Source organism: Heptranchias perlo, chromosome 2 (assembly GCF_035084215.1).
Source record: "Heptranchias perlo isolate sHepPer1 chromosome 2, sHepPer1.hap1, whole genome shotgun sequence".
Lineage (NCBI taxonomy): Eukaryota > Metazoa > Chordata > Chondrichthyes > Hexanchiformes > Hexanchidae > Heptranchias > Heptranchias perlo.
The window spans coordinates 122,247,134-122,451,251 of NC_090326.1; the positions used below are offsets into that span (position 1 = coordinate 122,247,134).

General features: G+C 42.1%; 1 protein-coding gene across 2 annotated transcripts; it reads left to right on the plus strand.

The window, feature by feature from the left end:
- The first annotated feature begins 14,944 nt into the window (after positions 1-14,944).
- Positions 14,945-202,429, plus strand: fam171a1 (family with sequence similarity 171 member A1). Of its 2 annotated transcripts, XM_068006790.1 has the most exons (8): positions 14,945-15,207; positions 137,378-137,605; positions 148,862-148,954; positions 156,915-157,073; positions 163,384-163,560; positions 198,009-198,125; positions 198,450-198,573; positions 199,521-202,429. In XM_068006790.1, the coding sequence occupies exons 1-8, from the start codon at positions 15,105-15,107 to the stop codon at positions 201,103-201,105; spliced, it is 2,586 nt and encodes an 861-aa protein (XP_067862891.1). In that variant the 5' UTR covers positions 14,945-15,104; the 3' UTR covers positions 201,106-202,429. The 2 variants fall into 2 exon arrangements, with proteins under 2 accessions (XP_067862891.1, XP_067862900.1); XM_068006799.1 differs by lacking the exon at positions 137,378-137,605 and having other exon boundaries at positions 199,521-202,428.
- Positions 202,430-204,118: the final 1,689 nt, after the last annotated feature.

Sequence of the window (204,118 nt, forward strand, 5' to 3'; positions counted from 1 at the left end):
CAGAGGTTGGCAGGTCCTCTGAGGAATCGCCTTCCGCCGTCATGGTGGTCGCTGAAGGCCCTGTAAGAGAACAGAAGGCAATATTTAGCATGATGACAGATGTTGAGGTGCTGAAGATGGCAAGGCATGTTAACATCATTTGCTATTGTGAGTGCTGAATGTTAAAGTTCTGTCACCAGCGGTTCATTGGGTGCCAGTCTCGGCGTCCCCGACGGACAGGCACTCGAGGGTGCGGCTCAAATCGAGAGCTTCCTGCTCCGCGTCTGTGAGGACGACCTGATGTTGCGGCCCCCCTCCGGTCTTCGCCCTCTCCCGTCCATTCTAGGCTCTCTTCTCCTATAAGGGGAGAAAGTAGAGAGGTGTGAGTGAGGGATGGTGACGTGGCCAACCGCTGAATGCATTGGTTTGGGTGAGGCTGACCATGAAAGAATTGCAGCAGAGGGTGAGTATGAGACAGAGCCATGACATTGTATGAGGATTGGGTTGAGTGGTAGTGGTGGGATGAGTACTGGGGAGGTGAGTAAGTGCAGGTAATTTGAGGATGAGGTTTGAGTGGGTGTGAGGAGTGATGTGATAGAGTAGTGTTGGCAGTGCAGAATGAGTTGGGGGGGTGGGGGCAGTGATGTCGAAGACAGAGTGTAGGAGAATGAGTAAGTGTACTCACTTTGGCTGACCTAGTTAGGTCATTGAAGCGCTTCCTGCACTGGATCCAGGTGCGGGATACATTGCTACTGCTGCTGACCTCCTCTGTCACCACGAGCCAGACCTTCTTGGTGGCAGAGGCAGGCCACTTCCTCCCGTCCGCTGGGTTGAAAATCTCCCTCCTCCTCCTCACCCCATCCAGTAGCACCTGGAGTGAGGCATTGTTAAATCTGGGGGAGCCTTTCCCCTGGTTTGCTCCATGCTGCACTTTTGGTTGGTTGTTGCAGGAGCATCATTGGAGGACTGCCCCTTTAAATAGAGCTCCTCCAGCTGACAGCCTGTGATGCGGGTGTGCAGTCCGCCCGCTGCGCAGATTGACGATGGGAAACCCGGAAGCCACGGTAAGTGCCTTCAATTTACCCGTGATCGCGTTGGGAACGGACCGATTTCACTGGGCGGGTTGCCCACGCGCCCAGTCGCCCCCCGTCGCCCCCCCCTCCCCCCCGCTGCCATCCCGCCTCCCTGGTAATATCAGGGCCCGTGTCTCTGTAATGGCTATTAGATCAAATCCATGTATCTCTGTTTGTGCGACTGATTCGTCTATCTTGTTATGAATGCTCCACGCATTCAGATAAAGAACCTTTAGTTTTGACGTTTTACCATTTTTTCGTACTTTGACCTTATTTGCTGATGCTCTATTATTGATAAACTCTCTGTCCCTTCCTGCCACACTCTGCTTATCTTTACCCAAGTCACTACACTGCTCTGTTGCCTTGACTTTTCTTATTAGATTTCTAAATCTCCCCTCACCTAAGCCCCCACCTCTTTTTTTTAGTTTAAAGCCCTATCTGCAGCCCCAGTTATTCGATTCGTCAGGACGCTGGTCCCAGCCCAGTTTAAGTGGAGCCCGTCCCGTCGGATCAGCTCCCTCTTTCCCCAGTACTGGTGCCAGTGCCCCATGAATCGAAACCCTTATCTCCCACACCACTCTTTGAGCCACGCATTTAACACTCTAATCTGTTTGTCCCGATGCTAATTTGCTCGTGGCTCAGGTACTAATCCAGAGATTATTACCTTTGAGGTTCTGCTTATTAATTTAGACCCTTGCTCCTCAAACTCCCTCAGCAGAACCTCATTCTTATTTCTACCTATGTTGTTGGTTCCTACGTGGACCAGGACAACTGGATCCTCCCCCTCATGCACCAAGTTTTTTCCAGCCGCGAAGAGATGTCCTTAACCCTGGCACTGGGCAGGCAACACAGCCTTCAGGACTCTCGGTCACGGCTGCAGCGAACAGTATCCATCCCACTGACTATACTATCCCCTACAACGACCACATTCCTTTTCACTCCCCCCACTTGAATGGCCTCCTGTACCACGGTGCCGTGGTCAGTTTGCCCATCCTCCCTGCAGTCTTTGCTCTTATTCATACAGGTGGCAAATACCTCATACCTGTTGGACAAGGTCAAAGGTTGAGGCTCCTCCATCACTACATCCTGGATCCCCATACCTGCCTGACTCACAGTCACATCCTCCTCTCCCTGAACAATGAACGAATCTAAACTACTCCCTAATCTCAGGGGTGTGACTGCCTCCTGGATCAAAGTGTCCAGATAACTCTCCCCCTCCCTGATGCATTGCAATATCTACACCTCGGACTCCAGCTCAACAACTCTGAGCCGAAGTTCCTCAAGTTGCAGACACTTACTGCAGATGTGGCCGCGTGCGGCTATTCTCTCGCTCCTCTCCACTCTCGGGCCTTGTGCTGACTCTGCTTTTTATCCTCTCGCTCCTCTCCACTCTCGGGTCTTGTGCTGACTCTGCTTTTTATCCTCTCACTCCTCTCCCCTCTCGGGCCTTGTGCTGACTCTGCTTTTTATCCTCTCACTCCTCACCGCTCTCGGGCCTTGTGCTGACTCTGCTTTTTATCCTCTCGCTCCTCTCCCCTCTCGGGCCTTGTGCTGACTCTGCTTTTTATCCTCTCACTCCTCACCGCTCTCGGGCCTTGTGCTGACTCTGCTTTTTATCCTCTCGCTCCTCTCCACTCTCGGGCCTTGTGCTGACTCTGCTTTTTATCCTCTCGCTCCTCTCCACTCTCGGGCCTTGTGCTGACTCTGCTTTTTATCCTCTCGCTCCTCTCCACTCTCGGGCCTTGTGCTGACTCTGCTTTTTATCCTCTCGCTCCTTGCCACTTGCCACTTGTCAGCCCAAGTCTGGATGTTGTCAAAGTCTTGCTGCATGCAGGCATGGACTGCTTCATTATCTGAGGAATTGTGGATGAAGCTGAACAGTATGCAATCATCAGCGAATAACCCCACGTCTGACCTTATGTTGGAGGGAAGATCATTGAACAGCTGGAGATAGTTGGGCCTGGGACACTGCCCTGAGGAACTCCTGCAGCAATATCCTGGGGCTGAGATGATTGGCCTCCAACAATCACAACCATCTTCCTTGTTATGACTACAGACACTGGAGAGTTTTCCTCCTGATCCCCATTGTCTTCAGTTTTACTAAGGCTCCTTGGTGCCACACTTGGTTGAATGCTGCCTTGATGTCAAGGGCGGTCACTCTCACCTCACCCCTGGATTCAGCTCTGTGTCCATGTTTGGACCGAGGTTCTAATAAGGTCTGTAATGAGATCTGAGTGGTTCTGGCTGAACCCAAACTGAGCAGACAGACATTTAATATGCCATCCGAAAAAGAACACCTACACAGTACTGCACTGAACCGTCAGCCTAGATTACGTGCTCAAGTTCACAGTTGAGGTTAGAAGCCACAACCATTTGATTTAAAGGCAGGAGTACGACCAACTGAGTCACGATGCCACTTCTGTGCAGCATGTTTGTGATTATTACTTGCAACCTGCAATGGGCCACAGAGCAAATGCATTGCCATGGCAACAATACAGAGTACCCTGGTAAAACTCAGGCATTTCTGTGTATTTTCCTTCTGATTCTGCTCCAAACTGAAGTGTTGTTAGGGTACCTTGTAAACATTGTTCTAAATTTAGGCTAAATGTGATAAACCATTGGCAACATTACTGTGACCAGCTATTTTTTTTTCCTTATTTGCTCCCAGGTTCAATACACAGGTGAGGCAAGATTCTCTCCTTCAACCATCTCCATCCAGGCTGCTCTAGCCCTGCCCTTCATTGGAAAATGGCCACTCTTGTTCAAAGGACCCCCTCCAGCAGTACCTCCAAAACTGCTTCATTAAATGGCGTGGTTCTGCTGTGTGCACTTGCTGCAGCCATTTCTCTTCAGGAGCAGGGCAAGTCTAATGGTGACCGGCAGCCCTTTTAAGAGCTTTAACACTTTTAAAAGTGTAAAATGACAGACAAGGGCAAATGCTACTGAGTCCCAGGGGAGTTCATGTTTCTAATGTTGAATCGGTGTTTGAATTCTCTTCATGATTAATTAGCTATAAACTGTATTGATTTATCCCTTTTTGTCTGCAAACAACAAACTGTTCATTGAGTTTTGTAGCAGCAGGTGGCACTACACATTCATACACTTCAAGGTTAATCTCTCTTGTATAGATTCGTTTTGCCTCTGTCTCACTTCCTGAGAGAAGTCAGATTCAATAGAGATTTTGGAAATCACCTTCATTCTTAACACACTCTTGCCAGATCATGTAATGAATGCATCTGCTTAGGTTGACCAATTAAAACAGAAAGCCTTTTTAATTGCCACTTCATAGTTGATGTTAACTAGGCAATCATTTTAGATGTTGTGGACAAGTTGTCGGCGTATAGTTATAATCAGAAATCGCTATGGTGTTACACAATGTATAGTTTAATTACCGAGTGTGGATCATAGATCAAGAATCTTAAGAGCCTGAACATATCTTTTAAACAATGCTGGGTACTCTTGATTTCCTTGCCCCCACCTCCCATTCTGTGTTCATGATTTAAACTAGCCCACTTCCTCAGTGGGGAGGAAAAAAGGGACCTTGTAAAGCTGTCCCTGGTATCTTTATTTATAGAATTATAGAATGGTTACAGCACAGAAAGAGGCCATTCAGCCCATCAAGCCCATTCCAGTTCTTTGTAAGAGCAATCCAGTTAGTCCCATTCCCCCGCTCTTTCCCCTAGCCCTGCAAGTTTATTCCCTTCAAGTATTTATCCAATTCCTTTTTGAAAGCCACGATTGAATCTGCTTCCACCACCCTTTCTGGCAGCACATTCCAGATCATAACCATTCGCTGTGTAAAAATGTTTTTCCTCACGTCGCCTTTGGTTCTTTAGTAGACCTTAAATCTGTGTCCTCTGGTTCTCGACCCTTCCGCCAATGGGAACAGTTTCTCTTTATTTACTTTATCTAAACCCTTCATGATTTTGAACACTTCTATCAAATCTCCTCTCAACCTTCTCTGCTCTAAGGAGAACAACCCCAGCTTCTTCTGTCTATGCACGTAACTGAACTCCCACATCCCTGGAACCATTCTAGGAAATCTTTTCTGCACCGTCTCTAAGGCCTTCACATCCTTCCTAAAATGCGGTGCCCAGAATTGGACACAATACTCCAGCTGTGGCCGAACCAGTGTTTTATAAAGGTTCAACATAACTTTCTTGCTTTTGTACTCTATGCCTCTATTTATAAAGCATAGGAGCCTGAATGCTTTTTTAACCGCTTTCTCAAACTGTCCTGCCACCTTCAAAGACTAGTGCACATGTACCTCCAGGTCTCTCTGTTCCTGCACCCCCTTTAGAATTGTACCATTTAATTTATATTGCCTCTCCTCATTCTTCCTGCCAAGATGTATCACTTTGCACTTCTCTGCGTTAAATTTTATCTGCCACATGTCCGCCCATTCCACCAGCTTGTCTATGTCCTCTTGAAGCCTATTACTATTCTCCTCACTGTTTACTACACTTCCAAGTTTTGTGTCATCTGCAAATTTTGAAATTATGCCCTGTACATCCAAGTCCAAGTCATTAATATATATATAAAAAAAGCAGTGGTCCTGGTACCGACCCCTGGCGAACACCAATGTATACCAATGTATACCTTCCTCCAGTCCGAAAAACAACCATTCACTACTACTCTCTGTTTTCTGTCACTTAGCCAATTTCATGTCCATGCTGCCTCAGCCATGCCCTCTGTCTCAATGTGTAGATCTCCTTTTTGGTCCCTATTCAGCCCCACCTCCCCTCTTACTTCCCGTTTATTGTTTATATGTTTATAGAAGACTTTTGGATTCCCCTTTATGTTAGCTGCCAGTCTATTCTCATACTCTCTCTTTGCCCCTCTTATTTCCTTTTTCACTTCTCTGAACTTTCTATATTCAGCATGGTTCTCACTTGTATTATCAACCTGACATCTGTCCTACGCCCCCTTTTTCTGCTTCATATTACTCTCTATCTCTTTCGTCATCCATGGAGCTCTGGCTTTGGTTGCCCTACCTATCCCCCTCGTGGGAATATATCTAGACTGTACCTGACCCATCTCCTCTTTAAAGGCCGCCCATTGTTCGATTACAGTTTTGCCTGCCAATCTTTGATTCCAATTTACCCAGGCCAGATCTGTTCTCAACCCACTGAAATTGGCGCTCCTCCAATTAAGTATTTTTACTCTAGATTGCTCCTTGTCCTTTTCCATAACTAATCTAAACCTTATGATACTATGATCACTGTTCCCTAAATGTTCCCCAAATGGGTGCAACTGCAATAACATTCAAGAAGCTTGACACCATCCAGGACAGAGCAATTCGCTTGATCAACGACCCTAGCATTGGTCTCAATATCCACCCCTTCCCTTTTGTTCTTTCCTCCCATCCCCTTCCAACCACCCCCCACCTTTGCCTGGCTCTGTACTTGCTGAAAAACTGTTTAATCTTCAACTTTTTCCAGTTCTGACAAAAGGCCATCGACCTGAACTGACACTTGCTCCACTTGACCCATTTCATTCCCCAGAACTAGATCTAGCTGGAAACATACTGATCAAGAAAGTTCTCCTGAACACACTTCAGAAATTCCTCCCCGTCTTTGTATATAATGTACATATTATTTATGTATACTAAGTAGTGTATAAACTGGTAAGCTGCTGACAAAAAAACCTGTAATACTTCATTACATACTACATGGCACTAGTTATTATTTACTATGAATATCACACTAATTGGTAGGCCCTTTGCCCTGTATCGTGCTGTCTTAATTTGTAACTACTCAGAATATGGGGTTGAACATGGTGTGAAAATTAATACATTCTTATAAGTAAATAATATAGAATATTCAAAAAAAAAGCAAATACCATTCATATTGAAGTTCAGGACTCTAAACAACTTGAATTCAAATTCCGGTCTTGAATGACACTTTCATGTGGGGGTTCCCTCGAAGTGTGGGCAATTTAACCAGCCTCTACCAGAGAGTAAACTGCACAAGGAGAGATCCCTTCCTACCTCTTTTACATGTACTTCCTGATGGGTTGACGAAGTTCCACTGATGATTTCAATGTGTATCGGAACATCCCACGAGGTAGCCAAAATTGTGAGTATTTGTAGGTGCCCAAACAGGTGAGAGAACATTGTATATTTTTAATACCTGAGAACTGCTGAATTCCTCACATCAGTCTTAAGATGATGTCTCAATGATTAGGCTGATTGATCACGAGATGGTATCTGGTGCATTTTTGCAACTAATTTGCTATTACCCAGAGGCACTGAGGTATCCACAGAGCTCCAGCTGAATCCTGTAAAATGTGATTATTTTGTCTTGATATTACAAGAAAAATAATCATGCTACACACATAGAGTTAAGTACTTACCACTAGAATTTCCTTCTCATATAGTGGAATTTTTTGGTATATGTCTGCTAGTTTAGATTTCTCTTCAAGAATTCCATTGATTGCTTTCTTTTTTTTTATTCGTTCACGGGATGTGGGCGTCGCTGGCGAGGCCAGCATTTATTGCCCATCCCTAATTGCCCTTGAGAAGGTGGTGGTGAGCCGCCTTCTTGAACCGCTGCAGTCCGTGTGGTGACGGTTCTCCCACAGTGCTGTTAGGAAGGGAGTTCCAGGATTTTGACCCAGCGACAATGAAGGAACGGCGATATATTTCTAAGTCGGGATGGTGTGTGACTTGGAGGGGAACGTGCAGGTGGTGTTGTTCCCATGTACCTGCTGCTCTTGTCCTTCTAGATGGTAGAGGTCGTGGGTTTGGGAAGTGCTGTCGAAGAAGCCTTGGCAAGTTGCTGCAGTGCATCCTGTGGATGGTACACACTGCAGCCACTGTGCGCCGGTGGTGAAGGGAGTGAATGTTTAGGGTGGTGGATGGGGTGCCAATCAAGCGGGCTGCTTTATCTTGGATGGTGTCGAGCTTCTTGAGTGTTGTTGGAGCTGCACTCATCCAGGCAAGTGGAGAGTATTCCATCACACTCCTGACTTGTGCCTTGTAGATGGTGGAAAGGCTTTGGGGAGTCAGGAGGTGAGTCACTCGCCGCAGAATACCCAGCCTCTGACCTGCTCTAGTAGCCACCTCTATCAGGTGTCCATAGTGGGCCATGCAACCTTATATTCTATTTATTTCACCAGTTTAGAAACCTTGCATTACTTTCATTTCCGACAGCACTAAAATATTTGTATGGGGATTTCGTACACACAATCCCTTGCACACCAGTAAGCCAGCAGGACTTCTGGTTTCAAAATGGGAATTTTTTCATTTATTGTGTTAATTATACTGTTAAAAACATATTTTGTTGTATGCATAATATCCATATGTAACCCACTAATCACTGTTATATGTAATAGGGAGTGAAGTCTATGCCCTGCTTTGGTATTCATGAAATGATGAGCATTCCTGTAAAATAGCATGGAATCATTCAGGTGGTTTGGTAGTTAACACCTAACTGAATTTGGCAAGTCCTGGAATTGGATGCCAATAGAATTCCTTGCCCCAGCTGGATGAGATCCATCAATATTGGACCAGTTTCTAAGTAGAGTGCAATGAAGAAGTGAGGTGTTTCATTTCCAAACAAGAGGAAACTGATGTATCCCTCATACTTGTATTGGTGACAGCTCAAGGTTATGAAAATGCTATGAAGGTAGTTTGGATCTTGTGCTTTATTTAGTACAACAACGTACTGCTTTGGGAGGAGCTTTTCCTTCATGCTTCAAAGGAAAATACTTCCTCCCTTCATAGAATCTACGAGGGTCGAGTCCATCTTAAGGTATATATACCACTGCACCCATTTGTTCGGACAGCAGGTGCTGGTATTGTTTCTGATGTTGCTATTTACAGCTCCTCTAGACTCATCTTTTGTTTCTTTACTTGTCCTATTACCACCTTCTTTGCCTTGCACCATCATCCCTTTTGTCATTGATAGACACTGTTCTCTACATCGCGATCGAGAGATCCGAAGGCTGTTTTGCCTGCCCGGTGCTGAGGTTAAGGATATCTCCTCATGCTGGAAAAGAACGTGGAGCATGAGGGGGAGGATCCAGTTGTCGTGGTCCATGTAGGAACCAATGATATAGATAGAACTAAGAATGAATATACGAACATACGAACATATGAATTAAGAGCAGGACGAGGCCATTTGGCCCCTTGAGTCTGCTCTGCCATTTGATAAGATCATGGCTGAACTGATTGTGACCTCAACCCTCCTTTCCCATCTACCTACTATAACCTTTGACTCCCTTGTTAATCAGGAATCTATCTAACTCAGCTTTAAAAATATTCAATGACCCTGCCTCCACTGCTCTCTGAGGAAGGGAGTTCCACAGACTCACAACCCTCTGGAAGAAAATATTTCTCCTCATCTCTGTCTTAAATGGGAGACTCCTTATTTTTAAATTAAATGGACAAAAGAGCTGAATTCCAGAGGTGAGGTGAGAGTGACTGCCCTTGACATCAAGGCAGCATTTGACCGAGTGTGATACCAAGGAGCCCTAGTAAAATTGAAGTCAATGGGAATCAGGGGGAAAGCTCTCCAGTGGCTGGAGTCATACCTAGCACAAAGGAAGATGGTAGTGGTTGTTGGAGGCCAATCATCTCAGCCCCAGGACATTGCTGCAGGAGTTCCTCAGGGCAGTGTCCTAGGCCCAACCATCTTCAGCTGCTTCATCAATGACCTTCCCTCCATCATAAGGTCAGAAATGGGGATGTTCACTGATGATTGCACAGTGTTCAGTTCCATTCGCAACCCATCAAATAATGAAGCAGTCCGAGCCCGCATGCAGCAAGACCTGGACAACATCCAGGCTTGGGCTGATAAGTGGCAAGTAACATTCGCGCCAGACAAGTGCCAGGCAATGACCATCTCCAACGAGAGTCTAACCACCTCCCCATGACATTCAACGGCATTACCATCACCGAATCCCCCACCATCAACATCCTGGGGGTCACCATTGACCGGAAACTTAACTGGACCAGCCACATAAATACTGTGGCTACAAGAGGAGGCCAGAGGCTGGGTAATCTGCAGCGAGTGACTCACCTCCTGACTCCCCAAAGACTTTCCACCACCTACAAGGCACAAGTTAGGAGTGTGATGGAATACTCTCCACTTGCCTGGATGAGTGCAGCTCCAACAACACTCAAGAAGCTCGACATCATCCAGGACAAAGCAGCCCACTTGATTGGCACCCCATCCACCACCCTAAACATTCACTCCCTTCACCACCGGCACACAGTGGCTGCAGTGTGTACCATCCACAGGATGCACTGCAGCAACTCGCCAAGGCTTCTCCAACAGTACCTCCCAAACCCGCGACCTCTACCACCTAGAAGGACAAGAGCAGCAGGTACATGGGAACAACACCACCTGCACGTTCCCCTCCAAGTCACACACCATCCTGACTTGGAAATATATCGCCGTTCCTTCATTGTCGCTGGGTCAAAATCCTGGAACTCCCTTCCTAACAGCACTGTGGGAGAACCTTCACCACACGGACTGCAGCGGTTCAAGAAGGCGGCTCACCACCACCTTCTCAAGGGCAATTAGGGATGGGCAATAAATGCTGGCCTCACCAGCGACGCCCACATCCCATGAACAAATTTTTTTTAAAGTTCTAGTCTCTCTCACAAGGGGAAACATCCTTTCAGCATCTACCCCTTCTAGTCCCCTCAGGATCTTATATGTTTCAGTAAGATCACCTCTCATTCTTCTTAACTCCAGTGTATACAGGCCCAACTTGTCCAACCTTTCCTCATAAGATAACCCCCTCATCCCAGGAATCAGTCGTGTGAGCCTTGTCTGAATTAATGAGGTTCTGCTGAGACAGTTTGTGGAGCCACGGTCTAAATTAATAAGCAGAACCTCAAAGGTAATAATCTCTGGATTACCACCTGAGCCACGTGCAAATTGCCATAGGGTCAAACAGATCAGAAAGCTAAATGCATGGCTCAAAGATTGGTGCGGGAGACAGGAGTTTCGATTCATGGGGCACTGGCACCAGTACTGGAGAAAGAAGGAGCTGTTTCATTGGGACGGGCTCCACTTAAACTGGGCTGGGACCAGTGTCCTGGCGAATCGAATAACTAGGGCTCTTTAAACTAAAAATTGGGGGTGGAGTCAGGTGAGGGGAAGTTTCGAAATCAGAAGTGAAAAGTCAAGGCAACAGAGCAGTGTCGTGATTTGGGTAAAGATAAACAGAGTGTGGCAGAAATGGACAGAGATTTTAACGGTAATAATGCATCAGCGAATAAGGTAAAAGCAGGGAAAATGGTAAAAAGTTAAACTTAAAGGCTCTGTATCTGAATGCTCGAAGCATTTGTAACAAGGTAGATGAATTAATGGCACAAATAGAGATAAATGGGTTTGATCTAATAGCCATTACAGAGACATGGTTGCAAGATGACCAAGGTTGGGAACTAAATATTCCAGGGTACTTGACATTTCGCAAAGACAGGCAGAATGGAAAAGGAGGGGGGTGTAGCCCTGATAATAAAGGATGACATAAGGACAGTGGTGAGAAAGGATCTTGGCTTAGAAGATCAGGAAGTAGAATCAGTATGGGTGGAAATAAGAAATAACAGAGAAAAATCACTGGTGGGAATAGTTTATAGCCCCCTAATAGTAGCTATACCGTTGAACAAACGTCCCTCGAATTTTTTTCAGCCATATGCGGAATGAATTTGGGTTTTTGCATCGATATAAAGGCTGTGTGCGCCACCGTAAAAAAATCACAACTTTAAATAGAACATCTTTTTAGAAAACATTATTCAGGGCAAATAACAAACAGAACAAATATATAATAATGGATAATTGTAAAAATTGAATGTTATATTGGCTGATAAATTTATATAATTTATGAAAGGAGTTTCTTAAGTTGCACTAGGATCGAGCAGACCAGTCTCATTATATTTTATTCAAAAATATCGATGGGAACGATTCCAATCAACTTTTTGTTGAATCAGCTTAATGGCTCTGATTCAAACAGAAATAAATTTTGTGCAATCGGTATTTGTAAATTGAGTCAGAAGTACAAAACAGCTGTCAAGTCAGTCAGTGTGAATTTGAGGACAGGGAACAGTTTAATTAAAACTCTCCCCTCTCCCCCCCTCCCCCCCCCCCCCATTGAACCATCAGCAGGGTTTAAAAAATTATTCCATTCCAATTGTACATCTTGCAGGTCTCATTCGTTTTGTCTGCCTCGATGTATGGGCCCCTTATCTCTGATTGGGTGGAGGTGCCTGGTCTCTGATTGGGTGGAGGTGCCTGGTCTCTGATTGGGTGGAGGTGCCTGGTCTCTGATTGGCCACTGACAAACACTTTGGTATCGATTTTACTTCCTGGTCTGGTTTGTGCGCAGCCAATCAGCTGCTCGTTGACTGCATTTTCTAGCAACGCAGTAAACAATCTGGCGGCTGGGGCCAGAGCCGCGGGATCAGACATTCGGACGACCAGACACCCCCAGCACCAGAGGCAGAGCAGCCCGCCTGGGGCTGAAGACCGGGGAGGCAGAGCAGGAGAAGGGCCTGTGGTCCCCGGGCTCAGGTCTGTGTGAGAGAGAGGCCTGGGGAATGGTCAGTGTGAGATAGGGGCTGAAAGCACGGGTTTGGTGCACTGACGGAATGTTTAAGTGCGCGGCCCAAAGCAGAATGCTGCGCAGCCGCATGGGCATGCAGCTTAGAGGGAACAGTACGTTGGACATAGTATTAATCAAGAAATAACAGGAGCTTGTAACAAAGATAATGCAATAATCATGGGGGACTTTAATCTTCATATAAACTGGACAAATCAAAATGGCAAAGGTAGGCTGGAGGACGAGTTCATAGAATATATTCGAGACAGTTCCTACAGCAATACATCATGGAACCAACCAGGGAAGAGGCGATTTTAGATCTTGTATTGTGTAATGATACCGGGTTAACTAGTAATCTCACAGTAAAGAATTCTCTGGGGAGGCATTTTTTTTTAATCGTTCATGGGATGTGGGTGTCGCTGGCGAGGCCAGCATTTATTGCCCATCCTTAATTGCCCTTGAGAAGGTGGTGGTGAGCCGCCTTCTTGAACCGCTGCAGTCCGTGTGGTGAAGGTTCTCCCACAGAGCTGTTAGGAAGGGAGTTCCAGGATCTTGACCCAGCAACGATGAAGGAACGGCGATATATTTCCAAGTTGGGATGGTGTGTGACTTGGAGGGGAACGTGCAGGTGGTGTTGTTCCCATGCGCCTGCTGCCCTTGTCCTTCTAGGTGGTAGAGGTCGCGGGTTTGGGAGGTGCTGTCGAAGAAGCCTTGGCGAGTTGCTGCAGTGCATCCTGTGGATGGTGCACACTGCAGCCACAGTGTGCCGGTGGTGAAGGGAGTGAATGTTTAGGGTGGTGGATGGGGTGCCAATCAAGCGGGCTGCTTTATCTTGGATGGTGTCGAGCTTCTTGAGTGTTGTTGGAGCTGCACTCATCCAGGCAAGTGGAGAGTATTCCATCACACTCCTGACTTGTGCCTTGTAGATGGTGGAAAGGCTTTGTGGAGTCAGGAGGTGAGTCACTCGCCGCAGAATACCCAGCCTCTGACCTGCTCTCGTAGCCACGGTATTTATATGGCTGGTCCAGTTAAGTTTCTGGTCAATGGTGACCCCCAGGATGTTGATGGTGGGGGATTCGGCGATGGTAATGCCGTTGAATGTCAAGGGGAGGTGGTTAGACTCTCTCTTGTTGGAGATGGTCATTGCCTGGCACTTATCTGGCGCAAATGTTACTTGCCACTTATCAGCCCAAGCCTGGATGTTGTCCAGGTCTTGCTGCATGCGGGCTCGGACTGCTTCATTATCTGAGGGGTTGCGAATGGAACTGAACACTGTGCAGTCATCAGCGAACATCCCCATTTCTGACCTTATGATGGAGGGAAGGTCATTGATGAAGCAGCTGAAGATGGTTGGGCCTAGGACAATGCCCTGAGGAACTCCTGCAGCAATGTCCTGGGGCTGAGATGATTGGCCTCCAACAACCACTACCATCTTCCTTTGTGCTAGGTATGACTCCAGCCACTGGAGAGTTTTCCCCCTGATTCCCATTGACTTCAATTATACTAGGGCTCCTTGGTGCCACACTCGGTCAAATGCTGCCTTGATGTCAAGGGCAGTCACTCTCACCTCACCTCTGGAATTCAGCTCTTTTGTCCATGTTTGGACCAAGGCTGTAATGAGGTCTGGAGCCGAGTGGTCCTGGCGGAACCCAAACTGAGCATCGGTGAGCAGGTTATTGGTGAGTAAGTGCCGCTTGATAGCACTGTCGACGACACCTTCCATCACTTTGCTGATGATTGAGAGTAGACTGATGGGGCGGTAATTGGCCGGATTGGATTTGTCCTGCTTTTTGTGAACAGGACATACCTGGGCAATTTTCCACATTGTCGGGTGGATGCCAGTGTTGTCGCTGTACTGGAACAGCTTGGCTCGAGGCGCAGCTAGTTCTTAAGTAGTTAATAACACTCCTTAACTAGTTGTTAAGGAGTGTTATTATCTGGAATGCACTGTCTGAAAGGGTGGTGGAAGCAGATTCAATGGTAATTTCCAAAAGGAAATTGGATAAATACTTGAAAAGGCAAAAAAAAATGCAGGACGATGGGGAAAGAGCAGGGGAGTGGAACTAATTAGATAGCTCTTTCAAAGAGCCCGCACAGGCACGATGGGCCGAACGGCCTCCTTCTGTATTGTATCATTCCGTAATAATAAATAATGGTCCCTGTCACTCGCGGGATCAGTTCCACAGCGGAGGACTTGCCATCAAAGTGCCTCCATCTCTTGCCCACACGCAGACTCTTGCGCTGAAGAAGTGCAGGAATGAGCCATGAGCAGCGGATGGCGCCGCAGCTCAAGCAGCTCCGTGCGGTCGCGCCTCTCGGGGCGGGGGCAAAGGAAAGGGTTAAGTGTTTGAAACGAGCTGAGGTTGGAGCACAGTGAAGGCGGCAGCTGGAGATGTAGAGAGGGGGGGAAAAAAAAAAGCGCAGAGCAGCGTTAAATATGGACGGCCCCGCAGTCGAGCTGGTGTTCGCGCCCGTCTCCTCTCACTGAAAGACCATTAAATGATGTGCCCGTTTTCCCGGTCCGTCGCTCTCCTGCTGTGTTTACTCGGCTGCAATGTGTGGAAAGCGGTTACAAAAACCTTACGCGAGCAACGTGCACAAGGTAAAGTGGGAGAGGGAGGAGGGGAAATGACTCTTATGTGTGGGGGTTTTTTTATTTCCTAGCGGGTTTGGTGAGACTCTTCTATCCGTTAATGTCATTTAAAATAAAAAGCCCCGGGACAAGGGAGGAGGAGGAGGAGGTGATGGTGAGGTGGGAACAATGAACATCGCAACTCTGCCTATTATCGGCTTGGTGTCGGTAGGTAAACCTTTAAAAGGGTTTATGTTTAGATTTTTTTTTCTCTCTATCTTAGATTGAAAAGATACAAAGAAGTGTCGATTTTGGAGGGGGTTTTTTTTTTGTTTAAAGTTGCAGAGATGTGAGATCAGGATGCTGCAGAGATTCGCTCCAATCCGGGAAGTCACTCAGTTGCTACAATCATTTCACCTTGTTGTTTCTTTTTTTTTTAAATTGTATCATTCGTTTATTTTAAAGGACGGTCTGAGAATTTTTTTTTCAGGAATCAATACTGTGACTCTAATTTAAGGGGAATCCAAATGAGCATTATTGTAAAGCAATCGTGATTCAGAATTCTTAATGTATTTTTTATGTACAGACTGTAAAAAGCACACGTTGCTCTTTAATAGACGTTACCAGAGGATCACAGCCGCATTTCTTGAGCCTCCTGGTTAACTGTAAGTCATCGTGGGGGAGACTCATTTCGGCAGCTTTCAGCTTTTAAATCCTAATGATCTCCAGTGCCTTGTTAACACGATTGATTACTGATCTTATTCTCGTTGTGACGCGGCTGTGTCGAAATGAAGAACAGTCGCAAATCTGTATAATTAAAAAAAAAATATGATTTTGGTTGTTTTGTTTCTGATATATTGTACTTTGCTCTGAACCCTTTAGATATAGATATGGACGAGCATCTGAATGCAACCACACTGCCATAAACGTGCTGTGGGTTCCTTCAAACATGCAGTTTCAGAAAAATACTGTACATACAATATAAAATGTATAAAACACATCCGTATGAACGATAGTATTGATGTATTTGCAACATCCAGTATATTATTGTTTATAAATTATACAGACTGACAAATCCAATACAGCTGAAAATTAATGTCTCTGAATAGATATCTCGGGCCTAGCATGGTTTGGTTTTCCTGCATCCTGATGGATACCAGTGAAATTGTACGTCGAGGTCCTCTGTGTCCATGACTTGTCTTCTGTAGGTGAATCTTGAGATTTATAGAAGCTGTCTCAATTATGAATTTAACACAAATGTGTATTGAGAAGTGATCAAAATCTCAGTTGTGAATGAAATGGAGTACAATACTATCATATTTTGCAGTCTTCATAAAGACAACCAAGAATCATAACCCATGTTGAGTAGACATACGAGAGATGTCTTCTATTAAAGATTTAGGGATTTATTCCCCATAGATGGCAAATAGTTGGGCCAGTAGTACAGGGAATAGAGCACATGCAAACCAGTCTGATTTTTTTTTTGGGATCAATTTCCAAAGCTCCCTGGTAATTTCAGTTTCAACAGTCCTCTTTTGAATGGATTACATATTAATAATTTGTTATTGGGATGTAGGCAATTTTTATTTTTATTGCCAATCCCTAGTTGGCTTGAGAAGGTGGTGGTAGGCCTCCTGGAACTGCATCAGCCCTTGTGCTCGTGATATACCCACGGTGGTGTTAGAAAGGGACTGCTGGAACCTAGCAACGATGAAAGGATAGTGGTATATGACTGAGTCAGGATTGTGCATGACATGGAGTGAAACTTGGAGGTAATAGTATTCAAATGATCTTGTTGTTCTTGTCTTTCTTAGAGGTTGTGGAGCTGGGAGGTGCTGTTGAAGTAAGCTTGATGAATTGTTGCAGTGCATCCTGTTGATGTACATACAGCAGCCACACTGCACTGGTGGTGGTGGTGGACATTGAGTCCAGTGGCGGGGGTGGCACATTCTATGATAGTTGCTCCATCTGTGGTGACGGACCATGAAGAGAAGTCCACACTTGTTATTAAAACAGGTTGTGCATTGGCTGTGTCTTGTAGTGATATTTGTTGACTTAGGGCCCATAGGGCGACATTGAGGATGAGCCAAAAGTCAACAAATATTACTACAAGTGCCCTTTTCCCTCTCTCACATCTCCACCCCCCCCCCCCCTCGACCCTGGGGGGAGGGCACCACCTAAACAAAACAAGTGACTTAGTCAACTAAAAATATGTGCAGATATTAAGTAGTATTTCCATTCTCGTCATTGAGACAATGTCCTGTGATACCCACTGGTTATGAAAGGCTTGGGTTGAGTATTGGCAAGCAACTCTTTTGAGGGGAATTTTAAAATAATGAATAAATACAAGTTCTGCTTCAAACAAGTGTGCAAACATCCCTTGTTGACTGTAGAGGATGGTGCATTGTTCTTTCCCTTCCATGGAGAAGAAGAAAAGTGCCTCGTTCCCCCCCCCCCCCCCCCCCGACTTTGTGCTTCTCTTTGAATGTGCAGCCAAGCAGATGAACTCTGCATGTAGGGAATTGTGGGTCAGAATCTACATTCTCTGACTGGGTCACCCCCCTAAGTCCCTTTTTCTTTTCTAAGATGGAGTGAGGTCATATCTGGAACTCCCAATTTCTATGATTATATTTGAAAATGGCTTCCTTTTAAGAAAATATTCATGTTATTACAGGAAACTCTGTATTTTATTGTCTGCTTACTAATCACTTCCTGGTGATGATGTGGAGATGCCGGTGATGGACTGGGGTTGACAAATGTAAAGAATCTTACAACACCAGGTTATAGTCCAACAATTTTATTTGAAATTCACAAGCTTTCGGAGATTATCTCCTTCGTCGGGTGAGTGTGGGATTCCTTGAACGTTTCACATTTGTAGTCAGAGAACAATACCTGGTGATTACAGATAATCTTTCCAACTGCCCATTGTCAAGGCAATCAAAGTGTTCAGACGGAGAGGTGTTACCGACAGGACCACCGAATATACAAACAGCCAGAACAAAAGACAGAGAGAGGGAGAAACATCCGAAAGGAAGAGAAAGACAGAGAATGACCCGTTGTATTAAAAACAGATAACTTTTATTCGCTGGTGGGGTTACGTGTAGCGTGACATGAACCCAAGATCCCGGTTGAGGCCGTCATGGGTGCGGAACTTGGCTATCAATTTCTGCTCGACGATTTTGCGTTGTCGTGTGTCTCGAAGGCCGCCTTGGAGAACGCTTACCTGAAGATCGGTGGCTGAATGTCCTTGACTGCTGAAGTGTTCCCCGACTGGGAGGGAACCCTCCTGTCTGGCGATTGTTGCGCAGTGTCCGTTCATCCGTTGTCGCAGTGTCTGCATGGTCTCGCCAATGTACCATGCTCCGGGGCATCCTTTCCTGCAACGTATGAGGTAGACAACGTTGGCTGAGTCACAGGAGTATGAACCATGTACCTGGTGGGTGGTGTCCTCTCGTGTGATGTTGGTATCTGTGTCGATGATCTGGCATGTCTTGCAGAGGTTGCCGTGGCAGGGTTGTGTGGTGTCGTGGACGTTGTTCTCCTGAAAGCTGGGTAATTTGCTGCGAACGATGGTCTGTTTGAGGTTGGGTGGCTGTTTGAAGGCGAGTAGTGGAGGTGTGGGGATGGCCTTAGCGAGGTGTTCGTCGTCATCGATGACATGTTGAAAGCTGCGGAGAACATGGCGTAGTTTCTCCGCTCCGGGGAAGTACTGGACGACGAAGGGTACTCTGTTGGTTGTGTCCCGTGTTAGTCTTCTGAGGAGGTCTATACCATTTTTCGCTGTGGCCCATCGGAACTGTCGATCGACGAGTCGAGCGTCATATCCCGTTCTTACGAGGGCGTCTTTCAGCGTCTGTAGGTGTCCATCGCATTCCTCCTCGTCTGAGCAGATCCTGTGTATTTGCAGGGCCTGTCCATAGGGGATGGCCTCTTTGACGTGGTTAGGGTGGAAGCTGGAAAATTGGAGCATCGTGAGGTTGTCCGTGGGCTTGCGGTAGAGTGAGGTGCTGAGGTGCCCGTCTTTGATGGAGATTCGTGTGTCCAAGAAAGAAACTGATTTTGAGGAGTATTCCATGGTGAGCTTGATGGTGGGATGGAACTTGTTGATGTTATCGTGTAGTCTCTTCAGTGATTCTTCGCCGTGGGTCCATAGAAAGAAAATGTCGTCGATGTATCTGGTGTATAGCGTTGGTTGGAGTTCCTGTGCTGTGAAGAAGTCCTGCTCGAACTTGTGCATGAAAATGTTGGCGTATTGGGGTGCGAATTTGGTCCCCATGGCTGTTCCGTGTGTTTGGGTAAAGAACTGGTTATCGAAGGTGAAGACATCGTGATCCAGGATGAAGCGGATGAGTTGTAGGATGGCGTCTGGAGATTGGCTGTTTTTGGTGTTGAGTATTGATGCTGTCGCAGCGATGCCGTCATCGTGGGGGATACTGGTGTAGAGTGCCGAGACGTCCATCGTGGTGAGAAGTGTTCCTGGTTCAACTGGTCCGTGAGTACTGAGTTTTTGTAGGAAGTCTGTAGTGTCGCGACAGAAGCTGGGGGTTCCCTGTACGATGGGTTTCAGGATGCCCTCGACGTATCCAGAGAGGTTCTCACACAGGGTTCCGTTGCCTGATACGATAGGACGTCCGGGTGTGTTGGCTTTGTGTATCTTTGGGAGGCAGTAGAAGTCTCCCACGCGGGGAGAACGTGGGATGAGAGCGCGTAGGATGCTTTGAAGATCTGGATCGAAGGTCTTGATCAGTTTGTTGAGCTGGTGGGTGTGTTCTTTGGTCGGATCTGCGGGTAACCGTCTGTAGTGTTCCTGGTTGTCCAGTTGTCGGTATGCTTCTTTGCAATAGTCCGTTCTGTTCTGTATGACGATGGCTCCTCCTTTGTCCGCTGGTTTGATGATGATGTTGCGGTTGGTCTTGAGAGCGTCGATGGCGTTGCGTTGTGCTCGGGTGACATTCTGGACTGTCTTGTGAGTGCGGCTGATGAATCTGGCATTGACGCATTTCCTGACAGCTTGAGCATACATGTCAAGCTTAGGGCAGCGACCCTCCGGAGGAGTCCAGTTTGACTCTTCTTCGGTTGCTGTACCGCGGATCCCTCTGTCTGCTGTTCCGGATCGTTGATTGTCTCATTGGGTTCGCTGCTGAAATCTTGGGATTTGTGGAAGAATTCCCGGAGCCTCATTCTCCTGATGAATTCCTCTGTGTCCGCCGCGAGACCAGTGGGGTCCATTTTGGTAGTGGGGCAGAAATTGAGCCCTCGGCTGAGAACTTCGATTTCATCTGGTTGAAGGGTGTGGTTGGACAAATTGACGATAGACTTCCCTGTGGTTGCAACCGTGGTACCAGGTGATGCCGAGTTTCTCAAGCTTCCTGCTCTTGGTTTTCATGACTTCCTGGTGATGCCAGTGAGCTCAGGGGTGAAATGTGCCTTTGGCGATAATGCAGAACGGGTGATAGTGAATCAGCAGCCCGTTTTACACTCTGTCTGATTTTCTGCTCTGTTGACTTCAAGACAAATTCCACCCCCTGCTCTCTCCCCACACAAGTCAAAGCCCAATGAAAATGTTGGCTGGTATGGTGGCTGGTTCCTCCATGCAGACTATTGCATGCCACATTGATTTGATGGGTGAAATGATGCTGCAAGTTGTACTAATATTTATGATGGGGACGAAGTATTTGTCTTAGGAGCAACTAGTTCAGATTATCAGCCTAACATTTATATGCAGTATGTTCCATGTTTTGTCGAGGTGGTTCCACTTATTGATCTTTTTCTAAAGTTGTCCAAACTCACAAAGCGGTTTGTGGTAAATCTTTTAAAATTTAACTTTATACGTTGATAACTGATGGTAGGAATGGTTGTAATTCTGAAATGATTTGGTACAAAATGTACAGTTTCCACATTTGGCTAGAATAATATAATGGGGAAAAAAATTCAAGCATTACTTCAAATGGAGACCTTCTGAAGAGCAGGCTTGTTTCCTATTAGTGTGCAAAACCATTTTATGTGTTAACAAAAATGAGTACTACAGACACACCAAATTGCATCTTATCTAGGATGTATGTAGAGAGTGGTGTACCTGACTGACCTTTGCAGCGTACTTCAACGCAATCTAGAGCAGCCATTTTATAACTATTGTGGCACCTAGATATTCATCCACCATTTAATAAGTGGACAGGACTAATTCAACAGCAAGAAAATGGATCACGTGACCAACAGATTGCACGGAAAAAAAATGTTTTTAACTTTGCAAATGTGGCAACTTGCCAAAAAGGATTGAATTGTTAAATCTGTGCTTTTTAAAAAAAGTATAAAACACTTGAGTAACCTCACCTTCAGCCAGACCCCCTTTTTGGGTATATTTTGCTTTTGTGTAAAACACCTCAGGGTGGTGCTGTGGGAATATCATTATTTGTGGCTTTCTCTTGCATATTTAATCTTTTAGATATATCACCGGCACAGACACGATGGGCCGAATGCCCTCCTTATGCGCTGTAAATTTTCTATGGTTACCATTTAAACCATACCTTGTTTACGTTAGCATGGTACCATTGGTGTAAAATATTGGATGTATTGGTTGCGTTGGTGTAGATACTGCAGCCCTATTTTAAATTTAGTTATGCTGATGTAGCTAATCTGAATTTGACCTGCCTAATTTTCAGGACCATGGGGAAATTAGACTTGTCCCATAGTTCTGGAGGGATTTGAATGTAATTGAGCACACAATCCTAGAGTTAGTAACCTAGTTACAACAGACAGGCCTCAACAGAACATCTAACTAGCAGTTCCTTGGTCATATGTAAAGGTTGCTAATTATCACACTGTCCTCCCTTTTATACATATTGAACTATGAATATGGTATTACACCAGCAATATAGAGTAGGAGAGTAAAGAACGAATGACTACTTTATATGAAACATTGGTTAGTCCAAAGCTAGAGTATGGTGTGCTGTTTTGGGTGACCCATTATAGATAGCATACAGTGTAGATTCATCAGGATGATACCTGGGATAGGAAGCTATGGTTATGGGGCTATTTCCATTGAGGAAGAGAAGGCTGAGAGATTTAATGGAGGTTTTTAAAATGAAGAAAAGTTTTGTCAAGTGAATAGGGAAAGACTATTTCCTATGGTTGGGTAGTCTATGATGAGGCATCATCAATTTAAAATTATAATTAGCATTGAGAGTGAGGAGAGAGGCTCGGAGAAATTTCTTGCACTGAAGATTGTTGGAGTATTGGAAGCTTTGCCACAGGGAGTGGTTAAGGCAGAGACTCCTTCAGTGTCATAAACTTCTATGGTTCTATATAAGTACAGTATATAGAACTATAAATTGTCATGGAGCAACTGTAATAATTTTAATTTGGATTCCAAGTTAAATCTCTATATAGGTACATAGATATACACAGATTTTGCAGTACAAGTTTATGAAGAGGTGGATCACATTATAGTATGATATAGGACTTTCGGTTGACACTGATATTGGTTCAGCATCATTGTATTATGTAACCTATGCACCTTCTGATCTGGAAACAGTGGTTCTTAGTGGTTGGGGAAGAGGAGGGAAGAAATTAGTTTAATCAGAATAGTGAAATGGAGAAATTACTGTTCATAAGTAATTTTTGTGGAATCTCAAGATTTTCTACCAGTAACTTTTAAGTGCCTTACTGTATTTGGTTCAGCTTACTGACTGTGGGACTCTGTGCTCCATTACACTCAAACCCCTTCAGATCGGTGGAAAGAAGTCTAATTTCCCGATGGTCCTGAAGGTCGGAAACTCCATATTTACATAATCCAGCATGGGACGTGGCATTTTATTATTCACTGCACACTAGCATAACTGCTCCAAGAAAATTACTTTTAGCACCAGCACAGAGGAAACGATCTTCCATTATAATGTTCCAGGGGACTGGAAAACTCAAGGCTCAGCAACATCATCTGTTGTATGCAGTCATCCACCCCCTTGTTCTGTTGGCATCCACAGTTCCCTCCTGTTAAAAGAAAATCCTGGGACATTGCTATGGAATATGGTGTAGTGGTCCTCCCTTCTTGCCAGATACAAGGTTATTTTCTGCTTGGTTTATAATTGTCTTAAGCACTGGGGGGTGGGGGGGCATAATGTTTTGTTTTGTCCCCAACCCAAACATTCTGTAAAATGTAATGATTGTGTCTTTATAAAGCCTGCATTATGTTTGATGTAGGCTATTCATTGTTTAGTCATTAGTTTAAATAAAAACAGAAAATGCTGGAGAAGCTCAGCAAGTGAGGCAGCATCCATGGAGAAAGAAACCGAGTTAACGTTTCAGGTCGAAGACCTTTCGTCGGACCTTTCTGCAGAATTTTGCTTTTGATTTAGTCATTAGCTTGCTTGCCTTTGTTGAACACCTGTGATTCATCAATACCCCAGACACTCTGATGGTGAGGACATATGCAGCTTGCTTATAATGAGGGAAACCAAGTCCTGTGGTCTATCACCTGTTATCTGTCATTCTGCCTTTTTGTGTACTTAACTAATTAAAACCTCCTTAAAATATTTCCAGGTCTTTTTGACCTGAGAGACGAAAGAGAACAATGGTGCAGTCATCTCTCCACCTCTCTGGGCAGCTGTAGCATTTGGGTCAATTTTTAAAATTTTCCCCAAATAATGTTGATTATGAAATGTACTTACCCATGGGTGCGTGGTTGGTTGCTTGGTCCCTTACATGTTTATTCATATATTGGACCTACATAGAATAACCTAGAAATTACAACATGAGATCAGGCTGTTCAGTTCAGCCAGTCCCTGTTGGTGTTTATCCTCTACGCTAGCAGTAGTCCTAATCTTGTGTTCCTATATACCTTTATCTTTCAATCACCTAGAGAATCGGTTCTTAAATGTTGACATAGTTCTCTTGCTTCACTGCTAACTTTAGTCGTGCATTCCACAGCCTCACAACTCTTATTTTTTTAAAAAAAGTTTCTCCAGCTCTCGCTCTGAAATCTCTTCACTTTGAATTGTATATCTATGCGCCCTTGTACTAGACCCCTCAACAATTGAAAATAGTCTGTTTCTATCTACTCTCTCCCACCCCTTCATCATCTCTTATCAAATCACTTCGTAATATCTTCAGTTCTAATGAAAATAACCCCAATTTTTCAAGTCATTCTTTGTATTTGTATTTCCTCATACGAGGCAGGATCCTAATGAATATGAACTGTACTTTCTTTATTGCCTCAGCATCCTTTATATAGTGTGGAGCCCAAAATTTCACACTGTACTCCAAACGTGATCTTAATAAGGTTTTATATAGATTCACCATTACATCTCGACTTTTATATTCTACGCCTTTTGCTGCAAAACCCAGAATTCTATTAAGTTTTTTTTATGGCCATATCCGCTCAGGTGCTGCCTTTAATGACTCATGCACCTGAACCTCCAAATCCCTCAGCTCTTCCACATCACCCAGCCTTCTCCATTCAAAGTATAATTATTACTTTCTTTTAACCAAAATCCACCACCGTACACTTATGAATGCCACCTGCTACTATTTTGCCCATTGCACCAACTTATCAGTATCTCCTCGCAGCTTCCTTTGGTCCTCAGCATTATTTACTGTGCCTCCTATTTTAATAACATCTGCAATACAATATTTGGATATCACTGTCTTTAAGAGGTGAGAGTGACTGCCCTTGACATCAAGGCAGCATTTGACCGAGTGTGGCACCAAGGAGCCCTAGTAAAATTGAAGTTAATGGGAATCGGGGGGAAAACTCTCCAGTGGCTGGAGTCATACCTAGCACAAAGGAAGATGGTAGTGGTTGTTGGAGGCCAATCATCTCAGCCCCAGGACATTGCTTCAGGAGTTCCTCAAGGCAGTGTCCTAGGCCCAACCATCTTCAGCTGCTTCATCAATGACCTTCCCTCCATCATAAGGTCAGAAATGGGGATGTTCGCTGATGATTGCACAGTGTTCAGTTCCATTCGCAACCCCTCAAATAATGAGGCAGCCCGAGCCCGCATGCAGCAATACCTGAATAACATCCAGGCTTGGGCTCATAAGTGGCAAGTAACATTCGCGCCAGGCAATGACCATCTCCAACAAGAGAGAGTCTAACCACCTCCCCTTGACATTCAATTGCATTACCATCGCCGAATCCCCCACCATCAACATCCTGGGGGTCACCATTGACCAGAAACTTAATTGGACCAGCCATATAAATACTGTGGCTACGAAAGCAGGTCAGAGGCTGGGTATTCTGCGGCGAGTGACTCACCTCCTGACTCCCCAAAGCCTTTCCACCATCTACAAGGCACAAGTCAGGAGTGTGATGGAATACTCTCCACTTGCTTGGATGAGTGCAGCTCCAACAACACTCAAGAAGCTCGACACCATCCAAGATAAAGCAGCCCGCTTGATTGGCACCCCATCCACCACCCTAAACATTCACTCCCTTTGCCACCGGCGCACTGTGGCTGCAGTGTGTACCATCCACAGGATGCACTGCAGCAACTCGCCAAGGCTTCTTCGACAGCACCTCCCAAAGCTGTGCCCTCTACCACCTAGAAGGACAAGAGCAGCAGGCACATGGGAACAACACCATCTGCACGTTCCCCTCCAAGTCACACACCATCCCAACTTGGAAATATATCGCCGTTCCTTCATCGTCGCTGGGTCAAAATCCTGGAACTCCCTTCCTAACAGCACTGTGGGAGAACCGTCACCACACGGACTGCAGCGGTTCAAGAAGGCGGCTCACCACCACCTTCTCAAGGGCAATTAGGGATGGGCAATAAATGCCGGCCTCGCCAGCGACGCCCACATCCCATGAACGAATAAGAAAAAAATCCAGATCTTATTGATGTACAAAGTGAACAGAAGTGGTCCCAGAGCAGAACCCTGAGGGACACTGATTCATTTCTAAGTACACTGAAACTGTCCTTAACTGCTAATCAGTCTTTAATCCAATTTGCTTTATCCTTCCCTAATTCCATACCCTTTATCCTTCTCCAATAGACTCCTATGTCAAACCATGGCAAACGCTTTCTGAAAGTCCACGTACACCACATCCACTGCATTTCCTCCATCAACCATATCTGTCATTTCTTTTCTGAAATCTGTGTTGACTGCTTCTAATTATGTTCTCTTCATCTAGAAATGTCCTTTCATGTTTATTTCTAGGTTCTAAAGTTTCTCCACCACAGATATTAAACTAAGTTCTCTGTTGTTACCCAAATTAGTTCTGTCTACCTTTTTGAAAATAGGTATTATGTTGGCCACTCTCCAGTCCGCCAACACACAACCACTGTCAGTTAAACCCTGGAATGTAATTTCTTCCCCAATTCCCGCAGGATCCTTGGATGTATCCCACCAGGTCCTGGCACTTTGCTTTCCTTTAACTTAACTAACTTCCCTAATACTTTCCTTTTTATTTATAATATCTCTCATCTCAATTTTAACTAATTCAAGATTTACCTCCTCCCTCTTTTTGTAAATGCTGATGTTAAGTATCCCCGCCAATTTTCGTTTGTCCTCTACTAATTCATTATTTCTCTCCTCTCAGATTCCACCTCAGATTTAACGATTCTCTTTTTTACTGATATATTTGTAGAATACTTCACTGTTAATATTTTTTTGAGATCCTGACCTCTTACTCCATCCTTGCTTATCTTGTCCCTATCATAACCTATTTTTTTTTCTTATTTTCCCTTGTCTTATTTTTATCATACCTGTTGGCCCCATAACGTCCACTTGTTCAATTTTCATTTGTTTTTAACCTTTTTTATCGACGGCCTCCTAAAACCTGATGATGTCTCTTTTTTTTAAATGGTCATTTTTAAATAGCTTGAATTATTTGTTTTTTTGGGGAGGATAGGAATTTTTATCCGCTAATTGTGTCCATTTAGGACAGGATTGATGGACCAGCGGGTCTTTATCTGTCCTTTTTCGTATGTTTGTATATTTGAGTACATGACTGAGATGAAAACATTTTGTTCCACATACTGTGATGGAGGTCAGAAAGGGATTCATGCATGCCAGAGATTGGAAGCGACTGAGATGAAGTCTTGGAAGGAACTGCAGTAAAAGCAGGTGGGGACAATGATAAGTAATGAGGATGTCAGGAATGGTGATGGGCAATTGGGACAAAGTGGGGGCAGGGCAGGCAGGAAGGGAGAGTATCCAATGACTCCTTACCATGGGAAGTGGCCCAATTCACCTCATGAACCAATTGAAAGCAGCTTTGAATTCATAAGCAAGAATATGTGTCTTTTTGTGTTTTGGCTTTGTTTTGTGGTAGGCTTATCCAAGAATATAAATTCTAATTTTGATCCCACAATTAGGGAATTATATTATTGGCCTCCAGTTTGGAGGGAGGAGTATGTTTTTCAGTGGCTCCTAGTAATCTATCAATTGGTGAAATGGATGTGGGGATAAACATTTTTTCCCTTTATTTGTTTAACAGGTCACTTCCCTTTATAAAAAGAATGATATAATAGACATAAAGCCTCTGGTATTACTGCATAGATCTCACTACTGAACTTAATTCAGAATGGAGTGGAAATTTCTTACTTTTATTCAGTCACATAATAGACTCGCTGCAGTGCTGTGCTGAAAGCACTTATAATAATGGAAGGGGAAGCATAGACCCAGCCATTTTGTTAAAATTAGGAGGAAAGATTCCATTAATGGTACAGTGTTTTGTAAGGAAAATAGATTAATCTCAAAAGAAATTAAATGAAATAGATGTACAACTACTGTACGCTTAGTGACTTCCAGCTGTAGCTCTTCCAGTAGCTTCAGTACATGAGTAGAGGGAATTTGTTTTTAAATTTTGAATATTATCTTCAATGGCTCAGCTTTATAGAGAATATCTCAGTGAATAGCAAGAGGGAGCAAACATGGAACATTGCCATAGCAACCGTCAAGTTAATGTTAACATGAAGTGACAAGTGTGTTTTTCAAGGAACAAAATCTGTCTGTGTTAAATTCCAGATATTATTGTCCTTTTTAGGTTTGATGATGGGATATACTCTTCTTTGCAACGGCTGACTGAATGAATTGCACTTATGGGAGTCGTGATGCATAGAGAAAAGCACAAAATGTTATAGTTCAGGGATAGCTGGTAAATGCCTGCAGATGACCACCTCTGTTTTTAGTTCAGCATCCATTGTATGATTAACCTGACATCATCATTGCAACTGTATCTATGAAATGAAATACTGAATACGTAAACCCCTTGAGGTGTAACCCTCCCAGGGGAGCAAATGCTTTACTATGTGACTTTTAATAAGGGACAGAGGATCATTCTAATTCCTCACAGCAAATACAGGGATGTATCCTTGATATGCATTCCACTTTGAATGTTACGTTAGTTCTTCAGAGCGGGAGATTCTCAATCCTGGCAACAGAGCAGTAACCCTTCTCTTAATTGTGTGAAATGAGATAGTGGAAATGATACTAGGTGTAATTTGCTAAGCTCTTGTTCTGTAGAGTAATTTGCTAGCAGTTACCCAATTAAGTATGATGTGCAGAAGTCTGATTTAGGGGTCCACATGGTTGGAATCTACCGTTCAAAGTGGAAGACAGATTTGGTACAATTGACTTGCCAAACCTGGAAGTTCCTTTGCCCCATTATGACAACAACTTCAATTTATATAGCCCCTGTTGTATCAAGGATACATCCTTGTGTTTGCTGTGAGGAATTAGAATGATCCTCTGTCCCTTATTAAAAGTCACATAGTAAAGCATTTGCTCCCCTGGGAGGGTTACAACTCATGGGGCTTACATATTCCGTAACTCATTTCATAGATACAGCTGCACTGGTGATGTCAGGTTAGTCATACAATTGGATGCTGAACTAAAAATAGAAGCAGTCATCTGCAGGCATTTACCAGCTATCCCTGAACTATAACATTTTGTGCTTTCCTGTATCCATCACGACTCCCTTAAGGCCACCTCAGTTCAATCAGCTATCGCCACACAATGAATACAAGGCGCTTAGCTATGGTATAAATAAATTGTAAGGATCTTTGTTCTCCCCAACCCCCTATCCAATCCAAAAAATAACAAATTGGCCTGTTTTGTGGTCTGTAATTGATAGCAGGACACATGGGTGGCCCCTGTGAATACTAATGAGCAGTGATTCAGGCTTTCAGACTTGCATAAGAATTTTATGGAGAAAACCATTTGCACATTGAATTGACAAATGTCATTGAGGAATGCTTTCCAGGTGTTTGACAGTAGATCCTTGTGTTTTTTTTATTCGTTCATGGGATGTGGGCGTCGCTTTTGAGGCCAGCATTTGTTGTCCATCCCTAATTGCCCTTGAGAAGGTGGTGGTGAGCTGCCTACTTGAACCGCTGCAGTCCGTGTGGTGAAGGTTCTCCCACAGTGCTGTTAGGAAGGGAGTTCCAAGATTTTGACCCAGCGACGATGAAGGAACGGCGATATATTTCCATGTCGGGATGGTGTGTGACTTGGAGGGGAACATGCAGGTGGTGGTCCCATGTGTCTGCTGCTCTTGTCCTTCTAGGTGGTAGAGGTCGCGGGTTTGGGAGGTGCTGTTGAAGAAGCCTTGGCAAGTTGCTGCAGTGCATCCTGTGGATGGTACACACTGCAGCCACAGTGTGTCGGTGTTAAAGGGAGTGAATGTTTAGGATGGTGGATGGGGTGCCAATCAAGCGGTCTACTTTGTCCTGGATGGTGTAGAGCTTCTTGAGTGTTGTTGGAGCTGCACTCATCCAAGCAAGTGGAGAGTATTCCATCACACTCCTGACTTGTGCCTTGTAGATGGTGGAAAGGCTTTGGGGAGTCAGGAGGTGAGTCACTCACCACAGAATACCCAGCCTCTGACCTGCTCTTGTAGCCACAGTATTTATATGGCTGGTCCAGTTAAGTTTCTGGTCAATGGTGACCCCCAGGATGTTGATGGTGGGGGATTTGGAGATGGTAATGCAATTGAATGTCAAGGGGAGGTGGTTAGAGTCTCTCTTGTTGGAGATGGTCATTGCCTGGCACTTGTCTGGCACGAATGTTACTTGCCACTTATCAGCCCAAGCCTGGATTTTGTCCAGGTCTCGCTGCATGCGGGCACGGACTGCTTCATTATTAGAGGGGTTGCGAATGGAACTGAACACTGTGCAATAATCAGTGAACATCCCCATTTCTGACCTTTTGATGGAGGGAAGGTCATTGATGAAGCAGTTGAAGATGGCTGGGCCTAGGACACTGCCCTGAGGAACTCCTGCAGCAATGTCCTGGGGCTGAGATGATTGGCCTCCAACAACAACTACCATCTTCCTTTGTTCTAGGTATGACTCCAGCCACTGGAGAGTTTTCCCTCTGATTCCCATTGACTTCAATTTTACTAGGGCTCCTTGGTGCCACACTCGGTCAAATGCTGCCTTGATGTCAAGGGCAGTCACTCTCACCTCACCTCTGGAATTCAGCTCTTTTGTCCATGTTTGTACCAAGGCTGTAATGAGGTCTGGAGCCGAGTGGTCCTGGTGGAACCCAAACTGAGCATCGGTGAGCAGGTTATTGGTGAGTAAGTGCCGCTTGATAGCACTGTCGATGACACCTTCCATCACTTTGCTGATGATTGAGAGTAGACTGATGGGGCGGTAATTGGCCGGATTGGATTTGTCCTGCTTTTTGTGGACAGGACATACCTGGGCAATTTTCCACATTGTCGGGTAGATGTCAGTGTTGTAGCTGTACTGGAACAGCTACAACACTTAATTCCCATCCATGCCTTTGTTACCTCTGGACTTGACTATTCCAATGCTCTCCTGGCCGGAATCCCTTCCACTCTCCATAAACTTGAGCTCATCCAAAACTCTGCCCGTATCCTAACTCGCACCAAGCTCCGTTCACCCATCACCCCTGTGCTCGCTGACCTATATTGAATCCCATTCTGGCAATGCCTCGATTTTGTAAAATTCTCAACCTTGTTTTCAAGACCCTCCATGACCTCGCCCCTCCCTGTCTCCGTAACCTCCTCCAGCCCGACAACCCTCAGATCTCTGTGCTCCTCCAATTCTGGCCTCTTGCGCATCCCTGATTTTAATCGCTCCACCATTAGTGGCCATGCCTTCAGCTATCCAGGCCCTAAGCTCTGGAGTTCCCTCCCTAAACCTCTCTACCTCTCTCTCCTCCTTTTAAGATGTTCCTTAAAACCTTCCTTTTTGACCAAGCTTTTGGTCACCTGTCCTAATAGCTCCTTATGTGGCTTGGTGTTAAATTTTGTTTGATAACGCTCTTGTGAAGCGCCTTGGGACGTTTTACTATGTTAAAGATGCTATATAAATGCAAGTTGTTGGTCAAATGGAGCAATAGCATACACTGTATATAAAATGTGACCTGCTTTATCATCATAGATAGTAAATAATAGTGGTTCTAATTCTAAGGGGAAAGATTTCCTCTGTAAATGTAGTCTCTATTCACATTTTTGATTTTTCCATATATGGCCAATAAACGGAGAACATTTCCTCCACATCCCCTCAAAGTCTGTTAGGTCTTATGAGTTTGATTTTCAACCTCTCTCTGGATTAGCATATTTAGATATCAGATGAACCCATCAGTAGTGGTCGTGTTTTCAAAACCTACGCTCTTCATACTTGCAAAGTTGGTGCTATCCCTGGAATGGGTGAGGGGCAGGAAGGGAGAATAGAAACAACCTCTGTCCAAATCCACCCCATTTTATATTATTTTGACTTTCAGTATATAGAAAGATACCTCACATCTTTGAGTCAGCCTTACAGAACCGATTTTCAATCATACGTGACAATTGACTCGCATCATCACTGCTCTGCACGTGTGATGCTTCCTGTGCACATGGCTGAATGATCTCTTCAATGCATCGTCAGTGATTTATAGTCTGCAAAGACCCAGCTGAAACAGATGACCAGTTTAAAACATTGAACTGTGCTACTTCACACTGGAGTAGGTTTGTGTTGTTTTCTTTGAGACCTAATTCCTTGTTGTGCATTTACTACGTCCGCACTTCAAGTTTATTTTTGTTACCTGGCAAATGTAAGATTAAAATTTTGGTTTGACTGTTGTTAAATAAACATAAACAAAAAATTCCTAACTATTATAAGGTAAAATGTACAGTAGCATTTTGTATTTCAAATTGTTATATAAATACATACTTGTGTTTTTAACCAAATTGCAACTAACAGAATATCCCTATTCTGCAAATTCACTTAGTCGGGCTCCTGCAGTTTTATTTTTTTTAGCACAGCTGTCTGTTGTCTTTCTAGATATACAACTTAAAGGTATACTGGTAATTAAGCAATTAATGCAAAATGTTCCATCTGTGAATGGGAAGATTTGATGAAGCAGATATTAAATGTTGAAGATGGGAACCCAGATCATAACTTCAAACTATATCAGGAAAGCAGAAGTAGAAATTGTAATGAAACTGATGGATTGTAAGTTTACACCGATTTACTACAATTTTAGGATTCAGTGACAATGACCATTCCCATAAGCCTCCCGCAAAGCAAACTGTGACCTTATGCACACAATGTCTGGTAATGTTTTATTGCCCAGGACATTCTTGTTACTGTAATTCACTCACAGGATTGACACAAGCCCTCTTGTGTTTTCATAGCTTTCAGATAGTGGAAGAATATACAATCTTTCAGGCAGTTTGACCTAGGCTTTAAGCTATGAATCAGTTTTATTGAAAATTAAACAGAAAATCAATTCAGCAGATTTTACTTGATTACAGAACCTGCAACACTTCCTCAGATACAAGAAATAATATAATACGTGATGCTTCAGTAACTCTCAATAATACCAAACCTGGACATAAAATTATATCATCAACTTATTAATGAGGTTAGTTAACCCACATGGAGCCTTCCGGTGTTCCATTCCACATCAGTAGAACCAGAGGAATAAAGATCAGATATACCCCTATTCTCTTTGAAGTTCAAACTGGGACAAAGGATAGTAAATGGGTGTTGTTCACCAATAAATATCTGTAGCATTTAAAACATGTAATTGCATCCACTGGTGTGTTTGCAGAAAAATTGATTAGCTCATCTTCATGTAAACAGGTTTAAGTTTCTGACACCTGGATGAACTATGAGACTTTCCCTAATGAGGTCAATAATAATATATCATGATTAACTTCAAAACAAATCAAGCAGTCTGTCTCGACAGATCTACAGGAGGGCTGTAATCTATCCAGGATTAAATGCGAATTCAACCTGCAGTAAAACGTCACAGCGCCCTAAACATATAGGGGCTGAAAATCCTTGTGCCCATTCTGCCACTGATCTGCGTTCCTGACCTTACTGGAGTTTCCAGGGTCAAGGTAAGGTCAACTATTTTAATTATTTCCCCGGACCCCTGTGCCAGTATGGGCACAATTATAGTACCCCCACTGGCAAGCTGCTTAGGGAAGCAAATCTGTGCAACTGACTCAAAAGTATTTTAAGCTGTTGCCAATCAATCCCCTTTTATGAGTGGGTTCATTTTCCTGATACTACTAGAAGCCTTCATGGGTGTCCAATCAAGACAGGGGCCTGGACTTCTCACTGGCCCCCACTTGTGCCTCTGCATGGACCTTTCCAATGTCCAGCTCGTTGGGCGCCTATGAGATGGAAGCTGTGGAAATTCCAGTTAGGGAAGCCATTCCATGTACCCCATCTCCTTCTGACGACATGGGCCTTTTATGGGACAGACACACAGTTTTTCCAGTTCCTGCTCGATTTTTTTTTTCCACTCCAACTGGGTCTCATCCACCTCCTTTACCGTTGAATTGTGACCCAAGCCCCAAGGAAATTCAAGGCCATTGTATTTCTCCGCGGCCTTTCTTTATTTAAAAAGAAATATATATATGTAATATAAAGCTCTGACAGTAAAGATGACAGATTCCTAATCTGCCACAACGATTTAAGAGAAAAATAATCTATCTATTTAGTGTGATAAATGTTGGAACCAACCAAGGAGGGTAATGGAGACTAAAATGTTGGGGTTATCCATGATATAAGGAGAATTTATGTATGAGTCGGATTTGATGGGCTGAATGATTGATTTTTTAAATGTCCCAGGCTCCTTTAATGTCCTATGAAACACAGCAGTTGTCTAATTTGAGAAATCCTTGGGTGGAATTGACTATCCTACTGCTTTACTGGTTTTGGGGATAGGGAACTGAATGGCAGAAATTTTTTTATAGCCAGGCTTGGTTACTTCAACCACTAACATTCCATGCTTTAGTTAATTGTTTGTCGACTGTTGATACAAAGAAAGTTATTATAGTCACTTTTTGTGTTTTGTCTGTCATTTTTTGAGCTTTCCTATCTTGGCTGAAAGATGTTTTGCCTCAGAGACAGATGGCGAGAGGCTGTTTTTTTCATGCAAGCTGCAGTAATTGTAAAGATGTATTCTGGTTTAAACTCTAAATCTGTAAAAAGGCAATAACACTAGGAGCAGACTTAAAAGAAATTGCAAAATCTATTGTAAAATTAATCTATCTGTATTATGTTGAAGGTTTTGTGTACAGCATACTTGGTTTTCAGATAATGTGTTAATCCGAGGCTCTGTCTGCTTGTTCCGGTGGTTCAGCTAATGTTCAAGACTCTGTGGTGCTATTCACAGAAGAGCAGAGAGTTTTCCTCATGTCCTGGCCAACACGAGGACCACCTCCTTGGGATGTCCTGAGGATGTAATTAAGCTGCTAAATATATTTTTTCTTTTAATTTTTCTATCTTGCACTTTTTTTTTTAAAAAAGAGATAAACTGAACATACAGGTATTGGAACATACAATAATCCAGTCCACTGATTGAAAGTTTTCTTGTAAAAATGGACACGTAGAATCTATCACCAAAACAACATTAAAAATCACCAGATATGCCAATTCACTCATTGTCATTGTGAACGAGTAGGCCTGATAATACGTTGTTCTTCCCTGTTCTTATAAAACACTATAACCTGTGACTCTGTGAGCAGTGCAACAGGAGATCTACTATATTAAAATTCTGTGTCTTTGTTCTCCTTCACTCCTGCACTCCAAAGCACCCCTGCCTTCCCCCTGCCCCCATCTGATTCTGATGATGGACTGTGCCTCCTCTCCTCCTCCCTGCTGCTGCTTACTCCTTCTGTCTTCTCTTATCACTCCCATCCCACCACACTGGGTGTCCAACCTTTCCCCATTCTTGTTGTCTCTCCGCCCCCCCCCCCCCTTTCCACCACTTGCATATTCCCAATACATCATTCCCAGATCTAGAAACACCCTCCCTCCCCCTCCACACTTCAACACCTCTCTGCTTCTCCCATACCCCGCCACTCCCTGCCATACCCCAAGATCACTCTTCCATGTTACTAAAACCACATCATGTCCCCATCCTCCCACAGTACTTCTATGCGCCTCCTACCTCTCTGGAATCTGGAGCATCTTCCTTATTATCCCATTTGCTCCTGGGCTTTTTAAGAAATGGTAAGATAAAATTAATTACATGGCTTAACAAGCATATATTGACAGTCATGGCCACTGATTTACAATTTCCAAGAAAATGTAGTCACAATCTCATCATTTGTACCTGAAAATAGTACTAATGCTCCCATAATATTTGACTATAATCACCATAAATCAGTTGCCCTGGTAATATATATTCTACATTGCATGCTGTAAAGTAGTATATCCTCCGACTCTGTAAGCAATGCAATGGGAGATTGGGCAGTATAGAAAAATGTTCATTCGTTATAGGACAGTGATTTGAGAGAAGAATAGAAGTCTCTCCTGTGAACTTGGACAAATTCTGCTTGACATTGTATCTCAATTTTTTACTATTAAAAGGATTCCATTCTATTGAATGCTGCCTTCCTGATACTACAGTATATTCTGATGCTTCCAGTTAGTTGGATTAGTGCTCGACTTCATGAATTTATTGCACTTTCAACCACTGAAATATGATCCTTTTAAAATTATTTCCTCTGATTTATTATTCAGAAGTTTATTGTTAAGGCCCTTCTCGACATTGGTTCTCAATATTTAAGTAAAAGTTGCTCTAGATTGTGTATAGCGCTGAAGCTTTTTTGAGTTGTAGGTAAAAGCTCTTCAGGATGAGTCTTAATTGAAAAATTTAATATTCCAAGGAAAATGTTTGTATTATCAAATGATTTATGTGCTGTTTTAGCAATTGTTTTGTGTGCAGCTTTTTGCAGCTAAATAAAGAAATTGGTGCCAGTGGGCAATATTATTTCTCCTTAAATCAGTACATCTGAATTTTTGATGTGAGGTCAATTAGTGTAGTGTAATGAGCTTGATGTTCAATGACACAAATCCCCAGTTTCTATTACAGAATCACATTTGAACGTACTCTCAATGATTTTTTTTGTAGTGAGCACTTTGTGAGAAGTTGTAGAATACATGAGAGAGACTTTATGACCTGCATGTTACAATCCAGAGTCGTCTTCAGGGTAGGAGTAAATATATTTGAGGAGATCTGTGGAATATACAATCATACAATTTGGTTTCATGGACAGGGGTGGAACATAAAGACTTGTCAATCTCCTGCTAATCCCTGGTTTTACTCTTTTTATATCTCCACTCAACTACATTAGTCTTCATTATTCTTTAATCCAGAATGGATTTTGATTGTAGCTTTATAAATAGTCCTTAAAAGCTTTGTACTTTTCCACTGTAGACCTCTCAATTATTATTCTGTTCCAGTTCACCTTTAATTCATTTTGCATTCCATCAAAGTCAGATCTTTTAATATCCAATATTTTTCAATTACTGGCCCTTTTTTTGCATTCTTTCATAAGCATCTCGGTTTTAATGATATGGTTGCTGGATCCTAGATGCTCCCCTACTTCTACTTATGTACCATAATGGATAGTTGCTGAAGATTAGATCTGACTGCATTGGCTGCAAGGCAGACTAAGTAAGGAAGCAGTCATCTACCACTTCAATAAACATCATCCTTAGTTTTTCCTCTACTTTCTCAGTCAGTAATTGAAATCCCCCATGATGAATATCTTGTCATTTTTACAGGCCTCCTTTCAGCTGTAAAATCATTTTTTTTGTTCTCTCTGGTCTATGAGGTCCATAACAACAGCCAATAATTACCTTTTTTCTATCCTTTGAGCTCAATCCATGCTGCATCAACAAAGGCATGCTGGTTTATTCCCAAAATAGTCCCAGTAATCTGTAAATCAAACATCTTCCAACAACCATCATTTGACACATCACTTATTTACTTAGAAAATTTTACTCAGGAACTTAATTTTACCAATAATTAGTAATTGTGTGTGACTGTTGGTCTGACTCGTTGATAATTCCTGCTACCACTAACTCGTTTCCTGCTGCTTGGACTAACTTATTTGCCCTTGTTCAATATCTACTACAACCTTTGTTCCTGCTGACAAATCACTGTCCTGTTAGACTTCTCTTTAAAGCAGAAAGAGCTGTCTGCACATCACCCAATCCACTCACTGGCCAGTACAAATATTCTGATCCTACAAACATCACTTTTCATCTCAGCTGCACTCACTCCCTCATGAATTTCATCCTCATCCTCCTCCTCCTCCTCCCCTTCCTCAGTAACACCTCATGCTCTTTCATTCTTGAATGCAACAGTGACCTGTTCACACTCGCTAATCTCTGCATGCTTCAGCCCTATCCTTTCAGTACTGCTATCGGTTCTTTCAGAATCTTTGTTTGGGTACCGACTATAATAAACATAACACGATACATACAGATCACAATACGGATTCCATACTCCACCTCCTATATTGAGGGATCAGATAAGATTCAAAATGTTTTTCCGGTTGCTGGAAATGTACTGTTCAAACAAACAAAGAATTCAGGGTAGAATTGGGCTGGTAAGCCAGATAATACAGATGCTTCCAGTCCAGTCGTCTTGCATTCTGTGGAATAAATCCTGTTTCCATCCACGTGAAATAGTAAAAGTACTTGAACGGTATTTGTATAAAACTATTGTTAGGAATGTCATACCACTAGTTCATGTTATTTGTAAAAGTACTGCGTAGTGACCCTGGCACGATCCCAAACTCAGTGTAAATGTGCCCATCTCCAGGTGGTGGTATTACAGCAGTGTAAGAGTCTGGCTGCAGCATAGCTGCTAGCTGGTCTCCTGGAACCACTTTTGTACCCAATAAAATAAGCAATGCACTGAACCTTAATCCATGGGGTTGGAGAGGGTTATGTAATACTAAAAACAGCTGCTGAAAACATTGTAATAATTAATGCAATTTGAAAAATACTGGCAGACTGTCACAGCACATTATGATAAAACACAGTGCTCGCCTGTGTATATCTATGCAGTGTGTGTATGTGCATGCATGCCTTGCTGCTTCTCCTCCTTCTGTCCTGCCCCCACTGCTGCTCTGAGCCACCCTTTCCTTGCTTCCTGAAATCACATTTCCCCTCTCGTGCTGCCATGCCCCATTTTGCCCCAGGCCAAGCCTCAGTCTCTGTGCCCTGCAGTGAGGAAGGCATGACTGGAGCAGACTTTAACTTCTTTAAACGCTTACTGTGTTTTTGTTACAGTAAAATATTAATGAGCACTTTAAATAATGGAAGCTTCCCCAGTTCGGTGCTGGGAAAGTCTAACCTTATGGAGAGGGAAGTATTCATTCTCCCTTCCTTCATTCTGATGTGCCTGTGCCTTTCCTGAGCAGCAGCAGTGGGGGTAGTACAGAAGGAGGAGAAGCAGCAAGGCACACACGCGTACACACACACTGCATAGATATACACAGGCGAGCATTGTGTTTTATCATAATGTGCTGTGACGGTCCACCAGTATTTTTCAAATTGCATTCATTATCACTATGTTTTCTGCAGCTGCTTTTAGTATTACGTAACCCTCTGTAACCCCATGAATTAAGGTTTAGTGCATTGCTTACTTTATTGGGTACAATAGTTTTCCGCTCCATCCTCCCTCTCTCAGTACTCCCATACCCAGCAAACCCCCTGCCCAATGCTTTCGCACCCCATCACCATCACCTCAGTGCTTCCATACCTCCGTTTCACCATCGTACACTCCCAACACAGCACTTCCAGTCATGAGAACCCTCTACCATTTCTTTGACACAAAACTACCTTGTTCCCCAATACTACTCCCACGCCTAGTCCCCATTGCTTCTCATACACCCCTAGACGACACTCTCAACACTACTAAGACTACATCTCCCTCTTGGTGCTTCTTTGGTTCTCCTACCTTCCTGCAGCCTGGAACTTCTTCCCTACCATCTTCCTTTGGACCGTGGACTAATGAGGCTACTGATTTACAAATTTCAACAAAAATATGGACAAATAATATGAACCCAAAAATACCATTGATGCTCCCATAATTTAAATAATTGAAGTTATATTTTTATTAAAATCACCATACAATGATCCTTTTATATTATACCTTACGTGGCATTAAACAGCTTATCCTGTGACTAACCATGAGCAGTGTCGCAGGCGATCCGTTTACTTTTTGTGCCCAATATCCACATTGAACCCTTCAGGCCATGTGTGGTGCAGGTTACAGCTCCTTCTACACTGATTCAGGGTGTTGTCTCCATTTTGTCAATTCAACATTTTGTTGTCTCCTTGACTCCACCAATTAATACTGCATTTTGGGTAGTTTTTTTTTGTACACTTCTACCCCCTGGATAAAGACAGTAAAAGCTCACCTTATTAGGATCCTTACAATCTGCTAGAGGAAACCAGGCAGCATCCTAGTGTGTAGAACCCTTTCTAAAGCTTATCTAGTTGGTCAATTATCTACATGAGAGTACGTATAGGAACAGGAGTAGGCCATTCAGCCCCTCGTGCTTGCTCTGCCATTTGATAAGATCATGGTTGATCTGTGATCTAACTCCATATACCTGCCTTTGGCCCATATCCCTTAATACCTTTGCCAAAAAGCTATCTATCTCAGATTTAAATTTAGCAATTGAGCTAGTATCAATTGCCGTTTGCAGAAAAGAGTTCCAAACTTCTACCACCCTTTGTGTGTAGAAATGTTTTCTAATCTCACTCCTGAAAGGTCTGGCTCTTATTTTTAGACTGTGCCCCCTACTCCTAAAATCCCCAACCAGCGGAAATAGTTTCTCTCTATCCACCCTATCCGTTCCCCTTAATATCTTATAAACTTGGATCAGATCACCCCTTAACCTGCGAAACTCTAGAGAATACAACCCCAATTTGTGTAATCTCTCCTCGTAACTTAACCCTTGAAGTCCGGGTATCGTTCTAGTAAACCTACGCTGCACTCCCTCCAAGGCCAACATATCCTTCCGAAGGTGCGGTGCCCAGAACTGCTCACAATACTCCAGGTGCGGTCTAACCAGGGTTTTGTCTAGCTGCAGCATAACTTCTGCCCCCTTGTACTCCAGTCCTCTAGATATAAAGGCCAGCATTCCATTAGCCTTCTTGATTATTTTCTGCACCTATTCATGATACTTCAATGATCTATGTACCTGAACCCCTACGTCCCTTTGGACATCCACTGTTTTTAACTTTTTACCATTTAGAAAGTACCCTGTTCTATCCTTTTTTGATCCAAAGTGGATGACCTCACATTTGCCTGCATTGAATTCCATTTGCCACAGTTTTGCCCATTCACCTAATCTATCAATATCGCTATAACATCATTATCCACTACTGTAATAAGACCCACCTCTTGAGTAAGTGCAGAACAGGTCTGTAATAAGAGTAAATATTCAGGAAGCATATGTTCTATGCTTCAAGAGTCACCTGTTTGAAATTAGGCATAATGTTCATAGTCCACAACAGCTTCTCTACCCACGGTGGGTTAATTTTATGGGTAAGGATTCTAATTTCCCTCATCTTTTCTTTATGGACCATTTCATATTCCTTTACCATGACCCATTAGCTTGACTTCAGTTATAGGTAAGTTGCTAGAAGAGATCATTAGAGATGCTCTGTATGACCAATGGGCAGAGAAGGGGTTGTTGGAGACTTTCAATATGGTTTCTGGGAAAGAAAGTCATGTCTCACTAACCTGGTTGAATTTTTGGAGGAGATTACTAGGTTGGTGGATGAGGGTAGCATGGTCAACATCGTATAGTTGGATTTTGAAAAAGCTTTTGACAAGGTGCCACACAATAGGTTACTATATAAAATAGAGTCCTGTGGGATTGGAGGGCAGATCCTGGTGGTGTTAAAGCATTGGTTGTATTCTCGTAGAGTATTGATGATAATGGTAGTAGTCCTGCGAGGAGATCAGTTACTAGTAAAAGTCCCGCGGGGATCCGTGTGGAGACTATTACTCTTCAAAATCTATATTAATGACCTGGATGAAAGCATTCAGCGGGGGGTACTGTCAAGAAGTTCGCAGATAACACACAAGATTTGTGCTGGGATTAAAAACTTAGATGAGAAAAAGAGACTACAGTCACAACTAGATGTGATGGGGAAATGAACCCATATCTGGCAGATAACACTTAATGTCGATAAATGTAGTGTTGTGCACATGGATAGGACTAACGGCAGGGATACATATATACCACGCCGAGCTCTGCACTAAAGTCTGTTAAGTGGAAAAGAGACCTGGGTGTTGTGGTGCATGTGTCTCTAAATGTTCGTGATCAATACCACAAGGCTTTAGTAAATGCTAATAGAGTACTGGATGTATAGGTAAGATAATCCAATATAAAACAAAGCGCTCTAAAATGTCCTTGTGCAAGACCTTGATTGAGAATCATCGAGAATGCTATCTCCAGTTTTGGTCTGTTCACATGGTGTGTAATATAGAAGCCCTGGGAAAGGTTCAGAGGAGAGTTACTAGAGTCATAGCATCATACAGCACAGAAGGAGGCCAATTGCCCCATCGTGTCTGTGCCGGCGCTTTGAAGAGCTATCAAATTCGTCCTGCTCCCCTGCCTTTTCCCCATAGCGCTGCAAATGTCTCCTTTTCAAGTATATATCCCATTCCCTTTTGAAAGCTATCACTGAATCTGCTTCCACCACACTTTCAGGCAGTGCATTCCAGATCGTTACACCTTATTTATTTACAACTTACAGTTTTATTTATTTATTTTGTGGCTGCAAAGGGATATTGACAGGTTAAGCGAATGGACAAAAATTTGGCAGATGGAATAAAATGTGGGAAAATGTGAAGTCATCCACTTTGGAAGGAAAAATAAAAAAGCAAAATATTATTTGAATGGAGAAATACTACAAAACGCTGCGGTACAGAGGGATCTGGGTGTCCTCGTATGAAACACAAAAAGTCAACATACAGGTGCAGCAGGTAATCCGGAAGGCAAACGGAATATTGGCCTTTATTTCCAGGGGGATAGAGTATAAAAGCAGGGAAGTCATGCTACAACTGTACAGGGTGCTGGTGAGACCATGCCTGGAGTACTGCGTACAGTTCTGGTGCCCTTATTTAAGGAAGGCCATACTTGCACTGGAGGCAGTTCAGAGAAGGTTCACTAGGTTGATTCCGGGTATGGAAGGGTTGTCTTTTGAGGAAAGGTTGAACAGGTTGGGTCTATACTCATTGAAATTTAGAAGAATGAGAGGAGATCTTATTGAAACATACAAGATTCTGAGGGGACTCGATAGGGTAGATGCTGAGAGGATGTTACCCCTCATGGGGGAATCTAAAACTAGGGGGCATAGTCTCAGAATAAGGGGTTGCCTGCTTAAGATGGAAATGAGGAGGAATTTCTTCTCCCAGAGGGTCATGAATCTTTGGAATTCTTTACCCCAAAAAGCTGTGGAGGCTGAGTCATTGAATACATTCAAGGCTGAGTTAGACAAATTTTTGATCAGCAAGGGAGTCAAAGGATATGGGGAAAAGGCGGGAAAGTGGAGTTGAGGTAATAATCAGATTAGCCATGATCTCATTGAATGGCGGAGCAGGCTCGTGGGGCCGAATGGCCTACTCCTGCTCCTATCTGTTATGGTCTTATTTTAATCTGCCCCCTGGCTTTTTTGCCAATTACCTTAAATCTGTGTCCTCTGGTTACTGACCCTTCTGCCACTGGAAACAGTTTCTCTTTATTTACTCTATTAAAACCGTTCATAATTTTGAACACCTCCATTAAATCTCCCCTTCTCCTTCTCTGCTCCAAGGAGAAGAATCCCAGCTTCTCTAGTCTCTCCACATAACTGAAACCCCTCATCCCTGGTACTATTCTAGTGAATAGATTATTTGACTTTGATAGGTCAGGGAGCACCTGAGCATGAGTTACACAAGCACAGAACTAGATAAGATGTTGGGAGATTTTTCTTTTTGCAGAGGGTCATCGACCTCTGGAACAAGTTGCTGTCTCATGCAGCGAGTGCGGATTCGTTGCAAATGTTCAAAAGTAGCTGGACGAGTTCCTGGCTGATGCTGACATCACTGCACGCAAAGGTTAGGTGAGTTGTTGGGTGACGTGTCTCGAGGTCACTGTGGTTTCCTGAACTCGCCTTCGGCAATTGGAGAAGGATTTCCCTGAATTGGCCTCGGATTTTTTTCCTGGCTTTTTGTCTGTTCCAGGAGATTACTGCTGGTGGGTGGGAGCATTGAGGGACATGATGCTTAATTGCAACATGACTGTGTGGGACGGGCTCGATGGACCAGCTGGACTTTTCCTGTCTGTCATTTTCTTATGTTCATATGTTCTGCAAAAAGTGACATTCAAAGGTTTAGTTTCTTAAAAACTCAGAATTTAGTTCAGTTTAAAAGAACTTGACTATTGAACATTTTGAGGCACCACTTCAATCTGAAACATTTGGATTACAAATTTTACACAACTTTTGAGTCTAAAGATTCATTATCAGAATTTTACAATTTCTCCTAATTCACCACAACAGTGATACATTGAATATATCCATCTAATCTAATTTTTTTTAAAAAAACCCCTTTTATGATCGAAGATTTTTTTTGCAGAATGTGAGGAGGAAGAGAGAAGCCTTTCCGTAATCTTGCTTTCAGTAATTTCTGCCAACTACTGCTAAGTATGCTTTGCCAATTTTCATTTAGATTTAAAACTTTGCTCATTTTAGTTCATAGCTGAAAGTCTGAGTGACAGTTCTACACTGCATCTTGCACATGACAGACCATGTGCCAGTGGAAATGGCCCAACAGTAAAGTCCATCCTTTCCGTCTGGAGGCTGGTATGCCCTGTGGAAAAGTTGCTGACAGGTTACATGTGGAGAAAATACAATATTCAGTGACTGTCGGCCAGCTGGCGTGTAGCCGACACTTGCAAAATTTTACCAGTGAAATCAAATCTTTGGCAGTCTGCTTCAGTTGTAAATTGAACCAACTGTATTGCAAAATGGTTTCTAGTTGACATCATGCACATTTTGTTTTTCTTTCCTGCTCCCTGGATCCAGTTTCGGATAACAAATGCTGCACATCTAATATTCATAGAGAAATCCAGTATGCCATTGAATGAAGCGAAACTTTTGTCTCCTGACTTATTTGTGAAAGTGATATTATGTGTGAAGGATGAGTGAAATTTAATAGTGCAGTGAATGGTTCTAAAGTCAGGGATCAGTTTTTCTTTTTCCTGTTGTGTAGTTGGAGTGATAATGCACTTTTTTGACTGATTCTGGTTGGATTGTAATAAAAAGAATAATAATTGTTACAGTTCAAGCTTTTTAAACACTGTTTCTATTGTAACAGTTTTGTCAGTCTATCTATGAGTGGCTGCACCACCCACGATCAAGTAGGGAATGTCTTGGGTTGCATAGCCCAGGGTGAACATTTTCCCTCTTTAGCAGCAACAGTGCATTGGTAGTTAAATAATATTCTCACTACATTTCTGGTCAATCGGAAAGAATAAGCATCAAAGACTAAACCCACTTCATCCAAACTAAGATAACTAATCAAATTTCTTTGTTTTTCTTAAAGCAAGGATAGAGGGCAAATACTATGCAGCACAATTCTTGTTTAAAAGATTTAGAAACAGTCTACACTGAGTCGATTTACCCTTTATCAAGCTTTGGACGTCCTTCAGTTACATTAATAACTCTATTCCAGAAATGTCTTTCAGCTCCAAGAAATCTCTCTTCATGAGAATAACATAACATAAGCATTTGTTATGGAATTTCTTTATTCTAGTACACTCAGACTGAGAAAGTGAACTGGCAAACTGGGGCCACTGCAAAGGATATTGTTCCCTTATAAGGAGGAATTGCCCTTCAAGCTTGGTTAAAACTAGTATCAAAGCAACAATGCTGTTTTGCTCTGACAATAACAGGGATTCTCATATTTCCCAAAGATTGGAATGCAACTAACTGCTGGGGACAGTTAGAGGACATCATTTACAATATAACAGTATAACTTGCAGAAGAGTTGCCAAAGTAGTGCTGAGTTATTGACATTTTGCAGTTGATCATTGTCATTTTAAATACGTTGGTCCCCATCGAAGTGAGCAACTTTGAATTAAGAGTATGCAGCATTGGGTTAGCAAAGAAAGTCTTTGGCCAGGGTTCCTGCTGCTGATCACCTTTCCAGTGATCCCCACCATTCGGTCCATTGCGCCAGTGCTATCTCCACTTAGGAACTATCACCTCTAATCGCATTTCTTCTGCCCTTTTCCCAAAGGAAAGGGCAGATAAAAATGATTGGAGCAAATAGCTCTAGATGGGATAAAGATGGGTTCGGGCTTGCACATGATACCACCTCTAGTTGAATTGCCTGCTGATACTCTTGCTGTTGAGGCTCATACATGAATAATAGCCACTTGGGGAGCTATCAGACCTAGCAAAAAAATTAAGAGAAACAGATGTACTTGCCCTTTATGTGCTCACACCATTTTGTTTTTGATCATATTTATATATTTTTTTTAATAATCGGATGGCTGTATTTTAAAGGTTGACAAGTTGATATTTCAGTGACGGAGGCCTATGAACACTGGGTAGGGGGTGCTTGCAAATTGTGTCCCTGCCTGTTAGAGTATGGTCCACTTAGTTTGGAAGGAGGAAATGTCTTGGGCAATTGGATGTTTATTGTGCTAATCAAAATTTTTGTTTTTGATTTCTCTTTTGATGATGAAAGTGCGGAATGTAATTCTGGGGAAACCACTTTTGTTTCTTTTGACATAGAAATTACAACACAGAAACCAGTCCGTGTAGTTGTTTATTCTTTACATGAGCAGTAGTCCTAATTCCATATGCCAGCCCTGTTCCCATATCACTTTATTCTCCCTTTCCTTCAACCACCAATCTGACCTATTTTTAAATGTTGACATTGCCTCTGCTTCAATCACTAACTCTGGTAGGCTATTCCACAGCCTCGCAATCCTCTGTAAATAAAAACATTCTGCTTCTCTCTCCTAAATCTGTTAAATTTATGTCTCTTTTCCCCCCCCGCCACTCCTGTTTCTACCTATCCTGTCCCATCCCTTCATAATTTTAAATACATCTATCAAATCCTATAATCTCCTCTGCTCTAATGAAAATAGCTCCAAGTCATAGGTTTCAGTCCTGTAACAAAGTGTGTTTGAATTCTTCTCTCTCTTTCTTTCCGCTTTTCCCCCTCAAAATAGTTTCCAAACTAACAGTATGAATGGTCAATCAAATCGATGATTAAAATGGGAGAACTAGATGAAAGTTTTTAAAAGTAGTACTCCTCTTCTCCTGATTGCTCAGCAAGTTTATCAAATGAGTGGCTGAGCCATATAAACCGGGAAGGTTCCTTGTTCAGTTACCAGTCTGTGCTGAGTTAGCTGATCTTGGCCAGGTGGATGGGAAGGTGCCGTTACTGGCCTCCGTGCCCCTGGGTTAGTAAGCGGAAAATTAGCCAGAGTGCCTGTTCGTTATTGCTGTCCAGAAGCACTTGCTGAAAATATGTTGTGTGTGTGAACATCAATGTGAAGATAGGATTGGACTCTGCTGTGATCCGTCCCTGCTATTGAATATCTTGACAAAACTTGCTGTCGAGGCTCACAAGTAAATAAAGGTACTAGCGCAAGGCTTTTGGAAAGGGAGAACATTGGTGGAATATTGCATGTATGTATGTGGGTGGGGGGGTTTTTGTCTTTATTTTAAAAATGTTGCAATTTCCTACTTGATCCTAAGCCATTTTGCCCCATTCTAGATTCTTATTTGTTCTTGGGACATTGGCAACACTGGCAAGGCAGCATTTATTGCTTCTCCTTAGTTGACCTGAGGCAGTTAAGTCAAGCATGTAGTGTGGGACTGGCATTGCATGTACAGTAGACTGGGTAATATGGTAGGTTCCCTATCCTGAAGGGCATTAGGGAATTGGTTGGGATTTTCATGGTCATTTTTCTGATGCCAGCTCACAAATTGCCACATTTATTGAAGTCACTTTTGCACGGTGGAATGCTTCGTATTACTCGTCAATTGTAAATGAAGATATCAGTTACTTTAGGATGTAAACTTCTGATGTCTGAGGCCATATCCCACATTTTGAATAGATTTTGGTAGCATAGCACAAGATAATGCTAAATCCAGTAGATCTAAATAAAGGAAATTACGAAAGTATGAGGTGTGAGTTGGCTATGTTAGATTGGGGAACTTTACTAAAAGGGATAACAGTGGATAGGCAATGGCTAATATTTAAGGAACGTGTGCAGGAATTACAACAATTATTCATTCCTCTCTGGCGCAAAAATGGAAAGGTGGCTCAACCGTGGCTTACAAAAGAAATTAGGGATAGTATTAGACCCAAAGAGGAGACATATAAAATTGCCAGAAAAAGCGGCAAGCCTGAGGATTGGGAGCAGTTCAGAATTCAGCAAAGGAGGGCAAAGAGATTGATTAAGAGGGGAAAAATAGAGTATGAGAGTAAACTAGCAGGGAACATAAAAACTGACTGTAAAAGCTTCTATAAATATGTCAAGAGAAAAAGATTAGTGAAGACAAATGTAGGTCCCTTACAGTCAGAAATGGGGGAAATTATAATGGGGAACAAAGAAATGGCAGAACAATTAAACACATACTTTGGTTCTGTCTTCACAAAGGAGGACACAGATAACCTGCCAGAAATGTTAGGCAACCAAGGGTCTAGTGAGAGGGAGGAACTGAAGGAAACCAGTATTTGTAAAACAATAGTGCTAGTGAAATTAATGGGGCTAAAGGCTGACAAATCCCCAGGGCCTGATAATCTACATCCCAGAGTACTAAAGGAAGTGGCCCTGGAAATAGTGGATGCATTGGTGATCATCTTCCAAAATTCTATAGACTCTGGAACAGTTCCTACAGATTGGAGGGTAGCAAATGTAACCCCACTATTTAAAAAAGGAGGGAGAGAAAAAACAGGGAATTACAGACCAGTTAGCCTAACATCAGTAGTGGGGAAAATGCTAGAGTCCATTATAAAAGATGTATAACAGAACACTTGGAGGGCATTAATGGAATTGGACAAAGTCAGCATGGGTTTATGAAAGGGAAATCATGCTTAACAAATCGACTGGGGTTTTTTGAGGTTGTAACTAGTAGAATAGATAGGGGAGAACCAGTGGATGTGGTGTATTTGGATTTTCAGAAGGCTTTTGATAAGGTCCCACACAAGAGGTTAGTGTGCAAAATTAAAGCACATGGGATTGGGGGGAATATACTGGCATGGATTGAGAATTGGCTGACAGATAGGAAACAGAGAGTAGGAATAAACAGGTCTTTTTCCGGGTGGCAGGCAATGACTAGTGGGGTACCGCAGGGATCAGTGCTTGGGCTCCAGCTATTCACAATATATATCAATGATTTGGATGAGGGAACTAAATGTAACATTTCCAAGTTTGCAGACGACACAAAGCTGGGGTGGAATGTGAGCTGTGAGGAGGATGCAAAGAGGCTCCAATGTGATTTAGACAAGTTGGGTGAGAGGGCAAGAACATAGCAGATGCAGTATAACGTGGATAAATGCAAGGTTATCCACTTTTGTTGTAAAAACAGAAAGGCAGATTATTATCTGAATGGTGATAGATTGGGAAAGGGGGAGGTGCAATGAGACCTGGGTGTCCTTGTACACCAGTTGCTGAAAGCGAGCATTCAGATGCAGCAAGCAGTTAGGAAGGAGAATGGCATGTTGGCCATCATTTCAAGAGGATTTGAGTACAGGAGCAGGGATGTCTTACTGCAGTTATACAGGGCCTTGGTGAGATCACATCTAGAGTATTGTGTGCAGTTTTGGATTCCTTATCTGAGGAAGGATGTCCTTGCCATGGAGGGAGTGCAACAAAGGTTTAACAGACTGATTCCTGGGATGGCAGGACTGACTTATGAGGAGCGATTGGGTTGACTCGGCCTATATTCACTAGAGTTTAGAAGAATGAGAGGTGATCTCATCGAAACATATAAAATTCTAACAGGACTAGACAGACTGGATGCAGGGGGGATGTTCCCGATGACTGGGGAGTCCAGAACCAGGGGTCACGGTCTCAGGATACGGGGTATGCCATTTAGAACGGAGATGAGGAGAAATTTCTTCACTCAGAGGGTGGTGAACCTGTGGAATTCTCTACCACAGAAGGCAGTGGAGGCCAAGTCATTAGATGTATTCAAGAAGGAGATGGATATATTTCTTAATGCTGAAGGGATCAAGGGATATGGGGAAAAAGGGGAACAGGGTACTGAGTTAGACGATCAGCCATGATCATTTTGAATGGCGGAGCAGGCCCGAAGGTCCGAATGGCCTACTCTTGCTCCTATTTTCTATATTTCTATGTTAACTGCAGATAGAGTCATTACTAACCCTTATGCACCTGTGTGAGCAGCATATTGAAAAGGTAGTCTCCAGATTTTAGTAGATAATGTCTGTTTCCAGGAACAGCTGATCGATCATTGAGGGAGAAAGCCTTTAGGAAAGAACAGAAATTGTAACACCCCACCCCGTCGGCAGAACTAGTGAACTGATTTTCTTCTTTCTTTTAATGCCTACTCCATATGTTGTCAAGGAGACTCTTCAAACTATATTCAAATAATGCTTAAAGAATCACTTACTCAGTGGAAACGAAATTCAGGACATTTCACTCAAAATTGCATTATGTAGTCTTTCAACAACACTGCACTTTGTGCACACTGTACTGGAATTCAGTTTGTGGTGCTTAAAGTGGCGGTGACACTAGATTTAATTGTTAATGATTAAATAAAAATTGTTTCAGAACGGTAGATGGAGCAGTTTGAAGCCTCAGTATATTTGTATTGGAACGTGACTACCGAGTATTTTTAATGTTGATCAGAACAATAAGTATGATTTTGAGTGTTACTCATTTGTACTGTAGCTCGGCGTTGTAACCTGTGGGTGCAACAATTTTGAATTCTTTGGCATTGTCGGACACTGATCGCATGTGATTTCCTCATATGCTAAGGTTACGATATCAGCCGTGGTATGTAGAGGAGGCAAAGTTGATGCTTACAGGAGGAATGAAAAAGTCCAATAGGGAATTCAGGAGAAACCTCCTTACCCAGAGAGTGGTTAGAACGTGGGACTCGCTACCACAAGGAGCAGTTGAGGTGACTAGCATAGATGCATTTAAGGGGAAGCTAGATAAACATATGAGGGAGAAAGGAATAGAAGGATATGTTGATGGGGTTAGGTAAAGAAGGGAGGAGGCTCATGTGGGGCATAAACATTGGCATGGATCTGTTCGGCCGAATGGCCTGTTTCTGTGCTGTACATTCTATGTAATTCTAACAGGAGAGTCAAACTGGATTACCGTCTTATTACAACCCTCCTCCCTCAATTTACAGCATGTACTTTTTTTAAGAATGCATGGAATGAGGATAGGACAGTGAGCTCATCAAGGCCTTTTCTGCCAGTGGTGTTCTGAATCAGGCTGCTAGGATGTGCAAGAGAGTGATTTATGTTTGTTCTGTAGTTTAAAAAGGGCTTTCGTATCTGTGCCTTTTTCAAGCATAAAAATCCACGCCTATTTTCTGCATTATTTCACTAATGATGAGATGAATCTATTCAGTACATTAAATATTTACTCCCTATCCTTTTTTATAGAAGTGTCTGGCTGTGTTAACAGTTCTGCTTCTTCAAGAGGAACTGTCATCATTATTTAGGTTTCTGAAAGAGGTGTATAATTTTAAATGCTATTAATACTGATAAAAGATGTAATGCAGTGTATCAATATGATTTAAAATAAACAGTTTTTGCTGTAACCAACATGTATGTAAATACTGAAGATGACCAGTAATAATTGTAATAAAACATGAGTCTTTTAGCTGTTGTATATGATTTGATTTTTAACTTTCCGTTGTACCATGCAATAAGACCTATATTACTGGTTCCTTTTTTATTAATTGGTCAAAGGTTTTTAATTTGGGGAGTGTTTGATTTAGTTCCAAGTCACTGATGACTGACTGAGATGAAAGTTTATTGTGAGACCAACAGGGTTACTTGAACCCTTTCCCTTCTCCAGCTTGCTTTTTCATTAGAGCTGTTTAAAGCAAATGGTTAACAAAGATAATGGGACTCCACAGAAGAAAAATCAGTGGGATGCAATTAATGATCAATCAAATGTTCTGCTAAAGTAAAGTATGAGAATCAACTGCTTTCAACTACCATTTGGCCCCTTGAGCATAACTCAAGGAGCAATAGCTCACCAGGAAGTAGTAATGTTGAGCCTATTAACACATGAAGGGCACTGACAGAGTTACAGGCCTGACTCACTAGGTGGTTTATCCAGTAACTCCTTGGTTCCCTTCTGTATTCCTTTTTCTTCCTTTATTGGATTCTCAAGAAAATATATCCATCTATACATTATGCAGCTATTGTATACTTTAAGTGTGTACTGGGCCATTTTATATCTAGGTATACATTCACGTATATTTTATGAAAGTATACATTCACAGACACATTTCATGAGGTCATTGCACAATGCTTATGGAAGGAGTACATTGAACCATCCAAGTTTCTTGGCATGACCATGCTAGCACTGGGAATAATTTAGTTTGGGGGGTGGGGCGGGGTGTGAGGCAGCTTGTTTGGGATCTGGGAGTGAAGCATGAGAATGAGGAAGTGGGGCCCTGCATACTTACTGGTAGTCATTGCCACTCATGGTCTGTGGGATGGATGATGTGTTGGGGTGGAGGAGGGGGAGGGAAGGAGGAGGCTGCTATGTATTTCTCCTTGTGTGCACTGAGGGGTGTCCGAAGAGGAAAAAAAAGTTTTGTTTTCAAAGTGGGGGGAGAATATCACATATTTAGTAGGAAAACGTGATTCCTGATGGTGTGTTTTTGCTCTGCAAGATGCACAATCCTATGATTTTTGATATATATTAATGAACTGGACTTGGGTATATAGGGCATAATTTCAAAATTTGCAGATGACACAAAATATGGAAATGTAGTAAACAGTGAAGAGGAGAGGAACAGACTTCAGGAGGACAGAGACAGACTGGTGAAATGGACAGACACATGGCAAATGAAATTTAACGCAGAGATGTTTGATGCATTTTGGTAGGAAGAATAAGGAGAGGCAATATAAACCAAATGGTACAATTTTAAATGGAGTGCAGGAAACGAGAGACCTGGGGGTATATATGCACAAATCTTTGAAGGTGACAGGACAAGTTGAAAAGCATACGGGATCCTGGGCTTTATTATGTCTAATTCTGGGGACCACACTTTAGGAAAGATATCAAAGCCTTGGAGAGAGTGCAGAGGAGATTTACTAGATTGGTACCAGGGATGCAGGACTTCAGTTATCTGGAGAGACTGGCGAAGCTGGGGTTGCTCTCCTTCGAGTAGAGAAGGTTAAGAGGAGATTTAATAGAATCATATAAAGGTTTCAGCATGGAAGGAGGCCATTCGGCCCATCGAGTCCATGCCGGCTCTATGCAAGAGCATTCCAGCTAGTTCCACTCCCCCATCCTATCCCCATAGCCCTGAAATTTCCTTTTGAATGCCATGATTGAATCTGCCCCTCAGGCAGTGCATTCTGGATCCTAACCATTCGCTATGTTTTTTAAAAAAAAGTTTTTCCTCATGGCACCTTTGTTCTTTTGCCAATCACCATAAAAGTATGTCCAATGGTTCTTGACCCTCTGCCAATGAGAACAGTTTCTCTCCATCTACTCTGTCTAGACCCTTCATGATTTTGAATACCACTGTCAAATCTCCTCTCAAGCTTCTCTGTTCCAAGGAGAACAACCCCAGCTTCTCCAGTCTATCCATGTAACTAAAGTCCCTCATCCCTGGAATCATTCTAGTAACTTTCTTCTGCACCCGTTCTAAGACCTTCACATCTTTCCTAAAATGCAGTGCCCAGAACGGAACACACTCCTCCAGTTGTGGCCGAATGAACCAGTGTTCTATAAAGGTTCATCATGACTTCCTTGCTTTTGTATTCCGCCTCTATTTATAAAGCCCAGGATCCCGTATGCTTTTTTAACTGCTTTCTCAACCTGCCCTGCCACCTTCAACAATTTGTGCACGTATACCCCCAGATCTCTCTCTTCCCCAGGGGTCAGTGCTGGGCCACTGCTTTTCTTGATATATATTAATGACTTGGACCTGGATGTACAGGGCACAATTTCAAAATTTGCAGATGACACAAAACTTGGAAGGGTAGTAAACAGTGAGGAGGATAGTGATAGACTTCAAGAGAATATGGACAGGCTGGTGGCATGGGCGGACATGTGGCAGATAAAATTTAAAGCAGAAAAATGCAAAGTGATACATTTCGGTAGAAAGAATGAGGAGAGGCAATATAAACTAAAGGGCACAATTATAAAAGGGGTACAGGAACAGAGAGATCTGGGGGTATATGTGCACAAATCGTTGAAGGTGGTAGGGCAGGTTGAGAAACCGGTTTAAAACAGCATACGGAATCCTGGGCATTATAAATAGAGCCATATAGTACAAAAGTATGGAAGTCATGATGAACCTTTATGACACACTAGTTCGGCCACAACTGGAGTATTGTGTCCAGTTTTGGGCACAGCACTTCAAGAAAGATGTGAAGGCCTTCGAGAGGGTGCAGAAGAGATAAACTAGAACGATTCCAGGGATGAGGGACTTTAGTTACTTGGATAGACTGGAGAAGCTGGGGTTGTTCTCCTTGGAACAGAGCCGGTTGCAAGGAGATTTGATAGAGGTATTCAAAATCATGAAGGGTCCAGACAGAGTAGATAGAGAGAAACTTTTCCCATTGGCGAAAGTGTCAAGAACCAGAGGACATAGATTTAAGGTGATTGGCAAAGAAACGAAAGGTGACATGAGGGAAAACTATTTTACACAGTGAGTGGTTAGGATCTGGAATGCACTGCCCGAGGGGGTGGTGGAGGCAGATTCAGTCATGGCCTTCGAAAGGGAACTGGATAAGTACTTGAAAGGAAAGAAATTGCAGGGCTACAGGGATAGGGCGGGGGAGTGGGATTAGTTGGATTGCTCTTACATAGAGCCGGCGCGGACTCAATGGGCCGAATAGCCTCCTTCTGTGCTGTAACCTTTCTGATTCCTTTACTGAGACTCTGGCAGCATCTTCTTCCTTGGTAATGACAAATGCAAAGTACTCCTTTAGTACCTCGGCCATGCCCCCTGCCTCCATGAATAGTTCTCCTTTTTGGTTCCTGATTGGCCCCACTCCTCATCATACTACCCGTTTACTGTTTACATGCTTATAGAACACTTTTGGATTCCCTTTTATGTTGGTCGCCAGTCTATTCTCATACTCTTTCTTTGTCCCTCTTATTTCCTTTTTCACTTCCCCTCTGAACTTTCTATATTCAGCCTGGTTCTAACTTGTGATACCAACCTGACATCTGTCATATGCCCTTTTTTCTGCTTCATCTTAGTCTCTACCTCTTTTGTCATCCAGGGAGCTCTGGCTTTAGTTACCCTACCTTTCTCCCTCATAGGAATGAACTTAGACTGTCTCTGAAACAACATCTCCTTAAAGGCCGCCCACTGTTCAATTACAGATTTGCCTGCCAATCTTTGATTTCAATTTACCCAGGCCAGATCTGTTCTCATCCCACTGAAATTGGCCCCCCTCCAATTGAGTGTTTATTTTAGAGTGATCCATGTCCTTTTCCATAGCTATTCTAAACCTTATGATATGATGATCACTGTTTCCTAAATGTTCCTAATAAACATAATTTAATAGGACAAAGTCAGCATGGCTTTATGAAGGGGAAGTCATGTCTGACAAATTTGCTTGAGTTCTTTGAGGACATAACGTACAGGGTGGATAAAGGGGAACCAGTGGACGTAGTGTATTTGGACTTCCAGAAGGCATTCAACAAGGTGCCACATAAAAGATTATTGCTCAAGATAAAGAATCACTGGATTGGGGGTAATATTCTGGCATGGGTGGAGGATTGGTTATCTAACAGGAAGCAGAGAGTTGGGATAAATGGTTCATTCTCGGACTGGCAACCAGTATCCAGTGGTGTTCCGCAGGGGTCGGTGCTGGGTCCCCAACTCTTTACAATCTATATTAACGATTTGGAGGAGGGGACCGAGTGTAACATATCAAAGTTTGCAGATGATACAAAGATGGGAGGGAAAGTAGAGATTGAGGAGGACATAAAAAACCTACAAGGGGATATAGACAGGCTGGGTGAGTGGGCGGAGATTTGGCAGATGCAATACAATATTGGAAAATGTGAGGTTATGCACTTTGGCAGGAAAAATCAGAGAGCAAGTTATTATCTTAATGGCAAGAAACTGGAAAGTACTGCAGTACAAAGGGATCTGGGGGTCCTAGTGCAAGAGTTAGTATGCAGGTGCAGCAGGTGATCAAGAAGGCCAACGGAATGTTGGCTTTTATTGCTAAGGGGATAGAATATAAAAACAGGGAGGTATTGCTGCAGTTATATAGGGTATTGGTGAGACCGCACCTGGAATACTGCATACAGTTTTGGTGTCCATACTTAAGAAAAGACATACTTGCTCTCGAGGCAGTACAAAGAAGGTTCACTCGGTTAATCCCGGGGATGAGGGGGCGGACATATGAGGAGAGGTTGAGTGACTTGGGACTCTACTCATTGGAGTTCAGAAGAATGAGAGGCGATCTTATTGAAAGATATAAGATTGTGAAGGGGCTTGATCGGGTGGATGCGGTAAGGATGTTCCCAAGGATGAGTGAAACTAGAACTAGGGGGCATAATCTTAGAATAAGGGGCTGCTCTTTCAAAACTGAGACGAGGAGAAACTTCTTCACTCAGAGGGTGGTAGGTCTGTGGAATTTGCTGCCCCAGGAAGCTGTGGAAGCTACATCATTGAATAATTTTAAAACTGAAATAGACAGTTTCCTAGAAGTGAAGGGAATTAGGGGTTACGGGGAGCGGGCAGGAAATTGGACATGAATTTAGATTTGAGGTTAGGATCAGATCCGCCATGATCTTATTGAATGGCGGAGCAGGCTCGAGGGGCCGATTGGCCTACTCCTGCTCCTATTTCTTATGTTCTTATGTTCCCCCACTGACACTTAATCCACTTGGCCTGCCTCATTCCCCAGAAACAAATAGAGGTATTCAAAATTGGGAAGAGTTTTGATCAGAGATGATGGAGAGAAACTGTTTCCACTGGTAGGAGGGTCAGTAACCAGACGACACAGATTTAAGATAATTGGCAAAAAATCAGGAGGGTGGGGGGGGGGGGCGAGCGAGGAGAGAGATAGGAAATTTTTTTTTGCGAATTTTTTTTACACAGCGAGTTGTTATGATCTGGAATGCACTGCCTGAAAGGGTGGTGGAAGCAGATTCAATAATAACTTTCAAAAGGGAATTAGAAAAATACTTGAAGGGAAAAAATTTGCAGGGCATGGGGAAAGAGCAGCGGAGTGGGATTAATTGGATAACTCTTTCAAAGAGCCGGCACAGGCACAATGGTCCAAATGTCCTCCTTCAGTGCTGTCTGATTCTATTTACTTCTCCCAGGGGAGCAGCTGAATGTGGCTTGGTGGCGGTGGATGCTGTGGCAGGGGAATAATTTAAAACACGTATGATTAAAAGGAAGGGCTAAATGAAGTTAGAGAGAGACTATCTCTGAAGTTCCATTTCAGGTCTTGGTGCAAAATGTTTTTTGTTGCTTTGCATCAATGTGCAGCACAACTAGTAGAACTCAGTGTCAGTTTGATGTTATTGTACTGACCACTTGAACGATTTGGTCCTGGAAATCAAGTACTGGGTGTCAGCTGCAGTCTGACTACAACTGGCACAAAATGAGTTTTTATCTTGATAACAAAAGCTTGGGTGGCCTGTTGAACTTCCAATAGGAATGAGCTGACTGGTATAATCTGTCCTTTTCTAATGTTTGATAAGTCACTAGCGGTCAGAAGTAGGGAGCAGAGCTTTGTGAATTGGTTTAAGTACGAAGGCACCGTGCTCTACCTCTCTCAAATTGCAGCCTGATGGAAGTGTACATGCTAATTCCATGGTGTCCACTCACTTAAAAATGGTACTATTTGGCTGGAAATTGCTTCGAGTGGCGAACCAGACGCTCATTAGATTTAAATTCACCCACTAAATTATTGCCTTCTTTTTGGCAGCGTGGTCAAATGACGTCAGCGTTCTTTCCCGGGCTGTGTGAGTGGTGAAAGGATCCTTTAACCAATCTGCTTGACGCAAGCCAGACTGTGAGAACCAGGAAGAGCAGTTCATAGATAAACAGCACAGACTAAAAGCCCAGATGTGTCTAATAAGATATTATAAAATGACATAGAGAAAGTGAAATAAAGAGAGGATAAGATTAAAAGACTGAGAGAAATGTGACAGAAGGAAAAAGCAAAAAAAAAATTCAATTTTTAATTTTTTTTTAAATGTCCAATAACTCTTAAAATCAGGAGTAATGAAATTCTACATTTTTAAAAGTTAATTTTTAGTGCCAGAGAGGTTTGGCAGCCATTAAGACTTACCACGCTGTTAAAATTTAGTTTAGACTTAAGACTGAGCGTACCTGTTTTGGGGCGAGATTAGTTTGTTTTCAGCTGGGCAGAAGAGCAAGCTGGCGCTCGTCCATTGATTTCATTGATTGCAGTCAGTGATATCCCTTTAAGGCGATGCTGTCACATCGCCGGCGAACCAGGAAGAGCCAGTTCCAAATTTCCGTGTTTAACTTCGCATGTGCGGTCGCTGGAAGAAGTTGTTTGATTTTGCCACTAATAACGGTGAGCGGTGTTAGGCTCACCATTATTTTAAAAGCAATTTCTGGGCCCATTATCATTCCCATTCCAACAGGCATAAGATATTTTGCTAAGTGGCGGTGAAGTAGGGAAGGTATTCTGGTTAGCTTACTCTGGATTACTTGCAGGACTCCAGCCTTTACTGGTAGTAGCAACAAAAACATTTTTTTAAAAATTGGGTGAATAAACTCATAGCTGTGGGGTAATACATGGTTCATTTTTCAAAAACTTTTGATTTCGCTTTTTATTTCTATGTAACATTTTGAGGGATTTGTTGGTATAAGAAGATGGTTTAAAACAAATATCAAAAATAGGAGGACAAAGGTCTGCATCTCTGTGAGGAAAATAACTTGCAGAAACCCAAGAGGTCATTGAAATAGTGCTGAGGCATTGAATAGTGAAAAACAGTAGGATTCAAGAGGCAGGTTGTCCTAAGCTAGTATAATAAACATACTAAGACCTGGTAACCGGGAAAGGGTACGTAAACACTAAGACATTAAACAATCCTTGGTTTTTGGAGAGTCAGCACAGTCAGATGGTTTACAAACAGGAGATAAGACCAATGGTGCTTACGTACAGAAAAACGCAGCTGAATATTATAGAGATAGGCCATGTTCCCTCCCAAAAGTTAGAGCTCTCGAGGGGATGGTCGAAAGTCCATTGCCACAGGCAGACCACGAAGGTTAAGTCTGATGAACTTGGGTTCGGCAGACAGATCAGGCAGTATTGATTGCTTGTCATTAATGTAGTCTGTAGACAGTTGTATTACAGCTATAATATTGTTGAATGTAATGTTGAAGACAGCTGCAGTGCAACTCTGTTGTAAGTCAGCCTATTCAACTTGCTATTTTATTACCACTTGGGCTAGAATCAAGCGCCGGTTATTGTTGATGGATTAACAACCCATAGTTGCGACACTAATGGGAGAAATCTGCTACCAGTTGGCATCCCTGGGTGGGCTCGAGTTTTAAAGGTTTGAGATAGCTAGTGTTGAGAATTGACTGTATTCCAATGAGACGGGGAGGAAGCGGTTGTGAGTAGGTAGCCACACCTCCAGCCCGTGGGAGAATAAATCATAGCAAGTGCTTGACAATTAACACTTAGGTGGAGAAGTCAAAATTAGGGTCACGCATACCCTTGCTAGAGAAAGCAGAAAACCTAGAACAGCTAGGAGAGTTGGTTGGGACGCTAACCAAAGAAAAGCATGTGAAAAAGGGAGATTGGAAAGTTATAGTCATGTTAAAGCAAGGACAGCAAATTATGAAACTTAAATAACAATTAGAAACTGCGGGAGACCGCAACAAAAAGTTGATGGAACAAAAATTAGAGATGGAAAATCAGTTAGCTTAGACAACTACTTACAACGCGACTTTGGCTGCGTCAGTGGATTACCTTCAAACCGATGGTACAAAGAAAGCCAGAAAATTAGTAGCAAGTAATGCTGAACTACGACGACAGGAAGGTCAGGATAAGATGTGGGAAAAGAAGGCAGATGAGTTAAGTAGTGCCTTACGAGCAGTCTTAAATCAGAAACAGGATGACCAGCATAGTGTAGCAGGAGAGGGAGATTGTACCCACCATCAAAAGAAAATACTGGAGCTGGAGGAAAGATTAAAGCAGAAGAAAGGCATGATGCATGTCATAACAGCCAACCTTAATTTCCCACTGAATAGTGAGATCAGTAATCCTTCCCGGGAAGAGATAGACTTTAGAAAGCTAGTGGAGGCTGCCCGTCAGTATAAGAACGACCGAGACAGGGAGCAGGAGGACCAGGGTCCGGAACCAGGACCTCCTGAAATACACCAAACTCCCCGAACGGTGATGAGCCCTATACGAGTAATAAAAACAGATGCGGCAGGAGCTGAGGTGAGATTCTCTAATACGATGGGTTCGGTTCAGGCTCAACTCGCACTGCTCTGGTTCCAGAGCTTAGGGCCTCGGCAGCTGAAGGCACAGCCACCAATGGTTGAACGATTAAAATCGGGGATGCACAAGAAGCAAGAATTGGAGGAGCGCAAAGATCTTAGAGGGTTATAGGGCTGGAGGAGGTTACAGAGATCGGGAAGGGCGAGGCCATGGAGGGATTTGAAAACAAGGATGGGCATCCTTTCTAGATAGCATCTAGAAATGGGCCATCTCTTGACCTTTTGGGTGTTTATAGTTCTGAAGTGTCAGCATTCTCTGTCTCTTACCAACTGTCGTTCATACACACACAGACATGACTTCACCCTCCTCCTGTTAACACTGTCCTCTTGCTAAATGTTTAGAAGCTTTATGCAAGATGGGATATTTACAGTGCTTGACTACTGGTTCCACCCGGGTTCAATTTTCACTTTATCCCTCAACTATCTCTTTGATCTAGGATCATCTTGAGTTTACATGAGTACATGTAAACATATACATATTTCTTCTAAGTTTCATTTGGTTAATATTACACATTACAGTTAAAGTAGATCAGGTTATCAAGAAAACTGTATTATACCCTCATCCTGTTTAGTTCCCTGTACTCCATACTTGAGAGAGCCTTTCAACCTGGCTCCTCATTTCCCTTTTCTACTTGGTGAGGGTTCGTTTAAGCAACCTGTACATGATAATTACCAATATACAACATTGAGAATTATTGTGCAACTGTTAATTATTTTACATTCATGGGTGTATTGATATATTATTTACGTGCTCCCACCATGATTTCCTTCCTAACCCCTCAATTTCTTTTGCCACGTTCCGATTTTCCTGATGTAGCTGGTACAGATGTCTTACTGAGATCTCAGTTCGTTCTAAGATATCCTTTATTTTAAGTGTCATGGGGGAGGAAATCAGTTATCCATATCGAATCAGCAATTTCAGTGGCCAAAAACATACCAATATCCACTGTGATGTTAGTATCATGTTTGGCCACTGGTATCAGGACCTCTTGATCTATCTCGGTGATCTGTGTAGGTTCAAAGCAAAAAGAGGAGTGGGTGACAGGGCAGCTGAGGGGTCCATACTCGAGGTCGCGGTTGTTGTGACACAATAGTGTCCCTGCCCGACATAACTATGCTTGGTTTGTCTCGGGTGCCACCTTGTTACACACATGTTACAATTGGGGGTTTCCTTAATCCATGCAAATCCACGTGCTGGTTTATTGGATTCTATTAGATCATATCGACACATCTACGTGTCTTTGATCATAGAGCATCCTGCCATGTCTGGTGCTGCCCTTGTTTCACTTATCCGTGCCACATACGGTGGGAAGGGATGATGCTCCTTATGCATTTGCCCTTCTAATACCCCAATTGATTCTACTGCCCATACCTTTACGGCTAGATGGGCCTCCAAGACTGGTAGTGCGATACTTACTCTTGCCAGACCCTTGGGCTTTTCATCACACCGATGAGATGTAGCCCATACCCTGCCCAACCTCCTTAATTCACAGGTGGGATGTGTGGAAGTAATGACTTTCCATTTTGCGAGCTGTTCTCCTGACACAAAGGTGGGGATACGATGGTTCTCGCAGGTGGTGAATGTCTGTTCCACCAATGATAGTGCTTGCGAGGCATATGCCACAGGCACCTGAACTCTGTGTCGCTCTTGGAGCAAAACAGCTGGCACTATCTTGTCGCTGTTTGCTACTTCGAGTGAATATAGCTCACCAGCCTTTGGTGTTTTTCAGGCCACGGCTGCAGCAATAGCTTGTTTCAAACACTCAATCGCTTCTTCCTCTGGGGGACCCCATTCTGATGTTGCCCCCTTCTTAAAGAAGGCTTATAGTGGTGTGGTTTTAGTTGCAAAGTCCTCAATAAAGTTTCGGTGATATCCTACCAGCCCCAGAAATGACCGAAGAGTCGGTACATCTGTTGGGATGGGAGTGGCGGCTGAAGCAGCTATTTTATAGATCGTAATCTTTCTGAATCCCGGAGTTAAAGTCACTCCTAGATAGTCTATCTGATCAAAGGTGACTTGTGTCTTTTTGGGTTTAACTTCAATCCACTCACTATGATCACTTCTAACAATTCTTTTAACAGATCATAATGTTGTCCCATAGTCTCGGTATGTAACAAAATATCACCTACATACTGGATTATTGCCGATTTATCAGAAAATTCGGTCAAGATGTCGTTCAACGTCTGATGAAAAAGGAGGGGGAGTTGTGAAATCCCTGTGGTAAACAGTTCCAGGTATTCTGTTGCTCTGGTAGGGTGAAAACAAATTTATACTGGCACTGACTGGTCATGGGGATGGACCAGAAAACATTTGAAACGTCCAAGACTGTAAATATCTTGGATTCTGCTAATGTTTTCATCAGTGTTTCAGGGGAGGGGGATACTACCAGAAAGCATTTGTTAACCTCACTGTAATCAATGGTTAATTTCCATGAGCCATTGGGTTTTCGGACGAGCTAAATTGGGGAGTTACAAGTGCTTGCTGTCTTTCCCAGGGCTCCCTATTCGACCAGTGACTCCACAACCTCGCTATTGGTACTCCACTTCCTTTGGGAAACGGTATTGTCGGGGCGGGTCGGGTCCCTCAGTCTGTACTAATCGGTCTATGCTGCCGCACTCATTCTAGTGTTGTACCCAACAGGAGGCAGTCTTGAACAGAGAGAATTTGATCAACTGTTATTGTCGGAGACCTTCTGCTAGGCCATATTGACCTTGTATCCCTATTGACCAAATTTGTCCTGTCCAATCCTGGTCTATCAGCAGCCCTCCTTATGGAGAGTCTGCACCCATTTGCCACAAATACGTATTTACCATGTCCACCACCACATTGTTCTTTCCCATCCAACCTACTAAGATACCATCCTCCGTCTCCTGTTATTTTTGAGTCCACACTACTGTATGGCAAGTGTTTACATCCCTTACTGTGACTTCTGTCTCTACCGTCCTCTCCGTATCTCCTCCTCCTCCAAATCTCCCTAGCTCTATTGTGCCTTGAAGCTTAAATTGTTGGTCAAGTGCGCCCCATACCACGGGACGTGACACACCAGTATCTACTAGCAATATTTTAGGGTGGCCTCCGATCCGTGCTTCGGCATGGGTCTTTCATAAGGGTCCCATTGTAATGCGCCCTGACTTTCATGAGGTGGCGCTGAGCTGTTTATGCTTCCACACTGGTGGGGGGCGCGGGGAGGAGAGAGAAATGCTGGGGAAGGGTAGGATCGGAGTGATCTAAGCGTTTCTTTAAGGATTCTGTCTCCTGCCTCAGTGTGTTTATCTCGGATTTTCCATTTTGCCCTATCTCAGGTGCACAACCACCCTCTGGTGGACTATTCGGGCAGTTCTGAGCTCATTGTCCCTTCCTCCCACAGATCCAGCAACCCGGACTTGTCCTGCCTCCAAACTTATCTCCCTGCACTGTGGGTTTAAATTGTGATCTACCTTCATTTCTCCAGGGAGCTTGGTGCATTTGCCCCTGTCGATTGTGCTTTATCCACACTCCCTTTGATTTAATTAGCTCGTATTTGCAGGATTGCCAGGCCACAACCAATGCTTCCGATGTGGCCCTCAATTGAGGGATCATGAACATCGCTTATTGCCCCGCATTGGTCGCCACCAGCCCCTATTTTATACTGGACCCACAGCCTGATATCCTCCGCTCCTAAGGCGGCACGGTCTGCTTTATAGCAGTGTCACATTTGTTCAATGGATGGTTCCGAGGGTTCGTCAGTGCCTTGTTTACATTCTAACGGGCATTTCAGAGCTTAGGTGTCCTTTTGTTGACATAAATTTCAAATTTGTTCTGAAAATGTTGTGGCTTTGTTTTTCTCCATTCCGTTGGCTTTTCTAAGAATTTATTTCTGAGTCCAATTGGATTTGCCAGGATTTACTGATTACTGCCAAGAGTTAATGATGTGGAGATGCCGGTGATGGACTGGGGTTGACAATTGTAAACAATTTTACAACACCAAGTTATAGTCCAGCAATTTTATTTTAAATTCACAAGCTTTCGGAGGCTACCTCCTTCCTCAGGTGAACGATGTTTCCACATCGTTCACCTGAGGAAGGGGGAAGCCTCCGAAAGCTTGTGAATTTAAAATAAAATTGCTGGACTATAACTTGGTGTTGTAAAATTGTTTGTGCAATAGTCATTAACTCTTGTAATCAGTCAGGATCTTACACTGTGTGTTAATAAGTATTAATACTAGGCCACTTTGGTCAACAAACGTTTTATGGATGTTGGATGACTCATAGTGCATGTGTCTCCTGCTGCGTTTTGAAATGGCAGGAACAGGGAACTAGTCTGAACACACACAGTAATGGGATAATGTTGTTTGTTCAAACTAAAACTTGTTCCCCCACCCCTTGTTCCTTATGGTAATTTTGATTTATAGGGGGGAGTTTTAACCAAAACCATCTGGTGGGAAAATGATGCAATTAGATTAGATCAGCCTCCTGTTTTACACCCCGCCCGATTTTACTTTCCGATGACTTGATTAATTGCTTAATTTGAATTGAAATTGTGTTTTTAAAAAGAAACAACTCTGTTAGTTCAAATTAAAACTCACACCCCAAATGGGACCTGACCAGTGAAATCAGCTGCTTCAAATTCAGCCTGGTTCAAGCAGGCTAGAGCAGCTAGTCTTCCTGGGCTATCCAACCTCATCTTACTGGATAAGGCAAATTAATTTGCTGAAAAATTGGGAACAGACCCTACTTCTGCATTGTGGATCAGCCACTTCAAAAACTGGCACGCAATGAAGTCCAGGCCCACGTGTGCATTATTGCCCCACAAAGCTTTGACAAATGGGTGTGTGTACAAATTCAACATCATTTCATTATTCAGTATTATATATAACAACTGGAAACACACATTTTTCTCTTCTATCTGTTCTCCTTCCTTTAAAGATTAATGCATCGGCACTCCTAGATCTCTCTCCCTCTCTTTCTCCACCCTGTTGAAACTCTTACCATTCAGGATCCATTTCTGTGCACTGTTCTTTCCCCCAAAATGTACCACTTGATATTTCCCTGCATGAACTGTATCTATCATGTATCTGTCCACACTGCTAATCTGCCTATATCCTCCGGCTATTTCTTGAATTTTTCCTCACAGTTTGCCATGCCTCCCAATTTGACATCGGCAACAAATTTTAAGAACTTGGAATGTACAGGACTGGAAACCACCATTGTGGTCCATCTAGTCACCCCTGGTGTCTAGGAAATACCATATTCCACAATATCACTCCTTAATTTTTGTCTGCAGGTATTTATCCAACTCTCTGACCAATTTGCTGATACAATCAGTCTCTGCTGCTTCTCTTGGCAGTCCTTTCAATATATTCACCATCCTCTGCATAAAATAGTTAAATCTAAACTGCCTTTTCACCCTCCCTTTTCGAAGCCAGAGGCTGTGCCCTCTTGTAGATATCATTCATCTTGTGCCTATATCCAAATAATTTATGTAAACTGAAAATACATTGATCCCAGTACCAATCCCTGAGGCATATCCTACTAATCCAAAAATATCCATTTACCTCATGAAGTTTGCCTTATGTTCCCTAGCTATCTCTCTATCTATGCAGCTACATTCCATTTAATATCTTCAATTTCATAATACATCTCTAATGTGGCACCTTATCGAATGCCTCCTGAAAATCCATATTGATAGGATATATTCTGAGGCAGAGATATAATGGAGAGATAAATATGATTCTATGGGATACAGAGATAGGGCAGGGGAATGGGATTAGAATAGGCAGCTCCAGTTCAAGTGCTAGTGCTGGCACAGGCACAATGGGTCGCACGGCCTCCTTCTGTGCTCTAATTTGTATACGAACGTCGATTGCATTCCTTTTATTTATACACCCTTTGTGATTTCCTCAAAAACAAATTCAAATAAATTAGTCAAGCATGACTTTCCCTTTACATATCAGTCCCAAGTTATCCTGTGCCTTTCTAAGTGTTCGTTAATTTCATCCTGTATTATGGACTTTAGTTTTCCTGCAAACGAGGTGAGACTAAGAAGCCTTTATTTTCAAATAATCATGTTGACATTTTGTTTATAACTGGAAATTATGCTAACAAACACATGGGGTTCTGTTCACATATCAATTTATTATTTCCATTCTGATGACTTTATAATATAACCTTTTTCTTCATATAAACTACTAATCACTCTTTGGTCAAAAAGCTTACATTTAAAATCAATGCACCAAATTTATCTGACCCAGTGCATTGGGTTAAAACAATTTTAAGGTGAACTAACAAAAGCATCTGTTCTTAAGAGGCCAGGATCAATGACCTGATGTAAGCCTTGCTGCATTGGTGTTAAATCTGAGATGACTGGGTTTAAAATTGCACAAACTCTCCTACAATTGACATTTGATTGTTTTTCAATGTTCTTGGTAGGTTTTGCAAAGGCTAGCTACAACAGTAGGTACTATGTATTGTGGTATATTCAATCAGAAAACAAAATTACTATAATATTTGGCCTAAAGTAATATTTGATCTGTTCATATGAGACAATAAACCAAGACCACATCTGCCTGTTGCAGTGGTTCAGCCAAATGTTAAAGATTCTATGGCACTTTTTAAAGAAGAGCAGGGAGTTACCCGTGTCCAGCAAATATTCCTGACTAGGTGAACTTTATCAAATAAAAATAGATTAAATGATTATTTATCTCATGGCTGCTTTGTGGGGCATTGCTGGTGCAGAATGGTCACTGTTTGCCTATACAAGTCATTGCAATTCATAGCACGTCATTGGGGCTGATTTTAAACCCCAAGATCAGATGGGTGGGAGTTGAAAATAGTTGTTTTTTAGGTCGTGACCACATCCCGGCTTTATTTCCGGGTTTAACGTCGGTGCGGAAAAGTACAGGCTTCCCACTGGGAATGCAAAGTCTGAAAATTTTGCAGTTTTGATCCAAAAAAACAACTCTTCTCAACTCCCACATGCCCCCAACCCACCCGTTCCTAGCGTTTAAAATCACCCCTATTGTGTGAGGTACTTTGAGATACTTCACTGTGATGAAACCATAAACGGCAATATTTGATTTGGGAGAGGATTGTAGAGAAGCCTTGCTTCACTGCATCTGTAAGGAATCTTACAACACCAGGTTATAGTCCAACAGTTTTATTTGAAAATCACAAGCTTTCGGAGATTATCTCCTTCGTCAGGTGAGTGAGTGAAAGGTTCTCAAATCGTATATCTTATATTAGGCTGGGACATGATCACACCAATCAAAGGTGTCATTGGTGTTCAGACAGGTTAGCCACAGAAAACAGTACATCCCAGTATACCGAATACACAATGGGTCAGATTACACAGACAGAGAGAGACAGATAGATAGATAGCTCTCTATCTGTCTGTGTAATCTGACCCATTGTGTATTCAGTATACTGGGATGTACTGTTTTCCGTGGCTAACCTGTCTGAACACCAACGACACCTTAGGTTGGGACATGATCACACCAATCAAATATAAGATATACGATTTGAGAACCTTTCACTCACTCACTCACCTGACGAAGGAGATAATCTCCGAAAGCTTGTGATTTTCAAATAAAACTGTTGGACTATAACCTGGTGTTGTAAGATTCCTTACATTTGTCCACCCCAGTCCATCACCGGCATCTCCACATCATCACTGCATCTGGATCACTTTTATTAATTTGCGATTGCAAACCATCAAACTTGGTCGTATAATTTACCAAGTTAGCATAAAGATGTTGAAAGATCTTTTTCTTGAGAGAAATTGTGAAATTAACACTTTTGTAAAGAGACTAATATTTTAACCCATATTACAAAAGCTTCAGGTTATACAAATTAACTTGGTTTTTATTCTGAAATCTATACATGCTGCACTGTGTTTCTTTGTTCGTGTTTGGAAGTCATGCAGAAATGAGGGGTTGTAATTTTTTCTGTTATTCAGGCCAGGGTTGGGGTGTAATTTCATGCTTGTCTGTGTCATAATAGAGCTCATTCTCCATATGTCATGTCAGCACGGCAGACTGGCTTGAATGAGTGTGTGTTTTAAGTATGGAAAGTGTATCCTATTACAATACATGGACGAAGTCTCGCCATTTGTGCCTCTTTTGAAAACTATGTAGAATTTATGTTTTAATGTGTGTTTGTTTTGAATATTTTTGCTTGAACAGTGATTGTTTGGCCCCCATTTCAAGAAGTAAGCTGTGGGGTTAATGTGTTGCTGGTGTGAGGAAGCTGAACAACCAACGGTGAATTGTTGTTAATACAGTAGATGACGTTGAACTTGTAATTTCAAATAAAGAGGAACTAAAATCACTAGAAATCAGAAGTAAAAACCAAAAATGCCGGTAATAGGCAACAGGTCCATCAGCATTGGTAGAGTGAGAAATGCAGGTTAACATTTTGGGTATGGGTCTCATCAGAACTGGAAACTGGAAAATAAGTGAGCTATTCCATGGAACTTAACTAAACAAAAGGGGGTGAGAGAGAGGGAGATAATGGCTGAGAAATTAATGTAGTGCCGGAAACCGGCGCAAAATGGGCGGCACGCCTGGAATGAGCGCTTAGGTGTTGCTGGAAATTGAGCCCGGAGCCTCATCTGTACAAAACCGGCGAGCTGCGGATGCCAATCGGGAATCCTGATACAGCTCTGACACTGGGGCGGCCCGCAGGTAGGTCCTGGGAGGGAGGAGGAGGTGCCCGGGCTGGCAGCTGCCTGCAGTATTGCTGTGGAGCCAGGCGGAGCATTCCTGTTTCTCCTGGCTTCACATAAATGTAAGTATAAAAGGTTAACTGCTGGTTAGGCTGCTGTAGACCGGGAAAACCCTACGTTTATGACTGATATTGAGCAGGGTCCTAAAACAGGCATTAGGGCCTGGTCAACATACCCAAAGCACCTACTGCCTGTTTTAGGCGGACATCCTGGATACTTGGAAGCCGCTGGGTCCAATTTGGCAGCCCATGCACTTCTAGGGCTGATCAGGAGCGAGAGATCGCGCCATGAAATTTGTCCCCCCAATGCCCGTTTTTCCACTAAAAACAAACTGGTGCGATGGAGACCAGTTTCTTCTCCAATGTGTTGAATGCCCAAACAGGTTTTCTTGAAAAGCTGGAAAAAGGTGGAAACTGGTGGAGGAAGTATGGGGAGCATTTTGCTAAGGCATTGAACAAATATTAAAAGAACAAAAGGGAGTGCAAATAGCTAATGCACGTAACAGGCCACCGGAACCTGAAGAGAGAAAAGGTAGACCAACATCCCTGGTGGGGAGGGAGCAAGGTTGGCATAATAGGTGGGGGAGCTTTGTTGGACTAGTTGTCGGAACACTAGTCGCCACCCCTGCCTCAGCTCAACTGCTGCTGAAACCCTCATCCATGCCTTTGTTACCTCCAGACAGGACTATTCCATTGCTTTCCTGGCCGGCCTCCAATCTTCCATTCTCCATAAACTTGAGCTCATCCAAAACTTTGCTGCCCGTATCCTAACTTGCACCAAGTCCCGTGCTCACTGACCGACATTGGCTCTGGGTCTCAGAGCGCCTCGATTTTAAAATTCCCATCCTTGTTTTCAAATCCCTCCATGGCCTCACCCCTCCCCTATCTCTGCAACCTCCTCCAGCCCTACAACCCTCCAAGATCCCTGCACTCCTCCAATTCTTGCCTCTTGTGCATCCCCAATTTTAATCACTCCAACATTGGTGGCTGTGCCTTCAGCTGCCTAGGCCCTAAGCTCTGGAATTCCCTCCCTAAACCTCTCTACCTCTCTCTCCTCCTTTTAAGACGCTCCTTAAAACCTACCTCTTTGACCAAGCTTTTGGTCACCTGTCCTAACACCTCCTTATGTGGCTCAGTGTCAAATTTTGTTTGATAACACTCATGTGAAGCACCTTGGGATGTTTTACTATGCTAAAGATGCTATATAAATGCAAGTTGTTGTTGTTGTTTTGGCGGGAATTACACCTAGGAAGTTGGCCTACCTTTTCTCTCCATTCTTTTTCATTTTTCTCATTTGAGATGATCTTCATGGATCCTCTTATCAGTTTTCATTTCCAATTTATCAAATGCCCCCCCCCACCCAAAACCGCATAGATAGAATATATTCAGAGAGAGATATATAGTGATAGAGACATAAACAAATATGATTCTGTAGGATACAGAGAAAGAGCAAGGGTGTTGGATGAGAGGTCACAGCTCCAGCTTAATAGCTAGTTTGGGCATTCAGCCCGTTTTCCACCTACTTTTGTTGAGTTCCATTTAAATAGCTCACATATTTTTCAGTTTGACATAGGGTCCACAGCCGAAACATTGATCTGCCTTTTCTTTTTTCAGATGCTGATGGATGTAATGTGTATTTGCAGAAAACTGTAACTTCAACTATACCTGCTAAGGTAGCTTCCTCATACTGTGGGCACAGTATTTCCCCCTACATGTCTGGTACTTGTCCTATTGTTATCAACATTATATCTCTTTTGCTTAATAGAGAGGGGAGCCAAGACTGTGACCCTTTCTATATTCAAAATGCATAAGTTGATGTGAGAATGTTACAAATGGGCATTTTGTGTGGCTCAACTAATTGGAAGGGAGGCAAGAAAGACACAGAATTGTTGACTAACAAAGCATAGTTTAGTTTTAAGTAATTAATTGCTGTGCCTCCAGCAAACCTCTGCTTCAACCCCAACATATACCTACAGCAAACTTATCCTTTCAACCTGCCTAATCGCAGACACCATAAAGTCTTGAAAAATGAAATTTGTTACAATTTCCACAAAAACAAAACTCCATGTTTCTTCTCCGGAGCCAAACATTTTAAATGAACATTAATCTCTGCAAAACAGTAACTAAACTTCTCTAAGGCAGTGTTTATGCCCGTAAGCTTTCTACCACTTATACTTATGTACCCTAGTCCTTCCTAACCTATATAGTTCAAATAGCCTATCTGATTGGACCGAGTCTATCCTTCGACTGTTTAAAGGCCTCATTCAAAACTCCTCGAAGTCTACAATTTTTAAGATAAGCTCTCTTGTGGTGTTTAAGGGCCCTTAAATTAGGTATCAGTCTAGTTCTTCTCCTCTGAACATTTTCCAGGGTCTCTATATGCCCAACCATGTGAGCGGACCAAAACTGGATTCTAGATATTACCTGACCAAGATAGAAAATGCTGGTAACACTCAACAGGTCAGGCAGCATCTGTGGAGAGAGAAACAGTTAACTTTTCAGTGTCGGTAACCTTTTTTCTTTTTCTTCATTTCTTTGACTTTCGCTCGCTCGCTCTTTCTCTCTCTCTCTCTCCCGCGCTCGCTCCCACTCCCGTGCTTTATTGCCACTCCAAGGATTGGCAATAAAGCTTTACAATTTGACCACAGTGTGGGTTTGTGGTGATTTTAGTAGTCAGATTGGGAAGGGGCTGAAGGCTGAGAGGTTAAAACAAGTATAATATGATTAGTGATGTGTTTAGTTCCTTTTAGAAAGTTAAGCCTGGTCTGCTCTTCAGGTGTACTTTGGATATTGTGAGAGTGGTTTAGGAGACAATAAAGCAAATTTAATCATGAACAGTTCGCTGCCAAAACCTCCCACTGCATTTTTTCCATCCAAAACTTATTGTAAAGAAATTCATCTCAGAATATTTTACAGAATGGAGTGAAAAACATGATAACTGAGCAGGATGCCAAGGTTATACACTTACTGAGATGACAGCAGGGGAAATTAATGGAATTGAGGCATGAGGCACCTAGGTGCTAGTGGGAGCTGAAGATCGTAACTTCAGTTTTATTGACATTTAGCTGGAGGAAATTTCAATTCATGTAAACCTTAACATAGGCAGCTGAAGAATGTAATAACACCATTGGAATCAATGGAGGAGACTAAGAGGTAGAGCTGGCTGGTGTCCCTGTATATGTGGAAGCTGACCCCATGTTTTCAAATGACAGCAGTGAGGGGAAGCACATAAGTGATGGAGGAGAATTGTACACCCAAGGTGATTGGTCAGGCAAAAGAGGAGAAACAGTTTGATGAGATGGAATGACTTTGTTACGGGTCTGAGTAGTGCCATGGGAGATCAGGGCTGTGCAGTATTCTCTTAATTTCATGAAATTCCATAGTTTGCACATTTGATATGTTCATTTTATTTGCTTTTTTTTCTGAAATTTTCTGCCTCTGTAATTCTAATAATTCCCCCTTGCCCCACTCCACTTTTACTCAGAGCTGAAGAGTTCTGGCTGCAGACTTCTCTGACTGCTGCTTTGTCATCAGCCAACTCTAGGCACGATGACAGTCATTCCTCTCCCTGAGATGAAGCATTTATTGTGAGTCATTCCACCTAGCATGCTGGCTGGGTGTAGTCATAACTCATTAAAATTGAGACTGGCAGGTTTTACAGTCATGTAGCTGTCGTATTTGAGCCTGGATTGTGATGTGGGCACCCCCGAGACCCTCTTACCCAGCCAGTGCGAGAGCTTGGCAAAGTTAGCATTGGAACTGAAGACTTTCCAAGTGCTGAGTGATCTTGTGCTCCAAAGAACAAAACATTTTAATTGTTGAATGCTTTTTAACTGTTTTGAGAACTGCAGTGGCAAATTTTCCCCTCTTTTTCCCCTCTTTCTCTTTTCCCCCCCCCCCCCCACTAAAAAAATCAGTTTCAAAAATATTATAAATTTAGAAAGTGCTTTGGCTATGTGATAGAAAGCCTGTATATTTTCAAATCTGACCATGATGTTTCCCAAAGAATTCAAATACTGATTGTACTGGATCTATTGTATTGCATGCTATCAAGTTAAACACTTGGGCTATCCACTGTCTTTTTCCCTTTGGGACAAGTTGCTTGGCAGCCTGCTTTATGTAGAAAGTGTTTTTTTAAAAAATACAATACAACAGGCAAGACAAAAGAAGGGGGTTTTGTACATAGCTCTACAATGCTGCCTTGTCTCATTTCCTGAGAATGTATGTGATTAGTGGCTAGAAATAAGATAACAGGAGATGGTAATACTGCAGGGAATAGTTATGATATTTCAGTAGAGTCCATCAAACTGAACAAGTCCAGAAAAGTTTGCATTGTTATTAGTGAATGTTGGTGCACTTCTGAAACTTATTGCCCATTTAGTAATGTATATTTGAGTAGCAATACTTGTTATTCAAGAAGTAACCAAATTGTTAAGTGATTACTTCACATCTGCCAAAGGAAGAGAGAAAGTCGCCTAAAAGATAAATAAATAAAAACATGCTCCTTCAATATCTTTTCTTGACTTTTGTTTTTGTTGAGGAAATAGTGTTGTGCCCATTCTCCGGTCTTTAGTGCTTTGAAAGCTTTTTCTAAATTCTCTCTTTTTGAAATATCTCATTTCCAGAATCAGCAGTGGAGCTAGATTGCTGCAAGTAACAAAGGATCTATAATGATTCTAAAATGGTTAGATGCTCTTAAAATAGACACAGTATCTGGTCCAGACACCTTGTACCCACGACTTAAGGGAGATAGGGAGTGAAATTAGTGAAACCTTGACATATTTTTGTAATTTTGCTAAAGTCAGGAGATATTCCCAAGGATTGGAAAGTGATTAACATAACCCTATTTTTAAAAACAAATCACCCTAGGAGGAATACTGTAGAACCAACAAATGCCCAGGTGCAGATGGTATATACCTGAGGGTACTAAATGACACTAGGGATGAAATTTATCAAGTGCTGATGACCATGAGGGAGCTGGTGAGGTCCCACAGAACTTGAAACAAGCCACCATGGTGTGTGTTTTGAAGAAAGCTGATAACACTGCTGTTATTTTGTTTTGTTTTATTAGTCCGACATTGGAACTGGCAAAATAATTGAATTGATAGTTAGGAACAAAGTTGAGGATTTGAAGATAATCTAGTAAGTGGCAACTGAAAATACTGTTTCAAGAGGACAGATTTTGCCTGTCCAATCGCCTTGACTTTTCTGAAGTAGTGGCATCCCGAGAACTATAAACTATAAAGATATGATGTAGTGTACATGGATTTTAGCAAGGCTTTTGACAAGGTCCCACTTGGCAGACTGGTCAAAAAAATAAAAGCCCATGAGATCCAATGGAAAGTGGCTAGTTGAATCCAAAGTTGGCTCAGTGGTAGGAAGCAAAGGGTAATGGTTGACTGGTGTTTTTGCGATTGGAAGGCTGTTTTCATTGGGGTTCCACAAGGCTCAATACTAGGTCCCTTGCTTTTTGTGGAATATATTAATGATTTGGACTTCAATGTGGGGGCTTGATCAAGAAGTTTGCAAATAATACAAAAATTGGCTGTGTGGTTGAGAGTGAGGAGGAAAGCTGTAGACTGCAGGAAGATATCAATGGACTGGTCAGGTGGGCAGAAAAGTGGCAAATGGAATTCAATCCCGAGAAGTGTGAGGTAATGCATTTGGGGAGGGAAAACAAGGCAAGGCAGTACACAATAAATGGGAGGATACTGAGAGGTGTAGAGGAACAAAGGGACATTGGAGTGCATGTCCACAGATCCTTAAAGGTAGCAGGACAGGTAGAGATGGGATATTTTATTAGCCAAGACATAGAATATAAGAGCAGGGAGGTTATGCTAGAATTGCATAAAACATGGTTAGGCCACAGCTTGAGTACTGCGTACAGTTCTGGTCACCACATTACAGGAAAGATGTGATTGCACCAGAGAGGGTACAGAGGAGATTTATGAGGATGTTGCCAGGACTGGAGAATTTTAGCTATGTGAAAAGATTGGATGGGCTGGGGTTGTTTTCTTTGGAACAAAGGAGGCTGAGGGGAGATTTAATTGAGGTATATAAAATTATGACAGGACTAGATAGAGTGGATAGGGAGGACCTATTTTCCTTAGCAGAGGGGTCAGTGACCAGGGGGACATAGATTTAAAGTGATTGGTAGAAGGGTTAGAGTGGAGTTGAGGAGAAATTTTATCACCCAGAGAGCGGTGGGGTCTGGAACTCACTGCCTGACAGGGTGGTAGAGGCAGAAACCCTCAACTCATTTAAAAAGTACTTGGATGTGCACTTGAAGTGCCGTAACCTACAGGGCTATGGACCAAGTGCTGGAAAGTGGGATTAAGCTGGATAGCTCTTTTTCGATCGGCATGGACACGATGGGCCGAATAACCTCCTTCTGTGCCGTAACTTCCTATGATTCTATGATATATGAAATGCTAAGTGGAATAGAAAAATTAATCCTGAGCACTATTTCAAGTTAAACAAGAACTGCAAGATGAGGGGACATAGAAAAAGACAAGTTAAGTAGTGATGTCAGGAAGCATTGCTTTACACAAAGATTGATCGATACCTGGCACAATCTTCTTGATAGCAAGAATCCTGAACTCACTCAAGAGGCAGTGAGATGTCATGGATGTATAGGTTTTTATGGTAGGATGAGCTAGATTGGTCAAATGACCATCCTCTTCTTTACTTATCTTTGTGCAGTAACACTTGCCTTGCGATCGAAGAGAGTTCTCTAGCTGTGAGAAAGATGCTGTGATTCTGCTACTAGGTCAAGGGAGCTGGATTTAGTAGTGTAAATGATCTGACCTGGCTCTCGGATGCCAATCTCCAGACGTCAACCTGATGAGTACCAGTACAAAACAGGATTTGCAATGTACCCACAGAACAAGGGAATTTCCACACAACTATCAGATAAAATTGGCCGAAGCTGTTTTAAACTTTGGCTTTTCCCTGACTATCGAAAATAATATCCAGTAAAGGCAGGAATCCCCTTTGGACCTAATGGCGTAGTACGCTAATCTTGGAAAAACATCTAATGGTGAACCTGGATAAATCTGTGAACCCATCAGCATAGAGCTTACCTGAAATTAAAAAAAACATGTAACAGAGGCAAGGGACTTCACCTGCCACCAGCACATATCAGAAAATCCCAGGCACAACGGTCACAACTTCCTGATATATGCTGGCAGCATATGAAGTACCTCTCTCCTGGTGTGGATTCCAAATATTTAAGCAACAGAGTACAAATCTGTTGTCGTAAGTTCAAAATCCTGGATCTCCCTACCTGATAGCATTGTGAGAGTACCTTCACCACATGAACTACAGCAATTCAAGAAGAAGGCCCACCACCATCTTAAGTTCAACTAGGGATGGGCAATAAATGATGGCCTTGCCAAATATGCCCATATCCCAAGAATGTATACATTTTTTTTAAAAAAGAGTTTAAGGGAGAATTTCTGCTGGGGAACCCTAAGGAAATAACATAAATGGCCGTTTCTCTGCCAATCATCCGCTGAAGTTATATAGTAGATCACGAGAACTTTTGCAGAAATACGAAGTGTTTGTATTCCTATAGGAGGTATTGGTCAGACTCCCATCTGGAGTACTTTATACAATTCTAAATATCATTGGAGAATAGATGTTATTGCTGTTGAGGGTATAGAAGTAAGTAATAAATATGATCTGAGTATCAGCAATTTAAGCTATTGGGAAAACTTAAGGAGGTTATATTTATTTTCTTTAAAAAAGAAGCCTCAAGGTGATCTCATTTTACACCCTCCATTAACTTGAAGTTGTCCAAAATTCAGCTGGCTGCATTCTGTCCCATCTGCTTATTACCACCATTCTTGCTAACCTACATTGGCTCCCTATCCCCAGTGTATTAAATTTAAAATGCTCGTTCTCATCTTCAAATCCCTCCACAGTCTCCATCACTCCATCTTTGCAATGTTTTATAGTCCTGTGTCCCCTCCTGCACTATTTGGTTCTGACTTTTGTTTTCCCCTCCCCCCTCCACTATTAGAGGCAGAGTCTAGAGCCACCTTGGCCCTACTTTCTTGAACTCTTTCCCTTAAGCCTTCCACCTCCATCTCTTCCTTTTTTAAAAAAAACACTCAAAACCCAGTTTTTCCACCAAGCTTTCAGTCATCTCTCAAGGTTTTTGCCCTCTCCCATGGCTTGGCGGCCATTTCTCTTATCTAGTTCCATGGTGAAGCACCTTGGGACATTTGTTTTAAACATTAAAGGTGCTATATAGATGCAAATTGTTGTTTTCAAGATTATAAATCAATCCAGGCAATTGCTGACTACGAAGGATTGAAATACCAAGAGATGCAAGTTATAAATGTGGAAATCAAGAGTAAGAAGGAAAGTTGGGTAAAACTTTTTTTTTACCTGAAGCATAATAATTGCAGAATAGGTTAATGGGGAAGTAAACTGTATAAATGCCTTCAAGAGACTATTGAATTCATTTATTAGATTGAGGAATATGGTGAGGATGTGTGTAGATGAGTTATATGAAAAAGATATTGTATTTTTGGGCCTAATATTTTCCTGTTCCTGAGAATTTGTGTTACTTGGCTCTTTTTAAAAAAGGCAATAGTATCACTGGCGTTAGCTGATATTACTGGATGTCTATTCTAATTTGTGCTACCTTCAGTGGAGCACCTCCAGTAACCCCTAACTGTCTGTGAAGCTATTTTTGCTCATAATGGGAAAAAAATGCAGATGTAACACTGGAACTGAAGTGGTGAGGAAGTCTACAAGTAAGCGCTGGATCTTTGTGCACTATAACACTGGCCTGGATAAATGCCAGCATCATTTATTTTTGTAATATTACAGCACCCTTAAACTATACAATGTCTTGTTTTAAATGTTTGCTTTAATACTAAAGATAGACACACTTAATGCTGTTTTCCACTGCATCATTTTCATTCCCTAGAAAATGGGAATAGAAATCCCATGGAAATCCAGTCAACTCTAAACTTTTTGGCAAGAGCATAGTCATTAAATTGACTCCTTCAGTCAAACAGATATTATCTCTTGTGCCAATACTGGGTGCGTACATGCTTGCAGTATGCTGGATGAATGTAATCAGTTGGCACTGTATTTGCATAAAGATGCTGTTTTATTTAAAAAGTCACAATTTAATGCATTGTTTTTCAAAATCCAGTAGCCACAAAGCATGGAGCTAATCAAAAAAAATATAATGTGCATGAGCACACCTGGGAGTTTAACATCATCTTTATATTATGTTTTGGATACGTTGTATACCAGGCCTATCAAAGCTCAATTATTTGGAATGAGACTTGCTTAGTGTGGTTTAGAAATGTGACCTACATGAATGTATCGCATTCTGAAAAGTAAACAACACACCGTATCTTAAAATGTTTTTGAACTCAGCCGTGCTCTTATATTGATTATAAATCTCACTCCCTGATATTACGGTAGACGTTTCAGAAGATGGAGGCCTTTTGGGAGAGCGTTCCAATGGGTAGGGACACTGTGGCAGGAAGAGCAGCCGCTAATTGTGGAGCGAAAGGTGAGTGGGGACATAGTGGTGAAGGAGGACACTGAGGTAGATGAACAAGGATCCGGATATTAGTTCGTAGGGGAATGAGGAGCCATTGGAATCTTGCAAGGGTTGGGATGAAGGAAGTACTGGCCTTTGAGCAGTTAAGGACATGGCTGCAACATTGAAAATGAGTTGCAGTTTATGGAGGGTGGAAGTAGGGAGACTGGCTAGGGGCGGGTTGGAGAAATTGAGCGACAGTTAGAGTCTTTGGGGTGGTGGTGGAGGCGGACAATATTGAGAAGTTGGTCTTCATGACAGCATGTATGTGGGGAAGGAAACTCTCAGCTTGGGATTGAGTAACATGCTGAGGTTCCACATGACCAGAATTAGCCTGAAGTGACATTTGGAGAGATTGATGAGTACAGTAGCCTGGTAGTTATGGTACCCAGAGGTCATGAGTTCAAATTGAACCATGGCAAGTTGTGAAATTGAATTCAATAAATCTGGTAATTTGTGGGCTAACAACAGAAAATGACCGTGTCAGTGGCTGCTTTGTTATAGAAACCCATCTAGCTCCCTAATGTTCTTCAGGGAAGGAAACCTGTGACCCCCACACAGACTGGCTTTTTAAAAATTAATTCTCATGCTATGGGTGTCGCAGGCAAGGCCCGCATTTATTGCCCATCATTAGCTGCACTTGAGAAAGTGGTAGTGAGCCGCCTTCTTGAACTGCTGCAGTCCATGTGGTGCAGGTACTCCCACAGTGCTGTTAGAATCATAGAAAGTTATGGCACAGAAGGAGGCGATTCGGCCCATCATGTCCGTGCTGGCTGAAAAAGCTATCTAGCTTAATCCCACTTTCCAGCTCTTGGCCTGTGGCCCTGTAGGTTACGGCACTTCAAGTGCACATCCAAGCACTTTCTAAATGAGTTGAGGGTTTCTGCCTCTACCACCCTTTCAGGCAGTGTGTTCCAGACCCCACCACTCTCCTGGATGAAAAAAATTCTCCTCAGCTCCCCTCTAATCCTTCTACCAATTACTTAAATCTATGGTCACTGATACCTCTGCTAAGGGAAATAGGTCCTCCCTATACACTCTATCAAGGCCCCTCATAATTTTATACACCTCCATTAAATCTCCCCTCAGCCTCCTTTGTTCCAAAGAAAACAACCCCAGCCTATCCAATCATTCATCATAGCTAGAATTCTCCAGTCCTGGCAACATCCTCATAAAACCTCCTCTGTACCCTCTCTAGTGCAATCACATCTTTCCTGTAATGTGGTGACCAGAACTGTATGCAGTACTCAAGCTGTGGCCTAACTAGTGTTTTATACAGTTCTAGCATAACCTCCCTGCTCTTATATTCTATGCTTTGGCTAATAAAGGAAAGTATCCCGTATGCCTTCTTAATCACCTTATCTGCCTGTCCTGCTACTGTCAGGGATCTGTGGGCATGCACTCCAAGGTCCCTCACTTCCTCTACACTTTTCAGTATCCTCACATTTATTGTGTATTCCCTTGCCTTGTTTGCCCTCCCCAAATGCATTACCTCACACTTCTCGGGATTGAATTCCATTTGCCACTTTTCTGCCCACCTGACCAGTCCATTGATATCTTCCTCCTCACTATCAACCACACGGCCAATTTTTGTATCATCTACAAACTTCTTGATGAAGCCCCCCACATTCAAGACCAAATCATTAATATGGTCCACAAAAAACAAGAGACCTAGTACTAAGCCCTGCGGAACCCCACTGGAACCAGCCTCCTAGTCACAAAAACACCAGTCAACAATTACCCTTTGCTTCCTGCCACTGAGCCAATTTTGGATCCAACTTGCCACTTTCTCTTGGATCCCATAGGCGCTTACTTTTTTGACCAGTCTGCCATGTGGGACCTTGTCAAAAGCCTTGCTAAATTCCATGTAGACTACATCAAATGCATTACCCTCATCGACCCTCCTTGTTACCGCCTCTAAAAATTCATAGAATCATAGGTTACAGCACAGAAGGGGGCTATTTGGCCCATCAAACCCATGCCAGCTCTATGCAAGAGTAATCCAGCTAGTCCGACTCCCCTGCCCTATCCCCGTAGCCCTCCAAATTTTTTCCTTTCAAGTACTTATCCAGTTAGATAGAGAATTCCAGGATTTTGACCCAGTATCACATGACTTCTGTCCCTCACAACGTAGTTGACTCCTAAAGCTCTCTGGGCAACTAGGGATGGGCAATAAATACTGCCTGCCAGTGTCGACCACATCCCAACAACAAATTTTTAAAAAGAGCTAAAAGCATCGGGTTGCAGGAATTGATGAGAGCCAAAAAGGATGGCTTGAGTTTTGTGTATGTTAAGTTAGAGGAAATTTTGATTCATCAAAGACTAAGGTGGGAATTTTAACTCCTGGGCGGGAAAGCGGGCCTAACAAGTGGCTGGCTTGTCCGAGGAGGATCAGCTGATTTTAACGGACGGGCCTTATTAACATGTCACTGACCGACTTCCCGACCAAAACGGCGGGAAACTGACTGGATCAGACGGGTGCATGTTTTACAGAACGCTCCATTTAACTTCCCGTTGACTTCAGTGGAGAGATCGACATGTCACTGGGTTCCAGATAACCATTGATTGCAGGTAACTCTGCAAGTCAATGCATTGATTGGCAAGGGTGGTCCTAGCAGGACATACAGCATGAAACTCTCAGCTTGCTGCTGGTAAGCTGCACCATTTAAGCTGTTTAAACTCTGAAGTGCATCGTGTATTTGATTAGCTTCATTGATGATGGCTTCACATCGACCTTCAGTGACTGGTAAATATGGCTTAATAAATTCAATCAAATGTATATTTATACAGTTAATTACTGGATTTTATAAGTAACTGCTTTATCAGGTCAAACATTATGCTGATGAATAAATGACTTAATTCTCAAGTACATTTCAAACTCTTTTCCCCCCCCGCCCCCCCCAATGCATTCAAAATAGTACTTTAAGCAGGGGTAAGCCCATCTTCATTTTAACAGAAAAACCCTTTCCCTCCTATCACCCAAGTACAATGCGTTTGACCTGAAAACATGGTACATGCCATCCTCCACTGCAGCTGTGGTACACTGCATCTCATTATAATGCAGTTCTTTTGCGACTGGTGTTTTGTATGTTATAATTCTATGTTGTATAATGTACCATAAAGATGTACACAGATGCCTGACTTTGGCCTTGCCCAGTCTGATGACGGGGTTTAGATTCTCCCACCTTTTTATATATAAAAAAATGAAACTAAATGTGCAGAAGAATGAAATGTCTTTTTGCAAATCCACATGTCCATTTTAGTTTAATTTTTACCATAGTGGTGATTTAGGGGGAAGAGGAAAGGAAGAGCTAGCTTGCTTTCCATAACTTATTGCTGATTCAACTTTTCTCGTATAACCTCATTTGGTAATGTATTCTATACATTTATGAACTGTTTGAGAAAATAATTTCTGGTTCGTTACCTAAAGACTTTCTTCTGAAACTTAGTCTTGTGTTTTGTTTCATCTTCCACACTCAACACAACTTTGTGCTTTTCATGTCCATTTTGACAGTACTGTTCTCCATTGTAAATAATTGTACCAAATATGTTCATCCTATAAAAACGTCTATTCAATGCTGAATGATCTAACCTCCATCAATTTATCTCAATAGCTCTTTGATCTGAGCCCATATTGAACTGAACCTCTCAGTAACCCTAGCAAAGTGTGGTAGAAAATGAATAACTCAATGACTTGTAGTAGACTAACTGTTCTAATTAGTTCCATCTGTTAATTACTATATCAATCTGAATTTTCTTCCTTGCTAAGGTATTTTTATGTGATTTACAGTAAATCAATTTTGACCTGAATCAATTAAATTCTCATAGCCAGTCATTAACACTGATCCATTAACAAATTGCTCTTTTTACATAAGAAGAATTGCAATGATGGTATTATTCCACTCCATATGAGTAGTAGTTCATGATTTTGACTCTGCTGACTTTGAGAATGGTCAAACACTTTCCTTGGAGAAAAGCATTGACAGGGGCTTGCAATAGATCACCTTTCCAACTATTCGGCTAGGGAATTGTTCATTACACAGGGGAATAAAAGAAATACAGCATCCCCGGGGGTACAAATAAAACTGGACCAGTGGAAAATCACAGCCATTTTTTCCAATTGCAATAACTGCAAAAATTGTTCTCCCTCTTGCCCCACCGACCTCAAAATCATCCTACTCCACTCCTCAAATTGTCCCTCATTGCTGTGCCCATTTCGTATCTCTTGCTGATGCTTCAAGGGATCAAACTGTGCTGCACACTTTGGGCAGGAATTCCCAGTTTCCCAAATCATAAGATTAGGAATTTAAGCCCATAGCGTACATTACATCTTGACCTTCCAGAGTGTTAGCAGCATCAAGTAGGAGTCAGGAATGGTGGTGAGGTCTGAATCGAGGAAGCCTCACTCCATGAACCAGGGAGATAGGGAAAGTGGGATTATAGTATCAATGTGAACTGGGGGGAAGGAAGATTGGTTTTGTAAATTGGAAAGGGAAGGGGATTTATAAGCAATTTTATCATAAATTGTATTGAATGTTAAATTAACAATGTAATTTAGGGATGGAGAGTACCAGTATATATCTACAATGGGCTACAATTTCTGCTCAAGATTATTACCAACTCGATTTCTGCAAAATTCAGCAGCTCCTGGTTTAGAACATTTGTCAGTGAAGTTTTAAAATTATTATATTAAGAATCCATGTGGCTGACACAAATGTTCTGCTACATTGGGAAAAGGATTTATTTTGTCTTTATATCATTTCAGTGCAAGGGGTGCATTAATTCCATTACTCTAACTCTGAATACCAATAATATAGAACTTATATAAGAGAATCCTCTTTCTAGTTTTAATTAAGGTTACCATTGCAGCATTAGAGGTCTGCTCTTAGAATGTAATTTTTTTTAAAAATTTAACATTGAGGAAATTTTTCCCATTTGTTCGTGTGTGGTTTAAAATTATGGCTTAAACCACATATAGAATAAGCAGAATACAGACACACTCAGTTTTGAGTTGATTTTGAATTGATATGTGCACATAACCAAAACCCTTTCAACAACAACTTGCATTTATGTAGCACCTTTTAATGTAAAAAAAATCTCAAGGAGCTTCACAAATAAAGGCAAGGAAAATGAGCCAGGAAGGGAGAGGTTCGAAATGGGCGACTGAAGGGGTGATAAGACTTTTAAAGCCAGAGAGGAAGTTGGTAATGTGGAGAACTTTATCGAGGGAATGCACACAAGACCAGAGACATGAGGTTTTGGGGAGGGGAAGGGCTCGAAGAAACGGAATACAGCCCTGGAGGAGATTGTGGAAATAGGGTGGAGGGAAGCCACGGAGGGCTTTAACGTCAAGGAAATGGGGAGCCAGTGTAGGTCAGCAAGGGCATTGGTGATGGGCAAGCGGGGGGGATGCTTGTGGCAGAGTTTTGCACAAGTGGAACATCATGGTGGGTGGAGGGAGGAAGGTCAGCAAAAAGAGTAGTGGAATAGTCAAATCTAGAGGTAATGAAAGCACGTAGTATGATTTCACTGGTGAAGGGGCAGAGGCAGAAGTGAAGGTGGTGGTGCAGAATGTGGCAGTGGTGGAAATAAGTGATCCATTATTCAGCCCATTTTTTGTATTATACGTGCGCGTTTACTTTCTCTCAATTCATGCTAAGAGGCTGGCGTCACATCAGTGCGCTCCTCGGTGAGCCTATTGATGACCGTTGCCCAATGCCAAAGGTGCAAAAATAAGGTTTTTATGTCAAATGCAAAATGGCAGGAAAATTTGCATATAAATTTTGAACATGTACAATTTTCAGGAAAGGTCACGACAAAGAAACTTTGAAGAAATTTGTGTGTGATTTAATTATAGTGCAGAGTCCATTAAAGGAATTTGAGTAATGAGTATTTTACACACACTTCAGATTGGCAGAATAGGTTGGATGCCAAGAGTTAAATCAATGGCTAACTTGTTTTGTTGACTCTTTTAGTGCCTCATTGTAAACCTTCTGTTAAATCTAGAATAATGCTTTTAGTTCTTGGATACTTGCTTAGCACATTACTGTTAATCCAGATAAGTGCATATATATATTTGCTTCATGTGGAGCAAAGGATACATAAAGGATACTTCATTGGTCCCACTGTCATACAGTATTTAAACAACCTGACAGCATAACCACTCACTTGTTATGTATAGAAATGGAACACCTACCTTTTATATCAATGTAAGTCATTACATACAGCAGTTGCATGTAATGACTTACATTGTACTGTATTTGTTTTGCTGCCAGTTTAGTTTTCAAGGTGTTGAGCTGTGAAGTTGAGGAGGCTATGGAAATGGATGGGCCTAAAATCTGGGGCTGGATTTTGTTTTTTAACATTTCTACGGTATGGACAAGCTAGTATTAAGGATGAAAAAGGACATTATTTGAATCATTTGAACTATAAGAACAGTTTGGCAATAAATTGCTGGTAATAAAACTACAGATCTATATTCAAGTTAAAATTGCCTTTTAAAACTAGGAGGATGTAGCTCAGTGAAAATGATCTCACTTCTGTTCTCAAACGTAATTCTTTCATGTAAATGATGCACTGAATTATTTGCCTTTCTCTGGCCAGTAGATGACTTAACTTAAAGTCTCTGCACTCATGTAAACTGCATCTTTTATCAAGAGCCTTCGATCCATCAGAAACAGTCTGATATTTCTCTCTGACTTGTCTTGTTGACTTCTCTCTCCCCTTTCATCTTTTGTGTCAAAAAAGCATCTTTTACTATCTTTTTGATTCTCAAACCAAACCTCCTTTGATACCATTTTAGCCAATCTGAATCATATCTTCTTGCAAGGATTCCTTTTTTGGAGTCGATACTAGAGCAGGTTTTAATTACTTGATAAAAGCCAAGTCTAGTCATCAGTTTCTTCCACTTCTTGTTTTAAATAACCGTGGTAAGACAATCCAGATAGCCATCGGTCTCTCCCAGGTATCCTTATCTCATCAACAGAAAGGGTCTAACATTCAACCTTGACAACAAGCCTGGATGTATTTGGCTCCAGCCCCTAATTGGAAGCAGATGCTGACCGTGAAAGATCCTTTTTCTTCACAGTGCTGTCTGAAATTACCCAAAATTCTTAGCATTAACTCCTTTTTGTTTTCCCGACACCCAGCAGAATTGTTAAAAACTTCATACAAGTGACATTTTTTGTACATTGTACTGCTTCTAATCTCCTCTTTTGACCTTTTATCACGTGATGTTTCCATTGAATGTTCTTATATAATGGAGAAAGAAGGTGACGGAAGCCCAGCAAACAGTTATGACACGGAAACAACTCAGTATAATAACACCACCAGTTTTGGGAAGGCTTTGGTGGTGAGGAAAGGTAACAAGGCAAAAAGGTTAGGAAGTGAGTTCCTGAATGGGTGAAGGCTCTGGCACTGATAATGGAGCTGAGGCTGGGGAAAGACCATGCACTGTGGAGCTGAAGATGTGTACTGGGCCATAGAACTGAAAAATATTGCAACGGTAGGGTGGAGTAAGGCTATAGAGGGATGAAGATAAGGGAGAGGTTTTTAAAGTCAATGTTCTGGTTAATGGAGAGCAAGTGAAGGTCAGTGAGGAGAGGAGATATTGTTACGCAGGATAGGATACAGACTGCAGAGTTTTGGGTGAGGTGAGTGTGTTTAGGGTAGAGCTGGGAAAGCCGGATAGGAAAACATTGTGAAAATCTAGCCTTAACATGAAGGTTTTAGCAGACAGCGTGAGATTAGGGGTATAGATAGGTGGGAAATTGTCCTTAGTTGGAAATACAATTTTGAAGTTTGCGGATGATACAAAACTTGGCAATGTAGTAAATAGTGAGGACGATAGTAGCAGACTTCAGGAGAACGTAAACAGACTGGTGAAATGGGCAGATGCAATTTAATGCAGATAAGTGTGAAGTGATGCAGTTTGGGAGGAGGAATATGGAGAGGCAGTATAACCTAAACAGTGCTATTTTGAGGGGGGTGCAAGAACAGAGGGACCTGGCGACGCATATTCCCAAATCTTTGATGGTGGCAGTGCAAGTTGATAAGGCGGTTAAGAAATGTATGGGGGGATGCTTGGCTTTGTAAATAGGGGCATTGAATACAAAAGCAAGGAAGTCATGCTAAACTTTTACAAATCACTTTTGGGCCTCAGCTGGAGTATTGTGCACAATTCTGGGCACCACAGTTTAGGAAGGATGTCAAGGCCTTGGAGATGGTACAGAGGAGGTTTACCAGGATGATACCAGGGATGAGGGGCTTCAGTTATGTGGAAAGATTGGAGAAGCTGAGATTGTTCTCCTTAGAGCAGAGAAGGTTAAGGGGAGACCTAATAGAGTTATTCAAAATTGAGGGGTTTTAATAGAGCATGTAGGGAGAAGTTGTTTCCTCTGGCAAGTGGGTCGGTAACCAGAGGTCAAAGATTTAAAATAATTGGCAAAAGAACTAGAGGAGTAATGGGGAGAAACTTTTTCCACACAGAAGGTTGTTAAGATGTGGAAAGCACTAGCTGAAAGGGCGGTGGAAGCAGATTCCATAGGAACTTTCAAAAGGCAATTGGACATGTATTTGAACAGGACTAACTAGCAGGGTTATGGGGAAAAAGCTGGAGTGTGGGACTAAATTGGACAACTCTTTCAAAGAGCCGGCACAGTTATGACACGGAAAAAACTCAGGACATCAGTACACCATCAGTTTTGGAAAGGCTTTTGGTGGTGGGGAAAGGTGACGGGGCCGAATGGCCGCCTCTGCGCTGTAAGATTCTATGATTCTATAAGTGGTCTTGCCAATAAACTGGAGCTGGGGTTTCAAGCTCAGCTGAGGTTCGTACAGGACACAGGTAACAGTGCACCTGTGAGTTCACTCTGAGCGAGCAGCCAGGAAAGGAGATGGTGAGAGATGCAAAATTTCTGTTGGTAGCCAAACAGGATGAATTTTAGTTGTGTCAAACATTTAGATTATTGAGTGTGGTCAGGTGGAAAATCATTTTTACATTGAATTTAGTTTAATTAATGTAGTATAAATATACATAATGACAAACCATGGAATGCAGAATATATCCCCCTGAGCATAAGGCAGTCATCACTTTGTCACTTATGAGTTATCAGTGCAGTCTGCCTGTGGGTTATTGGTTGTCTTCTCTCAGTCCCTAGCCATGTATCCTGTATACCTATGATAACTGCCAGTGTGCATTTCCTTCTAGCAAGTTTTTCACAAATATATACATTTTCAGCATGTTGCAGTTGAGAGATTTTTTTTTTTAAGTCCCAGAAGAAGTTAAGTAGAACATGAACAGTAGGAATCCTGCTTCTTATTTAACTCTGGTCTTCGGTCCATTCAGTGTTGGACTGTGCAATAAAGTATAGGTTAATGTTAATGATGACTCTATTTTATACTATTGCCAATGTTCTATCTGTTATAGTTTCTATCACTTCACTGTCAATTAAAATTTTTGGCGAACTTTGTATGTAGCTTGGATTAAAACGGAATTAAAAATAGATAATACATTGATATCTGACTCCAGTGTCGAATGTGCTTTTAAAAGGTTTTAAGCTGAGAAAGAAACATACCAAAAGCCGAGAACTCATTAACTATACAGTGCTATTTTATCACGTGCTGCAGTCCATAGACACTCTGTACAGCTGCAGTAATCATGCCATTTGGGATCTTTCTGGGACCAGGAACTGCAATTAATGAACTTAAGAAGGGTATGTAACTACAGTGTTGTTAAAACCAAGCTGTACCTTAAACCATATTAAAGTGGGAAATGGAATTCCATTTGGATCACATTGATCTGAACTGAGTTTGACCTCCCTAATGTTTACAGGAGACACATCTGAACCAGTGAATGTGGCTGGTGTGAGTGAAATCAAGGTTTAGTTTGTGTGTGCAGTGATGTACAATGAAATAAAAAGCAAACCTGATACATACATGATTTTTGCATTTCCATCCTGGAATAACATTGTAATAAAATATTTGCATAATTAATATAGTTGCAAAATCTGTGTGTAAATGAGATATATTTTATAGTAAATCACATGCTAAGGATCCTCCACTTTATGGGAAGATCTAAAATTGAAATGCTGCTTCCATTTGTCTGATGCTGTATTTGGATTATTCTTGATGACACCTATTTATAAATCTTTGTGCAGCTTGTCACAAAAGAGAGGGACGAGTCTTCACAAAAGAGAGGAACGATGCAGACATTGTAGTTAAGGAGGAGGAATCTGAAATATTGGAAGGGATAAACTTAGTGAGAGAGGAAGTATTAAGGGGATTAGCACCTTTGAAAGTAGTTAAATCACCAGGGCCGGATGAAATGTATCCCAGGCTGTTAAAAGAAGCAAGGGAGGAAATAGCAGAGGCTCTGACCATCATTTTCCAATCCTCCCTGGATACAGGCGCGGTGCCAGAAGATTGGAGGACTGCTAACGTTGTACCATTGTTTAAAAAGGGAGCGAGGGATAGACCGAGTAATTACAGGGCAGTTGAACCTTGGTGGTGGGCAAATTATTGGAATCAATTCTGAGGGACAGGAGAAACCGTCACTTAGAACGCACGGGTTAATTAAGCTTAGAAGGCATGGATTTGTTCAGGGAAGGTCGTGTCTTATTAACTTGATCAAATTTTTTGAGGAGGTAACAAGAAGGGGTCGATGAAGGTAGTGCATTTGGAGTAGTCTATATGGATTTTAGCAAGGCTTTTGACAAGGTCCCACATGGCAGACTGGTCAAAAAAATAAAAGCCCATGGGATCCAAGGGAGAGTGGCAAGTTGGATCCAAAATTAGCTCAGTGGCAGGAAGCAAAGGGTAATGGTTGACGGGTGTTTTTGTGACTAGGAGGCTGGTTCCAGTGGGGTTCCGCAGGGCTCAGTACTAGGTCCCTTGTTTTTTGTGGTATATACCAATGATTTGGACTTGAATGTGGGGGGCTTGATCAAGAAGTTTGCAGATGATACAAAAATTGGCTGTGTGGTTGATTGTGAGGAGGGAAAGCTGTAGACTGCAGGAAGATATCAATGGACTGGTCAGGTGGGCAGAAAAGTGGCAAATGTAATTCAATCCCGAGAAGTGTGAGGTAATGCATTTGGGGAGGGTAAACAAGGCAAGGGAATACACAATAAATGCGGGGATACTGAAAAGTGTAGAGGAAGTGAGGGACCTTGGAGTGCATGTCCACAGATCCCTGAAGGTAGCAGGACAGGTAGATAAGGTGGTTAAGAAGGCTTACAGGATACTTTCCTTTATTAGCCGAAGCATACAATATAAGAGCAGGGAGGTTATGCTGGAACTGTATAAAACAATGGTTAGGCCACAACTTGAGTACTGCGTACAGTTCTGATCACTTTATTGGAAGGATGTAATTGCACTAGAGAGGGTACGGAGGTGTTTTATGAGGACGTTGCCAGAACTGGAGAATTTCAGCTATGAAGAAAGATTGGATAGGCTGGGGTTGTTCCCTTTGGAACAGAGGAGGCTGAGGGGTGATTTAATTGAGGTGTACAAAATTATGAGGGGCCTAGATAGAGTGGATAGGAGGGACCTATTTCCCTTAGCAGAGAGGTCAATAACCAGGGGGCATAGATTTGAAGTGATTGATAGAAGGATTAGAGGGGAGCTGAGGAAAAGTTTTTTCACACAGAGGTTGGTGGGGGTCTGGAACTCACTGCCTGAAAGGGTGGTAGAGGCAGAAACCCTCAATTCATTTAAAAAGTACCTGGATGTGCACCTGAAGTGCCGTGGCCTACGAGGCTATGGACCAAGTGCTGGAAAGTGGGATTAGGCTGGGCGGCTCATTTTTGGCCAGCGCGGACACGATGGGCTGAATGGCCTCCTTCTGTGCCGTAAATTTTCTATGATTCTATGATTGTGGATTCACTTGTGCTCTAGAAAACTTCAGAAGCAAATCTGATAAGAGCTTAAATATCCTATTATGGTTGTTTCTATCCCTCCAATTAGGTTTTCGCCAATGCCACAGTACTGAAACGGCCCTGAACAAAGTCACAAATGACATCCTATGTGACTGACCATGGTAAACTATCCCTCCTCATCCTTCTTGATCTGTCTGCAGCCTTTGAAACAGTTGACCACACCATCCTCCTCCAACAACTCTCCTCTGGTATCCAGCTGGGTGGGACTGCGCTCGCCTGGTTCCTTTGTTATCTTTCCAGTCGTAGCCAGAGAATCGCCTGCAATGGCTTCTCTTCCTGCTCCTGCACCGTTACCACTGGAGCCCCCCAAGGGTCTATCCTGGGCCCCCTCCTATTTCTCATCAACATGCTGCCCCTCGGCAACATCATCCAAAAACACAACGCCAGATTCCACGTGCACGCTGACTACACCCAGCACTACTTCACCACCACCCGCCTCGACCCCTCCACTGTCTCTCATTTGTCACGTTGCTTGTCCGACTGGATGAGCAAAAATTTCCTCCAACTAAATATTGGGAAGACCAAAGCCATTGTCTTTGGTCCCTGCCTCAAACTCCATTCCCTAGCCACTGACTCCATCTCTCTCCCTGGCCAGTGTCCAAGGCTGAACCAGACCATTGGCAACTTTGGCATCCTATTTAACCTTGAGATTCTGACCACATACCCGCTCCATCACCTAGACTGCCTACTCCACCTCCGCAACATCGCCTGTCTCTGCCCCAGCCTCAGTTCATCTGCTGCTGAAACCCTTATCCATTGAATCACAGCATCGTTACTACACATTCGGCCCATGGAGCTTGTGCCGGCTCTTTGTAAGAGGAATCTAGTTAGTTCTGTTCTCCCGCTCTTTCCCCGTAGCCCTGCAAATTTTTTCCCATGAAATATTTATCCAATTCCTTTTTGAAAGCCACAATTGAATCTGCATCCACCACCCTTTCAGGCAGCGCTTTCCAGATCATAACAACTCGCTGCGTAAAAAAAAAACGTTTTTCCTCACGTCGCCTTTTGTTCTTTTGCCAATCACCTTACGTCTGTGTCCTCTGGTTCTCGACCCTTCCACCAGTGGGAACAGTTTCGCTTTATTTACTTCATCTAAACCCGTCATGAGTTTGAACACTGAATAAATCTAATGAAATCCTGCTTCCATTTTTCTGATGCTGTATTTGGATTATTCTGATTCATGCCTTTGTTACCTCGAGACTTAACTATTCCAATGCTCTCCTGGCTGGCCTCCCATCTTCCACCCTCCATAAACTTGAGTTCATCCAAAACTCTATTGCCCGTATCCTAACTCACACCAAGTGCCGTTCACCCATCACTCCTGTGCTTGCTGACCTACATTAGCTCCCAGTCTGGGAACGCCTCGATCTTAATTCAAAATTCTCATCCTTGTTTTCAAATCCCTCCATGGCCTCGCCCCTCCCTATCTCCGTAACCACCTTCAGCGCCACAACCCTCCGAGATCTCTGTGCTCCTCCAATTCTTGCCTTTTGCACATCCCTGATTTTAATCACTGCACCATTGGTGGCTGTGCCTTCAGCTGCCTAGGCCCTAAGCTCTGGAATTCCCTCCCTAAATCTCTGCCTCTCTATCTCTCTCCTTTTAAGACGCTCCTTAAAACCTACTTATTTGACCAAGCTTTTGGTCACTTGTCCTAATACCTCATTATGTTGCTCGGTATCAAATTTTGTTTGAAAATTGCTCCTTGGGACGTTTTGCTATGTTAAAGGCTCTATATAAACGCAAGTTGTTTTTGGCTGGGGAGCAATGGTTTAAATCTTTTTGGTTATTTTTTTCACTTCACTTGGTCAGATTGGTAGAGTGTGGGTTTGGTTGTCTATCCATTTAAAATGGGGTTATTTAGTTCTGTGGATTGAATTAAAAAAAACATATATATATATATATATATATATATTGTGATATCTAGTAACTCTAGACCAAATGTTTCTATTCATTTGATTTTTCCCCAGCAGACCATGAACTAAAAGTAATAGCGTTAAGGTGTCGACCTGACTGTACCTTTCAGTTTAAAGTGTGTTGAGATTGAGTGGCCACTGATTATACTTGTGATTTAGAACATTGGAATTCACTAATGTTTGAAGTCGATCTTTCCTTCTTCCCTGTGTGTGTATAATGGTAGTTGAAGTTTGCTTTTAAAGTTTACTATATAAAGTCTTGTACAGATTTGTCTTCAAACAAGTTAGTGTACTGACAGTTGCTGTCCTCACAGGTGGCCACTGTCAGCACAAAGTTGAATAAAATCCCCTCCATGTGATTTAGATGCTCCAATTCTAAACACAGGATTCTAGCTGCACTTATACAACTGGCTAGAAGAATCTTTTTAAAGAAAAAAAACTCACCGGGGCAGGGTAGGTTAAGGACGTTCCTCCCCATGTGGTAGATGCCCTACTAATGAGGACCTTGATCATCTGCTTCACTAAATTAATTTAAATGAATTGCTTCATGAATTTTTTTTTGACTTTCCTTATTTGAGAAAATAACTCATTAGCACAGTAGGAGTTTTACCTTTATTTTTCAATTTCTTTCTTTCTCATTTATAGTTCAGCTGAGAACAATGAGGTTACATTCATGGTGACTCTATCTTTCCAAGCCAAAAGAATATAAATTAAGAACGTAAGAACATAAGAAATAGGAGCAGGAATAGGCCATATGGCCTCTCGAGCCTGCTCCGCCATTCACTAAGATCATCGCTGATCTTCTACCTCAACTCCACTTTCCTGCCTGATCCCTGTACCTCTTAATTCCCCTAGAGTCCAAAAATCTATCTATCTCAGCCTTCAATGTACTCAACGACTCAGCATCCACAGCCCTCTGGGTTAGAGAATTTCAAAGATTCACAACCCTCTGAGTGAAGAAATTCCTCCTCATCTCAGTCTTAAATAGCCGGCCCCTTATCTTGCAACTATGCCCTCTAGTTCTAGACTCAACAACCAGGGGAAACAACCTCTCGGCCTCTACCCTGTCAAGCCCCCTCAGAATCTTATGTTTCAATGAGATCACCTCTCATTCTTCTAAACTCCAGAGAGTATACGCCCATTCTACTCAAACTCTCCTCATAGGACAACCCTCTCATCCCAGGAATGAATCTAGTGAACCTTCGTTGCACCGCCTCTAAGGCAAGTATATCCTTCCTTAGATAAGAAGACCAAAACTGTACACAGTACTCCTGGTGAGGTCGCACCAAAGCCCTTCAGTCAAGGCCTTCAAAACGGAACTGGATATGTAATTGAAAGGAAAACATTTGCAGGGCTACGGGGAAAGGGTGGGGGAGTGGGACGAGCTGGATTGCTCTTGCATAGAGCTGGCGCAGACTCGATGGGCCGAATGGCCGCCTTCCCTGCTGTGACCTATCTATGGTTCTATGATTCTGTCCCAGGGCCCTCATGTATTAACCCTCATGATGAGGTTACTTTGCTGTGTTTAACCAAATGATTTGGTTTGACTGAATCTTCTCCAGGATACTTATCCCCGCACCCCCCCCCCCCACCTCCACTGCTCACACTCCTAAACTTAGGCACCTAAACCACATTAACAGAACCTAAGCTTCTTCACACTGAAATGTTTACTTTGTTCCCATAAAGAAGAAGGGTCTTAGACAAAATCAACTTTTTTTTTAAAAAATGAAAGTTATTGAAGATAGCATCAATTCTGCTGATGGTTCGGTGGGTAAATGTATGATATTAAGCCATACAGATTGGGCAGTTCTCTAGATCTGTGCTGAGCTAGCTGATCTCAGCCAGGTGTCATTTGGGGCACTACAGTCGGATATGAGGGAAAAACAGTCAGTGTTTTTGCTCCCGATCACTATTCAGTGACCGTTAAAATGTGCATATGTTTGGGTGAGGATATGATCAGTCTTGACTGATCCCACAGTCACTACCCTGCTGAGACACGTTTTCTAGGCTCACATTAGAAGAATGGTACCCGGTACAGGATAGTTGTTAACATTCATGGAAATCTGCTCCAGCATTAGCCTCCAACTTCAGAGAGAATTATTTGGTGGGAAGGGGGAAAGAATGGGGGAGACCAATCTCCAATGTGACTTTTGCAACGTTGAAGGGAATACAATGTTAGAGCGTTGTTGATGCTCATAAGGTTCTACTAGTTGACTCGTCCCTTCACATTTGAATGACTCCAGTTTGATAGTCAAGGATGGCCACTTGTCAAACACTTGTCATCCTCTGTGTGCCTAATTATCATGGTGTTGTATAGCTTAACAGCAATACTAGGGACTGCCTGTGAGGTTGAAGCTCGTACTGGCTCTTCTGGGTCAGATATTGATCAAGGTCCTAGCAGTGAAGTCAGATGCTCCTTTCATAGCCTAAATTCCAGTTGCGATGTTTTCAGATTCCCCTTACACTGACTGAATTAAAAATCTGATCAAACACAAGCTACGTGTTTGTATCAGTAGTGACCTTTTAAAGCTTTGGTCACAACTGAAGCAGTAGTGGGGTGGAAAGACATTGGGGCTCTTTCCTAGAGATTTAAGGTAAAGATTTACTCTGTGTCTGAGGAAAGCATTAAAATTTCAGAATTCCAGCTTTGGCTGCAATGCTTGTGTTTAGTTTTGAGCCTTGGCTGCTTTCATTTGATAGTATGGTAATGGAATGTTCAGACCCATATATTTCTTCCAGATGAAGATGAATTGCTTTTAATTGGAAGTGTAACCTGTGCCATATTGTCCCAATATTGCACTTGTGGCAGAAATTGTATTTTAATTGACTCCAGTGACACAGAACAGTGTCTAGTATTTTTTTAAAATGTGGCTTCAGATTGGCACGGCCACTATTCTTAGTTTAGGAATGGGGTTGACAATTGTAAACAATTTTACAACACCAAGTTATAGTCCAGCAATTTTATTTTAAATTCACAAGCTTTCGGAGACTTCCTCCTTCCTCAGGTAAATGTTCAGGATCTCCTTGAAGCCTACGCATTTATACATATAGAACAATACATGGTGTTTACAGACTGCCCCTGCAACTGCCCGTTGCCAAGGCAATCACCGTGTTCAGACAGAGAGGTGTCACCTGCAGAACCCCTGAATACACATTCAACAAAAAAACACACAGGGAAAAAAAAACAGAGAAGAAAAGCAGAGAGAGGCAGAAACATCCGGAAGGCAGAGAGAGCCAGCAAATGACCCATTATATTAAAAACAGATAACATTTGTTCGCTGGTGGGGTAACGTGTAGCGTGACATGAACCCAAGATCCCGGTTGAGGCCGTCCTCATGGGTGCGGAACTTGGCTATCAATTTCTGCTCGACGATTTTGCGTTGTCGTGTGTCTCGAAGGCCGCCTTGGAGTACGCTTACCCGAAGGTCGGTGGATGAATGTCCATGACTGCTGAAGTGTTCCCCAACTGGGAGGGAACCCTCCTGTTTGGCGATTGTTGCGCGGTGTCCGTTCATCCGTTGTCGCAGCGTCTGCATGGTCTCGCCAATGTACCATGCTCTGGGGCATCCTTTCCTGCAACGTATGAGGTAGACAACGTTGGCCGAGTCACAGGAGTATGAACCATGCACCTGGTGGGTGGTGTCCTCTCGTGTGATGGTGGTATCTGTGTCGATGATCTGGCATGTCTTGCAGAGGTTACCGTGGCAGGCCAGATCATCGACACAGATACCACGATCACACGAGAGGACACCACCCACCAGGTGCATGGTTCATACTCCTGTGACTCGGCCAACGTTGTCTACCTCATACGTTGCAGGAAAGGATGCCCCTGAGCATGGTACATTGGCGAGACCATGCAGACGCTGCGACAACGGATGAACGGACACCGCGCAACAATCGCCAAACAGGAGGGTTCCCTCCCAGTCGGGGAACACTTGTAAACAATTTTACAACACCAAGTTATAGTCCAGCAATTTTATTTTAAATTCACAAGCTTTCGGAGATTTTCTCCTTCCTCAGGCAAATGTTTCAAGATCTCCTTGAAGCCTACGCATTTATACATATTGAACAATAATACATGGTGTTTACAGACTGCCCCTGCAACTGCCCGTTGCCAAGGCAATCACCGTGTTCAGACAGAGAGGTGTTACCTGCAGAACCTCCGAATACACATTCAACAAAAAAACAAACAGGGAAAAAAAACAGAGAAAAAAAAACACAGAGAGAGGCAGAAACATCCGGAAGGCAGAGAGAGCCAGCAAATGACCCATTATATTAAAAACAGATAACATTTGTTCGCTGGTGGGGTAACGTGTAGCGTGACATGAACCCAAGATCCCGGTTGAGGCCGTCCTCATGGGTGCGGAACTTGGCTATCAATTTCTGCTCGACGATTTTGCGTTGTCGTGTGTCTCGAAGGCCGCCTTGGAGTACGCTTACCCGAAGGTCGGTGGATGAATGTCCATGACTGCTGAAGTGTTCCCCGACTGGGAGGGAACCCTTCAGCAATCATGGACATTCATCCACCGACCTTCGGGTAAGCGTACTCCAAGGCGGCCTTCGAGACACACGACAACGCAAAATCGTCGAGCAGAAATTGATAGCCAAGTTCCGCACCCATGAGGACGGCCTCAACCGGGATCTTGGGTTCATGTCACGCTACACGTTACCCCACCAGCGAACAAATGTTATCTGTTTTTAATATAATGGGTCATTTGCTGGCTCTCTCTGCCTTCCGGATGTTTCTGCCTCTCTCTGCTTTTCTTCTCTTTTTTTTTCCCTGTTTGTTTTTTTGTTGAATGTGTATTCAGGGGTTCTGCAGGTGACACCTCTCTGTCTGAACACGGTGATTGCCTTGGCAACGGGCAGTTGCAGGGGCAGTCTGTAAACACCATGTATTGTTCTATATGTATAAATGCGTAGGCTTCAAGGAGATCCTGAACATTTACCTGAGGAAGGAGGAAGTCCTCGAAAGCTTGTGAATTTAAAATAAAATTGCTGGACTATAACTTGGTGTTGTAAAATTGTTTACAATAGTTTAGGAATGGAGAGGAAAGATGGTGATGCTGCTAGAAAAGGAAGAGAGACTGTCCCATCTCAGTGTTCTTTTAGCTGAGTTATTTTGTTTTTTAAAAATGTCAATATCTGTAGGCTTCGATCACATTGTGGAATAGAGTCCCTTTGCAGAAAATCTGTTCTTGTAGATGTTTGTTTTAAGATTGTTATGTTTAGCATTAGGATTGCACTTCCAACTGCTTATGGTTGAAATTACCTTTTACACTGAAAAAAGTTAAATAATTGGCTTTGAAGACCTGCCCACCCAAATATGTTGGTTTGATCTGAAGACTCCTGCAAAATGAGAATTTTAAAAATCAGCCATATATATTGGAATACATGACGAGGCCAAGGGTAATGACCAGAGAAACAATTTTGCAATATCTGCTATCTGGTTTTGTGAAGTGAATGGTCAGTAATTAAGATGTGACGGGTACAGAGATTTAGTCCTTAAACGGTCAGAGGTTGTAAGAATACAACCGACCTGTGCTGATTCACCTGATTGATCCCCAGTGATGCTGCAGCTGCTTTTTAGATTGAGACATTTAGCAAAGGAAATGATGCAGATCTGCTCGGATGTGCCCGACAGCAATTTTTAAATGGCAGTACTGAGAATTTCAACGGTTAGTAATCTCCAGACCATGGATTTAGCTTTTAGTAGCAGTGATCCTGTTAATGGCTGTGACATTTCAGTAGAGTGACTTTAACCTCTGGGCATGGTGTTTCATTGTAGCATCTTTGGAGCCTAAAATCCACAAATGACTAAATGTACCATTCAAAACTGAATGGCAGTGTGAGTTGTGGGGTGGGGGTGGGTTGTGAGTGTTTCTTATGCAGCCCCCCCTCCCCCTTTCTCACTTCAAAGCACTTTATTTCAGGAGCAATCTGTTCAGTTGTCAGCCTGATATCCACTGCCCTACTTATTGACCTACAAATGGAGCTCTGTTTATTTGAACCTTATTTAAGGATATGAAGTTCTTTTTTTCTTTTTGGTCTAGTTTTGCTGTGCAGCAGACCGCAAGGAAAAGTACATTTATTTTGACAGTTCAGAACAAAATTCTGTTTAACTATTGCATTGGAGCATGTAGAAAACTTACACAACTGGAATGCAGATCATGTCATAAATGGAAGAGTATTGTAAAGTGGTTTGTGAGCATTCTTTGAATTGAGAGATTGCATTGTATCCTGTGACACACTTTAACTGAACTGTTTATATAATGTATAGCACTTCTGGTTATTTTTGTACTTGCAAGCTGTTTTCAGGGCTGTGACTATCTGTGAAAGAGTTGCCTGCAGGCAGTGTTTTTTAAAAATCAGAAACCATGATGAGGGGACAAGGCCCACACTACAGGATGTCAAAAAGATTGATAAGTGTAAATGAGATGAGATATTGATCAGATGATTACAAGCTGAAAATTGTAAAAGGAAGGCAAGACTTTGGAAGATAAGGATTTCCACAATTTTGACGTCTGGGGAAAAAATGAATTAGAGTATATTCAGAGTCCCTAGGTATAAAACCCAGAATCTCTCCTTTTTTATGGCCTCTTTTATTTGCATTCCCACCTTTTTAAGGTTCTATGACTGCATCCCTCCACTCTGTTGAAAGTCTTAAGCCCCGATTTTAACTCCTGGCGGGAGTCATGCAGGCAGGGGCTGTTGGCAAGCTGCACAGGCCAGAAAAGGCCCAGGAGGTGATGTTTTAAATGTTGACACATGTGATCCAGGAGGAGAAGGCATGCTGCTCTTGGCCCAACAAGGAAAGCGTGGGTCTCCTCTGCCCCCGGCATCCACTTCTGGCTGTGATCGGCCAAGGACCCAGCCCTGCTTGACTTACCTTGCTGGACACCATTGTCTTTGGTCCCTGACAGCGTTTAGCTCTCGCTTTCACCGGCTGTGACGTCATTCCCTCCCGTTTTGGGCAGGAGACAGAGTTTAAACTATTTAAATGAGGCCCAGGAGTTAAAACGGGCTGGGCCTCAAGCCGAGGTGTATGGGTATGGGTAAGGGGGGCAGGATTTCCCTTCAGCCCTGCACCCCGCCTGCCCCTAACACACCCGAGTTAAAATCGGGGCTTGAATCTCCCAACCTTGAATAAGCAAATACAAAAATAATCATTCAGGATAATAAAATTATTACAGATTTTTAAATTTGTATATGTGGGAAGTTAGCTGACGTCCATAGATATTGATGAGTATTTTCACATGAGATTACGACGCTCCCTGTTTCAGAAGCAAAAGTTAACTCAGCAATGCATTGTTGGGCTGGTTGTGTGGTGTATCCTTTTGTTGTTGGAACTTGATAGGTTGAAAGCCAAGGAAAAGTTATGAGCCCCATTCTACCTGAGCTATAGGTAACTTGTAGCCCAATAGCAAGAGATATATCTTGCATTCTTTCTGTAAGGTAGTCAGATGAAACAAGCCATCTCAACATCTCTGATTTGGTGCTTTTTTTTAAAGAAGTGTTTTTTGTCAAAAGCCTACCTCTACATTTGGACACTGATGTTACCCTAATTTATTGAAGTGGAGATGCCAGTGATGACTGGGGTGGACAAATGTAAGGAGTCGTACAACACCAGGTTATAGTCCAACAGCTTTATTTGAAATCACAAGCTTTCGGAGCTTTGCTCACCTGACGAAGGAGCAAAGCTCCGAAAGCTTGTGATTCAAATAAAGCTGTTGGACTATAACCTGGTGTTGTACGACTCTTTAATTTATTGAAGGATGAATGATTGAAAAGAAAGATTTCCTTCTGCTGTGGTCTTTCCTGCTCTTTGAATTTATCCTCTACATACGTACGTCTCATTCTGCGTAACCCATTATTTTTCTTGTCACTTCAAACGCTTAGATATTATGAATTTTAATTTTGAGAATTATTTTCTTTAGTCTGTATGAGTTTACGCACTCTCTTGGTTGTTTCTGCTGAGCAGAACTGAGGATTGGTTTTGAGCCATGGCTCATACATGATGCAGGTTAGGAGACATTTTATGTGGCATTTACTGTCCTTTGTCTTCCCCCAACCAGTGTGTGTAGAGAATAAAATGCTTTTAAAGAATGAGAAAGATCTTACATCAAAATATTAAGACAAAGATTGAAAATTCATTTTCCTTCTAGTGTCTCTTTATTTTGTTACTTTTCTATTTTAATGGTTTTTTTGTATTAATATTTCTCAATTTTCCACAATTTTTGTTTTCAAATTCTTTTTTGAAATTCTGCCGCATATGCTTATTGCTGCTGTCGGAAAGGCTGTTGGAGTTGTGTTGGGACTGGTTGTGGCCAATAATGGATCAAGGTAATGTGACCGATGCTCATGCAGCTAAATTGGAATGAACCTGAAAGTGGGAAATGGCTGATCTCCATATGAATGAATGGGCCAGATGTGATGGAGTCAAAAGGAGATTGTTAAAGGCTGTTAATATTCTAACTGAAATAAATCCAAGCCTGAGATTAAAAAAGAGCTAGCTGTAAATACAAGTAAGAAAAAAAAATAACCTGAGGGGTCTGATACTCCATGCCTTGTGTCTATTCTTGCACCACAGCAGCTCACTCTGACTTCTGTCGATGTGGTAGTTTGTAAATTACTAATGCACTCCTCATTAGGGTGAAATTCCTCTAACAAAACACAAGAGAATGCCTGATATGCATAATTAAAGACTTGCTAATCATAGGAACTCGTGATTTTAAAACATGCAATTTCATTATTCAGTCATTAATTATGAGGAAATATGGTTATTCTCCCATTTTTTCTAAAAGGAGAATTTCACTCGTATTTTTGAGAGCGAGAAATTGTATTAAATGCATCAGAGCCTATAATTGCTACTTAGAACACTGTTGTAATTTGAGGTGGGGAGAAAGAGCACCAGGGAAAATGTTAATGCATCCTTTACATTTAGTAGTTCTAACTGGGGGGGGGAGGAGGAGTGTGCAGGAGGGATAAAAGAATGCATTTTAAATTTACTCTCTGCTTTATTTATCCAGCTATATACTTCCACCCTTCAAGGGCACATTAAATTTATTTTAATTGGTACACCTGTAACCCAGTGGTCCCACCTCTTTCAAAATTGGTTGGAGTGACAGATGTGTTGGTGAGGCTGTTGCTTCACTTTGGGCTGTACACGGAGCAGGTTGTTGCTGCGGGTGGGTGGGTTTGCCCAGCTGCAGTCAGCTCAGCTTTATCACATTTAGAATGACAGCTTTTACAATGTAACCTGTAGCTAATCAGATTTTTTATCTGCGTTATTACCAACTGTTAGCAATTCAATTACAGAGCACTGCCGTTTAAACTGTTTTTATGGTGTTTATAAACAAAATACACAATAGATGAGCAGTTTTAGTCCACCGAAGAGGAGAACTTGTGAATAAACAAGATATTCTTCATTCCGTATCCTCTACGTACCATAGGGATATAACCTAGCTGATTTATTCTAGCAAAACCATATATTGAGCATACACATCGAAATGTGGTTATGGTGTTAGCATGGGGTCTCCAGCTCTTAATACCATATAAAGGCACAGGACCTGCACTGATGCATTAGTTTAATTTTCCTCCAGTTACAAATTTTTTGCTCTTCTTGCCATACTTATTGTCAGTCAAAGTTCGGAATCATGGCTCTAGTCTGTTTACAGAGCTCACTGTCAATTTTTGTCTGATTACGCTCCTGTGAAGCACCTTGGAACATTTCACCATTTTTAAAGGTGCTACAAAAGTGCATTTTGTTGTTGTAGGTTAGAATAGACAGGCAAATGAAACATTCTGTATCATTTTGTGGGTTTCCCATGCGAAAGAGGACAGCTGGAGAGAATACTGAAACAAAGTTAGCAACGATAAGTGCAGTCAGAGGCACCAAGACACTCCTTAAAGGTGGTTTTGTCTGGTGCCTCTGACTGCTATGTGCCAGTGGTAGCAAATACGAATATAAACAATGGTCATTGGTGGCACCAAGGTGGATCCAGCATTTTAGGTCTGGCCACAGATAGTCTGAGAAGTCGGCCAGTCCATGCAGGCCAACATTTTGCTTTTAGCAGTGCTGGCCTGAATGGATCTTCCTGTGGCACTGAGGAAGGTTGCAGCCAGGCTGAGGAAGATGCTAATGGAACTTCACACTAATTGCACATGCAGATTCACTCACATTCCTAAATTTGTAATAAAGGAACACACGCAACCAGATCTTCCCTATATTCTAACTCTTGACAGATTCGCAGCAAGGGACATACCCCATTTATATTACAGAACCGCTGTAATACAGGTTATTAGTGTGCAGCATAATCGGGGAATCTGAAAGCAAACTTTGCATTTGCTTGACTACGTTGCAATTCACAAGGATCCGTTTTCACAATACAGAATGTGTCATTTACAGTAAATCTAAGTTCCCAACTGGAAAATAAAATTGTCTTTTTATACAAAACAATTTTGTATGGAGCTGCTTCATTTCCTATGCACTTATTTTGTGACCACTTTGATTTCATTGCAACTTGATTGGGATAAATATAATTTGGTGCAGAATTTTAATTAAGTTGCTGCTATTATTTCAATAATATTGTGTATGATACTGTCTCAAAAATTCTTTTGGCTCGAGATGTATTTTATTTAACCTGGATCTCGTATCCCTTTCTTTCTCCCCCTTCAAAAAAGGAAAAATAGTTTGTGCCACTTGTTCACAGTTGAGATGATTCTAAATTGCTGTAACATTTTAACGTTAGCAATTTGGTTTTAAAATGACTACTATTCCAGTTTAGTTTGGTTACATCAAAAAAACTCGTCTGACTTCCAAGGATCTCCTTTTTTGCAAGTTTAATAAAGTTTAATACAATCAACAATTTTTTGATGCAGCCAACAGCTATAATGGATAAAGAGAAGAAATGTGGTTTCCTCCTCTGTTTATGATGAGGATTTTTGTATAAAGTTCTTTTTTTGATGTGGAAAACTTGTCGGAGTATTTTTAGCCGCGGAAGTACTTCTCGGTAGCTGCTGTTTTCATAAGACAAACCTTTTAATGGAAGGGGCACCACACACAAGCAGCTTCATTGACTGAATTGCCCTGCCCTTGCTGTGAAGGCCCTTAGGTGATGACCATGTGTGAATCACGAATAGTTATTGTCAGCACACAAGGCGGCTATTTTCTGCATTTAGATTTACTGCTTGCAGTAAATTGGAAATCTCACTGGAACCAAGCAAATTAACAGTCTTAACAAGTGGAAATTAGCTACTGAACAAGTGTGGCTTGTGGTGCACAATCAGAACCTGGAAATCAGGATGGAAAAGCAAACTTGCTGGAAAAACATATTTCACAGAAAATAACTTTATAAATGTTTTTTATTGACGCAACATATATTTTAAGTTACAAGAGCGCATTATATATTCCTGCAGCAAATTACGACAACTGTTGTGCATTAAAATTGGTTTAAGATTAGTAGGGGGAGAAGAGAAAGGGGTGAAGATAAATGAATGATGAACTGGAATCTCAAAAGATCTTGGAAAAAATGGTTTAACGGCCTGAGAAGAAAGCTCAAAGGTGGGAGTAAACCACCGTAGAAAAATAACAGTGCAAAATGCAAAGTTATTACTTCAATAATGTGAGAGGAAGAAACTGTATCTACTGATTGAGTGTCCAGTAAATTTATTGTAGCATTTTAATATTATGAAAGATGGGGCAATTCTGGCATCTACATTTTGAGGTAAGATTGAGAACTTTCTGAAACAACTTCCGATGCTGAGCACAGGAATAAAAATAGGGGTAAGTTATAACTCATCATGTGCAAAAAAAATATTCCCTGTACTTGAGAAAATTGAAAGGTTTCATGCTTGAAAGAAATTAGTTTTTGCCCTCAGTCCTGCGTATGTTGTATCAATTGTACTAAACCAACACATGCACATTTAACAATCTTGATTAATGGGTTCAGTGTGACAGTTTGCACCATTATATTACCTAAGACCTAATACACAATTAATGAGGTACTAATGCTATAAAATATTGATGCCTCTTCAATGTGCCCCAGTCAGTGTAAACATTTAGCAGACCACTTTGAAACCTTTGGCAGGCGCCTGGTTCTCCTTCCATCGACTGAGCTCCTTAGTGTACATGACCTGGCGTCCAGGAAATTGTATCATAGGTATCATAGGCCTATGAAAATGTGGTCTACATCGTGCCATTGGGTTAAGTCCCTCTGTTCCTATAAAGTTAACATGGGAAGCTGGTCCCTTGCATTTGCACTCCATTAACTAATCAGCAGTACTACAGAGAAGGAATGTGTAAAGTGCAGAACCCAGTGCACGGTGATATTCTTTGGAGACCAAGCAATTTTTTAGGTAACTATAAAAGTGCCTTTTTATTTGCTTTCAATTTTTGACAGATGGTAGCATGTAGTTGACGTATAGTAGAGTTTTGCACTTCTAAATTATGTGACGGTGAGGTTCCTGTAGTCGACAGCACTCCAAAGGTAAAGGTGGTGATCGATTACCGGAGTACACCCATAATTTCCAACTTGCTTTCTACCTTCACAACAGACAACTCTGCACTGAGCTGGTTGAGTGATCAGCGTTTGTCTTGACACAAAATTATGTTGTGACGTGACATTGCGTTCCAACTGGCTGTTTGTTCTCATGCCTGTGACTTATCTCACACTGAAGAATTATTGTCTGTTATAAACTGGAATTGCAAAAGTCCATCAGTATCTGTAAAAAGAAAGTACATAGAATACGTTGAAATATATAGAAGTTACAAATGGTAATAAGCCACTGGCACACTCAGTTCATGTCGGCATTTATCCTCCAAGTGAGCAAATAGTCCTTATCACATTTACCCACCCTTTTCCCTCATCCACCTATCCAATCTAATCTTGAATGTTGACAGTTTCTGCCTCAATCACTGACCTTGGAATTGAATTCCACAGCCTCACAACTCTACAAAGAAGTTTCTTTTGCTCTCTGTTCTAAATCTCTTGCGTTTAATCTTGTATCTATGGGCCCTGGCTCTAGACCACCCAAACACTTGCAAACACTCTGCTTCTATCTACCCTGTTCCATCCTTTTTTAATTTAAAACACATATCATATTGCCCTATAATCTTCGCTCTAACAAAAAAGTCCCAGTTGTTCAAATCTTTCTTTAGGATGAGTTAGTATTTTGATTATGGATCTGCTGTACATTTCCAGCCTTTTAAATTTTTATTCCCCCGTAGAATCCTATAGCACAGAGGGAAGTTATTCGGCTCATGCTGGCTGTGCCAGCTCTTTGATAGTTATCTATTTCTCTTTTTCCACACGCCCTCTTTTATATGTTTATTTTTCAAATACTTATCCACTTCCCTTTTAAAAGATATTATCGATTGTGCTTCTACCACTGGTTATGACTGGACATTCCATGCAGGGGTAGGTGGAGAGGAAGAATGGTTTTGGGAGGGACTTTTAGAACATGCGACCTTGGTGACTGAAGGCAGAGCCGTTAATGGGATGAAGGGAGAGAGATGCATAGGGCTCGAGTCGGAGGAACAAAGAGGAGGTTGCAGAGATGTTGGGGGGAGGGGGGGTGCAAAGCCATGCAGGGTTTTAAACTGAAGGATAGGAATTTTAAATTTAAGATATTGATCTGGAACCATTGTAGGTCGGCGAGGACAGAGGTGATGAGCAAGTGGGACTTAGTGCAGGCAGCAGAGTTTTAGATGAGGTGAGGTTTACAGGCGGTTGACCAGTAGAGCATTGGAATAGACAAGTCTGCAAGTGATTGAGGCATTTGTTGAGGGTTTTAGTAGCAGATGGGCTGCCCCAGGGGAAGAGGCGAGCAGTGTTATAAAGGTGGAAGTAGGCGGTCTTTGTGATAGAGAGGATGTGGAGTCGGAAGCTCAGCTCGGGGTCGAATAGGATTAAAAAATGGTGAACAGTCTGATTCAGTCTGAGATAGTGGCCAGGGAGGGTGATCGAGTCACTGGTGCAGGTATGGATTTTGTGCATGGGACGAAGACAATGGTTTCAATCTTCCCAGTGTTTGGCTGGAGGAAATCGCAACTGGACAAGTGGTCTTGACAGCAGAGAGGCACGAGCAGGATAGGGAGAGGTAGAGCTGAGTGTCATCTGCATACATGTGGAAGCTGACCCCCATGGTTGTGAATGACATCAACAAGGAACAACATTTAGATGATGAAGAGAAGAGGGCTGAGGAAACCTATGGGGATGGTACAAGGGTGGGAAGAGCAGCCTTTGGTCGAGATGCTGTGGCTACTATCAGAAGTAAAAGAGGAACTAAGCGAGGGCAGGCCTACCAAGCTGGACAACGGGAGTTTTTGGAGGAGTATCGTATGGTTGACTGTGTCAAAGGCTACAGAGAGGGTGAAGAGGGATAACTCATCACAGTCAGAGAATGTTATTTGTAACTATGGTTAGGACCATTTCAGTTCTGTGGGAAGGGTGGATACTTGATTTAACGGATTCAAACGGGGAGTTGTGGGATAGATGGGCAGGGATCTAGGAGGCCACAACACATTCAAGGACTTGAGAGGAAAAGCAGGTTGCAGGTTTGCGAAGACAGAGAGGTCGAGGAGAGGAGTTGATGCCCATGATTTTCGAAGGGACGGGGCAGTGCCCGAGGAGAGGAAACGATTTATGTTATCAGTCAGCATATGAATCTAAAAAGTTAAGTTGGGTGGTCAGCAATTTAGTGGGAATGGGGTTGAAGGAGCAGGAGGTAGATCTCATGGACAAGGTAAGATCAGCAATGAGATGGGAGAGAATGGGAGAATGGGAGAATGGTAGAGAGAGATGGGAATTCAAGGTAGGAGGAGGGGTCTGAGGGAGGTTGGCTTGGTAGACAAATGTAAACAATTTTACAACACCAAGTTATAGTCCAGCAATTTTATTTTAAATTCACAAGCTTTCGGAGGCTTCCTCCTTCGGAGGCTTTCACAAGCTTTCGGAGGCTTCCTCCTTTCGGAGGCTTCCTCCATGGTAGACAAAGGGAAGGGCTGGCGGAACCGATAGTCTCAAAGAAGTCCATGAAATTCTCACATTTGTTAGAGGTACAGAGGAGAAGGGTTTAAGGAGGCAGTGGAGAAAAGAAGTGGGGTTTTATCTTTGTCCTTCAAGATGATCCTAGGGTAGTGGGCAATTTTGACACAGAGTGAAGCCCGGCAGGTGAACTTCCTATCCTGTCTACACTGTCACATTTCCTTTAGATAGGAAGTTGGTTAGAGGACAGAAATAAAGTAGTGGCTTTGGATGTTTTTCAGACAGCCTCGCCCATTATCTATTTGCCTGTTTTCCTGCATTGGTTGTTATTCACTTTGGTAGGAAGAATAGAGAAACAGAATATTTTTTAAATGATGAGAAACCACTGAATGTCGGTGTTCAGGGAGAATTGGGTGTCCTGGTACAAGAAACACAAAAAGTTAACGTATAGATAATGCATGCAATTAGGAAAGTAAGTGGCGTGTTGACCTTTATTGCAAGGCAATTGGAATACAAGTGTAAGGAAGTCTTACTACAATTGTACAGGGCTTTGGTGAGACCTTACCTGGAGTACAACGTACAGTTTTGGTTTCCTTATCTAAGGAAGGATATACTTGCCTTAGAGTCAGTGCAACAAAGGTTCACTAGATTAATTCCCGGGATGAGAGGGTTGTCCTATGAGGAGAGGTTGGGGAGAATGGGCCTACACTCTCTGGAGTTTAGAAGAATGAGAGGTGATCTCATTGAAACACAGAAGATTCTGAGGGGATTTGACAGGATAGATGCTGAGAGGTTGTTTCCCCTGGCTGAAGAGTCTACAACTAGAGGGCATAGTCACAGGATAACGGGTCGGCCATTTAAGACTGAGATGAGGAGGAATCTTTGGAGTTCTTTACCCCAGAGGGCTGTGGATGCTGAGTCATTGAGTCATCAAGGCTGAGATAGATTTTTGGACTTTAGGGAAATCAAGGGATATGGGATCGGGCAGGAAAGTGGAGCTGAGGTTGAAGATCAGCCATGATCTGATCTGATTGAATCAGGCTCGAGGGGCTGTATGGCCTACTCATGCTCCTATTTCTTATATTGGCAACCAAGTCTCAATATAGGGACCTGGCCTCCTGTGCATGTTTCTCTGTTTTCCAAATTGACCTCCAATTGGTAACAGAGAGTGGAGGCAAAGCATAATGTAAATCTGAGAAAACAGCTCACAGAAGTTTGTTTGACATTTCTCTCTCGTAACCAAAATTTCAAGTAAAGGGATCTTCAAATCATTATAGCCCTGTTTACACAAAATAAACGAATAGTCTGATCTTCATGGTCAGGACACTTGTGGTGTTAATATATTGTTGTACTGACATCTTTTGTTGTTTATATGTAATCTCTGACGTAAAACTGTATTAGTGTAAGGTGATTGAGCCTCCCAAGCAACAAGTTTTGGAACTTTGATGTTAAGCTTTTTTATGAACTCTAAAGTGAGATTTGCTACAAATTCTAAGTACTTAAACTCTCTACCAAACTAAGCAGACTCTTATTTTATTTGGCCTGTTTTTGCCCTGATGGTCTTTGTTTTCTGATCTGAGTTCAGATCAATGTGATCAAGTTCAGTGATCGAAAAGGAGTAACCTCTTGTTAACATGCCAAGGTTTAGAATTCTACCTACGTCCTGGGGGAGTTCATCCAATTATAGCCTGCCTGTTGAAGCATATGAGTTTAGATGCTTAAGACTTAATATAGCAAATGTCTTCATGGGTCCAAGAAAGTTTTCCAATAAATACAACACATAGTCAACCTGTTTTTTTTTCCTCCCTTGGTACAGTATATGTTTAAATCACTTCCCTGTGACCTTCATAATATGTTGCAGTACAAAACTCTGAGATTCAAATATCAAGCCAGTCTGAAAGCTAAACAGAATTACAGTTCTGTCTTACTTTATTTTTTTAAAATTCATTCATGGGATGTGGGAGTCGCTGGCGAGGCCAGCATTTATTGCCCATCCCTAATTGCCTTTGAGAAGGTGGTGGTGAGCCACCGCCCTGAACCGCTGCAGTCCGTGTGGTGAAGGTCCTCCCACAGTGCTGTTAGGTAGGGAGTTCCAGGAATTTGACGCAGCGACGATGAAGGAACGGTGGTATATTTCCAAGTCAGGATGGTGTGTGACTTGGAGGGGAATGTGCAGGTGGTGTTCCCATGTGCCTGCTGCCCTTGTCCTTATGATGGAGGGAAGGTCATTGATGAAGCAGCTGAAGATGGTTGGGACGAGGACACTGCCTTGAGGAACTCCTCCAGCAATGTCCTGGGGCTGTGATGATTGGCCTCCAACAACCACTAACACTTCAACAATTGTTCCATCTGAACCTACTTCAGAAAAAAATGGTGCCAGTATGGAACTTGCTGCAATGTCCTTCATGCTTTAGTTTCTGTTCCTTTTCAGACTTTGCATATCCGTGAACTCCAGTCTTTGAAGATGGATACTTGAGTTGTGATTATAGTTTTCAGCCCATAGAATCAGTGAGTGCAATTGTTCCTTCACTAATCATATTTTTAAGTTGGCATTTTTTTATATCACTCTCTCCTCTCGTTTGCCTCAGGTGGTTACAGCATTGAATTGTTTGTTTTTTAAAAAATTTCTTCATACAGAAGCTGCTCGATAGTATCCTGAGCTTCACAATCTGCATTACTGCTAGACCTGGATGTCTGTAAATATTAGTTTCTTTTTTGTGTCCTTTCGAAGCATAGAAATTTACGGCACAGAAGGAGGCCATTGGGCCCATCGTGTCTCTGCCAGCTGAAAGAACTATCCAGCCTAATCCCACTTTCCAGCTCTTGGTCCGTAGACTACGGCACGTCAAGTGCACATCCAGGTGGTACTTAAATGCGATGAGGGTTTCTGCCTCTACCACCCTTTTGAGGCAGAGAGTTCCAGACACCCACCACCCTCTAAGTGAAAAAATTTCTCCTCAACTCCCTTCTAATCCTTCTACCAATTAATTTAAATCTTGCCTCCTGGTTATTAACCTCTCTGCTAAAGGAAATAGATCCTTCCTATCCACTCTATCTAGGCCCCGAATAATTATATACACCTCAATTAAATCTCCCCTCAGCCTCCTCTGTTCCAAAGAAAACAACCTGAACCTATCCAATCTCAGCTAAAATTCTCCAGCCTGACAACATCCTCATAAACCTCCTCTGTACCCTCTCTAGTACAATCACATCTTGTAATGTGGTGACCAGAACTGTATGCAGTGCTCAAGCTGTGGCCTAACTAGTGTTTTATCCAGTTCTAGCATAACCTCCCTGCTCTTATATTCTATGCCTCAGCTAATAAAGAAAAGTATTCCATATGCCTTCTTAACCACCTTATCTACTTGTCCTGCTACCTTCAGGGATCTGTGGGCATGCACTCCAAGGTCCCTCTGTTCCCCTACACTTCTCAGTATCCTACTATTTATTGTGTATTGCCTTGCCTTGTTTGCCCTCCCCAAATGCATTACTTCACCATTTGCCACTTTTCTGCCTACCTAACCAGTCCATTGCAGTACTGCATGTTGTGATGAAGCAGTACAAGGATGTGAAAGGATGGAACATGATAGATAGAAGCAGACTGCGTCTAGTAGTTGAGGGGTCACGAGGAATTCAAATTCAATGAACTAAATAAAAGATGGAATATAAAAAAAACTAGTATCAGTAATGGTGGCCATGAAACTACCGGATTATTGTAAAAACCCATCTGGTTCACAAATGTCCTTTTGGGAAGGAAACCTGCCGTCCATACACGATCGAGCCGATATGTGACTGCAGACCCACAGCAATGTGGTTGCTTCTTAATCGCCCTCTGAAATGACCTAGCAAGCCTCTCAGTTATACAATCTCACTACAAAAAGTCACAAGAATAAAACTGGACGGAACACCCAGCATCAGACCACTAGGAACTGGACATGACGAAGGCAAACCAAGCCCAGTCGACCCTGCAAAGTCCTCCTCACTAAAATATGGGGACACGTGCCAAAATTGGGAGAGCTGTCCCACAGACCAGTCAAGCAACAGCCTGACACAGCCTTACTCACAGAATCATACCTTTCAGCCAATGTCCCAGACTCTTCCATCACCATCTCTGGGTATGTCCTGTCCCACTGGCAGCACAGACCCACCAGAGGTGGCGGTACAGTGATATACAGTCAGGAGGGAGTGGCCCTGGGAGTCCTCAACATTGATTCTAGATCAATGAAGTCTCATGGCATCAGGTGAAACATGGGCAAGGAATCCTTCTGCTGATTACCACCTACTGCCCTCCCTCAGCTGATGAATCAGTCCTCCTCCATGTTGAGCACCACTTGGAGGAAGCATTGAGGGTAGCAAGGGGACAGAATGTATTCTGGGTGGGGGACTTCAATGTCCATTGCCAAGAGTGATTCAGTAGCACCACTACTGACAGAGCCAGGTCCTGAAGGACATAGCTGCCAGACTGGACCTGCAGCAGGTGGTGAGCGAACCAAAACGAGGGAAAAACCTACTTGACCTCGTCCTCACCAATCTACCTGTCGCAGATGCATCTGTCCATGACAGTATTGGTAGGAGTGACCACTGTACAGTCCTTGTGGAGACGAAGCCCCACCTTCACACTGAGGACACCGTCCAAAGTGTTGTGTGGCACGACCACTGTGCTAAATGGGGTACATTCAGAACAGATCTAGCAGCTCAAAACTGGGCATCCATGAGGCACTGTGGGCCATCAGCAGCAGCGGAATTGTATTCCAGCACAATCTGTAACCTCATGGCCCGGCATATTCCTCACTCTACCATTACCAACAGGCCAGGGGATCAACCCTGGTTCAATGAGGAGTGTAGAAGAGCATGCCAGGAGCAGCACCAGGCGTACCTAAAAATGAGCTGCCAACCTGGTGAAGCTACAACACAGGACTACACACATACTAAACAGCGGAAGCAACATGCTATCGACAGAGCTAAGCGATTCCACAACCAACGGATCAGATCAAAGCTCTGCAGTCCTGCCACATCCAGTCATGAATGGTGGTGGACAATTAAACAACTAACGGGAGGAGGAGGCTTTGTGAAAATCCACATCCTCAATGATGGCAGAGTCCAGCACATGAGTGCAAAAGACAAGGCTGAAGCGTTTGCAACCATCTTCAGCCTGAAGTGCCAAGTAGATGATCCATCTCTGCCTCCTCCCGATATCCCCACCATCACCGAAGCCAATCTTTAGCCAATTCGATTCACTCCACGTGATATCAAGAAACGGCTGAGTGCACTGGATACAACAAAGGCTATGGGCCCCGACAGTATCCCAGCTGTAGTGCTGAAGACTTGTGCTCCAGAACTAGCCACGCCTCTAGCCAAACTGTTCCAGTACAGCTACAACACTGGCATCAACCCGACCAATGTGGAAAATTGCTCAGGTGTGTCCTGTCCACAAAAAGCAGAACAAGTCCAATCTGGCCAATTACCACCCCATCAGTCTACTCTCAATCATCAGCAAAGTGATGGAAGGTGTCGTCGACAGTGTTATCAAGCAGCACTTACTCACCAATAACCTGCTCACCAATGCTCAGTTTAGGTTCCACCAGGACTACTTGGCTCCAGACCTCATTACAGCCTTGGTCCAAACATGGACAAAAAAGCTGAATTTGAGGTGAGGTGAGAGTGACTTCATTGACATCAAGGCCGCATTTGACAGAGTGTGGCACCAAGGAGCCCCAGTAAAATTGAAATTAATGGGAATCAGGAGGAAAACTCTCCAGTGGCTGGAGTCATACCTAGCACAAAGGAAGATGGTAGTGTTTGTTGGAGGCCAATCATCTCAGCCCCAAGGCATTGCTGCAGGAGTTCCTCGGGGCAGTGTCCTGGGCCCAACCATGTTCAGCTGCTTCATCAATGACCTTCCCTCCATCATAAGGTCAGAAATGGGGATGTTCGCTGATGATTGCACATTTTTAGTTCCATTCACAACCCCTCAGATAATGAAGCAGTCCGTGCCCGCATGCAGCAAGACCTGGACAACATCCAGGCTGATAAGTGGCAAGTAACATTCGCGCCACACAAGTGCCAGGCAATGACCATCTCCAACAAGAGTGAGAGTCTAACCACTTCCCCTTGACATTCAACGGCATTACCATCGCCGAATCCCCCATCAACAACATCCTGGAGGTCACCATTGACCAGAAACTTAACTGGACCAGCCACATAAATACTGTGGCTACAAGAGCAGGTCAGAGGCTGGGTATTCTGTGGCGAGTGACTCACCTCCTGACTCCCCAAAGCCTTTCCACCATCTACAAGGCACAAGTCAGGAGTGTGATGGAATACTCTCCACTTGCTTGGATGAGTGCAGCTCCAACAACATTCAAGAAGCTCGACACCATCCAGGACAAAACAGCCAGCTTGATTGGCACCCCATCTCCCACCGTAAACATTCACTCCCTTCACCACCGGCGCACTGTGGTTGCAGTGTGTACCATCTACAGGATGCACTGCAGCAGCTCGCCAAGACTTCTTCGACAGCACCACCTAAACCCGTGACCTCCACCACCTAGAAGTACAAGGGCAGCAGGCACATGGGAACAACACCACCTGCACGTTCCCCTCCAAGTCACACACCATCCCGACTTGGAAATATATCGCCATTCCTTCATCGTCGCTGGGTCAATATCCTGGAACTCCCTACCTAACAGCACTGTGGGAGAACCCTCACCACATGGACTGCAGTGGTTCAAGGCGGCGGCTCACCACCACCTTCTCAAGGGCAATTGGGGATGGGCAATAAATGCTGGCCTTGCCACCGACGCCCACATCCCATGAACGAATATAAAAAAAAACAAGGGACCATATATACAAGGTTAAATCTAAGAACAGAGGGCAGGAGAAACCTCTTCAGAGTGTTGTGATGCTATGGAATTCACTTCTAGGCCAGGTGTTTGAGGCAGAAACTATATCAACGTTGAAGATTACATTGAATCGATAGATGAAGGAAATGGGGTTGATTGGATATGCGCAGGGTGGATAGGTGTGATTAGAATTATTTGTTCACGTGGAAGGTAAACATCGATTAGGAAACGTTGGACAAATGACCTGTTTCCGTGCTAAAACATCTATGTATTTCTGTGATGGAATGTGACTTTGTTCTTTGCAGCAGTTATCTTTGCTGTGGTAAAAGTGTACATAGCTCTGAAATTTGTGTTGGTATTGCATAGTAGATTATCAGTACACATACTGAATTCACTAAACATTATTGCATTGGTTTCCTTCCACATAAGTTTTCAGCATAATTTGAAACAACTTACTGAAAGCCGCAGTGAATTTCTGTCTTTCAGTGATGTGGGTTAGCTGATCCTACCCAGACACACACAAGTTAGCAAATTATACCAACATATGCAGGAGACACCTTCCATTTTATATGAAGCACAAGACCACCCAGTGGGGATATGTTTTTTCCACTTCCCATTTTCTTCCTCTTTTTCTAAAGACAGTGACTTATGTTAGGGTTCCACAGTTATTAGCAGTTCTGATACTTTGCCCAAGAAGTTAACCGTCGCACAATATTGGCCAAGTAAAAGATGGACTATTTGACTGTGGGAGGAACATCACAGTTGAGTCTGATTTTGCCTTTGCCTTGTGTGCACATGCATACTGTTCATCAGCACTCTTTGAATAATGATCAGGGACAGGAATCCTGGGTGATTTTATATCATAGAATGATACAGCACAGAAGGAGGCCATTCTGTCCATCGGCCTGTACTGGCTCTTTGAAAGAACTATCCAGAATTAGTCCCATAGCCCTGTAAATTTTTTCCCTTCAAGTATTTATCTAATTCGCTTTTGAAAGTTATTATTGAATCTGCTTCCACCACCCTTTCAGGTATTCCAGATCATTATAACTCTCTGCATAAAACATTTTTTCCTCATGTCGCCTCTGCTGTGTCCTCTGGTCACCAACCCTTCTATCGCTTGAAGCAGTTTCTCCTTATTTAATTTTTCAAAACCCTTCATAGGAACAGGAGTAGGCCATTCAGCCCCTCGTGCCTGCTCTGCCATTTGATAAGATCATGGCTGATCTATGATCTAACTCCATATACCCGCCTTTGGCCCATATCCCTTAATACCTTTGGTTGCCAAAAAGCTATCTATCTCACATTTAAATTTAGCAATTGAGTTAGTAGCAATTGAGTTAGTATCAATTGACGTTTGCAGAAGAGAGTTCCAAACTTCTACCACCCTTTGTGTGTAGAAATGTTTTATAATCTCGCTCCTGAAAGGTCTGGCTCTAATTTTTAGACTGTGCCCCCTACTCCTAGAATCCCCAACCAGTGGAAATAGTTTCTCTCTATCCACCCTATCTGTTCCTCTTAATATCTTATAAACTTCGATCAGATCACCCCTTGACCTTCGAAACTCGAGAGAATACAACCCCAATTTGTGTAATCTCTCCTCGTAACTTAACCCTTGAAGTCCGGGTATCATTCTAGTAAACCTACGCTGCACTCCCTCCAAGGCCAATATGTCCTTCCGAAGGTGCGGTGCCCAGAACTGCTCACAGTACTCCAGGTGCAGTCTAACCAGGGTTTTGTATAGCTGCAGCATAACTTCTGCCCCCTTGTACTCCAGTCCTCTAGATATAAAGGCCAGCATTCCATTTGCCTTATTGATTATTTTCTGCACCTGTTCATGACACTTCAATGATCTATGTACCTGTACCCCTCGGTCCCTTTGGACATCCACTGTTTTTAACTTTTTACCATTTAGAAAGTACCCTGTTCTATCCTTTTTTGATCCAAAGTGGATGACCTCACATTTATCTACATTGAATTCCATTTGCCACAGTTTTGCCCATTCACCTAATCTATCAATATTGCTTTGTAATTTTATGTTTTCATCTACACTGCTTACAATGCCACCAATCTTTCTGTCATCGGCAAACTGAGATATGAGACTTTCTATGCCTTCATCCAAGTCGTTAATAAATATTGTGAATAATTGAGGCCCCAAGACAGATCCCTGCGGGACTCCACTAGTCACATCCTGCCAATGTGAGTACCTACCCATTATCCCTACTCTCTGTCGCCTTTCGCTCAGCCAACTTCCTAACCAAGTCCGTACTTTTCCCTCTATTCCATGGGCTTCCATCTTAGCTAACAGTCTCTTATGTGGGACCTTATCAGATGCCTTCTGGAAGTCCATATAAATAATATCCATTGACATTCCCCTTTCCACTACTTTAGTCACCTCTTCAAAAAATTCAATCAGGTTTGTCAGGCACGACCTACCTTTCACAAATCCATGCTGGCGCTCTCTGATTTAACTGAAAATTCTCGGTGTTCAGTCACCCTATCCTTAATTATAGACTCCAGCATTTTCCCCACAGCAGATGTTAGGCTAACTGGTCTATAATTCCCTGGTTTCCCTCTCTCTCCTTTCTTAAAAAGCAGAGTGACATGTGCAATTTTCCAATCTAGAGGGACAGTTCCTGAATCTAGAGAACTTTGAAAGATTATAGTTAGGGCATCTGCAATGTGCTCACCTACTTCCTTTAAAACCCTGGGATGGAAACCATCTGGTCCTGGGGATTTGTCACTCTTTAGTGCTATTATTTTCTTCATTACTGTTGCTTTACTTATGTTAATTTTATTGAGTCCATGTCCCCGATTCAATATAGGTTTTCTTGGGATTTCCGGCATGCTATCCTCTTTTTCAACTGTAAATACTGACGCAAAGTAATTGTTCAACATGTCCGCCATTTCCCCATTGTCAATGACAATATCCCCACTTTCAGTTTTTAAGGGACCAACACTGCTCCTGACCACCCTCTTTTTCCTAATATAAACTATAAAAGTTATTCGTATTGGTTTTGATATCCCTTGCAAGTTTCTTTTCATACTCTCTTTTTGTAGCTCTTACTATCTGTTTTGTGACCCTTTGTTGATCTTTGTATCTTTCCCATTCGCCAGGATCTGTGCCATTTTTTGCCTTTTTGTATGCCCTTTCCTTATGTCTTATGCTGCCCCCTTACCTCTTTAGTTGTTCATGATTTTGAGCACCTATCAAATCTCCCTTTAACCTTCTTTGCTCTAAGGAGAATAACCCCAATTTCTCTAGTCTCTCCACTTAACTGAGGTCCCTCATCCCTGGTATTATTCCAGTAAATCTCTTCTGCACCCTTTCGAAGGCCTTGACATCCTTCCCAAGGTGTGGTGCCCAGAATTGGCCACAATACTCCAGCTGGGGCCTAATCAATGTTTTATAAACATTTAGAATCATAGAATGAATACAGCACAGAAGGAGGCCATTCGGCTCATTGATCCCGTGCCGGCTCTTTGTAAAAACAATCCAGTTAGTCCCATTCCCCCACTCTTTTCCCCGTAGCCAAGCAAAATTTTTCCCTTCAAGTATTTATCTAATTCCTTATTTGAATCTGCTTCCACCACCCTTTCAGGCGGCGCATTCCAGATCATAATTATTTGCTGCGTAAAAAATGTTTTCCTCATGTTGCCTTTTGGTCCTTTTGCCAATCATCTTAAATCTATGTCCCCTGGTTCTCGACCCTTCCACCAATGGGAACAGTTTCTCTTTATTTACTTTGTCTAAACCCTTCATGATTTTGAACACTTCTATCAAATCTCCTCTTAACCTTCTTTGCTGCAAGGAGAATAACCCGAGCTTCTCCAATCTATCCATGGAACTGATCACTCATCCCTGGAACCATTCTAGAAAACCTTTTCTGCACCCTCTCTAAGGCCTTCACATCCTTCCTAAAGTGTGGTCTCCAGAATTGGACACAATACTCCAGCTGTGGCTGAACCAGTGTTTTATAAAAGTTCAACATAACTTCCTTGCATTTGTATTCTGTTCCTTTATGTATTAAGCTCAGAATCCAGTTATGCCTTTTTAACAGCCTCCTCAACTTGTCCAGCCACTTTCAAAGATTTGTGTACATGCACCCCCCAGGTTTCTCTGTTCCTGCACCCCTTAAGAATTGTACCATTTAGTTTATATTGCCTCTCCTCGGTCTTCCTACCAAAATAAATCACTTCACACTTCTCCGTGTTAAATTTCATCTGCTGTGTGTCTGCGTATTTCACCAGTCTCTCAAATATGTCCTCCTGAAGTCTGTTACTATCCTCTTCATTGTTTACTGCATTTCCGAGTTTCGTGTCATCTTCACATTATGAAATTATGCCCTGTATACCCAATTCCAGGTCATCAATATATATCAAAAAGAGCAGTGGTCCTAATACTGACCCCTGGGGGACACCACTGTATACTTCCCTCCAGTCTCAAAAACAACTGTTCACCACTACTCTCTGCTTTCTGTCCTCTAGCCAATTTTGTATCCACTCTGCCACTGTCCCTTTAAACCCATGGGCTTTAATTTTGGTTATGATTCTACACTAAAGTAGGTGCAGAAACAGGAGGCGTGAATTGGTATTGCAGCAACCTTTTCCAAACGACACACTAAGGAAATCTGGTGGTGGTGATAACAGGCTGTTGACACTGAAAAATTCAGTTGCTACCAGTAATAGTACCACTCCCCATAACTGCAGTTGGAAAAATTATGCTTGCTATCCCATGACCACTGATTACAGAGCGGCAGTGGACCTGAGAGTAGAAGACTGAGATTGTGGATTTAAAAGCAGCAGCAGACCTGCAACAAGAGACAACTACTGTGCGACATCACAGGTGAGGCAGGAGAGTCCGAGAGGTGAGCAGAGTATAAAAGGGGAGGCCTAGAGCGGGAAGAGAGTCCAAAAGTCTAAGGCAAGTCATGGCAGCACAGCTCGCACCCGTGATATGCTCCTCCTGCACTATGTGGGAAGTCATGGACACTACCAGTGTCCCTGGCGACCATGTGTGCAGGAAGTGTGTCCAGCTGCAGCTACTGGCTAACCGTCTTTCGGAGCTGGAGCTGCAGGTGGACTCACTGTGGAGCATCCGCGATGCTGAGACTATCGTGGATAACACGTTCAGTGAGGTGGTCATGCCGCAGGTAAAGAGTACGCAGGCAGAAAGGAAATGGGTGACCGCCAGGCAGAGTAAAAGGACTAGGCAGGTAGAGCAGGAGTCCCCTGGGGCCATCTCCCTCTCAAACAGATATTCTGCTTTGGATACTGTTGGGGGAGATGGCTTATCAGGGGAAAGCAGCAAGAGCCAGGTTCGGGGCACCACGGGTGGCCCTGCTGCACAGGAGGGGAGGAAGAAGAGTGGCAGGGCTATAGTGATAGGGGATTCCATTGTAAGGGGAACAGATAGGCGTTTCTGCGGCCGCAAACGTGACTCCAGGATGGTACGTTGCCTCCCTGGTGCTAGGGTCAAGGATGTCACGGAGCGGCTGCAGGGCATTCTGGAGGGGGAGGGTGAACAGCCAGTAGTCGTGGTCCATATTGGTCCAACGACGTAGGTAAAAAAAGGGATGAGGTCCTGCAAGGTGAATTTAAGGAGTTAGGAGATAAATTAAAAAGCAGGACTTCAAAGGTAGTGATCTCAGGATTACTACCGGTGCCACCTGCTAGTAAGTATAGGAACAGGAGAATAGACAGGATGAATGCGTGGCTGCAGGGATGATGTAGGAGGGAGGGATTTAGATTCCTGGGACATTGGGACCGGTTCTGGGGAAGGTGGGACCTGTACAAGCGTGACGGGTTACACCCGAGCAGGACCGGAACAAATGTCCTCGCGGGGGTGTTTGCTAGTGCTGTTGGGGAAGGTTTAAACTAGAGTGGCAGGAGGATGGGAACCTGAGCGGGGAGTCAGAAGGGAATAAAGTTGAGAGGGGAAGACCCAGGGGAAATCTACAATACAAATAGTACAAACAGTTGTTCAAGAACAAGTGAAAGGGAAAAGCATAGAACAGCGGAAGGAAAGTGTACTTTAGGTACTTCAGGCACGACAGATAAAATGAAAACTAGAAGGCGTAAGGCGATTAACCCAGCATCAAAGCTGTGGCAGGGGGTTGGGAACCTGAGCAGGGAGACAGAGGAAAGCGTATCAGGAAGGGACAGAAGATATGGAGTAAAAGGTAAAGTGTTAAAAAAGGAAAAAGCAGGAACTAAGTGTCACAAAATATATTTGAAAGTTCTTTATCTGAATGCACGTAGCATTCGTAACAAAATGGACGAGTTAACGGCACAAATAACGACGTATGGGTATGATCTTGTGGCCATTACAGAAACATGGCTGCAGGGTGACAACGACTGGGAATTAAATATGCCAGGGTATTTAACAATCAGGAAGGACAGGCAGGAAGGAAGGGGAGGTGGGGTGGCTATGTTAATAAGGGAAGGAATCACTGTAATACAGAGAAAAGATATTGGGACAAAGGATCAGGATAATGAAACAGTTTGGGTAGAGATAAGGAATAATAAGGGGCAAAAAACACTCGTGGGCGTAGTATATAGGCCTCCTAATAGTTGCAACTCTGCTGGAAGAAGTATTAATCAGGAAATAGTCGGGGCATGTAATAAGGGAACAGCTATAATTATGGGGGATTTTAACTATCATATTAACTGGACAAATCAAATTGGGCAGGGTAGTCTTGAGGAAGAGTTTATTGAGTGTATTCGGGATGGATTTCTTGAGCAGTATGTAACTGAACCAACAAGGGGGCAAGCAACCTTGGACCTGGTCCTGTGTAATGAGCCAGGATTAATTAATAATGTCCTAGTTAAGGATCCCCTTGGAATGAGTGACCATAACATGGTTACATTCCATATCCAATTAGAGGATGAGAAGGTTGTTTCTCAAACAAGCGTACTGAGCTTGAATAAAGGAGACTATGATGGTATATGAGCGGAATTGATTAAAGTGGACTGGGAAAATAGATTAAAGGGTAAGACGGTACATGAGCAGTGGTGTTCATTTAAGAAGTTATTTTACAACTTTCAAAAAATATATATTCCACTGAGGAAAAAAGGGTGTAAAAGAAATGACAGCCATCCGTGGCTAAGTAAGGAAATTAAGGATAGTATCCGACTAAAAACAAGGACATATAAGGTAGCCAAACTTAGTGGGAGGATAGAAGATTGGGAAGTCTTCAAAAGACAGCAAAAAGTAACGAAAGGATTGATTAAGAAAGGGAAGATAGATTATGAAAATAAATTAGCAAAAAATATAAAAACAGAAAGCAAGAGTTTCTACAGTTATATAAAAAGAAAAAGGGTGGCTAAGGCAAACGTAGGTCCTTCAGAGGATGAGACCGGGAAATTAATGGTGGGAAACATGGAGATGGCAAAAATGCTGAACAAATATTTTGTTTCAGTCTTTACGGTAGAGGACACTAAGAATATCCCAACACTGGACAAACAGGGGGCTCTAGGCGGGGGAGGAGCTAAATACGATTAAAATCACTAAGGAATTAGTACTCAGTAAATTAATGGGACTCAAGGCGGATAAATCCCCTGGACCTGATGGCTTACATCCTAGGGTCTTGAGGGAAGTGGCAGTAGGGATTGTGGATGCTTTGGTAATAATTTTCCAAAATTCTCTGGACTCGGCAAAGGTCCCGGCAGATTGGAAAACTGCCAATGTAACACCCTTATTTAAAAAGGGTAGTAGGCAGAAGGCTGGAAATTATAGACCAGTTAGCTTAACATCTGTGGTGGGTAAAATTTTGGAGTCTATTATTAAGGAGACAGTAGCAGAACATTTGGATAAACATAATTTAATAGGACAAAGTCAGCATGGCTTTACAAAGGGGAAGTCATGTCTGACAAATTTGCTTGAGTTCTTTGAGGATATAACGTACAGGGTGGATAAAGGGGAACCAGTGGACGTAGTGTATTTGGACTTCCAGAAGGCATTCGACAAGGTGCCACATAAAAGATTATTGCTCAAGATAAAGAATCACTGGATTGGGGGTAATATTCTGGCATGGGTGGAGGATTGGTTATCTAACAGGAAGCAGAGAGTTGGGATAAATGGTACATTCTCCGACTGGCAACCAGTAGCCAGTGGTGTTCCGCAGGGGTCGGTGCTGGGTCCCTAACTCTTCACAATCTATATTAAAGATTTGGAGGAGGGGACCGAGTGTAACATATCAAAGTTTGCAGATGATACAAAGATGGGAGGGAAAGTAGAGATTGAGGAGGACATAAAAACCTACAAGGGGATATAGACAGGCTGGGTGAGTGGGCGGAGATTTGGCAGATGCAATACAATGTTGGAAAATGTGAGGTTATGCACTTTGGCAGGAAAAATCGGAGAGCAAGTTATTATCTTAATGGCAAGAAACTGGAAAGTACTGCAGTACAAAGGGATCTGGGGGTCCTACTGCAAGAAAATCAAAAAGTTAGTTTGCAGGTGCAGCAGGTGATCAAGAAGGCCAACGGAATGTTGGCTTTTATTGCTCGGGTGATAGAATATAAAAACAGAGAGGTATTGTTGCAGTTATATAAGGTATTGGTGAGACCGCACCTGGAATACTGCATACAGTTTTGGTCTCCATACTTAAGAAAAGACATACTTGCTCTCGAGGCAGTACAAAGAAGGTTCACTGGGTTAATCCCGGGGATGAGGGGGCGGACATATGAGGAGAGGTTGAGTAGATTGGGACTCTATTCATTGGAGTTCAGAAGAATGAGAGGCGATCTTATTGAAACATATAAGATTGTGAAGGGGCTTGATCGGGTGGATGCGGTAAGGATGTTCCCAAGGATGGGTGAAACTAGAACAAGGGGGCATAATCTTAGAATAAGGGGCTGCTCTTTCAAAACTGAGATGAGGAGAAACTTCTTCACTCAGAGGGTAGTAGGTCTGTGGAATTTGCTGCCCCAGGAAGCTGTGGAAGCTAGATCATTAAATAAATTTAAAACAGAAATAGACAGTTTCCTAGAAGTAAAGGGAATTAGGGGTTACGGGGAGCGGGCAGGAAATTGGACATGAATTTAGATTTGAGGTTAGGATCAGATCAGCCATGATCTTATTGAATGGCGGAGCAGGCTCGAGGGGCCGATTGGCCTACTCCTGCTCCTATTTCTTATGTTCTTATGTACAAAGAAAACCACTCCACATTTTCAGTCTTCAGGAGCCTTCACATGAAGCTGCATTACCAGACATATAGTTGTTAGTTTATTAATTTGGATAAGAATGCTCTAACAGAAAGCAAACATGACATAAGAATCTTAGCATATCCCAGGTATAGTTTAGAATTTCACTCTGAATTCGTTTTATCGTGTTGATTACAAAACTTGCAGCCAATTCGCACACAATTTATTGATGCTGTCTTAATTCATTCTGCATCGACAGCAATTGCTGATATTCAGAAAAAGGCAATGGGAAGGTTAGCTGATCATGGCCAAGTGGGTATTGCGCAAATGCTATATGGATATATGGAAATAGATATCAATTAAAGTTTGTTCTTTGTTGCAGTGTAAGTCATTTTTTATACCTGTGACCCTCACCTTATATAAATAAGGTTGGTGAGCTGCAGACTCAAGTCGCCACATGGTTCTATGATATGGTGGCAATAACTGACTCAACTGAGACCTGGCTCAATGAAAGAAAGGGAGGATTGGGTACTTAATATCCCTGGTTGCAAGGTATTCAGGAAAGATCGGGAAGGAAAGAAAGGCAGGGGGTGGCAGTATTGATCAAAGAAACTATTATAGCACTGGAAAGGGATGATGTAGTTGAGGGCTCAAAAACTATCTATTTGTTTAGAATTAAGGAACAATACAGGAGTATTATGCTCCTGGGTACATACTGCAGGCCACCAAATAGTGGGAGGGAGATAGAGGAGCAAATTTGCAGGCAAATTACAGAAATATGCAAGAACAATGGAGCAGTGAAAATGGGGAACTTGAATTATCCTAATATAGACCGGGACAGTAACAGTGTAAAGGGCAAAGAGGGGGAGGAATTCTTGAAATGTGTTTGAGAACTTTCTTGAGCAGTGTTTCCAACCCATTGAGGAAGGAAGCAGTGCTGCATCTCGTTCTAAGAACATAAGAAATAGGAGCAGAAGTAGACCTTCCGGCCCCTCGAGCCTGCTCCGCCATTCAATAAGATCATGGCTGATCTTCAACCTCAACTCCACTTTCCCGCCCGATCCCCATATCCCTTGATTCCCCTAGAATCCAAAAATCTATCTATCTCAGCCTTGAATATACTCAACAACTCAGCATCCACAGCCCTCTGGGGTCAGGAATTCCAAAGATTCACTACCCTCTGAAGAAATTCCTCTTCATCTCAGTCTTAAATGGCCGTCCCCTTATGCTGCGACTATGCCCCCCCCCCCCACCCCGTTCTTGACTCTCCAGCCATGGGAAACAACCTCTCAGCATCTACCCTGTCAAGCCCCCTCAGAATCTTATATGTTTCAATGAGAAAACCTCTCATTCTTCTAAACTCCAGAGAGTATAGGCCCAATCTACTCAATCTCTCCTCATAGGACAACACTCTCATCCCAGGAATTAATCTCGTGAACCTTTGTTGCACAGCGTCTAAGGCAAGTATATCCCTCCTTAGATAAGGAGACCAAAACTGTATGCAATACTCCAGGTGAAGTCTCACCAAAGCCCTGTACAAATGAAGTAAGACTTCCTTACTCTTGTACTCCAACCCTCTTGCAATAAAGGCCAACATGCCATTTGCCTTCCTAATTGCTTGCTGTACCTGCATGCTAACTTTTTGTGTTTCTTGTACGAGGACACCCAAATTCCTCTGAACACCAACATTTAGTCGTCCCTTACCATTTAAAAAAAAATTCTGTTTTTCTATTCTTGCAACTAAAGTGAATAACCTCACATTTCCCCACATTATACTCCATCTGCCACCTTCTTGCCCACTCACTTAACCTGTCTATCTCCTTTTGCAGAATCTTTGTGTCCTCCTCACAGCTTACTTTCCCACCTAGCTTTGTATAGTCAGCAAACTTGGATACATTACACTCAGTCCCTTCATCCAAGTCATTAATATAGATTGTAAATAGCTGAGACCCAAGCACCAATCCTTGCGGCACCCCACTAGTTACAGCCTGCCAACCTGAGAATAACCCATTTATCCGTACTCTTTTTGTTTTCTGTCCGTTAACCAATCCTTTATCCATGTTAATTTATTACCCCCAACCCCTTGAGCCCTTATCTAGAGTAGCAACCTGTTATGCGGTAACTTATCAAATGCCTATTGGAAATCCAAATATACTACATCCACTGGTTCCCCTTTACCTACCCTGCTAGTTACATCCTCAAAGAACTCTAATAAATTTGTTAAACACTATTTCCCTTTCATAAAACCAAGTTGACTGCCTAATCATATGATTTTCTAAGTGCCCTGTTACAACTTCCTTAATGATGGATTCCAGCATTTTCCCTACGACTGATGTCGGGCTAACTGACCTGTAGTTCTGTTTTCTCTCTCCCTCCTTTCTTGAATAGCGGGGTTACATTTGCTACCTTCCAATCTGCTGGGATCGTTCTAGAATCTAGGGAATTTTGGAAGACCACAACCAATGCATCCACTATCTCTGCAGCCACCTCATTTAGAACCCTAGGATGTAGGCCATCAGGTCCAGGGGATTTGTCTGCTTTTAGTCCATTACTTTGTGTAGTACTTTTTCTGTACTGATATTAATTGTTTTAAGTGCCTCACTCTCATTTGCCCCTTGGTTCCCCACTATTTCTGTTATGCTTTTTGTGTTTTCTACTGTGAAGACAGATACAAAATATTTGCTTAACGTCTCTGTCATTTCCTTATCTCCCATTATAATTTCTCCTGTCTCAGCCTCTAAAGGACCAACATTTACTTTTGCGACTCTCTTCCTTTTTACACGCTTGTAAAAGCTCTTACAATCTGTTTTTATATTGCTTCCTAGTTTACTCTTATTCTATTTTCTCCCTTTTTCAAAAATGTTTTGGTCATCCTTTGCTGGTTTCTAAAACTCTCCCAATCCTCAGGCTTACTACTATTCTTTGCAACAATATAGGCCTCTTTTAATCTAATGCTATCCTTAACTTCTTCAGTTAGCCACGGATGGATCGCTTTTCCTGTGGAGGTTTTATTTCTCAATGGATGTATATTCGTTGAGAATTCTGAAGTATTTCTTGAAATGTCTGCTACTGCTTATCTACCATCATACCTTTTAATCTAATTTCCCAATCGACCTCAGCCAATTCGCCCCTCATACCTATGTAATTGGCTTTATTTAAGTTTAAGACTCTAGTTTCAGATTAAAGTATGTCACTTTCAAACTCAATGTGAAAGTCATCATATTATGATCACTCTTCCCCAGAGGATCCTTTACTATGAGATTACTAATTAACCCTGTTTCATTACACAATACAAGATCTAAAACATGGAACCTGTTCCCTGGTTGGTTCCATGACGTATTGTTCTCAGAAATTGTCTCGAATGCATTCCATGAACTCCTCGTCCTAACTACCTTTGCCAATTTGATTTGCCCAGTTTATGTGAAGATTAAAGTTCCCCATGATTATTGCATTACCTTTGTTACAAGTTCCTATTATTTCTTGATTAATACTCCGTGCAACGGTATAGCTACTGTTAGGGGGCCTATAAACTACTCCCAGCTGTGTTTTCTACCCCTTGTTATTTGCACCCATACTGATTCTACTTCCTGATCTTCCGAGCCAAGGTCCTTTCTCACTACTGTCCTTATGTCATCCTTTATTATCAGGGCTACCCACCACCCCCCCTTTTCCATTCTGCCTGTCTTTGCGAAACGTCAAGTACCCTGGAATATTTAGTTCCCAACCTCAGTCACCTTGCAACCGTGTCTCTGTAATAGCTGTTAGATCAAACCCATTTATCTCTATTTGTGCCACTAATTCGTCTATCTTGTTACGACCGCTTCGTGCATTCAGATAGAGCCTTTAATTTTAACTTTTTACTGTTTTTCCCTGCTTTGACCTTATTTTTTGATGCACTATTACCGTTAAACTCTGTCACTTCCTTTTACACTCTGCTTATCTTTATCCGGATCACTGCACTGCTCTTTTGCCTTGTCCTTTCTTATAGATTTCTAAATTTCCTCTCCCCTGACCCCTTCTTTCTCCCCCCACCACTCTGAGCTATGCATTTAGCCCTCTGATCTGCTTGACCCTATGCCAATTTGCACGTGGCTCAGGTAGTAATCCAGAGCTTATTACCTTTTGAGGTTCTGCTGATTAATTTAGACCCTAACTCCTTGCATTCCCTCAGCAGAACCTCATTCTTAGTTCTACCTATGTCATTGGTTCATTTGTGGAACACATTAACCAGATCCTCCCCCTCGTGCTCAAAGTTCTTTGCAGGTGCGAGGAGACATCTTAACCCTGGCACCGGGCAGGAAACACAGCCTTCGGGACTCTCGGTCATGGCTGCAGCGAACAGTATCTATCCCCCTGACCATGCTATCCCCTACCACTACTCCATTCCTTTTTACTCCCCGCCCTGCCCCGCACTTGAATGGCCCCCTGTACCATGGTGCTGTGGTCAGTTTGCCCATCCTCCCTGCAGTCCTCGCTCTCATCCATACAGGTGGCAAGTACCTCGTACCTGTTGGACAAGCTCAAGGGCCGAGGCTCCACTGTCACTATATTCTGGGTCTTCATACCTGCCTGACTCGCAGTCACGTCCTCCTGTCCCTGACCACTGATTAACTCTAAAGCACTATTTAACCTCAGGGGTGTGACTGCCTCCTGGAACAACAAAGTGTCCAGGTAACTCTCCCCCTCCCTGATGTATCGCAATGTCTGCAGCTCGAACTTCATCTTAACAATTCTGAGCTGAAGTTCCTCGAGCTGCAGACACTTACTGCAGATGTGGTTGCTCAGGATCTCACTGGTCTCCTCCAACCTCCACATGCTGCAGTTCGGACACACCACCTGCCCTGCCAACTCTAACCTTGTTTTATTTATTAGTTTTTTAAAAGTTTTTATTCAATCAGTTATTTATAGTTTCATTAATCTAGTTAATAATCTAGTTTAAGTTATTAATTTAACAAAGTAATAGCAGTCTTATTCTCCCAGCTGTTCATTTAACCCACTACCCTAACATAGATAGGAAAAAAATGCTTTAATGCTTACCAGCCAATCACCTACCTGCTGTCCTGTGACGTCAATCCTTGATCTTATTTTGATCCCACCAAATTTATCCTGAAGATTTACCACCTCCACTGCTCCAAGTGAGTTTAGGCCTTCGATCCCCAGCTTTTATTTACTTGCCTCTGCCACTCACGGTCCCCACTCGTGCCTCCACTGCTCTCAGAGCTCTTCCTCTCTGTTCACTGTCCTTCCCCCTCTACACCTAATTCCTCCTCTCACCAAATTCTCAAGTTCCCACTCTGTTTGCAATCCACTCCTTCTGGGGAATGAAGTGGGGCACATGGAGCATATTTAAGTGAGGGAGCATTTGGGGAACAATGATAATATTAGGATCAGAATAGTTATGGAAAAGGACATGGAACAATCAAATGTGAAAATGCTTAACTGGAGGAGGACTAATTTCAGTGAGTTTAAAAGGGATCTTGCCCAGGTGGAATCGAATCAAAAATTGGTAGGTAAAACAGAACAATTTTTTTTTATTCGTTCATGGGATGTGGGCGTCACTGGCAAGGCCAGCATTTATTGCCCATCCCTAATTGCCCTTGAGAAGGTGGTGATGAGCCGCCTTCTTGAACCGCTGCAGTCCGTGTGGTGAAGGTTCTCCCACAGTGCTGTTAGGAAGGGAGTTCCAGGCTTTTGACCCAGCGACGATGAAGGAACGGCCATATATTTCCAAGTCGGGATAGTGGGTGACTTGGAGGGGAATGTGCAGGTGGTGTTGTTCCCATGTGCCTGCTGCCCTTGTCCTTCTAGGTGGTAGAGGTCGCGGGTTTGGGAGGTGCTGTTGAAGAAGCCTTGGCGAGTTGCTGCAGTGCATCCTGTGGATGGTACAAACTGCAGCCACGGTGCGCCGGAGGTGAAGGGAGTGAATGTTTAGGGTGGTGGATGGGGTGCCAATCAAACGGGCTGCTTTGTCCTGGATGGTGTCGAGCTTCTTGAGTGTTGGAGCTGCACTCATCCAGGCAAGTGGAGAGTATTCCATCACACTCCTAACTTGTGCCTTGTCGATGGTGGAAAGGCTTTGGGGAGTCAGGAGGTGAGTCACTCGCCACAGAATACCCAGCCTCTGACCTCCTCTTGTAGCCACAGTATTTATGTGGCTGGTCCAGTTAAGTTCCTGGTCAATGGTGACCCCCAGGATGTTGATGGTGGGGGATTCAGTGATGGTAATGCCGTTGAATGTCAAGGGGAGGTGGTTAGACACACTCTTGTTGGAGATAGTCATTGTCTGGCACGAATGTTACTTGCCACTTATCAGCCCAAGCCTTGTCCAGGTCTTGCTGCATGTGGGCACGGACTGCTTCATTATCTGAGGGGTTGCGAATGGAACTGAACACTGTGCAATCATCAGCAAACATCCCCATTTCTGACCTTATGATGGAGGGAAGGTCATTGATGAAGCAGCTGAAGATGGTTGGGCCTAGGACACTGCCCTGAGGAACTCCTGCAGCAGTGTCCTGAGGCTGAGATGATTGACCTCCAACAACCACTACCATCTTCCTTTGTGCTAGGTATGACTCCAGCCACTGGAGAGTTTTCCCCCTGATTCCCATTGACTTCAATTTTACTAGGGCTCCTTGGTGCCACACTCGGTCAAATGCTGCCTTGATGTCAAGGGCAGTCGCTCTCACCTCACCCCTGGAATTCAGCTCTTTTGCCCATGTTTGGACCAAGGCTGTAATGAGGTCTGGAGCCGAGTGGTCCTGGCGGAACCCAAACTGAGCATCGGTGAGCAGGTTATTGGTGAGTAAGTGCCGCTTAATAGCACTGTCGATGACACCTTCCATCACTTTGCTGATGATTGAGAGTAGACTGATGGGCGGTAATTGGCCGGATTGGATTTGACCTGCTTTTTGTGGACAGGACATACCTGTGCAATTTTCCACATTGTTGGGTAGATGCCAGTGTTGTAGCTGTACTGGAACAGCTTGGCTAGAGGCGCAGCTAGTTCTGGGGCACAAGTCTTCAGCACGACAGCTGGGATGTTGTTGGGGCCCATATCCTTTGCTGTATCCAGTGCACTCAGCCGTTTCTTGATATCACGTGGAGTGAATCGAATTGGCTGTAGACTGGCTTCTGTGATGGTGGAGATATCGGGAGGAGGCAGAGATGGATCATCCACTTGGCACTTCTGGCTGAAGATGGTTGCAAACGCTTCAGCCTTGTCTTTTGCACTCACGTGCTGGACTCCGCCATCGTTGAGGATGGGGATGTTTACAGAACCTCCTCCTCCCGTTAGTTGTTTAATAGACCAGTGCTTTGCTTCAATCATGCAGAGTGCTGCATCTTTACATACAAAATTAATGCTGCTACTGCTTCTTTAGGATTGAACACCTAATATTCCCATAGGACGTAGAATAGGATTTGGCAGATTTGCATGCTGCTTGCAACAGCATTTTATTTATTGTATTTTGTTGCTAGTTGTGTTCACCTCTGTCAATTGTACAGTGCTTATAATTCAGCTAAATTATGCAGGCTTAGGAGGTGTTAATTGCCCTGTCCTTTCAGATGATTTTGTATCTTGTAATGTATTTCTGAACCATATAATACATTAAATAGAAAATACTTACATGACCCTCACTTTTGATATTTGTTTTATACATTATTCTGTGATAAAATTGAGTACATTTTTGTCGTCCTGCTTGGGCCTATCAGGGTAGTGGATTTGCTTTGAGGTCCTATGCAATGAAACTACATTGTTCAAAGCTTCATAAATCATTTTGGTTTTGGTGCAGGAATGTACTGTTGCACAGAATAGATTTGCCCCATGATTCTACAAATGGCAAGTTTGAGATCTTGTGTCTCAACCAAAGAGGGCATTAAGTATAGTCCAGGCAGTCTCCCTCCAGGAGAAAAGGAAAATTGGAACATGAACTATCACAGGCTGTTTTCACAAATGCTAAAAGCAGCTAGAAACAGGCTCTGTAATGGAGAATAATGTGTGGCACAGGTGGTGAGGGAGGATCTCAAGAAGAGGGAGGCAAAATTTAAATTGTTTGGCTTCAGTGCCTCTGGGCTTGGAAAACAATGTAATGCCCTACTGACAGCTAATAACACAGATGGGGGGATCAAACCTGGGACCTTCCTGTTGTTATAAGCTCAGTGCCACAGCAGATGGTGTATTTACCAACTAAGCCATTGGGGAAGAATTTTGGTTTCCCATTTTATTCCTACTTGGGGGTGTGTCGGTCTTACGCCCATCTAAAACAATTGTTGGTGGTTCAATCATGCTTCATCGGTTCGAGTTCTGCAAATCTGTACTAGAGAGGGCTGCTCACTGGACTTTGGTGGCTGGGGAGTTTGCTGCTGATTGGTGGTCAACTCTTCAGTATTTACAAATTGGATGCTGGTACAAGGGTGGCTGAGATTTTTTTAAAATTCTGTAAAGCTTTCTGTGGCATTGGTGGAGTGGCCTTTTCAGCTGATGTTGCTGCTCATTTATGCAAAGTCAGCAGTGTTTTGCCATCAGTAATATTGCAAGGTTTTACTGCACTGACTCCCAAGCTTGCATTTTTTTTTCAAACCCTGGTTGGGCCAGGGTGCATAGATTTAACGTAAGGATTAGAGGGGAGCTGAGGAGAATTTTTTTCACCCAGAGGGTGGTGGGGGTCTGGAACTCACTGCCTGAAAGGGTGGTAGAGGCAGAAACCCTCAACTCATTTAAAATGTGCTTGGATACGCACTTGAAGTGCTGTAACCTACAGGGCTGCGGACCAAGTGCTGGAAAGTGGGATTAAGCTGGATAGCTCGTTTTCGGCCAGCATGGACAAGATGGGCCAAATGTCCTCCTTCTGTGCCGTAACTTTCTATGATTCTATGGGCATTACTGGGTCCGGATTTTTTCTCTCTGAGGGTACTGCATCTTCAGAGCCTCAGTTGCAATGTATATTACCCCACTATCAGTTTTTCTTTGCTCAGTATTTCTCTTTGCAGACTTTCCCTTTGTTGTGATGGCAATCTGTCTTCTTGCAGCTCCTATTACAGCTCCTGCTGTAGTTTGTGATAATTAATCTTTATGTTGCTATGGTTATAATAATACCCCAAGGTATAATCTGGCCTCAGCATATCGAATCCAAAGAGTAGGTTGAGTGGAGCCGCCCTGGTTATATGTGCTGTCGGTGAGGCTTTTGACATTCACATTTCCATATTCCAAGAACAAAATGTTGCCATGGCATCACCAGTTTTATCACTAATCGCTGCTAAAATCTATTTGCAATGTATTGAGCAGATGAGATGGGAATGCTACTGATGAATTGGAGGAACAGGGATAATTTATGACGGTGGCCCTGGAGAAAGAGCACACAATGTCCACTAGTACACTTGAGGCCTTCCATAACCTATAGTGAACATGGGTGGCAATGTTATTATTTAATGATTTGGGTATCTATTAGTTGTGCCCCTCTAAAAAGGGGGCGCCATTGTTAGATTTTTTTTTGGTTTGATGACACTGGGGTGGCCCAGTGTGTCTTCTGTGGGTTTTTAAGAAACGGCATATATTTAAGTCAACAACTTATATAGTTTTCCTCGTTTAACAATGCGCTCTACTAGTGCGGGGAGAGGGTTGGCAGAAGCCAAACAAAACTAAGGAGTTCAGCGGGAGGAAACTGATTACATGATTGAAGGAGAGGTTTTATTTAAAGGCACGGAGAAGGATGCAGGACAAAGTAGTTTTGGAAGAAAGTTCTAGAGAGCAGTTATGGCTGGAGGATAGGTCTCGATAGAGGGGATGGGAGTGGGGAGCAAGCATAACTACCATTAGATATCCTGTCCTACACAAGTTTGGGGAGCCTGACTATGCAATTGAAGGGAGGGTTTTTTTTTAAAGGCAGGGAGAAGGATGCAGGACAAAGTAGTTTCGGAAGACAGCAGATGGCATTGGTTATCCTGCCCTGCTGGCCTATCACCCCTGTCTTTGCTAACCTACATTGACTCCCAGTCCCCTAATGCATCGAATTTAAAAGCTTCATCCTTGTGTTTGAATCTTTTTTCTCCGCCCGCCCGCCCACCCACCCCCCTACCCCCCTACCCCCCATTCTGCAACCTCTTCCAGCCTTGTATCTCCTCCTGCCGCACTCAGTCCTCTGACTCTGGCCTTTTATGCATCCCCTCTCTTTATCCTACTATTGGAAGCAAAGCTTTCAGCTGCATCGGCCCTACTCTCTGGAACTCCTTCCCTAAACTCATCTTCTCTCTCCCTCTTTAGTATAAGCCATCGTCTGAGTGTTGGTTCTTTCGGCTTCTATAATTAAAGAAATCTAATGAGGATATGTGGTATATCCAGTAAGCCCGAGGACACTGACTAAGATTCTCTGATCTGCTTGACTCCTGGGCTCCTACATTTACGCAGATATTCGGCAAGTAATGGCTTGTTTACTGGAGTGGTTTGTGATGCTGGACCCAAGAAAAATATCTAGCATAAAAACCCAAATAAATAACTGGTGTCGGAAGTGGGGGTGGTGGGGTGGTGTCGGTGGTACAAGAGGCAAAGGTGGCTGAGTGGATGGCCTTGATTTTAAAAATAAAGTCGTCCATGAGCTCTTCACATCTATAACCGGGGGTGGGGAGAGGGAAGCATTGCTAGTGATGGCAAAGATGAGATTATGGTTGTCTTTTCCTTCAAGGATGATGGTTGAGTAATGAGGTTTGGCATTATCATTTGAGGCGGTCAACCAGATGTGGCAGTGACTGTCAGGCCAGTTTTACACTCTGTGTGCTCTAGTCTCCAACTTGTAGACTTGAGACCACTGATCCTGTTACACTAAGGGAGCAATGAGTGTTGGAGACCTCTGGGCAGTGGTGGGGATAAAGGTATCAAAGATGGAGGCAAGTCACATATTGAGCAAAGCAGTGGAAGCACTGATGCCAGTGTGGAGACTGGCTAGAGGAGAGAAAGTTGGAGAGGCTGCTGGAGATAAAGGTGGTTCCCCCCCCCCCCCACCCCCCTGCCAGGCTAAAAATATGTGTGGGGCAGATAGAGATGGGCTGGGGATGTGTACAGCAAAAGAGATGAAGAAGTAATCGGAGTTGGCCTTGTTTGTGATGGTCAGCTCAGATGTGGCAAGGTCTTGTGCGTCCAAAAGAATCTCTGTGGAGGGTGAGGTTAAGGAAAGAAAGCAGGTCAGAGAAATATGAGAAAATTGTCAAGTTGAGGTAAGATGCAGATTAAAGTTACCAAAGATGAGTAATCATTCAGCGCCTTCCTTGCCAAAATCCCCGTTGTGTCTTCTCTCACTTTGCATTGAGTTGACAGGATGCAAGAGATTCTCTCTGGCTTTCTCACGAATAAACAAATGCATCCAAAATTACATAGAAAATATACTGCTGCAGGGATGTCCACACTACGCCCCTGAGTCCTGGCAATCTGTTGCTCACAGGCCAGGCAGCTCTATCCTATTTATGTTTTTAATTTTTATTGACTGATTTGTCTTATTTGGATTTCATGGACCTGGTGTTTTTAGAAAGGACTATGTTTAGCACTGTTGCCTCATTGGTGGATACATCGGAACACCTAAATCTGTTAGTACCACCAACTTGAGTTATATGTAACTTAATTGGAACCTGGACTTAAACTTTGTGTGGTCCCTGAAGCTCCATGGTACATACTGTGACCCACAAGGGCAAAAGTTGGACACTACAGGACCTGATAGTTTACCCAAAACTGTGCTACAAAGTGACTGTAGTGAGGTGGTGGCTTATTTTTTGGCATAAGGTTGAGTCCTCTTGTGTCTCATTTGTGCAACATGTTCATTGATTTTTGCCTATTTATTTAAGTTTTTATAATCTTAAGACAATGTAGTTGTATTGAGGAGCCATCTCCCTTTAGGAGGTTTTTGCATGCTCTGTGATGCAGTGTTATGGTACTTCAGTGCAGTCACATGGAAGTTAATGAGTTCAGTGTAGATGATGGGCACAAATATTTGAAATTATTTGCTGTGGTTCTTAAATCGTACTTTTAGCAAGGAATATTTGTATTGTATTCAACTACCTTAATATTTGCCTCCATTTGACACATTTCTGCTTACCTGCTTGCTGGATGATTTTAACAGAGTTATAGCAAGTAGAAAATAATTCCGTAAATATGGAGACAATACTCGGGATGGGTAGTAAGTAGGAAGGATGGTGTTCCCCCCACCGCCCTCCAATTTTCTTCCTTCTACTCTATGAATTGAGGCCTTGCTGTTCACCCCACTATATCTCATCCAAGAGGACATTATTCATGTGTGAGCCTTGATAATGAACATTTCCAGGTCATTTGACCATTTATGGGGGTGGATTTTGTAGCTGAGCCTAATGCTGTGCTCAACAGACATCTAGAGTTGACATTTTCCACCAGGGGTTACTGGATAGCAGTCAGGAGGAGGAGCAAATGTAAATTGCTTCGCCTCACCCTGGAGTCCTGAAGTTTATTGTAGAACTTCAGCTGTTTCAGCACAGAGTAAGAAACAAACTTGAGATTTTTGGTATCCAAGACTCAGTTACAATTATCAGTAATAGAGCTCAGGAAAGACGGTTTTGTTTGTTCATTTGTTGTATGATTTCTGGAGTCAAAAAAAATGCCTGGTTCAGAAAATTTTCAAGTAATTCTAAAAGTGCCATGTTTATTGAAAATACCAGGAGGCTGTCTTGCTATAATTTTTTTTTAAAAAGCCATTTGTGATCATTTGAACAGTAGCATACAATAAATTGGTAATAGAGTTAATTTAATTCCTTTCCTGAACCATAATATTCATAATAAGCACCCTTTTGACGCTTTAAATCTGCACAATAAGTTGGAGTTAGGTATCATCTCTCAGCTTTGGAACCTGGTTTGAAAATCATCCCTAGCTGATGGATGAAGATTTTTTTTTCCTCCCGATAGCCAATGTGAAATTAATTTTGAAAAATCTTTTAATATCAGCCTGCAAAGTACACATATGTAAGTCACAGTACATATAAGGTCACGTGGTAGATATATACTCTGGGTGTGAGTCCACAGCACAAAAATATTGCATAGTTCAGCACTAATGTAGTGTCCTATATTAAAACAGTGAGTACTCTTCAAAGGTACTTAATTAGCTGTGAAGCACTTTGGGATGCCCTGAAGTCATGAAAGGTACTTCATAAATGCAAGTTTGTTCTTTCACTTTGATTTTTCTTTCCCTTCCTTCTGAATAACACAAAATTCACAAGTGTGAAATTGAATGGTTATACTGTTGCACAGTGGAGGGCAGTCTTTTTGGGTTGAGATAAAGTTTGGTCAATGCAAGAAAAGAGCTTTACCCGGAATCTGATCCACGCTGTGCCTGACCTGAGTGTTGAACTTTATGCTGGATATCAAGTGTTCCATAGCGCGAACATCTGCCACCCAGAAGGGCACAAGAAATCACATTAAAAAAGAAATGCACACCTGGAAAGTACATGCAATGAAATCACATTTAATGAAACTGAAAACTCAAACTTCTGTGGAAAAGAAAGTCTTTTTCCCACATATTCCATTAATCGCAGAAATGTGGAAAACAGGCATCAAAACTATCTACAAGAAGGGTACAACTGCTAAGTCCAAATTTAAGTCTGCTGGACCCCAGGCAGAAAGACCAATGGCTTAAAGAAACAGAACGAGACAGAAAATAGTTGAAAATAGAACTTGCTGCACTTGATGCAATGTGCCTTAGCTGCAGATTTCTGCCTTTTGCTGTCTGCCATGCACAAGCATTGTAGCATGACTGGACAAAGCGACTGACCACCAATTCAGAGTGGCCATTCCAAAAACTGGCAAGAAATAGCAGTGGATTGACAGAATGTAAAGTGCAGGGATATTGTGCCTTTGAATATATCAATATTGTTTAAACTTTCTGCTGTGATAGGTGTATTATTATTGCCTCTTGCTTTAGAGTTACACATAATGTTTTATTGCTACAACTTTTTTTGAAACACATTAATCGCTGTCTCACATGTTATGTTGTGTTACACAACTTTCTGCAGCATCATAATAAGCAGGTACAAGTAGTACACTTTATACGTTCAAGTGGGTAATTAATGTTTTGCAATAAATACAAAAATACTTTTCAATCTAGATTTCTGGCTGATCAGTGCTTTCTTACTGTATCCTCCTGTTTTCTTTCCAGAGGTGACGTTAAAAGTCCATGTGAGTGATTCCAGTACACATCAGCCTTTGGGTAAAGCCTTCATTGAGATTTTTACCAACCAGACCTCATTTGCCTCAGGATATTCAGGAGCAGATGGGGTAGCCTTCATCACGTTTCACTACACGCTTGGAGCTCAACTGCTTATTGCTGCATCAAAAAGTGATTACATGCCAAACTCCTCACCATGGCTAGCCACCAAACTGCCCTGTGAGTTTGATGTTATTACTCTTTACAATTGTAAAAGCTTCTTGTTTTCAGGTTTCCGACTTTGGGAACAGGAAAAAAATCAAAAGGGGAAGGGGCTTTATGGATAAGGGGAGGGATACTGCATTATTAAAAGGAGGTGGCTGCTATTCTCCCATACTTCTCACTCCGTGCATGATATAGATGCAAACATCATGAAATCTGATGCGTTCTCGCAACACTTAGACAATTTCCAAATACTTGCACACATAATGGACTCTGAATAGGCCAGACAGTGGGCAGTGCATTTGAAAATGGAAAGGAAAGGAATTGTGGTCCTCTTAGCCTGATTTTAGTTTAAGGGAAATGTGCCTTTGATATGGTTGTTGATTTAAAATTTACCACTATTTTTAAATTTTAATAATCTCAGTACAGCTTTATTGGGTTCTGTAGCCACAATGATCTCTGTGCAATTTAATATCACTGCCCTTGTCAAGGATAATAAATGCAAGCTTTGAACATCTGTTTTCGCACAACTCTCAATGCACTTGCAATAATGATATGCAGGAAGTAATTTCTTAAAGTGGCTGCGTGGAGAAGTGTGATCATAAGAACACTTGGCATGCCTATTGTGAAGTTTCAATTAATCTTGTCCTAAAATCGGAATAGTAATGAATTGTTTGAATGCAGTTTATTTAATTGTGTTTACGTGGTGATTACTAATATAGTTTTGTATTGAATATGGAGCTGTTCTGAAATAAAATGTACCAAGAAGGTAATGCAAATTGGCTTTTACTATTGCAAACAAAAGGCATGGGCCCTGAAATTCCTATGGTCACGATCCCAACGGTGCGCTCCAGTTATGACCCGACTGGAGTTCGCAGAATCTGTGGGAAAGCACCTCATTTGCATGAGCCATGCAGAGGCATGCACCAGTTTGGGTGCACATCCAGCACCCATCTGGCCCATGAAAGCCGGAAACTTCAGCACCTGCCCGCCAATGGAAAGTCTTACCCAAGCCCATCTCTCAGTAAGGAGGCCAGTCCGTTTACGTTTGTATATTTTTGTTTTAATTCAGAACCTGCGGGGACCAAGGCAGCTTGCCTGGCCTGGACCCCACCGGTGAGATCCTCGTAAGCCCATGTGGAGACTATTACTTCTCTACTCACCAGCGTACCAGCTGCCAGACAAATGACGGCAGAGTCAGGAGTGGGAACGTCTGTCCTGGTAGACCACATCCCTGGCTACACCCCTTGCCTGTAAGGAACAGAGGGAAGTTCTGCTTCTTACAAGGTGGTGAGGAAATTCCATGGAAATGGCAGAGGTCTGGTGCAACCATGTGTCTGTGTTTTCCTCAGGGTCCATCAGTTTCCCACCAAAGTTATGGCAGGAAATCGATAGAATTTTCTGACTGTAATTTTTAAGTCACTCATTTTTAAACTGGCTGAAAATCGGATTGATTTGTCATTGACAATCTGAATTGACACTTTAAAATTATGTTTTTAAGGTAATGTTGCAGAATTGATACTATGCTAGCAATCTTTTTGAGATGGGGCAGGACAGACCCACCAGAGGTGGCGGTACAGTGATATACAGTCAGGAGGGAGTGGCCCTGGGAGTCCTCAACATTGACTCCGGACCCCACAAAATCTCATGGCATCAGGTCAAACATGGGCAGGAAACCTCCTGCTGATTACCACCTACCGCCCTCCCTCAGCTGATGAATCAGTCCTCCTCCATGTTGAGCACCACTTGGAGGAAGCACTGAGGGTAGCAAGGGCACAGAATGTACTCTGGGTGGGGGACTTCAATATCCATCACCAAGAGTGGCTCGGTAGCACCACTACTGACCGAGCTGGCCAACTCGTGGAGGACATAGCTGCCGGACTGGGCCTGCGGCAGGTGGTGAGCGAACCAACACGAGGGAAAAACCTACTTGACCTCGTTCTCACTAATCTACCTGTCGCAGATGCATCTGTCCATGACAGTATTGGTAGGAGTGACCACCGCACAGTCCTCGTGGAGACGACGTCCCGTCTTCACACTAAGTGCCACTCAACACGTTTGATGGTGTCCTATCACCGTGCTAAATGGGTTGGATTCAGAACAGATCTAGCAGCTCAAAACTGGGCATCCATGAGGCACTGTGGGCCATCAGCAGGAGCAGAATTGTATTCCAGCACAATCTGTAACCTCATGGCCCGGCATATTCCTCACTCTACAATTACCAACAAGCCAGGGGATCCACCCTGGTTCAATGAGGAGTGTAGAAGAGCATGCCAGGAGCAGCACCAGGCATACCTAAAAATGAGCTGCCAACTTGGTGAAGCTACAACACAGGACTACATGCATGCTAAACAGCAGAAGCAACATGCTATAGACAGAGCTAAGCGATTCCACAACCAACGGATCAGATCAAAGCTCTGCAGTCCTGCCACATCCAGTCATGAATGGTGGTGGACAATTAAACAACTAACGGGTGGAGGAGGCTCTGCAAACATCCCCATCCTCAATGATGGCGGAGCCCAGCACGTGAGTGCAAAAGACAAGGCTGAAGCGTTTGCAACCATCTTCAGCCAGAAGTGCCGAGTAGATGATCCATCTCGGCCTCCTCCCAATATCCCCACCATCACAGAAGCCAGTCTTCAGCCAATTAGATTCACTCCACGTAATATCAAGAAACAGCTGAGTGCACTGGATACAGCAAAGGCTATGGGCCCGAGAACATCCCAGCTGTTGTGCTGAAGACTTGTGCTCCAGAACTAGCCGTGCCTCTGAGCCAAACTGTTCCAGTAGAGTTACAACACTGGTATCTATCCGACAATGTGGAAAATTGCCCAGGTATGTCCTGTCAACAAAAAGAAGGACAAATCCAATCTGGCCAATTACCGCCCCATCGGTCTACTCTCAATCATCAGCAAAGTGATGGAAGGTGTCGTCGATAGTGCTATCAAGCAGCACTTACTCACCAATAACCTGCTCACTGATGCTCAGTTTGGGTTCCGCCAGGACCACTCGGCTCCAGACCTCATTACAGCCTTGATCCAAACATGGACAAAAGAGCTGAATTCCAGAGGTGAGATGAGAGTGACTGCCCTTGACATCAAGGCAGCATTTGACAGAGTGTGGCACCAAGGAGCCCTAGTAAAATTAAAGTCAGTGGTAATCAGGGCGCAATCTCTCCAGTGGCTGGAGTCATACCTAGCACAAAGGAAGATGGTAGTGGTTGTTGGAGGCCAATCATCTCAGCCCCAGGACATTGCTGCTGGAGTTCCTCAGGGCAGTGTCCTAGGCCCAACCATCTTCAGCTGCTTCATCAATGACCTTCCCTCCATCATAAGGTCAGAAATGGGGATGTTCTCCGATGATTGCACAGTGTTCAGTTCCATTCGCAACCCCTCAGATAATGAAGTAATCCATGCCCGCTGCAGCAAGACCTGGACAACATCCAGGCTTGGGTTGATGAGTGGCAAGTAACATTCACGCCAGACAAGTGCCAGGCAATGATCATCTCCAACAAGAGAGAGTCTAACCACCTCCACTTGACATTCAACGGCATTACCATCGCCGAATCCCCCACCATCAACATCCTGGGGGTCACCGTTGACCAGAAACATAACTGGATCAGCCACATAAATTCTGTGGCTACAAGAGCAGGTCAGAGGCTGGGTATTCTGCTGTGAGTGACTCACCTCCTGACTCCCCAAAGCCTTTCCACTATCTACAAGGCACAGGTCAGGAGTGTGATGGAATACTCTCCACTTGCCTGGATGAGTGCAGCTCCAACAACACTCAAGAAGCTCGACACCATCCAGGACAAAGCAACCCGCTTGATTGGCACCCCATCCACCACCCTAAACATTCACTTCCTTCACCGGCGCACCGTGGCTGCAGTGTGTACCATCCACAGGATGCACAGCAGCAAAGGCTTCTTCGACAGCACGTCCCAAACCCGCAACCTCTACCACCTAGAAGGACAAGGGCAGCAGGCACGTGGGAATAACACCACCTTCACTTTCCCCTCCAAGTCACACACCATCCCGACTTGGAAATATATCACCGTTCCTTCATCGTCGCTGGGTCAAAATCCTGGAACTCCCTACCTACAGAACTGTGGGAGAACCTTCACCACATGGACTGCAGCAGTTCAAGAAGGCGGCTCACCACCACCTTCTCAAGGGCAATTAGGGATGGGCAATAAATGCTGGCCTTGCCAGTGACGCCCACATCCCATGAATGAATGGAAAAAAATACTTAAAATAGCAATTGCCAAGGACTTTCCAGTTGGAATATTAGCACTGATTCAACTCGATGCTTGGCAATTGCACTAAGAGATGAATGACGTGCACAGATATCCAGGCTTGCTTTCCTTTTTAAACTGTTCTATTGAAAGGACTTTTAGAATATGCTGTAAATCCCATTGTGAAAGTCAAATTTTAGCATTGCCTGGTTAGTGTAGCATATTTCTGAGGCATTCATTTTCTTTGGCTGCTATACTTCATATATTGAGAAGGATTGTTGCTTCTCTTTCTCCCATTGGAAGGAGCTACTGTATAGTCTCAGCTGAAGAGAACATTCAGCAATCTGTGTTTAAAAGTTAGTAATTAGTGTACAAACTATAGCAAATTTGGTGCAAGAACAGGCAATTGCTAATGGGTTTGGCGAGAAGCATATCATTTGATTCACCCATGTTACTTGTATTATGAACTTGGCCTTGAATGCCTTGGGTTAATTTGATTTAGCTTTACTCAATCTTTGTTTTGATAACCAGAATTGTAATGTAAAGGGAAAGGCAAGTGCAAATTAGGTTAACATTAGTAAACAGAAGGGTTGTTTTTATTTCTGCCTCAGGACATGGTATCGATGCTGCCTTTGTTTAGATGTGGAGATGCCGGTGATGGACTGGGGTTGACAATTGTAAACAATTTTACAACACCAAGTTATAGTCCAGCAATTTTATTTTAAATTCACAAGCTTTCGGAGATTTTCTCCTTCCTCAGGTAAATGTTTCAAGATCTCCTTGAAGCCTACGCATTTATACGTAAATGCGTAGGCTTCAAGGAGATCTTGAAACATTTACCTGAGGAAGGAGAAAATCTCCGAAAGCTTGTGAATTTAAAATAAAATTGCTGGACTATAACTTGGTGTTGTAAAATTGCCTTTGTTTAGCTGTATGGTGTTGTATGCTGTGCTTTCATCTGTAGGGCAGTTTCATAATAGAGTTGTAACAGAAATTGGAAACATTTCTTTGCTTCTCTCTTGCTCTGCCAAATATACTTGAGGACCAGTTTTATGTTGTTTTTGTTTTCAGATAGGTAAGAATTAATTAAAAACTCTAGCACAGAACTGTCAATAAAAGTTTCTTAGAGGAATCATGATACTTCGGTGCCTGAAGGTACTGTACCTTTTCTCCATTGTGCTGTACAAACTACAGTTATTTTTCAAGGAATTCTCAATGTCAAAAGAAATCCATATTGTGCCCTGGCATCTGCATTTAAGAATCTTGCCTTCAATATTAACAGTGACTCATGCCTGATATCTGCAACATCCAGCAAATTTACCGACAATCATCACTACCACCCCCAAATTCCCTCCACAAATTCAACAAATATACCCTATTCTTTGCATCTTACCTATAAAAAGAAGCAGCAAGTTTTTAAAAAAATATGAAACACTATGCATTGGAATCAAATATTATAAGACACCTGTAATAGACCACAGAAGTTTTCTGCTCTGATGTCAAATAACATAAATCCCTTAATATTTGATGCAACTTATTGGTGTAAAAAATGCACTGTAACCAGCAGGTTCTTGGAACAACAACAACAGCTTGCATTTTTACCCTGCCTTTAACGTAGTAAAACGTCCCAAGAGGCTTCACAGCACACCGAACCACATAAGGAGATATTAGGACAGGTGACCAAAAGCTTCGTCAAAGAAATCGGTTTAAGGAGTGTCTTAAAGGAGGAGAGAGAGGCAGAGAGGCTTCGGCAGCTGAAGGCACGGCCGCCAATGATGGAGTGGTGAAAACCGGGGATGCGCAAGAGGCCAGAATTGGAGCGCAGAGATCTCGGAGAGTTGTAGGTTGCAGAGATAGGGAGGTTGGAATATAATAGTGCACAGACAATTACAGTATAATTAAATATTGTGCTTCTGCAGAAATCTGAAAAGTTAATAAAGAATTTGGGGGGAAAATGAAGAATGACCCAACAAAAAGCAAGCCCTCACTGCTGCAGTGCTGATACAAGCATGTATAAAGAGGCAGGCACTGTACTGATTTTAAGGTTGGCAGCTCTGCTGAGATCACTGATGATGTGGAGATGCCGGTGATGGACTGGGGTTGACAATTGTAAACAATTTTACCACACCAAGTTATAGTCCAACAAATTTATTTTAAATTCCACAAGCTTTCGGAGGCTTCCTCCTTCCTCAGGTGAACGGTGTGGAAATGATTTCCACACCGTTCACCTGAGGAAGGAGGAAGCCTCCGAAAGCTTGTGGAATTTAAAATAAATTTGTTGGACTATAACTTGGTGTTGTAAAATTGTTTACAGAGATCACTGATGTGGAGGCTGTTGATAGGATCACTGGAAGTGGGCTCAAGTTGACTTTCACCTCTGCAGCTGTGAGCCCATCCTTGGCTTTAGAAGAGTGATTTTGGCCAGTAATAATGAGCAGTGGGTGTTTATATCAAAATAAATTAATTATAGACTGTCCTTAGACAGCCTAAAGATATGTATATTCTTGCATGCTAGTAATATTTTGAAATCATATATCTAGTGCAAGTTGCAAACCTACTGCACTATTGGAAAGATGCTCGTCTGGATTGTTCAACAACTTGTACTAATTCTCCATTTCTCACCCTTTCCCAGTCATAATAACTTAAAAATGATTGTTCACTAATTCCCAAAGTTGCTTTAGTCGTCTTCTCACATTATAAATAGGTTCAGCTTTTAGAACCAACCCCTGGTACTTATATAATAAAAATAGAGAATGCTGGAGAAGCTCAGCAAGTGAGAAAGAAACAGAATTAATGTTTCAGGTTGAAGATGTTCTGACGAAAGGTCTTCAACCTGAAACGTTAACTCTGTTTCTTTCTCCACAGATGCTGCCTCACATGCTGAGCTTCTCCAGCATTTTCTGTTTTTATTTCAGATTTCTAGCATTCGCAGTATTTTGCTTTTGCCCTGGTACTTATACCTTTAAATCATAAAGAATTAGTTTTCTTGTTAGCAGTTAATTTATAAGGGTCTTTTCGGGGATTGCATTTATTATACTTGCTCTAGGACTCAATAAAGCTGTACTGGGATTACAAATGTAAACAAAATGGTAAAATACTTTTTATTCCTTAATTATCATGAACATTTGAGCACAGAATTTTAAAAGACTATTTACTTGGATCCTCAAAGTTTTGGCTTATTTAAGTAAAAATGTGAAACGGGAGAGCACTAATCAGCTGACTTTCTGCATAATGTTTAAAACCAAAAGAACCATCCTTTCAGTTTTATGAAGTGTTGATCACCAGACACCAAGGCATAACTGACTGTTAACACATTTTGATAGGTCCCTACATTGATAGGGGTGGGGGGAGGGGGGGGCTGGTTTAAAATATATCGAAAACTTTTAATAAAGAATTTGGGGGGGAAAATGAAGAACGACCCAACAAAAAGCAAGCCCTCACTGCTGCAGTGCTGATACAAGCATGTATAAAGAGGCAGGCACTGTACTGATTTTAAGGTTGGCAGCTCTGCTGAGATCACTGATGTGGAGGCTGTTGATAGGATCACTGGAAGTGGGTTCAAGTTGACTTTCACCTCTGCAGCTGTGAGCCCATCCTTGGCTTTAGGACAGTGATTTTGGCCAGCTGTCTTGCGTCTATGGCAGGTCCAGCCACCAGAATTGCATACGGGTTCGTGGGGCAGTTGGAAGCTGGGAGATCAGTTGATTTGATTAGCTGTTGTTATTCCAGCTCGTCTTGCTGACAATATAATTGAATTGTCTAGTTGCCTCTCTATATACTACAGTTTTTGGAGATGGTGAAAGGAAGGAGGAGAATAATTTTTAAACCTTGTCTCTAGTTATGGATGCCTGCACCTCCTGTTAAATTTAAAGCATACCCATTACTTTTATTACAGTCATTTAACTACATAATAGTGATTGCATTTCAAAAGTAATTCATTGGTTGTGAAGCATGATGAGAAGCTAGATCAATAAAGGTGCTTTCATTTTTACTTTGTTAAAACAGCTCACCCTCACTGGATTGCAGAATTTGTAAAAGCCATTAGCCTTTCCCTTTGTGCAGTTGGTAGACATGGTAAATTTTCATTTTTAGCTCTTGGAATTGTGCTAAAATCAATGGATAGAAAATAATGGGAGACATGGCCAAGTTCCTGACATGCGCACTGTACCAGAAGCCATGAATTTGAAAATTTGCTACCATGGTGCCATGGTATTTTTTTATACCCACCTGAGCCACAGAACAAGCCTGTGCGGCCTTAGTTTATTGTCCCATCTGAAAGATGGCACCTTTGACAATGCAGCAGTCCTTCAGCTTAGATTATGAGTTGAAATCTGTGATATGCAGCTCAAATCGGCAAACTTCTGAATAAGAGGTGAGCTTGCCGCCAACTGATCCAAGCTAACAGCCTTGGAGCCTGTGCTGTCAAAGGATTTAGTAGACAGCTGGCTGAAGATCCAGCTTGTGATCAGTGGAGGATGAATTTGTGATCAATGAGGAATGGATATGAATAAGCTTCTAACCCAGCAGGTGAGCCTGGAAGTCTTGGCACTTGATGAAAGTATTTAACTTGGTGAAAATACTCTGTACTATTGCAGTCCTACTGAGTGCTATTACTGGCCATCTGTGATGTATTGTGCTTACAGATTATAATCTTGTTGTAAAACTACTGATGCATAAAATAATTGCTTTTAATTTTCCCTTTATCTTTGTGGTCATTCTTTCACCATCCTTAATGCACCATCCTCAATGCACCATCCCTTAACAGAGGTCATCCCTCTCTGCTAATGCTCTGCAACAGCTGCCTCCTATGCGGGTAACCTGCCCTTCAAAATTATCTTCATAAGCATCTAATTACATTTTTGCATTCCTATCTCTGGGGAAGTGTCTCATGGACATAAGGGCCTGGCTGAGATCAAAAGAAACTTGTGTGGAACTCGAGCACAATTCCCCCACCCCAAGCTCCCCATTTGTGCCACAGTGCAGCATTGTGCTGGCTTTGTAATTCTACCGATACATTTGGGAACTTTGGAACTTGGAACTCATGATTACATCAGCTGGTAGCAGGTTGGCAATAGAATATGTCACTTGTACTTAAATTAGCATCAGGCAAATTATGCTAATTGCAAAAAAAATTGAAAGCTATACATCTGTGTAAACTTTAATACCTTACCTCCCACTACCTGTTGTTACAGCAGATCTGGCGTGTGCACATTAAGCATTTTTTTCCTCAATTATAAGATGGTGCTGCAACATGTAATGCCACAGAGTAATAGGATATGGGTTCTTGCCCACAGTTTTCCACACAGGTGTTCCCAGTTTCAGCCAAGTTGCCAAAGCAGAGGCTGAGTGCTTTTGAGAAAGCGGGTTAGATTCTTTTCGTTGTATGATTCTTCTCTCATTTTGGCTCCTCAGCCAATTTTCTTCTCTCCCTATAGGGAATTTAGTTTTTGGCTCAGTGCCTTCTCTCTCTCGTTCTACCCCCCCCCCCGCCCCCAATGATTTCTTTTTCAATCTGACCCTGCTTGTCTGTTTGCCTTGTCAGTCGTGATCAATATATGGCTCAGGGAGATCTTTAGATTTGTGAATGTAGTGTTCTAAATTGCTTTCTGATTGGTCCAAGCTAACAGTGTAGTGGTACTCTTGGTAGCAAGGATCAATCCACGACAAATACAGATAGCAGCCATTATGCTTCCACACCAGAAACTAAACATTTAGTTAAGTTGAAATAACTGCTAATCATTTAAAAGTTCAAGTTCTATCTAAATTTTAAATTGAGAACCTGGACAAACCTGACTTGTGAGCAAGCCCAGTTAAATCAGTTGTCGAAGCCTCCTCCATTCCAATTTTTAATTTTAATTATAAATGCTATAGGTCAACAAGTGTTTAAAAAAAATTGGAAAGGGCGGGGGGAAAGGAGAAAATTGAGTCATTCGGAGATGCCTTGTGCTGGCCATAAAAATATGACCAATATTTGCAGTCCCCGCTGCTGTTGCCGATACTCTTGAAAGTTGACGATGAGGCAGACTGGCTTTACATTCTAAACAATTGCAGCTGGAATAATACAAACCTAAAACATTTGCAGTGCATTTCTCTGCTAAGCGAGACCAGATTTTGTGACTTCGTTCTAAAGGAAAATTCCAGAAATTGAAATCGTAAAAGATAATACCGGCATAGATAGTCTTGCCAGGTATTGATTAAATGAATTATTTATGTACCATTTCAATTTCACCCTTGCAAAATATGATTGAAAATTTAACTCTGGTGTTGATCACTTCCAACCTTAAAATGTACAATAATCGAGTTTAACTTGTGCTAATTAATGGCTGAAAGACTACACTGAGCTAGAGGGTAATGAGTGCAAAGAATTATCTTGGGGGTGGGGCAAACTGGGAATGATAAACATTGGCCCCCAAACTTATTTTAAAGCAAATTTCAAGAAGGACTTTAAGAACAACTTATTTTCTTTCATGTCATTTTCAAATAATTACTTTTAAAATTCTGCATATTTTCCCCCCCAAAAAATTAGGAAGTCTGTATTGTAGGATGCATTGTAATCCAGTATTTTCTTTTTTACTTTAACATTCAGAACATGTTGGTTAGGTGGATCCAATAGACAAAAGGGAGCCTGGAGAGTCTACAATATGATGACCTTGTAGCCTATTTCATTAAAAATTAATGGGTTGGAAAACATTAATTCACAGGCAGAAAAGAGCTTGTCTGGAGCTGGTGTACTGATATGGTTATGCATACAATTATATGAATTATCAGTCGTCCATGATACTGTCATGCACTTCGGTTGTAAATTTGCAAGATTATGTGAAACAGTTCTCCATAATACAGTATGATGATTTAGACAACCCATTTATCATCCAAATAAATAATCAGTCTAAAATTAATGAGATAAAAATGTGTTGGTTGTTTATGTAATGATGCAGCTTTTGCAGAATGGAATTTTTTTTTAAAGTTCAGTATTCTTTAACTTCTTGCAAAACAGTAAGGACGCAGTAATAAATATATATTTTTTTAAATTTCTTTATCAGTGTTTTCATCTGTGAGCCTGCTTCTACATCCTGAACGGTCAGCAACCCTGATGGTGTATGAAGACATTGTTCAGATTGTCTCAGGATTTCAGGGTATGTACTGGAGGAATATGATAAATAATTTGAAATGATTTCTTAAATTTTATTAGCAAAGACATGACTCCACAAGGGAGATGACTTCAAATTACTGTGTCCTATTGGAGTTTGTATTCAAGTTTGAAAGTTGTTTTGGGGTTTTTAAAAATATGTTGCAATATTATGCAAATATTATTCTCCTGCATATTTTAAAAATTATGTCCTTGTATACTGAATTTTGTGGTGTAAGAACGTATAGATTGTTTTCCAGTAGTTTTGTACCTCTAAACCACTGTGCTGTTGCCTCTGAAATCACATGTAATTTGTTCATTAGCTGAGTAGTCAACATAGTCGGATGAAAATTGGGCTGTTTTTCACAATCTACGATATAAACAAACATTCACTCCCCCAACACATGTGTTGGGGGAGTGAATGTTTGTTTATATCGTATACATATTATGGATGTGAACGTACAAAAGCCATGAGTAGTTGGGGGTGAATTAGTCATATTGTGGGAAAGGCTTTCCCTCTGTTTTCGGCTTGCACGTGCACACACTGGCATCAAACCAGCTCTGGACTGCATCAAGCTGAACTGTAATTTGGAGATGCTACAATTCATTTTAAGATGTCTTCAAATGTCTTAAGATCTTGCATTCTTTTATAAATATATCAAAAAAATGAAAGTATTTGCAACATATTATACTCAGCTTAACTTTGAATGTGTCTAAAATCAACTTCCAGGTGTGTAAAATAGAATTCAGAATACAGTGAAATTAAAAACATCTTAAAAGATATTCCTCGAGGCCAGAAGAGAAGTTAATTTTGTTTCAACCACTTATAGTTCCAAAAGGCAAATTCACGATGGTTATTTTGCTGCTCATGATTCAAGGATTTTGCCCCAATCAGGAGCTTCCAGCCAGCAAGATATTCATATGCAGTACTGCTGTTTGGTTTCACTGCTGTTCCAGGAATTGTCAGTGGAAGATTCATGTGTTTACTTATCCAAGGGATGGGTGATGACGTGGGTTAGAAGAGTTTTAGACCTGGGTTTGAAATCAAAGCTGATGGATGAAAGTGGCCTTTCTTGCTGCCGATGTGGGTGTACCTAAATCACAATTTTGGGGCTTAGGTGTCCACAGTAGCAATGTGGCCCATTTTTCTTGTGCATCGTTAAAATGGAGCTGGATCAATACCTAATTAAGAAGCAGGATTGAGGGTTATCGAGAGTGCTGATAACACTGCTTGTTTTTTTTCTTTGGGGTCAATCGAGGAAGGAAATTATTGTTCCTTAAAGTAGGGATCAATGGGTGGTGTTGGACGGAAGTCAATGTTAGCAATTATACCTGGAGTCTGGATGAAGTGGGCTTGACGAGCTGAATAGCCTTTTCTCAATCTGCATTTTCTTGCATTTATTGATTAATACTAACCTAATCGAGTGTGCTTTTCATTTGCACAGTATTTCCTATATGCTGCATATTATTTGGTTAGGATGATGCATATGTTGTGGCATATTTTAGTACAATGAACAGCCTTGGTCACTTTTTTAAAAATCTTTTTGGGATGAAGCAGATGTTACATTTAGTTGATGGGCTTGATTTAAAAGTAACGTTCACCTAGCTTACTCTGGTGTATTTGTTCTTTGTGCTTGTCTCCATGTGCAAAATTCACTATGGACTTTCACCACAGACAAGGTGAAATGGAAAACTGTCAAGTGAGTCATCTCTTGCCAATCCCCCCCCCCCCCACACTTTCCAGGAGCAGGTCATCTGCTCATCCTCTGAAGGAATGGTGCTTTAGGAGGGAGAAAATAAAACTATTTTTAATTTTGATACCTCCTGAAGTACTATATAGTTCTTGCTTGTATTTACAAACTGGCATTTGGACAGAATAGAAACTTTAATGACTCTTTTGTACAAAACCATGTATTAAATGACAGACCAATTTTTAAAAAAATATGTATATTTTTGGATGTTGGTCTGGGAAATAGAATACATTCTCCCCCACTTTCAGATTAGGTGTTGCCTGCCATCCTATGGCTTCGATGAGTGAGATTGCCAACCTGTTCCAATTTGTAGGTGGTTTTGCACTGTGCACCTGTGTCTACTAAGGACTAGGTTCAGCCTGACCAAATTTACTTTACACAGGACATTTGTAGTTGACAGAGACGACCACCTATCAATCAGGACTAGATTTGAATCCATTCCCAGAAGAGCAAGGGCATATGCTAACCATTGCATCAGCTCACTGATGATGAAAAGAAAATGTGAAGTCAAACTGAATGAACTTTGCATTGATATTGCAGTAAGATAAACAGATATTCATCATCATTCTACTACCACGCTCTATCTCTAGGTTGTAGAAATATTGAAGTCTACTGCACCAATGCCTCCATTTTTTAACCATGGGATCATGCACGTCAATGACCAACTGAATCTGAAACAAAAATAGTGGCCAGATAGCAGATTGTATTAGCGAGATGTAGCCATTATGCCAGAAGCTAATCCAGGATTGAGCTGTAGAAAATCAAATTTGCCTGTTCTTGTAATTGTATTCCAAAATAAATGTATTTATTTATTTGTAGGAAGAAATTCCAAATAAGTTTCCCCCCAGTGAATATGGAATAAAGCCATTGAGACTAGAAGTTCCAAATTCAATTTCTGGTCTGTGTTGAGTTAACTGATCTCAGCCGGGGCAGCAGTTGGAGTGCTGCAGTTGACTTCAGCACCTTTGAACTAGGGAGGGGAATATTAGTGATGGTTCCACTCTCAATTGCTGTCCAGTGACATCTGCTAGAAAGTATATATATATATGTGTGTGGATGGAATTGGGCTCACTTGTGGTATTTCCATTGGTCAAAAAACCATGTCAACACACTAGACTCAACTTAGGTAAAGTACTGGAGGTCTGCTGTTGCCTGTGGAACCATACCCCCTGTATTTGCATATGTACTCTGCATAGGGAGAATATTGAGTCGTGCACACCACCAAGAAAATTGGAGACCAGAGGGTTTGTATGCAACTAAAAAGAATGACCATCTTTTTAAGAAAAAGATTTTACCAAACTATATATTTAACTACACCAAATTTTCATCAGCAGGAACTTCTAATAGTTGTTCATGCAGGGAAAGAAATGGCAACACCAGAGTACAATTAACAGAAATAAATGGCAGCATTCTCATCATAATCCTGAGCATTATTGAATTGACAGCAAGGTTGGGAAGGAACAACATTACAAGTTTACTCTGATTACTGTGAAAGACATGTAGGAGTGCAGGCAGAAGAGTTTTGTTTTGTCTCCAGACTTTATATCGTGCTTGTACTGCTAGTGACAACGCCAAAGTTAAACCCGTCAGATTCAGTAAACCCGATGGCCAGGAAGGTCCGGTGAAAGCGCGGATATAGCTTTAATACATCCAGCTATGCAATCTGTTCTGGCCCAGCAGTAATAACTGGAAGAATGCACTTCAGATTGCTGTGGAATTTAGCAGGGATGCTTTTTATCCTGCCATGGTAGGACATTCCATGTAGTGATTTGAAATAAAAATATTGGAGCAAATGACCCACCATTCCATTTTGAAGGAAGCCTGCAGCTACAGTAAAATATTTCAAAAGGACAAAAACTGAAACATTAAATGAGTAGTATTTGAGATGGTTACATTATTTTTTTAAAATTTATGTTACTAACTATAGGCAATGCACTAGAATATGGCTCAGATATGGCATTGTCACCTCTACCGGCAGTATGCAACAGGTGGCCCATGGGGGCAGGTCTGGCCTGCAAGCTTGTTCAACCCAGCTCATGGATTCCTCATTTCCTATGCACTTTTAGTAGTAACATTAAGAGCTTGTGCACGAGGAAGACTTGCTGAGCAGTTTGAACCTACCTGGGCCTAGAGGATTAGAATAAGCTGCTTCCTGATTGATTCTAAATGAACTAATGAAAAGGCTGCATTTTTGAACTAATCAGGAAGCAGCCTTGGTCCTAGGTGGTTCAAATGGCTTGATAAAGGATATATGTGGTGAGTTTTAATAACTTGGTCACTGGGGGAGGGCTCATAGGTTATGCTTTTGGCTTCTTCCATCTCAGTTCGGGAAAGAAAATAGTCTGCATTTAAGTTTTGGAACAGACGGAGAAGTGTCTCCCCTTCTCTTTAGCCAGATGAAGATTGTGACAGATTCTAGGTTGAGGCATGACCACATGTGACCTGTAATAAGAAAAGTAAGTACCAATCAGTTCAAAGATTGCTCACCTATGAAGTGAGTTTAGCCAGTAAACAGGGACAGAATGGCGTAATGTTGTTTTTGATTTTGAGAGTAGTGGTGGGAAATAAGTAAAACTTGCTTTGAAAATGGTGTTCTATTCATGTATTGCACGTAAAATAAACCAGTTTGATGGTTTGCAGTTGGCCTCATCTCACTATAGTGAGTGCTAAACAGTCTGCCTTATGGAAGATAGGGTGAACGTACATGGGACACGTATGAGATCACAGTATCCAGCACACACAACGAGGAGTCCTTGCAGCCTCTAGATCACACTATTGTATAACTAGATATTGTGCAGTAAAGGTATATTCCTGATTGTAAGAATGTGGCGTCTGCTTACATGAGTGATTGATGATGCTGGATTCTTGAGAATATCTAGTGCAGACCTGAAATTTGTAACAATGACATTGTCCTTTTAAACATTTCTGCCTGTGATAATACGTACACGTTTTGCAATTCCATACTCACGTTGAAGACTGACATATTTCTCTTCAATTCACTTGATTTAGATATTGATACTCTCAGAATTAGAAGCAGTAACTGGAAGGAATCCAGACAAAATGTATCATTGCTCTTTATAAATTGGATTTAATAGGGTGATTTTGTGGTTGGGCCCCCAATCAGGTGGCACATTATTAGCATCTGCCCAAACATTAGTATGCTGAGCCCATCACAATGTGCAGGGTCAGCTTCATCTATATAGTATGGGCGAGCTCCCAGCCCATATTGGACCTGGCACAGGGAGCTCACCAGTGGAGGAGTGGGAAATTGCATTTAAGCAGCCTTAAGGCTGCAGATACAAAAATGTCAGGAGCCTTTAGAAAGGCTGCTAATATTTTTAGTGTACATTTCATTCTTTGCAAAGGCTAATTAGATAACAAAAATGGCTAGCAAAACCCAGTGGGTGACACATTAATTGTGGCGGCAGGAAACTTCTGTGCCCAATGACAGAGTGGTGCAACATTGAAACCCTGGTATGATAGTTGACAAAGTGGAGATGCTGCAGAATGAGGTGCGAGTGAGGAAGGTGTCTCCCCATAGCATAGCGTGCCTGGAAGCAAATGGAAGAGCACAGCTGACATTTACTCCCAGTAGCATTGTCACCCCTATGATGCATATTGGCTGTGGGGTTTTTTTTATTCGTTTATGGGATGTAGGTGTCGCTGGCAAGGCCAGCATTTATTGCCCATCCCTAATTGCCCTTGAGAAGGTGGTGGTGAGCCGCCCTCTTGAACCGCTGCAGTCCATGTGGTGTCCTTGCAGCAGCTGGCATCTGGTTCTCTGCTGTCCCAGAGCCTGTGGATCCAGTTCCACATGGTTATTGCCAGGCAGACGTCTGTCTGCCTGGCAATGCAGATTGGCGAGCACCAGTGGGTGGACGCAGTCTGTCTTTGATGCAGCCTGACTTGCCTGGCATCCTTTGTTGCACCTCCTTCTTTGAAATACATAAGTAAAGGAGTATTCCCATAGGGACATTCCCAATCTCAATTCCCTATTGTGGTCTAGCAAATGTTAGTGCCAAAAGACTTAGCTCAAGATTTCTGGCCAATTAAGTGACAACAGGAGAGGGAAAAAAGGCAACAAAAAGCCTCCAAAATGCTGCTGCAAGTCTTATGGGTAGAGTTCTCCAAATTAATTTCCCTAAAGTAGCTTAATTGCCCATTTTATATGAACAGGTATATTATGAGACTATAAATTCCATGTACATAAAAATTAAGTCGTTGGGGCCTAATTTGAATATTGCAAACTGCTGGCTACTTCTGGTGCACCTGCAAAAGGACTTGATGATCTATATCCCAGGGTTTTGAAAAAGGTGGCTATAGAGATAATGGATGCATTGGTTGTCATCTTCCAAAATTCTATAGATTCTGCAATGGTTCCTGCAAATTGGAGGGTAGCAAATGTAACCCCACTATTTAAGAAAGGAGGAAGAGAGAAAACAAGGAACTACAGACTTGTTAGCCTGACTTCAGTAGCAGGGAAAATGCTAGCATGTATTATTAAGGACCTGATAACAGGACACTTAGAAAATAATAATAGGATTTGGCAGGGTCAACATGGATTTATGAAAGGGAAATCATGTTTGACAAACCTATTGGAGTTCTTTGAGGATGTAACTAGTAGAATAGATAAGGAGGAACCAGTGGATGTGATGTATTTGGATTTTCAGAAGGCTTTCAATAAGTTCCCCCACAGGAGGTTGGTGAACAAAGTTAGAGCATATGGAATTGGGGGCAATATACTGGCATGGATTGAGAAACGGTTAACAGACAGAAAAGAGAGTAGGAATAAACGGGTCCTTTTCAGGTTGACAGACTTTGACTAGTGAGGTACCGCAGGGATCGGTGCTTTGGCCCCACAATCAATGATTTGGATGAGGGGACCAAATGTAATATTTCCAAGTTTACTGATAACACAAAATCAGGTGGGAATATGAGTTGTGAGGAGGATGCAAAGAGGCTTCAAGGGGATATAGACAGGCCATGTGAGTGGGCAAGAACATGGCAGATGGAATGTAACGTGGAAAAATGTGAAGTTATCCACTTTGGTAGGAAAAACAGAAATGCAGAGTATTTTCTAAATGGTGAGAGATTGGGAAATGTTGATGTTCAAAAGACCTGGGTGTCCTTGTACATTAAAGCTAACATGCAGGTGCAGCAAGCAGTTAGGAAGGCAAATGGTATGTTGGCCTTTATTACAAGAGGATTTGAGCACAGGAGTAAAGATGTCTTACTGCAATTATATAGGTCTTGGTGAGACTGCACCTGGAGTATTGTGTACAGTTTTGGTCTCCTTACTTAAGAAAGGATATACTTGCCATAGTGGGAGTGCAACGAAGGTTCACCAGACTGATTCCTGGGATGGCGGGATTATCGTAAGAAGAGAGATTGAGTTGACTAGGCCTGTATTCTCTAGAGTTTAGAAGAATGAGAAGTAATCTCATTGAAACATACAAAATTCTTACAGGGCTCGACAGGGTAGATGCAAGGAGGATGTTTCCCCTGGCTGGGGAGTCTAGAACCAGGGGTCACAGTCTCAGAATAAGGAATAGGCCATTTAGGACTGAGATGAGGAGAAATTTCCTCACTGAGGGTGGTGAATCTTTGGAATTCTCTACCCCAGAGGGCTGTGGAGGCTCAGTCATTGAGTACATTCAAAACAGATATCGATAGATTTCTAGATATTAAAGGCATCAAGGGATGCCTTTCTTACTTACTGTTGAACCTTTCAGAGAGAAAACCGTCCTATAAATCACTCAAAAGTGTGACACAGGAGATAATAGGGTTTCCAAATATCGGCAGCCCACAGAACATATACTGTGCAGAAGACTGCAGGAAAGTGGAGTTGAGGTTGAAGATCAGCCATGATGTTATTGAATGGCGGAGCAGGCTCGAGGGCCCGATGGCCTACTCATGCTCCTGTTTCTTATGTTCTTAAAACTCAACCACATAATTGGATGGGGCACTAAATGGGCAGAAATCCAGTATAACGGATCTATGCTGATTTTTCCAATAGATTACACTTGGTTATTGGACATAACTGATCAGAAATCTACACTAACCTACCACTGCTAACTTTATTTGCTTCTTGGATTCATTGAAGTGAAATAAATTATGAATTGTTTTCATGTTTTATTATTTTAACTTGAAGTTTAATGCTTACATGGTAATCTTATGATAAATGAGTGATAATTCCTATTTTTTTTTAATCCATAGGCACCCTAATTCAGCCTAGGATTCAGTTCCAGAGAAGGTCTCTCAACTTGCCAAAGAACTCAACCTATAGGAACCTGATTGCTTTTCTAACAGTAGCTGTCACCCCTTGGGAAGTAGGCAATTTCCCGTATTTTCAAGGAATTGATGTAAATCGAACAGGTAAGGCACAGACATTAGGCAATGCAAACTCTGTGTACAGTTAAAATGCAGCGAGTCCTCTTAATATCACTCTCTTTAAATTTACCTCTCCCACCTCACAAATGGTACAACAACCACTACCAAACATATTGTTACTCGATACTGCTGTTATGCCCATAATATTGTATTTGCAAGTTTCCTCAGTAAAGATTCTGAACTGCTGTCATTTTGGTTTACGCACAAACTAAAGTAATATGAAAATAATTAAGATAAACACTAAGCTAGTAATATAGTCCTTATACTCTGGGAAATTTTATTCCTTGTAAGACCTTCAGAATGCAGTCATGGCTGCCCCTTGTGATATAAATTCATATCCCACTCTTCCCCATTTGCGTGGTTTGTGATATCGGCTGTGAAGTAATTGATTGAGATTATATCCTACACTAAACATAAAGCCCTTATTGGCTAAGCATCTATTTTAATATATTACAGAATTTAGGTTCATACTGCACATGTTCTGCCAAAGGTTCAAAGTATGTGATGTGCGTCTATCTCACACAACTGGGTTATATCCATACAACTGGGTTGGAGCTGGAGGCTGTATTTCAATATTACGTAAAATTTAAATTTAGAATCCTGACTTAGGAAGGATGGACACTTTAAACTTTCAGTCCCATGTACTTTCATTCTTCCTTACACTGGCAAAATTATGTCATTATTGTGAAAATGGATAGCAGTGAGATTTTTCTGCATCACGTTGTTGAATAAAATGCATTTTGCATGCATAGTATTATGAGCTATGTTGCTAAATTTAGTTCAGCAAAATCAAAGCTCTTGCAATTTAAGTTAGATTACAAAGCTAGTTAGCATGGTTACACTGAATTTGTTATTCTGGAGGAGTTGGGGTCTACGTTGAAGCATTTTATGGGATAGAGCACATTCCTTGTCTGGTTGCTATGGCATTCTTTTAACTGCAGCTCAGTCTAGTGACCATTTGAGTCACTAATACAATCCAGCAGAGGCCACCTATAACCGCCGCAAGCAAAAGCAAATGAACAAGTGTTCCAGGTCATTTCAACTTAGAGCAACATTTCCTTTTTGTTGCTAGGGCTAGAGAAAGCTGTGTGGGCTTGTAAATAAAAGCTCTGCAAGGGCAATCCAGAAAGCAATACTGGGTTGTGGTTGGTTAGCTGGAATCTCAGTCAACGGGCGTTTTTTTATTTCTGAATGATTCTTATCAGAGAAGAACTTCTATATGAGAATCTGAAACAGTCCTGTTTACCTGTTCCTGTTGAATTGTGGGTTCACTATATGTTTTGGGAAATAAACCTATTGAGAACTACCTCTGATATGGATTATGTATTTTTGCCGATTGGCAAATGGCATGCTACAGTGCCTACAACTAGATAGCGACAGCAATTTTGTACAAAAATATTAGACTTTTCAAGTAGTCTGCGAAGATTAAAAACAGTGTTAGCTCCACTCCGTGGCACGTAGTTCACACCCGGTACTTGGTATAAGACCAGAGGATGCATTGATGTCCAACTGGAGAATCATATACAAGTAACGGTGACGGTGACTTATGACTCGTGGTAGAGTGAGAAACAAGAGACTGGAGTCCCATTGCAATGAAACTCGATGCATGGCTGACACCCAGTAGAACCCAGTAAAAAGATATGTACTTGTAGATCATAAACAGCTCCATTTTTTAAAAAATGATTTCTGAATGTCATCTCTAGGGGATATTTTGAGAAATGGTTTGGTGATTGATCAGCTCTTACAGTATTCTCTGCTGCATCAATGGACTTCAGGGCATTTAAAATACTACCAAAAATAAAAAATCCCAAGATCTCCTAGAATTGCTCTTATATGCTCTATATTTTATGGGATTACCATGCCAGAACTGGGACATGCTCATATTCCAGAAATTTGAATTGTCGAATGCAAAATGGATAACATTAGAAAAGGTCACAGGTGCTTACCTGGCTAACTTCATGTTGCTGAGAGGAAATGTTGACTAGCAGGTTTTGAATTGCAAAAAAAAAGGCAATTAAGAAATGGGGAGAGAGGAGAGGAAAAAGAGAGCCTACACAATTATATATCCACTTTTTAATGCAATGAAATCTAGTTTGTAGTAAAGCTGTTACTTAATGGGTTGATCAATTTAATTGTATTGTAACTATTTTAAGATGTTTACTGTAACAGTGAGAAATGTTAATAGTCCTACTAAAAAGTTATTCATTTAAGTAATAATGTTCTAACAAATTGTGGTCCTGATTTATCCCACATGAGAATTAAGTGATTTGCATCGGTATAATTTTACATGTGCGACATGTGTTAGTCATTTGATTGCAATTGTGATTGAATCCCTATCTTAAGTATAAGAACATAATTTTTCAGAACAGATTCAGGCCACTAGGCACAAACAAGCCCATCCTTATTTCATAGATCAGCTCCACATCACACCTCATCATATTCCGCAATTTCTTCTCGCTCCAGAAATGCATCTACATTGACTTTTAAACTCGTCTGCATCAATGGCTTTCCTTAGTAACTTACTTTACAACTCCATTACCCTGTGAACGAGGAAGTTTCACACAAATTCCCTTCTTATTCTTGCCATTTTTAACTTGTGTCCCCTGGTGTTTGAACCTGAGACATAATAAACAATTCAAAGAATGGCCATCTTCTGTGCTGTATGATTCTATGAATTTGCCGGAATCAGTTTTGTCAATTCCTTTCATAATCTTGAAAATTTCAATTCGATCAGCTCAAAACCTCTTCTTCCAAAGAAAACGAGCACAACTTCCTCAACCTTTCTCATAATTTAAAATTTCCGATACCAGAATCATCATCCTCGGTGTTAAAGTCTGTAGCCTCTTAAGGGTAATAATATTCATCCTGTGATTAGGTGACCAGAACTATACATAATACTTTTGATAGGGTCTGAGCAATATCTTGTACAGAAAGAATGCAAACTTTTTAAAAATTTACATTCTATCCCTCTGTTAATTTCTTTTATATGAGGGCTGTGCAGTGGACGTGGTCTACATGGACTTTAGCAAAGCCTTTGACAAGGTACCGCATGGTAGGTTGTTACATAAGGTTAAATCTCACGGGATCCAAGGTGAGGTAGCCAATTGGATACAAAATTGGATTGACGACAGAAGACAGAGGGTGGTTGTAGAGGGTTGTTTTTCAAACTGGAGGCCTGTGACCAGCGGTGTGCCTCAGGGATCGGTGCTGGGTCCGCTGTTATTTGTTATTTATATTAATGATTTGGATGAGAATTTAGGAGGCATGGTTAGTAAGTTTGCAGATGACACCAAGATTGGTGGCATTGTGGACAGTGAAGAAGGTTATCTAGGATTGCAACGGGATCTTGATAAATTGGGCCAGTGGGCCGATGAATGGCAGATGGAGTTTAATTTAGATAAATGTGAGGTGATGCATTTTGGTAGATCGAATCGGGCCAGGACCTACTCCGTTAATGGTAGGGCGTTGGGGAGAGTTATAGAACAAAGAGATCTAGGAGTACAGGTTCATAGCTCCTTGAAAGTGGAGTCACAGGTGGATAGGGTGGTGAAGAAGGCATTCAGCATGCTTGGTTTCATTGGTCAGAACATTGAATACAGGAGTTGGGATGACTTGTTGAAGTTGTACAAGACATTAGTAAGGCCACACTTGGAATACTGTGTACAGTTCTGGTCACCCTATTATAGAAAGGATATTATTAAACTAGAAAGAGTGCAGAAAAGATTTACTAGGATGCTACCGGGACTTGATGGTTTGACTTATAGGGAGAGGTTAGACAGACTGGGACTTTTTTCCCTGGAGAGTAGGAGGTTAAGGGGTGATCTTATAGAAGTCTATAAAATAATGAGGGTCAAAATCTTTCCCCAAAGGTAGGGGAGTCTATAACGAGGGGGCATAGATTTAAGGTGAGAGGGGAGAGATACAAAAGGGTCCAGAGGGGGAATTTTTTCACTCAAAGGGTGGTGAGTGTCTGGAACGAGCTGCCAGAGGCAGTAGTAGAGGCGGGTACAATTTTGTCTTTTAAAAAGCATTTGGACAGTTACATGGGTAAGATGGATACAGAGGGATATGGGCCAAGTGCAGGCAATTGGGACTAGCTTAGTGGTATAAACTGGGCGACATGGACATGTTGGGCCGAAGAGCCTGTTTCCATGTTGTAAACTTCTGATTCTATATTGCAGCTGAGCATAGTGACTCTCGAGAACTCATATTTTTTCTGATCAGCATGCTGTGCCATTGTTTCATTTAACACAAGCACCTGCTTTTAGTTCTTTGCTCCCATACTCTCTCTTACACCTATCCATGTTGACTGTGTACAACTTTGTATAGTTGGCCTCACAGAGTGGACGAGAGTAGCTGGGAAATCTGAGATTTGTAAGTACTCTCATTTTGAACTAGCATTTTACAATGAAGTCTCACTCTGCTCTTAAAATCTTTGTTCTTTCTTTGATCTTCATACTCAACCCAATCACATTCCAGCATGATGTATAACAAGGAAACCCCAAGCCACATGCTAATTTTGCAAAAACGTTCTTTTATTAAAACAAGCAATATACCTAATTTTAATTAAATTTGCAAATTAGCCTTTTTAATAGAAGTTTTTAATTTATTGAGTACTACTTTCTTCCTGCAGCAGTGTACTTGTTCAAATTTGAGGAGTTGGCTGTGGAACACTAGGTTGGCCTTATTAACATTACCTGTTATCCCCAATTTATTTTTCACATTTATAACAAATTTTAACATCCTGGGTTAAAATAGTTTACTTGTTAATATTAAGCAAAAAAAATGTGCACAAGATTTTGCCGCAGATGATGATAGTGGAACTTAAACTTTGCTTTTCTTAAGACAAAATGAAATCAAGCTCAAGTTGTCTCCTCCATATTGCTTATATCGTCATGCAACATAATTTCTTATTATAGCAGGAATAATTCATGGAGTTGTATAGAGGGAGAGAGAACTTGTGTTTATATCGCGCCTTTCACGACCTCAGGCCATCCCAAAGCGCTTTACGCCATTTAAGTGCTTTTGAAATGTAGTCGCTATTTGCACACAGCAAGGTCCCACAAACAGATAATGACCAGATAATCTATTCGTGATGTTGGTTGGGGGATAAATATTGGCCAGGACACTGTGCATCTTGTAAAGTGTGCATCTTGTTTGGTTATTTATGTTTAATATGTAACAGATAATTCAGAGTGCCAGATCTGTAAGAATAACCAGGATCACAGGTTCCTGTCCAACTTGTGGTCCCAGCTATGCCCATTTGGATGGCTATCATTTTTAAATGTAAATATTTACATTGTTAATATGTCCTTAATTACATAGAATTGAAGACTGGTCTACTTCTCTACATTTAAAATAAGATGCATTAAATTGTGCAAATATGCAGTTTTCAGTCTGTTTACTGTCTGAACCATTGACACAACATTATTTCACGTTTTTGTAATTTGATATTTTTTGAGCACCACATCAGTTGCACAATTTATGTGACATTAAATTCACGGGTAAATTCTCTTCAGATTTTACCTGTTATCTCTCTCTTGGTTGTACGGTACTATTTTCCTTTTTTTCAGGAATCGTGTTACAGAAGATAAATCTGTAAGTTAAATTTAGCAGTTTATTTCATCATCACTACTGATTACTGTTCATCACTAATGGGGTGTTTGTTTCTCGCTGTAATATGGATCTAGTTTGTACAGAACTGCCAGTTATTTTTTTTAAATACTGGTCTGATCAGATGAATTGGGAGATTTGATTTGACCATGTTTATGGGGTTAATCTGATTGTGGGAGGGGGGGAACCTCCATAATCTTTTTTGAGTGTTAATCTGATGGCCAGTAATCTGCAGATAATTTTCAGCTAACTGAAAATGTTAACACCATGTGCTGCCTTGTAACTGTAAATTGTGTCTGTCTTGATGACCGTGTGCATCTGGTTTAGTGAGTCAGTCCTAGTTCAGTGCCGAATGGAGCAGTTGTTAAGAAAGCCAGCTGCCTGGAGGGGTCCATTTGTGTAATTGTACAGTACTTGTGCTGTGCATTGTGTGAACTATATCTTCACCTGGCAGAATTTTATGTTCAGTTTAAAGGAGAGAAGATGGATAGTGACAACTAGTGAGTGTTATCTTCAATGCTCAGAATGTGGATGAGTTGCTTTCCTAATCCTACAAGCAGTTTGCCCTATCTATGCAAAAATAACAAAGCATTGTAGCCACGCTGATTTTCTTTTTTTCCCACTGCGCTCTATGATGTGTTTAATCTTTTCATTACTGCCAACGCTATCTTCCGTTTTACAGGAAACAGCAGCAGGTTTGAGCTGACCCCAGTCACAGCGGTGAGTGTTCATCTGTTGGATAGCGATGGAACTGAAATCCAAGTGAATGGTCCTATCTGTGTGACCATTCCCCTGCCAGCCAAAAGCCCCTTAAAGCACGATGACTCTCTTCCGGCATGGAAGTTTGATAAGAAAATCGGTAAGCAATCCAGATAATTCCTCTCAAAAAAAATTTGAAAACTGAACAGGAGGGCTAGCTATTGGTCTGTTCTGCAAGTGCAATGCCAAGATGCTATAGGAGGTTATATATTTGTTTTCTTGTTGAGAACTTTTATTGTAAATAGTAAACAAAACAATCCAGTTCCTGCCCCTCCTCCTAGTTTACTTATTTCCATCCTCATATGCACTCTTGTTCCTTTTGGTCCTACTTATTTTTGGTCTTGTTTTCCCAAGACTTTTAATTACCTGTGTTGTGCAAATGGTAGGATTTGTCTTTAAATTTACCTTCAAATACTTGTATCCTCAAACACTTGTTTCCTCAGTTAATTAGATCTCTGTAGTTAGGTGCAGGGTTAATGGTGGTTGTGAAATACTTGCCTCCTACTCGAGGCTGCTTGAGCTCACTAAGGAGAGTGAGCTTTGTCAGTGCTCATTTGGGCTTCAGTGGATAACCGTACCTAATTGTATAGCAGGATGCCCCACCCAGGAGGGGAAACGCCCAAATACTGCTCGCCCTCCATCAAACATATCTCTTGTTGGGTTATCTCCGTGACATTGCTGATAGTTGCAAAGGATTACACACTCGAGACTGTCTCACTCTTTCTACTTTCTGAAGAAGGCTACAGGAGGTCATGTTAATGAAAAGAAAGGGGCAAAAATGGAATTCAAAGTGAAGCTTGTTTGAAATGTGTCCTGTAATGCTGATTTATTGAGCCAATGCAACTTGGTGTTTTCAGTAAATGAAATTGTGTTAAAGTTTTTCTAAAATCTTAAGAGCAAACAAGCCAAAACCTTGACTAACTTTGACTTGCAGATTTTCATTTCCATGTGATATCTGTTTACTCCAGTATTCTGGTTTTGTGTTGTTTTTATTAAACCATTTACCCTGTAGCATAAACTGGAACCTCAGGTTTCACATTGCTTTAAATGCTAAAAGGAGTGCCAGAGACCGTTAACATACTGGTAATTTTACACAGCATCATTATATGTATGGAAATAAGCCATAATGGACATAAATATGTAGCTGACCCTCAGTAATCCATCCTCACTTTGGCAAGACTGTACATGCTGTTTACTCATACCTGAACATTGTTTGCATCTCGGTTCCACATTGTTAATATTTTACATTTTCACCAAATGCAGTAGACCTTTGTTGTGATATGCTGTTTGGGTGTCAGCCACACAGTACATTATAATGAGGGTCCGATTAATCCTTGTGCAATCCTTGTGCAATCCTCATACAGAATACATTATGGACTCTCAACAGGACCATAAATTTCTCAGCTCCAGTCCTTTTAGTTTTAGGAATAGGTACTGCTGCTGTGCTTTTTATGTTTGAAGCAGATTCTGTTGGTGCCCCAATTAAATTTTTAAATATGATTGCTGTTTTTGTGGGGTTTTTTCCACTTGTTGCTACTCCTGGTATTCTTCCCTTTTCTCAGTCATTCTAATTGCGCTGCTTTCTGATTTTGCTCATTTTTTTTAACCCCTCCACCTCTTCTCTTTATTTACATATGGCTTGTTCTGCTCTTGGTGTCTTTCTCTTTCTTCCTGGCCCATCTGTAACTGACTTCAGTAGTCAGTGTGAGCTGCCAACTTTCCATTTCAAACTGCCAGTGAGATTGATTGACTATGACATTAAGTATGTGATGTTGAACTGTCCTTTTGAAAAATGCAAAGGACAGGAAATGTCAAGCAAAAGTGTATTTTCAAGCACAACAATGGAAATTGCGTACACTAAGCTTCAAGCTGAGCAGAAGAGCTTGCTAAGTAAAAGTTGCAATGATAAATGATCGGTGTTAATATCTACAATTAGATTTCCACTTTTCTGTTGAGTTTAATTGCACAGTAACTGAAGGTGAAAAAGCAGTGGTCGCACTGAAGATTTGTAACTAAACTTCTAATGGGGAATTGCTTGTACTAAGGATTTCGGAGTGTACTTTTTTTCTTATTGCAGTTGAGCTTATTTTGCACTTGTAATGGGAAATAGGGAGAGCAGCAGATGCTGCAATGCATCCAAAATTGCAGAATATTTTGACTATAGTGAAGCATTTGCTTGCCTCCCAGTTTCAAGTAGGTACAAATATAAGCAGAAATTGGAGAATTTTTTTGCCACTGCATTAAGTTGTCCCTTTCAACTGACTTGTAACCAACTTTCCTTGAGTTTTGAGATGTCACCTGATGCATGTTCATATACCATCTGCTCAGTTGCCTAATAGTTTAAAATTGAAAACCCAATGAAGTTGTAACGGCTGATTGACTGTTGAGGATTGTATTCTTTTGTCACTCCACATCCTTCTATCTTAGGAATTTGGCCAATGTTGGTTGGTTTTGGTGAAACTATGTCCTGAGGAACCCCATAAAAATTTGAAACCAGTTTATTTTTGAACTGACTTTGTCCTAAAATCTCTCACCAACCCCAAAAGAAATCCAAAGTGGCCTGAGGGGATGGTTGGAAGGGATCATACTTCATGAAGGATGCTGGCATTCAAAGAATGCCAAAGATCTTAAAAGGTAGGTAATTTTGCTTTCTTTGTCATGCTGCATCCTAAGAGCCATGCCAGAATAGTAAATTTTAGAAGAGAGGCCCTAAGAGGGATGGTCCAACTCCTGCCAAAACACATCTGTTGAAAACATTGTCCTGGATGCTGGCCACATTTAAACAGTAATGCCTGCTAAACATGCAAAGATTATTCCAAGTAGCTGCCTTACAGACACTGTTAATGGAAACCTAACTAAAAGCATAAGAAATAGCAACAAAATGAATAGAATGACCCTTAACTGTACTACTGGAATATTTTCCAGTGGAATAGCAACAATGGAGAATATATTCCACTAGCCATTATACTATGTGCTGCTTAGTACCAAATTAACTACGGTCATGTCGTAAGTGACATATCTAACTATTGACTTCCTAAATTTTTGACTTTTGTGAATGTAGAAATAATGCACTTTCTGCATCTACACAGTGAAATCTATGATCGTGATCTGATCAATGGTAGGCAGATAAAATGAGGGTGCAACAATATCCTAAATCAGATTAAACTGCTAGACTACCTTAAGGAGAAATCCTGTGCGGGTCTAAAATCACCTCTGTCCTTATGCCAAGTGAAAGAGTGTTCATCTTTATTTATGATGTGGAGATGCCGGTGATGGACTGGGGTTGACAATTGTAAACAATTTTACAACACCAAGTTATAGTCCAACAATTTTATTTTTAATTCCACAAGCTTTCGGAGGCTTCCTCCTTCTACCGTTCACCTGACGAAGGAGGAAGCCTCCGAAAGCTTGTGGAATTAAAAATAAATTTGTTGGACTATAACTTGGTGTTGTAAAATTGTTTACATCTTTATTTAGTTTAAGCGCCCACCTTACAAGCGGACTGTAGTTGGGTGATAAAGCTCATCTCTTCCCCCCCCCCCCCCCCCCGCCCCCTTCAAGGTATAAGGAAAGCTTCCCTCTGTTAGCAGGCTGTACAAATATAAAATATATTGTTTACTGAATCTGAGTGATTTTTATCAGCAACCACACCCAGACAGTGCTCGTAGGGTTTTAAAATATTTTACTTACAGAAGAGGTAGAGTCCAAGGGATGCAGCTGAGGTGTGCATACTCTTACTGTGCCTGTGTGTTGGACAAGGGGTCCTGGCTCAAAGCCAGAGTACCATGTTCTAACATTATATATATTTTTGAGACGGAGCCCAAGTTGCTAAGTCAAAGATACTAAGTTCTGTATTGTTCTGGGGCTGATTCCATGAAGTTAAGCCAAAGGTGCTAAGTTCTTTATTGTACTGAGGCTGGGTCCACGATAAGCTAGGGTACTATGTACTATACGATAAGAACAGAAGAAATAGGAACAGGAGTAGGCCATATTGCCCCTCAAGAATGCTCCACCATTCATTAGGATCATGGCTGACCTTTGACCTCAATGCTACTTTCCCACCTGATCCCCATATCCCTTGATTCCCTTAGAGTCCAATAATCTATAGATCTCAGTCTTCAATGTACACAACAACTGAGCATCCACAGCCCTCTGGGGTAGAGAATTCCAAAGATTCACAGTGAAGAAATGTCTCCTCATCTCAGTTTTAAATGGCCGACCCCTTATCCTGAGGCTATGCCCCCCTAGTTCTAGACTCTCCAGCCTGAGGAAACAGCCTTTCAGCCCTGTCAAGCTCTCTCAGAATCTTATATGTTTCAATGATCACCTCTCATTCTTTTAACTCCAGAGAGTATAGGCCCATTCTACTCAACCTCCCCTCATAGGACACCCTTCTCATCCCAGGAATCAATCTAGTGAACCTTCGTTGCACTGCCTCTAAGGCAAGTATATCCTACCTTAGATAAGGAGACCAAATTCATACACAGTACTTCAGGTGTGGTCTCACCTAAGTCCTGTACAAATGCAGCAAGACTTCCTTACTCTTATACTCCAACCCCCTTGCAACAAAGGCCAACATACCATTTGACTTCCTAATTGCTTGCTGTACATGCATATTACTTTCTGTGTTTCGTGTACAAGGACACGCAAATCCCTCTGTACACCAACATTTAATCGTTTCTCACCATTTAAAAATACTCTTTTTCTAATCTTTCAACCAAAATGAATAACCTCACATTAAACCCCATCTAACACCTTCTTGCCCATTCACTTAACCTGTCTATGTCCCTTTGCAGACTCTGCGTCCTCCTCACAGCTTACTTTCCCACCTTGTATCGTCAGCAAACTTGGATACATTACACTTGGTCCCTTCATCTAAGTCATTAATATAGATTGTAAATAGCTGAGGCCCAAGGACTGATCCTTGCGACACCCCACTAGTTACAACCTGCCAACCTGTAAATGACCCGTTTATTCCTACTCTCTGTATACTACACTCACTGGTTCCCCTTTATCTACCCTGCTAGTTACATCCTCAAAAAAGTCTAATAGACTTGTCAAACATGATTTCCCTTTCATAAAACCATGTTGACTCTGCCTAATCATATTATGATTTTCTAAGTGTCCCATTACCACGGCCTTAATAATAGATTCCAGCATTTTCCCCGACGACTGATGTCAAGCTAACTGGCCTGTAGTTCCCTGTTTTCTCTCTTCCCTCCTTTCTTGAATAGCAGGGTTACATTTGCTACCTTCCAATCGACTGGGACCATTCTAGAATCTAGGGAATTTTGGAAGATCACAAACAATGCATCCACTATCTCTGCAACCACCTCTTATAGGACCCTAGGATATAGGCCATCAGGTCCACAGCATTTGTCGGCTTTTAGTCCCATTAATTTCTCCAGTACTTTTTCTTTACTAATATTAGTTACTTTAAGTTTTTTACTAGAACTAGGGGGCATAATCTTAGAATAAGGGGCTGCTCTTTCAAAACTGAGATGAGGAGAAACTTCTTCACTCAGAGGGTGGTAGGTCTGTAGAATTTGCTGCCCCAAGAAGCTGTGGAAGCTACATCATTAAATAAATTTAAAACAGAAATAGACAGTTTCCTAGAAGTAAAGGGAATTAGGGGTTACGGGGAGCGGGCAGGAAATTGGACATGAATTTAGATTTGAGGTTAGGATCAGATCATCCATGATCTTATTGAATGGTGGAGCAGGCTCGAGGGGCCGATTGGCCTACTCCTGCTCCTATTTCTTATGTTCTTAAGTTCTTCACTCTCATGTTCCCCTTGGTTGCCCACTATTTCTAGTATTTTTTTGTCTTCTACTGTGAAGACTGATACAAAATATCTGTGTAACATCTCTTCCATTTCCTTATTCCCTATTATAATTTCTCATGTCACAGCCTCTAAGGGACCCACATTTATTTTTGCTACTCTCTTCCTTTTTACATACTTGTAGAAGCTTTTATAATCTGTTTTTATATTTCTTGCTATTTTACTCTCATATTCTATTTTCTCCCTCTTTAGCAATTTTTTTGGTCAACCTTTGCAAGTTTCCAAAACTCTCCCACTCCTCAGGCTTGCTACTCTTTGCAACAACATTATGAGCCTCTTCTTTTAATCTAATAGTATCATTAACTTCTCTAGTTAGCCACGGATGGATCACTTTTCCTGTGGAGTTTTTATTCCTCAATGGAATGTATATTCATTGAGAATTATGAAATATTTCTTTAAATGTTCACCATTGCTTACCTACCATCATTTTAATCTAATTTCCTAATCAACCTTAGCCAACTCGCCCCTCATACCTAAGTGATTGGCTTTGTTTAAGTTTAAGAGTCTAGTTTTGGACTTACTGAGTTCGAGAGTGATGTAATTATGAAATTCTATCATATTATGATCACTCTGCCCCATAGGATCCCTTACTGTGAGATTACTAATTAACCTTGTCTCATTACACAATACTAGATCTAAAATACCCTGTTCCCTGGTTGGTTCCACAACATATTGTTCTAGAAAACTGTGTCGAATGCATTCCATGAACTCGCCCTCCAGACTACTTTTGCTAATTTGATTTGCCCAGTCTATATGAAGATTAAAGTCCCCCACAATTATACTGTATTGTACTGAGGCTGGGTGCATGATGATAAGCTAAAAATACTGAGGCTGGGTCAGTGATGCTAAGACAAAGGTAGCAAGTTCTATTACATCAAGACTGGGTTCAAGATGCTAAGCAAATGGTTTCTATTTCTTGAGGGGAGAGGGATGTTTACCAATCTGGCTAAATAAATGTTTCGCATATATAGAGAGAAACTATATTCTAGAAGATTATTTGTGCAACAAAAAAAAAATCCACTGACTACCCAAGTATCTCCAGCTTTTATTTCTTTGTTGCCTAATTCTGCTAACATTGAAGACTGAGAACCTTTAACAGAGTACAGTGAATTTATGCCCTAAAAGGAGGAAAAACTTGTCTGATTGTTACTAGACTCCTAGCTGCCTTGAAGTTAAAGCAAATAAAGCCACTATACTGCTGTTTTCTGGGGATAATTTCTCCTCTGCCAAAACTGTCCACTACTCTAAGATCATCCATGAGCAAAGATAATCCCTGGCTTCTTTTCTCCACTACCAACTGCTTTCTTAAAACTTCTCATCCTGCCTCCTCCATCCTCACTTCTAACAATAAATGGAACTCATAGGCTTCTTTAGCAAAAAAAAATGTTACAAAAGTTTTATTTTTGGCCAAATCAGCAGCCACGTGGGATACTTGAAGACTATCACGCACATGATTTTGGATATACCATAACAATTGTTTGGCTCCAAATGGTTTTTCTTAATATATCTATCCCCTAGAGAATATATTTAAGAGTAAAACTTTTGGTTTGATCTCTTTCTCTAAGGCATTGTCTCTTTATCACATTTTAATTTATACAATTAATTGTAGAGCAAACTGAAACATATAAATCTGCATATCAGCACTCATAGTATTATTCCTCTGCCCTCAGCGCTCCAAGGGTTTTAGGTAGTTCATTAGAATTTCAAGGTTTCCAAAGTAGTTTGTTGAGCATCAGGCATTAGATTTTCTATTCTCTAATCCTGTATAACGCCTTTATTTATGGACCCTCCAAAATACTAAGCAGAGTCTCACCAACTTCCTCACTCATTTATTTTGTATTCAGTATGATTGTGGTCTGTATTAGTTATATTTATAAAGAGTATGAATACATATTCTTGCATAATTGCATCTGATTGAAAGGGAATGATGTTAACTGAACTTATTTAGGAGCTGTCGAGGGTTTCCTTTCTAGTGGGAAAATATAAGCACTTGTATCTAGTTGCATTCGCAGTTTGTTGTACTGTAATTTTGAATTTATACATGCATGACAAGTAACAAAAGTTAAGTACCCATACTTTCAGTCGTGTACTGCTGTATATAATGCTACCAGCAGGTGTTATTACAATGGGGGCCTTTCTTACTACTCAATTTACAAACCATGTTTATGATAACAGATTTTTAAAACTGCAAGATAATTACTGAGCTAAAATTAAATAATGAAATAAAGCTAATATTGTAATATAAGGTTATAGAAATGCTACAAACTAATGTTTTATTTTGAGGAAGAATTCAATGGATGTAGAGAGATACTACAGTATGAAACCTGGCTGGTGATTGGGTCAGTTCTCTACACTCTAAGATAGGTGTTAAGAGGCAAGTTCCCATATTCAGCTTATTAATTTCCAGCAAAAAAAACTTGAAAATGCTTGACATTAAATAAACAGTATTGTGGCACAAAATAGGCTAAATTGCTACTTGAATAAATAGCTTGGAGTTTTCAAACTCTAATTGGGGTTTTCTCTCCCCTAAACAAAACAGTAAATGTCAGGGTTGATATTTCCTGCTGTGGGAGTTGAGGTGGATATGAGCAACAGCCACTGTGTCTAGTAACTGCTAGTTTCTGGGTAAGATTAGTGCTGATGCAAACATTTGTCTGCCTATAAATAGTGTTCCAAAGAACCTTTGGTTGTAAATCTAAGCTTTCAGTCTTTCCAATGGAATTGCACAGATCACAGTCATAAAAGTAGAGGTTGGCAAATTAAATGATTTATTCTCTCTTATTGTACAAATAGGATTGAAAAACATTGACAATAGAGTCTGAATAACATGAATTTGGAAAATTGTTTTCTTAGCTCATATACTTGACTGTGTGGAGCAGTATGGGTTACATTCTGTTGCAGAAATTTATGATGGCATTACTCTTGTAATTAGAAGGAAGTATGCACAGGTCAGGTTTCATTGCACATTAAACCTGTTAGTTTTCTTGAACTATTTTTGTTGACTATCATCAATGACATGACATGTTTCCACTTGTGGGGGAGTCCAAAACTAGGGGCAATGAATATAAGATAGTCACTAATCAATCCGATAAGGAATTCAGGTGAAACTTCTTTACCCAGAGAGTGGTTAGAATGTGGAATTTGCTACCACGTGGAGTGGTTGAGCTGAATACCATAGATGCATTTAAGGGGAAGCTAGAGAATTACATGAGAGAGAAAGGAATAGAAGGAGATAGGGTTAGATGAAGTGGGGTAGGAGGCTCATGTGGAGCATAAACACCGACATAGACCAGTTGAGCCGAATGGCCTGTTTCTGTGCTGTGTATTCTGTGTCTGTGACATTGCTGGATGGATTTAGAACTTCATTCTTGCATTGCCAAAAGCAGCACCACCCCATCAAGTTGAAACCTGTTCATTGTGACTGATTAGAAAGTATACTAGTGTGGACAGAGGGTGAGTAGACGTTTGGGCTCAGTTGACACTCCTTATATAGACTGAAACATGCGGAATGGCCCATTGGGAAGGGTATTGGAGGGTGTCGGAATCTGTAGAACTGTGTTACAGCCTTCAGGAGAAGAGTAGGAAAAGCTCTGCTGTACAGCTAGTTTACACAAAGGGACAAGTTGCCTTGAGCTACTGAACTTAAAACAAAAAAGCACAAGATTCTTAAAATATGGTATGCATATCTGTTGGTCTAGTGCTGTACATTTCATACCAAAGTATTTATTGTGAATTGTACTGGCCCAAAGACATTGATTGATGTATAAATGAAGGTCGCTGTTGTTCTTCAGTGCTGTTTGTTATACTCTTGGCAATATTCGGTTTGTAATTGTATATCTCCTGGTGAATCTAAAACTGAGTTCTGTTTCTATAATACCTGTTTTGGTGGGGCGAAGGGTTGTTCTAGTAAGGTACTCATTAAATCCTTCCCCTTCAGTGATTCTCCACCATGAGGTGGCTAGACAGCCTGTTCATGGGTCTTTGCTAACTGCACTGTATAAGTGACCAGTAGAAGGTACGCAGCAGAATTCCTGAAAATCGCTTGGCCTCTGAGATTAGTAACCCAGCGAGTGGGGAATAGCAGGCAAGGAGCCATGTTCTACCACCTGTGATGTAATATGTTGGTGCAGCAGCATGTCAACCACTGCTCTTGTATCACTGAAAGGAAAAGACTTTCATTTATTTAAACTTGCCTATATGACTAAACATTCAGGATTGTAAAATAAATATTGGTGTAAAATAAAATCCTAACATGTTTTGAATTTTCAATGAAAATAAAAAATAGAAGATAGCTCTTTCAAAGAGCCAGCACAGGCATGGTGGGCTGAATGGCTTCCTTCTGTGCTGTGTGATGCTATGGGCTCGATTTTCGGACTTCCGAGCCGGCGGGTTCGTGGCGGGGGGGAGCTCCAAAAATCGGGGATTCCCAGGGCGGGTCCGGAGCCCGGCTCCAACCCGCCCACTTCCGGGTTCCCCAGTGACGCACTTAGATGCGTGTGCAGCCCCCGCATGTGGGACTCCCGGCGGCAATTAAAGCCGGCTGGATCCCACTTCAACCAATTATTTACATAGTTCAGGTCGTTTACAGACCTGATTGACATAATATTTTAGAAGGGGTGGGATTTTCAACTCAACTGAGACTGTTTCCCGTACTGGGGGAAACACTCCCAGTTGAAATGGACGTGTTGCAGCCATCAGCCTGTGGCAGCTGCAAAGGTCCATTTGACAGTTGGCGGTTGGGGGGGGAAGACCCTCACTCATTGCAGGAGGCCACTCTGTCACATTGGACAAAATGTGGCCTCCACCACCCTCCTCCTAAAAATAAAATTGACCAACTTGGAACCTCAACCCCGGTGTCCAGACACATGTACCTACCTTGCGGACCCACTCAAACGTACATCTTCCGGATGGGGGCCGCGGTTGCTGCAGTCATGACCTCCTCGGAGGGCAAACAGCCACGCTGTCCACATCTGACACGTGGAGCTTCACAACACAGTGCTGTGACACATCCACCTGCACAGCAGGGGGGAGGGCAACCGCAGAGAGAGATGCGTCACAGAGGGCACTACCCTCACCACAGGGTCTACAGACCGAGGCTCAGCTTCCTGGACCTCTCTGAGCCGCTGTGCATACGGAGGCTCAGAGTCATTCGACATGTAGTCGTGGACATCTGCAGCCTCCTTCATGCCGAGCACCATCTTCTTAACTGTCGCTGTCAAAGCTACCACTGTCCTCAACAACTTCTTCTCCGCATCCTTCCAGGGTGCCACCGGGGACATCGCCGACGTCTCTCAGTCGTCGGCACAAAAGAGCCCTGCAAATACACCTATACCCACTCTGCAGTGACACAATGGGTGGCATCAGTTGTGGGTCTTCATAGTGATCCTCAAGAAAGGGCATTATTGCACAAACCAGACAAGATTTGCAAAGACGTGGCAGTAGTGGTGCTAATATAATATGTAATGTGAGTTGATCAGAAATCAAATATAAGTTTAAAAAAAAAACTATGACAAACCCTCAAACACCCTTGTGCATCCCCTTCATGCTCACGACACGTTTGCCTTACGCTTCCTACTGCACATATGTGATTCATGCCCTGTGGCTGCAGCACAGGTAGTGGCAGGTTGAGTGAGGCTGACCGTGAAAGAGATGCATGAGAGGCTGAGTATGAGATAGAGCCATGAGATTGTATGAGGATTGGGTTGAGTGGTGGTGGTGGGATGAGTACTGGCGAGGTGAGTAAGTGCAGGTAAGATGAGGACGAGCTTTGAGTAGGTGTGAGGAGTGATGTGATAGAGTAGTGTTGGCAGTGCAGAAGGAGATGTGGGGTGGGGGCGGTGATGTGGCAGATGGAGTGTAGGGGAATGAGTAAGTGTACTCATCGGCTGACCGACTTAGGTCAATGAAGCGCCTCCTGCACTGTATGCAGGTACATGATATGTTGGTGGTGCTGGTGACCTCCTCTGCCACCTCGAGCCAGGCCTCCGTGGTGGCAGAGGCAGGTCACTTCCTCCCGCCCGCCGGGGAGAAGATCTCTCCTCCTTCTCCTCCTCACCCCATCCAGTAAGACCTGCAGTGAGGCATCATTAAACCTGGGAGCAGCCTCTCCCCTGGGCTGCTCCATGCTTTAATTTTGCCTATTTTCTGCAGCATCAGTCAGTGGAGGACTGCCCCTTTAAATAGGGCTCATCCAGCTGACAGCCAGTTACCCACGCGCCCAGTCGACCCCCCCCCCCCCGCCCCGCTGCCAACCCGCCTCCCTCCTAAAGTCGAGCCCTGTGATTCGAAAAAGTTTTTGCAGAGGAATATTCTTCGTCTTTTTTTTAAAATTTGCATCACAAGTCTTATTTAAATTCACCTAAATTTTAGACTATGAATAAACTATTTTTCACATACCTGAGTACTTCAGCTATTTTTTCATGCTGGCTATATGTAATAATGTACATTAACTACATGTAATATATATTAACAATAGTAGGTTTCTCGACAAACTCTCTAAGAGCAGTGTTAACAAATCTACTTCTATACATTTTAATATTTGGATCAAGTACACCTTTACGATATGTGTAATTTAGTTAGGATAACTCAACCAGAACCTTGATTTTTGAACACTCGTCTTAAAAAGAAAAAAATAATTGACAGAATTGTCTTCTGGTAATGCAGTGTCTAAAGTAACAGTTACAAAAAACAAAGAAAGGAACCTTAAATGCTGTATTCAAAAAAAAATCACATTTTGTTGATATTTTAGTGTCCTGTTCTGAGCGCAAATTATCATCCAGGACATAATATATGGAGCTATAAATTGGTTGACAGAGCACCGCTGACTTCAATCAGTAGTGCCTTACGATCAATGTTGTTAGTTTATCATCAGTGAGCTTTATTTTATAGCCAGAATTGAAGAAAAAGGTAATTTGGATAAGTGTTTTGAAGCACAAACTAACAATTGTAAGAGAAGGGAACAAAAGTAGTAGAGGAGATAATATAAGAATGTTTCTTTTTCCTCTCCCTTTCTCCCTCCCCCTCCCCTGAAACTAACTTTTGTCCTTGCTGCCAATGAACCAAATTGTACCCTCGTGCCTGTGTACAGCAGGAAAGTACAATACCTAAGCTTTGTACTTTTTTTACCCTCATTGTTCTGTGTAGCACACCTAATTATTTAAAGCAACGGTAATTCAAGTGGGGGTGGGGGGGGTTTATTAATTAAAAGCAAAGCTGGATCAATATCTGGCTGGGAATGGAACTGGATGTTAGGGATATGTTATATAGATAGATAATCTAATAGGAAGAATTCCATGAATCCAGGGAAATTTTACCCTGGATCTTGAGGTCAGTTCATTTGAAATTTTGTTTCAAATTCAGTTGTTTAAATTTGCTTCCTGTGCAGCTTATGAATTTGGAGTATGCAGCCCTTAATGAGCTCCTGCTCAAAATTAAGGCAAGTGGCTGCATGAACAGGGATAAAAATGTTGGAGCTATTTTCTCAAAAATGATCACATAGTCCAAACTGACGGCGAAAGTTTTAAAATCAGACAATGCAACATGATGACACAAAATGGAGTCTGCGGGGGAGAAACTCCTGCTCCTCCTGGCTCCACATAAAGGTAAGCTTAAAAAAAAATTAATTTACTTGCCTATTCATTGGCAGCCTCCAGCGGTCCCTTTTAAGCACGGAAAAACTGAGCGGAGCATGCAAGGTGCATACACCACCCAGTATATGCCAAATTTTTGATCCCCCCCCACCCCCCAACCCTAATATTTTGCCCAAAAATTGGGTACAATGGGGGCCCATGACATTTGCACATGTCTTAGTGAACTTCTCCAATCTTTTCGAAGGTGGACTGAAACATTTGGTGAGACGAGAGCAGATATGAATCATTAAGCTGCATTATTTCACAGACAGCAAGTGGACATATACAGAGTAACAGTCAAAGCAAATTGCACTTACTTAGCTGAAACTCACTTCTTTCTTCGACATTGGAAACAAAATAATAAACTATGTACTTGTCCTTTTTAATTGGCCAATTTACTTGTTTTTAGCATTAGTAGAAAAAGAGGATGGCATGCCGGAAATCCCAAGAAAACTAATATTGAATCGGGGACAGGGACTCGATTAAAATTAACATAAGTAAAGCAACAGTAATGAAGAAAATAATAGCATGAAAGAGTGACAAATCCCCAGGACCAGATGGTTTCCATCCCAGGGTTTTAAAGGAAGTAGGTGAGCACATTGCAGATGCCCTAACTATAATCTTTCAAAGTTCTCTCGATTCAGGAACTGTCCCTCTGGATTGGAAAATTGCACTTGTCACTCTGCTTTTTAAGAAAGGAGAGAAAGGGAAACCAGGGAATTATAGACCAGTTAGCCTAACATCTGTTGTGGGGAAAATGCTGGAGTCTATAATTAAGGATAGGGTGACTGAACACCTCGAGAATTTTCAGTTAATCAGAGAGAGCCAGCATGGATTTGTGAAAGGTAGGTCATGCCTGACAAACCTGATTGAATTTTTTGAAGAGGTGACTAAAGTAGTGGACAGGGGAATGTCAATGGATGTTATTTATGTGGACTTCCAGAAGGCATTTGATAAGGTCCCACATAAGAGACTGTTAGCTAAGATAGAAGCCCATGGAATCGAGAGAAAAGTACGGACTTGGTTCGGAAGTTGGCTGAGCGAAAGGCGAGAGAGAGTAGGGATAATGGGTAGGTACTCACATTGGCAGGATGTGACTAGTGGAGTCCCGCAGGGATCTGTCTTGGGGCCTCAATTATTCACAATATTTATTAACAACTTGGATGAAGGCATAGAAAGTCTCATATCTAAGTTTGCCGATGACACAAAGATTGGTGGCATTGTAAGCAGTGTAAATGAAAACATAAAATTACAAAGCGATATTGATAGATTAGGTAAATGGGCAAAACTGTGGCAAATGGAATTCAATGTAGACAAAAGTGAGGTCATCCACTTTGGATCAAAAAAGGATAGAACAGGGTACTTTCTAAATGGTAAAAAGTTAAGAACAGTGGATGTCCAAAGGGACTTAGGGGTTCAGGTACATAGATCATTGAAGTGTCATGAACAGGTGAGAAAATAATCAATAAGGCTAATGGATTGCTGGCCTTTATATCTAAAGGACGAGAGTACAAGGGGGCAGAAGTTATGCTGCAGCTATACAAAACCCTGGTTAGACTGCACCTGGAGTACTGTGAGCAGTTCTGGGCACCGCACCTTCGGAAGGACATATTGGCCTTGGAGGGAGTGCAGCGTAGGTTTACTGGAATGATACCTGGACTTCAAGGGTTAAGTTACGAGGAGCGATTACACAAATTGGGGTTGTATTCTCTGGAGTTTCGAAGGTTAAGGGGTGATCTGATCGAAGTTTATAAGATATTAAGGGGAACGGATAGGGTGGATAGAGAGAAACTATTTCCACTGGATGGAGATTCTAGGAGTAGGGGGCTCAGTCTAAAAATTAGAGCCAGACCTTTCAGGAGTGAGATTAGAAAACATTTCTACACACAAAGGGTGGTAGAAGTTTGGAGCTCTCTTCCGCAAACGGCAATTGATACTAGCTCAATTGCTAAATTTAAATCTGAGATAGATAGCTTTTTGGCAATCAAGGGTATTAAGGGATATGGGCCAAAGGCAGGTATATGGAGTTAGATCACAGATCAGCCATGATCTTATCAAATGGCGGAGCAGGCACGAGGGGCTGAATGGCCTACTCCTGTTCCTATGTTGCTATTACCTTTCTTTCAGACTACTAACTTCAAAAACTGACCAATTGTATTTTTAGCCTCCAGGTTCGGGCCAAGTGCTGTGTCTCAGACCTCTATTCGAATCCTTCCTGCCTCTGTCTTCTTTTATCTTTTTTCTCTCAATTCTGACTCCAGGAAGCAGAGGGGCAGCGCCTCTGAAGCATTCCCATGTAGGGATTCGCTAGCTGACCCATGAACCAGACTATCCCCTCTCCCAGGAGTATATTCTTCACAACACCTTATGTTGTGTCCACCTGAAGCAAATCATCCTCACCACAATGGATAGTAAATATTTGTTTGGCCACCTGAGGCAAGATGACAAATTGCTTAACATCCCTGATAGTACTAGCGACTGGGCCTAGGCTGAAACAATAGGTCCTCGTTGTATCAGTTTGAAATAAGCTGAGAGTTGTGACTACCCACAAACTGGCTCATCTGGCTTTAATACACATTCACTGGTGCCTGTAACCATTCACTTTAAATTTGTGAGAATTCACTTTGTTTTAAAACACAACCCTTAAGCATATCTCAATCCCAAATTCCTTTCTGTGAAGGGAAAAAAAATTATCAAAAATCTTGAAACATGACAAGCTTCTGTGCCCATGAAACTTCCCTTGCTCCCATTCCAAATGTAAACAATTTTACAACACCAAGTTATAGTCCAGCAATTTTATTTTAAATTGCTGGACTATAACTTGGTGTTGTAAAATTGTTTACAATTGTCAACCCCAGTCCATCACCGGCATCTCCACATCATGACTCCCATTCCAAATGGCCACGGAATAAAAAAAAAATCAATCCCATGACAAATGCTTCTGACAAAAGCAAAAAACTGCGAATGCTGGAAATCTGAAATAAAAACAGAATATGCTAGAAATACTCGGCAAGTCAGGCAGCATCTGTGGAGAGAGAAACAGAGTTAAAGTTTCAGGTATAATTTGTGCTAGGTTGTCATTTAAATACTTTACATTAAACCTGGGGCCAAATGAGACTGGTGCAGAAAATGAGTGCAAGCACTTCAGCTTACCTAGAGTGGAACACAGAAGGTAGACCAGAATGAAATTGGGACAGGGCCTGAGCTCACAATTTTAACATTCCTTCTGTGCAAGTTGTGCACGTGGTTTCCCCCCCCAGTACAAGACCATAGAATAGGACCTATCATTCCATGGAACAGAATGGTCTGGAAGATAGCCGACCATGGTTGAACAGTGGAGGTGTGTTAGAACTTTTGTTTAGTGTCCAGTGAGTTTGTTTGCAGAGCTATCCCTCCAGATTGAGTGGGTTTATAGAATCCACAATTGGGTAGATTGTAAATGGTCTGTGCAAGGAACAGACTTAATGAGCCGAATGATCTTTTCTCATTTCATGCAAAATCTGGAAAAGCAAAGGAATTTTTCTGTGACTAATGCATTACATAGTTCATGGTGAAGGCCTGCTGTCACAATATATTGATATGAACATGCTCAACAATGTGGCAAGACACAGGTCACCAATTCCACTGCGTTCCTGGTTCCAGCTGCACCTCTATCTGATGGTCACAGAAAGGAATTGCCACGGCCTGACACCAGGTTGCCAAGCTATTCTCTTGCTCACGGTGATGTCTGATGTGGGAGAAGAGAGAAAGAGAGATGTTGGACCCCCACCCCCCATCAGACCTCATGAAAAAGGATGTGAAGAAGGAATAACTGAGCAAAAATACAGATTTAGAACTGTAAGGTGTAAATACAGTTTAAAATAACTGTTCAGTCAGAAATGTTTTAAATATTCTAAGAGAAAGGAGGATCCATATATGGAACAAATCTCTCCAGTATCTGTTTATACCAATTAAAAGAGGAGATAGATTCTATTCTGGACTTGATAGGTCCTCTAAAAGCATTGTTATTTTTTTTAAGTTGTGTCTGATTAAAACCTTATAAAGAGAGTACATTTTATATTGTAGGATTGTTATATAATGTAAAGCATTTCCCTTTGTTTAATGCAGTGCCCTATGGGCAAGATGGCCTCCTTTTTTCATGACAGTCAATCAATTCTGCTTTGAGCTAACATTTACTGAGACTTTTCATAGTTTTTCTTAAATTAGTTTTCATAATGGTGGAAGTGGACTGTTTGAATCTGCTTTCTGGTATCATGTTAAAATATTTAACAAATTTCAGGTTTCTTACTGCTTTGTTGCCAGATTTCAATGAGACTGGTTCAAAGTCAAACCGGTTCATAATAACAAAACTGTGTTAGTTTGTGTATGAAGCAGTAATCACTCTGGAATAATTGTGCTCTTTTAAAATCCACACTCTTGCCTACATCTGGTTAAACATACTTTTAAAAATAAACTTGTGACTCTCTCCTAAACTCATGTCTAATGCCTGCAAACGCTTAGCTGATTTATATCCAAATGAAATCGGGCATAGTGATTCATGTAACTCCTGGGATCAGTAATTTGAGTTAAGCAGGAAGCCATCTGTGATCAGAACCTGGGAGAGTCATTGACGGTCTGTCATAGATGACGTTACCTGAGGTCTGACCAAGTATTCCAAAGGAAAGCGGCATTCATTAAAGACAATACTTTAATTACACCACTACAGTCCCAAAATAAGCATGCTAAAAAGGACATATTGATTAGAACACTTTTTTTTAAACTGTATACATTTTATCATTGTATATTGCCCACTAATTTTCCCATATACATTATTCAACAGACTTCCTATTTGGAAAAGTGATCAGTTTGCTAAAGAATTAAATTAAAAGTTGTTAAAGATGTATTTCAAAAAAAGTTGTTGTGGCAGCTGAGTTGGTAAGTGAACAGATCAGTGAACTTACAGTTTCATTGTATGTGCAGGTTTGAGTCAAAGTTAAGTGCTCTAACCAATACTTGGGAGGAGATTAGTGATTCTTCTGTTAACTTTGCATTTTCATGAAAGTCAGTACCAGCACCACAGGAGTGGAAAAGTTGAATCTGTTTCACAAGCGACTGATACGCCAAATTCCCCAGAAAGAAGTCACATGTTCACCTCTGCCTGGCCTGCATGATTGCTGAAACTCATGAGCCTATTGTTCCTGAATTTTAGAGTTATGGGGTAGAGTTTCCATTCATTTACGCTAGTTACATCAGTGCAATGCGAGCGAAATCGGCCGAACAGGCGCAGAAGATCGGGGAATTTTAAACGTAGGTGAGTTACGCCCAAAAACACTCACGTTCGTGTTTTCCGCGATCTTTTACGCTGGCGTAAGATTCAACTCGCCCGGATCAGGCCCTGCCCGTAAAACTGGCCACACCCCCATGTCGACATTGTGAGATTGCGCTGGTTAGGGAAGACTCTTCAAATTGTGTTCATTTTCTTATGTGCACAGGCACTAGTAGGCATGTTTTAAATTTTTTGTATATCAAAAAATATTTAATTTTACTAAGAAATTGAGTAATATACACCAATGAAACTAGTAAATGGTTCAGTATAATTTTTTTAAGTCATTTTCAGTGATTTTACTCACAGGTGGAGGACTGGATACTTATTAAAAATGCTGCTTTTTTGTAATAAACCCATTTTCAGCTGTGTTAATAAAACTGCACCAGGTCACCACTCTTAAACACATCAATGAATACTTTTTAATGGAAATTTAAAAAATTAATGATTACGTTCTGCCTGATTGCACTGGTTCATGGAAGATTTTACATTTGTGATTATGCAAATTAATCTTATCGGAAACTTGAACTGTAACCTAACTGTTACGATTGCGCCCAAAGTGGAAACTCTACCCCATTATATACAGTGGAAAGTGACTCCTAGGATATTAGTAAGGATGAGCGACTGCAGTTATGTAGAGAGAATTGAATAGAGCTTATTTTCACTAGAGCTGAGAAGGTTAAGGGGTGATCTGACACAAGGGTTTTAGAAATACAGAAGTTTACAACACAGAAGGTCACTCTGGTATCTGCTCTTTGGTAGAAAAATCCAAATCTAATCCCATTCTCCTGCTCTCTCCCCATTTGTTTCAATATTGATCTATTTTTCCCATAAAAGATGCATCAGTCTCTGTCTCAACAATTCCAAGCTCCAACAATTCACTGTCTAAGCAAATTTCTCCTCAACCCTCCTCATTACAGACTCCTCAGTCATAGGAAATAGTCTTCCCCTATTCACTCTATAAAAACGTCTATTAAATCTCCTTTTAGCCTTCTCTACTCAAGTGGAAATAGACCCAGTATCTCTAATATCTCCTCATAACTATAGTTTTCCATCCTGGTGAATTTATGCTATACATTCTCTATAGCTTGAATGCCCTATCAATAATAGGGAACCCAAAACTGCATACAGTACCTAACTGTGGTCTTGTGCAAATTTATTATAACTTCTATGCCTCTGTTGATAAGACCAAAAATGCTATGACCCTTTTCATGGCTTTGCCTACCTACAATTGCACTTTCAGGGAATTATGCATGTGAGCCTAGTCTCTCTGTTATCAACTCCTTGTTTTTCCTTCAACATGTATTACTCAACACTTCTCCACATTAAATTGCATTTGCCACCTGTCTGCCCATTTCATGAGCCTGACTATGTCCTCCTAAACACCTCCCATCTGAAGCCTCTCTAACTGTCCAGCTCCGTGGAACTACCATCGCTTGGTTCCACACCTACCTATCTGAACAGTCAGAGCATTTTCAACAATTGCTTCTCTGCACCTCCACACAGTTGCCTCCAGAGTCCCCCAAGGATCTTTCCTCAGCCCCCTTCTCTTCCTCGTTTATATGCTACCCCTCGGTGACATCATCTGCAGACACTAAGTTAGCTTCGATTATGTATGCCAATGACACACCCAACTCTCCTCTACCTCTCTCGATCCCTTGACTGCCTCTGTGTTGTCAGACGGCTTTTCCAACATACAATCTTGGATGAGTCTAAACTCCCTCCAGCTTAACATTGAGAAGACAGAATACGTCATCTTGGGCTCCTACCACAACCTCTGCTAGCTTACCACTGGTTCCATGAACCCCCCCCCCCCCAAAGCCATTATCTTGGGCTAAAGTAGACTTTTTGGAACCTCAACGTTCTATTGATCCTGAATGGAACTTCAGACCACATATCCTCTCTATCAAACACTGCCCACATCCACATGCAACATTGCTGACCTCTTCCCTACCTCAGCTTTCTGCCACTCAAACCCATACACTCACTTCCTGAACTGACTACTGAAATACTCTCCTTGTTGACCTCACGTCCTCGACCCTCCATAAACTAAAGAATTTCCAAGTTTTGCTGCGCATGTCCTGTCCTGTCCTAAACTCCACTCACCTGTCAACTCTGTGCCTCTGACCTATACTGAGCCTCCATCCCACAATGCCTCAAACTTGAATACTTATCATCTTTAATTCTTTCATGGCCTCACCCCACCCTATCTTCTCCCTCTCCTCCAGCTCTATTTACCTGCATCCACTCCTCTTCTATAATTCTGGCCTCTTGTACATCTCCCTGCACCTCTACTCCCCACTGTTGATGGCAGAGCCTTCAGTTACATTGGTCCGAATTTTGGAAATTCTCTTCCTAAATCCCCTCTCTCTACTTTTCTCCTTCACAAAAAAATCCTGAGTGTGTTTTTTGTGATTGGCGACCAGTCCTGTGTCAGAGGATGTTGGTTTTCCAGCATACTGTGCAATACTAGTACGCAAGGCTAAGCCTGCAATTATAGTACCCATAAAGTGGGTTCAAAGTCATAACTAGCTCAGCAGGGCTGGTGCTGTTTAGTAAAGCCACTTCCGTACAGCCAGGTGGGAGGAAATCAAGGAGCTAGCTATATTTCTTCAAACATTACAACTCTTTACTTGGCTTTTGTTTGACTAAAAGTGTAATATCATACTATAATGTCTTAAACTCTTGCCCATCACGTACATGTAGGAAATCTGCTAGTGAAGTATTACAAGTTGGTGAAAGGGGAGAAAAGAACTAAATTGAATAGATACATTTGTGGTGTTCACTCGCTGCAGTTACAGAAAGAAACACATCTGTGGCCCTGATGTAGCCTATTTCAAAGTTAAATGCTACATTGCTTGTGCTTCACACGGGGACAAAAAATCCAGGAAGGGACTATTACTTAAATGGAAAGAAAATAACGTGCATGGAAAATGAAAGAGATCTGGGTCCTGATTGACCATAAATTGAAGCTATCGCAACAATGCTCGAAGGCAGCAAGTAAAGCAAATCAGACTTTGGGATGTATTAAAAGGACAAAATTACATTGAGTTACATCAAGTCTACAACACAGAAACAGGCCATTCGGCCCAACATTTGCCGGCGTTTATGCTCCATGAGCTTCCTAGCCCACCCCCCACTTCATCTAACCCTATCAGCATATCCTTCTATTTCTTTCTCCTTCATGTGCTAACCTAGTTTCACCTTAAATACATCTATGCTATTTGCCTCAACTACTCCTTGTGGTAGAATGTTCCACATTCTTACCACTCTTTGGGTAAAAAAGTTTCTCCTGAATTCCCTATTGGATGTATTAGTGACTATATTATATTTATGACCTCTAGTTTTGGACTCTCCCACAAGTGGAAATATTTTCTCTACGTCTACCCTATGAAACCTTTTCATTATCTTAAAGACCTCTATCAGGTCACCCCTCAGCCTTCTCTTTTCGAGAGAAAAGAACCCCAGCTTGATAAGTATATCCTCTCAGTTCTGGTATCATCCTTGTGAATCTTTTTTGCACCTTCTCCAATGCCTTTATATCCTTTCTATAATATGGAGATCAGAACTGTGCACAATACTCCAAGTGTGGTCTACCCAAGGTTCTATACAAGTTTAACATAACTTCTCTGACTTTCAAGTCTGTCCCTGTAGAAATGAACCTCAGTGCTTGGTTTGCCTTTTTTATGGCCTTATTAACCTGCGTCGCTACTTTTAGCATCGAGCCAAAATAGTGAGGTAATCCTACCACTTCATAAATCATTGGTACGACTGCAGTAGATGTAATATATTTGGATTTTCAAAAGGCCTTCGATGAGGTACTGCATTGTAGACATGTGGTTATGGTCAGCATGTAGAGTCAGGGCCAGGTGGTAGAATGGATAGCAAGCTGGCTACAAAACAGAAAAGAGAGAGTAGGGGTTCAGGGTAGCTACTCAGACTGGCAAAAGGTGGGAAGTGTTCCACGGAGATCGGTGCTGGGACCACTGTTGTTCACAATTTAACGATTTGGATTCGGGAATCAGAAGTACAATTTCAAAATTTGCGGATGATGCCAAATTGGAGGTGCAGTTAATACAATGGAAGAATGTGTCAAAATGCAAGAGGATATTAATAAACTTGCAGAATGGGCTTGTAATTGACAAATTGATTTCAATATGGATAAGTGTGAGGTGGTGCATTTAGGTAGGAATAAGGAAGCCACATACTGCTTGGATAATAAGGGGGGAAAAAATTTGATAGGGGCTGTTTTTGGGCGCAGGTAGCGTGATCTACCATTATCCCGCACCCAATGACCCCTGCGCAGGCAGGATGCAAATTTCGACCCACCCGAGAACTTACCTGCAATTAGCGTTCCTTTCCGGGCCTTGCACGTGGAATCAATGCAATTTGCACTTTCCACTACCAGAGGGAGCTCAATCTCTTAAAAGAGGATGTTCCTTAGAAATCCCTGAAAGGTGGCTGGTACCTGTTATTTGCTGAAAACAGTCTACTCTCTGCACAGAGTCTGAACAGAGATCAGACATTGCACATGTAAAACACAGATGGAGGTCCCATCCCTGAGTTTACACACTGATGAGTTATGTTAAAACATTGAATAAAGGTTGTGCACTACTAAATCCCACCTCCTCCAATCTGCACGCCAGACCTCACCAATCTGCCGATCTGAGTTGCCACTAGGCCTGCAAGAGTGCATGCACCAAGGTACTCTGCAAATGCACTAGAGACCTTGGGTGCAAGAGGTGGACAGAAGGACAACATCCTATATCGGCGGGGTGGGTGGGCGGCAAGAGGCCCTCCAGACATAGACTCAAAAGGCAGTGGGGGATGAAGTCAATGCCAGGCGCACAGCATCATGAACATGGATGCAGTGCAGGAAGAAGTTCAATGCTTTGACATGAGTGGTCAAGGTGAGTGAGGTCAACTGTCAAGTGGTGTCTCCTACCAACTGCACCACCCACTACACCCCCCATCACCCACATGCCAATAAACTCTTTCCATCAGTACTCAACTCTTCCAATCAGATGCTTCCTCTCACCCTTACACATTATCACTGTTTCAAGCCGCCCACCCACAACTCACAGGCCATCCACACGCAGATATTCAACCACGACAGGCATATCACCCAGACACAAGTCCCGCTTTCTTGCAGGAGAAGGCGGCGCATATCAAGAGGCAGCAAGTGACTGGCATTTAACCCCTCGAGCCTGTTCCGCCATTCAATGAGATCATGGTGGACCTGTGACCTAACTCCATATACCCGCCTTAGCCCCATATTCCTTAATACCCTTGGTTCACAGAAATCTATCAACCTCAGATTTAACTTTCACAAGTGAGCTAACATCAACTGCCGTCTGCAGAAGAGCATTCCAAACTTCTCCCACCCTTTGAAGGTAGCAGCATTTCCTAACTTCACTGCTGCACGTCCTGGCTCTAAATGTTAGGCTATGTCCCCGCATCCTACTATTCAAGTCTAGGAGACCTCCAAAAACAGTTACAAATGTCTCAGCAGCCAGAAGCAATAATCCAGCCACTAACCTGTAAATCCTGCATGGTCCCTTTAAATAGCGCTTGTTGAGGGGGGATCCTCCAGGCACTCTAAGACACGTTCAGACGGTCAGGTTTAAGACTGTGCATTGAGTTGAATGTTAGACACCATTTTGGCACTTATCACTTTAAATCAACATTGCACACTGATTGAAGCCATTTTCTCCCTACTTCACATGATTCCAGCGTTCATTATCTGCGCCTGCGCAAACTCCTATACCAAGATGGCGTCTGGTGCACGTCATGCTGGAAACGTGCGTGCACATCCAAGATGCCATCTTGGATGTCGGAGACGCCGTATAGCGCCAAAACAATGGCCGCTACACGGCCCAATTTAGCGCTCTAAGAGTCTAAACGGGATAGAGGAGCAAAGAAATCTGGGGGTACAGATACACAAATCACTAAAAGTAGTGATGCAGGTTAATAAGGCCATGAAAAAGGCAAATCAAGCACTGGAGGGATAAAATTGAAAAGCAAAGAAGTTATGTTAAACTTGTATAGAACCTTGGTTAGAACACACATGGAGTATTGTGCACAGTTCTGGTCTCCATATTATAGAAAGGATGTAGATGCAATGGACAGGGTGCAAAAAAGATTCATAAGGATGATACCAGAGCTGAGAGGATATACTTATCAGGAAAGCCTGAACAGGCTGGGACTCTTTCCTCTAGAAAAGAAAAGGCTGAGGAGTGACCTAATAGAGGTCTTTAAGATAATGATAGGTTTGAGAGGAGAGACGTAGAGAAAAATGTTTGCACTTGTGGGGGAGTCCAAAACAAGAGGTCATAAATATAAAATAGTCGCTAATAAATCTAATAGGGAATTCAGGAGAAACCTCTTTACCCAAAGAGTGGTAAGAATGTGGAACGCGCTGCCACAGGGGGTAGTTGAGGCAAATAGCATAGATGCATTTATGGGGAAGCTGGATTAGCACATGAGGGAGAAAGGAATAGAAGGGTATCCTGATAGGGTTAGATGAAGTAGGGAGGGAGGAGGCTCAGTATAGATCAGTTGGACCGAATGGCCTGTTTCCGTGCTGTAGTTTTGATGTAACTCGATGTAACACTTAGAATACTGTGTACAGTTCTTGTCATCGCATTACAAAAAGGATATTGTAGCAATTGAAAGAGCAGAATGGAACAACCAGAATGATTGAGGATGGAGAGATTGGATTAAGAGGAGCAATTCTGTAAATTGGGCATGTTCTCACTGGAAAAGAAATGATTGAGAGGTGATCTGATTGCTGTTTTAAGGATTCTAAAGGGCAAGTTAATATAGACATTGACAAGCTGTTTCACCTTGTCGAGAACAGTAGAACCAGAGGACATGGCCTGTGCTTGAAGGGGGTAAATTTAAAACTAACCTGAAGAAACATTAGCTTGACCACTCGCTCACTGAAATATCGAACAGGCTCCCTAGGGAAATGATAGATGCTGACGGTATTGATTCATTCAGATGCAAATTAGATAGATTTCTTTCAGAAAATAATATTTTGGAACACAGTATGAGTAATTTGAGACATGGCATATGGTACGTGGAACATGCCTAGGAGGAACAAGTGACTGCACCTATGGTTCCCTATGCTTTCTATCACTGGGAGTTTCTTCACCTCGTGTCTGGGTCTGTTGTAGACTATTTGATAGAGGCTGATTGCTATTATTAGTCAACAACTCCATTATCATTATATCATTCAAATATCAGGATGGACCCCAGTCTTTTTTCATCTAGCAATTCCTATGTTCCTGATTATAGTTTTATACTCATAAATTGAATGCTTGGGTTATGTAAACCACAGAAGTTTACAATACAAACGGAGGCTATTTTTTTTAATTCGTTCATGGGATGTGGGCGTCGCTGGTGAGGCCGGCATTTATTGCCCATCCCTAGTTGCCCTTGAGAAGGTGGTGGTGAGCCGCCTGCTTGAACCGCTGCAGTCCGTGTGGTGAAGGTTCTCCCACAGTGCTGTTAGGAAGGGAGTTCCAGGATTTTGACCCAGCGACGATGAAGGATCGGCGATATATTTCCAAGTCAGGATGGTGTGTGACTTGGAGGGGAATGTGCAGGTGGTGTTGTTCCCATGTGCCTGCTGCTCTTGTCCTTCTAGGTGGTAGAGGTCGCGGGTTTGGGAGGTGCTGTCGAAGAAGCCTTGGCGAGTTGCTGCAGTGCATCCTGTGGATGGTACACACTGCAGCCACGGTGCGCCGGTGGTGAAGGGAGTGAATGTTTAGGGTGGTGGATGGGATGCCAATCAAACGGGCTGCTTTGTCCCGGATGGTGTCGAGCTTCTTGAGTGTTGTTGGAGCTGCACTCATCCAGACAAGTGGAGAGTATTCCATCACACTCCTGACCTGTGCCTTGTAGATGGTGGAAAGGCTTTGGGGAGTCAGGAGGTGAATCACTCGCCGCAGAATACCCAGCCTCTGACCTGCTCTCGTAGCCACAGTATTTATATGGCTGGTCCAGTTAAGTTTCTGGTCAATGGTGACCCCCAGGATGTCGATGGTGGGGGATTTGGCAATTGTAATGCTGTTGAATGTCAAGGGGAGGTGGTTAGACTCTCTCTTGTTGGAGATGGTCATTGCCTGGCACTTGTCTGGCACGAATGTTACTTGCCACTTATGGGCCCAAGCCTGGATGTTGTCCAGATCTTGCTGCATGCGGGCCCGGACTGCTTCATTATTTGAGGGATTGCGAATGGAACTGAACACTGTGCAACCATCAGCGAACATCCCATTTCTGACCTTATGATGGAGGGAAGGTTCGGCCCATTGTATCTGTACTGGCTCTTTCCTAGAGCAATTCAAAACAAATCCCACTGCCCCACTCTCTCCCTATAGCCTTTTATCTTCCTCAGCTTCAAACAGCTATCCAACTTTTCCTTCACAGGTGCAGTGATCTGCTTCATCTTTTCCCTACAGCAAAGCATTCCATGCTCCAAAAACCTCTTGTGTGTCAGGAAATTTCTCCTGGTCTCCCTCCTCACTCTTCTCTGGCAATTTTAAATTGATGACTACTTGTCCCATACTCCCCAAGCAGTGATGTGGAGATGCCGATGATGGACTGGGGTTGACAATTGTAAACAATTTTACAACACCAAGTTATAGTCCAGCAATTTTATTTTAAATTCACAAGCTTTCGGAGGCTACCTCCTTCCTCATGTGGAAATGAAATCCTCGAAATGAAGTCGCATTTATAATTCACAGAACAATGCTTGGTGATAACAGACAGTTTTTTCAACTGCCTGTTGCTAAGGCAATCAGTGTGCAGACAGACAGGTGTTACCTGCCAGGTCTCAGAATATACAAATCACCAAAAAAAACAACAAACAAAAAAAAACAGAGATAGAGAGGTAGAAACATAGAAAAGACAGCAACTGACCCGTTATATTAAAAACAGATAACATTTGTTCGCTGGTGGGATAACGTGTAGCGTGACATGAACCCAAGATCCCGGTTGAGGCCGTCCTCATGGGTGCGGAACTTGGCTATCAATTTCTGCTAGACCATTTTGCGTTGTCGTGTGTCTCGAAGGCCGCCTTGGAGTACGCTTACCCGACCTTCGGTAAGCGTACTCCAAGGCGGCCTTCGAGACACACGACAACGCAAAATCGTCGAGCAGAAATTGATAGCCAAGTTCCGCACCCATGAGGACGGCCTCAACCGGGATCTTGGGTTCATGTCACGCTACACGTTACCCCACCAGCGAACAAATGTTATCTGTTTTTAATATAACGGGTCAGTTGCTGTCTTTTCTATGTTTCTACCTCTCTATCTCTGTTTTTTTTTTGTTTGTTGTTTTTTTTGGTGATTTGTATATTCTGAGACCTGGCAGGTAACACCTGTCTGTCTGCACACTGATTGCCTTGGCAACAGGCAGTTGAAAAAACTGTCTGTTATCACCAAGCATTGTTCTGTGAATTATAAATGCGACTTCATTTCGAGGATTTCATTTCCACATCGTTCACCTGAGGAAGGAGGTAGCCTCCGAAAGCTTGTGAATTTAAAATAAAATTGCTGGACTATAACTTGGTGTTGTAAAATTGTTTACAATCCCCAAGCAGTGGTAATAGTCTTTCCCTTTTCAATCTATCAAAACCTTTCATAGTTTTGAAAACCGCTATTAATCATTCTTGACCTTCTCTACTCCAGTGGAAATAGTCCCAGTATCTTAAGCCGCTCCTCATAACTCTAGCTTCCCGTTCCTGGCATCCTTCTGATGAATCTACATTGTCAGCCATGGCTCAATGATAGCACTCTTGCCTCTGAGTCAGAAGGTTGTGGGTTCAAGTCCTTGTACCCGTCTTTCGGATGATATGTTAAACCAAGGACCCATCTGTCCCCTCAGGTGGATCTAAAAGATCCCGTAGCACTATTTTGAAGAACAGGGGAGTTATCCCTGATGTCACAGACATGATGGGCCGAATGGCCTCCTTCTGTGCTGTAAATTTAGATGATTCTATGCGTCCTGGTCAATATTTATCCCTCAGCCAACATCACTAAAACAGATTATCTGGTCAGTATCACATTGCTGTTTGTGGGATCTTGATGACTGCTGCATTTCTAACATTACAACAAAGACTACAATTCAAAAAGTATTTTGTTGGCTGTAAAGCACTTTGGGACGTCCTAAGGTCACGATAGGTGCTATATAAATGCAAGTTCTTCTTCTATTTTACACACTCTATGGCTTGAATGTCCTTTCCGTAATGGGCACCGAAAACTGCTCACAGTATCTTTGGCCTAACCAATGAATTGGTCAATGCTTCTTTACTCTTGTACTCTATGCTCCTATTTATAAAACCCAAACTGCTATTTGCCATTTACATGGCTTTGTATATGCCCAAGGGTCTCTACAAGGATGTATCAATCAATCAAATCCCAGGATCATGTAGATGTTAGCCTCTAGATATCAATGTCCCTTAAATTAAATGCCAGAGTTGTGTCGGCTGAGGCCTCTATTGTATTTCAGTCATCACACAATTTGAGGCACCAAGCTTGTGGAGGCATAAGACTCTGAGCTAGCAATTTCCCCTGATGGATGGAGACCACTTTCCATGCAGGAGCCCTGCTGCCGGAGCCTGAAAATGATCTATTGATGTTGGGCAAATGTCATGACTACTGTCAGTGAATTTTTCTGAAATCTGATGATGGGATGATAAATGAGAAAAGGATCCATGTGATTACTTATCCCATCCATATCCATCACCAACGAGAAAGGATTGAAATATTAACTAATGAAAAGAAGTGTAAAAGCTTAGCTGATCAGAAAACAGAGGGACCTAAATCTCTTAACGCCACAAACTGGGCAGGTTTCCAGTGGCATTCAGTGACTGTGCCGCGGAACGGTGAGGGCCGAAGTAAATTCATTCCAGGCTCTCATCGGAATAAATCGGGTGAGCTGCAGGTGCCAATCAGGCGTCCCATGCAGCTCGCCTGTCGGGGCCTTAAGAATTTTGACCTGTGCCAAGGCCTAGAGGCAAGTCCAGGGTTGTGGGGGGAGGGGGCGGGGGGGCGGTAGCAGCCTGCAGTTTGTGAACCCAGGAGCAGTACTCCTGCTCCTTCCATCTCCACAAAAACAAAATCTTGGAAGTTTTGGGATTTTTTTTGAGCAGGCTCCAGTGGTCCCTTTAAGATCCGGAATGCCATTCAGAACTTGCGCATCACAAGCTCTGCTGGGACGAACAAATCTCTGAGTCCGGGTCTGCAATGAGACCTGTGCTCGTTGCAGTCAGCCACGAGGACTGCCTAAGCAAAAGCCCTGACCAGTTAAGCAATGGCCCGAACTGCTGTGCAGATCGGGTGCAAGCCTCTGCTAAATTGGTTATTGTGCCCATTTTAGGCCCATTAAACAGGCGCAACAATGTTAAATTTAGACCCCAGAAAATTACAGATAGACACAAAAAATGTTTTGTAGATATAGGTAGGGACAGCAATCTTGGTAGTTGCTCTGTGAACCATATATTTGTTTGTTTGGCATGCTGTAAAGAGCTGTGATTGACTTTAACATCTTTTGTTTTTCAATCCAATTCAGCCATGAGCTAATTGTATCATCTGGGGAAATGGTTTGGAGAATTTCCTGAGGCCAATGTTCTCAGAGAGCTGAATTCATATTAACATCTGTGCGCATTAATGCAGGATACTTTAACACTTGCCTCGGTTCATTCAGTTCCCATAGTGTTGGGCACAGCAACTCCTCTTGAGACAGTTGTTTTGATGATGCCATTGGTGCTCGCTGTTTAAACTAAAGTGCTCTACAGAAGTAGACAAGAGGAAAGGATATTTTAAAGGGTAGTGAGATTTTCTATTTAAGCATGTTCTACATTATAGTTGTAAATTAATAAGATGTTTGATCTTGTAGCAGTTTTTTCCCCTCCAACTTTATACCCATTTCTCTGCTCTTTGTGAAGGCTGTGACTCATGCTGGCTTTGTCCTCTCAAGTATCTCACCCAAGTGGCCATTCTTTCGGATTGTGAATGTCAGCTGACTATTTAACAATGGAGACGGGGAGGGAGAGAAAGCAGCAGCGTTAATTAAGTGCCTGATTCTGATCTCGCCTGACATTCAGACATGTATTTTTCAATAGGGATCACTGAGTAGGTGTGGGGTCCCTAGCCGACTTTTGTCACTGCTGGCATTTCCCCCCAGTCGAGGGTATTCAGGATAACAGGGCTGCCCCTTCTTTCCTAACTCGGTTCACAAGACAATTACAGGCGAGGAATGCGTTTGAGCCATTTTAATTCATCAAGACCTTTACAGGTTTCCCCCTCCCATTAAATGATTCGAGGGTTTTCATCTTCATGGCTCTATCTGGAAGCCTGCCCCACATGTTGATCACTCTTTGTCTGAATAAGAACTTCCTAACATCAGTCCTAAATTTACTTTTTACTAGTTTGAACCTGCATCCTTTAAAGAAATATTCCAGATTTACCTTTTCCAACCCCTTAACTATTTTATAAACCTCTAAGATCACCTTTCAGAGGCTTCCTTTTCTCATAACTCAGACATTTAACACTGAGTATCAGTCCCATCTCACTTCTCTGCACTGTCTCCAGTGCTTCAAAGGCTTCCTTGTTCTGGGTGTCAAGAAATAGGGGCAGGAGTAGGCCCTCGAGCCTGCTCCACCATTCAATAAGATCATGGCTGATCTTCGACTTCAACTCCACTTTCCCGCCCTGTCCCCATATCCCATGATTGCCTTAGTGTCCATAATGCCATTGGACTATAACCTGGTGTTGTAAGATTCCTTACATTTGTCCATAATCACTGGACAGCTTTATCATGACTTCCTCTGATTTATATTCTACTATTTCGCCTGTGTAGTTCAACATTCTATTGACTTTGTTGATTACTGCTCTGCTTTTGTTGGACATGTTGAGCATCGAGTCTACTAAGACTCCTAAGTCTCTTTCAACTACACACATGGCTATTTCAACGCACTTAAAAAGTAGATGTGTTGCCTCTTTTTCCTTTCTCAATTCTCCACATTGTTTTAAAGTTGGTTCCAGTGATTTAGATTGGAATTGAAATTCCTCCATTTATGTGCATTAATTTGTATTTTGATAACATCTGATTCAGAAAATCGCTGGTTAGTGAAAGTAAACTTTTATGAAATTGGCCTGGAATTTTATCTCAAAAGTAACATCACAGCTGTTGATTAGCAATTTTAATCAAGTCCATTTTAGCTGACTCTTGAGCTTTTCTGGAGGAGATTAAACATGTTTGCTATTTTTTGGAAATAGTAATAAGCTTAAGCAATTATTCTGTGAAGGCCTTGTCGGAAAAGTTATCAATTCTGTATGCAAAATATCCAAATTTTCAAATAGATCTAGGCTCCGATATATAATGTGAAGAGTATTGCATGGAGTGAATACATTTACAGATCAAACCACCTGGCTTGGTCTTTTTGCCAATTTATCTGCAGGCCTCCATCTTGAAGTTGAGCAAAGGAAGTTAGCTTCCATCTTAACTCTGGTTCAGTTTCATGCATTGTCCAAATCTGTGACCCAGAGACAAAGGGACTTATTTTCAGCTACTACAAGTTGAACCCAATTTATAAATCGCATTTACAGTGTCTTTCGAAAGTCAAAAAAAAATGTTTTTAATTAATGCTGGATGAAAGCTGCTCTGCATAGGATGCTCCATTGCATCTTAGAACCTGAAAGCTCTACTTTCAACAGAACTTTCTTTCTGAATGGAATATAAGTACTTGCATTGTTTATCTACTTGTTCCATAATTTTGCCACATCCAAAGAACCAATATGAAAAATCAAAATGTTTACTAATCTAAAATGTTTAGAGCAAAATCTATCAATGCCACAGATACAGTTTGGAATTTCCTCACTAAGTTTCTAGGATATGATTGGAAACGGTTGCTGTTGAAATATTTAGGTTCAGTGCAATAAATGGTTCACTCGCCCATAATTTTTATCCTCGGAAGTAATCTAATTTATTGATACTGATACAATGTTTATACAAGAACTTGCAGTCATGGTTCAGCTAGTAATATTCCCTTTCATTGATCTTAGTTGAGGGGCATTAAAGAACCATTTAGCAAGGAGCTCCATTTCCTTTGAAATGACCCCATTCTACTGTGTCCTGTATACTCCCACTGGAAACTAGTCTCTACATTGCAACAAAAGCTTTCTGCAGGTTTACATCCTGTCTTTAGTGATTTACAACACAAACTGTGGACTTAACAGAATTGGTTTCTATGAAGGTTTATCACTTTAAAAATTAACGGTTGTGATTTTTATTTATCATATTATTACGGTTTATTTCCTTTCGGAACGCATATGTTTGCTGCTTCTGGTTTGTAATAGAGATTTTTTGGTCGTGTTTTTTCAATAGGGCAGCATTGGATTCATTGCCAACTGAGCAGTAAGTCCCTTCGTTTGTAGTTAAGTCTGAAACTGATACTCAGTTGCTTCTGTCCAAATGGTGTAGGCGCCTTCAAGTAGCTAAGAAATGGAGAAGGGGGAGTGGAGTAATGAATGAGCGATTTCAAGGCATGAACATTTACTATTTTGGTAACTTTGTAACATGAAAACAGACCAGTAACATAAACCCAGAACAAAGCAAATATAATTTCCCTTGTGTTCAGATATTACTGGCAAGGATATGTTTTCATAGAATGAATTTATATAGCCCGCTAGAATGAAAGCTTTCTTAGCAACTAATCAAACTGACCAAGAAATCAGTCACAATAGGTAATCAATAGATCACTAAAAGTGGCACTTGCATTCCAAACATTCACAGCTATGGGCTTTCATATGCTGCCTGCTAAGGTATTACATTACAAAATAAAAGAAAAATGCATTGAGAAGGGTCACACCTATACTTTTTGGAAATGTATTATACTACAATGGTGAGGGTTATGTTGCAATCTGATGCCAGAGCTGTGGTCACTTGGTATTGGCCTTGTACATGACTGCTGAATGTGTATTTGAGAGCAGATTTTAATATCAGCAGGTGGCTATACTGATTTAGGGATGAGCTAGGCAGAAGGTTTGTAAGGCATGTTTTGACAAGCTTGGTTTGCCTTGCTGACTGTGGGTATCACGCGTACACTCCTTGCTCACTTGGGAACACCTTGTGGTTTTTAATGCTGAACATATGATTATGTAACTACTTTGACTTGGTATTGGGCCATATTTATGAAGAAGTTCTAACATTACAAAGGTCCTTGCCATTTTTCTAATGTTTTGGTGCTTTATAGCATATACACTCTGCACATATGTGCCCTCTAGTGATTGGTAAGAGGGTTGCACAGAAGTAAAGCATTTCTGAACAATTCATAGACACATTTTGGATTTGCAAGTATAAATGGTGAGAAACATAATCTGAGACAAATGCTCACTTCAGCTATATTTTTTAAAATGGTATATTTCCTTTTAAAAGGAATTCAACTTATCATTCATTGTTTAATGATTTATATTAAGCTAAACTTCAGGCAAGGCTATAATGCTATATCCTGGGTGAGAGGGAAAGCTGCTGAGAAGACAAATACTGTTTCCCCGCTCTAATAAAATCGACCTTGGTTTCCTTTAGTTTCCTTCCATTAAAATTAATGGAGGAAATCAGGAGTACCCAAATTTTCAACATTAGCTGCGCCCAGATAACCCAGTGCCCCCAGCGCAGACCTAGAAAAATCTCCCCTATTACAAATACTTTTTAAAAAATCCAACTATGATTTGAATCAAAGTTTCCTTTCTTGATTCCTGTTTCTCCAGGTGCTTGGCTAAAGAGTGGATTGGGCCTTGTACAAAGAGAAGGGGACCATCTCACTTGGACATACTTCGCTCCACAGTTGGGTTACTGGGTTGCAGCCATGTCTCCTCAAAGCCCAGGTAAATAATTTGGGAGGGTTGTGGTCAAATTTGAGGATTGCTACAGATGATGGGAGTTAAAAGTAATAGGCTAGAATACAATGAAGTAGTCATATTTGAACAATATTGAAAATGAAGATGATTGATCATAAGTATGTGTATTACCTTTCAAGGTGCTAAGTACTTCATATTGAATAGACAGTATTTCACTTTTTTTAAATTTTACATGGTGAAAGGGCCATTCTATCTCCTTCATAAATTTATTTTATTGAAAAAGTTTTCTAAATAATGCATCTCAATCAGAAGCAAGCAGCTATTTGATCTAATTTAATTTGCTTATTTTAGGTAATCTGGGTCCTGTTGGAGCCAGTGACATCACTGTCTATCATACAGTCTTCCTGTTGGCCATTCTTGGAGGGATGACTGTCATTCTGCTGGTTCTGCTCTGCTTACTCATCTATTATTGCAGGTAACTCTTCAATGGAAAATATTTCTTCAGAACTAAAGCAGAGCACCTCAAAATGCAGCATAATACACTTCCAAAGGATGAGATGATTTTTATTAAGTAAAGCATTTTTAATCTTAAATTCTGATAGAATATATGCTATTTCTTGTGCAATTCTTCTGATGTTATTAGTGACAATTAATTACAAAAAAAATGTTTACAACCGGAGCTATCGGAAGCTTGAAAGGTTATTTATTTTGCTGCAGTGATTTTCAGTTATATTAATGTATTTTGTCCAATATGTTGTACCACAGTGTGGTAGGAAATTGCTCCATGCTGTGATTCTTCATTCAATGAGTTCCCAATCTCAGCCATGCTCTCAAGGAAGCATCTGTTGGCTGGGAAATTGTGTTTGGATGGGGAGACTAAAATACAGAGTGGAGAAAAGAGGGTAATATACTTTTTTGTACAAAAAAAGCTTTATTGAAGTATATGTTTATTCATTATAGTAAACACAATTGACATGTGAATAAATTAGCATTAGTACGGAAATCTCAATTATTATAAAAAGAAAAACTCTTGGCAGCATTTTACACTCATGGAGATGTTCCTCGAGAAAGTTCTTTGAAGAAAATATGTAGAATTTTTATGTATCATCAGTTGCAACAAATATTTTTGTGATGGTTTGGATTTGTTTACTGACCAAGTATATCTGTTTCCTGCTGTTAGATTTTCAGTTTGCAAAGTATAAAAAGCTAAAATGCACCCACCCCAAGTCCGTTTGTTTATGTACCCAAGTCATTAGTTGATTTTTTAATTGCCAGGTAGATTTTTCTTGAAAAGTTTTGATTTATTTAGTTTATTTTTAAACACAATTCCAGTTTAACTTTTTTTTATATTATGTGAAGTCATTTCCAGTACAAGCTGAAATATTCTTTCTCCTCTTCCCACCCCACCCATTTTTCTTGCAGGAGAAAATGCTTAAAACCCCGTCAGCACCATAGGAAAATTCAGCTGTCCTCTGCATTGGACAGTTCTAAGAAGGACCAAGCAACTTCCATGTCTCACCTCAACTTAATTAGTGCTGTCCACATGGAACTGGTATCATCCAATGGAGAGGCAGACGTTCATACACCAATGCTGAAACCCTCATATAGTACTTCACGAGAATTCAGTTCTATAGAAGAATTAATTTCACATAAAGACCCATCTTTGAGAGATACCTTAAAGGAAGATTTTTGCAGGTCTCCTAGAAACTATCGCCTCAAAATGGCAAGATCAATTGATGTTTCTGAGGATTTTGAATCTCCTGTGAGAGAAAACTATAGAAAGAGCTACAATTCGGTTGCTTCCCAGCCACTACTGGACAAAAGAGATAAAGAAATTCAGGCTTCAATAAGCCTTTTTTCCACTGACAGTAAAAGTAGTATTCGAGAGCCAGATTATCAACTGCCATATGTTCCTGACAAAGCACAAAAAATGGATAGAAAAACAACTGATTACATGATGTCCCGATCAGTTGACCACCTTGAAAGACCAACCTCTTTTCCTCAGCCAGGCCAGTTGCTCTGTTGCAGTTCAGCAGATGAGGTGAATGACAACGTTTATAGAAAAGTGCTACCTACATTAGTCATTCCTGCCCATTATATGAAGTTGCCTATGGAATATCCTTCCATGGGACAGCCTTTGACTGCCCCAGCAGAACAACAGCTAGAGTTGGAAAGGCTACAGGCAGAGCTTTCTATTTCTCACCAACAGTTGCATCCACATTCTCAACAGCAAGTGACACCACCAACTTCATCACACCAGCAACTTCAGGAAGCAGAAGGTAAAGACTGGAGTCCACAATCATCCACCATGTCAGAATCTGTATCCATCCCAGCATCACTAAGTGAAGCTGCAATGGCTCAGATGAATGGTGAAGTGCAACTCTTTACAGAAAAAGCACTGCTGGAGCTAGCTGGAGGAAAGCCTCTCCCTCACCCTAGAGCTTGGTTTGTGTCCCTAGATGGCCGTGCAAATGCCCAGGTTAGACATTCTTACATTGACTTACAGAAAGCTGGAAAAAATGGAAGCAACGATGCCAGTTTGGATTCTGGTGTAGACATGAATGAACCAAAACCGACCCAAAAGGGAAAAGAAGCACGAGAACGGAATCTTTCCGGAAGTATGACGTACACAAGGTTGGTGTACATGGATGACATGGAGCAGAGTGGTAGTGAAAGTGGGACAGCTGTCTGCAGCCCAGAGGACACCTCAATGAAGCCGTTGGTGGATGGGTCAGCTGAAAGAGATAGTGGCACAACAGAAGGTCTACAGAATGAAAATATACAAAGAATTGAAGAAATTGAGGAGTGTCTTCCAACTAGTTCAAAACACACGGAGAATGCTGATACTGATGATCAGATGATGAATAATGAAAATGATCGTATTAATGACAATGATCAAATTAATGAGAATGATGACAATGACAGCACAGAAGACCAAGACGAGGATAAAAAGAGCCCTTGGCAGAAACGGGAGGAAAGACCTTTAATTGCTTTTAATTTGAAATGAACATTTACAGGTTTACTTCCACTGGAGTGAAAAAAAAAGTTGCCAAATATTCTTTTATGAAAATGCTTGTTCAGTTGTGAGAACTTTAGATCTTTTGAAAGAGGAAAAACCGTGAATATATTTGAAAGGAACTGTGAATGCTGTGCTGGTCTTTCAGATATTGTAGGAAAAAAGTTCAGATAGTTTTCAAAGCAATTGTTGCTTGAATGAAGGCCTACGAGACTGCCAGATGATTATAGAAAGACAAATGTCTTCAAATTTATTTTTGCCATAAATGACCTATTGTGTGAAATAATCAATTCCATGCCAGAAATTTTACCTGAATATCCCTTTAGTGGTGGCAGTTGATGGATTTCTACTTATTTGCCAGTATTATACTGTAATAGTGTATTAAAGGACACACGTAGATGCTGTGTCCACAGGTATAGAATATTTGAAAGGCTATGCATTGCTGCTTTTAAAATTATGTTGCTTAAATTACTTGTCACGTCTAATATTTGATGTAAACTATTTTCTTTAAGATCTTTTATTCTATTAGATTTATGTTTAATGTTGTTAGAGCATTTAGCTATCAGTATGCTGTGAATGACAACACTCAGTGATGGCAGAAGCCTTTGATTAAAACCAAACTGTCCTCTAAAAATCTGGTCCGGTATTCTCCAAGTGCCTTCATGATTTCCAGTAAGCAAACCCTATTTCAATAGTTCTTGTCTCTGGACTCTTGAAATTCTGCTTTTCAAATTATTGTCAGTTTTTTGACAGTTCATTATTGATTTGCATGCAATTATCAACCCGTTGTGCTTTTTTGTCATGCTTAAAATACAACAGTATACTGTAGATAGTAATGTGTATTGTATTACTGGTTTTGCTGTTGAACTACAGGTAGACTAGAGGACTTTTACAGAGACATGAAGAAAGTAGCCATGACTGGATTTCTGTATGAATTGTATGTTTGGCTGCAGTTGAATATTTTAATTGCTAGCATTTCCAATGTCTTTCCAATTTGGGACTATCGCGTGGTCAAGGGTGAGTGATCATTGTGTTTAAGCCAACATTTCATCCTTCTGTATCATCTTGCAGTGCCAGGATTCCTTTTCTGTGCAATCTTTTGGATTGGTTGCTTGTTTCTCCAAGGCTAATTATTCAAAATAAATCTTGGGTAAAAGCTGAACTTCCTTGTATTTATTTTTGAAAAGTTTCCCAGTCAGTTTATTTTAGTCCTGTATTTATACCTTTCATTATATAAATAGAAAACCAATTTCTATGTGGGTTTTGAAATTTTTTTTTGTTCTTAGACTGCAGGTTGAATGTGAAGTTTTGTTGGATATTTCCTTACTCAGTGACCACATCAGCTTTTTTAAAGATTATAATAAATCTACAACTGGAATTAAGTGGATCTCCTTTGTTGTCTCACTGAAATTGATGGTTGTTTAAAATATTGTGACTTCTGAATTATATGGATTATAGGTTAATGTATGTTTAAAGGTGGTTATCCATACGTAAAAGGTTAAAAATGCCATGGAACTGAAAATTTTCAGGCAGTTCCAATTATGCCAGAGACCTCCAGCATTGACCCCGGCCAGAGTATGTGGGGTCAATGGGAAATCCCAACATTTAAATGCCATGGCATGCATCGCACCACTGGAACTTTACACATTCAGTAAGATCATGGCTGATCGTCTACCTCAACTCCACTTTCCCGCCCTACCCCCATATCCCTTGATTCCCTTAGTGTCCAAAAATCTATCGATCTCAGCCTTGAATATACTCAATGACTGAGCATCCACAGCCCTCTGGGATAGAGAATACCAAAGATTCACAACCCTCTAAGTGAAGAAATTTTTCCTCATCTCGGTCCTAAATGGCCGACTTCTTATCTTGAGACTATGACCCCTACTCAGTATCTACCCTGTCAAACCCTCTAAGAATTTTATAAGTTTCAATAAGATCACCTCTCATTCTTCCAAACTCCAGAGAATATAGGCTCATTCTACTCAATCTCTCCTCATAGGACAACCCTCCCCTCCCAGGAATCAATCTAGTGAACCTTTGTTGCACCGCCTCTAAGGCAAGTATATCCTTCCTTAGATAAGGGGACCAAAGCTGTACACAGTACTCCAGGTGTGGTCTCATCAGAGCCCTATGTAATTGCAGCAAGACCTCCTTACTCTTATACTCCAACCCCCTTGCAATAAAGGCTAACATGCCAGTTGCCTTCCTAATTGCTTGCTGTACCTGCATGTTAACTTTCTGTACAAGGACATCCGAATCCCTCTGACTACCAACATTTCTTAGTCTCTCACCTTTTTAAAAAAAAAATTCCACTTTTCTATTCTTCCTACCAAAGTGGATAATTTCACAGGCCAGCACACTGACTGAGTCGTGGATCATTAAAGAATACTTCTACGTAGCTACCCAGTTTCTTGGTATGTAGCCAACAGTTCACACTTATCAATATAGGAAACTGCATTTAGCCTACAGTACTTGACTGTAGCAGTGATACTGCATTACCTGAGGATATTAGAGGGGCAGACAGCTCCATATTTACCCATACTGCTGGTCTAGATGAGAAGACTTCAGCAGTTGGGACAGCTTAGTAAAGATTGATGTCCCAGCTGATGTCTCAAAACATTACTTTCATAGGATCCAAAACGTAGATTATTATCTGATTAATATTTTGTGGACTTTAACAAGGTCCTGGCATGTTTATCAATGATGTGGAGATGCCGGTGATGGACTGGGGTTGACAAATGTAAGGAATCTTACAACACCAGGTTATAGTCCAACTGTTTTATTTGAAAATCACAAGCTTTCGGAGGCTTTCTCCTTCGTCAGGTTGTGATTTTCAAATAAAACAGTTGGACTATAACCTGGTGTTGTAAGATTCCTTACACATGTTTATCAATGGCCTTGAATATCCTATTTTTCGATTGACAATCGAAAAATTTTCATTTTTGCCAAGTTCTTTCAGATCCCTCTGAACCTGTTGTTGCAATATTTACACATTCTGCAT

Excerpts from the sequence above, each read along its gene's own strand:
- fam171a1 (XM_068006790.1), top strand. The coding sequence starts at position 15,105 with ATGATGTGCCCGTTTTCCCGGTCCGTCGCTCTCCTGCTGTGTTTACTC. Across the intron at positions 148,955-156,914 it reads GATTGTCTCAGGATTTCAGG|GCACCCTAATTCAGCCTAGG; the intron begins GTATGTACTGGA and ends TTTAATCCATAG. Across the intron at positions 163,561-198,008 it reads GAAGTTTGATAAGAAAATCG|GTGCTTGGCTAAAGAGTGGA; the intron begins GTAAGCAATCCA and ends CTGTTTCTCCAG.